The sequence below is a fragment of the Canis lupus genome, chromosome 10 (assembly GCF_011100685.1).
Source record: "Canis lupus familiaris isolate Mischka breed German Shepherd chromosome 10, alternate assembly UU_Cfam_GSD_1.0, whole genome shotgun sequence".
Taxonomy (NCBI): domain Eukaryota; kingdom Metazoa; phylum Chordata; class Mammalia; order Carnivora; family Canidae; genus Canis; species Canis lupus.
In genome coordinates, this window is record NC_049231.1 from 8605154 (window position 1) to 8878910 (window position 273757).

At 42.5% G+C, this 273757-nt stretch overlaps 1 protein-coding gene, 1 long non-coding RNA gene and 1 pseudogene across 2 annotated transcripts; 2 read left to right on the top strand and 1 right to left on the bottom strand.

The window, feature by feature from the left end:
- Positions 1-29528: 29528 nt before the first annotated feature.
- LOC111097820 lies at positions 29529-42095 on the top strand. Its single transcript, XR_005365143.1, has 3 exons — positions 29529-29740; positions 32933-33122; positions 41585-42095. It is a non-coding gene; the product is annotated as an uncharacterized LOC111097820 (long non-coding RNA).
- A 26097-nt stretch (positions 42096-68192) lies between these two features.
- On the bottom strand, positions 68193-70394 carry LOC111097846 (annotated as a pseudogene).
- A 27923-nt stretch (positions 70395-98317) lies between these two features.
- HMGA2 (high mobility group AT-hook 2) lies at positions 98318-243588 on the top strand. Its single transcript, XM_038549929.1, has 5 exons — positions 98318-99100; positions 101656-101742; positions 112135-112185; positions 228101-228133; positions 240509-243588. Exons 1-5 carry the CDS (start codon positions 98990-98992, stop codon positions 240554-240556), a joined length of 330 nt encoding a protein of 109 aa, XP_038405857.1. The 5' UTR covers positions 98318-98989; the 3' UTR covers positions 240557-243588.
- Positions 243589-273757: the final 30169 nt, after the last annotated feature.

Below are 273757 nucleotides of genomic sequence, written 5' to 3' on the forward strand. Positions count from 1 at the left end.
TCTTGCCACCCTCTCTACACTTGCAGTTGAGATCGTCACTGATATAGGGTGACACACCTGGGAGCCACAGCAGTTCCCAGAACCCTGATTCTAAATACCAACCCAGCACTCTCCGAATTGCAAGGGTTTCCTTGTAAGGTGAGACACCCTCTCTCCCGGAGGTTTGTTTATTTTGCAGTGAGCAAAGGTGAGGGACTCCTTTGTGAACCATTTGCCTGGAATTTAAGCGGATAGGGTTGCTGACAGAGTGCTGAAAATTCATCACAGGGTGGATTTAGCGTTTTCTTTCTCTAAGGGTGGCGTCCCCTCCCTTCTGCCCCGGGGCCAGCCTTGCCATGGGGACTGAGAGCTGAGGATCCCTGTGACAGCTCAGCCCAGGCCCTGCTGACCGCTGTTGCCATCCGGCCAGCTCACAAGGGTTCCCTCACCACGGGTTTGTTTGGAGGGCTCGCTTCCAAACCAAAGATTAAAATGCCTTTTCTCTTTAATAGTCTCACTGAACACTGTTGCTTGTTAATGTTCAGACACTAATAGCACTGGAAAGAGTCGTTGCTTGTGTCAACTCATCAAGTAGTCTAAACAAGCCTGCTGGAGGCTGGCCAGCTCTGGCCAGTCATTGACCACAGACACGATCTGGAAGGCTATTACAACTTGTGCAAGTGCGAGGTAGCTCTGCTTCCTGTCTAGCCCACTTCCCAGGGATTGTCCCCAGAAGCGCTGGACTGGGGCTGGGGGTGGGGGGTGGGGGGGGAGGGTGTGCAGCTACAGACTTAAGATGTGCCTTATTTTTTTCTCTAGCCCCCAAATTGAGATGTGTGTAAAAGCTTCAGAAAAGCCAGAAATGCGAGCATTATCTGAAGTGATGCCTGGCAGCTGGAAGTTTATAATTTAGTTTTGTGGTTAGAAGGTGCTGATAGCTTTTGTCCTGCTTGTGTTTTTGATGAGTGAGCGGATGGATATGTAGGGTTCCCTTCTTTGGAGGACTGCGGTGCCTTTTCAGAGATATCGCTAGTCTTCTTTGGATTAACCACATTTAGCCCAGCCACATGCTTCCTTTCTGCAAAAAAAGAGCTTTCTGATCATTGCACATCCTCGAATAAGATGTATGCAGGGAAACAACAACACAAAAAGATGTATGGAGAAAAATCTTCAAGTATGCCCCTCAGGCAACCGCAAAAGACAAACTTAAAAAAGCTCAAACGATTATACTGAAAAGAAAAAAATGAATTAAAAAAAAAAGATTACATTGAAAAGTTTTTTTGCAGGATTGTGCTTGCTTTCTAACTCTGGTACATTCCTCAGGAGGGGAAAAAAGTGGGTGTATCTGTTACACCGCATACAAGATCCAATTCTTGTCTCATTATTTATTTGAGAACATTTCATTAATCACTCAGTCTATGCCAGGAACCATGCTAGATATCAGGGATTCAGAGATGAAACAACACGGTCCTTGGCCCCAGGGAGCACATACATTTGAAATAATGTAATTGCTCTGATGGAAGGAGGTAGAAGGCACCCAGGAGAGGATGTGGGAGAAGCAGGGGAGACGTGATTAAAGAGATTGTATTTGAATGGAAACTGAAAGGACTGTGGGGATCTTTCAGATGAAAAAACCAGGATTGGAGGGAGGGGGGCTCAGCTGCAGCCAGACTTTCAGGGGCACGGAGCAGGAGCAGGGAGGGTTACCTGGGGAAATCCGGGTTGTCTCCCGCCATCACATCATGGCAGAAGATGAGGCTGGACAGAAGAGCTGGGACCAGGTCATTCAGTGCCTCGTAAGTCGATTTTAGAGTTCACTCTTCACATAATGGCAGGCGAAGAGTGAAAAGCTCTGAACACAACAATGACATAGTCAGATTTGTTGGTGGAATAAAAAAATCACTTCCGAAAACTGAACGCATGTACAAGGGGTCTACTCACCACCCAGCATCTAGTCACTGAGGCTGGTCAGGACAGAGAGAAAAAGATACCCGTCTCCCTGTCCATCTGTCTATCTCTGTCATGAGCCATAGTGGGTTTAAGGAGCATTCCAAATCCTATCTCCAGGCTTTTAGAGATCGTTGGGAAATGTCCAGGTGTCCCTCCATTCTGTCGCTGTCTAGTCTCCGTCTCACTAATCCTTTTTTTTTCTCTTGCTGCTTTTCCCCAACATCTTATGATGCCTTGCTATTTGAGCTCAGTGATCTGAAGGCTTTTCAAAACATATTCAAACCCAGAGGAAAGTCATGATAATTAAAACAAGATGATACTGGTACAAGATTGGAAAGATACATCAATGGAAGACATAGTTGATTCAGAATCAGACTCTAGTATGTATAAAGACTTGCTACATGAGACATGAATCATCATACATCTTTCATGAAACGGTGTGATTAACACAAATGATTAATAAACAACAGAGAAAGTTTAATTTCACAAGTAATCGAAAAGGCTAATGAAAACACAAATCAGATAAAATACACTGTTAGACATGAAAATTCAAAGTAATGCCCATGAGGTGTAGATGAGAAAGGCAGTCTCTTACTCAATGAAAGATATAAACTTTTCGGGAAAGCCTTTTATGCTTTGAAACCCTTTTAAAAAATATTTATACCCTTGATCTTGTGATTTCATTGATAGGAGCACATTTTAAGAAAAAACTGAAGTATTAGACGAAGATTTATGTACAAAAGCGCTCATTGCAGCACTATTTATGATATCACACATTCTAAGGAGAAGTGATTTATAAAATCAATGATACCAATAGTCACTCGCTTCCCCAGAAGTAAATATTTACTGAGCTCCTACCACAACCCAGTGATCAATTTATGTCTTGTAATCTTCCCATGCTACAGAGAAGGAAACTGGGCTCAGAGGGGTTTGATAACCTGCCCAAGACCATGTAATTTTGGCGCCTACCCAGATCTGACGTCAAAGTCACGTTCTTTCCATTACATCTCACTCCTTCTATTTATAAATATGTATCAATTGTTTGCTTAAAAAATATCTATAAGTAGCTTCATATCTCTCTCTGTTTTCCCAAACTTCCAGAAAACTAGGGAGTTCCGCCTTCGGATTCCTGGGTCAGCGGGGAGGGGAGGGCCAGTGCCTACAGTCTGAAGAGTCAATGAATTCATCTGCCGTTTAGATCATTCACTTCCCAGGAAAAAAGACTGAGCCATAAGAATGCAATGTTCCTCCTGAGAATCTTCTGTCTCTGGCTCCTGGAGCAAATCCTGGAGAGATGAGCACTTAAGACAGTGAGGACCTCCCAGATAGGATCCGTAGTAAATATTGACTGGTCCCTTTACGTTTAGTGTTTACAGTTATTTATAGGGCTACCTCTCTAGTGGCTAGCCAGTTTCTCAGAGTTAAGGACGCACAGTACTGTCGGTGCATTGAACATAGAGAGAGTACACTGTCTAGTGGCAGAAGTAGAGGACTACAGTTATTTCTCCACAGTGAAAGTCAGTGGCTTGACTCAGTCCTGAGAAGAGGCACTGGTTGGCTTCAGTTTTTGTAAAAATGGAAAGTGGAAGTAAAAATAAACGCCCAGCCCCACAGGATCAAAGGTCCATTTGCCCATAGTTGCAAATTGCCAAGAAACACATTCCAGGAACACCAAGTGTGGATGGTCAACAGAGGGGTCAGAAGATAAATAACACTGTTGGCCTCCTACTTATATCTTCTGACTTTGAAGGTATTTGGCACGCTCGTTTTCATTATTATTACAGAGCAATATGTGACTCTGCTATCTTTAGATTCAACCATTGGCCAGTTGCAGCTTTGGTCTTCCACATGGCAGGAAGCAATAGAAAGACCCCGTAAGAAAGTCACAGAGAACTCTCTCTTTCCCTGCCTTTTTCTCTTTGTCCACGCCTCTCTTTTCCTTTCTTTCCACAAGGAACAGAACCGTATTGTGTTCCTTTAAATCCAAGTTAACACTGTTTATAAGACTAACCAACATGTCAGGTATAATTAAGAAAAAAAAAAAGTACGGTCAATTAAATGACACAGAACTGTTTTAAAACAGAATTTCCATTTTGTTCTTATTAGAATTCACTTAAGCTTCTTTAGACCTAGATGTTTCTTTATCATCTATTGTTGGCTTGCATACGTAAGAAAGGAAAATACACACAAACTCGGTCGGTGAAGGTAATCCTAAAGCTGCTTCATTCGGTGTTAATTCTCCTTACTAATTCTGCAATTCAGAATTTTTCTCCACACACGATATTGTTCTCTGTGCTATCAAAAATGTTGTTTTTGCAGCACAAGTGTGCTCCACCATTATCTCTGGATTTTCTTTCAAGTCACAGACACCCATTTCTGCAAATACTGGTAATTGCTTGATCTCAAGAGATCAAAGGAAGGTTTTTAGACAACAGCCAGAATTCATATTTCTCTCTCAGATTATCTTGTAACAGTTTGTTGACTAAAATATGGAAGAGTTGCAATTATCCAGTTATGCTTCCAGAATGTCAACCAAGTTCAAGGTTAGGGGAGCAAAGGCAAAAACAATTATGTTAGGACTTCCACCAGGCCAACCATGATTATTTGATACCATTATTGTAAGATTTCAAAGATGTTAAACTGTAAGTAGGTAAAGTGAGGAGGTGGGGAAGTGTATCCTAGAACCGATGATGTAGTTTGTCTGCAATTCCCACTGCATACAGAGCACAGGGTATAGATTTGGGGTTAGATTCAGGGAGTTGTCATCCGATCATTACTTACTCCAAGTTTTGGTGTCTTCTCATAGTGTGCTCTCACCACGTCCTGCGGAGGCCCCGGACAGCGCTTGTAGGCTGACCCAGTGTCTTTAAAGGGTGCTGCTAAACCACTTCTGGTCTCCAGAAGCCGCGTCACATAATAAGAGCCTAACTTTACATCAACATAGTTTTCATGTTCTTCCTAACATTTCTAATTTATAGCAATTAATTTTTTAAAATTTTATTGAAGCTGGATTTGCCTACTAATGAACGATTAATTTTTAAAGAAATAGATCCATCTCAAAAGGAATCGAGTTCCTTTGTTTTTCTTTCCACTCTAAAGTTTGAACACATCAGACTGTATTAGTCTTCCGTGAACCCTAGCAGGGAATCTGAGCCAGTTACCTGAAAACAGATAGGTGGGAACCTGCTTCTACCTTTCAATTGAAGTGAGGCCAATTCGTATGTTGACTTCATTGGGGTTACATTGGAGGCATTGTTTAGCTGGTTATTCGTACAGGAGCATGAAAGGAAATCCAAAAGGCAGTAAGTGGCACAGTGGCAAATTGTTTTATAAAGAACAAGCGGTCCCCAAATTGGATAGATTTGTGTAGGATGAGGAGGTAAGGGAAGGACAGAGAAGAGGAAGAGGAGAAGGAGACCAGAAAGTGAAAATTATCTCCAAAGAGATAAAATATTTGAACAATGGGCATTCTCATGACTTTCAAACACATATTATATTTGGAATTGGCTTTATTTTTAAAAGCCCCTTAGTGGGGCACCTGGGTGGTTCAGTTGGTTGAGCGTCTGCCTTTGGCTCTGGTCATGATCCCGGGGTTCTGGGATCGAGTCCTGCATAGGGCTCCCTGCTTAGCAGAGAGCCCGCTTCTCCCTTTCCCTCTCCTGCTCCCCATGCTTGTGCTCTCTCTCTGTCTCATTCTCTCTCTCTCTCTCTCTTGCTATCAAATAAATAAGTAAAATCTTAAAAAAAAAAAAGAAAGACCCTTAATTTTTAGGAATAAGCTACTACATTGTGGTAAAACAATAACACTCAGATCTGCTCCATAAATCAGAATGAATTTTGGTCCAGAAGCATATGATATCTTATTGTGGTCAACTGTTGTTTCATTTTATTACGGAAGACTTCCAAGTTCAAGACTGAGCATCTGACCAAAGCCAGGAAGCAAAAATACAAATTTGACATGCTTCACGTAAGGAACAAAAACAACAGAAACATTAGACTCCTTATGTACAGACTATATCTTAAATAATCTATAAATAGTTTTGTGAATTCATTAAATTTTCAGCTAAAAAATATGGAAATGCATCATCGTAGTCCAAAGGTGTCAAAAGGGATGTTAATTATAGCCACATTTACCTCCACTTCACTTTGTATTGATTCCACATATGTCTCGTGCATTAGAACTGAACATTTTTAAATGCAGCCAAGAGTTTCAGTTTTGCATTTAACAAAATTTCAAATCCAAAGCCCATGGAGACATTACCTCTTTTTTTCCACCTAGATAAACACGTAGGAAACAGGTTCTTTCTTCATTCCGTCCTTTTGTTGTTAGACACTGCTAAAAATACTAAATGACATTTTCATATTCATATTATCTCCTCATAAGATAACATGAACCATTTCATACTACCTCGTGCTTGGTAGTAGTTTCCAGTCTAGCTGTCATTTTTCTGATTAATCTTTTTTTTTTTTTTTTCAAAAAGACCCTTTGGACAATTACAAATAGAAAAGAATGTAACGAAATTAGCAAGCTATCTGTATTTCAGGAATATTCTTAATTTCCCTTCTCTACAGTCTTATCATACAATAATTCTTATATGAGCTAGATGAAGCTGAGATAACAGGTGGACATTGTGTCTGCCATGAGCAAACAACAATATATGATGAGCCTATTAAACTTAGACCAGGCTTTCTGGAATCACCCTGGAAGCATCAAAAAGATCTCAGAAGAACCACCTCCATTACCAAGGGCCATTCATTCTCCTTGGCACCCTCAGGTCCTGACTCATAGCTGGAAAAGAGACCTTAGGATGCTTTGGGGGATCCAGAGTGGCCCTGGAATCCAGGCTGTTGATCCTAGGAAGAAGAGGAATATCTTCCCTGAGGATTCCCATTTCATCATTCGGTTAAGCTCCAAGATTTTTTTTTTTTTAAAGATTTATTTATTTTAGAGACAGAGAGAGAGAGAGAAGAGAGGAGGGGCAGAAGGAGAGGGAGAGAGAATCTCAAGCAGACTCCCCACTGAGCACATAGCCAGACTCGGGGCTGGATCCCAGGACCCTGAAATCCTGATCTGAGCTGAAATCAAGAGTTGGATGCTTAGCACATTGAGCCACCCAGGTGCCCCAAACTCCAAGGTTTTAGACAACCAAGAGATGGCCTGAGGTTATGTGTGCGCCGGGGCTCCCGAGCATGTGCCATCCGTGGCTGGTCCCTGCGGAGAACCCCCACATCACAGGAGAGCTTCTGCCTCCGAGGGGAAACTGTAACTTCCCTCTCCATTTGCTGACCAGTTCCTCATGTACCAGCCTTCTCTGAAAAGCTCAAGTGTTTCACAGGCCCAGTATAATTAACCCTCCCAGATTCTTCCTCTTTTTTTCTGCCTTTGTAGTACGGAATTGCCTTAATCTTTCCTTTCCATTCCTCCCTATCTGTTGACATTTTCATCTCTTTACTTTCCTCTTTTCTGTATTATTCTTTCTATCTGGATGCCATGACAGGAAGCCTGACCAGAGGAAGGCCAAAATTAACATATGAGGACCAGATTGAAAGATGGTTGGAAAACTTATAGAGAGAGAGTTTAACAGACCTTTTGGGAATAGGTGTAATCTGCAGTTTGGGATAAAAAGAACAAAAAACAAAACAAAAAACCAGAGGAAGAACATTTGAATCTCAAAGTTACTTTGGAAAATATAAGGATTAGAGGGGTGTGTGTGTGTGTGTGTGTGTGTGTGTGTGTGTGTGTGACCACAAACTTTATCTTTCCTAAATTCTGAGAGCAGCCAAGGGATTAGGACTAAGCAACAGGAATCCAAGCGCTTATTTTGGATCACTCAGTGTCAGCAGCAGAGATGAGCCTAACACACAAAATCTGTGAGAACCATGTTCTGTAATTTTCTTTAAAGACCAAATAACCAAAGGGAGAATGTTCAGTGGGCTCTCACATTTAATCTTTATGAAATTTGTTGTTGAAGCTGTCTTCTTACAATCATCTTCACATTTTCATATGCATATATTTTTAATCCCTTGCTGCGCTTCACCGTCTTACAAGGTAAGCACGTTATTGCTTCTTTCCTTCATAAAACCACAAACTTCTTATTTCTGCAGACGAGAAAACTGAACTGCTTTTATTTGTAATCCATTTCTGAACTCTCACTAAAGCATGAACCCCTGCATATTACCACGACCCCAACCTCCTTGCAAATTACTTCTCTTGCCTGAAGAAATAAATGAAGAGTCTTAGAAAAAAAGGATTAGCATTTTCAGAACAGTGGCATGAACATTTCATATTATAAAACTGGAAGGCAGGAAAGGTAATGCCGCTCTGGACATCACTGCATACACAAAACATTCACCATTTTTACCAAGGTTTTCCATAAATTTGGCTTCGGGGCAAATTCTTGTCTTTTTCTAGGTGAAAGGGAATAATCAAGTTAAAACCATAAAAGAATTCCATAGTTTCAGCTTTCATATCTAGAATGATTGGAGTCTGAAATAATGAGTTCCAAAATCAAGGGTGCAAATTCTCAGAAAACCAAAACCAAACTAAAAATGGAAACAAAAGAAGAGGGTCATCGAACATTACAGCAAGTCAATTCTCCAGTTTTGCAATTTGCACTCCCTTGGAACTTTCAGATTTTACATAATGTCACATCCAGCAGAAGTGAAATCATTCATCTGAGAAAGAATTGTACAACGTCCAGGAATGTGTAACAGGACCGTTGACTATCTCACTAAGCTTAAGTGTCAATGTTCAAAGTTTGATCAGATCTGTTCCTAATAAACCCATTCACTATCAATGAAAACTTTTCTAGGAAAGAAGTTTATATAGTAAAATATGTTTTAAAAAAACAAGCAAAACACAACTCTGATCCTGGGAATTACCATGAAAAAGCAATCCAGATATTGATATAAGGTGAGAAACATACCTGAAAAAAATGTTTTTAATTATAGTTGACATACAATATTATATTAGTTTCAGGTGTACAACATAGTGATTCCGGATTTATATACGTTACCAAGTGATCGCCACAATAAATCTAGCTACTACCTGTCACCATGCAAAGTTGTTACTATATTTTTAACTAAACTCCCTGAGCTGTACATTGCATCTATACCTGGGAATTCAATAATGTTTTACTTCTTTGCTTATCAGCTCCACTTACATTAACAAACGAATAAAACACACCCTGCCCTTTTCCTCAATTAACTTTCCATTCATTCACAAATACCGTGGGCCTTGCCCTGGAATTAGATCTTTCATTCTTTAAAAAGCCTGCTTGACCTGTGAAAGTTTTCTTCGACTAATCAAGGAAACAAAACAAAATGTGAAATAAGCTCAAAAGAATTAAGGCTCTTCCCGTAGGATAAACATGGTCTCTCATCACAGACAGTTCTACCAACCCCTGGGATTGTCCAAAAAGGGGAGATTTCCAAATTTAATTTCCCTCTTAACTGACAGTTAACGAATCCTATAAAAAAAGCTAACTGGTTACCATATGAGAAAGAGAAGGGGCGGGTTGGGGAAGAGAAGCATGAGATTTGGACGGAGTTAGACCTCTCTGCTAGGCATCCCTATCTAGTTCTTCTGTTTATAAGGAAGGAACAGCTGTTAATGAATATCAGACCAAGTTAAAAGCCAAAAATCTCTGTTTCTAGGGTCAAACAACTCATGGGCCTTTGAATATTAAAACACACACACACACACACACACACACACACACACACACAACCAAACAAGTTGCACGATCAATGTTATGCTTTAAATAATCTACTTAAATAATCTCAGAGTTGTTTCAGATTTCATTCCTCGAAGTAAAATGAAATCCAGAAACATACGTTTTCATCAAACAACTTGATATGTTTGTAACCTATATACACACCAACAAACAATAAGCGCATATACAGATGTCTGATTTCCAATGTTTTAATATTATATGCACCTGAATCATTAAATTAGAGGAAGTGCTATAGGTCTATTTTAATAGAACATGAAATAAAATCTTTATATACTTCAAGCGGTTGGGATTACCGGTATAGAAATTGATAAATAAAAGCTTAAATCGTCTCGAATCACACTATGTCATCATTTTACAGGCTCTACATGTTTTCCTTGGAGAGTTAGGAGAGCGGATGATAAGCTCCTCTAGGAACCGTGGGCGTCCCGGTATAATAAAGACAGAGCAACCTGAGTGGGAACTGTGCTTGGCTCTTTTAACCACGCTATTTATCACAATAATGAAACTCTGTCAAAAGCAGTGGTCAGGACGATGCATTACACAGCTGAATCATAAAGCATGGTTACCACCAGCACCCAAAGACCTCAAGACTTTGGCCACTTCACAGATAGGCTAGACGTTTGTCCTGCCTTGTTAGGGACGCCTCTGCACTCTCTCAGCTATGTTTACAATATTGCAGTGCTCCCTTGGGGGGCCTGTGGGAAGCAGTTGGGCTGCATCCAAGGGGATGGTCCCAAGCAGAAGGAGAGCCAAACCAAGAGGGACCGGAACATGCCATTAAAAGTCCTAAGAGAAGGGAACCCAGAAAGAAGACCAGGAGACCATGTGTGAGGCATCTTTTGTGCCCCCCCCCAGGGGGCAGGGGGACAGGCAACACAGGGAAGGAAGTCAGACTCGGAGGGGGGTTTGATCATAAACTGGAAAGAATCTCCAGGATTAGGTTAAATGAAGACATTCAGCATGTGGGAGAGACTGAACGGTTCTTTTAAACCCTGGCTGGGCTAAGGCAACTAGACAACACGAAACTCTTGCATTAGCCCTTAGATATGGTTTGCATTACCAAACTCTCTGGACACACAAAAGTCCTACAAAGTCATTGTAAAATATGTTTTACAACATATACAAAACTGTGCAGAATTACATAAACTCTGGGGGCCCCTGGGTGGCTCAGAGGTTGAGCATCTGCCTTCAGGCCAGGGTGTGATCCTGGAGTCCCGGGATCGAGTCCCGCATCGGGCTCCCTGCATGGAGCCTGCTTCTCCCTCTGCCTGTGTCCTGCTTCTCTCTCTCTCTCTCTGTTTCTCATGAATAGATAAATAAAATCTTAAAAAAAAAAAACTCTGGATATGAACTATAACATAAAAGTCCCACTTTTTCCCAACCCCATTACTTTTCCCAGAGGCATTCAGAGTTAATCGTTCTATGAGCACCACACACACACACACACACACACACACACACACACACATACACACACACGCACAGTCCGGGATATCACAGTCTCCTCATCATGTTAATCCAGACAGATCTGCCTCCCCCTGCTAATGGTTGCACCTGATTTTGAAATATCAAATCCTGTACTGGTTTAACCGTGCCTCCCCACCCCTCCACCCCGACCCCTCACATGTCCTTCCCTCCCCAGGTGTTCATTCACTGGGTTTCCACCGTCCACCCTCAATCCAGCCCCATGTCAAACACATGGTTCCTACGAAGATGGAAAACACCTCCTCTTTGTGTTCAGGGCTCAGGATCGAGTGGGGGAGGCTAAGACCGAGTTGTCCTACGCCATCTCCTTGCACAATGTACGACAGTTGAAAGCCACCTTTAATCCTCTCTGCTCTGGGGCAGGGTGTTCACAGGAAGGGAGGAAATAAACACATAAATAACCGGTTGGCAGCCCCGGATGGCTACCCGGTGCCTGAGCAGGATAGACTAAAAGCCACAGGAGTTCAGCAGAGGGAGCGAGAGGGCCTCCCGCCCCATCCCCTTCCTGCAGCACCAGCAGGTCAGTGTCCCCGCAGCAGTGATCCCACCTCTGCTCTTCCCAGAGGCCTCCTGTGACCCTGCGCCCTTGCCTCTTTCCCCCTCCGCTGCAGAAATGCCTTCACCCATGTCCCTGTCCCACTAGATGAGGTCACTGGGGAAGGGGTGAGAACACCCTGGAGCTGCTGTCACAAGGCCTGAGTGTGAAGCCTGCTCCTGTTGCTTTCTTTTTTTTAAGATTTTCTTTTTAAATTCATTCATGAGACACAGAATGAGAGAGAGAGAGGCAGAGACACAGGCAGAGGGAGAAGCAGGCTCCCTGCAGGGACCCCTATGGGGACTCGATCCCAGGACCCCAGGATCACATTTAGCTTCTTCATCGCCAACGGTTGGAGGCTGCCCACCTCGGCCAAGAGCTGGGTGTAGGAATTCGATGAGATAATACAGGTGGACGTCCTTTGTTAACAGCCAGGCCTTCCCCGAGCCCCAGGTCCGCAAGCATCCGTGATGCCCACACTCACGTGCTTGTCAACACACCCAGGGCTCCCCTGAGTGACATGCCTGTAAGGAAACCAGGATTTGTTTTTGACTCCGAAGGACTGCTAAAGTTTTGAGAGGAAAGTGGGGGAGAGGCATGAGATCATGTAAAAGGGTTGGAGGGTCGTTGGTGTGTTGGGGAACAGCAAGTCATCTGATGGGCTGCAGTGTGAGGCTGACCAAGAAGGAGCAGGAGCTCACAGTGGGGGGGGGGGGGGGGGAGGGCTCAGCTCCTGTGAAGGCCTCCAAAGGCTGGGCCAGGAGGTGTACCTTAGGGGCCACGGGAGGCGTGGGAGCAGAGGGCTGGTGGGATCAGAGAGAGCGAAATCACCAATTGACAAAGGAGGCTGGTTAAGGTGAAGAGGCTCCCTGGGAGACCAGGCCTCGGCCAGGGGGCAAAAGATGAGTTCCCCAGGGAGCCAGCGCCTGCCAGGGGAAACAGAGAGGGATGGAGGTGGCTCAGGCAGATTGGCTGGGAAATCACTGGCTGGATTCTTCTGGGGTGCTGATTGAACTCTGGGGAGGAGGAAAGAAACATGGATGAGAAGGTTTGATGTTGGAGGGTGACCTGGGGTTGGGAGAGTGAGCCCACTGAGGCCCAGAGAACAAGGGGGTTGAGGGAAAGTGCACTCTGGGATGTGATGGCAATAGAAGAGAACCCAGAGAAGGTGGCGGGCCATGAACCAGCCAGCGAGGCAGCAGCCTACGGGATGGGTAGCGCCCCCACTTTCCCACAAGCCTCGCTGACTCAGAAGCTGGGTAGGAGCATACGTTTACATTCCCTGTGAGCACAAAGTGTACCCAGAAAATTAATAGTGAAAAGTGGACTCGAGAAGAATCTCAAATCTTAAAGGAACAAACAGTTTTCAGGAGCCCACTTATTAGAAACAATTGACTTGCTGATTATAATTTATTCTCAGCTGTCTCTTCTACTCATGAAAGAGTTTCCTTCAAAGGATTTGGCTTAGAAACTTTATTAGCTATGTTTCAATGACCGTATATCCTTAAAAGGAATCCAGATGCATTTCTTTACAAATAATCTTCAATTCAGAATTTTACCAGTTCAAACTCACTTTGATTTCTGATATGTTTGAATAAATAAAGCTATGTTGCAAAGCTAATCTGTTTCCTGAGGATTGGAGAAATAACTTGGGAATCCATCGTAAAGCACTGGTCTCTGGAAAAACCCAATACTTTGCAGCCAGATGCCTCCCAAAGCTCCATCACTGAGAAAAATCCTTCATTTGCATTATTCACCAAAGGAAACGAGAATTTCTCCCCGTTGTCAAAACGAATAGAAATTTCTCTATTTTATGTGGGTTTGCTCCATTTCATCTTATGATCTGCTATTACCTATACTGAAAGCAGCAACAAAATATAGTTCACCATAAAAACGAGAGTCATTTAAGTATAAATGAGAGCTTGTAATGGAAATGGATTCTCACATTGGGACACTAACTAGCACAGGGAAAAGTCAACGGGCTAAGCCCCAGACTTTAACATCTACAACTTTATGTTGCCTTCCTTGTTATAACTACCGCCACCATTCAAGAAAAGTATTTTCAAGGACTCACTAGAATTTTTGTGACTTTTATAATTGATATTACATAATGAACCTTCTTGTGAAGTTACCAACATAGTTGAAAATAATCGTATAAGATCTTAATACGGTATACAGTTGGGGTGTTTATTGGACTCAAGAGCAGCAAACATGTCTGTTGAGGGTAGTGAAAGCAAACACTTTGGAAACAATCCTTCCACATATGTAATGGAGTGTCAAGAAATTGATGGTCTTTTTGACCAGTTTATTTCTAGCAGCCACTGAGACTAATATCTAATGTCCTTCTTCTTCTTCCTCTTCCTCTTCCTCTTCTCCTTCTCCTTCTCCTCCTCTTCCTCCTCCTCCTCCTCCTCCTCCTCCTCCTTCTCCTTCTCCTTCTTTTTTAAGAAAAAGAAAAAAGTGTTCCCTGTAGAAATCTAGTGAGGTCTGCTGAGGATAGAGGAACATTGGCACGAAGGTGTGCCGAGTGAGTGAGAGCCATAGAGGTCTCTGTCTTTACTCCATATGGTCTGAAGTGAGATGGGATTTCAGATCGTGGCCCGAGATGGCCAAGGATCTCACGAAGCTCCCGAATGAAAACTCCAAACTTTTGCATCAAAACCTCAAATGCAAAAAAAAAAACAAAAACAAAAACAAAAACCCTCAAATGCAGGCCCAGTTCGCGGAGAGGTTTGCTGGAGCTCACAAAATTCCGAATGAACCTGCCTCAAGTCCTAAACTAGGTAAGGGCAATTTCAAGTGAACTTGAGGTGAATTATGGTTTCAGATGGCAATCAAGCAAAACTCAGTTTCAGCTGTGTTTCTGTGTAAAGTAAGGGTGAGAATCAACATAAGCCAGTAACGTGTGGCCCCTCTCAACTTCTCACGAACCTCATACCAACAGAAAACATGAAACCTCCAGCCTCTCAAGGTCACGACATTTTCGTAACAGGTGGGCTTTTGCCTCATACAGAAGTAGACACTAGCCACCACGCTATTTCAGGGGCAGGGGGGCTTCAGGATTCCTGAAACAAAGGAGGAAGGCACTAATGTTCTGAATGTGTTTCATATGTGCTGGCAAAGTACCTCATCCTATCCTGAAATAACACTTTGTGCTGGTAGCTTGAACAGAAACTCAGCGCGCTGGGTAGACATTAGACATTGTTCCGAATCCTCTAGCTATCAGGATACATACTTAGTCTCCCATTTCATGATTAGAGAAATCAAAGGGGCCAAAATTCTGGGTTATTGATTTTCAGGCCCAGAATTATGTGCCCACATGGGTCATTTGAGCATCAAACCTGAGGAGTTCCTTGACCCTTCCCATACTTGTCCTGCCTGGGCTGTCTCTTTAAAAGATCAAGACAATAAGATTTTATAACTTCTTTTTTTGGAAATATTTTTATTTATTTATTCATGAGAGACACAGAGAGAGAGAGGCGGAGACACAGGCAGGGGGAGAAGCAGGCTCCATGCAGGAAGCCCGAGGCGGGACTCCATCCCTGGACCCCAGGATCATGACCTGAGCCAAAGGCAGATGCTTAACCACTGAACCACCCAGGTGCCCCAAGATTTTATAACCCCTAATGCTGTTGTGAGTCCCCACCGAAGGCGGGACAGAATTTGGGGAGAGGATTGAGGAACTGGCTCTTAGAAACAGAATTGCTCCTGGGGAGGCAAGAGGAGTCTGTGTCCTGGCACAGAAGGGAAGCAGGGTTGCCAGAGCACGGAATGTTTATTGACTTGAAGGCACGTGTGTGTGCACACTTGTGCATGCGTGTGCTTGCGCACATGTAATGCATGTACACACGCGCAGGAAAGTTAAAGAAAGGAAAGCAATCACACTGCTGTGGCAGACATAGGGAGAGATTGAACTACAAGAGCCACCGTGATTTCCCTAAGGACAATTCAGGAATCACCTGAGATCTTGTTATGGCCGGTGAGTGTGTTGAAGGATGCCGGGATCCCATTAGGCACAAGGGTTGGTCCTTCCACTCCGCAAGACACCTTTCCTTTGTTGCCATCACGACTCATATTTTTTGCTTCCTCCCTCCCTCCCTTGGTCTAAGCGGCCCGGCCAACTCCAGGAGCACAGATACAACACACACTCCCTCCCCTGCCCATCCCACCAGTGTGTTCTTCATTAAGAGTGGGTTTGGGAGAATTTGAACAAGCACAGGTTGAAGGACTAGCTTAAAATTTGAAAGTTTAGGCTCTGAGATCTCTAGGGGACCCCATGACCTACCAGCCTTTCTGAGTTTGAAGGAGCCCGAGACAGAACAGCTCACAAGTAACGGAGGACATGGGCTGTCTGCAATCTCCCTGAAGGTGGGGAGGTGCAGATGCCATTCATAAGCTAGATTAATTCTGTCGTCTCAACATATAAGCACAACTAGCGTATCTGGCTACAGAAGGAAGGTAATACATTTAACTCTTGGGGCAAGGTTCTCAGATTTGGGGCACGCATGTGATTTTGTGGAACTTTTCAAAACAAGGATCTCTGGATCCCACCCTTGGAGTTCTGACTCATTGGGTCTGTGTTGGATCAATGGGACCCACCGCTGGGAATTCTGATGTCCGCTTTCCATAGTGAATGTGTTCCTCCAGGCATGCTCAACAGAGGTAGGTCTCCACTAGTGTCTTCATTCCATTTCTCAAGAGGAAAAACAATTCACTTACAATTCTAAAACCGAGCAAGGAAAAAGCAAGCGTGCTCTTGATCTTTTAGCTACTTTGGAAAAAGGCAATCAAACATGGCAATAAAAATAGGGAGAGAGGAAGTCAGCACCCATAATATAAATTTGTAGGGAGTTTCTCTTAATAATTACCTTTTAAATACATGATTTACTTTCATCATCATAACCGTTGATCATGGCAACTTGTGAGATAGGAACTATTATAAGAGTTGAAGAAAATGAGAAGCTCAGAAAGTTTATGTGGTCAGTTCAAACTAGTAGGTGACTAGTCTTACAAAAATGTGAATAAATTAAAAATAATAAATAAATAAATAAATAATAAATAAAAATGTGAATAAATTATAAGAATACAGGTAAAAATGACAAAGGGAGAAAATAAAATAACATCTTAATGGAATGCACTTGCACATGTTTAATTTGTATGAAGAACGTCACAGTGAACAACCAGAAGGACCCTCAAGTCCTGCTTTCTTCCCGAGCTAGTCAAGAAATTTCTAAACATTAAATGGGTATTCGAAATACAGTCTTGAAGGAATAATGCTTTGCTTGGTGACTTGTTACTATTCAGTAACATCGTGTTCAAGAAAGTCTTCAGATACTAATGTCCTCCATCCCCCCCATCGCCACTGAAATCTCATTTCTTCCTTCTAGATCTTTTAAAATGTCCCAACTCTAGGGTTCCAAGGGTACCCCTTAAATCACAGAAAAGGATTATTAGCAATCCTGAATTTCTCTTACCAGGGTCATTAAGTTACCTTCTTTAATACTTTCAGTTAATGTAACTTTTCTAATTCTGGTGGTGCTCTCCTCTGAAATACCTCAAATTTTCATATTCTTCTTTAAAACAGAGAGGCAAATTTGACTTTTGGTCTAATGTTAACAACCTCATGCCACAGCATCATCAAGGCTATTAATGCTACAGGTGCAAAGCTGTCCTCTCCAAAACAACACTGTTTCAGTGATGTCTCTGAATTTTCTTACATCTCTTACTAGGAAACATATTTTTAGTTAAATTAGTGCCAAGAAAAAGAATGTCAGGATGGTATACATGGTGTTGCTTCAACATTTCCTCTGGTTGCAGGAAAATTAAACAAGTTTCACTATTGTACTTTATTCGTTACAAGAAAAATGGGTCTACATCTTATTATCATATTTATGTGGTTCTTCATAAACTAAAATTTCTTTGATTTCTTTCCTCCTCTTTTCCGATTCTTCACCTGTTCCCCAAATCCAGCTCACCCTACAGGTAAGATTCCAGTTTCTGAGAGAAAGTGATAATGCCAGGTAAATTTCAAATTTCACTTTTCCCCTACTTCTGTGATATACAGCACCCCACTTCAGTGCTTAACGACTTTCCTTTTTGAACAGTTTCCTCAGCAATGAAGCTTTACTTGAAACCTAAAGGATTAAATTGTCGTATTTCTTTTTATCAGCAAAACGCTGATTAGCCATTTTTCATCTTACAGGTACAGGGCTCCATTAAAACTGGAAATCATTACATTCAGTAAATCGCACAGAGTGTTCTTTGATAAAATGAAAAATTAATTACAATTTCTTTTTCTTTGTTGGGTGAAACATATTTTTCTAAGTTTCGGCTTTTAAGATGATATCCCTTGTTGGGTTTTGGGGTTTTTTGTTTTGTTTTGTTTTGTTTTGTTTTGTTTTGTTTTGTTTGGTGAAATCATTACTCATAGGTAAGACTGCTTTTCAGAGATGAGACACAGTGCAGCTTACATTCTCTGATGGTCTAAGGGATGCAACAACCCTCCACAAACCTCTAAACATCACAAAGTAGGACTCGAGTCCACCTTAAGTTAGCATATTCTCCTCTGTGGGTAACATTTGCTACTGGGGGAAAAAAAAAAAAAACCCTGACCGGTAGAATTATCAATAATCGCGTTAATAATGTTAATGAGACCCTACAGTTAAATGACGGAGACAATTAGTTCACACCATTTTGGTTTATTTCTTTAGCAGGGAGCATTGTTGAACATGTCAGTCCCGAGAAACAGAAACAGCCGTGAAGAGGCTTAACATTACTAATAAAACAATCAGTATCAAAATATTTTATGGAACAATTTGTCCGTGTTCATCCACTCATCTGTCAGCTCGATGATTTGCTTATTATGTGAATTAACTCCCTAATCGCTCTGAGATCGGATTCCCTGACACCGGTTAACTGCTCCCGAGCCGGGCTCCGTCCTGCGTCTGGGGGCGAGCGGCCCACCTGAGCGCGTCTGCGGGAAGCGCGCACCTGCCGCGGGGGCGGCTCGCGGGTTAGAGCCGGGCCGGCCGGGGCCCCCACGCCGCTTCCCCGCCACTCTCCAGCCCTCCCCTCTTCGGAACGGCGGGGTTTTGGTTTTTTTGTGTTTTTTTTGTGTGTGTTTTTTTTTAATTTTTATTTATTTATGATAGTCACAGAGAGAGAGAGAGAGAGAGAGAGAGGCAGAGACACAGGCAGAGGGAGAAGCAGGCTCCATGCAGGGAGCCCGATGTGGGACTCGATTCCGGGTCTCCAGGATCACGCTCTAGGCCAAAGGCAGGCGCCAAACCGCTGCGCCACCCAGGGATCCCCTGTGTTTTGTTGTTGTTGTTTTTGGTTTTTATGGGTCTGAAAATATAGATATTCGTAAATTGCATTCATTTCATATTGCATCCATTAAATGCAAATGTCAGTCCTCAGGTTGCGCGGGTTTGGTGAGGGTCCCACGGTCCGGCGCGCGCGGGCGCAGCGGGGCGCGCACAGGGCTCAGGCAGCTGCAGCCGGACAGTTAGGGACCCTCGGCTCCGCCCCCGACGAGCCCGGGCGCCAACGCCGCCGCCGCCGCCGCCGCCGGGGGGAGGGGCTCCCCTGGGGGGACAGCCTGCGGGGACACCCTGGGGGGTCCCGGGAGGCCGCTTCGGGGGCAGCGCCCACCCCCAGCCCCCGGCTGCCCGCGCTGCGCTCCCGATGCCGCGAGGTCCGGGGTCCCGGGCGGTCGGCGGGGCCCGGGGTGGGGGGCGCGGGGCCGCTCGGCCTGCACCTCCAGGTGCCCGGGGGCGGGGGCGGATGGGTGGGGGTGGGGGTGGGGGTGGGGGTGGGGGCGGGCCGGGGGCAGCGGCGCACTGCGAACAGCGACTCCGCAGGACCGGGCGGGGGGGGGGGGGGCCGGGGGGGAAGACACTCAAAAGCCATTTTATTTTTATTACTATTTTTAAAATTTATTTTATTTATTTATTCATGAGAAACACAGGGAGAGAGGCAGAGACCCAGGCAGAGGGAGAAGCAGGCTCCGTGCAGGGAGCCCGATGCTGGACTCGATCCCAGGTCTCCAGGGTCACGCCCCGGGCTGCAGGCAGGTGCTCAACCGCTGAGCCCCGCAGGCATCGCATACAAAAGGCATTTTAAGCACCGGAGCAACCAGTGGATCATTCGCGACACCTAAGGAATATTAAGGAGCCGCAGCCTCCACCTGCCCCCGCGGACGTAACATTATGTATTTGTGCTCGCAGGTCAGCTTGTCAGCCTTTCCTTTATAAATTCTGCACACATACACACCCTCCCCCATCTCCCCACCCCCATCCCCAAGGCCCGGGATTCAGCCAGTGGGTTAAACAACAACACCACCCCCCCTTTAAAAAACGTACAGCAGATTTCTATTTGTAGGAAAATCACAAAGGGCACACACTCCTACAAATTGGTATTTAAACCGAATCTTCTAGGAATGTGCTCCAAAGTCTGTCCATGCCCATCATTCCAGATGAATAAGCCTAGCGATTCTGGAACGTGAACTTCTCCAGGACAGAGATAATTTTGGAAAGGAACAGAGTGGACCTACTGAGACCCATCCATTTACTTATCAGAAACTTTATGGCTGATCATAATTGGAGAACAAAGCAATGCAAGGAATGTCACATGCTCCTTAGATCTTGGTATCCTGTCTGGGCAAATATCCAGGGTTTGACACTACAGAGAAAGGGACAGCAGATTCCCAAGGGTAAATAGCACATGCAAAAGAACCTTTGAAAGAACATCATTCAGTTGGTGGGTGAATAAGTGAGCGAGTGAGTTATTTTTCATTCAATGAATATTTGAACCAACTTCTGGTAGAAAGGACAGGAAAGAATCGGGCAAGGAATAGAATATGAATAAATTCAGGGCTCCCACCCTCACAGATCATCCAGTCTAGTGATTGGAGACTGGAAGAAAGTTTAAACAGTGCAGGAGGTAGAAAGTGTAAATGCCTGAAGATAGGAGCTAAATAAAATCTTGGGAGTTTGGGGAGGTGGGATCCCTCCCAGCTGAAGGACTGCCTTTTATTTATTAAGCTCACTCTGGCCAGACTTCAGCTCTGTCCTGGGCTCCAGGTTAAGTGAAGGAATTTGCTAGAGGTTGTTTCCCCATAAGACAGTCCTTGATATGGGTTTAGCATGCTGCCTCTTCTAGAACCTTCTGTATGTTCCCTTCCATGAGCTTTAAATCATCACTCTCTTCTTTTTTAAGTTTCTTGAACACTCATTTTTGGGGTCAATTCCTATAAATTGAGGCTAAGCTGAGGAGACACAATCAAATGGAGTTAAAAGTTATGAGTTAAGTATGTTTTACTTATTACTTCTTTCCAAAAGGGATATGGGTGGTCCATGACTAAAAACACCCCATTTCAAATAAATTGGAAAACCAAAATAGAAAACCAGAAAAGAAAAGGGCGGAAACTTGAAATAAGGCAACCCCAAGAGTTAACATGATTAGTGAGATCAAGCTTCAGATTTGGCTCTGAGCTCCTTAGCAGCCAAGGTAAAGAAAGAAAAACAAAACAAAACAAAAAACCTTAACTGACATCAATCTTGCTGTTGAAAAATGCAGAGAATGCCTATTTTCAAGTGAAACTAAGTTATAAAAGACACCATGTGGTCTATCCTAAAGGGCACTGAGGAATGTAACAGGTAGTGTCCTAAGAGAAATATTATAGAAGAAAAAAAAAGGGATATCACAGCCCTGTTTTCTGTAATAACCTCCCATAAAAATGAAGACTTGGGTAAAGATGAGTCTTTGTAGACTAAGCTTGTATAACTCAGTGTTTGGGGGTTCACCCTTGAACACTAAGTAACATACCCACGAGGCAGTCTTCTCTATATAACACTCCTCTCAGCTGGAGCCAAATAATTTAAAATTAAGATTATTCCCTTTGGCAGGAGCCCAGAGTGTTGGTATTACTTTGGACCATAGAGTACAGATTTACGGGCTTTGGATAACGACTGCGCAAATGCTAAGTTTGTCATCCTTCTACTAAAGAGGCAGAAGCAAATCAGTGTATTCACACCAATGAAGACCACCCGAGTTTTCCTCAGAGTAGGCTGCAGGGCATCTCGAGGGTGAGCCAAAATTTTCCTTAGGAAGTTGCTTTGAATGTGCTCCAGCACTTGAACAAATGTTTAATTGAGTCCCTAGAGCTCCACACTGTTTTGGCATGGAAAATATTTCAAAGCTGGTGTTTCGTAATCACCCACAGTGGCTGGAGGAAAACATCAGTGGGACAGCCCCAGCAGCCCTGACCAAGGGACTGAGCTTTCTGATGGAACTCCATGGATGAGTTCCTCGCAAAATGAAGCTGAATGAATGGAGACTAGGTCCCGTAAACAATTGGCTTTAAGTTTACTAAAGTGAAACCATTATTTTTGACAGCTGTTAGATACCGACAGCGACTACTTTTTTTGAGGCCACTTCTGGTTCGCGATAATAAAACAATGTCATCAGACCAGAGGAAGATATTTATCTTTCTATTTACTATAGCAGGGGAGCTTTTAAGCCAGAAGGGAGATCATCCTGTTTTATACCCCTCAAAGGGTTGTTATCTGATCTGTTAGAAGACTGTTTCTGCTTGTCTTGATTCTTATGGGGGCCGTTGGAATGAAAGGAAAAAAATCTTTTTATTGTAGTAAAATATACTGCCCATAAAATTTACCATTTAACCACGTTTAAGTGTACAGCTCTGTGGCATGAAGTAGATTCACGTTGTTGAATCTCCATCCATTTCCAGAAACTCTTCATCTTCCTCCATTGAAATTCTGTTTCGTTAAACACTAACTTCCCATTCTTCCTCCCCCAGCCTCTGGCAACCTCCATCCTACTTTGTGTGTCTGTGAATTTGACTATTCTAGATAGCTCACATAAGTGGAATCAAACAGCATTTGTCCTGCCGTGACTGACTTTTTTTTTCACTTAGCATGATGTCTTCAAGGAGAATATTTTTTTTAAAGAACATTTTTAATGAATAATCCACGTGGCAACCGTACATTGTGGTGCATAACCAGCTCCTATCCGCGCAACAAAGAGTTGATGGAACCTGCAAACCATCATCATTGTTCTAGGCGGGTTTCTCCCCAGAGAGATAGGCAATGTGTCCTTGCACGCTAAGAGAGAGCAGCTATGTCTGTAACCTACTTGCTCTGTAGATAAAACATCAGCCTGAGAGGCTCAGAAATACAGAAAACTGGAAAAAACTTTCACAGAAATTAATAAGAAGTATTGTTGGATTTACAATGCAACAGATTTGCTGCAGCGATTTGCTGATAGATCATTATGAGTGCAAACAGGCAAGATCCTACCAGAGGGGTTGTATGAAAGGAATAATTTGGTGAAGACTGGCACACATCAATCAGGACGGGCCATAATCAATTCTTTTATTTTTTCATAATCAGTTCTGATGGTGTTTCAGTGATCTGTTGTTGTGAACAAATATCTCCCAAGCCCAAGAGTTTAAAACAATCCATTTTACTTTGCTATTTTGTGGGGCAGGAATTAGGGGATGGATCACCTGGGCAGGTCTCTCACGGGGCTTCTTACATGGTTGTGCTGAGATGTCAGGTGAGACATCCAACACGACTGGACAGATGATATTGGCTTTTGGTTGGGAGCTTAGCCACTGCATGTGTCCTCTCCAGCATAGCAGTCTTAGGGTACTCAGGCTTCTTGCATAGCAACTGGCTTAACCTAGAACACACATTCTGGGAGAGCCAGGGGGAAGCTTCATGATTTTTTTTATGATTTAGCTTCGGACATAGTAGAGTATCACTCTTGCCGTCCCCTATTGGTCAAAATAAAGTCTAGATTTGCGTGGAGCAGATACACACTCCACCTCTCAATGGGAAGAGTAGCAAAGGATCTGTGGCAAATTTTAAAATAACCTCCACCTATAGCAAAATATTTCCACACAATTATAATCAGTGTTAATCAGCTGTGCTGTGGCAGGATGAGCTTGTAGGACCAAATCCAAGAGGCGTCAAGAATCTAGAAAATTTTATATAGCAGTTCTGCGACTTTAATGACCTTTTCTCTGTCTTCCTCACTTAAAAAAAAAAAAAATGTGATGACTGTAGCTCCAGCATCCATCACAGACCCTGAGGCAGTCTTGGGAATGGAAGCCACCTAATATGAATAGCGGAACAAAAAAGGTCAAAATGAGTCATTGATGGCTGTGGAGCCACCAAATCTGACCTGGACAGCCTTTGCCAAAAGGGAAAAAAAAAAAAAAAAAAAGGTTCTGTCTTGTGTTAGCCAGTTATTTCTGGTCTCTGGGACCTGAAAACAATCTCTAAATGCTACCCCTTTCAAATGCTCTAACTAGCTTATAGGTTAGGAGTCTAGAGAGACTTGGGAGAAGCTAAGTTGAAGATTAGGATGGTAAAGAAATGGACATTTGCCACATGAAATTTATCCATTTCAAGCAGCAAAATGGACTCTTAAGTATCTAAAATATCATCCAATAGTTATCGATTGAGTGTGGAAGAAAGACAAGTAAATAGTCACAACCCTGAGCAATAAATGCAAAAAAAAAAGGAAATATGTGTAAATTATTGTGGTTGGACAGCTAATGGGGTGATTCATTTGGGCTGACGGAATAGTGAAGTTGCAAGAGGTAGTGACGTTTGGGTTGGGTCTTGAAAGATAAGTAGGAGTTTATAAGGTGAGTAAGAAAGTGGAAGAACATTCCCAGTAGATGAAACAGCATGTGCCAAAGCCTGGAGGTGTGAAATAGGTCCGTGCTTTGTAAGCCTGAATATAGTCCAGTGTTTCTGGAAAATATTATTTTGAAGAGTTTGGATCCTTGAAGGCAGTCAAAGCCAGATTGGAATCCCAGCTCTGCTACTTGGTAGCTGGAGGGCCTTGGGCAATGGCTAGTCAACACGAGACTGGACATCATGGTAGAGAAGGAGGGGGCTGCTGAAAGGAGAAAAGCAGATGTGGGTTTTTGAAGATTACTCTGATGGTAGCCCAGGGGATGAATGAAGGAGGGTGCCAGGGAGGTCAGAGACAGGTTAGGGCACAAGACACACTGAGTGCCTCTGATGTCTCCACACTGAGACACTGATGGCTCAGCAATGAGCAAAAGCAAAATCTCTGCCTTTGTGGAGTTGATTTCCCTGGGAAAACAGATAATAAACAAAAAAGCATATCACTCTATGAGGTAAGTGCAGAAAACGTTGAGTAGAAAGGGAAGGGGTTGACTGCTTTATGTAGGCTGATTGGGAAAGGCATCCTGAAAGGAGACATTCGAGTCAAGAACTGAGAGATGAGAAAGAACAAATACACATCCTAAAGGGGGGGGCAAGCTTCACAGATTTGAGAAGGAGCAAGATCAATTCGCCCAGAATAGGGACGGTTGGGTGGCTCAGCAGCTGAGCTTTCGGCTCAGGGTGCGATCCCGGGGTCCTGGGATCGAGTCCCACATCGGGCTCCCTGCAGGGAGCCTGCTTCTCCCTCTGCCTGTGTCTCTGCCTCTGTCTCTCTCTCTCACTCTCTGTCTCTCGTGATTAAATAAACAAAGTCTTTAAAAAAAATTTGCCCAGACTAGAGCCATAGGGGCCCAATGTGGTAAAGCTGATGGGAAACTGGGAGGTCCTGACAAACTGGAAAGGAAGTGGGAAGGAGAAGAGGAGATGGAGCTTGCCATTTTTACAAGGCTTTATGACCAGTTGGATTCCGGCCGTGAGGAGAGGGAAGGAATCTCGTGTGATTGCCAGATTTCTGGATTGGGCAAATGCATCACAGTGTTAGTGATGGAAAAAGGAAATACAGGAAGGGCACCACACAATGAAGTTGGTTTTGGACCTTTTGAGCCTGCGTGCTGATGGAAATCCCAGTAGAGATGCCTTCTAGACCTGTGTGTGTGTGTGTGTGTGTGTGTGTGTGTGTGTGTGTGTACACTACATGTATTACAGGAGGGAGATGTGGCCCAGAAATAAAGGACTTTAACACTTTACTGAGCTATTCATCGCAAAGTTTAGTCACTCATTCATTCAACTAATATTTTTTGAGAGCCAAATCCTCTGCTAGACCTTGAGCATATAAAACAGACATAATCCCTGCACACATGAAGCCTTCAGGTGGGCAGACAAAAAGCACATAAACAACAGAATAACAGTAATTACCACTTGAAACAGGGTTCATAGGAAACAAACACCATGTGGAGAGTATAGACTGTCCCAGGAGGAGGACCCTCGGAAGTTACATTCAAGTGGAAACCTAAAGGATAAAATGAAGCCTATCCTGCACCTCCTGAGGAAGAGCCTGCACAAAGACTTGACAAAGAAGCCACAGAAGGTAAAGGTGAAAGGTACCTGCAGTGAATTTGGCAAAGTAGGCAGAGGCTGGGTCATACAAGTCTGGTAGGTCATGGTACAAGAGTTTGAACACTTGTTTTGTTTTGTTTTGTTTTTGAGTTTGAACACTTGTAAGAATAGCAGTGACAGGATACAATGCATGTTGGTTGTTGTTCAACAAACCATCTTGTGTATTCCCAGGCATGGGAGAGGGGGAGGCAGCAAAGGAGAGAGGACAAGGAGAAGCCAGTACACGAGGCTGTTGCAGCAATCATGGGGGAAAATATGGCTTGGCTTAGGGTAGGTCGCAGAAGATAAAATTGGGATTTTTTTTTTTTAGATATATTTTGAAGGTAGAATGATTAGGATTTGGTGGTAGATTAGGGGAGGAGAGTAAAGAAGACAGAATTTTTAAAATTACTAATAGGTCTCTCCCTTGCCATTTAGGTGCTTAGCGGAATTATTTATTTTGATGGGAACACTGGACAGGGATATTTGCCATTAACCCAATTGCCTATTGAAGAAAAGAAAGCAACTGCTCTCCTCTCTCCCAAGTGGTCTGTCCCTAAATTTGCCAAATGATAAAAGGAATTAAAAAAAAAAAAGTGAAAGGCATCTGACCAATTAAGGAAATGAGTATGCAGTTTAATTTCAAATATTCAAGAAACTATCATTTCATAAACCCTGTTAACACATTCCCTTTTTAATTTCAATGCCCACTGGCTACAGTACAAGGAATTTGACAATTTTGTTAAGGTATGCTGAGTGCTGCAACGCAACCGTTCTGAAACAAACACCAAGAGGATTGACTGCCTTCAGGAGCAGAGAAAGGAAATGAGCTTCAAGTTCCCTGTAAAATAAAATAATGACTAGTACATACTGCTCCCAACCAAAAGGAGAAAAGCAATTTTTTTTGGTTGTTGTTGGGTGGTCAGTATTTCCGCCTCCCAGAGTTTAGAGGTAGATGGGTGACAGGGAAGAGGGGATTTAGTTCAGATTTGGAATTCGAACTGTCTCTAGTCCAAATTTGAAATTTTAAAAAAAGACCTAAAGGGAGGTGCCTCTCCACTACCACAAGCCTTGTAGCCAAAAGCACCTCATCGGGCTGTAATATGCAGTAATACAAAAAAATCAAACACCTTACATGCAGCTCTAAGGACACAGATTTGAACTCTGACTCAGCGACAGAGACCAGAGGGCTCTAGAAATGCCTTTATTTATTATTTTTTTTAAGATCTTATTCATTTATTTGTGTGTGTGTGTGAGAGAGAGAGAGAGAGAGCACACGGTGTGGAGAGGGAGAGGGAGAAGCAGGCTCCCCACTCAGCAGGGAGCCCCACTCTGGGCTCCATCCTAGGACCCTGGGACCATGACCTGAGCGGAAGGCACCCACCTGAGCCACTCAGGCGCCCCTAGAATGCTTGTTGAGCTTGAAGAAAACGGCAGATAATTTCTAAACGCCTTTCTGTCATCTGTTCTGTTCTCCTCCTTCCCTTCCATGTATCCACCTTTTTGTTTTTGCTGCTCAAAGCGTCTCGGTGCACTTTTTCCTCTATTTTAAAACTGTTCTGAGCCAGTGAATTTTAGGGATGTCAACCACCTTGCAGCCCAAGGTTCTACCTTGAACATAGAGAACCTAACATGGAACCGGCTGTCCTTTAAAGGCCCTTTCACAGCCTCCGACTGTGTGTATTTTGCTGGCTGGGGTGGGGTGCCCTCTCCAACCCTACACACACACACACACACACACACACCCTCTCAGATGTAACTCTCACTTCTAGGTCAACTAATGTTTTAATAAGTCCCTTTGAACAGACGTGACCTGCAGATTTATGCGATGACCCCATCAGAAATAATCTGGGGTTGGGCAAGAAGGCCGCCCCCTCTGCAGGAGCGCCTGTACTGCGTCTCCAGTTAATGAGCCTCGCTCTGGGCCTCCAACGGAGCGCGTCCCTATCCGTGCCTGCAAGGCTGGGGCGAGAGCGCTAAGGAGCGACCCCCCGGGCGCCCGGGGCCCTCAGCACCAAGGCAGGGCCCGGAGACCCCGGCCGCCCCCGCCCCGCTGCCCCGGCTGTCCCGGCTGTCCCGGCAGGGCTGCGGCGGGAGCAGGTAATCGCTTCTGTCTGCGGCGGCGGCGCGCCTGACCCTCCCTGCGGCGACCCGCGGTCCGGCTGGAGCTCGCCAGCTTCCCATTGGCTCGGGGGCCGACGCCGCGCAGTCTGGGGGGGCGGGGCGGGGCGGGGCGGGGCCCCAGGCCTTGAAAACCGAAGTCGGCGGCCCCGGCGCTCGGCTGGCGCTCGGCGGGCTCTCCCTTCCTGCGGGTCCCTGGGCTCGCGGAGTCCGGAATGCGCGGAGGCCCTCGGTGCCCTCGTCGGGGGAGCCGAGCCTCGCTCCTCCCCGGGGGCCTCTGCCGGGGCACAGACGCGCCACCCGCCGTGCCTGACGCCTTAGGGCCCCAGCCCGCGCCCGGGTTACAGACCCCCCGCCCCCGCCCCCGGTGTCCGCAGCCCCCGACCTCCCACCCCCCTGGGCGCGGGCTCTCGAGGGCCCGTTCCTCAGCCCACCCGCAGCCGGCGACCCCCTATCCACGCGCCCAGCAGGGCCATAGCCGCGCTGCAGCCTCCTCCGGCCAGCTCGACCCCGCCCCCTCCCCCGCAGACTCAGCCCCGCCCCCTCCCGCACCCACTCGCGCCTCCCCCACACTCATCCCCACCCCTCCCCCGCACTCAGCCCCGCCCCTCCACATGCTCGCTCCCGCCCTTCCCCCCCGCCGCAGACTCAGCCCCGCCCCCTCCCGCACGCGCTCGCCCCGCCCCTTCCCTGCAGACTCAGCCCCACCCCTCCCCGCACTCAGCCCCGCCCCCTCCACGAGCTCATCCCACCCCTCCCCGCACTCAGCCCCGCCCCCTCCACGAGCTCATCCCACCCCTCCCCCGCACTCAGCCCCGCCCCCTCCACATGCTCGCTCCCGCCCTTCCCCCCGGCCGCAGACTCAGCCCCGCCCCCTCCCGCACGCGCTCGCCCCGCCCCTCCCACTCCACCGCGCCCCTCCCGCACAATCTTCCCCGCCCCGCCCCCCACAGTCTCCCCCCCCTCCCCGCCCCTCATACCCAGCCCTGCCTCCTCCCTCCGCACACTCCTCCCCGGCTCCCCCGCACACTGGGCCCCGCCTTCTCCCTCCCCCGCCCACACACATCCGCCCACACTCCCCGCCCCGTCACGCGTGCACCCCTGCCCCTCGCCCTCGCCCCCGCCCTCCCCCCCGCACCTCTCCCTCACCGCGTTCAGCGCTCGGCCCCAGCCCGCGCCCGGCGTCGGCCCCTAGCGCCGCGATCGTGGGAACCGGGCGGGCCCCCCGCGGCCCGTCCCCCGCGGGCATCCGTCTCCCGGCGGCCGCCCCGACTTCCAAGGCGGCCTGGCAGCCGGGGGTGCCCCCCTCGGGGCCGCGGGAAGCTTGCGGTGGACGCGTGTTCCTGGTGCCTGACCCTCTGCTCCAGCAAATGAGTCTCCCCTGGAGCTTAAGCCATATTTCCTTCCTCCTTCCTTCCTCCAGGTCGGACACCCCTCATTGACAGGCTCTAATCCTCGGATCGGAACTCCTTCTGCCTGGAAGATTTGGCCGGCTTTTCCTTTGCTCTCGGCGTTCCTGAAAAGCCAATTCGTTCTGAGCCGCCCTGACGGCGGGGCTGGGGGAGGAGGGCCGCGTCCAACCTCGGGCACCACCTGGGTGGTCGCCTACCGTGAGTCCCGGACGGCTATTATTCTCCCCGACTTTATAAAGGCCGTTTTGCATAGAATGGTTAAGGAAGCTTAAGTCGTTTATCTTGGCATTGATCTTGCAGGGATATAATGACGAGTTTATATTTATTTATGAGATTTTTTGAGAGCAAGGGGTGTGTTACTCAGTTCCATGGCTCAGATCCTAGCACGGGGCCTGGCAAATAAACAGCTGTGCATTCAATTAGGTTGCATTCAACTGAACCAGCTTTTTGCGTGAAGCTTTCCAAACACCATCAGAGACACTTAAAACGTCAATATAAAGAAGAGAAAAAAGGAAGGGAGAAAGGCAGGAGGGGGGCAGGGACTCGCACAATAATTTCAGATCCTTTGAAAAAAAAAAAAAAACAAGTTGGGGTTAGATCTCCAAAGCTAAACCCAGGTCCTACACAACTAAGTGAAAACACAGAAGCTCTAAAACCTCATTAAGTACCTCACATTCATTTTGTTTCCCAAGCCAACCATGCCCACCCTCCTCAATAGGTAACATTCTCTGGCTGTGCATTGTCTTTATTGCCTTTCTGACCCACCTTCAGACTACATGTAAGTGCTGAGCTGAGAGGACAAGGCTATGATAGACACAGATTGTTCAAATCTAGAAAATGGTAACTACTTTTTCTTCTTCTTTTTCTTTTCTTTTCTTTTCTTTTCTTTCTTTCTTTCTTTCTTTCTTTCTTTCTTTCTTTCTTTCTTTCTTTCTTTCTTTCTTTCTTTCTCCTCCTCCTCCTTCTCCTTCTCCTCCTTCTCCTTCTCCTTCTCCTTCTTCTTTCTCCTTCCAGTTCCTGGGCTTTTATCCCACTTAAAGAAAGTGCAAAGGGTAACATAACCAGATTAGCTTTTTACAAAAAATGATAGCAGTGTGGAGACAGTCTGCACCTAAGAGCAGAAGAACCCTCTGCTGGAGCTTTAACGAACATAATATAGCCTCCTACTAGTGTTCACAAGATCAATTTTTTTCATTCAACGATAAATTTGGGGCAACCCGGGTGGCTCAGCGGTTTAGCACCGCCTTCGGCCCAGGGCGTCATCCTGGAGACCAGGGATGAGTCCCATGTCACGCTCCCTGCATGGAGCCTGCTTCTCCCTCTGCCTGTGTCTCTGCCTCTCTCTCTCTCTTTCTGTCTCTCTCCCTCTCTCTGTGTGTGTCTCTCATGAATAAATAAATAATAATAAAATCTTAAAAATTTTTTTGAGATACAGCCATTTTGAGATATATCAGTCTTTATTTTAACTGCTATACAGTATTCCATTAAATGGATAGATCAGAATTTATTTATTCATCTTCCCATATGGACATGCAGAGAACCTTGTTTTCTATTAAAAAGCGATGTAGAGATGTTCCTTGAACTCATGATCTCCTTCTTTGCTCATGAGAGAGTCTCTCTTACTTTTGTCCCTAGAAACAAAATTGCTGGGTTGTGGGGTTATAGATCTTCACCTTTAGTAGATTTGCCGAATTGTCTTTCAAACTGGTTATAATGGTCTGTGCTCGTGTAGGTGTATCAGACACCTATTTCACACACCTTCAACAAAACTTGGTATTATCAGGCTTTTCCGTGTCCCCACCCAACAATCTCTTAGACATGAAATGGAATGTCTTTTTTTTTTTAATTTATTTATGATAGTCATACAGAGAGAGAGAGAGAGAGAGAGAGAGAGGCAGGGACATAGGCAGAGGGAGAAGCAGGCTCCATGCACCGGGAGCCGACGTGGGACTCGATCCCGGGTCTCCAGGATCACGCCCTGGGCCAAAGGCAGGCGCCAAACCGCTGCGCCACCCAGGGATCCCTGGAATGTCTTTTAATTTACATTTCCCTTAGTACTCATTCAGGTCGTTCAAAATTATCTAAAACAGCATTGTCCACATTGTCCAAGAGACCTTTCTGTAATGGTGGAAATGTTCTCCCTTTCATGAGCTTCTCTCCAATTTTTGTTAGTTCCCTAAACGACATCAGTTTGCCTACAAAGGAAATGTGTTCATGTCAACCCAAGAGCTTTAAAATATGACAAAAGTTTACATTACTTACAGCTTGTTGCCTATGGGCCACACCAGATTATAAGCTTGCCAATCAAGGGTACTTCACGTAGCCCTGCTCTGTATTTCAACTCCATTTCCAGCCCCTCGGTCCTAGCAGGTCTCTGCTAAACATTTCGCTCATCTCTAAACACACCATATGCCAGCTCATCTCTGAGCCTTTGTCCATGCAGCTCTCTGGGGTTGCTATGCCTTTTCTTCCCTCCCCACCAGTCATGCCTCTTTGCTTGTGTGTCTCTCCTACCAGATTGAGCTTCATGAGAACAAAAGAGGATTTTGGTTCATTTCGTTGTTGCATCCTTAATACCTATCGTAGTACAAGCCGAATAGCTGTGAGGCAATACCTGTTTTTTGAATGCATGGAGGAATTAATGATTGAATAAAATGTTCTGGAAAAATAATTGGCCCAAAGCAGAAAAATCTAAAATACAGTATCATAGCTTTAAAAAAATATCCTCTGCCTTAGTCCTGTGGGGATGCTTTGTAAAATACCGTAGACTAGCCAGGCTTATAAACAACAAATATTTATTTCTCACCATTCTGGAGGCTGGAAAGTTCAAGATCAAGGCACTGGAAGATTCAGTGTTGGGTGAAAGCTCACTTCCTTATAGATGGTGCCTATTTGGTGTGTCATCACATGGTAGATGGGGCAAGGGAGCAGTGGAGGGCCTTTTTAATAAGGTCCCTAATCTAATTCATGAGCAATCCACCTTCATCAACTAATCATCTCCCAAAAGTCCCTTTTATAATGTCATCATGCTGGGCAATAGGTCTCAACATATGAGTTTCAGGAGAACACAGACAGGCAAACTGTAGCCCCCTCCTGTCAACCATAAACTGTAGATATTTTGAAATAGTCACTTCTTACATCGATTTGTATTCTCTTCTACTGATCTTCTCACTTCTTTTGAAGATTAGTTTTGTTCCTATTAGCATAACAAAGAAAATAATCCCTCCCTCCAACCTATCAGTTAGGAATCATTCAGTCTCCAAGAAACAAAGAAACAAAAATAAAACAAACAAAACCTAATGACCAAATATTTTTTTCCAAGTTACAAGAAGCATAAGGGTACTGGCACAGATTTGGGGGCATCTCTGCTAATTTCTGACTTTTCCTCAGTGTTACAAAGTGGCTGCTGCTCCTGGTACATGCACATTCGATGCAGGAAAGAAGAAGGAAGAGGCAAAGGCACTGTGACCATCCTTTTAGGAGAACTGCAAAGCTGTTCCCGCAACACCTCACCACAGCAGATCTCCTATGATCTCCTGGGCCAGAATTGGGGAAATGACCATTCCTAGCTGCAAAGGAGGTGAGCATCACCTTCACAATTATGAGCCAAAGCCTGCAACCAGACACACTGCCAGCAACACCTGGCAAGTACCATTCCGTTAGTGAGGAGGAAAGGAGGGTACTGGTTACTTAACTAAGCATCTTCCATGAAACATGATCCCGACATTTAAACAGAAAACCAAATGTCTGGTCTAACCTCATGTTCTAGGTGCTTCTATTTCACCTCTCAGAAGGCATAGAGGCCTGAAGGCTTAAAAGATTCCAAGTTGTATAGGACTTAATGGATTTGACCAAGGGCTCTGTTTGCTCTTAATATGAAGGAAAAGTAGGAGCAGGGCAGGAGCAGGGGAGGAATGAAATGGGGATAGTGGGAAAGGAGAATTTTAAAATTAGACTCCATTAGCAAGCTGCCTGTAAACTAGGGCTGCTGTTTCAGATGTCCCTATGGTGACCCACTGCTCACAGAACTGGAAATTCAGCATTTTCCCTCGTAGGATAGCAGACAGTCTACCCAAGTCAGAGAGGAGGACGGCAGTGCTGCAGCGGGGGAGGAGGAACACGGGAATTAACTATCAGGGTTCACCGCCTATCCATCTCTATTTCAAGTGCTGTGGCCAGCTCCCTGAAAACAAAAGATTTGGGTCAGATCCTGGAATAAAGCGATAATTGATGTCAGCTTAATGCACTAAGTGGCAAGAAACCCATGAGAGGAAATCTGTGGACATACTAGACTACACGACGCTATACTATATCCTTTCTGTAGCTTGCCAACAGGATCATGGAGAAAAATGAAATAAGAACACTATTTCTTGATAGTTTCAACAAGATATGGAACCTTCATTGTTGCATATATGACCTATATGCCTAGCGTGAACTTTGTGTCTTTCTAACTATCCAAGTTCTAATCTTCTCTCTGGAATTTACTTGTACAACTCATTTGTTCATTTTTCTTCTAAACAAGTAACTGGGAGGAAGTTCCATTTTTAGTTAAGTTTCCAGCACCATAAGGAAATCAGCTCTTGAGAGTTAGTTTGGAAAATGATGGTGGACACTGTGCTACATGAGTAATGATTTTTAAAATGGTTACATTTGCCCCATATGAATACGTTGATAATTTCTTTTTTCCTTTCCCTTTTTTTTCTTTTTTAATGCTTATTTATTTATTTTAGAGAGAAAGAGAGGGAGTGAAAGTGTAAGCGGGGAGAGGGGCAGAGGGATCTCTCCTTGAGATTCCCTGCGGAGCCCAATGCAGGGCTCCATCCCACAACCCTGAGATCATGCATGACCTAAGCCAAAATCAGGAGTCAGATGCTTCATTAACTGAGCTACACAGCCACCCCTCTCTTTACTTTCAAATGTACTTTAAAATAAGTATATAGACACCTTTTAAAGGAACGCAGCCTATTCTAGTCTCCCTATAACTGATCATCAAAATTGTCCCGCTTGCAATTAAAAATTACTAAGTACTCAAAGGAAGGATGCAAAGAAGTGGGAAAATTTGACTCCTAGTCATGAAAAAAACAGTCAGTGGAAATAAATGATGGAATTGTGTGGCAAGGACTTTAAAACATCATTAGAAATCAGTGAATCAATGGGAATTATCAGCAGAGAACTAGTAACAAAAAATGAAAATTCTAGAACTGAAAACTATAATATGTGTACTGAAAAAGTCAGTAAATGGGCTTAACAGCACATTGGCATCTGGAGATGACCAGTGAATCTGAGTACAGATCAATGGAAATTATTTAAATCCACAGAACAAAAAAGAAAAAACAAAATTTTAAAAATCTAAAAATGTATTAATTTTTTATTTTAAATTGGATTATTGTTAACATATAAGAGAAAAAAACAGTTTTTAAAAATGAACAGAGCTTCAGAGCATGCTAGCAAAATATCAAGCAGCCCAATATCTGTGTTAGAGTCTCAGAAAAAAAGAGAAAGAACAGGGTAAAGAAAAGTATTTGAAGAAATAATGGCCAAAACTTTTCCAAATTTGGTTTTTCAAAGGCATCAAAACAAGCAAAAAAGTGATCTTCAATCTACAATCCAGGAAGCTCTGCAAACACTAAAGGAGATAAATACAAGGAAAACCACATTTCAGCACATCATTGTCAAATTGCTGAAAACCAAAGACAAAGGAAAATCTTAAAAGCAGCCAGAGGAAAGAAAATAAATCAAATTATTATACAAAGGATGGCTTATCTCTCATCAGAAACAACAGAGACAGGGACGCCTGGGTGGCTCAGGGGTTGGGCGTCTGCCTTCGACTCAGGGTATGATTTTGGGATCCAGAATCGAGTCCTGCATCAGGCTCCCTGCATGGAGACTGCTTCTCCCTCTGCCTGTGTCTCTGCCTCTCTCTGTCTTTCTCTCTCTCTCATGAGTAAATAAAATCATTAAAAAAAAAAAAAAGAAACAACAGAGATATAAATGAGTGTATCTAACTTTTATCTAACTTTTATAATATCGAGGGAGGAGGAAAAGAATGGGAAGGAGGAAGAAATGAGTAATGGTGTGGCAGCCAAACAAAAACAAAACTTCTGGCTGTGCTCAGTGAATTTGAGAGTACTCTGTAGAAGCTGCTTGGTTGCTATAGCTAATTAGAGAATATAAAGGAAGTAACAGGAATGAAGCCCTCCTCTCAAGGAGCTAATAATGTGACTGAATCAGCTGTTAAAAAAAAAGAAAAAGAAAAAGAAAAAAGAAAGAAAAAAGAAAAAGAAAAAATATCTGAGAAAGAAGAGCTAGAAAGGTGAGCTAGAGTGGCTGAGGAAGGCTATGAGGACCAGGTTGGGGAGATGGTAATCTACGTGGAGAATACAGTCAGATGGGGAGAGAAAGGCGCTTAGCAGGGGAAGAGCACCAGCAAAGGTGGCGGAGTGAGCGTGGTACCCTCAGGAATCTGATGAATCGGACATCGATGGAAGTGGATAGTGAGGAGGAGTGCAAAGGCCAGGGATCACGAAGCTGTATTTTCCTCCCTATCTTCCATGATTACCTGTCTGGAGCTGCAGGTAGCCTGGGCTAGGGATTGCATGTTGAGGCTCTCAAGTCAGACTGCCTGGATTAAAATCCTTTCTTCAACACTCATTAGCCAGCTGCTGAAACAAGTTACTTCACCTTTTGCGGTTTTCTCTTTCTTCACTTGTTAATGGATCGTAAAATTGTGTCACAGGGATGTAGTGAAGATTGAATGCAAAGACAGGTGTAGAGCTCTTAGAACAGTGCCCAGAATACAGTCAACATTTGGTCATGTTTGCTATTGTTACGACATCAAGTTCTCGATAAATATTTGTTGACTTACTAGTAGAGGGATTGGTGGTATTAGCTGAAGCAAGAGTGGTTGTCCCAAACAAAAGCTAAAATACACTTAAGCACTAGACAATCAACCCACAAAAACAGAAGCCACATACGAAGTGATCTTGTCACCTCTAAGTCACCAGTCGCATTCAGATGGTGTGAAAGAGATGAGCAAAGCAACAGCATCTCACTGGGGAAGAGAGGTTGAAGACACTGATGTCAAGAGAGAAACTCTTTAAATATGGGAGACCTTAAATCTAACTCGAGTCAAGTCATGTAATTTTTAAACATCACTTGGAAAACAACTATACAAACCTAGATTTATTGCTTACAGTCACCTCTGAGCAAGAAAATAAACGCTTTTCCCTTTGCAAGTGAAGACGTTAAAATGAAAATTGGCCAATTACTATAATTGGATCCTCCAATTACTATGAAAAGTTCCTTTATTTCCTAAAGTCATGACCAATACAGACATAGAAAATTGGCCATTTGTTACTTCATTCCCTTTTGTAGGAGACAAGTATCCCCCTTGAAAGAATACTTTCTAAACTGAGGCTGCATGAGAGAACTCAAAGGACTTTTTAAAACCACCCCTCCCCCCCCCCCCCCACAGTGGCAGCATCTACTCACATTCAAGTTCTGTGTTGCTGATAGTTGTGATAGGGCTGAAGCGAGTGTCCTGAAGCTTATTAGCAGGTGTTTCCAGCAAAGAGCTCTAGCTCATGACATCCACCACCACCCAAATGAGAATTTAAACCAGGGTGGAGGACTTACTCAGGTTACCATCATCTTACCAAAGGACGAAGGACGAGCTTGTACTTTTGAGCTCTCATACGTCCAGCCAACTGATACCCATCTACCAATGAGATTTTACCTATTTTTCAAATATATTGCATTCTACAGAGGAATTCCTAGTTGGGAGACCCCAGAATTTGTGGGACTTTCTGGAAATACCACCATTGACTTAAGATGAAAAGTAAATTAAAAAGTGAGGTTCTGAGACCTTTTAAAAAATATTTTATTTATTTATTCATGAGAGATACAGAGAGAGAGGCAGAGACACAGGCAGAGGGAGAAGCCGGCTCCATGCAGGGAGCCCAATGTGAGACTTGATCCCAGATCTCCAGGATCATGCCCTGGGCCAAAGGCAGGCACCAAACTGCCAAGCCACCCAGGCCTCTTGGTTCTGGGACTTCATAAAGTCTGGAGTGAATAAAAAATTTGGGTTCTAACAGTTTAACTTACTTCCCTCTCATCTTATGAACGAGCATGTAAGTCATCCCAAGGTTTCAAGAACTGATCCTATTTCTACACCGTAGGTAAGTCATTGATAAGCTTTATATTGAATCATAGTTTCAACTTATTTGTGGAAATGTTTGGAGATAGAATAAGTGTTCAAAACCAAAATCAAATCACCAATTTCCACAAGACTTTGAAGATAGAAAAGGTGTGTTGTAGAAATGAATATACTTCTCTCCTTGCAGTCCAGTCTAGGGGCAATCTTTTTTTTTTTTTTTCCATTTTTTTAAGATTTTATTTATTCATGAGAGACACACAAAGAGAGGCAGAGACACAGGCAGAGGAAGAAGCAAGTTCCCCGTGGGGACCCAATGTGGGACTCGATCCTAGGACCCCAGGATCACACCCTGAGCTGAAGGCAGACCCTCAACCACTGAGCCACCCAGGTGTCCCAGGCTAGGGGCAATCTATTAGCAATGTCTCTCAAGCTTCTTCCACCAGAACTATGTAAGCTATGTGGAATTTTTATCAGGTACAGGAGAAAGAAAGTGACCGATAAGCAAACCCTTAGAATAGGCATATTGACTTTGGCAGGGGCTACTGCTTTGTTAGCCCTCAAGTTACATAGATTGACCAATTTTGACCCAAAAGCATCCATACGAGCTAGAAAAAAAATGGCTAAAACTATCCAAAGAGATTCTGCTGAAACACTAGCAGAAAAATTCTAAATTATCCACCATCTCATTGAGATGAGCCAGGCTGGTCTGGGCACCGTACCTGTCTCCCCATCCTTTCTTTCATCTTCTTGCCCAGACCACTTAGGACACTTGGCCATCTGACACTTGCTATAGTGTTCCCACTGGAGCCTTTCCTAACAGTGCTGTCCCAGGAATCCCAGCACAACTCTTCCAGGAATCAGGGCATAGAACTCAGCATGAGTGAGGGGAACGTATAGTGGCGCAGTCACCAGGAAACCCAAACAGGCTTCAGCCATCAACTTAACGTCGGAGATGTCAATCGTAGGCTCCACCGTGAATGCTGGTGGGCGTGGAACTTTTATTTTGCCACAAAATGTAATGCCCTCTTGGCATCCAGACTGCCTTATCTTTGGGAGCAGGGTCACAGCCCGTGATTTAGATATGGAAACCCTCATTTATGTCTAAACTCTTCATGCTTTTTTAAATAATTGCTTGAATCTGCCTAACAGCCAGATTCCCAGAGACAAGCTGTAGCAGGATCCCCTCTTCTCTAATGCACGTGCAGTCTTTTCTTTATTTAAGGAGCCTAATCTCTACCTTCTTACACAGGCCAGCCTCTCACTTTCAGTGCTTGTGAAAAACACAGGGTATTTGTCTTTATGTAAAATGATGTCAGGCATCTGAGCCTTTAATGGATTTTGAGCCTCCGCAATCCTTGGGCGGTGTGGTGAGGGGGGCGGAAGAAGGAGGGTTGTGTGCTGTGAAATCATGTTTTGAATCCTTCAGGTAAGAATTTTAATGAGAAACAACTGTCAAAGAAGCTCATTTTCTGAATTTGTACCACAATTTTATTTTGAAAAATGAGTTTTTGCTAAAACCGGCCAGCTTTGACCAGAGTGGGGAACGGGGGGGGGGGGGTGCTTTGAATATCTGAGCAGAACTGAAAAATAAGGGAACACTCTTAAAGAGAAAAGACATGCTCCCTCTCTAGTGAAGAAACAGGAGAACTTTCAGCCACCCCACTAGGCCAGTGTTTTCCCTGCTCTGCAGCACTCTTGTAAATTTGTAAATTTGCCACAGCTCACTTGTAAATTTGCCAGGGTGGCAGGGACACATGACTCTTGGCTGGGAGGCCTGCCAGCTATCAATCAGAAGCCCCCAACTCTCAGGAGGGAGAAGGGGGCGGGTGCCCAGAGACCACCCTGGGTTATATTTATTGGGGGGGCGGAGGCGATACTTGCTGGTCCTGATAGCAACTCCCGCTAGACAGATACAGCCCACGTTGGAATGTCTTGTTGAGAATTCCATCAACTCCCCAGTATCAGACCTCGCACCTTATAAAACAAATCCTTATATTATAACAAAGGTAAGTGCAGCCTTCCCTATCTGGCCCTACATGTCACCTGATCTTTCAGGTTTGTCCATGCCTGAATCCATCTCGCCAGAAACCCCTTGTTTATTCTCAGTAGGCAGAAACCCATAATTCTTACTCATTTTATCGATTTTCCCTCTGTTCACAAATCCCCCTTCATTCCTCCTGGTTCCTGGTTACCTCATTGTCCCTCGGCCTCCAAAGAATCATCTCACACCCGCAAGCCAGACAGATTAATGTCCCTATTTCCCAAGATGTGTGTTTGGTCTGACTCCAGCTGACCACTGGGATTTTGAGCCATGACCCTATCCTGAGGGAAACTCCCTCTCTTTTTATCCTAAATTTATGCATATTCCTGAGCCTCAGTCTGAGCCTGAAGAAAGAGTCTAACTTCCCAAACATTTCTAAGCGGAAACTTAACACTCTCTTATCATCCACAAACCTCCCTTGAACCTTTGAACCCTGAAAGGGAGCGCAGGCCCTCTTAGAAATTTGGAATGATTTACATTGCATTATTAGGGAATTTTAAGTCAATATTTCTTGACCTGGGTGATTCATGCAGTGAGTTGATTGAACTCAGGTATAGACGGGATGAACTGGCCTCCTCTACCCCATTGTCACGCCCACTGAACAGGCCACAGAGGATCTGCCATGACAGAAACTCAGCAAAGGTGGCCAAAAGGTGGGCATAGGGAGTACAGAGACATCAATAAGTATTTTATCCTCTTGAGGAAAGGAGGAGAGAGAGAGACAGAGAAGCAGTTCTAGAAGAGCCTACTACCCTGATTTCTATATTAGATATGCTCTTCCAGCCCTAATGGTTTTATTTGGCTTATTTCTCTAGTTTTTGAAGAAGCAATCAGAATGATATACTTCTTGCTTATAAAAAAAAAAAAAAAAAAGTTGTTGGTTTCTACAGTCTTAAAGAATCCAGGATAGTTTTCAGAGAAAAAGTTATATGAACATATCATATGTTAGTTTTATTGACATTTGTGATGCTGCAGAATCATACTCATGTCATGAAATTCACCACACTCATGACTTTTATGCAAAGAAACACCGAGAATGAACAGGTGCAGTGTGTTCATATCCGGAGTATTCACTGTCAAAATACCTGGGGTGCTCTCCCACTTCCCTTTGTTCTCCCCTTCCCTCCTGTTTTCCCTCCTTACAGTCACTGCAACCAACCTTACAGTCATTGTTCAAAACTATGATGGGATTCAACACAATGTTTTGATGTTGTAAATAGATGTTATGTTCTTGGTTTGGTTTTCTCATTCCGTTGGCTGGGGAGCTTAGGATACAGCAGTGAAAGCAATGCAATGACTAGAAATGCTGGTCCCAGGGGTAGAAGGCTAAGGAACAGGTCTTTAGGGGACAAGAAGAGGTGGGAACAAACTGGGTCAGGATCTTCCTTTCTGGAATTCCCTGTACTGATTGACATGAAAGATGGTGGCACATTTGCTCTACTGAGGATGAGCACAGAGCATCAGCATATGCCCGACTGTCTCCACTCGTGGGAGAGAAGAGGTATTTTTTTACAAGACTGGTGTTGACAATGTTATCATTTAATGTAGACGCAGCGAACTATCCATCAAATTTATGTCTGCGCATACCTTTCCTTAAATTCAGGTACCTATTTGCCTTCCTTGCATCTATTTAATAAAGCGGACTTGTCATCTCAAAAAAAAAAAAAAAAAAAAACAACCCCACAGATTTTTGAAACTATACATTCAAGGGTCACGTCAGCGGGAAGAGATGAAGCATATGAATTTTTTTCTAATATACTAGACAATGGGGAAAATCAAACTAAGCAGGTTTTGAGTCTTCTTGTTTATTTATTTATTTATTTATTTATTTATTTATTTTTAGTCTTCTTGTTTTTAAATGAATTGTCCACTTCATGGCTGGTTGTACTTTCCAAGATGGCTGCAGTGAGGCCGCCCATGACAGCTTCGCTTCTTATGACCTGAGGTTGACACTCCTCCGACAGAGAGGTACAGTGTGTGTCCACTCCTTTCCAACATGAGAGGGCCTGTGACCATGATAGAAGTGACACGGTGTGACTTCTACAGAGAATCCGGTATCTCCCTGATTCTCTTGAAACACTGTTCTTGGAACCTGCCACTGTGCTTTGAAGAAGCCAAGGAGCCACAGAGAGCCGCATGTGGGTGTTGTAGCTGACAACCCGGCTGTGGTCCCACCTGTCAGACGATACCACTCACCAGTTGTGTACATGAAGGAGCCTTCAGATGATTCCAGCTTGCAGTAGTCATCCCCAGCATTTGAGCTATCCCAGCTTACGCTTTGTGGAGCAGTTGCTCCTTGCTGACTCCCACCCAAATTGTAGGTTTGTGAGCAAATAAAAAAGATGATTGTTGTTTTAAGCCACTAAGTCTGGGGTGTTTTCTTATGTACCAATAGATCACTCCAACCCTGAACTTTCCCCTCCCATTGGGAGTTTGCTGTTGGTCCTATAAATATCACACATATAAACATCCACATACAATGAAACCATCTAAGCCAGGATCTTGAGTCCCTAAGATTTAGCCTCAGGAAAAAGTGGAAGTTCCATGTAAAATGAGTACCATGGACTAAGAAAAAAAAAGTGTAAGAACAAATGCAGCTATCATTAATAAAACAGTGATGGTTGCCATTCCTGATTCACCACCCACTGCTTCTGAGTAGAGATGACCTGGGAAATGCTTCTTGACGGAGATTGTTGGTCTCAAAAAAAATCAAAAAGGAATTTCAAGAAAGAAAGATGGATGGGCTAGTAGAAGGTGACACGAGTTAAATCATGGACTTGGAATGAATCTGGTCTTTGTATCACAGAATTCCAGAACCTCAAGATTATATGAGGCCAATTAGACTTGGTCTAAATCACCACTCTCGTTGAATTTCTGAGCCCCATGTGCACTGTACTTGAAAATTTATTGTCTGGTTTCTGCATAAACATCTTTGATGCCATGGGAAGCCCCCTTAACTTCCTAAAAAAGTGGCTACTAGAGCCTTCTTGCTGCAACTTTAACTTTTTGGTTTTATTGTGAAGTTGCATCCTTTGCAGGAGGTTTGGTTCTAAAGCCAACACGAGGCCACAACTACATATGGCCAAAGTCAGTCTTGAAAGTTCCTCCGGAAAGCACCTCAAAAATCATTAGCCTATGATTCCTCAGCCAGTATTCCCTCCAGTGTCAGAACTAATCACTTTGGTTGAGAACCAAAGAAAGTAGTTGGCTCAAATATAAGAGGTATGTGGATTTTTAAAATCCATGTATTTTTCAAGGCTAGGGTTACAGTCGGACTGGGGAGATGTTTATGCTCTGGTACTGAGATGGGAGATTCACACCCTGTCTCCTGCTCATTTGGGGCCACACATATGCCCATTAACTGGGATAGCTGCAGGAGCCAGCACTATTTAGATCATATTATTTCCTTTAAAAATGTGATTATTTTTACAGAGCTCATGTAATTGAACTTCTGTCCATTAAACACGTATATGGGATGATATCACTGGTGAATCATAGTTACCAAAATCTTGTTTATTCATGAGAGACACACAGAGAGAGAGGCAGAAACACAGGCAGAGGGAGAAGTAAGCTCCTTGCAGGGAGCCCGATGTGGGACTCGATCCCAGAACCCTGGGATCACGACCTGAGCCAAAGGCAGATGTTCAACCGCTGAGCCACCCAGGTGCCCCTATAGATACCAAAATCTTAAGTCTCTTTTATAATCATGAAATATTTAAAGATGTAGCAAATAAAAAGCAGAGACCCACAAACTCATGACTGCCAGCAATAGATGTTAGCTTGCCTTGTTTACCTCTTCTTTATACATGTTTTTCTTTTCCTAGGTCTCCCCCATAGAGTATTTGTGCACCTATATAAGCATACTGTCAAATTCCTGATTCAACAATTATTTATTGAATTCCTACTGTGTTCTATTTGCGGGTCTTAGTTTTGCGACTCAATTGTGTAATGTATCAGTTCAGCCTCACATTATTCACAACTTTGCTTAGAGGGCCTTCATACACAACATTCAGTACAATGAGTGGAATAGGGTTGATGAGAAGCCCGGTGACCCACCGTTATGACAACCCTCTCGATTGGCTGAGGCTCATTTCTGTGGTTCTTTGCCTTTGCTGATGCTGTCCCTTCTGCCTAGAATGGCTTCTTACCTCCTTCCATCTGACTTATATTAATTAACCATTTGAGTCTCGGTGGCACCTGCTCCAGGAACACCTCCCCATTATTATTTGCAAAGATAGGTGCCCCCACCTTTGCACATTTCTCTGTCGTAGCACTTGTACTCTTGTAATCATTCTCCTCCTTAAGTCCTTTAGAGGCAAAATGTCCTCATATTTATCTTTATGTTCTTTACTTTTATCAGCATTCCAGAACTTAAAAAGTCCCAATTAATATTAGGTGCTCCAGAATGCTTGCTAAGTAAACATGTAGGATTAAAACAATGGAGTCAAACCTTCTTTCCTCTCCTTAGAGGAAAGCTTCCCACAATACTACCAATTGGTCGTGTCTTCTCACCATGGAGATTTGCTATCCCGAAGGACAACCCATTCCTTGTTTGAACGGTTCTAGATTTCAAAATTCTTTTGTCATATTAAGCCCCAAGGCAGTTTCCTGTACCAACACTATAAGGTCTTGTTATAAATACATTCTTTTTTTCTGAATGTCAAGGAGTCTTTAATGGTACTCACTTGGGTAACTAAATAGTTGTTAATGAATATGTCTTACACATAGTTAACCAGCAGAACTGAAGAAATAATTTCAATGCTCAGAATTGACGCACTTTCTGAGGCATCCCATTAAGGATTTCTACCCCGAATTCTTTCCAGAAGCTAATTGGGGCTGGGAAGACCACAGGGCACAGGTGTTCCATGTTCCATACAGCTCACATTCCTACATAAACATGCCGCTGCTTTCTTGAGCATCTCAGGCTCTTGGGTGGTCTTAGGGCTGTGTTAAAAGGGAAACAAGTTGGACTTTTCTCTCCTTGCTAATCATCCGGGGACCTGGTTAGCATACAACTACACTGTACTCTGGAATCTTTATTTCTTGAGTCCCTGAGTTCACACATGAGGAGAAACCGAAGTGCCTAAACCTGGCCCCAAAACTTGATTGAATAACCAACAACCTGTCAGGAAAATAAAACTGGGAGAAACCAGTAACTTTCCTGCCAAGTTTGATGCCTTCCTATAAACTCTTTTATATATATATATGTGTGTGTGTGTGTGTTATATATATATATATATATAATGTTGATCATACTGTTGTTTAGTAAGTGCAAGCCATTGACACTTTCCCCTCAAAATATGGAAGCCAAATGCTTTAAGTTTAGGCTTTGTCCCAGAGTTGATAAAATTTTATAAGAGAGCATTCATTATTCCCTTGGTATAGAATGTCAGTGCTTCTTGTATGCCAGAGACTGTGCTAGTAACTTCACAGGCCGTACCTAATGTAACCCTATAACTATCCTGAAAATAAAATACTATTATTCCCATTTTATGGATGAGGCACCAGAGGCTCAAAAAAAAAAAAAAAATGAAGATACATACCCAGTGTTTCAGAATTACTAAAGCTTCAGAGGCCATTCACATTCATATTGTTCTGAGTTCAAAGCCTGTGTGCTTTATAAAACCAGGCCATGCTCCCCCTCCTTTTCAAAATCAACTTCACTGCATCATCTTCCACTTGGAGTTTAGCTCTGTCTGTACTTCTTCGTCCTGTGTTCCTGCATCACCCCTTTCATCTGCCTGTGGTTGGGGAACATCCTCTCAGGACAAGGTTATAACATCCTTGCTGTATCAACCTTAGCTCATTTTGTTTTAAAATACTGTCACCCTTAAGAATACCTGGGATATAGAAAGATGATGGCAAATGCATGTCTGATAGCTTCTCTTTTTTACCTCCACCTTGAGTTGCCAAGATGGGAAGTGGGGGGTGGGGTGGGAGGAGGTGATCTCTACTTAACAGTGCCCAACAGAAGTGTTTAGTAAGAAAACCAATTTGCTTTAGAGATTTTGAGTCATCTGGACCGACTTTAAATTTTTGAGTCATCGGGGATAGCTTTCAGTACCGTTATGAGCATTTTATTCATATTATCTTGGCTTTTTTTTTTTTCATCTCCAGGCCCCATAACACATTATTTAGTCCAGGGCTCGACCAAATCTGACCCACTGCCTATTTTTGTGAATAGAGTTTTAATGGCACACCAATCAAGCCTGCTCGTTTACAGATCGTCTGTGGCTATTTTCACACTACAAAGCCAGAGTGAAATAATTGCAACGGAGCCTGTATGGCCCACAAAAATCTAAAAATATGTACTTTCTGACCCTTTACAGAAACACTTTGCCAACCCCTGCTTTAGGCAGAGCAACAAAACAAAACAAAACAAAACAAAATAAAAGAAAAAGCAAAAAACCAAAAACGTATGGATGTTTCAGTCCAACAATGAATCTCTGTGTCTAGACTAGAATGTGGAGGAATTTGGACTTGGATGGCTGGACTGCATGCAACATCTTTAAAGACACTTGCAACCATGCACTTCAAGGTTTTAAAAAATCAGAGATAGATAGATAGATAGATAGATAGATAGATAGATAGATAGATGGACCAAGATAGCAGATGTGGACTTGGAATACAGTGGTTATGTTAAAAATAGGCCTTTCTGTTTTGCTAATTCCTGCTATGCTGTTGCTCAACTATAGCAAACTATGTATCCAACATGTTAGTGAAATCTCGAATTGTCTCTAAAGACCTTTAAGGCTGAATGCATGGAAGTGAGCCATATCTGATTATATTGACATCAACAAGTACCTGAGAGAAGTCTATCTACATAATTGTACCATTTTGCTTGTCGGGGTTTATAAAATATTATTCATATCTTCAATGAAAACTCCCTCCAGTCATGGAAGCTTGTAATTATGTGAACGTTTTATTAATGTACTGATTGACCATCAACCTTACGCCGACCGCCGCATAGAACAATAGAGGAAATGTGGTCTCCGTCTTGGAAGATGGTGCCACTTGGTTCTTGGACACTCTTCCTTTGCCTCGGGAACTGTTATAATGTTCTGCTTATTTTTTAACCTATTTCCCAGTAATTAAGATGCATGTCTGGGGATCCCTGGGTGGCGCAGCGGTTTGGCGCCTGCCTTTGGCCCAGGGCCTGATCCTGGAGACCCGGGATCGAATCCCACGTCGGGCTCCCGTTGCATGGAGCCTGCTTCTCCCTCTGCCTGTGTCTCTGCGCCTCTCTCTCTCTCTCTGTGTGTGACTATCATAAATAAATAAAAATTAAAAAAAAAAAAGATGCATGTCTGAAAAAATTATGTACAACGTCAAAGTCCCAAATCCTTGGGATCTAACGCCAACTAGATTCCTTTTTTGCATTTGTGGGAACTTTGGTTTGCATTTTAGTTAGAAAACCCATCCTTTGAAATTATAGTATTTTTAAGTCTTTATTTTAATTCCAGTTAGTTCACTGAAATTACAGTATTTTTAAGCCTCCGAAATTCCCTGCAGATCTTCATTTGGCTCACTGGTTAGTCACCTGGTCTTTTAACTTGGGCCAGACTTTCTCTGAATACAAGAAGGATGATGAAAGTAGATGTTTACAGGCATCTGATCCCTATATTGCTTAAAATCATCATGTGCAAATATTTTAAAAATATTATCTTGGTATATTTTCAAGCACCTAGCCTAGGAGATATAAAGACTGGATTCAATTGTTTTCTGGTTGAATTAAAAAATCAAAGTATGAGTAAAATAATAGGAAGTGTAAAAACTCCTGTAGGGTGTAGAATGATTTGCAAAGGGAGATAAATATCTAATGATTTGAAAATTGGAAAGAGACCTTACCTTGGAAGGAAAAAAAGACATGATGCCAGAGGAGAAGAGATTTCTTTTCATGTGTGGACACAGGGAACGGACTGTGGGTATGACCCACCAGGAGGTCAGAGCTGTGTGCACAGGACGCTCGCAGAGTGCCATTGTGAACTCACTGATAGTGTGTTTCATAATTGTTCTCAAGTTGGCCAATGTATGAATGTTTTCTCTTCTGAGTCAGTAAAGAGCAGAATTTTCAGCACCTATTTATATCGTATTTCCTTTCGTTACCTCATCTATGAGCATCTAATAAAATATTTTTTGTTAGGTACTTAAAAAGTATTTATTGATGAATGACTTCACTGTTTTAATTAGCTCATCAGTTTGTTTTCTGAAAATAAAAAAAAATTGAACTTAGACTTACGGGCAAGAAAATTCTGGGGAGGAAATTTGTAAGTTCTAGAATTGTTTAAAGAGTATTTATGCAACGGTTCTAGATAAATCCATTACTGTTTATTTCACAGAATAATTTGTCAATAAATCAATTCGCCCAATGACTGCTTTGCCCATTTAATGATTCATAATTTTTTTGACAAGTAATAAAGTAACAGGACTTTGTGCTTTAGTCAGTCTACTCAATATACAGCTTTCTTTGGAGAGAGATCATTTCTTGGACTTTTAACCATTCTGGTATTAGGCATGTCACCAGTCTCCAGGATTTTTAAGTGGTATGGTTTTTATCTTCCAATATATTTTCAACCCAGTCTACTCCTTTCCTACTTCTCATAATTTATAGATTTTCTTTCTCTATGAGAAAGGAAGGAATTGGATTATAAGCAATTAACTGGGAATTTTTTTTTACATGGATGGCAGGAGGACTTTGTGTGCATGTGATATAATGAGAGTGTGAAGACGCAAACATGCTCATGTCCAATAGTTTTAAGCTTGGAATTCTTTTCAAGCAATTGTGTTAATAACTATAAAACAACAAGGCTTTAGTGAAACAATAATATTGAAAAATTGGTCTTTGGGCAAATTGGTACTTTAACAAATTAGTACTCAATGTCTTATCATTTGGCTGATTTTCCACACTGGTCTACTTCTTGTAAAATCTCTTCCTTGTCCCAAGAGAAACTCTCTTGTATAGATTGCTGACAACCATTTCATCTAGAAGCAGGTGGATTAAGCTTCTGACATATTGTTCAGCCCTATAGCTTTAAAGTAATAGATTGTCGCACCCTATATAAAGGGAAAAATCTTTTAAAGTGTCTTTTTTTTTCCAAGATTTTATTCATTTTTTTTGAGAGAGAGAGAATGAGTTGGGGAGAGAGAAGGAGAGGGAGAAGCCGACTTCAGGCTGAGCAGGGAGTCTAACGCAGGGCTTCATCCCAGAACCCTGAGATCATGACCTGAGCTGAAGGCAGATCCTTACCTGACTGAGCCACCCAAGGGCCCCTTAAAGAGTCTTTTTAGAGAATGTAAGGAATCTTTTCAGTTATTAAACATTTTAATGTGATAGCATTAATAATAAGGCTTCATTTTATTGTAAGATTTATTTATTTACTTGAGATAGAGAGAGAAAAAGCATGAGTTGGGGAGTGGAGCAGAGGGGAAAGGGAGAAGAAGTCTCCCCACTGAGTGTAGAGCCCAACGTGGGGCTGGATCCCAAGACCCCCAAGATCAGATGTGGGGCTCGATCCTAGGACCCTCAGATCGCACTCTGCACTGAAATCAAGGATCAGCTGCTTATCTGACTGAGCCACCCAGGCATCCCAAGGTTTCATTTCAATCCCTAAAAGAACTCATAACTCCTAGTAGGAGGTAAAAAAAGAGGGAACGGCGCTATGTATAACAAGAAGGGAGACAGAAGAACGGTATATGTAGGGAAATGAGACAAATAGCTTAAGGCCACAGGGACAGAAGAAATATGCCCAAGGTTGTAAAATGGCACATGGCTGCTAAAGTTTGATGGTGCTTCTGTGTATGTGGGTGTTTATCCTGGTATGAGACCAAGAACATCATGCGTGTTAAAGACAGAAGGTCCACCCTCCCAAAACACTCAACCATCCTAAAATATTCAGCAGCAAATACGTGATAATAGCTAGAAGCAATTCCCAGGCTTGCTTTGTTGCCCTCACCCTACCCAGATACCTTAGCAACTGAAATGGGGATCTGAAGACTATAAGGCCGAATGTAGGTTCTGACATTCCAGCCACTGGGCCAACTCTACTTCAACAGCGTTTTCAGTGGCAATAACCAGAGGCGGGTGACAACAGTGCACTAGAATTGACTATCTGAATAATGGAAGGTACTAGACGTCATCGCCAGAACACTGATCTACATTCTTTTCTGTTAATAGGACCCCTGGCATCTGTGAAGAAAAGTCTGTAGGGAGAAAAATCTCCACTATTGCTCTACCAAGTTTCCTTTTGCATCTTGTACCAGGTGTCCAAGGTTTTAAATGGAGCTTTACATTCTTTAAATATTAAAGTGTTAGCTCTCTTAGTTTAAGTATTGATGCAGAGCCTAGATTCCTCACCAATCTGCTTTCCCAACACAAAACAACTAACTTGAAATCCTCGGAAGTTCTTCTTGGTGGGAGTCTTTGTCTTTCCATTTCTTTTTTCTTTTACCTCCTCTTGTTTTCACTGGATTGAATTCATTCTTTCTTTCCTTGAAAAAGGGGCTGCATCAGGCATAGTGGATCAGGAAAAGGTTTTTTCACCTCCACAATATAGGTAGCAATACAGACATCTGGCAGCAAGGAGGTATAGAAAAACTCTTCATTCGTTTTGTTCCCCCTTTCTGAAGGGAGCCATTGCTTCAGGTAGAGGGTACCAGCTGGCATATTTCTGCAGGCATTGGTCTCTTTCAAGAACTCCATTGGTGATCAAACCAAAATATTTAAAAGAACATTCCCATAAACAAAAGCATGGTCTGCATTCACAAACCATTTTCAATAAGATCTCTTTCTAGTCAAGATTCTGACCATCTGCTTGCCATCTTATATTTTTTAATATTATTCTGTCAAATATAAGCTCTGTCAATGCAGGTAAAGGAATACTTGAAAAATCTGAACATACACAAATCAGTGGGTCCAGATGACATGAATCCTTAAGTCTGGAGGGAATTAGCTAATGCAGCTTTGCAAATAAGGGCCCAAAACAGAGCAGCTTCACAATAATATTTTACCAAACCACTCTCCTTTCAGGAAGTACACAGGTAGTAAAACATACAATCAACATCCTCTCTGGCTCTCCTGGCACATATCGTTACCTTGGACACGTTACCATTTATAAGGCCGTACACATGAGCTTACTCCAAGATACAAAAAAGTCGACATATCAACAAGAGAGCGCAAAACACAAACAAAAATGTTTTGCAGGATGGTGTTTTTCTAAAGACGATAGAGGAAATCTGTAATGTATTCTTTACTAAGGGCAGCTTTTCAAGACCTAGAGAAGGATAAACCATCTACAAGATGGAGCTGAGGAGTTCACGCAGACATCTCAGGACCAAACGCCACAATGACCCCAAGCGTGGCCTTCTTTGTTACGTGGCTATGAGATCATGACCACAGGCCTCACACGAGCCAAAGCAAAGGAATCTGGCTATTTCTTCTTGGATATTATGGTAAGTTAAAAACGGCTTCAGGGATCTCTGGGTGGCACAGCGGTTTGGTGCCTGCCTTTGGCCCAGGGTGCGATCCTGGAGACCCGGGATCTAATCCCACGTCCGGCTCCTGGTACATGGAGCCTGCTTCTCCCTCTGCCTGTGTCTCTGCCTCTCTCTCTCTCTCTCTCTCTCTCTGTGTGACTATCATTAAAAACAAAAACAAAAACAAAAACAAACGGCTTCAAATTCTTTGACACTCCTTCCATTGAGAGACCGGGCCTATTTCCTTTGCCTTTGGTTCCGGGCTGGCTTCTAACTGCTCTGACCACCGAGTGTGGGAAGAGTAATGCTATCCCAGTTCCAGGCCTAGCCTGTCAAAGGACTCCCACCCTGGCCTCTTAGAGCGAGCCACGGGGGAGCAACTATGCTAGGAGTGTCATGTTGTGTGGAAGCCCAAGCTCCTCTTGATCCACAGACTCACGAGCTTCATAAAACCCTGAGGTTTCACATCCCCAATTGAAGGTGGTTTGTCATGCAAAAAGAGAAAGAACTAGGAGGCTCCCTTTCTACTTCGGGAGCCCTCACTCTTGCCCTTCTATGTTTCTCTACTTCCTTCTTCCTATTTTTTCCTTAACTCTCTCTATTCCTTGCTCTTCTCTCATATCCATTTCACTAAGATCCTTAGGCACACTTTTATGACTATTTTGTTTGCAAACGAAGTGGCATTTTAGTATTATCCCCCCCCCCCCCCCCCCCCCCCCCCCCCGGTTCATTGCTTTAGAAAAGGTGAGCTGGGCTTAGAACTTTGTTTCAAAAAACAAAACTCGTCAATTATTATTTTAATGTAGCTGCCCACAAATTTTTGTCAGTGGCTCAGGACTCGTAAACAACTCAATTACAAATATGAAAAATTGGAAATAACTTGAGTGCGTAACAAAGTGATTTAATACTGTGTGACTAATAAAAATATGCTCTCCTGGCTATGTCAGTACTCTCCCTCCCTTGTCTCTGAATATGCTCCCCTCGCTAATGCTGGTCCATTAACAAAAGTCCTGGAAGTGTGCCTCACACGTACGACATATTTCCCACGTCAGGGCCTTTGCACGTGCTATTCTGTCTGGAAAATTTCCAAAAATCCACACAACTTGCTCTCTTTCTTATTTCAGGCCTCTGCATATGGGTGAAATCTTTCTGACTATTGTGTGTATAACATAGGACTCCTTTCGTTCCTGACACTTCCTAACTCATTCACTCTGCTTATATTTCTCCTGCATGCTTATCACCATCTGATATGTTGTGTATTTACTCACACATTTGTTCACCGCCTTCCCCTACCAGATTTATCGGCTCTACCAGTGCTGAGACTTGGTGTGTTTTGTTCACTCTCCCCAGCATCTTCAATACTGCTTGGCATGTATTTGTAGAATGAATCAAGGGAGCAGGCTGGGCTGCTGAGACCCAGTTAATTTCTTCTGCTGCTGAGCTACTGGTAATAAATGATCCTAAGAGAAAAGAACAGGTTATGAAATGGTGTGGCATACTTATACACATGCTTTGCAAAGATGTGCTAGTCTCAACTGGATACATAACTAGAAAAGGAGGAGATTCTCATTTTGTCAGCCAGATGTAAAATTGGAGGAAGCCTTAGTGTGCCAACACTTGTGACGGAACAGCACAGGGGTTACTAAGATGATGGCCTGGGTTACGGATGCCACGGGACCTAGGAAAGGAAATGAGGCAGGACATGGGCTGAGCCAGGCCTGGAAGAAACGCCAACTTTCCTATCCAGTAGCTATTTCTTCCTCTGCCTTACCAACAAAATCCTGATTTCATTTGGAGGAGTCATGGGCCCAGCCAAAAATACTCACTTTCTTGAATTTCCTTGCAGTTAGGAGTCCAGGTAAAAAATGCTGGCCAATGAAATCTGAAGTGAGGGTTTCTAAAAATAAAACAAAACAAAGCAGCTTTTACTTTTCTGATATAGGTACAGCCCTGCCATAGAAGAGTGTGAGGCCTAGTGCTACAGCAGCCGTCTTGTAGCCATGAGGCACCAGACACGAGGCAAAGGCTTTCATGTAAGTATGGTAAAAGGGAAAGACAGAAAAGAGTCTGATTCCTGAAAGGATCATACAGCTGCTGTGCTATCTTCAAACGGCTTCATCTGCATCTCTCATTATTGCAGCCAAACATGATCCTAACAGGTACTTAAGGGGCTTAAATTTTTTTTCATTCTTCATTCAACTTACCATTTTTCTATAATGAGCGTACACAATTTGTATAATTTGAAAAAGCAATATGTGTATGGATGTGTGTGTATATATATACTTGAAGGTGATTGGGAGAAAAACTTTTACTCTAAACCTGAGGCAGGAATTCTTTTTTTTTTTTTTTTTTTTTTTGCCCCACCTACCCAAAGAAGGGAGAACAAGATCCTGAATTCCTAGACCAGCCATGCTCCTTTCTGTCACCTCGTTTTATACACAGAGACTGTGCCAAATATTTGGTGCTGGGATCTCAAATCCCTTTGTAATGGTCAGCTTTGGAGAACTGGCCCCTGCGTGATGTGGACAGATTCTGTGTTTTCTAGCTAAAACAAACAGAATTTTCTTCTTCTTGGTCTTCTGGTAGCAGAATAACATGAATTTATTTATTTATTTATTTATTTATTTATTTATTTATCTATCTATTTATTTTTATTATTTATTTATTTTTTAAAGATTTTATTTAAAATGAATTTAAAAAGAAAAAATAAACGTATCTCAAGCTTAGAGCAAAACTCAGCTACTCCAAAAGCCCCCTCCTTCCTTTTTGCTTAGGCTGAGCCTGATTGCTACTTGGCTGAAGTTGGGGTGGTCCTAACTGCACAAACACTCTGTCTCTAAAAGAGAAGTTTGGGATGATACAGTATGCACACCTCTCCACTCCTCCCACTGAACAGTCTCTTTGTAGCATCTCAGCTCAATTGTGAGGGTCTGATTCTTCCTGTGGACGACGGTACCTACTTATATCCCCTGGGCTCTGCTTCTTCGTTCTATTTACCTGATTGAAATTTGAGGAGGCCCAGTTAATAATATACCTGCTTTCCCTCATCGAATTCTGGACGAAAGGGTGAGGCAGACAAGAAGACAAATTACATTCTTCCTAATGAAGCAGGTAATGACTGTTTTCTGCATCGCCACCGTTGGCTTCCAGAATGAAGACAGATCTACCAACCCAATCGCAGCTGCCATTTGGCAACCATAACTCCTCCCCCAGGAGGGGACCTGCTCCTGTCAAACCTGTGATGTGAAGAAGCAATCAGCTGTCTTCTCACAGATCGGTAGAACCTCAAAATAAAAGGAAGAGGAAAGGTTGGTCAACGCATGCCCAGCTTTTCCTTCCAAACTCATCAGTCAGACTGAGGTACCCTCCGTCCTGTTCACACTCCTCCTAGGCCGAGGTGGGTCTCCCCGGCTTACCCTGCTGCATTGCTGGACAATATCGCCCACAGGCTCAGCTCCTGCTCTGGGCAGGAAGCTCACTCCAGGGTGGCATTCTGTTGGAGTAGCAGATGCTCCAACTGTCTTTCCCAGTCTTTCCTGGACAAAGGCTTTATCTCTTCCAACTCTGCCCATTCATCTCTATACCCTTTGCATCAGTCAGGTCTCAGTCTAAAGATCTCACTCTAGAGAAATACTCCTTGGATTAGGAACATATGAGAAGACATGTGGTGTCCCTCCAGCCAGCTCCCGCTTCTAGAATTACAGAGGAGAAAGCAGTCTTTTTTCTATAGTTTTGGAAGTAGAAACTTTATTTTCAGTTCCTAATCTAGAACACAGAGTTCCTAATCTGGTTCTACCATTTTCTTACTCTGAGACTTTGACACATGGTTTGATCTAAGATTTGTTTTCTTTATCCATAAGGAGGCAGTGTTATTCGTATCATGGCTACCTTGCGGAACATTTCTTGTCGGTTTTCCCAGTACAATGCCCAACACATAGGAGGTAATCAAGAAATATTGGTTTCCAGTTGCTATCTCTAATCCAGTATAAGAAAAGTAAAGGAAGTTTCTCTCCGAGAAACTGTACAAAGGTAGCCATTTTCAATTCCATAACTTCTTCCAACTTTGGGATAAGATCCTCCTCTTCTGTCTGTAGAAATCATGCATCCTAAGTAAAAACAAAAAAAGCAAGCTGCTCCTTCTTATTCCTTTCCAGAGCCTCTATGGAAGCCAAGCATAATCCAAAGGCAATAGCTCTCCCAAAGTCAACAGTCAACAGGGTTGCTGGAGAACACAGTGAAAACCCTTAGGGACAGTGATCAGTCTTCCGAGTCCCACCTGCCCACCCTCGTGTACCCTGGTAGGAAGCAGTGCAGAGGACCAGGCATCAATTCACTCTACTCTCAAGGCAAAGGAGGTGGTCTAAGCCACAACTGCTCTTTGGAAAGCTTATTTCCAGGTTGGTAATAGTTTTTTTACACACACCATAACTATCCTGATTCCTCACCTGTGAATGAACAGCTTGTAGGTTCCTCCGTGGCTTATGTTTTGGATGCTCGGCAGCTAGTCCAGCGTGGAGGGCAGTGGGCTTTAAGTGATGCTAAAGTGAAGCTTTAGTAAGCTAAATGAATGGATGAATGAGTGATCTAGTACCAAATATCTGATCCAAGGGGCTCTTGTATCAAAAGCATCATAGAAAATGCTGTGTTGTGATTATTTTCTGTAAGTGTATTTTATTTAAAATAATAATTTCCCTCCAACATAACGGAGGGTGAACTCTCTCTGTACAATACTTCTGTCATAGATTTTTGTTTATTCCCAGACGCCAGAGCTATCTAACCACTTCTATTTGTCATGAATAACCTAATCACAGGCCATCTCAAGTGCTTTTGTGTCCTTAAAATAGTATTTTCTTATTGGTCTGCCTCATAATTTCAGAGATGTTTTGATTTCATTCTAATGAAGTGGCTTTAGTTTCAATGTTTGTCTTTCTCCCAAGAAGTCACAGCTCGAATCTTCTTGTGATGTGAATTCTCACCCTTTAATGTATCCGTTGCAAGTTCGGGTGCTGGTATACTATATGTGACTTCTTAAAGTAGGGCACACCTGAATTAGTTTTGAGGATAAAAGGAATACAAAGAAAATTGTGAGCACAACATCTGATATAGTTTTACTTGCAAAGCTCAAATTTTCTGAATGGGATCAAGATGGCAGGGCTTGAAATGGGGCTGAAGGGAATAAGAGAAATATGGTAAATGTCTCCGTATCTGAAAGCCTAGTGAGGAAGGCCTGACACCGTATTTCCTGGTGTATTCCTCCTTAAAGATTTCCACATCCATACACACACATTGGAGAAAGCAAATGGAGAATTTCCCTGGCTCTTCCCTAGGATCATTACTGTCCCATACATTCTTCTGTTATGTGATAATGGCCACTTTTGCCAGCATTCGCTGTTGAAAGAGGATTTTGCTTTGACTTAACCAAACAAGAAAAGGGACCGAATTTAAAAAGCAATGAGATTGTGCTTGCTACTGGGGGCAGCTCTGTCCTCAAAGCTCAGGCCTCTGGCCCTGCAAACACAGCTCATTCCCTCTTCGAGCTCTGCTTTGTCCTTTTACCCATATACCACATTTTTATCCAGTACCTGCTGGAGGCCAGGACTGTGTTAAGTCTGTGTGTACAGTGGTGGGGGGGATATGAGGGGTCCTCCCCCAACTTAGCTCATAGTCTGAGGAATGGTTTGATTCAGTTAATAAGTCCCACCAGATCACAGAGCCAGTGACAGTGTCCAGGCCAGACACTAACTACCACTCAAAGCGATGCACATAGTTGGTCCTATATTTTATCCATTATTTGTCTTTCTAGAATTTCTTCCTTAGAGCCACATGGAATAAGGCTTATCTCTCTTCTGCCATAAATTTCAGGTTTTTAAAACAGCCACCTGTTCCTCCGAGAGCTATCTCTTCCAGGCTAAGGAGACCCGGCCCCTTTAGCACTGTGACATGATTGCAGTTCCCCAAGCCTCTGCAGTACTTAGGTTCTGCTGCGAAGTCACTGGAAACCTAACCGGTAATGGTTTAAACTAGGCCCGAGTCTATTTCCCCGTCTAAAAAGACTGCGGGTGAGAGATCTAGGATGGGCTTCCAGAACACCATGGAGCCAGGCTCCACCTGGCTTGTTGACCTTCTGGACAAGGCTTCCATTTCAAGATCTGAGTGGCAGCACCAAGTGTGAAGCAGCAGGACAGGGCAAGGGGGCAGGAGGACCTGTGTGTGCATGCGCACTGTCCCTGAGGAAAGGTGCCCAGAAACTGCCACTTCTCCTTATATCTCATTGACTCAGACTTAGTTAGGTGCCTGCACCTGTAAGGAAGAGAGACTGGGGAATGCGATGATTCTGGGGAGCCATATGCCTGCTAAAATTTGGAGGCACTGTTGCTTTAGAAGAAGGGGTAACAAAATCTGGGGATAGCCAGCTGTACTTAGGACATCGTCCCATTCCTCTCTCTGGTCACTCTTCAAATGTTGTGGCCAAAGCTGAGCAGAACTATCACTGCTCCTTTTTTTTTTTTTTTTTTTTTTAATGACACACCTTAAAAATAGGGATTTGATTTCATCACACATACATTCAAGTCCTTTTGCTTTTCTTTTCTTTTTTTTTTAAATAAATTTTTATTTATGATAGTCACACACACACAGAGAGAGAGGCAAAAACATAGGCAGAGGGAGAAGCAGGCTCCATGCACCGGGAGCCCGACGTGGGACTCGATTCCGGGTCTCCAGGATCGCACCCTGGGCCAAAGGCAGGCGCTAAACCGCTGTGCCACCCAGGGATCCCTCCTTTTGCTTTTCTAAATCAAATTTGAGCCTTCCCTCACCATCCCGATGAAAAAAATCACTCCTTGCCATCACTATTTATGCATTAGTATTGTCTCTGTAGGGTCACGTAAGGGTAGGATTGAGAAGGTATCACCTGGGTCCTGGAGATTGAGGAATCTGCAGTTCATCTTCAGGGCATCATGGGTCCCCAGCAGAGTTTCATTATCCGAGTCTGTTTGTGGTCCATGTAAAGACAGGAGGCTGTCCTCCTTGCACACCAGGCACGGGCATTAGGGTCTTTGCCAAAACTGGATTGAAGGCTTTGAGGCCTGGTGCCCAGCTGTCCTTGGTGCCCTGTGCAGACATTTGTTTCTACAACTGTTAACTCCTCAGGGTACTGCAAGGTCTCCTCTACCATCTTCCTGGCTTGCAGAACCTACCGTCCCCAGGGCCAGGCATTTCTACCTTTACCCTTCACGCGTATCTTTTGATTTCCTGAACTCTGCGTCAATAGTCCAGGATCATACTCCTGCAGGGCCCTTGAGGAAATTAATTTTTGCCTCTTTTTGGAAGCTCGTGGTGGAAGAAAACTCTGGCATCATTCAGTTTTTGTTACTGTCCCGTCTGTGTTGTCTTGTTTTGTGTACTCTTACTTGCCCTTGTACAAAATATTTATGAATGTCGTCTCCGATAATCTGAACCATTCTCGCAATCACATTGTATTGCTGACCAGTATCAGGATTGGATTCCTCTGCTCGGAATGGATACCTCACTAGAGGGAGAGCTAGTTAAGAGTTTATTTTCTCACATAAAGGGGGCCCCAAGTAGAACAATTCCAAGATGGTTTAGAGGCTCTGTGAGTCATCGGGGGCACATTGTCCCCTTGATTTTCTTCTCTGCCAACCTTACTCATGTCCATCATCAATGACACAGTGTGGCCACTAGAGCTCCAGCTATTACATCAATGTTCCAGGAAGGAAAAGGGGAAGGGCAAGATAAAAAAGAGCTACCCCTCCTACATGAATCAATACCCTTTATATAGGTCTCTTAAAACTATTTGCCAGGATTCCATTTATATCTCAATGGCCAAACCTTTCTTTACGGGAGGCTAAAAAATATAGTCTTAGCTCAGCGCATTGCTGTTCCAAATAAAATCCAGATTTTATTATTAATGAAGAAAGGAAGTGAAACTAATCTAATATTGTGTGTTCACTATACTTCGATAAAATTTTTTTTAATTAAACAAAGAAAGAAGGGAAAATGGAAATGGGTAGGCAAGACAACCTCTGCCTACAGCATATTATGGCTAACTCACGTATGTGACCTCTGTCTCATACTTACAGAGTTAGATATTTGTACCCAAGCAAAGGACTGTAACCTTTATCTTATTAGAAAGTCCTCATTTCAGCCTATAAACAGCTTTTCCTTTTTTAATGTTTTTGAAAATCTCTTTAGCTCCAACATACTCCTTATTCTTCAGAGCTAAATCCTCTATAAATAAAATTTAAGAGAGCCAGCTGCTGAAAAGCTCTTTCTAACTTTATACCAGTTGGTGAAATGATGGAGAAATGGTAATAATCTATCCCCAAATACTTTTCTCTGATGCCTTCAGCTACAAAGATTTCCATCCCTTATTCTATACTTTGACATTTTTTTGAACACTTTGCTTTTTCTCTTTACAGATACTTTTCATTCCTAGAAAGATGTAGCTTTTATTTCAAAGAAAACGTTGCTAGTTCATGTTCCCTTTCTTTCATTTGCTTAAGATAAGTGGCCACGTCATCAGAGTATTACCTGCATCCATTTTAATACTGCTACGTTCATATTCCCCTTGTTCAGAAAATCTTTAAACTGCAGTAAGAGGGATCCCTGGGTGGCGCAGTGGTTTAGCGCCTGCCTTTGGCCCAGGGCGCGATCCTGGAGACCCAGGATCAAATCCCACCTTGGGCTCCCGGTGCATGGAGCCTGCTTCTCCCTCTGCCTGTGTCTCTGCCTCTCTTTCTCTCTCTCACTGTGTGCCTATCATAAATAAATAAAAATTAAAAAAAAATAAAAAATAAACTGCAGTAAGAATTATTTTTGCAGCATAAATTATGCCTGGTCAATAGTCAAGTCTCCCCTCCTTTTTGAGAGCTTTGGAGTCATCTTTCTATATGTATATCTTCTTTTCAATTAGAAATCATCATCTTCCGGGTAGGAATATTTGTTGAGCAAGGTTTTGTTTTGTTTTGTTTTGTTTTGTTTTCATATTCTTGGGTTTTTGTGGGTTTTTTTAGCTGAGAGTAAAATAATTGTGTCACCGATCTTCATATTTGAAAGTTTTAAAAGACATGGAAATAATGGCATTACATCAATGACAACAAAAGGATTCTTTGGAACCTTAAAAAGAGCACTAAATAGAGACAGAAACAGATCACGATTGGTAATTCCAGTCCCCCTCTCTTGAGTCCTTATTCACAAAATATTCTTTCAGTTCCTCTTCTCCCACAATAGGAATTGATGCGCCTTTGCAACATTTTAAAATCTGTGCACTCTCTGTTGAGGGTAAAGGGGCCCAGCCTTCTCCCTGAGGGGAGGGGAAATTCTTTGCATTCCTTCCTGATGAATCAGACACACACACACACATACACACACACACACAAGTCTTGGTTTCTTAGTGGCTCTTTTGTGGGATGCCCTGTTCCAGGCTGAGATCCACAGGCACGAATTCTGTCACTTATTCCCAGTGTGTGTTGGGCCTCAGTTTCCTAGCCTGTTAAATAAGGATAGTGGCATCTACTGCACAGTGTTCTTAGGGTTTAATGAGATAACACGAGAAACATCTCATAGAGGAGATCCTCAGTAGGATGTGATAAGGATGATGAGCTAGTCATCTGCTTCAACTTTCTGTGTTCCGAAGTCAAATATCCTTGTTTGCAATGTGCTGCTTTGTAACTATTATAAGAAATCCTGAGCTAACCTGGCACACCTGCATGCAACAGGACACACATTAGCGTGCAGTGGAAGGGCTGGAGAAAGTATTTCGTGAATGAGTTTCCTGTGCCAAACATTGTCCAGATGCTAGCACTTGTTTTTCTCACAATAATTCCATGAGTAGGATTGCCCTCTACTTTTGAGGAACACAGGCCCAAAGTACGTAATTTAAAAAGCTAGCAGGTGCAGGGTTGAAAGGGGGTGTTCTCTTTGTCCATCAGGGATTCGTGCCACATGGTAACAGAATTCCAAGATGGACGCCAAGATTCCCACTGCTCTGAGGTTCTGCATTTTAAGGGATCCCCCCCTCAAGTATGGATGGAACATGTGGAGAGGCTGGTGTAGCCATTCTGCTGATGGCAATTCTGTTGTTGGAGACTCCATCTTAGCAGAAGTCAGAAAGAATTGGCTGCTGACTTTGAAGAAGTAAGCTATAGTGTTGTGAGTGGGTCACCTGAGTGAGGCAGCCAGGGCAGTCTTTAGTTGCTTGAGGCAACATCTGGGAAGAAACAGGGATCTCGGTCTTACAACCTCAAGGCACTGAATTCTGTCAACAATCTGAATGAGCTCGGAAGAGGATCTTGAGCTCTAGATGAGAACCACAGCATGGCCCATATCTTGACCTCAGCCTTGCGGCAGGAAGCAGAGAATCCAGATTTGTCACGTCATCGGGACTTCTGACCTGCAGAAACTGTGGGACAACAAATGAGCATTGGTTTAAGCTGAGATTTGTGGGAATTTGTTACACAGCATGGAAAACGAATACATACTCTCTCTGTTAGATTTTGCTGGACCCAGAGTCAAGAGATAGGAGCATCAGACTCTACTTGCTGTTCTATCCGCTATTAGCCCAGAGGACTGAGCCAATTCTTTTTTTTTTTTTTTAAAGATTTTATTTATTTATTCATGAAAGACATAGAGAGAGAGAGAGAGAGAGAGAGGCAGAGGGAGAAGCAGGTTCCCTGTGGGGAGTCCGATGTGGGACTTGATCCCGGGACTCTAGGATCACGCTCTGATCCAAAGGCAGTTGCTCAACCAATGAGCCACCCAGGCATCCCTGAGCCAATTCATTTTTAAAGAGGAGCCAATAAAACACAATTCAAAGAGATAGATGCATCCCTGTTTATTGCAACATTATTTACAATAGCCAGCTTATAGAAACGGCCAAGGGTCCACTGATAGATGAATGGATAAAGATGTGGCATACATATCATATGTATACATACATATACATATTATAATACGTCATACATATCATATGTATACATACATATACATATTATAATACGTATCATATGTATAACTTTATATATGTATACATATACATACACACACACATATATATAATTCTGCCATAAAAAAGAATAAAATCTTGCCATTTACAACAACACAGATGGACCTAGGGAGTATAACGCTACACAAAATAAGTCAATCAGAGAAAGACAAATACCATATGATCTCACTCAAATGTGGAATTTAAGAAATAAAACAAACTAGCAAAAGAAAAAAAAAAGAGGGAGAGAGAGAAAACAAAAAAACAGACTCTTAACTACAGAGAACAAACTGATGGTGACCAGAGGGGAGGCAGGTGGGGGAGATGACGATTAAGGAGGGAACTTATCATGATGAAAAAAGTAAAATAAAATAAAGAAGAGCCGATAATACTTGTCTTTCCTACTTGAAAGAGTGGCTATGAAGCTTATCTGAAATGGTGAACATGAGTGTCCTCTCTGTTGGATATAAAGTACTATCCAAAGGTGATTTTCAAAAGGTGGTATTCAAAGGCAATATTTAACACCGAGTCCCCTGGAGGAGAACAACCAATCCGAAGGGAGGGTGGCCATAAGTCAAAGTACCCCCTGGGAAATACTCCGTATAAGGCAGATGGAAAAGGTATTTCTAGCTTTGACTATCAACATGTGGGAGCTCAGAACAGTGTCAGGCAGGAGGAGGTCAAGTTCATAAAGGAGGTCCTTCCATTCAGCAACAATCCTCTTCTGTAGGTCTCATAACTTTGCTTTCACATTATCTTCTTTAAAGTCAACAACTATCATGTCAACAAGTTCCTTCTAAAATTTATGAAAAAGATCCCACTTCTGGAGAATGAGCACTCCTTCTCTTCTCCCGCCAACTTCTCAGAAACAATGGTGTCGTTAGCTCTTCCCCTGGTCTGCCCAAGCAAAGTGAAATGAAGATTATTTAATGCTCAAATGTATACTATTGAATGAGAAATGAGAGGTTGTTTCTTTTATGGTGTCATTCACATTTATTCAGTTTGACTGCGTAGATGCAAATTTTGACCTCCAAGTTCTATCTTTTGCTTGTAGGTATTTTGGGTTTTTTCCTGCAGGTATTTTATTTCCTAGGCTTTAGCTTCTCAAAGTGTCTCAGTTGCCTTAGTGGCCTAATTGTGCAGTGGCATATTTAAAAGTCATTATTTTCATCATCTATTAAATGTAGCCCAGAACAGTTTAAAAAATTGGGTGAGGCATTTTTGCAAAAGCATTTATGGTGTGGGCTGCCAAGGAATGTGCAGCTGCAGGAGCTTCTTTGTCTAATCTCAGACTTTTACTTGAAAATGTATTAAGGGTGGATACCTGTGAAGAGGAACCAATTTGATCTCCCAAGAACTGCAAGCATTGGCGAGAGAGACTCATGCTTTGTTTGAACATGCTGAATCTATTGATCCTGGGAAGTGTTAGCACTTACAGAGTAGCCCTTTTATATTGAAATGAGCTCTCTTAGTTTGGACTGCACCTGCTATCTTGCTGGTTTTTAACATCTTCAGCAGTGGTGTCTTGGTAAATGTTTAACAACAAAATGGGGAGGGGGGGGGGGGGGGGGGGGGGGGGGGGTGGGGGGGTGGGGTCACCTGATTTGTTACATTTGCCAATTTCCTTGGTGTAAATACTCCCACCATAGCTGATTTCTGGCTATCACAGTGATCACTGAATGCAGAGTTGGGAAGAATTGGGCAGTGGCACGCCATCCTATGTTATTTTTACTATATAGAAACAATAGACAAATAATCTCAAAAGCAGATAATAAAAAGAAGTGAAATAATTAGAAAGTAACAACCGTTGAGTGTTTGTTACCTTTGAAAAATATCTCATTTATTTAATTGTAGGTTCATGTCATTTAAATTTTAATAATGGCCATGGCTAACAATCAGCTCCAGCATACCACTGAGACTAAGTCAAGAGATTGACTATGTTACTAGATGATACAATTAGCATCGTTCTGTTTCAGTTTTGGTGGAAGTAGAAGTCAAAGAATAAGGCAATTGGTTCCAAGTACCCCATGTTAAAATATGAGTTAGTAGACCACCCATGGTGGGACTTGCAAATGGGCCGAACCCAAGTTGGCCAGCATTACCTCCTTCTAGATGGGCTGGAAGAGGTGGGGAGAGAATTTCCTTGGAAAAAGTTGTTGGATTGCACTTCAATGCACACAACAAGGACTTCAAGGGGATGTCTCAGGGGAGCTTACGAGCACCCATCCCCCGAAGTTTGGAAACATAAGGACTCTATCTGACACCCACAAAGAACAGTAAGTGTAAGGGCTGTGGTTGTGGCCACTCCACTGTGTCTGATCACAGAGTAAGGAGGACTATAATAGACCAAATTTTACTTCCACTGATAGTAGGGAAAGGTGAGGGGTTTTGGAGCTCAGATGTGGACAGTGTAAAAGGAAGCCAGCTTGGGGTTGCCTTCGAGGGGATCTTACTCAATAAGCACATGATGACCTAGAGGGGTAATGTGACCCTAACAGAGGAGTAGGTGCCCTCCAAGGGGGCAGTGTTACTCAGACAACTGTCTATGTCAAGGTGAAGTCAGTCAGAGGTCCCTGGTGAAGGATAACTGAGGAGCCCACGATAGCCTTGACTGAGAGAAAGAATCAGCTTGGAGCATCTGCCTTCCTGGACCAGCAATGCCTTCTCGAAGCTCTTCCTGTCCTCTTCTCTATCCCCTGATCCAACCTTACAAAGGTCAGAAACAGCAGCCAGAGGGAAGAAAGTAAGTGAGGAAAAAGGTGTAAAACCAGCAGTGCCCATGCCCAACTAAAGTCTACATAGAAAGCTTTAAATTGGATTAAAATGATTTTTACAGTACACTAGACTAGTAGGCATAGGATTATAGACTGAGTCTTTTTAAATGCCAAAATGAAGGACTATTTGTTTATTATCCAAGAGCAGTGAAATAGCTAGATAATATTTCATCCTGGGGAGGGATGAGGAGGGAAGGGTTCCAAAAGTCAAATTTGAAGAGCAGTGGAAGAACAAAGCTAGAAGTTTGGTTTCTCCTTATAACCCATTGATGTGCAGTCAGTCAGTCAACCAATTACAAATGTTTTTTTGGAAGATTTTCTGAATACGTTCAGATCTCCAATATTCCGACCAATTGCTACTTAGAAGAATGAAGTCACATTTGTTTGATATGAGGCCTTTCTGAGGACAAATAACAATAAAAAGCTTACAGCCCCTTTGGGAATTAAATTTTGAAGTACTCCACAAAGAGTTGAGAGCCAAGCTTGTCATTCTCAATTCTAATGGGTAAATCTTTGTCTCCAGAAGAGAACGGGAAAAGGCCAGCTGATTTATAAAAGTCAGAGTGGCTATAATGTACTATAGTCTCTTTAATGCTAACATACTAAGGAATTAAAAAGGGAACATTAAAATACCTAATTATTTTCAGTTACAGAACCCTAGACAACCAGCTGATTCCTTCTGGGTTGCTGAAGTTATTTTTGCTGTTGTTGTTTGGAACTGTACAGAATGCACAGCCATAGAATTCTTGCTAAAAGGAATTTTCACTTATACTCACTCAATATCATGAATGTAAATGTAATTATAGAGTGGAGGGAGTTGTTCTGGGGGATGGGCTGGGAACAAGTGTAAAAGCTCCCAGGGTCCATGAAATAGCCTCACTAGCAGAAAGAAAACTATACTTGCAACAAGGACCAAGCCCAGAAAATTCTTGCAGATTACTGGGCACTGAGGCCACACACTCTCTTCCCAGGAGGGATGTGTTACCAAGGTAAAGCCTCCCCTTGGACCACATTATCGAAAGGACACAGGTCGGTAGTAACAATTGTTCCAGTGACAGAAGCAAGAAGAGGGAGGTGAAAAAGTGATATAACCTCACTGTGAGGCCCCTTTCAACTCACACATATTACACTTTTTGACAGATACTCAAAATGAAATGCCCACGGGGGCTCGAAACATTGAGGAAGAACAAGAAGAAGAAAAGCAGGCAGTTATGAAAACAGGCTACAGCGCAAATACTACAGTAAATAGCTACTGACACCCTGCATCAGTGTGAGGAACAGTAGATTAGGACATGGGGGAGGCATGTGGTGAAGGGACGCTAGCCCAAGCTGGTGCCTGATGACTACGTCATACGAGAAAATGGATCCAGCAGCCAAAACATTCAAGCTTTGGAATGCCCTGATTTTAAAATGTTACCAACTAATTTTATTTTTGTATTATTATTTTTTAAGAGATGGAGAGAGAGTGTTGGGGAGAGGGAGAGAAGGATAGAGAGAATCTTAAGCAGGCTCCATGCCCAGCGTAAAACCAGACGTAGGGCTCGATCTCACACGCTGAGATCATGACCTGAGCCTGAATCAAGAGTCAATGCTTCTCCGACTGACCCACCCAGGTGCCCTCATTATCAGCTATTTTAAAAGTTGAAAACACTGTGTTGACCAAGTGAAACATGGATGCTCTATGATCTGGACTATGTGATCGAAATATCTTTTTGGTGATAGTAATAGCGACGATGGTAATAATTCAGTATCATTCAGATTTTTTTAGAGGTCTTTAGTAGCATCTGGAACTAAGTGATTCACATATATTAACCATTTTATTTACTACTTTAAAGTCTTCATTTATTTATTCACGAGAGACAAAGAAAAAGAGAGAGGCAGAGACACAGGCAGAGAGAGAAGCAGGCCCCATGCAGAGAGCCTGATGCGGGCTTGATCCCGGGTCTCCAGGATCAAGCCCTGGGCCAAAGGCAACGCTAAACTGCTGAACCACCGGGCTGCCCTATTAAATATAGTATCACATTAACAACAAGAAGGGTCGAATTTCACAGCATTCTGTTTTTGTGTTTGAAGAACAAAAATAGTGGACATGTAAATAATTCTAAACAACTGTTCTCAGTTCCTTTTATATCTTCAACTATTTGAGAAGGCACTCAGAATGGAGACTAGGTCAATTAGGACACAGTCTTGTCTACCCTGCTAAGGTGAATATGGAGAACTCATGAACATTTATGGAAATACTTCAGAAATCGGAACTATTTATTAGCTGCCAGAGCCCTGTGCTTTTCATTGCCTCTTGCCAAACAATGCATGAGTTGTGGGAAGTATGCAGGGATATGAGAAAGATACAATCTGTAATTTCTGAGAATCTTTGTAATGCACTATTGCCATTTTGTAGTCTGAAGCAAAAACTCTAAAGAACCAAGTTCCCTCTTTGAGAAAAGACCTATGAAGCAGGGCACCTGGGTGGCTCAGTCGGCTAAGCCTTTGGCTCAGGTCATAATCCTGGGGTCCTGAGATCAAGTCCCAGCTCGGGCTCCTTCTCCTTCTCCCGGCACCCCCCCCTCCACCCCCGCTGCTCACGTTCTCTCTCTCACTCTCTCAAATAAATAAATAAATAAATAAATAAATAAATAAATAAAATCTTCAAAAAAGAAAAGAAAAGACCTATGAAGGCTATTCCACTGAAATATCAACAAATGTTCCTCCAATGGTGACTGAAGTGTCCCATTAGATCATGTTCTCCTAAATTTTACCCATTTTAAACTCTCTTTTTAAACCACACAAAGTAAATTCTCTCTGAAAAGGATAACGTATCAAACGTGGAACACTATTATCCGGTCTTGTTTTCTGGATTTTCCAAAATAGTGCTTAACACATTCACATAAAGTTACTGGAGGGGCATTTGGTTGAGAAAAGATTGAAGAGATGAGGAAGAGGAAGGGAAGGACAAAGGGCTAATGTATGTATTTTACTATTTTCTGTAAGGTCAGTCTTGGATTTCCTATTTTAGGAACTGAGGTCATTATGGGTCAAAAAATTAATAGAGCCATTCTAACATCTACACATGCGCACACATACAGTGTGGACGAGTTTATTCTGGGAGCGGAATCCCATCTCCAGCTGGACCAACAGCAGGGAAACACGGGAACCTTTGGAATGTATGATGGTAGAAAAATCAGTCCTGGGAGCATGAGGACGAATCATTCCTCTTCATCATCCTCAGCCAAGCCCCGAGCAGTCATTGCTCGCCGGATGAAGACCATGCTACTGAGCAAGGCGCAGCCCACCATGGCTGAAAGCCCCCCAGCATGGATCAGATCTGGTTCCAGCACCGGGATGGTTCCTTGTCAGTCTCTGGGCCCACTGGTGTCTGGCAAGGAGGTGGCATTTCAGCTCCATCTCAGGGGAAGTAGACATTGAAGGTGTGTGAGCAGTAGACACAGAGGTCGTGCGACTCTTGAAGGTGGGCCTGCAGCTTCTCATTGGGCAGCTTTACCTGCAGCAGTAGGCCAAGTAGCCAAAGGCAAAAGTGTCCAGAGAAGTGGGAGCATCTCCAAAACCAAGTAGCCAAAGGCAAAGAGCCTCTGCATACCACTTCCGGGTCACGTCTACCTGGTTCCAGGTGTCAATCCGAGTAGTATGTGTCAGCACAGGGAGTAGCTGCTCCTCCAGCAGAGACGTGCAGGCCGAGGTGTCTGCCCCTTGCCCGGCTGACAGATCATAAACAGCGTCGTACTTGTCTTTTCAAAGGTGGGTGACGGTCCTGTGTGGCAGGTACCACGATGACCTCTCCTCGAGCGGGCTGAAGGACAGGCATGGCTCCAGAAGGCCCCGCCAGGGCTTGGTGATCATGTGCACCTTGGGGGGGGGGGGGGCGGGGAGCAGCAAATCTGGCATAGGTCAGCACAGCCAGGCCATCCAGGTCCACTGACCATAGCCCCCGACCAGCAGAGCAGGTCCCTAGCTGCCACCCTCTAGCCTGACTTCTGTCCCAAACAAAAATAGTTTTTTTTAATGAAAAGCTTTTTTTTTTTTTTTTAACCTAGCAAACAGTATTAGCACTCTTTGAACGTGTTTTAAGGGGCACCTGGGTGGCTCAGCAGTGAGCGTCTGCCTTCAGCTCAGGGCATGACCCCGGGGTCCTGGGATCGAGTCCCACATTGGGCTCCCCACAGAGAGCCCACTTCTTCCTCTGTCGGTGTCTCTGCCTCTCTCTGTGTCTCTCATGAATAAATAAATAAAATTAAAAAAAAAAAAGAATGTGTTTTTGAGAGTACCTGAGATAACACATATAGGCAAAATCTTGTTTTAGAAGTTTTTGTGGATTTTTCAAATAGTTTCATCATCACAGAACTGAATAATAATGGCTATCATGAAATCTTCACTAAAAGTTATTTTTTCAGTTTGGAGGCCTCGGAGATGAGCCTAGGAGATGTCCATCTCTGGGAAGCAATATTGTTGTTGACTTGCTACTTTGGCTGAAGAGAGGGGGCAGTTTCAGAGACATCTGCTTGGCTATTCCTGGTCCCTTTGATAACTCTGACCTCCTTAGGCCCAGAGGCCGATGGAGGGGTCAACCAGCGACAAGGTGTAGCTATTTCAGTTACACATTTGGGGACCAGGGAAATGACCACCGGGTTTGTCCACAGTCGCAGTGGGCTCACTGAGAGCCACACACAAGCCAGGATTCCACGTATTATTTGGCACCCACGTGATCACATGTGTATAGGTCACCAAGGCAATGCTTTGAGCCTCTGGGTGTCATTGTCCCTTTTCCCTAGTAAAATGGCCATAAGTTAGGGAAGGGCGGTGGAATCATCACTGGGTTCACTTGCTGCGCGATTGCAGGGTCTTTTCCTGGGGGCCGGGCCTCTTCTTTAGCCACTGGGTTACAGGTCCAACAATTGGCTCAGGCTCAGAAACATTTTATTGGGATGAGTGGCTTCAGCCTCCTAGTTATCCATCCTTAATCTCTTTTGGTTTAATGGATTAAGTCATACCCTCCCTGGCTGTCCATCTATTTTGCCCTTAGGGACCCTGTTCTACTAACAACGTCTATAGTTCTCTGAGCATAGACCCCCTCTGTCTGCCTTCATGCCTTTGCCTCCTGTTACCACAATTAGGTCCCCCCCCCAGCGCGGGGAGGGTCTTCTCCCTCCCACTGCTACCAGGGGTGGCCTCCCCTCCACCAGCCGTGGCTTACAGAGGACAGCTACCCTGAACCTAAAGATGCAGGTGCCCCTCTTAGTGGCGTATCCCTGTCGCAGGCGAATGATGCTCCTCCCTTGTTTGAGCAGAAGGACCTCTGGTGTTGATCCCCCTTCAGCGCAGGTATCCGCGGCCACATGCCCATTTCGCTCAGCTTTAAAGCCTCTTGCTGTCCATTGCAGCCACCCTGGCATCATTGCCTCACTGAGTGTTCTCAAGCGCTTTTCTAGGAGCCTCTTGGTAGTGTGCTTGCGCCGGGTCCCAGGGTCCCTGCCAGGGTAGTTAGATCCTCTGTCTGGAGAGACTGAGCGTTATCCAGCCTTCCATTCCACCGTCCTTCATCAACCACTCACCCAATCCAGGCCAGAGCCCCTTAATCTTTCCCTGCCCATTTGCCAGCTCTTTGGGGACAGGAACCTTTCTCCCCTTACTGGGCCCTTTTATGGCCTTGGCTGGATTATACCGAGACTGAATCTGAGCTGTACTGACCTCCTAGCAAGTGAGGGAAAACGCTGGGCCTTACAGGAAGAGTGGGCCCCTTGTGCAGGCTCAGTGGGTTCAGAGGAGTCTGGGAATTCATGATTCTCATGCATATCAATCCAGATGTCCTGTCCATGTGCTGGGGTTAGTCTCCCCCTGCCCCTACCCCCCTCCTTCCAGGGCCCTGGATTGACATAACAGATCTGTCTTGTTTGGGAGCTTAACCTTTTGAGCTCTGCTACTGTTATGATTAACTCCTGTCTGTCCTTCAGCTTTCTCTGCCCTCCTTCTTGGAGATGAGAGGCTCTTCATGCTACCAAGGAGGCTGTCTCTTGGGATGCCTGGGTGGCTCAGGGGTTGGGTGCCTGCCTTGGGCCCAGGGCGTGATCTTGGAGACCTGGGATCAAGTCCCACGTTGGGCTCCCTGCATAGAGCCTGGTTCTCTCTGCCTCTCTCTCTCTCTCTCTCTCTCTCTCTCTGTGTGTGTCTCATGAATAAATAAATAAAATCTTTGAAAAAAATCAAGGAGGCTGTCTCTGGCTTTCACGCTTACGTTTTCAATTTCAGTCACTCTTGGTTCTTTGTCATAATTGGCTTTTTCAGTGTCAATCGAGTGTAGGTATAGCCAACCAGTCCCACCACCCTCAGAGTTACTGTTTCCCACACATTTCTCTAACTCCTACTACACTGCACCAATCAGTGATTTCTGTTCCACTGGGCACCGTTATGGCAGCCCAGTCCACCACTAGCAAGGGTGGTGAACACAACTGCACTACTACTTTGTACCAGAGGATACCTGAGCACCCCCACCCCAGCGATGGAATTCAGATTGCCAGCCAAGAACTCCAAAACTCCATTCCAGCATCCGATTTCTCAACCAGTCCTGACACTAACTGGCACCGGTTGGATGCTCCTTGAGGGAGACTCAGAGATGGAGTTCAAGCTCAAGAGTTTTATTATAGGATCTCTTGGGATCACTTCCCATAGAAGAGGAGAGATGAAGGCAGAGGGAGAAGTCAAACTGTGAGGCAGTCTCAACCAGACGGGCAATTAAATTCCATCGCTGAGGGAGGCGGTGCCCAGGTATCCTCTGCGGGGCCCTCCAAAGCCAGGATGGCCCTCCATGCTTTCTTGAGTTGAGCGGAGAGAGTTAGGTCTTTGTACGCCAACACTGACCAGTCATTGGATGCCGTGTCCCAGGAAAGGCTGACCTCTGAGGGCTCTCTGCTGGCAGCACTCCCGGCAGCTGGGAGAGGAAGTCTTTCATCCCTCGAAGGGGTTCTGGGTGGTGCATCGCAGTGTCTACCACACCCCGTATTCCAGGCCATCTCAGACAGCTCTTCTTGGCTCTGTGAATCTCTCTTTGCAAAGGTGAATATTAATATTAAACATTTTCAGATGTGAGCGAGATAACATTCCAGTTCTGATTTTTACCTCCCAGGTAATGGCCATTAGGTCTCCAGCTTCATCTCCCAGAAACTTCTGGCATTCACGGTGTTGTATACTCACACTGGCGTTCTCTAAACCCACAGTTCAGGAAGAGGACGGTGTCCTGAGGGTCCTGAGGCTGGCTACCCTTTAAGGCCTGGCTCTCAGGTCAACTCCACTGTGACATTTTCCTCTAGTCCCCTGGGTGAGGGCTATTTGCAATCTTCTTTTCTGTCCTGTAAGTGTGTCTGTTAGCATAATACTCAGCGGGCTAAGAGCTAAACCTGGGAGCTCTACTATGTGTTTCTTCTAGAAATAGATAGGAAATGAAAGGAAATGCAGCCTCTTCCTTCCTCTCTCTCTCAGGTCACTCGCTCTGGGAAAAGCTAGTCACTATCTGTCAAAGAAGCCCAAGTAGCAAAGAACAAAGACCTCCCTCCAACAACCTTCTTGGAAACAAGTCCTCCAGCCCCTGTCAAGCCTTCAGATGACTGCAGCCCTAGGTGGCATCCTAACTGTAGCCTATGAACTACTTTGAGCCAGAACCACCGAGTGAAGCTGCTGAATTTTGGAAAAACTTATTATGTAGCAATAGATAAGTAATGAAGACTAAAACCTGTTTAACATTGTATAATCCAATGTCTGACCCAGGACATTCATCCACATAATATTCATTAACACGACAGCCCACACTCTTGTTAGAATGTTAAAAATCACTGTACAACGTTATCAAGTTTCTCTAAAGCTCTGTCTTAAATCTTTAGAAACAACAGTTTTCTTTTTAAATTGTTTTACAATTGATTCCTTTTTTAATTTTTAAAAGTTATTTATTTTTTTTTTTAGATTTTATTTATTTATTCATGAGAGACAGAGAGAGAGAGAGAGAGAGAGAGCCAGAGACACAGGCAGAGGGAGAAGCAGGCTCCATGCAGGGAGCCCGATGTGGGACTCGATCCTGGGTCTCCAGGATCATGCCCTGGGCTGAAGGCAGCGCTAAACTGCTGAGCCACCCGGGCTGCCCCCTGATTCCTTTTTTTAAATTTATTTTTTAATTTTAGTTCCAGTATAGTTAACATGCAGTGCTATATTAGCCTTAGGTGTACAATATAGTGATTCAACACTTCCATACATTATTGGGTGCTCATCAGGACAAGTACACTCCTTAATCCCCATCACCTACTTCTCCCATCCCCCACCCAACTCCCCTCTGGTGTCCATCAGTTTGTTCTCTGTAGTTAAGAGTCTGTTTCTTGGTTTGTCTCTCTCTTTTTCCCCTGTGCTCATTTGCTTTGTTTCTTAAATTTCACATATCATCTACAATTAACTCTCAAAAACAAACAAACCCACTGTCATAATATTACCTCTGGATTTTTCTGAAGACAAAATTTAACATCCTTGCTTTGCTAACATCCTTGCTTTGCCACCTTCTCTTCATTGTTAAGAATAGCTTACTTCACTTTCATTAACCATAGATTCATGCATGGCTTTAAAAACACTTTGCAGTATTTATTATTGAAATGCATTTCAATGGGCCTTATTTATTTTCTGTCAGATTCAAATCATTTATTCAATATTTTATCTAAAATAAAATAATTTGAGAAATTCCTAGAAGTGAGTTTTTTCTCAAAAAAATTCGTTTAATTTATGCCAGTTTTTTAGATGCTCATTTAATAATAAATCAATACTTCTAAATAAAGGATAAAATCAGTAATGCAGGCTTTGTTTTAAAGACATATTCAGATCTATGCCTCATCATATTCAAAGCACGCTGAGGTTAATTAGTATTGTCCTTGGGTGGTTTATCAGAACTTTAGGTTATCCATAATAAACTTGCTTTCAAGTTCAATGCAGTTAGTGTGGAATCTGCTTAATTATAGCTTTTTAGACATTTCAATTTCCTCTACTTAGTTTGCATGAAGACAAGCCCTTTGAAGATCAAATACTTAGCTACCTCCCTACTTTAAGGAGGCTTTGAGAGAGCAAAGATTTTTTTTTTTTTTTGTCAGTTAAGAGAAAGCAGACATTTTCTATCATTGTGTTAAGAGAAGAGCTGGATGGAGAAACTGGATGGGGAAACCAGGCATCTTTCTCTTCGCCTGAACCATGTGTCCTCAGTATGTCTTCATCATTTTCTCTGAAGTGAATATTTAGACCACCAGACACCAATTTTCAAACGTAAGAACCAAACACATTCCAAAGCCAATTGCAAAGATTTTTTAGTTTCATGGCTGTTTTACATTAACCTAATCTCTGATCTTCCCAAATACTTTGAATAATTGAGAAGACCTAACTGACAGTCAAAGAGTACAATTTCTTCATAGTTGGTTAACTTTCTTGAGTTACTTTTCTTCCATTCACAATGAAAATCAGTATCAAATAATACGTATTTCTATCATTTGTGGCTTTGGACTTTGGCATTGCACAGATTCTAAGATAATGCTGATAATAGACAGCAAGAAGTCCATATTAGACTCTTTCCAGGTATCATCTGTCTTGATCCCCAAAACAGTCCTGTGAGATGAGAGATATTTCTAACTCTGCTCCACAGAAAGAAAACTAAGGCTCAGAGAAGTAACTTGTATCAGAGCTTATGGAGGAAAATAGATTTGTCTTGGCATCAAAATCACAAATACTATAGGAACCATTGTAACCTTGTTAGAATAATTTTTATCCCTTTTAAATTAAATTATTAAAATAATCTGTCTATAGGATGTCTTTTAATTGACAGAATTGTTATATATAACACTAAAACAAAGACAGAAAGTGCAGTTTGCATAAAAGATTGACTCTCTTTTCCTGTTATACCTTTACGCACATCAGAGATATCAGTTACACAATCAACTATGATAATTAGAGAAACAACAAATGCCCCAGGGGGAGCATTTTCTAGTGATTATATCATAGATACATAATAATATCTTTATAAGCTAAGCAGGAAAACATTCTCAGAAGCATATTGTTCAGGTCAGTGATTTTACAAGAATTCCATAGGATGAATAGCCCCTCTGTCAGAATAAAAGTTGTGGAGCAAATTCCATTATAATTCTCTTTTCTCAGTCACTTGGAACTTTCTCAAAAAGTCTCTTTCCAAGTGAAACTGTCCCTGGTGGCTGCCTCCCAAATGTGATTTTTTTTTTTTTAAGTTAAAGGAAAATTTGTTTCTCCATCCAAGAAGGAAATAGTTATTCAACCACTTTTTTTCAAAGGCTTTTAAGTATAAATACCTCAAAACTCAAACTTTTAAGTACTTAGAATTTTATGTAAAGTTGGGTAGCACTCAATTACTCCTTTTGCTATATCATATGAGAAATTAGATGCAAAATTCATCTGGAATTTTACAAAGTTCAATGAACTGCTTACTATATTCAGATCTGGGCTAAAAACAGGACTGGTTTTATAGAGCTGCAGTTGGATTGAACTTGACTAAACATTTGAGTCGAGTCTGATTCGCAGTGGTTTATCTACATAACCAGTCATGGATTCAAGATAAAGCATCACAGGCTCCCCTGTTCAGACGTCATTAAAGGCTGTGACAAAGCAGGCAAATCTGTCCCTTCAGTATTTGTCTCTGTGCTTTTAGTAACCTGCCTCTACTAAGAGATGTTTTCCTTGAGGTAAGCTCAGCAGCTGCTTAGAACCTCAGACACCAACATCTCCTGGCCACTTTAAGACTGACCAAGGAAACACCTCCACTCCACTTACCTACCTAACCTGAGAATGCAAAGTACTAGACTTGAGCATGCAAATTAATTCCCAGTGGTTCACACAAGTGTCCTTTCAGAAAATTTTATAAGGTGAGCAGACACAGGTATTTAACTCTTTCAAAGAGCATTTCACCCACAAGTATCTGTTGAACTGGACAGTGTTAGATATTAGTCATCACAACAACAACCACGAATCATTTTTTACCATGTACAAAAGGAAGACAAGGCAGCCAGCAAATCCATAGGCGATGGAAACTCAGCAGTGTTCCGATCACCCAAGCTGTTTGTTTATGCCTGTTACCAGAGCTCTAAAACTAACCTGTACTGCTCTTTGTTGTGGCATCCTATAAGCAACAAAGATCAAATGTGATAGTAAATTATATGTTGTTTTCGATATATTGGTTGGCTGCAAATTATTTTTAAAAACACGGATTAGCAAGCTAGAAATGTTTCTCTTATGTTCAAAAATCTGAAGACAATTGATCTTGGTTGGAATAGCATTCCTGGGTGGCAGGGACCACCTCCTTCTAAGTGATTGCCTTGTGTTGAAGCCTCTGTTCCAAGATCACTTGTTTAGAGGTGGCTGCTAAAGCTTCAGACTTTATAAGAGAACACAAAGTAGGGGTCTGCATGGACTCCTTACTTGCATTTACATTTCCATGGGCTAGAATTTACCTGGCTGCAAGGGAAGCTAAGAAATGTAAAAAAATTCCTTTATTCTGGAAAGCCATGCATCCAGCTAAGACTCAGGACTTCCCTTTTTGACGAAGAAGGGGAAAATGGATATTTTAGGTGAAGCTAACCCTTGAAGCCACACATGTGATTGGTAAATAAAATAAAATAGTAAAATTATAGCAATTGCAAAAAAAAAAAAAAAAAGAAAGAAAATAAGTAGGAGAGACTTGGCAAAGACTGAGCTATTTGAATTGGATGAAGGAAGAACATAAAAATTGATGATCCTGGACTATTTCCTTTTGTATTTTACTTTCACAGGGTCTTCTTGGGGGCTTGGAGGTTAAATACCTTGAAAGTTAAGATTTAGCTTAAAGATCTACACATTCCAAAAAAAAAAAAAAAAAGTTCTGCACATTCCAAAACAAAGAGGATATTTGGCAATTAATGAATAAATTCAGATTGTGTAGAGAGCATTCCACATTGAATCAAGAATTGTCCTGGTTGCCACTTTATGGTATGTTCATGCTTAAATATTTATGATCTTCTGGAAAGATATTATTCCTATGAAAATATGTATAATGTCATCCTTGCTATTTAATACTTGGCTTTACTGTACATTGCTCAAATAGTTTAACAACCTAAAATTTCCTTTTTTTCACTACATTTTCTATTTAAACAAGAGAGAAAATTATTCTTGCTTAATTTAACACAGAAAATAGAGTTTATAGTATGCAAGTGATTTCTTTAGGAAATATATGATGTGTAATTTGAATCATCTTTAAAAGGCTGTGGTTAAGAGTATAGATTCCACCATTAACTCAGGATGTGATGTTGGGAAATCCAACTTGTCTTGAGTTTCAGGGTTGTGTGTTTGAAATTTGGAAGATACCTATTTCTAAGGATTTCCATGAGGATTCATAAACTTATATGTGTATACTTGGCATACACCAAGAAGTCAATAAAATTTAAGGATGTAGTACAGAGTAATGTTGTCTATTTCAATTCAACTACTCATAATTTGATACTTATGCTCAGCTTTTTCTACCAAAAGTTTCAAAGAAATTGATTGATAAAGAGATTTCAAACTGAGCTTACCTTTTTAAAAACTTCTAATATTTACGAAACATTATACGGATAATTACATATAAAAACACATATTAATATGCTCTAGTGACAAAGTAAACAGGTGGAGGTTAGAGATAGGTGATTTTGCTGACTGAGGCCTGTCATTCACTGAACCACTAAATTATAGAGTCAACTTTTCTTTTTCTTGTAAACTTCGTCTCATTTTTTTTTTTTAGAATTCTATATTTCTAATTTTCTCTTTGCTGCCAAGGATATTCCCTCCAGAACATTGTAAGTTAGTGCAATGAAATATATCTAAGTCTATATCTTCATCTGCATCTATGTATTTGAAAAGTCTTGCCACTCACATGGAAATTTTGTCTTTTAATAACTCATCAGTGGCCTAAGACCTACCAAAAGAGCTTTGTTCAGGATATAATGAATACATGTACAAAGACTGCTTTAGCTTCCAATTCTAAAGCCCCAGTTGCACTGCATTTGCTATTATGGAGCAATATATTATCTTGAAATGAACTGTGGAGGCACTTTGTTTTCGGTTGTACTAATGTGAAATTTTAGAAAATGAATATATCACAGTGAAAAACTGGAAAATGTGAAACATTGCATCATTTGTTTGCATTTCATATAAACATCAATAGTGCCATTTCCAAAGTAAATATGAAAGAATATTAATTCTGATAAAAAAATAAGTATTGTTAATGAGCCAAGCACATGAGATATTTGTCTTACAGTTTCATTAAATAAAAAAACCCCACCAATAGAAGAATATTGTGTTACCTTTGGGCTCTATTCTGCAATGTTTTACATAGGCAAAACCTCCTCTGCTTTCCTGGGAGCGTGTTTCAATTAAGCATGATGAACATATTTCAATTAAGATTTATATTTCATATGTATTTTTACAGGTGTTAGTGGTTTGATCCACAAATATACTCAAGAGTCACATAGCTGTATAGAGTCCCATTCTATGTTTCTGATAGTGCATACATTTAACTCCAAACGTCTACCTAGCCAGCAGTTGTAGCTGACACGTTTTTTTTTTTGTTGTTGAGGTCATGTCAACATAATGCCAAACTACTATATGTTCTTGTCAAAATGCTGCCAGTTTTTCCAGTCCAAAATCTGAGTGTTGTGTAGTCTCACAAGTCATCTTTTCATGGGAATTGACATTATAAGCATCAAAGTTAACCATTTTCTGGCCTATGGTTGCAGGTAGAGCTGTTTCTGGAGATAAGCACAACGGTAAAGTCAACTCTTTTTTTTATTTTTTTTTTTATTTTTTGGTAAAGTCAACTCTTGTTGACTCACACTGCTGGACGATCTCAGAGACATACGTCATCCCAAACGGCACATGATGTGAAAACCACTTCAGTGGCATGCATTGTTGCAGTCATATTTGAAGGTGTATTCTAAGAATTAAATTTCAAGGTACAGTCCTATCAATCCTATTTGCACCAGGATCTTGAGTTAGTTACTCACTGTCTCCACCCTTCAGGCTGAGGACAAAATATGCTCACAGAGCCACCTTCCTGGCATATTTGCTTTTCAAAGGACTTCTCCATCTACAAAGTCAGTATTTGAGATATCAAAAAACATATAGGGAAGTAGATGTGGGTTTTCACTTGAAAGTATCAAATGCATTCCCTTGAGTGGGTGTGCAGAAGTGTTAACAAAACAGAGGCGTCCCCAAAGACAGAGTTGTCAGCAATCATAAAAGCGTGCTGGCCAGTCTGCTCACAGAAAAGGTTAATCTATTAGAGCCACTGGCTTATACTTGTCCCCACTCTGAGGCAGGAGTATAACAATCATAATATTAGAAGCAAGAGAAATTTATGGTCTATCAGAGGCTTTCTGATGATTCAATGAAAGCTATCATTTGATTTTAGTTTAAGACCAAAAGAGTGAAGTTGACAGTTTTCTTTTTTCAAACTGACCACTTGACTTTTATGTATTAAAACTGCTAAAGTGATTTAATCAATACAACTTTTGACTTTTCTCTGAATTGTGTCTCCTGAGAGATCAAGCCTGAGCTAATAGAGCATGGTACTTAACCCCAAGGTAATCTTTAATGAAGCCATCCACATGGCTTTTCTCCTTGCAGTCATTTCTAATTTCTTAAGTAAAACATTTGGAAGCAACTCAGTGGCATTATTTTCCTCTACTGGGTTTCTGAAATGATTGTAAACAATGATTATTACTAGTGTTTAAGGAGAGCACCTTTTACAAAACTCAACAGAAACTATTCTAGACAAAAAATTTGGTTTAATGACAAGTCTCAGATTAATCCTGAAGCTCAAAGTTCCATTCCCACTGGCTTAATGTTGATTTAGTTTTGCAGTGGCTTTACAGAGTTTAATCTTTGATTTTGTTTGTTTGTTTGTTTGTTTGTTTCATTGGGTTGGACCATGTCCCCTAAAAGGATATGTCCAAGGGACGCCTGAGTGGCTCAGTGTTTGAGCGTCTGCCCTTGGCTCAGGTCCTGATCCCAGGTTCCTGGTATCAAGTCCCGCACTGGGCTCCCCACAAGGAGCCTGCTTCTGCCTCTGCCTGTGTCTCTGCCTCTCTGTGTTTCTCATGAATAAATAAATAAAATCTTTTAAAAAATAAATAAAAAGATATGTCCAAGTCCTAACTGCTGGTACCTATCCACGTGACTTGATCTGCGAATGGGGTCCTTGTAGATATAATTAAATTAGGATCTCAAAATAAGACCATCCTGGATTCATGGGGGGCCCTAAATACAATGACGATTGTCTTTATAAGAGAAACGAGAAGAGATTTGAGACCCAGACACATGGAAGGGAAAGTCATGTGAAGATGTGTGGCAAAGATTATAGGGCCATGAGTCTACAGGCCAAGGGGATTGCAGCAGTCACCAGAAGATGGGAGACAGAGAACAGCTTCTCTCTCAGAGCCTCTGGAAGAATCCAGCTTTGCCAACATCTTGATTTCAGCCTTCTGGCCTCCAGAAAAAATGATTTTTCCTCTGCCTTCGGAGTACAGATTCCCCTGATCACAAAAGCCAACACCAACTACCTACAGTTATAAACCTGACTCAAGAGGAACCCCTGTGTCCTGTGACAATGTAAGTCAGATGACAACGATGGCAATACCTACCATTAACTGAAGGCAGTGTGTTGTTTCCCGATCACACTACGATTCCTCTTTCCATTTCTCTTGGCATGCATAAAGTAAAATGACTTATCTCCCCTTGAGAAAACGAAGAAAGGATGGAAGAAAGGAAGGAAGGAGGAAAGAGTGGTAGGGAGAGAGGGCGCCAAGCATGAGGTGAGGGAGGAAAGAGAAGGAAGACTGAGACAGAGGGAAGAAAGGAGGAAGGAGAAAGAGCCCCGTTGATAGATGGAACGTGGAATCTAGAATGAAAATCAGATAGCTTGGAATACAGGGTTAAGTCAGAGTTTGTCTATCTTCTCAGCTGACTACCAGGTGAATGGGCTCAGTTGCCAAACACAAGATGGACAGCACTGGGGAGGGGGGTGGGCAGCTGCAAGTCCTCAGGCATTTAACTCCCACCCCTCCCGGGGTACCAAGACACAGGTGGGCCCCCTCCAGCAGCACCTTGGGTGGAGATTTAGTGCCATGACAAAGCCCTTCCATGTACTGTTGAAATCCCCACAGCCTGCATCTCTCATTGAGGAGAGCAAGAGAACCAGCCTAAGCTACAACACCGAAGCTTCTGGCTAATCAGAAATCTTCTTTGTGGTGGTATTTACGCTCACATTTTTCTTTTATTTTTGGGTGAGGTCTTTCCTAAAATGGAAGAGAAAGCTTCTTCTCCTTCCACACAGCCCTCTCTCTTCCCTCTTAGTTTCAGAGCTCTTATGGGGAGGGGGACCCCAGGCCAGGCTATCTGGCCCCATGCCACCATGTCCTGCAATGGAACAGTCAGCAGATGAGTACAACGATGGTATTTAAGAACAAACAAAAGGAAAACATAAATCCTGTAGGCAGCAGATATGTGTAATTTACTCTAGTTTTCTGCTTCAACTTTCGAAAGAATGCAAGATCTTAGACAATAGTGAGTCAGAAATAGGCCAGTTACAGCACTAAATCGCCCTCAGTTAGACCCACAACAAAAACACTATTTACAAACATAAGGTGCAGCGTGATGAGATTAAAAGAATGGTGGGTCTAATTTGGCCTCTCCATCCACGATGAACGTCCCAGGAGTGGGGGAAACCTTGCTCCTCGTAGACCCATCATCATAAGCAGTCTCAGCAGACGTTTCAGAAACCTTGGTGTCTACTCAACAGCTAGATTTTCAGCAGTTGACTTGGGCTTCCGGCTTCATCTCTTCATTCTCTGTCCACCCCAAAATTGATGTCAGTAAAAATGTCATTTTGTGACACAAATGTTAGTGAAACTGTCTGCCTGAGGAAAATTAAATATTTGGCACAATGTCATTCGTTATAATGCCTCCATTCTGTAACTATATTTGCATTCCATTCTGTAGGATTCTGACAGCCTGAAACCCCTAAAACCTAGATTTGATCTCTCAAGTCACTACAAATAACTTTCCACTTTTGTCAACCATGAAGTGTGTAGACTGGCCTTCGAGACCCTCCATGGTCCAGCCCAGCCTACTTCTCTGCCTTTATTTCTCACTGCTCCCTTTCATACATCCTTCTAAATGGGATCATTTCAGTCCCACATATGCCCCATGCTTTGCCACTTCTCTCTTGGATGAGCCATTTCTTGTTGGACCTCTACTTCTCTCTCCTTGCTGTCTACTGAGTACCTTTCCATTATGTTTTAGAGGTATTTGTGCTTTGGGTCTTGCTCCTAATCAACTGGAGCCTCCATAGGGAAAGACAATCCACTTTTCTTTCCCTCTCTCCCCCTTATCAGTACCTAGAACAGTGCTTTGCACATGGTAGGCACTCTAGAGCTCTTTGTTGACTGCATACAGGAGCAAATAAATAACAAGTAGATTAAAAGCCAGAAGATCAACATTAAATTATGTAAGTCACGATTTGGGAAGACATAAACAGGGAAAGATGAATTTGAATCACGTGTAAGTTAGTATTTCATGAGAAAAATACTGTCTTCTGAATCATTCCCCTTTTTAACTCACTATTATTTTAAGATTTTATTCATTTATTCATGAGACAGAGAGAGAGAGAGAAGCAGGGACACAGGCAGAGGGAGAAGCAGGCTCCATGCAAGAAGCCCGATGCGGGACTTGATCCCAGGACCCAGAATCATGCCCTGGGCCAAAGGCAGGTGCTAAACTGCTGAGCCACCCAGGGATCCCTTTTTTAACTCAATATTAAGATTTAAGCTGGAAATTCCCAGTAAACCTCTATGTATCCTATAGGTTCCAAAGGAAGTCAGATTAGTAATCAAGACTGTATTGTATTCATAAAATATGTTATCATATCAACAGTAATATAATTTTTACGCCGTCTCCTAGTAATGACAGTTTAGAGAAGTGCACATTTTAGGCTAGGACTGCACCACAAAAGAAATTCTATCCTGCAGCTAGGTAGGAAAATTCAGAGTCCATACTGTGAAGCTTCCAAACACCTCAATAGAATTTCTTCCTTGTGCTACACAATTGCTCATCTGAACATAAAAGATACTTACACATAAGTATTTGATTGAAAGATTTCACTGGGAAAGAAAATACTGAAAAAAAGTGGAAAATAATATACAGCCCTTAAATCAAATGATTGACTCAAAAGGAAGAGCAATTTGCATTTCCACTGGGTGCCTGTTTGGGGGAGGAGGTGTGTGTGTGACCAACTGTATGCTTTCACAGTGTGCTAAGACATGATTTTTAACTGTTGATTATCATTTGTTCATTACCAATAGACACAGGCCTTGGAGTATTAGTAGCAAAAAGGAAGAGAGATAAATTAGTACAAGACAAACAGAAGATCTCCTTTTAATAGGCACGAAGCATATCGTCCTCACCTTCCAGAGTTTCTCTCCCAGTCTCTAAACTCTGCATCCGCATGCCACTCCAAGCTTTGCAAAGGGAATGAAGGTGAGAACGATGAAATGAATGGGGAGAGGACGAACAAATGGGAAGAAAGTGGGATGAGGCAGGAGTGGGGGTCCTCAGGAGTGTTTAGAATCACAAAGACATGGGCAACGGATTAAGAGCTGCTTGAACACCAGAGACAAATAAGGCAATTGTAAGATTTTTGTATCTTGCATGCTGTATTACGCCTCTTATTTCTACCATAATCTAGTAAATGCCAGGTGTAAGTGCAGTTCTAAGCATTTTATATATATTAGATAATTTATTATTATTTTTTTTTATATTAGATAATTTAACCTCATGATAAATCTTTTTGTTTTTAAAGGATTTTTATTTATGTATTTATGTATTTATGTATTTATTTATTTATTCACGAGAGACACACAGAGAGGCAGAGACACAGGCAGAGGGAGATGCAGGCTCCCTGCGGGGAACCTGATGCAGGACTCCATCCCAGGGCCACCGGATCATGACTGGAGCCAAAGGCAGACGCTCAACCACTGAGCCACCCAGGCGTCCCAACATCATGATAAATGGAAATATGTTGGGTCATACAAATTAATAGTCCTTCAGGCAAGGCTTTACCCAGGGCTCAAAAACATGTATTCCCTCTCTCCATTTTTTGCTCTACCGCCACTCTCTTGACCCCAGGCCCTAGCAAGCAGCCCCCTCCTGGCCTCAAGATGACTGTCTACAACTTGGAGCTAAGTACACATTTCCTGTTTAATTGGGGGTTGAGGGCAGGAGAAGGTGGGGGGCAGTGTAGACAAAAGGCCCAGAATTTGTTGCCCTGATTTGTGAGATTTGGTCTTGTGATCAGCCTATGAACCAATCCCAGTTCTGAGAAATGTGGACTTGCTGATTTTTTAAAGCCAATTCTAGATTACTCCTAGGCTGGTGAGAAACTGAAGCAACCATTAGAAAGGGAGCACGAAGGAAATCTTTATAACAGTGGACGCTAACAATGATAAAAAATGGACATAAAAATAAATAAGTGGCTCTTAAAAAAGGAAAGACTCAGAATCTAAAACATTTTTATGATTCAACTTTTGTTAAAAGCTTATATCTTCACCTATATGTGTATACATGTATGCATATGTGTCCCTATGTGTACCCATGTATCTCTACTGAATTGCAAATAAGAAAAACCATCCTAAGCTAATTTTGGCAGATAGGGGCTTTTTGTTTGTTTGTTTGTTTTATTTTTTAAAAGAGAGTTTGGCCAATTCAGAGTATCTGGCATCTTAGCTTTTATCCTGAGAAGCAAGATGTGCCCCATTAAGTATTAAGAGGGAATTCCCAAAGCATGGGTAGAGGATGCTGATGTTGTGCGGCCAAAAAAATAAATAAGTCACTTCAAATTTAAAATGCTCCTTCTCTTCCACTCAGAAATGTAACTTTTAGAAACTGTCCTGCAGCAATACTTGCACACCTGCCTGAAGATGTCCTTTATCGTTGTTTTGTAATAGTGGTAAATGGAGGACAATTTAATATTGTTCAATAAAGGAATAAAAAAAATCAAGTTGTGTTATAATCATACTATAAAAAGACTCTACAGTTGATAAAATGGAAAAACCTTCATGCTAAGTTATTTATTTAAAAATTTTTAATTTTTTTTTAAAGATTTTATTTATTTATTCATGAGAGACACACACACAGAGAGGCAGAGACACAGGCAGAGGGAGAAGCGGGACTCATTCCCGTGGGACTCAATCCCAGGACCCCGGGACCATAACTTGGGCCCAAGGCAGGCACTAAACCGGTGAGCCACCCAGCTGTCCCCATGCTAAGTTTTTTAAAAGCAAGTTGCAGTGCTTGGTGTAATTTCTGTAAAACCAAGCTGTAAATTTGCCTATGTACTTATGCAAATGCTTAGAATAAAGGACTAGAAGGTTATACACCTGCTGTCCCTGGTGGTTGCCTCCAGGAGGAGAACATGTGGAGTTGGCAGGCGGCTATAGAAGGACTTTCAAACATTCATGGTTTGCTCCAAGAAACTGAATTGTGTGAATACTCCATAGTTAGAGTGCATTCAAGAATCGCTTGTATATATTATCAAAGGAAAGATTTTTTTACAGAGTTTGAAAACCTCTGGGCAAGGTAGTGCCACATACAGATAATCTCCGTTTGTCAGATGAAGATTGCCCCGATGAAGGCCAGCCCGCCTCCACAACCACATGTGCCATTTGTCACAGTCCGATCAAGTGAGAGAGGGTGAAGGGTTTATTGCTCCCAGCTCCCGGCCTATGTCTTATTTGCAGGTTTGTGTCTTTGTCCTCTGCTCACTGTGGGAAACCACACCATACAATTCATCCATCGACGGTCGCATAATTCCCTAGTGTTGAGTATATTCACAAAGTTGTGAAACCATCACCACAATCAAGTTTTAGCAAGTGTTTGTCACCTCCAAGGGGAATCTCTTACACCTTAGTGATCATTCATACCTCTCCCCATATTCCACAAACCACAGATCTATTCTTTTTTTTTTTTTTTTTTTTTTACAGATTTCCCTATTCTGTACATTTCATTTAAACAGAATCATACAACATGGGATCCTTGGTCTGGCTTCTTTCGGGTAACATGATGTTTCCAAGGGTCATCCAAGTTGTAGCATGTGACAGGACATCATTTCTTTTTATCACCGAGTAATATACCACATTTTGTCTATCCATTCGTCAGTTGATGGACATTTGTGCTGCCTTCAGGTTTCGGCTATTGTGAACAATGCTGCTATCCACATTCACACACAAGCTTCGGTGTGGATCTGTGTTTTCATTGGTCTCAGCAAGACATCTAGGAGTAGGATTGCTGGGTCGTACCGTCACTCTACCTTTAATATTTTGAGGAATCGCTGACAGCTTTCTAAGAAAGTTGTTCCACTTTACACGCACACCAGCAATGTCTAAGTGTCCCGATTTCTCCATATCCATGTCCAAATTTGTTTTATCTGTCTTTTTGATCATAGTCATCCCAATGAGGGTGAAGTCTTTTCCATATGTTCTTGTGTCTCAGAGAATGACCCCTTATATTAGACTTCGGCTACAGTAGCCCTGCATGATAAAAACAATCTCGCACTTCAGTGATGACTTGAACCACAAGCACCTATTTCTCCCTTATGGGTTTGCATGTTGACTCTGGCTCTGCGGGGCTTGTCTGGGCATTCATTCTGATATACGCCATGAATATTTATCCTAGGGCCGGAGAGTGCTCTTTTCATACAGGAGCTTAGAATCTCAAGCAGCAAGCAGAAATATTCTGTGACCTAAAAATGATGCTTTATTTCTGCTCTCAAGTCATTGTTCAAAAAAATTCATGTTGCCAAACCCAACTTCAGTGGAGCTGGCAAGCAAACTTGGCCTGCAGTGGTGAAGGGCACGAGTGTATAATTTTATTAAGTATGGAAGTAGAGAGTTGGGAACAATAATCCAATCTACTTTACCGTTCAATTCCCTGTCTCCAGTTCTTAACCCCTTTCCTGATTTCTAACCCATTATGAGTTCTTACCCATGATGGGTTACATGTCGCTGTTGCTCAAAATTCTGTGTATCTCAAATCTCAGACACCCTCTTCTTCAACTCTCCCAACTTCTCCATCTGGGCAATAACACCCAAATTCGGAATTACTAGATGATCAAATAATTAAGGATTAGAGAGACCTTCTCCCATCAAGCTTTCTTTTCTTTTTTCTTTTTCTTTCTAGTATTTTTCCCCCTCTTCTTTCTTAAAAGATAAAACCAGCAAAACCCAACTGACTTTATTCAGAGTAGCGATGGATTCCAGCTTCCTTCATTTACAGCCGAGGTTAACCCTGTGGTGAAAATCTGCTTCAGGAAAAGTTTGGTTTATTTGTCATTTTCTTCATCACTTTGTTGTCTAGGATATGGATGTGAAACTAGAGGCAAAGGAGACCATACAGATGAAAGCCATGTGCTAAGGATTGGAGTGCACGGTGGAAGAAGGAACATGGGACACTGATACCATCCTGGAGTTCTCCCTACCTGGCCTGGCCAGTTCTGGGATTTTTGTTATCTCACTGTGTTGCTGGCATCAGTATCTCTACATTAACTACCAAATGATTGAGAAACTTTTTAAAGTGGTAATTAAGATTCTAGAGTCTGGGGCACCTAGGTGGCTCAGTGGTTGAGTGTCTGCCTTCGGCTCAGGTCGTGATCCCAGGGTCCCTGGATCAAATCCCCAATCAGACTCCCTACAGGGGAGCCTGCTTCTACCTTTGCCTCTGTCTCTGCCTCTCTCTCTCTCTCTGTCTCTCATGAGTAAATAAATAAATCTTTTTTTAAAAGATGTTCTAGCATCTTCTCTAAACATCTAATCTTCCATCTCATGATTATTCTTTGTTCCCTCAACCAACTTCCCACCCTAGATCTAGTTTTTGTCTCTCTCTACCCTGTTCTGTGCCCTGGATGGAGGAGATACTGGTGGCCTATGTCCCCCAGCCTATCTTGCTGGGGAGTTTGGCATAAGGAAGCAGAGCAGGAGGAGAAAGAGGCCAAGCATTTCTCTGGCAGTAGTAACAGCTTCTTGACCTTAGCTCCTAGCATATAGCCCACGCTCCAGGACTCCAACTCTCACTAGGGTCTTTATTTTTATTATTTTTTTAATTTGGATTTATTTATTTATTCATGAGAGATACGGGGCGGGGGGGCGGGGAGGGGAGACACAGGCAGAGGGAGAAGCAGGCTCCCTGCCAGGATCTGGATGCCGGACTCAATCCCAGGATCCCTGGATCACAACCTGAGCCAAAGGCAGATGCTCAACACTGAGCCACCCAGATGCCCTCACTAGGGTCTTTAATACCACTTCTTTGCTTACTCCTTTAGGCCTAGGGTGGTAAAGGTTCCCCAGTATTGCTAGTGCATGGGTGCCTCAGCATGCCTTGTTTGTACTTCTGACTCTGCCCAAGCTCTCTACGTGATCCTACGGTTAAGTGTCTTCACAAAACCATCTGCGGTGAATTGTTTCCAGCTGGCATTTAACTAATGCAGTAGAAACCTCTCTTAGTATAAGCATTTCAGGTTTGCATTTCAGTATCGTTTCTCATAATCCTCCCTTTACTTGAAATTCCTTTCCTCTCATCTCTGGGTCTAGCTGTCCTTCAAGGCTCTCTCAAGCAGCAGTGCTCCCAAGTACCCCCCTTAATCCCCACACCATGGAAATCTCTTCTTTCCTTGAACTCACTCAGCACACACTTGAGAGTGATTATCTTTTTCTGCTTTAAATTATAGTGACTTATGTACATGTAACTCTGGCCATTTTTTAGATTCTTTGAAGTCTGAACCCACACCTAGGTCTGATTTGTTTTTATTTTTCTCTTTCCTTTATGTTTCTCCCTGAACTTTACCTCCCTCCCCAAAAGTACCTGAAACAAGACTTGATACCAAATGGGTGCTTTCTCAAAAATAAAAAGAAAAGGAAAGCAAATGGGTGCTTTCTCATTCATTCTTATTATGATTTGTTATTGCTTCTTATTACTGTTATAACAGATGACAGTTACTAATATATTACAATGTATACTTTACCAAAATTATGAAAATGAAGGCGCAGACTAAAATCTCCCTTTAGCAATAATGTAGTAGCTACATTTTAAATATGCAATAATCATATACCTATGATACAAATATAATAGGGAATTTTATTTTTATTTAGAAGTTTTCAGGTAATAAACTGGATCTTTTCTCAATACTTTTCTTGGAGACCAAAGAAAAAAAATCATGTATGGGCAAATGTTGATCTGTAACTGAGGCTACTTAACATTATGAGTTGGAGTCAGAATCCTCAACCTATCTTGTAATCCAGTCTTTTAAAGCTCTATTCTGGCAAGTTCTGGCAATTCTTTCTGGGAGTGGGAATAGATTGAGACATCTTCAGAATGACTTCCACTTGAAGAAAGGGTTCTGGCCTAATCTGCCCTCCTGCTCCAGACATTAACCACAGTGTTCCTCTCTTTTGTCACAAAGTCTCTGCTTAAACATCTCTACTAACTGGAAATCCACTTACTATGCAATAAGATTAAACAATATGTTTTCAAATGCCCCTACGTTTAAAAAGTTTTACCTCAGATCTGATTGAAATATGCCTACCCATTATTCTCTGCTTAAAACAATAAAGAATATGTCTAAATTTACTTCATCAAAATGGCAGTTCTTTAAGATGGTGATCATAGTGCCACAGTCTCTCTTTGGGCTAAAAACCATTTGCTTCAAATTATCTTCATTTGACATATTTGGAAATCCCACTTGGATCACATGTTTTTTTTGTTTTTGTGTTTTTGTTTTTTGTCAAAATCCCTCTTAAAACATGATGCCTAGAATTGTAAATAATTTTCCTGATGTACATTGACAAGGGCAAAGTATAGTGATATTATAACCTTCTCTAGGTATTTAAGAGCCACTTGTGGGGACTTTTGGGTTCTAATCTGGGATATAAGAAACTTATAAATTACCCATCTGTCCTACCAGGTAAAAAACTGAACAAACTGAAAAAACAATTCTTAGATGCATAAGAGAAGTGGGAGTACAGGGTATATCACTGCCTCAAAAATTGAAGAGACAAATGAATATACAGAATCACAACTTCCCAGAGCAGAAATCACTGTGGAGCCAGTACTAGGGTAGGGAAAACTGCACTGTAATTGAAGAATTGCCAATGCAATAAGACAAGAAAAGGAAATAAAAAGTATGCGGGTTGGGGAGGAAACAATAAAACTGTTTTTGTTCACAAAGAAAACTGCAAACATTTGACCAAAAAAAAAAAAAAATCCTGTAACTAATAAGTGATTATAACAAGATTGTAGATACAAAGTTAATATATAAAAGTCAGTTGTTTTCCTATGCACTAGTAATGAGCAAATGGAATTTGAAATTAAACTCACTTTAGTATTTACATTGGCACCCCCCAATATGAAATTCTTAGGTATAAAGCTAACAAAATATGTAGAAGATTTACATAAACTCAAAGCTACAAAACTCTGATGAAGTATATCAAAGAAGAACTAAATAAATGTAGAGATATTCCATGTTCATGAATAAGAAGACTCAATATAATATAGTCAAGATGCCAGTTTGACATTTGGCCTAATAGATTCAGCACAATCCCTATCAAATCCCATCAAATCCCTTGCGGATATCAATAAACTGATTTTAAAGTTTATATGAATAGGTAAAAGAACCAGAATAGTCAACTCAATTTTGAAGAAGTACAACTGACACTGCTCAACTCCAAGCTTTACTTATAATGCTATAAATCAAGACAGTGTGTTATTTACAAAAAGATAGATAAATAGATTAATCAGAGTAATGAACACAGAAATAGACCCACACAAATACAGTCAACTGATCTTCGACAAAGGAGAAAAAGAAATACAATGGAGCAAAGCCAGTCTTTTCAGTAAATGGTATTAGAACAACTGGTCATCCACACACAGATGGAGAAGACTCTCAGCTGAGTCAGTCCCATTTAAAGCACTGTCCCAGAACTACATCCTAAAGATTTGTGATTATATTTCATTGACTAATCTAAAAGGGAGATTGTGAAATGCAGTTTTACTGTTAGGTATATTGCTACTCAACACTGTGGGTGTTCTTTTATCAAATTAGAAGGGCAAAATGGATATGAGCTGGAACCTAGCAATATTAGGTTGCTAGCTTAAGATTAATTTTTTAGTCTTGTATGCAACCCTAGCAATTGCTTTTAAGTCACTTTTTCTACCCTGTACAGGTATATTTTTTGCCCTTTTGAAACTGATTGCATACTTCATATTCATATTCTGAAATTGTATTATGGCTTGTTGTGATCTTTTTGAATCTTAATCTGGGCATCAATAGTTAGCTTTCCCTTCTACCTTTAGGATATATGAACATTTAAAAGTTATGCCAGGATGCTGGTAAAGAGACTACCTTTGAAGTTGATGCCAGCACAAAAGAATGCATAACATTCAATCCATATTTCTTTATGTTTTTCACAAGGATGTCATAAAAATTTTAATCAAATGCTTACTTATTTCTAGGTGTTCTATTTTATCGTATACATAAGTACAGATGTTTATATTTACTGCAGAATAAGAGAAAGCCATTTGAATTGCTGTTATTGAACAACATTCATCAACATAAAAATATTCATGACATATTATTTGCATGAAAATTGACTCTGGACCAGAGTGTGCAGCATGAATCTATATTAGTTCATTTAAAGTCTAGAAGGGGTTGCCTGGGTGGCTCAGTCAGTTAAGCATCCATCCGACTCTTGGTTTTGGCTCAGGTCATGATCTCATGGGTTGTGGGATGGAGCTCCATGTCAGATTCCATGCTCAGTAAGGGAGTCTGCTTGAAAATTCTCTCCTTCTGCCACTTCTCCCCACCCTCTCTCTCTCTAAAATGAATAAACAAATCTTAAAAAAAAAAAAAAAGGTTTAGAAGGACTATTGTATTTGTGATAAGAAAAAAGGATAACTGATAAAAAGACATAGATTCTTCTAGAAGCATTGTGGAGAATGTGTAAGACTTAAGGCTAAGAGAGCAGAGAGAAAAGACATTGGAGTTATCCAAATGAGAACTGGAGAGAGCTCTAACCAAAGTAGTGACGCTGGAGGTGGAGAGTTGACAGATTCAAGAAATATTTAGAAGGCAGAACTGGAGGCACTTGGTGATCACTTGAAGTGGAAAGAGAAAGAGTAGTTAAGAGTGATTCCTGGCTAAGAGTGATTTCTAGCTACATAAATCGCTTCTTTAAGATTATTAATTGGGATAAGGCTAGTTTTAGGGAAAACAAGATGGGTCATCTTCTATTGTTATGCAACAAAGCACCCAAAAATTATGCCTTGAGAACAAAACACAGTATTTATTTTATTCATAAATCTGCAAGTGGGGCAGGGCCCAGCAGGGATCTCTCCTCCCTGATCTATTTACCTCATTTTGGGATGGGTTAGGTGGACCTGGAATTATCTAATTATGTAACCTCTCCCCATGTCCCTCCAGTATGAGGGCTTTAGGAGTTCTAAGATACGGAGACAAAGAGGAGAATGAGAAAGATGGAGGAAGGAAGGCAGAGAGGGAGAGGGAGAGAAGAGAGAGATTGAGGAGGATGGAAAGCAATGCAAGATGATGTGTTTCCATGGCCGCCTTTGCTTCACTATAAGCCCAAAGAGACATAGCAGGTGGGTTGGTGGTTGTGGAGACATTTCCAAACAAACTACATGAGTCATTGTGTTTTGGGAGTTGTCCATGGGATAGAAAAAAGAGGGGAGGTTTATCTGACCAGATCCCTCTTACATCAGTTCTCTATTGTTGCACAGACTTAATGACTTTCAACGTCATTAAAACACCCATTTATTAGGTTACAGTTTTGTAGGTCAAAACTCTCTCTGCTGGGGGTATCACAAGGCTGAGATCAAGGTGATCACCTGAGTTCTCCTTGGAGGTGTTAGGCAAGATCCTACTTCCAAGCTCATTCTCTTTAGCGGAATTCAGTTCCTTGTGGTTCTACTCAAGAGGTCCCCGTTTCCTGGCAGGCTGGTAGCCTGGGGCTGCCCTCAGCAAATAGAGGCTACCCACATTCCTCGCTGTGTTCAAACCAACAATGGCAAGTCAGATCCTTCTTGAGCTCCAAATCTCTAACTTACTCTCCTAAAATCAGCTAGAGATAACGTTCTGCTTTAAAAGCACACATATGATTAGGTCAGGCTCACCTGGATAATTTATCTTCAGGTAAACTGTACTATCTAACATTACGTTACCGTAGGAGTAAAATCCATCATAGATTATGCACGGTGCGTACACCAGGAGCACAAGAAGTCTTAAGGGAGTCATTTTTAACATTCTGCAGGCCACACTTTGCAGTCTTAAAGCTGATTTAAAAGTTCATATTCTTCCAGTTATCCAAAGCTACTTGATAGCATACCTAGACCAAGATGACAGTATAATGTCAATGAGTGAGGGATGGAAATAAAACTATTCCACTTCTGTTCTGATTCCACCACTTTTGTCAAAATGAATATCCTGCGAATCCTGGCACATATTAGGTACTTAATAAATATTTGTTGAATGAACTATGTATCAGATAAAGGAGAATAAATATTTGTAAGGGTAAGTGAAAGGCTTAACATAATAGGTAAATAAGATTTTAAATGAGTAGTTGTTTCAAAAGAGATTTTCTCCAAGTCCAATATGAATTACCTTCCTGAGTCCTAAGAGGACAATAGGTGAGATTAGTGTAAAACCAACTCATGTTTGTTGATTGACTGACCAAATGAGTAGACAAATTCATTTTGTTTGGTGATCTTTGTTTATGGGACTAGAAAGCCTGTCTGACCCCCATCAATAAAATGTTAACTCGCAGCATATATATATTCTTTCTTTTTTAAAAAATTTTATTTATTCATGAGAAATAGAGGCACAGAGACACAGGCAGAGGGAGAGGGAGAAACAGGCTCCATGTAGGGAGCCCGATGTGGGACCCGATCCTGGGTCTCCAGGATCACGCCCTGGGCTGAAGGCGGCGCTAAACCGCTGAGCCACCCGGGCTGCTCGCATATATTCTTTCTTGGTGATCATGCAGGGAAACTTTTTAGAGATTGTTTTTCCTACATTTCATAAACACTAAGCATTTTTTTTTATTTTTTAAAAATTTTTTAATTTTTAAGCATGTTTTAAAAGACATAATTTCTGAAATGTGAGTGTAAGCAGTACAAATGAGTCCATATCAAAACCTTAGAAATATTTTTCAAAAATATGTGTTTACCTAGCACTCTCCTGGGCTTCGATATACTACTATATACGTATATGTGTATACTATGCATTCTGTTCACTAAGTATTAGTTATAATTTTTTCTGTGACCCCCAAATTGACTTCCAAAATATCTGGTTATAATAAATCTGCTTAATTACATACAGAATACACCCATGACTAAGTCAATCTGTTCTAATCTGAGAAAATCCTTAAATTATTCTGTAATTTATGGCTACACTAAAGTACAAACACGATGTGATAAAGTGCAGTGTGAGAACCTCAGTCTCTTCATCACAGATGCATCTTCTTTATTGTCAAAAGAATTATTCAGATATTTTAATACACGTAATGCTTGTGTAGATTACATGTAATCTCATTAAGAGTAACTTTGGGGATGCCTGGGTGGCTCAGCGGTTGGGCATCTGCCTTCAGCTCATGGTGCGATCCTGGAGACCCGGGATCGAGTCTCACATCGGGCTCCCTGCATAGAGCCTGCTTTTCCCTCTGCCTGTGTCTCTGCCTCTCTCTCTCTTGTGTCTCTCATGAATGAATAAATAAAATCTTAAAAAAAAAAAAGTAAGTTTGTCATAGCAATAAATTAGCAAGTACCAAAAGTCTATATTATGAACTGAACTCTACCTACACGTAACTGGTGCTAAAAAGAGGTGTTAGAAATACTACCTGAAAAAAAAAAAAAAAGAAATACTACCTGTCTCCATAAATCTACATATCATTTACATATAAACAAAACACAGTTAGAGAACAAGACATCAGTTGTAAAGGAGTCCAGCTCTCCTAACTCTCTAGCCAGTGGCATTTAAATAGGTTACACTGCAGCCCACAGTAAGAGAGACTTTAGTGCATATATTTCACTGATCTATGGTGCCATATTACATATACCACTAAAATAGAAAAGATACTGGCTAAGATGTGATAAGGCAGTGCCAAGAGAGCCTGAACACCAAGAGAAACACCAATTTCTAAAATATTGAAGAGGTAGGGGGGGAAAAAAAGCATCTGAATACAACTTTTACATACATGTCCTATGCAACTAAAACAGAACTTGTACCTGTGAAATTATTTATTGTATTCTTTTTAAAAAATGACCTGTGAATCCACTGAATTGATTTTACTACCCACTCATGAGCTGACCTGATGCAAACACTGAATCTTATTTCTAATTCATTACCCTCCAATGGATGGGTAATAACATGGTGAGATAAAGAAGTAAACAATAAAAAAAAAAAAAAAGAAGTAAACAATTGAGCAACTTAAACTGAGGGGCGGGGACCCCCCCCAATGTGGATGGAAAAAAAACTTTTCTTCAAAATATAACCATTTAACTTAATAGGGATCCCTGGGTGGCTCAGCGGTTTAGTGCCTGCCTTTGGCCCAGGACATGATCCTGGAGTCCCGGAATCGAGTCCTGAGTCGGGTTCCCTGCATGGAGCCTGCTTCTCCCTCTGCCTGTGTGTCTGCCTCTCTCTCTCTGAATAAATAAATAAATCTTTAAAACACACACACACACACAAACAAAACAAAACAAAACAAAAAACGAGGGAGACAAGGACTCTCTCCTCCAAGACTTTCACCCAACCCAGCTTATGCCCAATCTTTAAAAAAACAAAAAACAAAAAACAAAACAAAAAAACTTAATAAACAGTATAGCACACAGTTTTTTTTTTAAGTCTTGCATATTTTCAAAGATGAAAACACATTGCAACGTCTCTCCTACAGGAAATAAACAACAACAACAACAACAACAACAACAAAACTTGAAGAAAAAAATTAAATATAGCTTCCAGGAATTAAAATCTATAAAACTGATTTAGATTGAAATTTGATGCAACATTTGTTTTATAGTCTTGTGATAAATTCCACAGGGGTCGAACAACCTGATGGCAAAGGGACCGTGGCCTGAAAGCAAGCGGCCGCACGTTCCCTCCCACTCCCCAATATTTCGTGTGTGTGCTTTGCTTACGGCCAAGGATCAATGCAAATCTCACATTTTTTGGGGATCGCCTTCCTGCCAGCCTCTGTGCACGTGCAAGAAATACCCGAGGATGCAACGTACCCACTTGAACCTGGCGGGCTGGAGCCCTCGGGGATTTCTCCTCCTACATCCATCCTCAGCACTTTCGAGTCTTTGCAAAAAAGCAAGCAAACAAAAACAGAGCGAGAGGCCCGTCTCGTGTGTGTGTGTGTGTGTGTGTGTGTGTAAGGACCACGCGCACGGCACAGCGCGACTGGGAGCACATTTTTTTTTTAAAAAAGTGCAAACTCTGCAGTTAGGAGGTGTCACCGCGGTGCTTGGTACGTGGAGTTTGGATCCCTTTGGTGCAGATACCATCTCCCGGCCGGGCCCGTTAGAGCCCTCCCTGCCTCCCGCCCCCGGGCAACTGCGGGGCTCCATCCGGAGGGAGGGAGGCGCTCCCCGTGCAGCGCGGCTAAGCGTTCCCAGACCCGGGAGAAGCTCCGGGTTCCCGCGGGGCACTCAACGTGCAGGGAAGGGTCCCGGCGCTGCACGGGGCAGCTGGAAACCGATTTAAAATGGCAACGCGGACCAATCAGCGCCGCCGCGCCCGGCACACATTTACACGCGCCTCCTGCACAGGCGCGGCGCCCCCGGCTGCGCCCCGCTCCCCGCGCGGGGCTGTAAAGCAGGCGTTTGTATTCCACGGTGGTCTGTATTCGGGGGGCGGGGGACCTTTCTTCCTCGGGTGAACGTTTTCATTTTGGAATCGCTCCAAAATAATTTGGGGCGTGATGTGTGAAAACCCGAACCTCATTTTTTCGGGCGTTGTTTTTTTTTCTCTCCCCCCCCTTTCTTATTCAAGGATGAAAAGAGGTCCCTTTTTTAAATGCACTCCACCTTTTTTTTTTTTTTTAAGTTAAAAAAAAAAAAAACGGACTGTGGTCATTACAGTGCTCACATAACTCAGAAACAGCCCAAGCAATAAAATTAGGACTTGGCAGAGAGGGAGTTCGTAGGGAAGAGGTTAAAGCTAGGTAAAGCGCAGGGAGAGGTGGGCACTTGGCGCAGTTTTGGGGAGCAGGGGAGCGGCGGGGTTCTCGCGGGGGGCGACCCGTCTGCCCTGCGTTGGAGCGCCAGCCCGGAGTCGGGGAGACTTTGCGTCGCCTCTAGGGTTTCCCGGGCGGCGGCGGGGGAGGGGGGGCAGGAGGGACCGGGACCAACAAACCTCACCGAAAGGAGCCGGCGCGCTCCGTGTGCATGTGTGCACATTGTTTGCACGCGGGCATGTCTGCGAAGGTGCGTGCGTAGCTGCGTGCAAGCACGCCTGTGCTTATGCAGGCGTGCGGCTGTGCGAGTGTGGACCGGAGTTGCACGGCTGGGTCGTGCGCTGTGTGATGAGGGCTCTCTCGCGGGCCGAGCACGGCTGGCTGCCGGGGGCCGGCTGCTACGGCTCCCCGGGACCGCGACCTCCGCCGCTCCCCGCAGTGTGGAGGAGCAGGTAAAGGCCAAGCCCCGAAACGCGGCTCCGGGGCGGCCTCCTTGCGGTGCCTTCCTGGGACCGCCGCCCAGGGGATGCCCGGCCTGTCCCTTTAACCCCGCCGCCGGGCGGGAGCACGTGAGCGGGGCTTCGGGTGGCACCCGGGCGCCGCCGCCGCCGAGGCAGTTGCATTTCGAACGCTGCCTCTGGCCCGCGGCCAGGCGCCTGGGCTCGGCGGTCCGCCGGGCCTCCCTCCTCCTCCTCCTTTCCCTCCCGCGCAGCCCCCTCCCCTTTTTCCGCCCACGATTAGAGGTGGGCACTCCCTCCCCTGCACGCCAACCCCGCCGCCCCCTCCCCAGGCGCGCGCGCGCGCACACTCACACACACACACACACACTCACTCACACATCCCGCTTGCATCCTGGGGCAGGAACTCAGAAAACTTCCAGCCCGGGCAGCGCGCGCTCGGTGCAGGACGCAGGAGCGAGCAGCCGTGCCCTCCGCCCGTGCGCCGCCGCCGCCGCCCGCTCCCGCCCCCGAGGACGCGCGCTGCCCCCCGCGCTCCGTCCTCCGCCGCCGCGCCAGCCGCGTCCCCATCCCCGTCCCGATCCCGGCAGGACCTCCCCATCCTCCTCTTGCCTTCTGACTGCCCTACGCGCTCTTTGCTTTCTCGCTCTCTCGCTCTCTCGCTCTTTCTCTTTCTTGCTCTGCGAGCGCCGAGCGCAGGGGAAGAGGAGGAGGCATTCTTTCCCCGCCTAACATTTCAAGGGACGCGATCCCCTCCAAGTCTCTTCCACTTCCAAGCCGCTTCCGAAGTTGCTACCGGTGACCGCAACTCCGGATCCCACGCCGAGAGGGGAGCCTCCCGGCTGCAGAGCCTCCTTCGCGCGCTCGCTTCCCCCTCCTCTCGCTACCTCCACCGCCACCTCCACCTCCGCACCCACCCGCCGCCTGCAGCAGCGCCTCCTCTCCTCTCCTCCTCCTCCTCCTCCTCCTCCTCCTCCTCCTCCTCCTCCTCCTCCCCTCTTCTCTCTGGCAGCCGCTGGACGTCCGGTGTGGATGGTGGCAGCGGCGGCAGCCTGAGCAGCAGCAGCCTCGCAGCGCGCCGGCTCTCGCCCGCCCGCCTCGCCCTCCTCCTGCAGCCCTCGCGCCCGATCTCCCGAAAGGTGCGGGGCCGGCTCGGGGCGGCGGCGGCGGCGGCGGCGGCGAAGCGGAGGCAGGATGAGCGCACGCGGCGAGGGCGCCGGGCAGCCGTCCACTTCAGCGCAGGGACAACCTGCCGCCCCGGCGCCGCCGAAGAGAGGACGCGGCCGCCCCAGGAAGCAGCAGCAAGTCAGTACGCGGGCGGGCCGGCGGCGGCAGCCCGGCTCGGCTCGGCTCCCCGGGCGCGGGCTGCGGAGTCCTCGGCGCCGGCGCGCGGCGGAGCCCCGGGGCGCCCGCGCGGCTCGCGGCGGGGAGGCGGAGGCGGGGGCGGGCGGAGCGCGTCCGGGGACTTTCGCTATTGTGCGCGGGACCCGGCGGCCGGGGGCGCACGACCCGGGGCTCGCCGGGCTCCTCGGGAGCGCGCGGGGTCCCGCGGGGCGCGGGGGGTGGGAGGGAGGTGCGGGCGGTGCGGGCGTGGAGGGGGGCGCGGGCCGCGCGGGGCCGGGGGCGCGGGGCCGATTCTCCCGCCAAGCGGGGCGGCCGGCGGGCTGCAGACTGGCGCGCCGCCGCCGCCGCCGCCCCCTTGGCGCCCTCCTCGAGCTCCCGGTGGCCCGAGACTCGCGCCCTCGCGACAAAGACCTCGTGGGCCCGCCCGGTGCCCTTCGGGCTCTTTAAACGCGGCGCGGCGGCCGCCGAGGGGTCCCCGGGAGGGCGCTGCGGGGGGCCGGGGTCCCGGCGGGACGGGACTCGCCGGCTCGGCCCGGGGCGCGGCGGCAAGCAGCGCCCGAGAGTGAGCGCACGGTAGCGGGGTCGCTGCCTCGGCCCCCCGGGGCCCCTGAGCCGGGGACGTGCGACGGGCTTCCCCGGGGCGAGCGGCTGGGGGCTGGGAGGCGACGATCGCGGGGCGCCCGGGACCCCGCGGAGTGCACGGTTTTGTCTGCGGATGCAACCAATTAAGCTGCAGCGGGCGCTTGCGGAGCTGCGCGCAGCGCCCGGGCCGGGGGTTTTGTTCGCTGCGAGTCCCAAGCCTCGGCGGGCCGGGCTGCAGCGGGACTCGTCCGTGGAGAGCATTTAAACTCCGCTTCCGCGGGCTTTAAGACTTCCCCTGCGAGCCCGAGCCTTGGAGCGCTTCCTCCACGGCAAATAGGCCGATTAGAAAATAATCCTGGAGCCCCCTCCCCCCCCTCCCCGAGCTGCCCGAGCTGCCCGAGCTGCCCCAGAGCAAGGTGGGGGGGGGTGGGGTGGGGGGGAGATCGAGCAACGTTTGCTTGGCCAGAGCGTTTTAGAAAAACTGAAAGGGTTGTACCTTTTTTGAAATCATCAAAGGAAACAAGCCAATCTGGAGGCCTCGGAGTTTTCCCGCTCTGCCCCAGCGACACTTTAAACCGCGTTGGGAGCCAGTTTTCCACCTCCCAGGAAGGCTCTGCGCCCCCCCGCCACCCCGCACTCCCCACCCAGACCTGTTTACCACCCGTCCCCCCCCCCCAGCCCACACTAACTCTAAATTGAGTTACCTGCAAAAAAAAAAAAAAAGAATGCAAAAGAAATTGCAGTGGGAGCTGGAGGTGATTGGAGGTTTTACCTTGAAGTTAACGCAGAGTTCACAAAGAAAGAAAAATGTGTCTCCGGTGTGTTTGCTCCGGATGTGCCCACTGGCGCTTGGTGGTCCCAGAGAAGCTTGCAGGGAGCCTTCCTCAGGTTCTCTAAATACGAGGATGCGAATTTTCATTGAAGACTTCCATGCGTTTTAAGTTAATTAGTCTCATTTAATCACCGAATCCGAATGAAACGTAAATTGGTGATTCACCGCATAAATATTTAAGATCTGGAATATTAATCATCGCATTCTCTTAACCACTTGAGTATTTACTACTTGGCATAGAAGTCATTTAAAGCCTTGCTAAAACCTATTGATAGTTTCAATTTCTCCTTCCCAGACACTTCCATTCTGCCTCCTCCCCCCCCCCCCCCCGTTAGTTTTCTCCAATCTACCCCCCCTCCAGAAGAGTTTTCTCAAAAGCAGGTTTTGGAGGAAATGCTTGTTTTTATCAAAAGGCATTTAAATGTAGGCTAGAGACCATGCCTCCAACTCCAAAAGGAAGTGGAGAACTGAAGCAATTATCTAGATAATTCAAGCAAAACCTCCCACAACAGATTTATCATAATTATTTGAAAATTTTAGGGAGAACGGAGTTATTTTGAATTGAAGATCTTCGATAATTGCTCCAATACTTCACACAATGTGTTGATCGAGTCATAATTGACTTACAATGCAGATACACAGAGATGATTAAAAACTATCTTTTCAATAGGGAAGATTGTTGAAATATTTATGATGTTAGCTTCATATTTCTGTTGTTTGAAATGCTAGTACAATGAGTAGTAGCATTCCTCTAAAGTATTTATAAGTCGCCAAATGCATAACCACTCAAATTTTACACCTTTAAAATGTGTAATTCCTTCTAGAACCTGCAGCCTTGTCAGCCTTTGTTACCTTTGTGGAGTTGAAACAAGAATCTAGCTTTCAAATGCAAACTAGAATTTCCTTTTGGAATCCTTGGATTAAAAGTATAGTTATTTCCTCTTTCTGTAAACTCAGTACCATCATCATTCCATGTATGCTCTTCCTGAATGTGTTCCAACAGTTCTTTTGAGCAGCACATGCAGAAAATATAACTGTAGAGTCAGGGTCCATTTCTTTCAGACACTCTTCCACAACAGCATTTTTTCCCCCCCACACTTAGGAGCCAACCGGTGAGCCCTCTCCTAAGAGACCCAGGGGAAGACCCAAAGGCAGCAAAAACAAGAGTCCCTCCAAAGCAGCTCAAAAGGTGAGATTTCTCAAGCTAAGTCGTCCCCCCCCCCAACTTTCTCTATGACCACAGGAACTTCCGTCCCTGTAATTTCCCATTCTAGATCCAAACCTAAGGATTTGTCCCAACTGGGTAACCCAAGACTCATTTCCTACCTCTGCTGTGTCTGAGCGAAGTAAGATTTCTAAGCAGTTGCTGAGCATACAAAGCTTAATGAAGATGCTTCCAGTGTTGTTCTTAAACAAACAATCACCAAATAATATGAAACTCAAAACCAGGGGTGGGAGGAGTGGAGAAAGACGCAGTTAAGATCTGAGCCAGTTGTGAAAGAGTTAAAAATAAGTCAAAACTATAGGATTTGCTTGATGGCGATGTTTGCAATTTCCTTCAAAAATAATAAAGATTGATTTGCTTTGTGCTGATGTACATGATTATATGTAAAACCAAATCCTTCCATAAGGTTAAGTACTTTGCCAAATGATAATTAGAAGTAAATCCAATTATGGGATGCTGGAGAAGAAAAATTTCATGAATTCTACAGATTTAAATGTGATGATAAAGTATGTTGTTTGTTTACAGTAAACATGCAATATAACATAATCTTTCAAAATGCCTTTCCATCAGGTGATACAGCAGTGCTCTAAAATGGGGTGAGAAGCTTTTTAAACAAGTATTGGATTTCGATTATTGTGTATTTTGGGGCAGGATAGAATCCAGTCCATTATAAGTTCTTGTAGTTTTATGTATAAATTTTAAAATGCAATTTGAAGCAACTTCATGTTGCTTGTATTTGAGCTAGCAAAGAGGAAATATCTCAGGGTCAAGACATGTTCAGAGAAGCGAAGGTGAATATAAAACTCACTTCTTTTGGCTCTATAACGTAATCCAAAGAAGTTTCTGTATTTTATTTGCAGGGCTGTATATTAGTTGAAAACAGAGGTTCAAGATTGAGCAGTGAATTTTGGTAAATTTTGTGTATACCCTTTTAGTAGGCGTGAGTACGTCACGTACAGTATTTGTTAGAAAGGGTTATAAGATCATCTTTGGGGACTGATGTTTTGTGTGGTTTTCTCTGTGACTGTGGGCACTAACCATGTTAGATGTGATAGTTTTCAGTGTTGTAAACTGCCATAGCAACCAGTGATACATATAAAGTTGTTTAGGGAGTAACTATGAGTTCTTGTCTGTTCTATTTTAATAATCCTGAACAGAGCTGAAGTGAAGGAGCAGATTCCTCATATCTTTAAATACAGCTGCTTCACACAGGGAAGATTTAATTGTGACCCACATTTAATCAATAAACTTTCAAGTAGCTCTAAGTGACCTTGTCATTTAGAGCTGACTGTATATAATCTGGTATTTCTAATATGAATATTTCCCATTTGTTACATTTTTGCCTGCTTTATGAAATTAGCTGAAAGGGGCTAATTTAACAAAGGAGGTTTTAAATGTTGCACAAGTGTGTGGGGTTTACCTAATTTAATTTTACTCTAGTGAAATGGCAAAGGAATATCTTGGTAGGTAGCTAACAGACATTGAAACTCTGATGTAACTGCTCTGAAAAAAATGCATCATCACAACATCTCCCAGGAAGAAATCTGTATATCTCATCATAAATAATTTATTTAAAATTTAAGACAAAAAGAAAAGGAAAATGAATCTTATCTTTCAGATTTCACTGTATTGCATTTTTTTGAATGAGTAAATTGATGCTTCCATCACCTTCTTTCTCTTCATTTTGAAAAGTTTACTACTGGCTAACAAAATCTTTATTGACAAAAGGAAAGCTGAGACTTGTGTCCAATTTACTACCTAAAGCAAAATAGCAAAAAAAAAAAAAAAAAAAAAAAAAAAAAATATTGGCCTCCTCCCAAGGAAGGTTTGATTTATTTTTAGTTGCTTTAGTAATAGGCGTTTACAAATGATCCTACTAGGCTACTCATCTTTCTGATAATTCTTCATGTAGATATGTACATTATTACAATTTCTAAAGCAGAGATAGATTTTCTTTTTCCCACAGAAATCTTTCCCTGAGATCTTTCATTCCTCCAGACAAAATTATTTCACACAATTCTGTTATAAAAGTGCCTTCTAATAAAAATGAGTAAATATATTTGCCATAACACGACTGTTACATTTCTTCAGTTTTATAGATTACGCTTCATTTGGAGAAGATAATACTTTGCAAAATAATGAATGACATTGATGAATTGTTCATGGCATGTGTAAACTTAAGGTATTTTCACTTTCAAATCAGTATTTATTGAGTTTGCTACTACTCTATGTAAACATGATTATCAAACATATTTGTTTATCAAACATATATTGTATTCTGACAAAACATGGTTGTTAGGATTTTTGAGAAGCAATCTTTTTTACGAAAGGTTATATTGTTCATAACATGTAAGATCAACATACCCTGCTAGACTGACCAGAATAGATATGAGAAGTCTCCTATGATTAATAAATTGGATATTCTCGTGCAAACTGAGACTCATCCAGATGAAAAATATAAAATAAAACTGGTAAGTATATAGGAGAACAGAGCTCTAAAATTAGAAGAGATGCAGTGGACACTGGAATCCTGATGATGTTGTGTGTTTAAAATTTCTTGCTCCTTGGAGTTTCTTTGCTTACAGAGTTTGTGTTTGGACTCAGTCACTGGCCTTGGGGCATTTGAAAACAAAATTGCTTGTTGGAAAATTAGCAATGTGAAACTTGACAATGCACGCTGCATGTTGCAAGACCAAGTGGAGGACTAGTGAATTAGCAATCACTTTAATTTCAGGCCATAGTCAATATAAAATTGATTTGTGTAATATAAACAAACATTTATGGAAGCACAATTTGTTGTGCTTGGAACTTTTGGAAGAGAAAGGTAATGGTTCTTCAATCTGCTTATATTCCAATAATATATTCCAACAGATTCCCACGGATGACCATTATGTGGCGATTCTAATCATTGCTGAGAAACCCAATCTCTGAGTGCTCAAAATCTGTCCCTGAACCAACTTCATATTGCTATCTTAATAAAAAAAAAAAAAAACAGAAGTTAATATTTTCCTGAATAAATAATTTGTGTGTGTGTGCATGTGTATATGCATGTGTGGCTATGTCTTGACCTTTTAATTTATGTTTTAGATTGAGATATACCTATAACCAGTGGTCTCTCAATTTCATTTTTGTTTTGCTTTGTTTTCCTCTCATGTTTGTGCTGGATGGAAATACTTTGTATTTTTGCATTCTGCATTCCGTTTAGAGAAGAGAAAGATGTAATCTCCTGGTTGTGTAGGGTTTTTATTGTGGCTTTGTAATCATGAGAGAATCCTGGAGGGGCTGTCACTCATTCTCCACTTTATGTATAAGGTCACAAGTCCAGTTCAGCTGTAAGCCTCAAGCTAATTCTTATTCAGGTACTTTCAAGGAAAGAAAAAAAAAAAAAAAACCACCTCTTTTTTTCTGAGATTGAAATAAATTTTAATAGAAGGAAATTGCATATAAAAGGATCTCAGGTGTAAGATGGCCCTACTTCATAGGGTCATAGATTTGGTTGAACTTCCTTGACTTTAGGTGTAATGACCAGAGCTAGAGAGCAAGGTACAGAACGAAAATACCGTGTAGGTAAAGTATGTGTACTTCAAGTAATCTCTTCAGGTGAATATTTAATCTGCATCTTCCATTTGCTTGTACAAAAAAGGCCTGGTATTGATTGGACACTATAAAGGCAGATTTGTGCTTTTTTCTAATTGCATTCTTAGAAACGTGGTTGATTTTTTGTCATAAATGATGACTAATGCCAAGCACAGGTATTTTATGATAAGAGAATGTAGGTTTTATTCATCATTTCAGAAATGTTAGAGCGTAGATGCTGAGTAAGGATAAGATTTTTTTTTTCCAGAATATAATAGGCCCAACTGAAAGAGTAACCAGAGGCATCATTATTAGGTAAGTCAGGGAAAGATGGGCATTGCAAAGTTACCATACAGTTCCAGCCTATGGTTTTAGTATTATTTCCTTTGATTCCTGTGTGTTTGAATGGCAGGCAATTTCCACTGGGATTCAGGGCCCTATCTGAGCATTCACATGTATCCAGACAGATGGAGTTAAGGAAAACCTAAGTGTTATCTCCATTATCTTGATCTTTTATGCTGATTTACATGAATAATTGACTTTTCTTTTCCTTCCCCACTTCACTTTGCCACGGAGGACCAAGCCTTGAATGCGTGCATCAGTAAATTCTACCTGGTAATGCCTTTGAATCATCATAGATTATGATCCAAATATGGATGATTCAAAAGTGTTTGAATTCTTTTATGAAGTAACTATATATCAAGGGACCCCTAGTTCGATTTTTCTGGAAGCTGTCATTCTTCTGAACTTACCATCCAGAGCTCCTCATTGCTTTGACTGACCCAGCCACACTGGCTCATTTTTATCTCAAAGTCCCAACTAATCATTCTGCAAAGGAGATAGAGCATCCCCAATTGGGATTATGTTGTGTTTCAGTTCTTTCTTTAGAATGGGTGGAGGCTGAAGAGCATTTTATGTCACTTAAGTCAGACCTCTCTTGTCAGCTCACCCTCTGCAGTTTTCAGAGCTCACCTTGGAACCCCCTTGTGAACCCCCAGAGTCTAGGAGAGTGAATCTCACTCTCCTAGACTCTGAAACTCTCAGTTACGAATTTTTGTTCTTCTCATCAGGAGAAAAAGATTGAAAAGTGATGATGTTTTAGGCTCCTGCTTTGTTCTCTTCTGTTCTCTGTTGTTTTTAAGACACTGGACAGTTTTGAATGGCATCTTCTGATCGATTTAGAGAGGAATGGTGCAGTCACTTTATTTTCTCCAGGGTGACATAAGGGGCAGTTTGCTCAGAAGGTAACCCCTGTGAACTCTTGTATTGGAGCTATTGTTTTTTTTCTGATTCCAAAAAAAAGTAGAGTGATGGTTTAAAGGAGGAGAATCTTAAACTTTGAAATAGCTCTTTCTGTCAATTTGGCCTTGGCTTTGGTTTAGTGTTTGTATAGGTGAAGACAGGCATGTGTAAATAATGACGAGAGTCGACAATAAAGGGCTTCCTTGGGTAAAATGAGCATGAACTACAGTGGACGATAGGATTTGCTTATATTTCCTATTGTAAAATATGCAGTGATGGCAACCCCTTTTAAAGACTAAAAATGATTGTACTTGAAATTTGGAAATCCACAGAACTGGATTGTCAGAAAGGTAAAATGAGAAATCCTCAGTACTTAGTCTAATTGCTCAGTCCAGTTGATTTTTGACTCCCATGCACATTGATTTGCACTGTTTATATATTTAAACGAACAACTGGAAGAAATAAAATGTGGCTTTCTGGACTTGGGTGGCTTGCTCCATATGCTCTGAGCTCTGCAGGCCTTAGTCTACAAATGTATATGCAAAGGTACATGAAAACAAAACAAGTGACTATGCCCAAATGTTTTTATAGCTTTTTTTTAGGTTATTATTATTATGATTATTTTTGATCTGTGTGCAGAGGCGCTGATTGATTTGGGGTGAGTTTGTGCTTTCTAGCATTATCACAGTACATATAAAATGTGATGAGAGCATTTAAAGTAACAAAATTTAATAGCTATCCAAATTTGACCCAAAAGTCAGCATTGGATAATTCTCCTGGTTTCCATTCTCAGCAATTGTCCATGTCCTTACAGGAGGCTTAGAAATGTTTTACTTTCAACGACTCATTTAATTTTCACCCTAGAAGTTTTTCTTTTCTTTCTTTTTTTTTTCTTTTTTAAATTTGCCCATGGCTCTTTTATTTTATATGAAATCTCTCCCAGAAGAACAGACCCTTTATTGGCCTTAAAATCACATTGGGCCTCAGTTTCACAGCTTGTGAACGTGGGCAGTTGGCTTAATCTCACATTTTGTGAAACGGGGCAAGTAATAGCTGTCCTATAGAAGTAAGATAATGCTCAGAAAAATCACTCAGAATTGCGAGGTATTCTTTTTAAGGGTAACATTTTAAAATATGGAGGGAGAGAAAAAAAATTACATTTGAGCACCTACCACGTGCTGGAGCTTTTGTCCGGCACTTTACATAAATATTAGCTCCTTCATCCTCTGATGGAGATAGAATGGTCTTCATTTCACCAGTGAGAAAACTGATCCCAAGATGTAAACTGTGACATGTCTAACGTTCACCTCTAGAAAACGGTGGCACCTGGGCCTGAATTCAGATCTCACTCTAAAGCTTCTGATCTTTCTACTACTATGCACTGTCGGATATGTTGTAAAATGCATATACATTTTTACAATAAGTCCTCTTATTGTGACAGCGTAGTTTATGTTATCTCCAGGAATGTGAAATGCAGGTTAGAAGTCAGGTGTCAGGGGATCCCTGGGTGGCGCAGCAGTTTGGCACCTGCCTTTGGCCCAGGGCGCAATCCTGGAGACCCGGGATCGAATCCCACGTCAGGCTCCTGGTGCATGGAGCCTGCTTCTCCCTCTGCCTATGTCTCTGCTTCTCTCTCTCTCTGTGTGTGACTATCCTAAATAAATAAATAAATAAATAAATAAATAAATAAATAAATAAATAAATAAAAAGAAGTCCCAGTGTCAGGAAACCCTTTGGAGAGAAGTTCTCTACAAGCTTATAAAGAGATTGGAAATGGGTACTTCCTGCAGCCAATACCCCCAGACTTCTGGCCCCCAGAACCCACAGGGCCATGTCTTTGGAGGTCAGAACACATCCAGTTTTCTTATTTGTTCAATGAAGGGTCTAGATGAATTGCTTTCTGAAGTTCCTGCCAAGCTGCAGAATTCTGATGGCAAGAGGGAAATAAGACACACGTGCTGTAAACACCAGTGTTTCTCTCTTTCCTTCCTTCTTCATCCAATAAATGTGTGAGCACATCGTACGTACCAGGCCCTGATATAAGCACTGTTTCCAAGCTTAAGAGTTCTATTTGTTAGGTGGATTTCCTTTTTCAATTAATTTTTCTTTTTAATGTGGAGTACATCTGAGAGCCTGGGGTACCAGACTTCTTAGAAAAAAAGGGGAAAAAATTACATTTCCCACTTAACGTTCTTCCCAACCCTCGTGAACTTGCTTCTAAGCATATCATAAAACTATATATACAGTTCTGAATCGAAACTTTTTTTAAAAGAGGCAAAAATATGAAAAGCAAGGAATAAATAACACTTCTAACAAGATATGTGGTAGTTGCAAATATTCGTATAATCGTGTGCCCATAGTCTGAAATTTCAGTTCTTACAAATGCACAATTCCCAGCCTCTTTCCCCCACCCCTCACCCTGCCACCCCCATAAGCTGTAAATACTTAGAACAAGTTACTGTCTCAATTTTACACGGGTTTGTAGTATAGGACCACATTCCACTCTGGTGAAGGAAAACCAAATATATAACCCCACACTATTGTATATGTTGATGTATTAAAAACAAAACAAGCCTCTGAAATATTTTGTTTGTCTTCTATTGAAAAATAATATTCCGAAGAGCATTAAACACAGGGGGGAAAAAACGTTAAAGCCAGTGTTTTCCTCTGTGTAAAAACCCTGGATCTCTGCTGGTTTACAAACTAAAATCCTAACTTGTTTTGCAGCCTTTGTGAAGTTTGATCAGAATGATTAAATAATGTGGGTTTTAAAGAACAATGAAAACCTCCCAGATCGACGCCACACAGCACAGCTAATGTGTTTCTTGTAGATGTGGACTCAGAAGAGGGTTTCAGTTTACATGTCACACTGGCCTGAAGACCAAGGAGCAAGTTTGCTTTTAACAAGTCCAAGTGATAATTGTGATATTTTGCCCTTTAGTTAATGGTGCGAATTTTATTTTTGAATAGGCTTTTTGTGAGCGCGATGCTCGTTTTCAAGTCCTCTTATTTGCAGGGCTTTCTCTCCTGAGAGATTTGCTTTCTCTGACTTGGAAATGCAGTGAAACCCTTTTAGAAAACAACCTCCTCTTCAGCAGATTTTAGATACGCCCAGAGCACACCTGAAACAGGACAACTGTGCGGAGAGAGCCTGGTGTGGCTCTGCTGGCCTCCAGGGTCGATAGCCTCCTCCTCTTAAACCCACCCATCATCCCTGTGCCCACCAAGGGACTTCTATCTTCCACGTTTGTGTCATGTACTACTGGATAAACCGTGCAGTCTCCCCGTTGATCCCAAAGATTAAATCAGACACTGTCTCTGTATTGGGGAATTTTGTACTGCTGGAACTCCCTATGTACTAGCCAGGGGGTCTCTTGAAAGCTTCATCCTAAAGGTGACAGATGGGTGTGTAGTGGAATATTTGCATTGACTGACCCTTCTTTGAGATTGGACTAACTTGAAGGAAAACCTTCCCTTGAAGACTTCCATCTTGTTGGGAGTCAAGGAACTTGTAGCCAGCACCTCCTGTAGGGTGGGCCCTTGGCTCCTCCCGGGAGGCGTTATCTCCTTTTCACACATGAACCCGGATTAAGGTTTTCAGGGACCTGCCCAGAGTCAGAGCAGGGGTTTGAATCGAAGCTTTCCAAAGTAGAGTCTGTGTTCCTGTGAAGACAACTCCCTCTCGGGGAGACAACACTCAGGAGGCTTGTGGTTCCCTGGGCACCCCTGGCTTTCCTTAACCTCATGCACGCCCTTATAGCTCAAGGGAGGACAGTGCCACTAACCCCTGACAGTAAGTGATTCTTTTGTGGAGCCATTCACCGTGCCCAAAGCTGACGGTTACACTGACCTAAAAGCTACCCGGTTTCCTTCTGTTGGGGGACTGAGCTGAGTCAGCGACCAATTTTAGTTGACTCAAATATCTCTGTAAGGTAGAGCATGTATGTAGGCTAAGAGGGGGTACTATTGTTAGGAGGGGAGGAACCCAGTCTTTAGAGGCCAGCAGAACTGGGTTCAAATCCCAGGTGAGCCGTTTACCGCCTTTGGGTGTGCCTTTCCTCAACTATGTAAGACTCAGTTGCTCATCTGCAAAATGAGAGAAATAATAATACCTACCTTATAAGGTTGTTGTAAAGATTAAAGATTAACACATGTGCTCAAGAAATGTGACCTAACAGTATTAAAGTTATACAGATTTTTGGTGAATTCCTAGGACCCGTTGGAGAGTAATGCCAGGTCAGGGAGGTACTATTTGTGAGAAATCTTGTGGCTTATTTTGTGTCTATCTATCTATCTATCTATCTATCTATCTATCTATCTATCTATCTACCTATCATCTATTTCCATCTATTTTTATAAGACAGATTGAAGAGAGAAAGAGGAGAGTCTACTTGGCAGTGTAGACAGTCATAACAGGTAATTTTAGTATCAGTGTACCAAGTACCTATTGGCTGCTAGCTTAGGTAACAAAAGCAAAATGCAAAACAAGTTATCCTGGCTCAGGTTACTTGTATTTTTGTGTTTATGTAGCCTTGGGACGATTCTCATATATGCAAGAGCACGTACTAACTTTTCTTTACCCTGAAAAATGTAAACATATGTTTTTATAGAAGGATGTGTGTCTTGTGTGTGTATGTGTGTTTTGGTGTATTTGGGGAGTGGAGTAGGGTCCGTAAACATAGGGAAATTACTTTATAGATTATCTTAAAATTTGATTCAAAGGGCAAAAACCAACTTTGATACCAGAGAAATCTTCTATGAAACAAGACAAACGCTCAAGGTGGTTAAAAATATATTCATGTCATGCCTGTGTTGAGTGGGAGCTTCTTGATAATAATATACATTTTTATTAATCATTATCTTTGGCACCCCTAGTTTTCACCACAGGGACAAACATTGATGATTTCTGCTAACCTTTTTTTTCCCCCTCTGCTTTCAATGAACTGATTGACACGTGATGGTTTTGGGCAAGACCTAGGAAGTTAACTATGCAGAAGTGTGCAAACGTTTGGTTTTTTGAAATAGAAGCCTGTGTATTCTTACTTACTTTTGACTTCCATTTCATTAGCAATGTGGGTAAAAGCGCTTTGTACGTTGTAAAACAACATAACAATATTAATTTTCGTAACTTTCGTTGCGAGGTGGAAAGAAAATCATTTAAAAGACCTTCCTTTGCTAAAACACTATATGATTATGGGTAAGTAGGCGTATTTTTTTAAATTGTGGCTAGAACTAAAAGCAAAATGGCTTATCAAAAGGATTTTCATGCATTTCAGAGGAGAGCATTCCAGGGGAGTGTTTGAGGGTGAGAGATGGGTAGATATCTCTGTGCTTCATGTAATGAAAAACCTGGAAGGAAGATCTACTCAAACATGGAGAAGATGAGCCTTCGTGGAGAATGGGATTGTTAAAGCAATCTCGATACCTCGATACCTCGTCGTAGACCAGGACACTCCCACTTGGCATGTGTCCCTTGGTGCAGCACTTAATCAATAATGTCAGATAGGAAGCAATATGACTTCCTTTTTCATTTTGCAGAAAGCAGAAGCCACTGGAGAAAAACGGCCAAGAGGCAGACCTAGGAAATGGGTGAGTAATCAGAAGTAATTCCTGGGCTCGCGCTCTGTCTCTCTCTCTCTCTCTCTCTCTTTTTTTTTTTTTTTTTTTTTGTGGTGACAATTTTCTGTATTTTAAGTGAAAATTACTTTTATTTGATCAATCACATGTATTTCGGACTTCTGGTTCAATGAGTCCTTGAAAGGGTTAAGGCAAGGAATGATTTATCACCGCCCTTTTGCCATTAGGCTCCAGGAGTTTACTCACAATGCTTTTCTTTCCTGGGAGTGACTCCTCTTTCTATCTCTTATCAACATGAAAAGAGTCTCCACTCTTCCTTCAAGCGGGGATAACAATGAGATGACTTGTTCAGTGGGTTAGTGACTAAGGTTAAAGGGTATTATGAAACCTTGGAAGTTGATTACAAATGGTGATAAAACGCAGATGAAATGTGTATGAGATAACTTTGTAACGTTTTCTTTCTTTTCTTCTTCTTCTTCTCCTTTTTTTTTCTGTTGTTTTTGTTTTGTCTCCTTCATGGCTTTGCTTTGGACACATCTCATTTTCTTTTTTCTTTTTTTTTTTTTTTAATAGAATTAGCTATTTTTTTTTTTTATTGGTGTTCAATTTACTAACATACAGAATAACCCCCAGTGCCCGTCACCCGACACATCTCATTTTCAAGGTGGCTTGTGTTTTCCCTTTTTATATTGGCTTTTTAGGAAACCAGGTTTTAAGTTTCCAGATGTGTTTGCTCCCCTTAGTGGGTCATTCCTGCGTACTGACGTTAGCCGGAATAGTGGGTTCTTGGCTTTTACGCAAGTGCTCTTGATGCCACAGGCACACACTGTGGCTCCTTGAGGCCAGAAAGCCAGTGATCACTGAAGAGCTTCGTTAATTTTTCCACTTCCAACTTTGCTCCCGTTGCTGCTACATGTACACTTATGTTCTTCTGATCTGTCTTTCCCACTGATGGAGGAGCAAAGTCTTAAAAGTGAATAAGGCCATTTCTCGAGAAAGATAAAGGCTTTCTCTACATGAGGTATCATCCACGATGGGATCTTTGGCTCTCCTTTTCGCTCTCCCCCATTTATTCTGTATGCTTCATCTTTTTTGAAGTGTCTTTGCTACTCTGCTGGATTATATTTTCCTGTTGGTATGCCATTCCTTTCTCTAGAAGTCAGCATTGCTTTCTATTTATACTGTGGTATTGCCTTTCATTTAATTTATTCATCTTGTATTTTTTTTTCCTCTGCTCAACATGTGTTGGGATTAGATTTCTTAGCACAAGGAAATGGAGATGATCTTTAGATTAAAAACACCTCAGCATTGCAGTGTAACCTTAAAGTAGGAGCACTTCATTCAACCTTCTGGTCAATACATGGGTTCTCTCCAAACCTACCCACCAGGCGGTCATCATCTGGACTGCTTGAGTTCCTTAGTGTTAGAGAACTCACTACCTCTTAAGGCTGCCTGGTCTTCCTTGGAAAGCTCTGAGCATCAGAAAATCCATCTATCTGCTTTCCTGTAGCTTCTGCTCACTGTCCCTCGGCCTCCTTCCTGGGAGTATTCAGAGTAATTGTTTTCACTTTTTACTCATGATAGTCTTTCAAATATTTGAAGACGATTAACACGTATCGTTTGTTGTCTTTTGTAGTCTGGATGTCTTCAGTCCTTTCACTTTTTTCTCCCGAAAGGAACATTCTTGTTATTCTCTTCTGAGGATGTTTGTTTTTTAATCTTTTGAAATATGTCACCCAAATCTGAGTATCATGTGGGCTCTGCAATTGGTGGGTTTATCACCTTTCTTGTTGTACAAATGGTTCCAGTTATCTCTGAGTGATTGATCAACCACCCCGAAACTTAATACTGTTTAAAGAAAAAAAAAACATTTTTATTATGCTCATGGATTCTTTGGGTCAGGAATATGGACAGAGCACAGCAGAAAGGCTTGTCCCTGCTTCTGGTTGTCTGGGGGCTTCAGTGAGGGGACTCAAGCAGCTGGAGGTGATTCTAGAGTCTACAGTCTGGAGGCTTCTCCACTCACGGACCTGGAGCTTTTGCAAGATGGGCTGGAAGTCTGGATGCATCGGGGAGTGTCCACTGGAGTACCCCCTGCCCCACGTGGCCTTTCCAGTTTGGTGGTCTCAGGGTAGATAGTCAGCCTTCTGACATACACTCAAGGCTCCCGGAGTGTTCTGGCAAGTGAAGAGAAAGCTGCTTAAGTCAAAAAGTGCCGCCTGCATTCTACGCTAGTGAACATGCTGTTGACTAAGTTGGCATTGGCATGCGTGTCAGATCCGGGTCTGCCAATGTCTAAGCATCAGAACTTTGAGAGGACAGCCTATCCCCCTGAGCTAACCATTCAGAAAGACCTGTATAAACTTTCTAAAATGCAACGTAATAGAAAATGGTAAGTTCTTTGCAGTCATGAGATTAATGTTGCTAAAATGAAATAAAACGTAAGCAAAGACAATGAGAGTAAATGGGCACAACAGCTTCCATCAAGAGAGGCCTCTCTTTGGTCCCCCAGCTTCATTGAGAGATAACTGACATATCACATTGCGTAGCCCGAGGGAATACAAACCGTTGGTTTGGTACTTATGCATTCCAAGGTGATTACTGTGGCAACATTTGTTAACACCCCCATCACCTCACATCATTACCATTTCTTTTTGTGTGTGTGGTGAGACCATTTGAGATCTCTCTTAACAAACTTTCAAGCATTACACACTGTTGTTAACTATAATCAGCATGCTGGATCCCCAGACTTTATAACTGAGAGCTTGTGTCCTTTGACCAACATTTCCTTACTTCCCCCACCCTCCACTCCTGGCAACCACCATTCCACTCTCTGTTTCTGTAAGTTTAGGGTTTTTTTAGATTCCACCTATAAGTGATCTCATACAGTATTTGTTTTTCTCTGTCTAACTTATTTCCCTTAGTGTGATGCCCTCAAGTTCCATCCAAGCCAGTGGCGGCATTTTCTTCTTTCTTGGTTGAGCAATACCATCCAATATTCTTTCTCACGGTTGAGCGATATGACACACACACAGACCACATCTTCTTAAACACTCATCTGTAGGTGGACACCAAGATTGTTTCCATGGCTTGCCTCTTAGCTGGTCTTTCTACCTTTTATCTGTTCTACCTTTAGGGTATCCTATAATGTTCACTAGTCACATCTGTAGATTATAGTCATGTCACTGCTCTTAGAAACTCTCTGTGGCTGCACAGCTAACACTGAATTAATTACACACTGCCCTAGCTCTTTAAGGTCCCCACAGTTCACACTCACCTATCTTTATGGGTTTATTTCCCACCACTCATCTTTACACAGCCCATGTTTCAGCCAAGGACCTATGTGTTGTTGTTTGTTTGTTTTTTCCAGTGGTTCTTGCTTGTTTAAGGGAGATATGGATTCCAGGCATTGGATCATTTTGCTGAATAAGAATCCCGTGTGAGGCATCCACCATAAAAACTTGCTTTCTGGGACTAACTGGGTCATCCTCATTGACTATCGTGATTTCTAATTTTTACTGGCTGTGAGAATGGAAAATATTGTGTAGTGAATGTTACAACTCCCTGATTTGGTCCCCAAAGAAAAGTTGTTCTACTAGTAGAGGAAATAAAAGGAAATTGTGTATTTTTTCTAGACAGTGCGTTTCCTCTTTGCTTGTATATATTCTGTTGGGTAAGTCTGCAGCCAGTCACAGCGAGGCATTCAGTACAGTGGCATTCTTTGCTGGAAAGCCTGTGCTAAGGAAATAAATTATTGCATTTTCCATAGGAAATGGGCTTGTACTTCATCGTAAGTTCAATTCTTTCCAACATTGTCGTTCACCGATTTCTTTGTATTAGAGATATATTTTTGAACTGACTAGATTTACTAGGTATGTGGTCTAAAAGCCAAATTTCTCCCCCTTTATTCTTCTGAGCTGTTTTGTTTTTAAAGTTCTTTTCACTTTTAAAAAGATGTCTTATAAATTTTACAGTGTCATGTAACAGACCTGGAAAAAAATCTCTACTGTGTAACTGTCTCATCTGATGTGACTGGAACCAGCAGTTGGTAGGTTACTCAAGAGTTGATTAACCAAAAGTACATATGTAGATGTGGGGGAGAAACTTGCATCAGTCTTGCTTTGGTGAGGGAATGGACCATCGGCTAATCCAGTGAGTATATTAACTGGATTTTGATTAAAAGCACTTACTTCTGTTGTTTCCTTTATTCTCCTTTTAAACATATTTTGGGTGGAGGAGGCTAGAGGTTAAAGGAAGGAGAAAGAAGTGGGACCTAAACTTTCTCCTTAGAGTTTTATAGGTGGGAGCTCAAGATCTGGATTCAGATGACTTGGGTTCAAATTCTGGCCCATTGCTTGAATAACTGTGGAATCTTGTGCCAATTACATTTCCAGTTTCCTCATCTCTAAAAAAATAGTAAGAGAGGCACATTTTTCACAGTTGTTAGAGACATACATTTCTCATACAGAGATGTATCATGCATGTGGGATGCCTGAGTGGCTCAGCCTTCGGCTCAGGTTGTGATCCCTGGGTCCTGGGATCGAGTCCCGCATCGGGCTCCCCTGGGGAGTCTGCTTATCCCTCTGCCTATGTGTGTGTCTCTCCTAAATAAATAAATAAAATCTTAAAAAAAAGAAAATCATGCATACAAAGGGCTTAATAAAAGGCACAGCCTGTGCAAACGTTCAATAAATGTTAGGTACTATGATGAATTCTACTGTACATTTTCATGTAGTTACTACCGACCGCCTAAACCCTACTTACTTACCCAGTAGTCACACACATGGGGGGAGGTGACAGTCATGCATCAAACTGCCCAAGAACCCTTGTGGTATCATGTCTTTAATGTACTTGTGCTCAATATCATCAAGTTTAAGAACTGCTGATAAATAATACTAAGGTACATTTGAAATCTATTTTCAGTTAAGTTATAGCAGCTTATAAGCCTTTCTTCTAATTGTAGAGATTTGGTGTCACGCGTTGTCCATCAGTTTGAAAAGTATGATTCCTTGTGTGTGTCTCAAAATGCACATACAGAGATGTGTTGGTTTCTTGGAACCTCCATAGAATCCCATTACTCAGTCCTGCTAGTTGAAACAAGGCATTTAGTATTTGCCTTTCTCAGTTTTTGCCTAGGAAGGGAGCTCATCGCGTAACAGACATAGTGATGGAAAATAGTTGGAAAAAGGTCTAGACAATGGAGTGAAGGCTCCAGAAGATGTGAACCTGGAGGATGAAAGGCTCCATCCAGGTGTTACTTAGGGAAGCACCTAGTGCTTCTGGAGGAAAAGAAGCAAAGACATAATAATAATAAAGAATAAAGCAGTGGGAACAAAGATGTTTGTCGGGGTTTTGTTTTCAGAATATCTTTATGAGAAAAGAAATTGGCAACAGAAGAAAGGAAGTATACCCCCAATATGAATTAATGGTTTGTAAAGAGAGAAAAAAAAAAACCCTCTGGAGATACTGAGATTGACCTAGAAACTGAACCAACGACTAGTTGCTGAAGCTTAACTTCTGATTGGTCACTAACGAAGCCCCGCTGGGTTGTTTTTTTTTGGCGGGGGGGAGGGGGGCGGGGGGGGGCAGGGGTGCAGTACACAGATTTAAAAAAAATTTAAATATGCATTTCCATCTCTTTTGAGGAGGCAGTTGTCTTTTAAGAGCTTGTGATGCACAGGAAAGTGATGTAATTTCAGCTGTTGGTCAGACATGTGAGCATTCTAGATAGGCAACAAAGGCTTTTTGTTTTTTCAAGTTTGAAGAAATCTAGAAACTTAAGTGATGATATGAAGATCAAGTACAGGAAATTAAATCAGCATAAAACCTATTACAAACTAGACTGATTAAAACTCTTTGGATTTCTTCTAAAGATCCCAAGCATTAATGCATTGAGGAACCTGGAAATCTGATGTTGAAGCTCAAACATTAGGTTTTCATTTCCATTACTTTTCCCCTCCAGATGTTTGTTCCTTTTTTTTTTAAACTTTTAGCCATTTGTAATTTAACACTTGCTTTGTTTAAACTGAAGTAGAACTTTGATGTTTAGAAAGAAATATCCAATAATGCATATTGCAGATAATTGTAACTTTTTATGGGAGTCAGAGGGGAAGAAATGACTTTGATATAACATCAAGAACTGCTAATGGAGTGTGTGGAGGCAAAACCATTTTCCCTTAGAAACTTGTAGTAATAACGTGCACTAAAAAGTGGAGATGTTCCCCTGCAAGCACATGGTTCTTTGATATGTGCTCCGTAATTTAAAAATGTGTCTTCCGATTCATGTAATGTATTTAAAATTGGTAAGCCGTGTTTTCTGAAATGGTCTCCTTTGCCATATTTTCTGATAAAAATGGAGTATTTTGCAAAACTCTAGTAGAATTCTGTGGGAGAAAAGTGACTTAAACTTTGTTTTCTCTTTTAATTGCTTACTGCAAAATTTACTAAAATGACTCTTTAAAAAATGCAAGATTAAATATAAAAGTACTAAGAAATAAATCATGCTCTGAAGGCAAGAATTGGATTTGATCGTTAATACTTTGATTCAAAATGGACCTCCTTTTTTGAGTATTGAAATGCTATTCTTAATTATTCTGTTAAATGAGGTCTTTCAAAAAAGAAGTCGATCACCTGCCCTCTTTTGTCCTGCGGTTCAGTTGGCAGTTGGGCAAGGCCAGCCTCCTCCATCAGATCCTGACTGTTCAGGACCAGACAGTCATTGGCCCCCAGGTCTACCGCTCAGGTGATGCCACCACAGGTCCACAAAAACCATGTGGTCTTATCAAACATAATCAAGGAAGAACATATTTTTGTCCCACTTGTGATTGAGGGACAAATTAAAGACAGGAGATAGTTCAGATAAATGTCCTGTTTCTCTACACAAAATAATCAGCTCAATAAAATCCTGTCTAAGACAGTTATCCCAATTCCACTCTAAGCAAGTGTCAGGTGTTATGGAATTCACAGAATATGAAATTATACGACAGTAAAGGTATTTAATGGGATCGAGTCCTGCATCGGGGTCTCCGCAGAGAGCCTTGCTTCTCCCTCTGCCTATGTCTCTGCCTCTCTGTGTCTCTCCTGAATAAATAAATAAAATCTTATTTAAAAAAGGGGGGGGTATTTAAGACTTTATCCATACCACCATATATGCATATTTACTTATGCCTCCCCCAAATTGAGTGCTTATGGATGGCAGTATATATTTCTAAAATATTAGAAATTCTCACGATGTATATAAATAAAATCAATATGTTATATATGTCTCTGTGTGTGTGCATGTGTGCATACATTTTTTTACTAGTCAGCATGGGTGAAACTAGTCAACACTTCAAGAAAACATGTTTATTCTGTTTTTAACGGTGGTATCTGCCTTCAAGATTTTTTTTTTTAATCCAGGGCTTCCTTAGTCTAAACTCTTAATATTTGACACAACTATTTAATCACTTTGGGCAGAATTTCAATTTGATGGGATTTAATCAAGCCTACTGTCTCTACTTTGGACTGAAATAAGGACTTCTGTGTTTTGATGAGCTGAATACCTTTGGGCAGGTTGCTTGGTTTACCCCTGCTTTTTCTCCTGTTTAAGTGCATGACAGGAACATTCTATCTGTAACTAATGGCTTTCTAGCATTTAGGGTTGTAAAACACAAGAACCTTATTGCAGCAGCCAACTCTGTTACCGAGGGACTGATTATTGAGTTTGTAGATGATCCAGCCTCCTGTCTCCTTTGCTTTGTTTTTCTTGCACCCCCTGCTGCCTGCCCTGCCATTTCACTACTCATTTCACTACTCATTAGCACCTCCACCAGATGGGGGGGCAGGGCCAGAAAGGGGGTCAGCGCCAGTAAAAGACTTGGTGGGGAAAGAGGCAGGGAGTAATGGCAGCCATAAGGTTTTCAGATTATCTGTCGATTTGATAGATCCAGGCTACCCAAACTCCATCCTCAGGGGTAATCCAACGTAGTCACGACACTGAAATTTGCTTTGCACTCATTATTTATTCTCGTAATAAATGTGATTTTGGAAGCATGATATCTTTTTTTAGGATGTTGTGGGAAGCCAAAGTCTCTTCTTAAATATTTCCTCAGTATCAGTGAGTGGCTGCAAATCAGGCCTTTGCCCCCTGTTCGGATTCAGAAGAATTGCATTAAATCTACTCTTATATTAGACTAAGGTGGTGGAATGAGGGTTCTAACATTCAGGGAGAGGGAGATTGCTCTACGATGCTCAAAGAGTCCTGCCTGTATGTGAGAAGATCATATAGCTAACCCGCGCCCTATGGCCAAGAGCAGCCTGTCATTACTCTGTGCTGTGGTTCCAATGCATTAACCCAGAAAATGCACTTTGAGTGTCTCCTTGAACATAGTGTCCTCCAGGAGGCTAAGCATGTAAGATGAACAACACAGACATGCAAGAAATTGCTTGGACCCTCTGTTTTTGGTTTTGTTTTTGAGAAAGAGAGAGAGAGAATGTGTGCATGCCTGCATGAGTGGGCAGGAGGGGCAGAAGGAGAGGGAGACAGAGTCATAAGCAGGTTCCACACTCAGCTCAGAGCCTGATCTCACCACCCTGAGATTATGACCAAAAATCGAGTGATCATGAGCCAAAAATCAAGAGTGAGACACTGTTTTGGACACTGTTTTGTTCACTTAACTTGTTCGGTTACTTCTCTCTTACTTGACCAAACCACTTAAATCCCAAGGCTCCAATGGCAAGATGCTTTGATTCTTTAATTTTCCATTTATCTAAATATTTTCCTAAAATCTTCTGACAGTGTCATGGATCAAGCCCTGTGGTAGGTCCTGGGGTTGTCAAGACCAACAATATAGATGGGAGCTGCTGCTACTTACAGTCTGGGGAACCAAAGAGGAAAACCCAATGCCAGCCCTTTCGATTCCTACTCTGTGCTTTGGATGCTGTGAGGCTAAATTAAATTCCCGTTTTCAAGTATTTGGAGCTCTTCAGGATCTAACAGTCCTTCCATAGAAGAGATTGTGTTGCTTTCCAAATCCTAATGTCACTCTATGTCATTATTTGAAGATATCTTTACATATCATCGCTGAATTAATGGTACCAGTGGGCCCGGGGTGACATTCTCTCATTATCAGCACAGGAGCTATCCAAGCTAATATCGAATGAACACATATTTGATCTCTCAAAATAGTGGGTCCTATTTTATCTGGTTAGTATAGGTTTAAAAAGATAGGTACTAAATTGTCAGAAATCAGATTTCTGATTCCATGTCCCCAAGAAGGAGAGGAGAAGGAACCAGAAAGATCAGGATAATTCTATTGGGCCACCACGTCAACATACATTGCTCTAATTTTTACTCTTTGTGCTGATGATTTACGTGTATCAAGCAACTTTCAAATCACTTGGTGTCAAAGCGATTAATTGTATATTTTAATATTTCTGGATCTTGCTACTCTCTGTATTTAAAAACGAGCTCTTGAAAGTGGAAAGCATATCATATTTATCCTTTTACCCTTAGCACCTGGGACCTAGGAGGGAATTCAGCGGAGTGATTAAAAGCTCAGACTGCCTGCATTCAGGTAGCAGCTTTATCAAGGCAGGTGACCCACTGTCACCAGTTTCTTGTGTGTAAAACAGAGGGCAGTTGTAGTTTTCACTTCACAGGAGTATTTTGTAAGAATTCAATGAGAAGCCATCAAAAACCTTTGTTCACCATGTGGTAGGCATTCAGTAGCTCACAGTTGTTGGTGTTAGTACCGTGTCAGGCCCATAGCAAGACTTCATCATAAATGTCGACTGAATGGGATGATGGTATTTCTTTACTGCGTATAAACCACGGGTTTTGAATGTTTATTTTCCAGTATGAATGTGGATTTGAATTGCAATCTTTGTCTTTTTTAATCTGACGATTCATATTTTCAAAGAAGCTACAAAGGGGTTAACAGTACAAACCAGAGGTGTCAAGGCAGTGTTTGTACTAATTTCAAATTCCAGGTTATGCTTTCCCACTGAAGAAGTGAACCGTGAGTCTCTATCACCCAGGCCGATACAGACGTTGAATGCCTTGCCCTATATTAATCTTTCCATTTCCTCATTCCTGGAAATAGCATTCGACTTTCCAAAATAGACTCTAGTCCCGTACCTCAAAGAATTTCTGTCCCAGCTTTGGCTCATCAGAAAAACAGAAGAAAGAAAAAAAGAGAGAAAGAAAGAAAAACAGAAGAAAGCTTTGTTGGCAAAACCTCACAGAATAATTTTCTCAGGTGGCTTCAAATTTTTTTTTTCTACATAAACTTAACTTTAACCTCCTGTGTCCCATGTCCTTTGCTCCTTTTAGTGTTGACGTGAAAGTAAGCAAAAGAGGAAAATCAGTTAATAACTGTTTGTTTCTTTGACTTCTTTTGGAGGCATTTTGAAGCACTTCTTTCCAGGGGGCATTCTGAAGGGGCGTTTTGAAGCACCCCACAGAAAGCTGAGGGGTTTACAGCTAAGGATTCATTGGTGGGTAGGGTTGCGGGGGATCTAATACCCTGGGTTTCACATCACTAGGGGTAAGGACCCCACAGTCGGAATAATAAAGGTAGCAATGTCGCATAACTTAGAAGTTGAAGCATTAACATTACCAATAAAGGAAGTGCAGGCCTGCCAAGTTTCCAGATAATCCAAATATTTCCAATCTTGAGGGAGCACCCTATTACGGAACCTGTGCGGAGGAACAGGGAATCCTAAGATGTTAGTGGATCGTGTTCTCTAAAGTACCCTTTGCCTTGCAGTCTTTTATTTTATTCACTGTTCCAAGTGATGCTGATGTCCGAGGAGACGTGTACCGGTGGGTGTCAGAAGCTGATCCTACAGGATAATTCCCTTCTTACAGGATCTCAGGGCCTACATTTTCTTTCTTGCCTTTATTCTTGTAGATGGCCCAACCTCAGTGTCCTTTAACGTCCCTAATGGAAATGGATGAAGCCTGGCTGTCAGTTGATGGCGTGGAGGGGGTGCGTGTGACCATCTCTGTGCTCCTCCCCAGCCCCTGGCCCCTGCTCCCGAGGCTGGCCTTCGTGTGCTCCTTAGGACTTGGTCGGCAAGAATTGGATGGGCCATGTGCCATCATACTGCCCATCCTGGAACATTTTCATTCTCCTGTGCTCTTAGTCCATTTCAAATTTCTTGCTCAGGAGTAAATAAAGTTTGACGTTTTATCCTTTATCCCCCTTTCTTATCTTTGGACCATATATTTCCTTTATGTGTTGGGTGAAAGTGAACTCGTTCCCAGCCCTAAAACGCCCCCTTTGAATTCCTTGCATAGCAATGGGATAGAGTTTAATGACGTTCTGTTTGGATTTGCCATATACAGCATGCTCGTCTCCAGGCTACCAAACCACGGCAGTGGTGCATCTTGTGGTGTTTTTTGTTTGTTTGTTTTTGTTCTGTTTTGTTTTGTAAGTAATGCTCTTCTTCCAGGGGTAGCTGACTTTTTTGTGGACATTAAAATTTATCCACGAACCAGTCAGGCTTAGGATTTTGTGTGTTGCTTTACCTTTACCTTGATGAGCTACACAAAAGCCGTTTAAAAATCTTTAATTTTTTCTTTTTTTTTAATAAATTTATTTTTTATTGGTTTTCAATTTACCAACATACAGAATAACACCCAGTGCTCATCCCGTCAAGTGCCCCCCTCAGTGCCCGTCACCCATTCATCCCCACCCCCCGCCCTCCTCCCCTTCCACCACCCCTAGTTCATTTCCCAGAGTTAGGAGTCTTTATGGTCTGTCTCCCTTTCTGATATTTCCCACCCATTTCTTCTCCCTTCCCTTCTATTCCCTTTCACTATTATTTATATTCCCCAAATGAATGAGAACATATAATGTTTGTCCTTCTCCGATTGACTTACTTCACTCAGCATAATCCCCTCCAGTTCCATCCACGTTGAAGCAAATGGTGGGTATTTGTTATTTCTAATGGCTGAGGAATATTCCATTGTATACATAAACCACATCTTCTTTATAAAATCTTTAATTTTCAAAAAAAAATCTTTAATTTTCTAAACAATAAAACGGTGACTTGGTCTAATACACAGTCTTAATCTGCTTTGCCTTTAAGTCACCAATCTCACTTCATATCAACTAGGACTCTTTTCAGTTGTTAACACCTATGGGAACAAAACTGCTCTATTATCTAACTTGCATTGTCGAAACCTCTTAGGGGTTCCTAAGTATTCACAGAGAACTGATTCATGCCCTTACAGTAAGTATCACGTTGTTTCCTGCTATGATGAAGCCAGTGAGCTTTTATGTTCAGTATGTACATTATGGGATTAATAGGATGTCCAATGTACCTAGATTATGTAGTTTGAGAAACTTTGGCCATATGTAATCACAAGTATGAAGAATTCTCTTGCCACTGATTTTTTTTTCCTTTGGCTCAAAAGGAGTTTTCTGCCCAGGATTGTTATGACGTGATATGTATCCATTATTGATATTTTCTATTATTTTAAGTAATTATGTTACAATAAAACTTCAGTGCCCCAGGTTGAGAAGCTGATGTTCTCTCCCCTTGAGGCAAACGCAACTTCGAAAATTTAGGTGTCCTATTTTGTGGTTTTATCTTTCTCTAGAATTTTTGAGACAGAGAAAATGTTTGTATTTATTTACTCTCAATCTCAAAACTATCTTTGGTAGAAACTCTCTTTATGTATGAGGAAAAGGTGTCTAGAAAGATGTCATGAGTACCCTTGGTAGTGGTGTGCAAATTTATTTATTTATTTATTTATTTATTTATTTATTTTTTTTTTTGGTGTGCAAATTTAAACACCCTGCCTGTCACAGGAGGGTCTTATATTCAACATATATCTCCTTATACATATATATATATTTTTGGATATAAAGTCATTGCTGTCTTTTTTTTTAAAGTTTAGGTTTATTTATTTATTATTATTTTTTAAGATTTTATTTATTTATTCATGAAAGACACACGGAGAGAGAGGCAGAGACATAGGCAGAGGGAGAAGCAGCCTCCTTGCAAGGAACCTGATGTGGGACTTGATCCTGGATCCTGGGATCATGCTCTGAGCCAAAGGCAGACAGACGCTCAAGCACTGAGCCACTCAGGCACCCCTGTCTTTACTTTTTAAATATTACAAGACAAAGATTTTTAACTTAACATGAAAAATTCACACTTTTATTTTGAGAAAAAAGTTAACTTTTCACACTAACAGAACAAGATTAAAAGTAAATTTCTTAAAAATTATCCAGAAAAATAATAAGATTTATGGTACGTTTCTGGCCCTAACATACACAACAGGCCATAGGCAGGTGCAGCTTCGGTGCTCTCCTGTTCAGGGGCAGGCTCACTGCCTGCTTCTTTTCCTTCTTTGCTTCTCTTAGATTTTTTGTGCTTATGTCTCCTGTGACTGTCTCCTTCTTCACTTTCATGGCTGAAGTCTTCAGTCCTTCTCGTGTGTTGTGTGGTGACAGAAAACATCTGGTATGTCCCTCTTCAGAATAATTCTTCTTACTTGGGGCGGTGTAAAGCATACACACTTTGGGTCCGAGCAGATCTGGGTTTGAGTCTGGTAACCAGCCTTAAGCCATCATTGCCTCTCTGAGTCTCAGAGTCTTCTTTGGTGAAACACAGCTGATAATCTTTCCCTTGCAGTTTTAGCTAAAGTGCCCAGTTCCTAGTAAATGCTCAAAATACGGTATCTTGTATCATTAGTGTCAAAATCTGCGAGAATTCATGGAGTCAGCTTTTTCTTTTCCCCATGGTAACATTCCCAGGTATTTCCGACTTTTTCCTGCTTTTCTAATCTAGTAATCTTGGTTCTATACAAAACTTCAGATGGTATCGTAGATGGAACGCTAGGTTTGCAATGGAAGGTCCAGCTGACCTGTTTTCTGAGTTAATGAATTTGTAACTGTATGTCCTTGGATAAGTCACTTAACACCCGTGAGCCTGTTTGCTCATATGTAAGATGGAAATGACAAGTATCAGATGTCCTGTGGCTTCTTCTCTGGGTTTCAGTTAGAATAACGTAAGGAAGTAGTTTATGAGTCACAAAGCACCATGCAGTCATAAGGTGATAGCAGTACATATAATCAGCAGTTAAATGTAATACTTCATAATAGGGTGAATGAAATTGTTTGTTGTTCATAGAACTTTTAAAACTTAGGCCACCATCTTTAGCCTCACCCTTGTTCTACATAGCAATTAGGAGGCATTTGCTCTTTTTTTATTTCCATTTTCATCTGCTCTTACGGTGGGAAGGCTAAAGCGGGCAACCTTCAGCTGTATAATGACACAAGTTAAAGCAGTTCAGACAGTAAACAATTAAACTTGTGTGCAGAGAGGGTGAGCCAATGAGCAGTGTTGGGTAAGGTGAAGAGGGGGTCGGGTGATCAAAGTGTAAATAAAGGGGTGAAGCATCCCCGGAGGAGATGCACAGGAAAGATGTCTTAAGTGATGGACATTAAAGGAGAGGATTATAGACCCATGTCACTGCCAAGTTCCAAACAGAAGAACGGCATGCTTCAAAACCTACTTGAGTGAGAAGGGAACTTTGGGACCTGGAGGATTGCTCACGGTGGAAGTGACCTTGGAGCTTACAGTGAGCCTGGGCCGTAGAGGACAATCCATTTCTGCAGCGATCCAATCTAAGGAGGGAGGTTATCTGGTAGACTGACCCGTGGGGAGTTGAGGATGTGGTGTTGGAAGAAACCATTAGGAACGCCAAGCACCTCAGCTGTGAGGGCACAAGCCATGAGGACCGTCCAAGAGTGTTAAAATTGAGAGGAAAGAAAGTAGAGTGGACATAGTAATATTTAAATGAATATTTATGTGTTGTTTTCTTAAAAAAAACCAATCTATTGAATATCCAGTTAGCATTTATAGAAGAAGCTTTCCTCCATATTTGTATCATACTGATTTTAGTTTTGTGGCGTCAGTTTGGCTTGGTTTTATGTTTAATTACGGGGATGAAAGAACTCAAGTTTGGGTGGTAGAGAATGGATTTTGGTGAACCATTCCTGTTGATTATGTTACGTGTTTCTATATTCCAGTAAAATTAGCCACAGTGATCCAGCTGTCCATTTGGGATTTGTAGATGCTGCTTTCCTAGGGCCCTTTCCTCCATGGCTGTCTGTGACCTTAGCCACTGAATCATGTAATCGTTTTTGGCCTCCTAAGTCAGTGATTCTGAGTGGGCAGAGTGGTAGTGTGATGTCATGTCTGGGGCATGAGCCTGTACCCTCACCACACACGGGTCCCACCCTTCCTGGTCTAGGCAGCTCAATACACAGTGCTTGGCACATAGTGAGTGCTCAATAAATTTAGTTGCTTTTCCTGTCTCTCTCTGGACCTCAAATAGGAATATCCAAATTTGAGAACACCACCATGGCATTAGGTTCCCCAATTAAAATCCATAGTGAGAGCTGAGGCAGATGTGTGGGAATGCAGTTCCAGACTCCAGTTAATCTACAAAAGATGATTACGCTGGTTTGCGGCTAGGCTTCCCATGCTCATGAATCATAATAAAATCTCTTACGGGGTTAATGACTTTTAACTTCATGCAAAATTGGTAAACTGTGTGTAATATTGTGACGTTCGAAAGTGTTCAGTATGAAAAACAGTCGATGGGGGTACATGTGTTAGAGATACTTTGCGTTCTCCCAACATTGTTTGGACTTTATTGACCTCCCTTCTTCCCCCGTGAAAAAAGATCAGAAGGAAGGCCTTCCACATTGTTTCCAAATTCCTAGATAGGGAAAACATCAAACTAGAAAAGAACCTTTTGATAACCTTCCACAGCCATATTTTTTTTTAAATAAAAACGTTTGTTTCTTGCCCTTTCCCTGGTAGAGAGAAAAATTCGACTCCCTTACTTTCTTCCTCTCTTCTTTACTCCCAACTCCAGCAAATACAGCCTCATCTTTCTTTCCAATTCCTATAATTATAAATTCCTTTGCAGGAATTTATATGGTAAGAAGTTATACAGAACAGTCCCTCTTATGCTTTGCCCAATTTCCCCTCAGTGGTGGTATTTTGTAAAGCTGTAGTAGAAAATCTAGAGTCTCAACTAGGATATTACATGAACACAGTCCACCTCTCATCCTCCCGTATTCCTCTGTTTGTGTGTACTCGTGTGTGTGTGTGTGTGTGTGTGTGTGTGTATTAAGTTCTATACAGTTTTACCCCCGTGTGGATTCCCGTATGACCACCAGACGTGTTCTCTTCTAAGACTGTAGGTTACTTGAGAGCGTTCGACACATCCTGTGATGACAGACATTACGCATCTTCTCTTCTAAGCACGCACAACCTTTTTGTGGCTGTAGGAAGGTGGAGAGTGGAAATCTGGCCCCTGGTTCCTGTCTGTGGCTATGTAGTTACTCTTTCACATTCCCTCATTAGAAAGGACTGCTGGCCCAGCCAAAATCATAGGTGGGCTTGGCACACAGCTAACTATTTGCCTGGAGTAACTTATGCTTTTGTACTATGTGAAGAGGTCTGCCAATTTCAGAGGCCAGGAAGCAAAGAGTTGGCCTCGTAGGGTAACACACCTGCTTTTCCTGAGGCCACATACAACAACAGGCTGATCTGAGTACCTGTTTGTCCTCCTGGGATATATTGAAACATGTCTCCAGAGTCCTGAAGTTGTGGATAAATACTTTTCTCCCTCTAGAAATCCATTTCACACAGACTTTGTCCATGAGAACAGATCTTCATTGGGGAAATGTCCTGTTAATTGTGCTTTGGCTCTCTGGCCCAGTCTCTAGAACGAACTGCAGTAGAATCCTGTTATCCTGAGACCTATAGGAATATCCACATTTGAGAATGCCGCAATACCATTAGGTTCCCCAACTTAAAAATAAAAAATAAAAATTGCCACTGACACACACACACACACACACACACACACAGAGCAAAGTTGTGCTGAGGTGCAAACACTGGCAGATGGCTAAGCTGCCTCACCAGCCGAATATCTCAGTCATGTACTCCAGTCTGAGAAACACTGGATTTACAAATAGTTCAAGCTATAAATATTAAAATTTGAGAATGACAAAGGTCCACTGCGTTCTACTAGTCACTCCTGGAATCTGAGTGTTTGATTAGATGGTCACGTTCTGAGGATGATGATGATGGTGGTGATGATGATGATGTTTGAGCATAATACCCAATGAGCAACAAGCTGTAAATCTGATCGCCCTGGATCCTTCTGGAGAACAGGTATCACATATTTGTTATCACTGTTCTGTTGAATCCTAAATCCCAACTCTGCTTTGGCATTTAAAGCACTTCTTTTCCTCTTTGGACTAAGACATCCCCTATTGGCACTTCAAAACGTCATGATTCACAAGTAACACTCTTTATTTCTGATGGTAACAATTATTTAAACTGAAATTACTTTTATTTTTTTAAGATTTTATTTATTCATGAGAAACACAGAGAGAGAGGCAGAGACACAGGCAGAGGGAGGAACAGGCACCCTCTGGGAGGGAGCCCGATGCAGGACTCGATCCCAGGACTCCAGGATCACTGCCTTGGGCTGAAGGCAGGCGCTAAACCAGTGAGCCACACAGGGATTCCTCGTAAAATTACTTTTAAATCAGCTGGAGACATTTTGAGAATCCGGGAAGCTCAGAAAAACTATATATTAAAAAAATTGTAGAAGAATATCAGGACAGGCGGCTCTGAGTTCTATGGCAAACTTCCCTTGGGCCTTACTTGATCCAAATAAATGTGGTCAAGCTGCCAGTGTGGCCGTGGACGTGGCAAATGAAAGCCTGTCCTGTCGTCTTCCACTGATGCCTTGTCCAAGCTCGGCCAAAATAGTGATTTTTTTGTAGGTCTGAAAATGTTGGCCTATTTGGGGCTTTCTGTGCCCAACAGTAACCCTAGACCCAGATGGGAGATTATGCAGTTGAATTCCCTCATATTCTGCAGGTGACAAAATGAAAGTCGAGAACACTTAGGTGTCCAGTTCAAGGTCACACAACCTCATCAGCTACAAGACCCAGGTTTCCTGACTCCTAGTACATGGCTTTTCCACTCTCGGGAGCAGTTTCCCTGTCACCCTACCAGTCTTTCTTGGCTTTTCATTTGTGATGTTGACAGTTCTTCTAATGAACCTCTTCCTTCAGAAGCTGGAATTGCTTCCTGGGGCTGCTGTAACCAAGTACCATAAACTTGGGTGCCTTAACCCGACAGAAATTTATCCTCTAACGGTTCTGGAAACCAGAAGTCTGAAATCAAGGTGTTGGCAGGGACGTGCTCTCTCTGAAGGCTCGAGGAGAATCTGTTCCATCCCTCTTCCTTGGCTTCTGGGGCTGCTAGTAGTTCTTGATGTTTCTTGGCTTGCATCACTCTAATCTCTCCCTCTGTCATCAGATGATACTCTTCCTGTGTGTCTGGATGTCTCCTCTTCTGTAAAAAGGACTCCAGTCATAATGGATGAGGGCCTACCCGAACGACCTCATCTTAACTCAGTTGTAGCTGCAGAGACCCTATTTCCAAATAAGGCCACATTCATAGATACACAGGGGTTAGGACTTCAGCATTTGGGGGCGGGAGCGGGGAGGAGGCCCTTAATTCTCAAATCATTTTTAGAACCAGGCAGGTATTCGTAACACACAATGAGAACCCACAGTGAATTTCATTACTTGTAAAAGCATCATATCCAACATTTGTAGTTTGTTACAATAACACATTGAAAAGATTTATAGACTGTTTTGGGTGTGATTTTTGGATTAATTCCCTACTTTGAAACCATTTGTGAGGCTCTGTTTATTTAAAGGAGGGAATGAATAGACCTGAAAACACCTAATTTTCATTTTCATCTCAGACTGGAAGCCAGTACATCTGTAGGGTTTGTTTTTTGGGTTTTGTTTTGTTTTGTTTTTTTGGTTTTGTTTTGTTTTGTTTAGAATTGAAAACTAGATCACAGAACACACAATGCTATATTTATCATTTTGATCATCGGTTATTAGATGCTTGTTTGCATGTGCTTAAGCCTCTAGCCAAGATAAAAAAAAATTTTAAAAAACTATTGTGGTAATAGAGTCTAGAACAAATGTTTGCTGTGTAATATTTAATGGTATGTGTACAGTTTTCAAGTTGAAACTTAGAAAGAAATCCTATCCTCAACTGCATGCATTTACCTACACTTCACTAGTCGAATATAATTATTTGCTTTTAGAAATGGGCTTCTTGACCTCATTCTCTTTGATCAGCTTGGGAGGAAATAAATGTCCATATAACCTTAATTTGTACCTTTTTTAAAAAAAAATATTTTTTACCCAAGTAATGGGAATGGATGTCGTGTCTTTTATTAACTTTTATGTACGTGATTCCAAATATCCTTTTAAATTAATGTCTTTTAGCTTCAAATATACTTCTTCCCATAAGGCTAGTCCCCATTTCCTATAATCTTACAGACCTAGGAGAACAATATTTTCCCTTCTGTCGTTTTGATAATTACGTCCTCTGTGCTCAGTGGTGGCCTATTAACTAACATGAATACTGTGGGCTTGCAAAATAGCCTCAAATTTCCATATATTGGAACTGTGAGAATTTTCTGTAATGGTGCTTTAGCAATAATGATGGAGGTGCAGGCATTTCCTGAGGATTAATGACCAGCTGGGAGGAACCAGTGGCCCTTGGCTCTGCCTCCCAGCCAGCCATTAATTCCAAGGAAATGTCTTTTGCTAAGATCGTTATTGCTATTACAAGCTTAAAATGGAAAAACATAATAGGCGTATGAGTTATTTTTATGGGTTGATGCAGTTTCCAATGGTATGTACTAATTCAAAAAAATGAATGTGTATACATACAATAGTAAGTCAGATTGTTTGAATCATCCCTCAGTATTCCATATGTTTTATGACTGACTACAGTTCTTGACCTTTACCACTCAAAAAAACAAAAATCTGATTCAGTAATTCCTACGTTGGCCCAAGGCTTAAAAGCGTTGTACTCAATGACATAGTTGGAAACACCAGTTTCTGTTATCAACTTCAAATGATATTCAGGTTTCATGTGTATTCTGAAGTGAAAAAAGTTTATTTCCCATTTTTGTGATAATAACTCTTCTGTTAGGATAAAGTGCCGCAAGAATATTGTTTTTAACCCTCTCATAATTTTGCTGTGCTTCTTTGATTTTTCTCTGTCACTTACATAACAGGCAGCCTTACATTTACACTTTTACACATTAAATCCATGAAAGAGCAATACACAGCTTAGTTACTCAACATTTCAGTGGGGTGTGTTTTATATATATTAAATATTGCAATAATGGGGAACCCTTTGACACAAAACACACATGCGCACAAAAGTCCCATACATGAAGCCAAAGTGTCAAAACGTTGCCCATCATGTTCCTTTGTGATTTTTAAGAGAATAGTCCTTTTGCATTTCTGCTTCCAATATTAATCACCTAGCCTGTTCTATTGTGTTTTGTAGTTTTTTTTTAAGATTTTATTTATTTATTCATGAGAGACACACAGAGAGAGGCAGAGACACAGGCAGAGGGGGAGAAGCAGGCTCCCTGCAGGGAGCCCGACGTGGGACTCGATCCCTGGACCTGGGGATCATGCCCTGAGCTGAAGGCAGGTGCTCAACCGCTGAGCCACCCAAGTGCCTCCTTTCTATCGTTTTTATCTAAATTATTAACACAAATTATGTAGAAACAGTCTTAAAAGTCACAAAAGGGAAATCCTGACAATCCTGTAATATTGCCATCCTTGACCGTGGGGAGAAATGTAGACTGTATCACCCAGGCATGATGCCCGTGGGCCCTTTTTATCTATAATACCAGTTAGTGACCCCATGCTTACCAGCGTTCAGATATAGGCCATAGTTGGTGGAGGGTTTGAAAAATTATAGGACACAGGACGCCTGAGAGGCTCAGTGGTTAAGCATCTGCCTTCGGCTCAGGTCGTGACCCTGGGGTCCTGGGATCAAGTCCCACATCGGGCTCCCTGCGAAGAGTCTGCTTCTCCCTCTGCCTGTGTCTCTGCCTCTCTCTCTTTCTGTCTCTCATGAATAAATAAATAAAATGTTTTAAAAAATTATAGAATACAGATCTGTACCTAAAGAAATAGGAGTCAAGCTAAGAAGTCTTACTTTTCCAGCCTCATGTTCTTGTCTCACTTCTCTCCTCCTTCATCAGATTCACTTAGAGCCTCAAGCAGGTGTTCACTGTGAATGTGTTTGCAGTCAGACTTTCCTGCTTTGTCTGAGGTCTTCAGGTGTCCCCCAGCCTGCCTCGGCCTTTCCCTCTCCTCGGCTTTTGACATCCACGAAGAGCTTAGATGTGCCTTTGCCTCTCAGACCTACCTACCTGTCAGCTTTCTTTTTCTGCTGTTGAAGGGGCCAGGATTCTTCTAGTTCTTCTAGAGCAACTGTCAAAAAGAACTTTCTGAGACGATGGAAATGTTCTGGATTTGTGCCACCCAATATGGTAGCCACCAGCCCCATGTGTTTACTTGAATACTTGAAGGGTGGCTAGGGTGTTTGAGGAGCTGAATATTTGGCTTTATTTCACCTTAATGAATTTGAGCTTAAATAGCCAAGTGTGGCTAGTGGCTACTGTCCTGGGTAGCACAGTCATCTTTGAATCCATTGTGTCCCTGCCTTCCCTCCTCTCTGTCCTTTTTACTGCTAAGTACCTTGTGTGATTCCATTCTAATTGCCACTTGCCCTTGGAGGAGACCTTAATGGCTTTCAACTCAGAAGTTTCCATATGCTGCCTTTGGTCTCTCGCCTAATACAACATGGCAAAAATCAACTAGCTCTTATACAGAAGGCTGTGCTTGGACCTGGAGCAAGTTGCGAGATGAAGAAAACATATTGCTTGTCCTCAAAGAGCTTATAGAATAGAAGGACCCTGAGTTTTCTGTGTGCCAGTGAGCAATTTGTGGTTCAGCAATAGCCCTGAGCAAGTCCTATGTGGGATTTTTTTTATGGTTTTGAGATGGGAGGTGTTATGAAAAAATACGTGATTTTATTTCTAAAGGGGTTAACTTTCAAACCATTTTTAAATAAGGTGCTTCATATAGTATAAACCGATTACCTCTCAAAATGTCACACTAGTGCCCCATGATGAAGATGATCAGATGTCATGTTTTTTGAGGACAGTCCCAGCGTATGCCTGTGCTCCAGTGTAACTACCAGTAGCACCCTCTTTCACTCCCCAGAGTGCCTTATTTGGGGAGGGCAAATTCTGTGATTACCCTACTTACACTCAGCCTTGTGGTCTCACACACACACCTTGTACTTCCCCTAATCTTGTTACGTTTGTGTTCTTTGGCCACTTCTAGATTATTCTTTCAGGTCATTTCTCTCTCTGGTCATTCCTCTGTTCATAAACTGCCAGTGCCTCCTCAATTAGTGACTGAGTAAATTACAAATTTTCCGGGTCACATAGATAGGACTAGTTAGCTCTCTGTTTACCATTTTCTTCACACACATATAGCCAAGCAAGTAAACTTCCCACCCCATCAACAGGACATTTTCATACCTTCGCTTTTCCCTACAGTTTCTTTCTCCCACTTTCAACTACGTAACATCTTCTTTGACCTTCCAAGTCTGGTTTTGACACCAGCTCTTTTTACGTAGTAGCTCCCAACTCCCTGAGTCAGATGCAGGCTGGCTCACCCCTGGAACATGAACACGTATTATTAGTGCCTTGCTCACAGCATCATCCATTTTCTCTTGTCCTGGTAATTTCTGAACACTTTGTATCTTTGTTTACCAGTTTTGTAAGCTCCTTGAGAAGAGATACCTATGTGTTTTGCATTTCCTTCAAAATTGAGGATAGTGGTATACAGTAGTTGCTTAATACACGTTTGTTGAATGAAGGGAAAAAAGCATATGGTTAGGCTACATAGGTCATTCCCGCAAGATGATTTCTTAAAACTACGTAATTGCAGGCCAAAAAAAAAAAAAAAAGCATTTGCACAGTATTATGTCATTAATTACTGTACCCTGAAGAGTTACTGTGGCTGCTAATCTCTTGGATCCAATACTTAGAGACATAAATATAAGTGACATTAGCACTGCTACTGCGTTCAATGAGATTACAAAAAAAGAAAGTACACTTAGAAGTAGATGTTGGAAAAATACCTTCAAAGACACCAAATGTAGAAAGTCTTGCTAGGATTATTTCAGGGACATGGGGGCCCTGGCTGGTTCAGTCGGTAGAATGTGCAACTCTTGATCTCGGGGTTGTAAGTTCGAGCCCCATGTTGGGTGTACAGGTTACTTAAAAATAGAAAAATAAAAAAATCTTAAAAAAGGATTACTTCAGGGACACAGTCTAAGATGAAGCTGCCAGGCTGGTGTTGACAACATGGTGGCACGTTCTTTCCACAATTGGAAAGGGTTGTGCCTATTTTGGAGAAATTTCCTCCAAATAAAAAACCAAAATACATGTCTGTGATTGATTTTTTTTTTAAAGATCACTTAGGGAAGCAGCGCTTGCTAATTAAAATGGACAAAACAGAGTTCCTTGGGGGGCAAAACTGTTACATGAATGTGTTTTTCATTTTTTAATCTTCTTTTAATTTACGTGAGTCACTGTGGAAGACTGAGTTCAGAAAAGAAACTGGTTTTCTTTTTCTAGATATTGCATTGGTGGCTTCATCTCTTTTCAGGTTAGGTCAACTTCTCTTAAATTGTTAACGACTTTATATGTTTAATTTACTTTATATGTTTAATTTCAATATCATGTATGTCTGTGGTGAACAAAATGATAAACTCTTAACAGAAATTCGGTAAAGGAATATTGCAGCTGTTTTCTAAATAGACTACACTTTAAAACTTAATATAGCACCATATGTGTTTGCAAAAATTGATTTATGCACGAACATGTGCCTCACTCCACAGTGTGACTTTAACATTTAAAGGCTGAAAACAAAAGAATAAGCATTGGATATGTTTACTTTTTTTCTCAGAATCCTGCAACAGATTTACCAAAACACACACACACCACACAACCTCCAACAGCAGAAAAATGGCTCTTTCTCTACCTACTTCTCTCCCTGCTTCCCTCCGCGACAACCAACAGGCTTAAATATTTTAAGCACTTTTACGTTTTTTAATTAAACAGGATTTGAGGAAGAGCTCAGTGTCTCTGAAAGTATATTTAAAATACTGTCTTAGAGCAATTCATCTGCTTGGTTGTACAAAATGGAAACCAGTTGTTAGTCTCTTGTACTCCAGACATTTAAAACGTGGGAAGTGTCAGGGGCTATAAGTATGCCCCCCACCCTGCTGGTCCCCCACCTAAGGGAAAACCCCAGGAAGGAGAAGAATGGGTTTAGAGTTCCAAGTGGAGATGAAGCACTCACGTTCTTTATTGTGTATGTGTGAAGCTTGGGAGGGGGAGCTGAGCTGCAGATAAAGATACGGGGCCACTGGTGGTAGTAATTGAAGCCTTGGCCGTGGATAATGATCTCGAGAGAATGTGGAAAAAGAAAAGTGATGCAGAAAGCAGAGAAGGAAGGGAATCTGGGGACCACTGCACACAAAGGAGATAAAATAGGTTGTCAGCTAACAGCGATGGCATGTGGACCAGTGGTCCTCACTGCATGCTTCTGCGGGCGTCCCAGTAGACTCAGAACCCGGTGTGATTCCTTGCCTCTCTTCATCCATGCTCAGCTCATGAGAATTGGCATGTTCCTTGTTCCTCTGTTGGCTCACGGGACTAAGCTCACCATGGAGGCACACTGTGGACATCTGTCAACCCCAAATCCTGGCAATGCTTTCAGCAACTCAGAGAAAGCAGGGGAATGAAACCAAAGAGAATCCTTTGGGGGTCAGATCATGAACTCCCATCTGTGACACATCCTTTTCCATCTGGAAAGTTAAGGTTTTTGTTGTCCAATTAGCTTTACAGAAATGAAGTCTTTCTGTGGGTTTCCCGAAACCATTTAGCCAAAGAGGGCACAAGTGCAAGCCAATGGTGGTGCCTGGTGCCAGCCAATGACTGCACCTTCCTTTCTGAGGTGTGAAGTCCACATCCGTACAGAAGAGTGAAATGACCCCAGTGTGTTTGTGCAGACAGCCTTACCTTCGAGGATTATTAGGTTTCAGAGACAAAAAATAAAGCAAGATGATATCCTTCGCATGGATCAGATGATGAGAAATTGAGTTGTAATTTGGGATTCTTTAACCAGGAAAGGTCTAGAACGTTTTCACCCAAATAGGATGGTAAGAGTCAGGACCAGCCAGGCTCTGTGGCCAGCTGTGTCTCTGACCTACCTGCTAGAGGACTCTATTGTTAGGCTACAGTAGTCGCAACCTCCACATCAAGCAGTACTTGACCCTTTTTGAAGGGGCCGGTGTTTCTGGGTAAGCCAGTGACTCTGCACAGGGTTTGTGTTTGCACCCGCTTTTGGCCAAGCAGTTTTAATAACCCAAGGAAAAAAAAAACAAAAAAACAAAAACAAAAAAACCCAACCTCTATTCTGTAAAGCTAATCGCAAAACAAAACTTTAACTTCTCCAGATGGAAAATGGGATACGCAAATACACTGAAGGCAAGAACATATTGTTTCCTGTGTTGTGGCTCTGCAGCCTTAGAACAGTTGTATGAATATTATGTATGTGCAGTAAACATTTATGACCATATTTAGGTCCAAGCGGCATGTGGGATTTTGCGTTAGTAGTTGCTGATGAGTACCATAAATAGGAATCCTTTATATCTGCGGTATCCATAGTAACTAAGTAGGGCCCATTTCCATTGTGCTTATTAGCTTCCAATCTGCTGGCCATTGCTTAGACCCCGTGGGCTCCAGGAATCCTAATTCATATAACACCCCGGATAGGTGGGTAAGTGCTTTTCAGAAAAGCAAACTCGAGCAAGGGATTTTAAGAGGTTTGAAGAATGCCACCTAGCAGCCACGATGATAATTTTTAACTCACCTGCTAATTTAATTGAGGAGTGTTCTAAAGGCAAAATTACATATTCAGAAGCAGAATTATGATTACTAAGAAAATAATAGCATTTTTCTTGCACCTCTTTGAAATCTTCTATTATGTTATTGGCTCCATTGTTGGCCGTTTTATAGGTGGCACCCATTAACCTTACCTCTGGGAGAGATTGCTGGATTTGCTGCTAGTGTTCATAGTTTTTTTTAACACAAGGAACTATTTAGCATGCTGGAAAAATTATCTAAATTAATGACAGTAACATTAATATGGTACTATTAAACATATCCTCTTTCTTTCTTTCTAGAGGATACACTACAAATGATTCTATAGTGTTTACCTTAGACAAACATAGCAGATTTTCTTTTAGTGTGCGCGTGCAATGGTCGCTTGAACACCAGACTAAAATTGTCAGTGGCCTGTATTTCGTGGTTTAGTTAATTGCAACTAGAAATATCATGACCCATTTTTATTCACATCTGCTCTTTTGCACATTAGTGTATTTTTGTTTGATTTCACAAGGGTGAACTTTTTATATTATAGGTTTTACAGGTGGATATGAGAGCACTCTCTAATATTTAAATCTATATGCCCTAAAAATATTACAGCTGTTGCTTTAAGATAATTATTATTATATTAAATTTAAACTTGAATTAGTCCTCAGGCTTTCTAGAGTTTTCAATTTCTTTCAGAATTTTAAAAATTTTTTTTTTCTGAGTTTTCAAATTTGAATGGAACTACATTTGGCATGTGCTAGAGGGGGATTTTTTTTTCCATTTCTCTGTTACCAAGATGGGAAGACATTCGTTCTTAGTCTCTGTGTCCTTGTCTATTTGTCACTAATATGGAAGCTTTCATTACTGGCTGAAATGATGCAGGATCAAAACTCGTGAACTCCAGGGATCACACCAACTATACAATTCCTCTGTGTCCAAGGAGGATAGGCCTGGATAGCCCCTTCTGTTGGAGAGGAAAACAGTTTATAAATGTAGGAGAAAGAATGGAAACTGAGACTTGCCCCCGAGGAGACTGTGTCGTCACTCACTCGCTGATGTGCATCTCGTCTGTACTACTGCTGGGTGGGTGGGCACCGTGCTAGGTACTGAGATACACTGGTAAGCAGTTCAAAGCCCCTGCTCTCACGGATCGTACATTCTAGAGAGGTATTGTGAACAATCATCTAGTGACTCAAAGGTAAAGGTGGCAATTTCCAACAGTGGTTAACAGTCATGAGTAAAAGCGAACCAAGCTAACGTAATGGAGAGTCTTGGAACGGGGGAGGCTGCCTTCGATCGGACTGTTTGGGTAGGCGTCATGGAAGAGTTGAATTTACAGTCGGGAATGACAAGAAGGAGCCAGCCTTGCAGCTGGTAGATCTGTTGGCCAGCATCAAGAGCAGATGGGAGGAGGGGGTTAGGAGAGGCGAAGGGAGTATTCGACTTTATTTTTATCCCCTGGGTTCTGAAAAACCTGACAAAGCAGAACAGCCAAGGATGTGTTCCAAGTATCAGGAGAGGCAACTAAAAGGCAAGAGCGTTCATTATATCTCTTCTTGTGATACCTGTGTGACTACGTGTAGGCCTCAAGGGGAAATGAATATTACCTCTCCCACCTTAGCCCACCTTAGCCCACCTTTTATTCTTTAGTTAAGAAAGCAGCCATTAATGAAAGTAGTCGTCCTTTTTAGTAGTGCTAACTCAGGGGAGAAAAATCACTTAGCTGAGACGTAGCCAACGTGTATCAACACTGCTTGGCCTTGTGCCCTCTTGACCCATCTGAGTCCAGTTGTTCCTTCTGCTGCTGCTTTCTCTGTAGAAATGGAGGGCGGAGGAGAGGAGGGATGGAGGAGGAGAAATCAGTTCCAGTTTTCTGGTTTCTAAATGCTGCAGAAGAACAGAGTAGAGAAGAAAGCAGAGAATTTCTGAGGAAAGAGGTAGAAGTAGGTGCACGAGACTCCTTAGTTGTGGGTTAAGTTACTGTCTCACGTAATAACTGAAAACACTGACGCGCTGAGGGGAGGGCCTGCCCCTGTTACCTGGTGCTCCTTTTTTTTTTTTTTTTTAATTTATTTATTTATTTATGATAGTAACAGAGGGAGAGAGAGAGAGGCAGAGACACAGGCAGAGAGAGAAGCAGGCTCCATGCACCGAGAGCCCGACGTGGGATTCGATCCTGGGTCTCCAGGATCGCGCCCTGGGCCAAAGGCAGGCGCCAAACCGCTGCGCCACCCAGGGATCCCTACCTGGTGCTCCTGAACGTAGTTCATGGCATGGCCTGTGTGACACAGGCACTTGCCCCATTTTCCGTGACGGGCACAAGTCTAGGCCACCGAGGCACTGAATTCTGTTCTCACTTTCGCTCTGTTGAGAAGAGCTTTGCTTTTGGACACAAAGGCAGCATGAAAATCTGGAGACCTTGTCAAGAAGGGGAACCCCCAGGAACTTAATCTGTGCTGGGGAGAGCCAGGACCCCGCACAGTTGGAATGGCATCTGAGCAGGAGGCGTCGGAATTGGCCGACGGGCCCGGCCTGAGTGAGTGAGCATTCTGTGTAAGCAAAGAACTAATTACTGTGAAAGGACACAAAGGAAAGAGAAAACCCAAACCCTCTCCTCATGATACTGACAAATCAGTTGGACTGAGCACACAGGAACCCACTAAGGAGCGCTTCTGCCAAGTTCCGATTGTGTAAAAGTGGAGGATATGAGTCTGGTGGGGCACCCGGAGTTGAGGCCGGAGCCATTGGTCAGGACCGTAAGGCCGCCTCCCACAGGGAGGGGTTTTGAAGGAAGTGAGGAAAAGCTCTGAATCCGGACACGTAAAATATGTTACCTGAGCAAGACTGAGGGCAGCCGGAGGGCGAGGATGGAGCTTCTCTGCCTGACACACTCCCTGAAGTCCTGTCACCCCGCAGCCATATTTGCCAAAGGCCTGCGCAACAGGCCTTGGGCGCCATGTTGCTAAACCGATGACTCCCACTCCTCCACCAGCCACAGCGCAGAATGCAGACGGAGGTCACAGGCGCCTGCCCACCTGTCCCTTTGTCTTCTGATGTCCTCTCCCTTTCAAGCTCCTTCTCCCTCCACCGTGGCTCACAAAACAATCTCTGCGTCCCAGAAGGAACGAGTATCCAGTAAGCTCCTGCAGCTGGCCTCGGTGAAAGGGGAGAACCTGTTGACCGCCACTGGAAATGGAAGGATCTCTTGTGACAGTAAAGTCTCGGGAGGAAACTAGTAGTTAAATGGCTACGTTCTTTGCATCTGAAGTGTTTTTTTGTTTTTTTTTTTTTTTTTCACTTACGGTGCAGATAAGTGCCTGATCTTGCAGTATCATGTTTCTGACGTCTTTGTTCTGGCTTCATTTCCTTCTTTTTTTCCCCCCCTAAATGCCGTTTTCATTTGTTCTTAGGGCTTAGAACATGTCAAAGAGCTTCTCTGAGCAGTAGGTGGTTTTACAGAGCGCTCGGAGAATGAAAACTAAATGTCATCCTGGAAGCAGTCCACTACGAGCGGGGAGGGGTCGGATTACTTTCCAGTCTTGGCTGCATTTGAACATGAGACAGGAAAGAGAGAACTGAGGCCATGAGTCACCTCATTTGGACCCAAGGCACCATTTACCTTGAATATGGAGAAAAATCGAAGCCAGAGTTTCTTTGCTATTTTCTCCCATGGTTCTCGTCCAGTTCAGTACATCTGAAATGAAGGTTCGTGGAATGGTGATAGGACAGCAAAACCCGGCTGCTTGTTCTCCCTTCTTTTATCACAATCCTCATTAGACCCTATGGAAATGCTAGCACCAATTTTAATAAGTCATCAACTAGGTGATCAGTGGTTTTTATTGGTTACTCTTGATAGAATAATGGAATCCTGGCAATTTGACATTGAAAAGTAAATTAAGAATTTGGGCCCAAACCCCAATTATAGACACTGTAGTGTCGAAAATACTCATGTTGCCCAAACTGCTAATACATCCTGTACAAGTGAGTCCAATAGATTATCACTGATTTCCCATATCATATATTTTAAGGGATTGGCCTCGGTAAGATGCTATACCTCTTGGTCAAAGATACACAAACCTTTGCAAAAATTTCAGCTGATGGAATAGTTAGCTAAGTTAAGTCCAGGAACTGTTTTCTAAGGATCTGACTCCCTCAACTCAATACCAGATAGACTTTGATTCATTCTTGCTCAGGGTTCCTTAGGCCAATTTACTTTGGATATACATCTTTTGAAATAGGCTTCTACCACTGCCATCATCAAGTATGTACATAAATCAAAGCAATACCACAGAAGGAATATATATATATATGGTGGACCAAGAGCAATCCAGAAAGACTGCAGAAATGACTAGGAAATGAAGGTTGCATTTTAGGGACCCTCCCCAGCAGATGATAAAAATGATCATGGCTCTTAAAGTACCACCTGATAGGTTGATGGACCCTCGTGTCTAATCTGACATTGTGGTCCACGGTGCCCTCTTGTTATCTGTCGAGGTCATTGGGGAGAAGTCAAAGAGGGTGCTATCAATAGGGTAACTCGTCAGGGATCATAGGAAACTGCTAGTAAACTACCTTCCTTTGCACCAGCTCTTCCACACAAAGAAGGCTGGAGATTGCTGCTCTCTTTACATATTTAAGAAAGAATGGTCAAGAAGTACAATTCACATTTCAGTCTGGTATTATTTCATCAATGTAGGTAATGTACATGAGGCATCTAACCACAGCCCTGCTTAATAAGGGCTATGGAATAGCCCATTAATATATGAATATATTCATAGTCAGTACTTATTAGACACCTGCCAAATACCAGACACTGTTGTAGAGATAAACCTTCAAAGCACATTTGATTGACATAGTTTTATATATAAAGAAACCAAGTCTAAGAAAATGTAAGTAACTTGCACAGATACACTGTTAGTAATAAAACTGAGTCTGGAACCCACTCCAAAAGCCATGATTTCTCTGCGCCATGTGATCAACCCAATTAGAAACATTACAGAGACCTTACAGTGTTTCAGTCCTTCTCACACTTAGCTTTAGGATTAAAAGCACTGATTATGCTTTGTGAACGTGTAGTGCTCCATATTCCAATTTTATTTAATAAATACTGAGCACTTCGCATAATAGGTTTGTGTGTAAGTAATAAAATATGGTTCTTAGCTTTAAGAACTTATAATCTAAGGGTAGATATGCATACATGTGGCACTTCTGTTTACTTTGAACTCCAACTACGTGTCATGAGTTATGCTAGGTGCATTATAAACTTTATTTTACTTTATTATTTAATCCTGAAAAGAGCCTTAGAAGGTTGGTATTTTAGATAGTTTTGCCAAGATGTAAATCATAAAGATCTATGAGGCCTTCCTTCCTTCCAACGAGGTAAAGATGAATGGCACTTCAGCGGAGCCCTTAAGAACGAATAGGATTTTAGTAGAAAAACTGGAAGAAAAATTCCTGGAAGACCCTTCCAGCTGCATGAGAAGTAGGAACAAATTAATGGTGGCAGGAAGGTACAGGGTGTATTCAGCTAGTGTTGGTTGGATAGTGCAAATTAGGGCCATCGCTTGGGTCAGAGGTAGCCACAGACAATGAGTCTAAATAGTTAGTGCTAACAGGTCATGCAGGCCATGCATGGCATGCCTGAGATCGGGCATCCTAGGAAACGAGAAGCTACTAAGGATTTCCGAGTAAGAGAATGATCAGATTTGATTTGATTTAGAAAAAAAATGTAGGGTTAGTCAGAGGCCTCTATCATGACCAATGAATTAGGATCATTTATTACAATACTATTCTTCTTCACAACATCAGTTTTGATATAGGTACTTATAATACAGGTGATTAGTACTTTCTTTTTTCTTTTTTTTTTTTTTAAGATTTTATTTATTCATGAAAGACAGAGAGGCAGAGACACAGGCAGAGGGAGAAGCAGGCTCCCTGTGGGGAGCTGATGTGGGACTCGATCCTGGGACCCCAGGATCACGCCCTGGGCCGAAGGCAGATGCTAAACCACTGAGCCACCCGGGCTGCCCCTGATTAGTACTTTCTGAGATGATTTTTGTACTTTCCTAATGCCAGGAGCTGGTAATCAACACATGCTTTGATTAACTTGAAAGGGAAAACATTTACCTCCTTCTGGCAATCGGGTCTAAATATTAGCTGCCTGAGAACTTTCCCTTTAATTTTATGAACTTACATTGAAATTGTACCATTATTCTAGTGCATAAGTCTAATTGTCTCAAACGGGTATAGACATCTGGAAGATAGGGAGCCCATGTTTTTTTGCTTTCTTTACTATTTCCCCTGGTGCTGGAGAAGCCATTGTCATTCAGTGAATGATTAGTGAATGAATGAAGAATTGGATGGATAGCCCCTAGGTCAACTGTAACTCCCACTGTCAGCATCAGGGTGAGTGACCAGCTCAGGGTCATAGGCAGAAGGGCTGTGACACTGCCAAGAATCAGTTCTCTCTAGATTGCCAAATATATCAATTCCACTGTCTCCCCAGATCAGTGTGCTCCATGCCCAGAAATTCTAATTCGCTAAACCCAGGCTGATGGAGGAGGTTGAACTAGATGAGGTTCTTCTAGTGTAGGAGTAGCAAACTGGACCGCAGGCCAAATCCAGCCCACTGCCTGCTTTTGGATGACCCTCTAATCCAAGAGCGGTGTACGCCTTTGTAAATGGTCGAAAAAAAATGAAAAAGAATGGTTGTATTTTGTGACATGTGAAAATTACGAGATGCAGATTTCAGCATCCATAAATAAAGTGTTTCTGGGACACAGCCGTGCTTATTGGTCCACGTACTGCCTGTGGCTGCTTCAGTGGCCGTGTTGCGTAGTCGCCACAGAGACCACCTAGCCCACAAAGCCTAAAATATTTACTACCTGGCTCTTTACACAAAAAGTTTGCTGACCATTGCTTGAGTGTGTCTTTCTGGCCCTCTCAACCCATTTATATGAGTTTCTTCCTTGAGTGTGCAAAAGGAAAATGAATTTAAGTTCTAGAAACAAGAAAGCCTTAGCTTTACCACAAGATGTTATTTTTTCCCCTTCTCTTGACCATCTTGAATGTTCTGTATCTAGATGCTGCAAGCTAAAGACTAAGGTAGAACAAGTTTTCTCCGTGACTGTATCCTTTTTCCTAAAAGGAATCCTGAAAGGACGTTTACCCTTTAGGTTAGAGCGCTGCATTCCTTTTAGTTCACACGCAGGCTATCAGCTCCACGGAATGATGCCTGATGAGGGTCTTAGGATCTCTTAAGACTCCTTTCCAGTTTGGATTCCGCCCAAGTCTCATCCAGGTAGTTTTTCCCAGAAAGGCTCAGAATAGTTCAGTAACCTTGACTGTGAACCATATATTTAACCTCTCTGATGTGTTAACATCACCCTTCCCTCCATGTGCCTTCTGTGCACTGCAGCTCTGGGTTTTGCAACGTGATCTCGCTTTCTTGGGTTGAAAGGTCTTTAGGCATATGGGACGCCAGGGTGGCTCAGTGGTTGAGCATCTGCCTTCTGCTCGGGGTGTGATCCTGGGGTTCCAGGATCGAGTCCCACATCGGGCTCTCCACAGGGAGCCTGCTTCTCCCTCTGCCTGTGTCTCTGCCTCTCTCTCTGTGTCTCTCATGAATAAATAAATAAAATCTTAAAAAAAAATTTTTTTTTAAAGGTCTTTGGGCATAGCAAGAGGACCTGTCTTTTAGAGCCTGCAGCTATTCTGAAATGGCAGGGAGGCAAGAGGATGGGAAGTGAAAAGGACTCCCGGCCTCCTACCCCCCACTCGGCTGAGTGCAATGTGATCTGCCTTCCACCCCCTTCATCGCATGGACCGTATTCATAATAAGGTCACCGATGACCACCTAACTGCAAAATCCAAGGGGTGCTCCCCAGTCTTCATCCCCATGGCTGTTCTGAACTAGTGGATGCAGTGGCCAAGCCTCTCTGTTTCCAGCTCTCCCTCTTTGGATCCCAGAGTGAAGCTGTTTTCCTGATGTTGCTTCTCTGCTCTGGAAGCTCCTTGTATCTGGTAGGCTCTTCTCTTTCTACCTGCCCATCACATGTTGCTCATCTCTGGGGGGAGAACTGAGGCCCTCTTGATTTTTCATTCCACACATCCCTTCTGAGTATGCCCGGTGACATCTGGGCTTCCTCCCACCTTTCACTGACTGTCCTCTCCGCTCACTTGAGAGTGCTCTGGTTCACCCGGTCATCCCGAATTCCCTTCTTTCTCCATTTTCAGCACTCACCGAGTCCTGTCATTTATTGCTCCATATGTTTTGAGTTTTCTTTTCCTCCGTTCCACTGCTGTTTCTCTGAACAGGGGCTCATCATCCCTCACTTGAGCTCTTTGCACCAGTCTCCTAGTTTCTTGACCCTTCCTCCAGCCCACCCGTTATATTACTGGGGGTGCTGTCTTCGAGACAGAAAGCTCATCACTCTCCTGCCAGAAGTCTTCAGCGGCTACCATTCACTCAAGGGACGAAGCCCTCATTTCTTATGGGGATTATAGCATGAGCTGGAGTTTCTCATTTTGCCTCCTACCATCTACCCCAGTTGTGGTTTGCACTTCATTAGTACAGAAAGACCTTTTTTTTTCCCCCCTGAAAGCTACATTGGTTATTTCCCACCTACCTCTGCTCTGATTCTCTGATTGTCCTATTCTTTTTTTTTTTTTTTTTTTGGTATTATTTATTTATTTATTTATAGCATGAGCAGGGGAGGGGCCGAGGGAGGGGGAGACAGAGAATCTCAAGCAGACTCTGTACCTGGCATGGAGCCCAACATGGGGCTTGAGCTCATGACCCTGAGATCATGACCTGAGCCAAAACCAAGAGTCAGAAGCTTAACTGACTGAACCACCAGGCTACCCCTCTGATGGTCCTCTTCTTTATCTTTGTCTCCATCTGAACAAATCTCAATGCCTCTCCCAAGCCCCAGTTCAAATATAGTATTCCCCTCCTGAAACTAATTACCATCTTGTCTTTGCCATCGTGGGAGTTTGAAAACACCTTCAAGAGAGGACATTCACAGCACGTTGTACTTGTTTGCTTGCGTGTCTAACGCACAGTGGACTACGTCTCCTCCCTCCTTGTATTTTCAGTGCACAGCACAGTGTCGATCTTATAAAGCATAGCCAAGGAATGACTGTGCCCAAGCTGTGTGTCTACCTACACCGTGATCCCTCTAGATTCTGTTTCCAGGCATGTCAGAAATGAATGGTGAAACCCAACAGGGCAGCCGGCAGCGGAAGAGGTTTATTTCCTTCTCTCACTATTTTACTTATATTGAATCAAGGCTAAGTATATGTAGCTATATATAGTCAGTCACAAAATGAGGCATAGTATTTATTGATAGAACAGAATGGAAGAGGAGAGACTTCCAATGTCACTATTAGTGAGTCACATGTATTAGAGATTTCCCATAATACAAAGACAGCTTGGTAGAAAGTTAGTGTGTTGCTAGCCATATAAAGAATATAAATAAGGGTACCTGGGTGGCTTAGTTGGTTAAGTGTCTGTCTTTGACCCTTAAGTGTCTGATCATGATCAGATCATGATCCCAGGGTCCTGAGGTTGAGCCCAGCGTTGGCCTCCTTGCTCTGCAGGGAGTGTGCTTCTCCCTCTCCCTTCCTACCTCTGCATGTGCTCTCACTCAATCTGTCTCTCTCTCAGATGATTAAATAAAACCCTTAAAAAAAAGAATATATACGTGTAATATGAAGCATATATATATATACACACATATATAACCATTATCACATTAGTCTGAGTATATTTAATTACATTTATCCACAGAAAATTACTATAAATCCAATAATAAAGACATAGGACTGAAGAGTGCACCCATGGGGTTTACCGTATAGTTCCTGCCTTGTAGAATTCAAAATCCCACACATAAAAAGAAGCCAATGTACGTAACAAGATAGGGTAGTTTGAGGTAGGTCAGTTACAAAAGGCAAGTGAGCTTCCATTTTGTATCTCTCTATACCCTAGCTCTTTCTGCACACACACAGGTATTTGCTCTGCGAATGACACGACAGTGGGACAGAGCCCAATTTGCAAGGATTTTTACGTTGCTTTTCCTTCCCCGTATGCATTAAACTGGAGTTGGGTCTTGGTCTATGTTTATTGACACACACTAGTTGTGAATAAGAGTAAGAATTGATCCTTGATACTTTCATAGATCTCATTTATTACCTATGAAGATAAAGCACACTTTTATTTTGCAAATTTAAAGTCGAAATTAATAAATATGTAATTTAAATAATCAATGCACATAAAATATGTAAGTAATAAATACGTAAATAGGAACACAATACAGTTACGTAAAGTCTGCTACTTAGTTGAAAGCTTTGTCAGTTTTGCTGAGACACATTGGGTAAAAATGTAGATAAAAGTCTTTAATGACATGGGTAAATACTCGGAATTTTTAATTTAATTTAATTTATTTATTTGAGAGAGGGAGTCCGCGAGAGAGAGCATGAGCAGGAGCGGGGCAGAGGAGGAGAGGGAAAAGCAGACTCCCTCGCTGAGCAGGTCACCTGATGCGGGGCTCCATCCCAGGACCCTGCGATCATGACCTGAGCCGACAGACTGAGCACCCAGGTACCCCTGAGGCAACTTTGAACATCATCATTTCAGTGGGGACAAATTGCTTGCATACAACAAAGCCTATGTTTCCAGTAGGAAAGAAACCATCTGAAGATGCGGTTCCCACTAACAGTTGTTATAGAATTTTTTCTAGAAGTTGAGTGATTCCAGAGGCCTCTCAGGCTCTGTTGGGAGTGGAGTACAGGTGACCTATGAACACTTGTTCTGTGGGCCAATTCATAACTTGCATCAGGCTGCCCAGATTTACCCATGGAAATCCCTAAAGGTTTAGCAAGCTATTTCTCTTTTTAACAAAAGAGTAGATGTTCGTGGTTCTAATTCGTCTGTTTTTCTGTGTCTATACATGAAGGTTAATATGTTCACAAGTATGCTTTAAACCTTTATAAGATCTTAAATGGTCATCCCCAGTGTCCTCTTCTTTTGGCTTTTTCCAATTTGGAGTTCCATCTCAGGAAAATAGAGTCACATTTTGAGGCAGGTATAGCGCTTTCTACAAGTTATTCCAATGCAAGAAAATCAGAATTTCACAGGTCTGCATGTACTTACCCTATCTTTTCAGTTTTTTTTAATTCAGCCAGAAAGTCTGTATTCCCCAGGTAACACTATTTTGTTAGTGTTTACTAGCTAATTATTATATAATTACTATATAGCTTGATACTGTGGCCGTAGGGAGTTTTATTTTGTTGTAATCCAAAATCATGCATGTGTAAAAATAAAAAGAAATGTTTATGTCTAAAGAGAGTTAATGGAACAGATAGTTCTTCCAAAGTAGTGCCCTATTGAATTTTTTTAAAAAAGATCATATTTGTTCATGAGAGACACAGAGAGAGGCAGAGACACAGGTAGAGGGAGAAGCGGGCTCCCTGCAGGGAGCCCGATGTAGGACTTGATCCCAGGACCTGGGGATCATGCCCTGAGCCAAAAGGAGATGCTCAACCGCTGAGCCACCCAGGTGTCCCCAAATTGAACTTCTTTTTTTGTCTATTCTCATCTGAGAAGAGACACTGACAGTGACTCAGTACATACTTTCTTTGGTTGTCTTATTGGCAGTAATTCCAGATGTACTTCATTTACTTGAATAGCTGTGCTCTTGAATGAGTAAATGATATTATTCAAAGTTGACCGTTTTACACACAGTAGAACTCGTCACTCATAATAACCTTAGCATATTCTTTCAGAGATCATACTGTACTGCAAAGAATCCCTTATCTGAACTCTCATAGATTCAGATGGTCTTTAGTACCAATATTTACATCAACTCTAAGTCAACTTCGTATGAGTTTGAGCTACCAATTTTGGTGTATGTTACTTTCTTTTTAAGAATTTGCCGTTTCTTTGGATTAATTTTACTGTCATCAGAGAGTAGAGTTGTCAGCTGAGAATAAGTTCATCTCTGCTGCTCCAGCTATTTTTAGAATCTTTGATTTAAAAAAAAAAGAAAAGGGGTGGTTGGAGGGAAGAAACGAGCTTACATTCAGCCCTGCTGACCCTGGTCTCCATTAGCATGGGCACTGGTAAGATGATTCTCTTTTTGTTGTTGCCTCTCATTTTCAACAAAACCATTTCTTTGCAAGTTCCTTTTCTCTTAAACTTGGTGTATAAGACTGTAGCAGCTTTAAATCAGTCTGTCATATGAACACCTCCTTACAAATGATTTGCTTAGCTGTTCCGGTCTGTTATAAGTATGTGTTTAGGGCACTTTTTCAAAAATAGTAGTTCCGTATTATGCTTTTCACAGGATAGGGTCTAAGTTACTGCAAAATTAGTCAGTCATTTGTATTTAAAAGTTTTCTAGAGATTTTTTGCATTCACAGCTTACAGTGAGTACTCACTCCCAAATTGTGGCTTAAGGTATAAATCAAATACATTAAAACACTGACAGAGAATATCTTATTTGGTGGTCCTATACTTGTCTGTAAATTACTTTGCCTAAGGCAGTGTTAAATACCCCCAATTGCCTCCTAATTTTAGTATGTACCCTACACATCCGGTGTTTCTTTGAAGAAAGCCACATACTAAGTAAGAACCCAGAAAGGACTTCTCGATTGGTAGTTCTGTTTCTCTTTGTATCACGTGTGAGGCAGGCAAAACAGTTTCTGGCACCCCATTTTTGAAAACCTTAACATCATTTCACCACCAAAGCCTAAACCTCCTCAATCAAAGAACAAATACTTTGCCATTTATAAACCTTTGAAATTAGGATTTTAGGCAGATGTTTCCAGATAGCCTTCAAAAAAGCCACATCAACACCAGTCCCTAAAGCGTGTTCCATTACATAGTGCTCCACCGGGTATGAGCACTATTTGCCACAGAAAGAAAAGAACTTAACTCTTGAGCAGGTGGACTTGGGCAAGGGGGCCGGAGGAGGATGGCTGTGGGGGGACGGAGGGCGGGAGCATACTTGAGGGTATGAGGAGCTGGCACTCCGGGCTCCAGGTTTGCAGGGCTCATTCTTTGCAGCTCTGGCTTGTGAAGTGATTTATGGGGGCTGCAGCCTGCGGGCCATACATCACCGTCCTGGTTGGCTTTGTTGACACCTTGTCACATTCTTGTGGGCTTGAGGAATTCATTGTTCTTGTTTGAAATGATAAGAAAGAAAAGAGAAAGAAAGAGGAAAAGAAAAAGAAAGAAAGAAAGAAAGAAAGAAAGAAAGAAAGAAAGAAAGAAAGAAAGAAAGAAAGAGAAAGAAAAGGAAGGGGAAAGAAAAAAAGGAAGGGGAAAGAAAGAAAAGAAAAGAAAAAAGAAAAGAAAAGAAAGAGAAGGGAAAAGAAAGATGTTCCCACTGAGACCTTGGGGAAGGCCAAGCGGGGGTGATGTGGCCGTGGACCAGCGGCTGCACTTTCCAAGCAATGCAGCCTCTGAGCCGGGCACCTACTTGAGTTGCTGGGAAGCTTGGCCCTTGGGTTCTCGGGGAGCCGTTCTGCGGGGCCCGTGGAAGTCGTTTTCTGGTTGCAGAGTGTTTCTTTTTGTCGAGATGGTGCTGCGGAGAGGGCTTTGAGAGGAGTAAAGAAGAAGGGAGTTGTCCTTCGAGAAGGGAGAGACCGAGTGGCTGAAAGGAGGCTCCAGGGGGAGGTAAAGTGAGCCTGGTCACTGGGGGAATGTAAAACACACGGTGGCTTTTGATGTGAGCCCGTCTCTTCGAAGTTCGCCCTTTGCACAGCGTGCCTGTCGGGCAGGGTGCCATCTCCCTCTCCCCTTTGATGTGCAGTGCTCTCTGCCTCGCTTAGCATCTTGGCAGCCCACACGGGGGACCTGGGATCCGAGCCCCGCACTTGAAGGCGGTAAGAAGTCTCCGAATGGGAGCTCATCAAGCCACTAGTAAAAAGATGGTGTGAGGGATACAGAGGGCATCCCCCCGAGTTCAGCGAGGCGAGTGAGCACTCCGCTTGCTTTGGTTGCGTTCGGACTAGATGGCTTCAGAATAGTCTCTCTGAAATCTCTTAGGTTAAAAACAATAATAGTTGATTAAACTCCTTTTAATGCAAGAAAAGTCACAGGCCAGATCATACACAATCCACGTCGTGGGATTGCAAACGCTCCTACTTCCTTTGTGCAAATATATATTTCTCTTTGAGAGCAGCTTAGCACGAACATAGTCCATTCCCCCGTATTCTCTGTCATCAGCTTTTGTGCATTGGAAGGAGAAGAACCCATTCACACCCCAGCCAAGGACTGGGTGTTGGGGAGTTTCTGCATTTTTGTGTCGTTCCGTTAACAAGGTCATGTGTAATGTCGTAAATCACTTCACCTGGAAGCGCCATTCACACATCCCCACTACAAACCTCATCTTGAACTCGAGCCACAGAAAGCTGTTTTCAAGTTTCTCAAAATTGGCTCTCGGCAGCCACGTCTCCTATAGGATGCATGTGTGCAAACTGCTCCTTGCACTTGATCTACCAAGCAGCTCCTCCGCTGCAAACGAGGGGTGCTTGAAGAACTGCCGAGGTAGGTGGCCTGACATTGAGATTCAGGAGCTGACATTGTGACAGTGCAGAGTGCAAGGGAAGGTGGCCTCGGAAATGTCTAAGAATTCAATAAGAGTGTGGTGAAAATGAGAAACTACCTTGGGAAAGCATATGCTTTCTCTTTTGTGTCGTCTGTCTTGCTCCACGGTGCTGCTGGGACTAACATTTCAGTGTCTCGGGATACGCACTCCTATCAATAGCGACCTCCCAACTTCCAGCACCTAGCCAGCTTTTCAAATCGCCAAGCCCAGTTTCCCCAGTTTGTTTGCAACTCTGATGAGCCTGCCAGGTCTGCCTTGGCCATTTTCTTAGCTTGGAAGCTACTCTGGTTTCCAGAATTAAGTTTATTGACAGTGTTTCACTGCTCTCTGCTGGAGAAGCCCAAAGCTAAGCCAGGCTCCTAGGGCTCCAGCCACTTGCAAGGAACGCAGGTGAGGTGGCTCAGCTGATCCACTCCCAGCCTCTGAAATGAAACCCTGTGTTGACAGGACGCATTCACGCTTGGTTGTGCACGCTAGAGACAGGTTTCTCAGAGAGGAGGCTGGTTGAGATGAAAACGGAGCACTTCCAAACTCCACAATTTTCCTCCTTCAAATGTTGTCCTCTAGAAAGCTCTCCCAGCCGCAGTGCGCAGAGGCTGGACTGTTCCCCAGGTCAGCTGCTGGCCTTCCACTTTTGACACCCAGATACACACTTAATTCTGTTCTACACATCAGAGACAAAGATCCCCACCCACGATAGGGAAGGAGATAAAGCCCTTTAGACCAACTTTTATATGCATTTTTTCCCTAAACTTCCTTAGTAGGTGACTGACTGGAGAAAAGAGCATTTTTAAACAGGGAAGAACATTTTCAACTAAGCCGCGAGTGTATTAGGACAGCTTTTCTGCAACTTTCCAGGCAGGAATATATATTCATTTCCATCCTCTCTTGCATGACCTCTAAACTGTGTCTTAATTTAGATGCTCTGCTTCTCACATATCAAACAGAAGTACAAGCACAAAAGCAGCAAACACTTAAGGGGGGAGTCTTGTTTTTAATATACGTTTAGAGGATGCATAAACACAAGATGCACAGGCACAAGTGTGGCTAGACACTCATGTTGTATATATTTTGAGGGGGTAGGAAAACAAGATACAAGCATAAATGCATCTTCCACTGTGTTTTATGTTCCTTTCAGTCTGGCATCGTCTGACTTTTAAAAGCAACCGGCGAATAGAAATGATAGAAAGCTAGCCTTCCGGACAGCACTGGAGTGCTCCTCTAGTCTACAGCATTCCAAGTGAATTATTGCTGTGCTGTCAAAGAAAACAAAAACATTTGGGAAGGGCTGTTTATTTTACAGTGGTTGACCAAAAGTATGCAAGTGGTTAGAAAAAAAAAAAAAAACGTAGACAGCTAACGATGGGAGGTGTCCCTTGCACATTCTGAAATCCATTCACAAGCCTTTGACACTCACCTCTCGATCACTGGAGATAACAGAGGACGCGAGAGCATCTTCCTCGAGGAAAAGCCTAGCACTTTCGAAACATTCCAGTTCAAAGCGAATAAATAAACCCTCCTCCCCCACCCTCTATCACTGGCATCTCCTCAATCATAGAGCCTGATGACGTGGTTGTGTGTGTGTGTGTGTGTGTGTGTGTGTTTTACAAGAAGAGCAAGAAAAACTTGGTAAAAATATTTCTCTCCGAGGCTGCGGCAAGGAGCTTTATTTCTGTGCTATGCGCCGCACCTATTGATCGCTCCTTGTGTTTGAGGATTAAGCTACAAAACTGCCACTGACGAGGTCAATCGATTCTTTCATTAAACAAATATTTCACTTTGGAACTACATGGGAAATTAGGAATCCTTAGCACAGTCCCTTCATAGGAAGATAATAAAATACAGGGACGCCCGGGTGGCTCAGTCAGTTCAGCGACTTGACTCTTGATTTCAGCTCAGGTTGTGATGTCAGGGTCCTGAGGTCGAGCCCCCCCCCCCACCTTGGCTTGTCCCTCTCCCTCACTGCCCCCGCCCCCGTTTGTGCTTGCTTGCTCTCTCAAATAAATAAATAAATAAGTAAATAAATATGTAAATAGATAAATAAATAAATAGATAAATAAAATCTTTTAAGAAAGCGAATACAATACATACTCAGAGCTCAGTGACCTGCCTAAACTTGCATAGCTAGGCAGCAGAGAAGAGTAAGACTCGGCGATAGGTCGCTGTTGGGGTTGCAGTGTGTGTTTTGCCTGAGAATCAGACGGAAGCTGCTCAGAACCTTCTGGAGATCTCCTGGCAACTGTGTATGTGAGTGTTGGAGGCTTTCTCGTTGGTGAAGAGATCCTTATTCCAGGAGCCTAGGTCTTGGGGGGCGGAGGTTCCTTTTGCTTTTTTAAAGAACTCACTGATAAAGTCAGGATCCATTTAAGCTGCCCTGGACCTTCAGGTATATTTTTAAGGAAGGAGAATAATCCTACTTGTCTATTTATCCGGGTCACGAGGTCAGAGGCGTGGAGAGCTCCTGCAGCTGCGCGTCCTCCGTCCTCCGGGGCTGCGGGGGGCTGCGGGGTCGGTGCTGTGGCCCCCACGCCCTTGTCCGGTGACAGCTCGCGTTCCCGGGTGGGTCCTCCCGGGTGGGTCCTCCGTGAACCCGCATCTGATTCTGTTTCCCAGAGGCGGCGCCGCCTTCCCCGTGACAGCCTCGGGTGAAGCCCAGGCTCGCTGGTCCGGGGCGGAAACAGGAGTCGCGACAAACCACTTGCAGGATTATGAAGCCAGGCTGCTTGGCAGCCGCAGGACAGCGGGGGGGCGGGGGGGGGGGGCAGAGGGAGGGAGAGAGGGAGGGAGAGGGAGGGAGAAACAGAAGGGGGGAGGGAGGGCGGCAGGGAGAGACAGAAGGGGAGGGGGGACAGAGGGCGGGAGAGACCGAGGGTGGGGGAGACGGAGGGAGATGGAGAGGGAGAGGGAGGGAGGGAGAGAGACAGAGAGAGGGGGAGAGGAGGAGGAGGAGGGGGAGCACGGGCTGGAGGGCAGAGCTCTGCTCGGGCTCCCTCCGTGGGCGGCTGAGAGCAGCCTGCCCCGCCGCGTGGGGGGTCGTGGGGGGCGGGGGGGCGCTGCCTTGCACACCTGCCTGCGCCCGGGCAGAAGCTGCGGGCGGGCGCCCTTGCCCCACACCTTCTCGGCTGGGCGCGGTGCTGGGGTGCGCATCCCCGGAGGAGGCGGCCTGCTGCGGAGCCCACGCTGCGCGCGTGTGGGTGTCCGTCGTTCCCTGTGCGCCCCGACTCCCCGACGCCCTCCCCCCCCCCCCCCCCGTGCGTGCGGTGCCAGGGGCAGCCCCGGGCGCAGCAGGACCCGGAGCAGGGCAGAGCCCGGAAACCCAGGAGCCCGCCCGGGCCGCGCCGTCAGGCAGCAAGGGAACCGCGGCGGCCGTCCCAGGCCGGGAAACTGAGGCCCGCGGAGGCCGTGGCCAAGCCGGGCTCCCCGAGGGAGCAGGTGGACGTCAGCAGCCCTGGTGCGGGGACTGGAACCCCGGCCCCGAGGCTTCCCTGCGTCGCCCCGGCAGCCTCGGTTTGCTTGTCTGTAAAATGGGGATGGGGTGGTGAGACTTCAGCAGCAGAGCGCTCGGCGCGGGGCCTGGAGGGAGGACTTGAGGGCGAGGAGAGCAGCAAAGATCCGGAGCCGATGGATCGACGGATCAGAATCTCCTGACCCCTAGGCCGAGGGTTCGTGAAAACAGGGCTGTTTTGCACAAGGAGGGGCGAGCGCCCCGGAGTTCACATCGGGTTGGTTGTAGGATTTTGTTCAGTTCTGATGTTATTGGAAAGTTTCATCAATGGCAAGCTGTCCCCCACCCCACCCCCCCCTTCCAGGAAGAGCCCGGCTTGAATCATGAGGAAGCCGGGCATGTGAGCCACGGAATCTCTGCGCCTCAGACTTCCTGAACCTATGTTTATCCCCTTTGTGAAAGCGCATCGGGAGCCTTCCTGATCCAGAGTTTAGGATGTGCACCCTCCAAGTTCCATTCGGATGGAAAACCCTGGCCAGCAGGCTGGAGGATTATCCTAGGGTGGAAGGAAAGCAGAGGTTTGGGGGAAACACAGGGATACGGGATCTTCCCCCTGGAGGCCCAGGGTACACGAAAGGGGCAACGCCTTGGATTATTTATAATGAAAAGAAAAAGTGCTGGGTGCAAAAGTGCTTTGCACCCAGTTCTGACACTAACCGGTCAGAGTAAAGAAGACGGGACAGCAGCAGTGGCCGCTTACTGAGTGCTTCCTGGGTGTCAGGTGTTGCACAGGTTGCTCTGTATTTGGGACCTCGCTTAATATCCACAACCACCTCCCTCGTGTTCCACCTTTTGCACTGAGAACGGTGAGGCCTCAAAAAAGTAAAAGAACTTGCCAAGCCCCTCAGCTAAGAAGTGCACCTGTGCTTGGAGCCACTGGGCTATGGCCTGCCTCCCTGCCTCCCTCGGAAGGCTGATGCTAACCTGACTTTCATGTCCTTGGCACGTAGTTCTCCCCCCTGGAAACCGAAGGCTGGACCACATTATATTGCCGAGGTGACTTCTTTCAAAATTCTAAACGTTTCCAGAAAGAGGCACAGTTTACAATAACCAGTCCTTGCTTTCCCAATAAATCCTACTTTATTAAAATCAGGGGACCGCTTGTTTTTCTCATCTGCACGTATCAGTCAAATTGGAGAATTCGGGAAGGGGTTAAAAGCCTCTTTTAACCCCGAAAAACAATTTCGTGTAATGTTTTCATACGTGTGCTGTCCAGTGGCCCTCGGGGGAAAACTGCCACGGTTGCCAACTCGTGGCTGCCCAGTTGGTAAAACTGATCAGTATCAGCACACATGGAGATCTTCCTTTTGCTGTCAAGGGCAAAATTCACACTTCACGTTGGCCCTTACGCTATTTTTTTTTTTTTAAGATTTTATTTATTCAAGAGAGACGGGGGGGAGGGGGCAGAAACACAGGCAGAGGCAGAAGCAGGCTCCATGCAGGAGCCTAATGCGGGACTCGATCCCAGGACTCGAGGATCAGGCCCTGGGCCGAAGGCAGGCCCTAAACCGCTGAGCCACCCAGGGATCCCCCCCCTTACACTATTTCTAAGGAAGGTTGTTGTGCGTGTGCGTGTGTGATCTGTATCCTCAAAGTAAGAGGTCTGCATAGTTCAGCATTATTGCTTTAACTAAGTGAAATATCTCTTTCAAAATTTTTCATATTTTCGTGGAATTAGGCTTCCAAATGCTCCACATTTATTAGCATCTTTAAGTTTTTATGTCAGTTAGCCTCATCTAAATTAACATGCGCTGATAGTCTGCACCTGCATGAATTTGGACAAGGTTTTAACCTCTCTGGGCCTTCGCTGCCTCAGCTCCAGAATGAGGCCCGTCAGGGGATCACTGTATTAATACACTGGATTGTTGAGAGCGTTAAATGAGTTAATTATATAAAAGGCTGCTCTTGGTGTGTAGTAAGTGCTTTGTAAGTGTTAACTCATGTCGTTAATCACTGATGCCTTCCAAACTGGAATTGTCTTACACTAGTGTCCTGTAAGTTTTAAATCATAATAAACCGGGGATCCCTGGGTGGCTCAGTGGCTTAGTGCCTGCCTTTGGCCCAGGGCGTGATCCTGGAGTCTCCGGATCGAGTCCTGCATTGGGGACCCTGCGTGGGGCCTGCTTCTCCCTCTGCCTGTGTCTCTGCCTCTCTCTCTGTGTCTCTCATGAATAAATAAATAAAATCTTTAAAAAAGTAAATAATAATCAACCTTCCAGCTGATTACTTTTAATTGGTAGCCAGCGACTCGCAGTTTGCTTCTTTCATTTTTCTCTGGTGTCTATAAATGACATTTGCATAGGAAGCCTTCCCATTTTTATAAAAGAAATTTTTATGTTCTCTTCCTTTATTCCTGTCTTTTGCTGGTGACTTGCTGTTTATTTTTTCTTGAGCATTTTATCTAGAGAAGCTTTTGATTTTAAGCTGCGACATATAATGGATCAATTTACCCTCACTGAGTAGATTTACTCTGAACTATAGATTATTTGAGGTGGAATTTGTCCTCAACTTCTCTCTTGGTGTCCAAATTTCAGAGAAACATGTTTCCATCCCTAGTTATGATAAATAGTGGGTTTTTAAATGACATCACGAGATACATATTTCTAGATACAAACGTTTGTTGTTATGTTCTTTTGGCCAGAAGAGGCTCTTCTTCCTGGGAAATGTAGCCACAGAATGCTGGGTTTGACTTTTATTAATATCCTTGTAGATTGAAAACAAAATGTTTTCCCTCCCCATTTTTGTTCTTTTCCATTTGGCAAACCCAATGATTTGCCACATGAGCCAATGTGTGTCTCATTTGCTTATTTTCTTGTGCACTAGCAGCCCTGGTGATGTCATCTGGAATGTGTGCAATCCCTGGGAATAAATAACATGCCGGAAAATAGTTTGCTTTGAGGCGCAGGATCATTCATGCACCTTACAGCACACTCTAGGTATCTCAAACCAATTTCCTTCTTAAAGATGATTTCAAGGCAGGACACCTCACCCATACTTCTTGGTTCAAATGGTAACAATCACAACAATGATATGAAAAAATTTTGTAACGTAATTTGAGAGGGAAAGTTTCAAAATTATTTTAAAATTTGATTTGAGGGGCACATGGGTGGCTCAGTCGGTTGAGCATCTGACTTCTGGTTTCCACTTAGGTCATGATCTCAGGGTCATGAGATGGAGCCCTGCTTGGGGATCGGGGCTCATCACCGAGTCCGCTTGTCCCTCAAAGTCCCCCTCTTCCCTCCGTGGTGCATACACACACACTCTCTCTCTCTCTCTCTCTCTCTCTCTCATAAATACACAAATACATAAATAAAATTTAAAAATAAAAGTAAAATTTGATTTGATAGGACCAAATATCTATGCCACAGAAATGTCTTTTTTTTTTTTTTTTTTTAAGTAAACTGCTGCATAAAAAAAATCAGACTTCTGGAACTTGGCTTACGTATGTATATCTTTGCTCCTCTGTTGTCACCATTCTTTAAAAACGTTCATCGACTACATAAAGAGTGCACAGTTTTAAGAGGTTGGGCCACTGAGAGGAATTCAAGCTGGACTGTTCTCAAACTGCTTTCAAGCTGAGAGTTCACTTAGGTTAAAGATTCTCTAGCACCCATGGACTCGTTTCCTCTTCCTGGTGAGGAGCTTCTTTTGATCTATCATTCTTGCAAGGGATTCCTGACGTGGACCTTGACTAAAAGACAACACAGTGGTGTTTGGGGAGGGAGGCAAAAATCCACCCAGGGCGGCGTACCATTGAATTCAAGAGAAATTTCCAGACAGAGCTTCTTAATTTCCCAGCCAAGAGCCAACTGGCAGTGGTCACTTTTGCTCTTGGCCTTATCTTGAACACACTCTTGCTATTTGAAGGCACAGTCTATTGAATGTCTCATTTCCTGTTTTATTCATTACCTTCCTCCAGCACCCCTTAATAAGTAAGCAAGACTCTCTTGAACTATAGGTTGGATTATGAAATTCTTGGGATTTTTAATGACTTTGAGCTCATTTGGAAAGTAGTGTGTGTTCTTCGTGGCCCAGAATTGTAGAAGGCCAATTACCTCACTCTATTTATTTGGCAATTTAAGCGATGCCTTTTCTATAAAGAGCTCATTACACAACTGGCCCCCGTACAATCAGTGTTATTTTAGCGGGGAATTTCAAAGACGGAAGTTCCGTGACTTGCTCAAAGGCCCATTTGATGAAAGCAATGAAAGTCTTATCTTCACTATTCTTTTTAAAGTTGGGCATTCCAGTGAATCATCGTATGGGAGAATATTATGAAAAATACTTTATGCTTAGGATCTGTGAAGTCCTAAAAATCTTAGAGAATGATAGATCTTAACTTTCATAATTAAAATAATTAAACAGTAAAAATCCCTTGCATTTTGATCGCTAGGTCCTTGAGAGTAAGCTCTGCAGTCCATACAGCCTGTTACAGATAAGCTTTAAAACCTAACAAAACAACTTCTGGGTTTATTATTCGAATCATGCCTTCCTTCCCTTTGATCCTAAGGCATTATGTGTCTTTTTAGATCACCCATTTGGGTTTAGTTTCCCCTTGCTCTGTCTCGCTTACAAAGAAGCAAACAGACACCTTGACAAAGGCTGTAGGAAATAGCACTTTGTTTCTATGAGGTTATTAGTGCCCTTTTCCATCGTGGATTAGGGGCACAGGATGTAGTTTGCGAGTTAGGGAGGCACAGATACTTTCTTAAAAAGAAACCTTCAAGTAAAGCTTTGTTTACACCTGTGATTCATGGATTCACTCACCAATATGTACAGCGTGCTTCCAGTGTGCTAGGCATTTTGATCAGATTACCTCCTGTAACTCTTATAACACAGATGACTCAGGAGACGGGGGACCAGCATCCCTTTTTAGAGATACACTTCTTTTTTTTTTTTTTAAGATTTTATTTATATATTTATGAAAGACACACAGAGAGAGAGAGAGAGAGGCAGAGACACATGCAGAGGGAGAAGCAGGCTCCATGTAGGGAGCTCGACATGGGACTAGATCCCGGGACCCCAGGATCACACCCTGGGCCAAAGGCAAGCGCTCAACTGCTGAGCCACCCAGGCTGCCCTAGAGATGCACCCCTATTCAGCTCCTTTGGCTTCGACCCTGCGTCCTTTCTACCAGCAGTGAGCTGCCCTCCACGTGTGTGCTAGCGAGGAGCACTACAAGCCCGATAGCATTTCTGATTATACTTTTGATGTTACTCACCCTACTCCCATCTATTCCAAAATACCAGAAGTATTAAGCATCTTTTAAAAGAAATATGAATTGGGCCCTGATTTAATCTACTAAAGGTTTCTTTATGACTTTGTCACATAACCTCTAGAGTCCAACTACATATTGAAGACTTCTTTCATTTGGATTTGATAAGACTGATCCTTGTGAGTAATACAGTAACACCATCAATTTTTTTTTCCTCATGTCCCAGTAACGAAGAAAGAAGGCTTTTTTCTATAATTCAAATGTTCTCAGTGCACTGTGAGTTGCCGGTGTCATCTGGTATTTGTTCCTTCTCTTTCCCAACAGAATGACCTTAGCACTGGATCAAGGGCGCTCAGAGATACAGTAGATGTCCAGGTCACCTGCCATAGTAAATATGTAATAAATACATATATAGTAAATAACTATATACACACACAGGTAAAAACGAGTGAGTACTGTAAACAGTTTCCATTCCAGGAATGCGAACGGGAAACCTGGTGTATGAGACCAACAAGGTGTAAGACACTATATTCTGGTTTTGTAGAATGGTGAATGAATTGAGGTATGACTCTAAAGAGGTAGGTGGGGAGTTCCTGACAAATCTTAGTTTCCAAGTGGCTTAGGCCATAGCAAAGTACACTTATCAGGTCTGTTGTAAGGATTGTCTCATTTCTTTCTTAAAATACTCCATAAAGTAGTGCTAGTATCATCCCCATTTTACTGATGAAGAAACCAGGGCACAGATGGGTGAAGCAATTTGCTAGAGAATTCAGCAGCTAAGGAGTAAATGATAGAGCCAGACAGGGCAGGTTGGCTTCAGAGCTGTCCTACGTGACTCCCTCTTTGTTTCAACACCCTAAGCCCACGTATATGGTGGAGCATTCTGAAAGATCCTTCTGTCTTCGGCACCAAAGAATATCCAGACTGTCTCCCCACGCATTCTTACCCACTTTATTTTTTTTCTGTAATTGCCACAATTATGGATTTGCACAACAACATCACCAATTCCCAGAGTACTTCACTAGCACAGGATCTGATAAATTCCTCCGGGCTAATTATATCAGCAAAACCACTAAGCAAGGTGAGAGTTGCCCAGATCTCAAAACTCATTATACCACAAAGTTAGTGATGACTAAGTACAGGCCACTATAGCACTTAGAACACTGTGCTGTCTCATCATAGTCCACTCCAGTGGGGCAGAGACCATGTTATAAGGATCTCCGTATGTCCAGCCGTTAGCACGAGGTATAATTGTTAAATGAATGAAGGACTGAATATAGTAATAGGTCTTAGTTTTGAGTCCTTTCAAAACCCCACTTAATCTTTCATTAATAGATTCTTGGGATTTGATCAATGCAAAGAAAAGCGGGATTGGCACCTAGTATTATTATTCTAAATCATGTGTTGCTGTAATGCTGCCTACGATGTAAATCTTTCTCTTTGTTTCATTTATGTATGTATGTATTTATTTGCAGCCACATTACAGTACTGACTCAGCTAGCTTACATGTGCCTTGAAAACCAACATCCTCGACCCCCATCTCCACCCTGCCTTTCAGGTAGACCAGAACTCCGCGAAGGGCTAACTCCTTTCGGGATTAGGTGGAGATTAGGAAGACCACTTTACTGCTTCTTCTGACACTTTTGCATGTGAACTGACCCTTCCACTCCTTCCTGCACCTCCCTTTCTGTATCTTCCCAGCCGTTGAAGCAAACTGTCTTTTCGGTGTAAAACAGAGAAACTCAGCCTCTCCAATACTGCTTTTGAGTCTAAAACCCCCATACCTTAACTGGCCGCTTAGCAGACAGGGATAAACAAGCATTGTAACTCCGGGGAGCTTCCTGGTTTCATGATCCATTTCTGCCTCATAGGGGCCGGACAATGCTAGGCTTACAAGAGACTGAGCCAGAAAACTGGCAAGTCGATTAATGTGTAGTTAACCACAGCAATAAATGAACACAAAGGAAATGCAGATGGAAGTAGGGGATAAACTTTGAGTGGTTCCATCAGTAGTGATTCATGATGTTGAACTACAGTCATATTTCCATCCATACACCCTCCCAGCTCCCTTTATGACCTTGGAACAGCATTCGGGGATAACTGTTAGGTTTGGGGTGGGTTCCTCCCCCATGGCTGTGGAAGATGGGTTTATGGATGTTAATCTACCTGGCAACTATTTTTTTTTAAAGATTTTATTTATTTATTCATGAAAGACATACAGAGAGAGAGAGAGAGAGAGAGGCAGAGAGGCAGAGACACAGGCAGAGGAAGAAGCAGGCTCCATCAGGGAGCCCAATGCAGGACTCGATCCCGGGTCTCTATGATCAGGCCTTGGGCTGAAGGCAGGTGCTAAACTGCTGAGCCACCTGGGCTGCTCAGTTCTCTTCTTCTTTAAATATTTTATTTATTGATTCATGAGAGACACGCAGAGAGAGAGAGGCAAAGACACAGGCAGAGGGAGAAGCAGGCTCCATGCAGGGAGCCCGATGTGGGACTTGATCCCAGGACCCCAGGATCACAACCTGAGCCGAAGGCAGGTGCTCAACCACTGGGCCACCCAGGTGTCCCAGTCTGGCTGGCAAATATTTTACTAAACGTATATTGCTGACAGTGTCATTGTGTGCACTGAGGGGACAGCGGTAGCTAAGAGAGTTGCTTCAGGGGATCCCTGGGTGGCTCAGCGATTGAGCATCTGCCTTCAGCTCAGGGCTTGATCCCGGGGTCCTGGGATCGAGTACCACATCGGGCTCCCCTCAGGGAGCCTGCCTCTCCCTCTGTCTGTGTCTCTGCCTCTCTCTGTGTCTCTCATGAATAAATAAATAAAATCTTAAAAAAAGAGAGAGAGAGAGAGAGAGGGGATCCCTGGGTGGCTCAGCGGTTTAGCGCCTGCCTTTGGCCCAGGGCGTGATCCTGGAGTCCTGGGATCGAGTCCCACGTCAGGCTCCCAGCATGGAGCCTGCTTCTCCCTCCTCCTGTGTCTCTGCCTCTCTCTCTCTCTATGTCTATCATAAATAAATAAATCTTTAAAAAGAGAGAGAGAGAGAGAGGCTTCAGTGTTACAAAGATCAAGATGCAAAGAGCACTCTGTGGCTTCTCCGAACCCTAGCTCCAGAATCAGAGGAGGCCGGACAGACAGAAGGACAGACAGAAAGCAGCAGAGACATGAGCTCGGCTGCCCTTTGCTGTGGGACCCAGCGGGCCGCTTCCCCCCTGCCCGTGGGCCTCAGTTTCCTCGGTATCCGTGATCGTTTCTCAGAAGTACCAACCGAGAGCACGGATTTAAAGCACCTAATCCCACGAAGCCCCGAGTTCTACTCCAGAAACCAGTAGCGCACTGTGTGGCCCCGCCAGCTGGAGTTTAAATACATTGAAACGAAAGAAAAAAAAGAAAAGGAAAAAAAAAAAAAAAAAAGAAAAGGAAAAGGAGTCCGAGCCCTTTGGCCGGCCTGCGGCCCAGTGCGGCGATCCGGGGTTTTCCGGGAACGTGCCTCCCGGGCCGGTGGCCGGTGACCGTGGGCCGAGGGCCGCCCTCTGCGCCCGGGGCCTTGGCCGGTGGACAGCAGCTGGCAGGGGCCTGGGGGAGGCACCGAGGGCGGCGTGAAAGCCTCTGGCAGGGAGGCCTCGCCACATGATTGTGATTCATACTGTACTCTTGAAATGTGGCAGGAGGGCCAGGGGAGGCTTTTCATGCCAGCGCACAGGGAGCAGAGACACTCATTTTCAAACATCACATTCTTTTTATAGTACAGGCATGCCTCATAGGGAAAATATTGAACTTGGCCTGCCAGCCCCGCAAGAGTCGTCCCAACTGTGATTTTATTGCTTGAGTCACTCCCTGAATCAGATACTGGCTGCATGGAGGAAGTCTTCTATTAAGGATGCTTTGAAATTGTGTTTTTAATTAATTAACACCAACTCCGGCCTGGTTTTTCATGGACTCCTAGCTTGGCTCCTTTTTTTTTTTCTTTCTTTTTTTTTTTTTTCTTTTTTTCCCTTCTCTTGTCTGAAGCTTTCTCGAGACATTTCCTCAAGGTCTCCGTTGGATCATTTTTGAGTATCTTGGTGAAAGAGTCCTCTGTGGCGGCCGAACCATGCAAGGCAACTTTTCAAAGCGGAGTTCATCATCTCTGAATGAGTCTGATGCACGGAGACAGTGTAGCCAGGGAGAGGGTCTCTAAGAGTCTGGCATAATGCTTTTTGATCCCTTTAGCAGTCCTCAATCCATTCATCCTGTTGTTAAAACTTAAACTAGAGCTGGCCAGCTGTTGGGAAAAGTCCTCCGTTTTATTTCAACCAAATGGTGCTGCCTCCTGGGGCTGGAAGGGGGCTGACTTCAAGCACAATTATAAATGTGTAGCTCTTTCGAGCGGCGGAAACCTACAAAATGGCCTTGATTCACGGGGCCCCTTTGGCTCAAAGGCGCTCTGCTTCCCGTGTGCCATAAATCTGTATCTGCATCAAAAAGTATAAAGGCTGCAGTGTATGGAAGTCCCTCTTCCTCTGCGAGTGTGTCTATGACAGATTTATACTGATGGCTACACTGCTCCACACTCACAGATTCCTATTATAGTCATGCCCCACTAACGCAGCCCCCATTTCCTGTAGAAGGGGAGACAAGGTCCTGCGTGAAGAAGGGGTGGAATTACAGCTCCGTCTCTAATTGCCGTTAGCACAGGACCTTCGAGGGCCGCAGCGAGACCTATTCTGTTCACAGCATCTCCTGTGTCTTCACAGTCGGTGCGGTTACAGCTGAGATGCAGGGCACTTAGCCTCGCAACAGGACGGGCCGAGACAGGGCACCCCAGGATTCGCCGCTGTGTGCGTACAGGCCCAACAGACACGCTCCAAAAGAACAAATCACCTCTTTTGTTATGGTTTTTCTCTCTTCAACAGCAAGGTCCCTTTTTCTTCCAGAAAACTCGAGTTTAAAATGTTGAAAAGTGGGACGCCTGGGTGGCGTGATCCCCGGGTCCCGGGATCGAGCCTCGCGTCGGGCTCCCTGCATGGAGCCTGCTTCTCCCTCTGCCTGTGTCTCTGCCTCTCTCTCTGTGAATAAATAAGTAAAACCTTTAGAAAAATAAATAGATCAAATAAAGTTTTAAAAAGTGGAGGTAGAGGGGGAAGCGTTGAGTCCACTTGGAGGTTTTATTTGCGTTTGTAAATGGAGACAGAGCAGAGATTGGTTTGGAAACCACCTCCTTGTACAGGATGTTCCTCTGTAGTGCACATTGTAGGGTCCCAGAGCCAGGGCTGGTCAGCACCTTCTCTGATTTGGCCTTCAGCTCCGTGGTTTTTATACGTGGCCTTACCGTCCCTAATGACAAAGAGCTAAATCAGAGCTAGGGTTCCAAGAGTTAAGCAACTAACTGACCAAAAGTTTAAGTTTTGGTTGAGTTTTGGGGATGAGAATTAAAAGGGGGAAGATATCAGAGTGGCTTGGGTCTCCTAAGAGGAGGAAGAGCAAGACTTAGGTCTGGCTCTCTGACTCTCTTGGCAGTCCCGCTTGCACAGGATGGCTGTCGCTTATCGTTGGGTTTGTTTTTGCTCTGAGGACCCAAGAATGTCACCAGCTGAATTAGAAAGCTTGTATGGTATTTTTAAATTCACCCCTTTTTATAAAGATTATAGTACTATAAAAAGGTGATACAGAGGAGGGAAAATTTTATGTTCCTCACCATTAGTGTCATGTTTTTGAATTCATAGTCCTTACTAATTTTTCTTCTCTTCCATGGCCAACATAACACAGGCATGTCATATGACTCCAGTGATTGTATTATAGCCACTGTGTGTGTGTGTGTGTGTGTGTGTGTGTATTTTTTTTTTTAATCATGCTGAGAATTCTGGTTTAAATAGAAAATCAGATTGCAGTTTGAAAAACTTCATTTGAAACTTTTGGCATCTGCTAGATTAGTGAAAGAGGATCTTGTAAATGAAAATTGTGTGTGTGCCTGCATGTGTGTGTTTGTGTGTGGTTTATTTTATAGGCACTGCATATTTCTTTGATGATCTATTTTCCAAGCTCATTCTTATCTTTTAGGAGATATTTCCAGGATTTATGCATTTGGCTAGATTTCAGAGAACTCTGTAGTGGTAGAGAGGTGCACTCCATTTATAGGGAATCCTGCATCAGAGTCATTGAGAGCATTTATTTTGTCCTGTGCTTAAATTTATTTCTGCTCTGGACATTTCTTCCAAATGGATCTTTTTTTTTTTTTTTTTTTTTTTTTTACATTGGCAAAACTAACCACTTTATTCATAAGAACTCTAATAATAAAGTTTTTTCAGTCCAGACATAGGAGGAAATTTGCAAAATGCATCAGGAAAGTATGCCAATTGTGTTTCAAGCCATCGGGTATGTTGAGAAAGTATTGTATTCATTAGTGCTTGCAAAACTGTATATTTAATGATGCAAAAGTGAAATTGACCTCTCCCTTTTGGTGCACAGATGTATAAACTTTATGGGAGTACACCCCAAGGTAGAGACTTATTGGAGTAACTCTTAGAAAGGGCAAGGTTGGTCATAAACAGTGATGCAATAACCCCACAATTATGCATGCTCAATTATTTGGAAGGGAAGTCTGGGAGACTTAATATGGTTTTATATGGTTACATGGGCAAACAGAAGTGAGTCCCGAGAAGCACAAACCAAAGGTTCGCGTTTGTTGTGTATACCCCAAATAGCATCCTTCTACAGCTTTATAATGTAAATCCACTGGTACCAGTAAAATGGCATTTAAAACAAATAATAAAACGAACAACATTTGCAAAGCAATAGAGACACCACCTTTGCAACCACTTTACTACAGTTTTGAAAATGTTAGTGAATAGCTGTCCAAAGATGCAAATAAATAATATTTTATTAGATTTCAGCCCAGGAGAAAGGGGAGGAAAACCTTCAAGTAGAATTACATGATTATTACTTTGCTCCTCCCTCAACCCAGCAAACATTAAAATGGAACATAAAATAAGTCTATAACAAGATTTATGAGGAAAGGTATTACACTTAGGGGCACATTGTGCAGAAAAGTCATTAAAATTGTTTGGGCCTTGGCGGTGGTGGTGGGGGGGGGACTTTTTTAGAAAAATGAGAAATTCAGATGTCCCCAGTGCCTTCCTGATGACTACCTAAGGTTTAAGGTTTAAAACACCCCTGTACCTCGACGTTCCGATTCATTTTTCTATTTTGGCAGCTTCCTCTCACCAGGCAAACCTGAAGGATGCTGTCTGCCCCAGGAAAGCTGGGCTAAAAGAAGTCTAGTGGGCCTCACATTCCTCTGGCGTGCTCTAGTAGACGAGGCTGTTGAATGCTTAAAAGGACATTGGGCGTCTTCTTCTTGCCATTCTTTAGTTAGGGGTTTTTAGTAAATAAATATTGTGCTTGGGTACAGAAGGCACGCAAGCCAAACCTCCCAAGGCCCAGGGTCCTTAGGCCTTGACTTCCCGTCTTTCCAAGTCCTCTCGAGTCCGCCTGGTGGATTTTCTTGCTGGTTGGTTGTAGGCGTGTTTTGATAACGGTGATAGCTCAGCATATTCTTTATGCTTTTGTTCTGGTCTGAGTTTGGTTAATACGCTCCGTTCACTACTAGATGCTCTCCCCTTTCCTTGCCCGATGCCTTTGTGTGATGCTAAGTCTCAGTTTGTTCTGTCCATGAGTCTGAGGGGGAGTGAGTGAACGAGTGTGTGTGTGCACACGCGTATTTCCTTATCTGTAAAGTTTTAACTTTGGCTTACTGTTTAACCAGGAAACTGAGCAGGACAAAGGAGAGCTAACTGAAACTCTATTCCCGTTGAGAATCTCCAGGGTTGTGCACCACTGTAAAATGGTGGTTTGGGTCCAAACTCTGTAGCTCATCTTTATCGGAGTAATCGGGTTGGGTGTTTTTTTTGTTTTTTGTTTTTTGTTTTTTGTTTTTTTTTGGTTTTTTCAAAAGAAATGTTTCAAGGAAGTCTTTGAAAAACATTTTCTTCAAATGTTCATTGCATCTAAGATCCCATTTTTGTCCTTTTATTTGCTCCAAAATACCGCCAGACTGCCAACAAAGGAGGGCCTGTGCTCCCAGAAATTTTCTGCATTCCTCTCTGGAGTAGGCATTTTTCTCAGCTACAAAGGCCCTTTGGCGAATTCCCTCTAATCATTGGATTTACCCTGGGCTCTGATAGGTGCCATTCATGGACTTGGTCTGCTGTTTGATGGGGCTGAGGCATTAATGGGATCTTTTCATGATAAACAAAACTGGGTAACATTACCAGAGGGGTCACAAAGCTGCTGTTGTCAGAGGTGTGGTGCTTTCTCTCTCTCTCTCTCTCTCTCTCTCTCTTTCCCCTTCTGGCTTCTTTCCCCCCCTCTTTCCCCTTTGGTCTTTTCCTCTCCTTTTTATGAATGTACATTTTCTGTGTGTGTGCGCGCACCATGGCCATTTCTTGGAGCACATCTTCTGACCTTTGCTGCTGCTCATAAGTCAATGGCCAATTGCAGGCCTTTCTTGGACCTCAGATGATTCTATAAACGGATCTCCAGTAGCTCCACAGCCTGCGGGGAGGTCTGTGTTTTTCTAATTGATTAAACATTGGAGGAACACTGCATGAAGAATCTGGTTTAGAGATCTTTCTCACATGCCGGCATTTAATTACTGAAAATATCTGCTGGTTGTGATGAATGAGTCCGTGGGAACAAACACTTAACATAAGAATCTGACTTCGTGGGACTGCCCTGCCTGGAACATCTTGAGCAATGTTGTCAGTGTCGGACTTCAGAGGGCAGCTTCCTTCCTGGTGGGTATTGTTTCCATAGAATCGATGGGCCATCTCCTGATCCCTGCAATAGCAAAGAAGTAAAAAGGAGGGCGCGGAGTTATCTTCGGTGACAGAGTGCTAGTTTTTGATGAAAAGGCACCAAGTTGTGAGCTAGAAAACTTGCAGTTGTGTTATCTACCTCCTTTGATGCGTCCAGGAAGATAAAGGAAAAACATTCTTATCTTCCATGGAAATCTTCCTTGGGAACAAGTAGGCTTTCAGGCATGCTAACCTGAGATAGTTTACTGATATCCAATGCATTTACTGATGATCGCCCGGGGTGGGGGGTGTTTGGGGGGCCAGGGGAAAGGACAAAAACAGATTGATGGGGGAACACAAAATGAGGAGACATGCCGATCGGTGTTTTTAAATTCAAAAGGGATGTTAGGGAGAGTGACTACGAGCAAGGAAGGATGTTAACCATTTTCTCTTAGAGAAATAGGAAAGATAAATGAGTCGTCCATGGGAAAGGATAACACAATGGTTTTGCTTCTACAAGCCATTGATGTTAATTAATTCTTCATTTTAATTCTGCTGTGACGTGGTTTGGGGGGGTTGGGGCGGCTCAGGGTGACCTTCAGTCCCTTTGGGTAACAAGCATGATGCCAGGCTGTTTTCCAGAGAAGATGTGCATAACGGTCCCCCAAAGATCCCTGTGTCAGTACATTTCTAAATACATGGGCAGTGTAGGTGAGGCGGGGGAAAAGTTCAACAGGGTAGAAAAATCATTCTGTTCGGTTAGAACAGTGTTTTATTCATTTTCCTTCAGGTTTTGTTGTTTTGATTAATGCTGTTTGTTATAATCAGTTCCTTATACTCCATTGTAAATCATGAAGCCGTGTTCAGATCTTTTCAGTGACTCTTGCCACTCTTGCAAGTGGAGCTCCCAGGTCCCAACGGAAACCTGCAGCGGCTGGTGTTTCCTGCAGAGCCTCATTCCGTCAGTCCTGAAAACGTGCTAACTAGGCATCTTTTTTTTTTCCCCATTAAGAAAGCTTCATGAGTTTCTAAATATCTATGTTATTCAATATTTCTGATGTTTCATACATAGTTGCTGAATATATTCGACATCCTTCAAGGGCTTCAATTTTATTTATATCTCTTATGATCCCAACAATAGCCATGTGGGTTAAGCACCAGCTAGGTTGCGCACTTGATTCCCATTATCCTGAATCCTCCTAGTAACCCCAGGAGGGTCGTGTGACAATTGTTCCCATCTTCCAGGTGGGGAAACTGGGGCCCAGGGAGGCTCTGGTATTAGAGGGTAATGGAGCCAGACTGCAGCCACATCTGGCAAACTGCAGTGGCTGTGAGCTTCCCATTTTGCTCCTTGTCCAATTGTAACTAATGCTCCCAAACAGATGCAAACTTAAAGGTTTAAGTCAAATATGCAAGTGTTTCCAAATAGCCTTGTATTTCATGGCTTGTAGTTTATGGCACGTTTGGGAACAAGTCCTTTTCAGTGTTGACTTATTCTCTCTAGTACCTGTGTTTAACTCCTGCCACCCTCCCATAGTGGCTTCAGATCCTGCATTCCCTGCTTCAGAACTCAGTCCACCACTTCACTGGCTTTCTTGCTCATCATCGTAGGACAGGGACACTTTCAAATCTGCCTTTGGGGTCATCACACGACACTTTCTGAATTGCAGAAGGTTTGAGTAGAGGAAGATGAAGGCTTCAGTCAAATTTTATCTTTGGGTGAGAAGAATTCTGGCCTAGGGAATTTCACGGAAATGCTCTGACCAAATTTCTGAAAGCTTATTGAAGAAAAGCCTATTCACTCCAGAATATTCTCTACATTGTAGACATTTTGCTGTGGTCTTTACCCTTTGATTGTCATGTGCTAAGGAAGAAAGTGATTATTTTCCACAATTACGTTATTTTGATGATGAGATTTTTGAAGACTTTTCATCTCTGGATAGTTTCCATTTTAATTTATGAACGTCCCACCACATCCTTAGGAACACGGATATTTTTAGTTCATCTTGAACTGCACTATCACATTTTCCCTGTTGACACTTTTGCCACCTATGTAATTAGTTCTTTGAAACTAGGGTTTTTCAACTTCTCATAAAGTCAGACGTTGGGGCAGCTGTGTGAGGACTTTAATAAAATAAATAAATAAATAAAACCCAACAACAGGGGAAAAACCATTTGTCTCAGGCATCTGAATATTTTGTTTTCCAAAACCCTGACTTATAGGATAATTACTTCATTATTTTAGGCTATTTAGTATATGCAGTTTAGATCGCTTTGCTCAGTGCTAGTAGCAGATGAGGTCCTGTTTGCAGTGTTGACAGTGAAAACGATTTGTCTGAATTGAGATCCCCTTGGAGTATCTCGGTCATTACTCTGTCTCTCTCGGAGAGAAAGGACAGTAATGAACATTTTTCCATCCTCTAGTATGGGTTTACTGCTCTCAATTTGCATGTGATGAGATTTTGTTATGAAAGTACTAGATCTTTTAGCATTTCCCACACTGCTATTCCAAGAACTCATTTTGTTCCCACTCCCCAGGGCATGGTTAGGCTCTTCTCCCCAGGATTCCTTTCCAGGGTGTTAGCAAGCCATGTAGGATCTGTTCCTAGTTGGGAGCGCAGCTGAGTGAGTGCCAGAGATCAGAGCTTATCAGACTGATATCTTGTGCGGGATTCAGGTAGGAATCAGACAAGGGGCATTAACTTTTCCTCCGAGTACCCACAGCAGGTTCACATTAGCCGCTGGTCAAGGACCAACTGAGTCAAAGGAAACTGACCAACTCTGTGAACTGTAATAAATGAACAGAACTGAGGACAGAGACCACAGTAACAATTTTATGGTTTCCTGTCCTCGAAAAGACAACTAAACAAAATTAGCCCAATTTATGCAATAGATGCTCTAGTTTTTTCTAAAGACACACTAAACTCACCTGTTTATGGATAAAGCCAGCTAGACGTGAACTAGCCACAGGTATTAGGGGAGATTTGGGGGTGTGCAGGAGCCAACCCGGAGCAGATTATTTACATTTTCGGGAATTTTGTGAGCTGCTGGTTAAACGTAACAGTTCTTGAAAATTGAAGTATAAATTTAAATAAATGATATTAAAAACAAGGATAATACGCAAAGCTCACAAGTTCCAAATTATTTTACTAAATTTTACTCTTCCTGATGCTCTTTTTTTTTTTTTAATCTAATGATTTTATTTATTCATGAGAGACATAGAAAGGCAGAGACACAGGCAGAGGGAGAAGCAGGCTCCCTGTGGGGAGCCCGATGTGGGACTCATCCTCTGAGCCACCCAGGTGCCCCTCTTCCTGGTGCTCTTGAGGTTATTTATGCTTATTGTATCTATGTGGAGAAGAAAGTACATAATGTGTGCCACTGTGCATCTCTTCCAACTCAGTGTTCCATGATGAACAGAGCTGGGTAGCCTGGTATTGTCCACGTTGGGAGCATTTATGTCACAGAAATTGACAAATGCTACAAATAAGGCTAACCATATCATTTTGACGCTTGTCCAGACTTAAAAAACTTATCAAGAACATTTTAACAATGCAAGTTAAACTTAAGAGTGTTGTGTCTGTAGCCTTTACATTGTGAATAGCACACACAAAAATACTTGAGGAAATACCTGTTGAGTGTTCAAAAACTATTTATCCCATTCAGCAAAGAAGTCAGTCACATCACTGATGAATGAGTGAAGTTCTGACTTGTTTCACTTTGGTTTTACTCATTCACATAAACAAAAATACCAACTTGTGTTGATGTTGGCATTGCACTTAGTTTATTACATGGACATTTCTTTGCTGAATGGAAAAGTAATCAAACATTGATTTATAGTCTGATTTTATGACCCTATATTTGAAAATAGAATGATAAAAACTGATAGTGAATTTTGCAAGAAAGAACATTTCAAACTTGAAGTTACAGGTGTTGGGAATGCACAAATAGAGTATTGTGTATTTTATTATATTTGAGATTGTTCGATGGACATTCTTTATGTCACAAAATTTATAATAAACTTATGTAGGTGTATACATGACACACTTTTTTTTTTCCTCCTGGAGAGCCAGGTGTTAATCATTTACCAGATAACAATGGAAGCTTTATGACCTGAATTCATAAATTCTCCACCAATTCCTGTTGAGTCCTATTTTTAGGTCCTTGTTATTCCAAGGACACCAGCAGAACTTTTCAAACAGAGTGAAAAGTCACACACACACACACACACACACACACACACACATGCCTAAGAAAGAAAAGCCACCACTACTAACCCACTTGATCTTTGAAAATCTAATCAAAGAACTTATATCTGAAATACACAGAAGCAGATCAGGAAACTAAGTCTTTTTATGTTAGGCACACAGAATTGTGCTTCAAGTATAATAAAAATTGATGTCATTGATTACCTTTGTTTTTTATCTTAATTCGTTTTTTTGAGAACCAGCCATGTGCCAGTCTTTGTCTGTGGCTCCACACAGAGGTAAGATTTGAGTCCTCTTCTTGAAGAAGTTCAAATGTTTGTTCACAATATGGATCATCCCACTTTAAAGACTTTTTTTCCATTCCAAAAAATTAGTAAAATTAAAGGGCCAATCTCAGTGTCTTAAGGAGAATTGGTAGGAGTTTGCTAAGGCTGATGATAATCTGTTTACCATGGAATGGAAACCAACAATGCTGAACATCTGTTATGTGCTACATTCTGTACCAGGCACATTCCTCACAACTAATCTCCTAAAGAACCTTGTGAGCTGGGTTCTAATATCTCCATTTACACAAAAATGAGACCTTTTACATAACATTAAAGGTGATACTGTTAGTGAATGATGGAGATGGGAATGGAAGTCAGCTCTTTCTGATTCAAAAATTCTGTCTTTCCTAAAAGACTCAACCCCCAGAACCCTTAAAAAAAAAAGACCGCAAATTTGTATTCTTTTGTCTATCATGACCGTTCACACATTGAGCCTGGAGAAATGCTTTTCAGCAAGTTCGAGAACAAAACGCAGTGACTCCTGGATGCCCAGATCTGTTTCAGTAGTAGGTAGCACGCTATGAGAAAACAGCCACTCAGAAATGAGGGAGGAGGACTGGATGTTTTGGTATATTCTACATTCAGAGGAAAGTAGAACAATATTCTGATCTCGTTGGTCATCTCTGATACAACCAAATCTTTGACGTGCTCAAGCCATAGGATTTTTTTTTTCAAGCCATAGGATTTAATTATTAAACTCACAGTGTGGCCCTAATGGGATTCTAACTTCTTCACTCTTGTCCCAGAGTGCTTCTTACCACCACTAATCCCAAATTTTCTATCTCCATCGTGTAGAGTGAGGTGGTCGTAGAGACAGGATAGTCTGATTAGAGAGAAAGTGAAGCAAGGCGAAGTGCGATATGCAAGAAGGAAGAGAGAATACATTGCTCGTAAATAAAAATATTAGTCCGAGGATATATGTATATTTCGAAGAACACAAACAAAAGAACAAGTGCCAAGATCTGAGGTGTCACAGGAAATACCACCTCCCTTTAGTTGCTTTGTATTTTGTTGTATATTGATTTAGGACTTAGGTATTTATATATTTTCCAAAAAACACACAATTTGGAACTGGTGGCTTTGCTGGTGAAAACGCCTGAAACTTGGGACACTTCACTAAAGTAGTGGCCCCAAAACCTGCAAAGTTAAGTAGACACGGAGTCAATTTACCCTAGGAATGAAGAGAAGCGTAAGTTTTTCTTCTTCTTCTTTTTTTAATTAATTGGTTTATTTTAAGTCAACAGTTTAAAGCAATATAAATTGCAATTTATTGAGGAAATTTTGGAGGAATGCCGAAGCGCACAGTAAAATGATCTAAGGAGAGAAAAATACCTTCTGGGGAAAGCTGGAAAGACCGCAGTCACAAAAGCCGGCCAAGCAGACGGAGACATCGTCTGATGGGGGCAGAGCAAGGGTCCCTGGCTTAAGGGAGCCACTGTAAAAAGCATCGAATGTAAAAGGTTCGAGGTGTCACAGTGAATATTTATTTAGGTCAAATGTTAGCAAAATGTTTCTGACAGCCCTGTCAAACACTGCATCAGTGGGCCTGGAGAGGCTGTTTGTGTTCCAAGGGCAGGATTCCTTCATCTTGAAAATGAATATGGATTAAATCACAGAATATCTGCACCCATAGCTACGTCGGGTCTTTTGGCTTCTTGGTTGGTGAGATACGGGCTTCTGTGGGTAATTAGCAGATAACAGATAACGTTCATTTTTGTCGCCGGAATGGAACAGGACTCAACACTGACAAATTTACATTCACGATAACTGCCTAGAGCAGCTTGATTTCCTGGTGGAAACAAAAAGGAAATGTTTCATTTGGGGGAGGTGGAGTTCTATTCGCCAGAAATAGTAAATAACCAAACCGAAATCATCACCAAGTGATTATCATGAATGGTAATTACAGTACATTTAATTTGGAGAGTAATTTGCAAAGCACCACCTCATGTGATGGATAAATCATGAGTTTGGTCTTCCAGAGGACCCCAAGCTAGGGAGGTTTGGGAGATTTTTCAAAGGTCATAGAACTCCTGGGTTGAGAGGCTGGGCCTAGAGTCTGGATTTACTGCTTCCGCCCAGTGCTGTCTTTTGGCTCAAGCAGTCTGCTGAGTGATCAAAGCATTGCACTCACTATATCTGCTTCTAGATTATAAACTCCTGTAACAATTGCAAGTTGCACAGCAATTCATTTTAAATTACTTCTAATATCAAGCATTGTACAATTATCAGTTAATCTCTTTCAACATATGATTGTGGCATATCCTGTTTTTCTACAGTGGAAAGCGTCCAGAATCAAGATAACAGTGCAAGCCACCCCTATCCTCCAATTGCTTAGCAATTGTTCTTTAACCAATTTTTTGTTGCAATTGAAACAGGTAAAAGATTACTATTTCACAAATAAAGAAAGCAGGGTGCACAAAGCATGGTTCGGGTATGCCCAACTGGTTAGTCTGATGATTCTGCATAATGCCGTTAATAGATTCAAACAATTATTCTGATATTTTGGGGATGAAATTGCCTGCTAATTTGAAGCTATCTTTTAAGCAACTTGTATATGTATAACTCTCTAGCCAAATTAGCTTTTGTGTAGGTGACTCGTGGAGTGAAACAGCATTTTGAAAAGTCAAAAACTAAAAAAACTTAAAAAAAAGAAAAAAGAAAAATAAAAAACTTGAAGATAACATTAAAAAAATCACTTATATCAGATTTTGAAATACATGTCTTAATGTCTTTCTCTTATAGGTCTGGCTTTCTGATCTTGAGGGATGTAGGTTCTAGTAAATTGGCTTTACGCTTAAATACACATGTAGGTATATGATAGGAAATTAAGGATAAATACCAAAATGGGTATTTATTATATATAATTAGTGATATTGATATATTGCCTTAAGCCAAATGAAATTGCTGTTTTTGTAAGACAAAACGATTGAATATTATTTATTTCTTAGGCCCCAGGCCCCCACCTGATTTCGTTTAGATCTTTATCAAGCTTCTTCAGCTACATTGCACTGTATTTTAAAACTGCTTGCTCTTCCAGGAAAAAAAAAAAAAAAACAGAGAGAGAAAAGAGAAAGGTCTTACCACTCTTCTATTATTTTTTTCATTATTACAGTTTTCTAGGTTGAGGAATAGAAAGAAGAATAAAGAGAAAGGTAAATGAAATCCTTCATGTCAAAACCTGTCCTGTGTGTGGACACTTGGGTGTATCACACAGGCGTATAAGCACTCGACTACACTTGTTCTGAAACTAGCCACACAAGCCGAGCGTGTGCATGTAAATGCTTGCCTCTCTTTTGCGTACTATTTGTTGCACGTTTCTTCTTTTTTTTTTTTTAAATTTTTTTTTTATTTATTTATGATAGGCACACAGTGAGAGAGAGAGGCAGAGACATAGGCAGAGGGAGAAGCAGGCTTCATGCACCAGGAGCCTGACGTGGGATTCGATCCTGGGTTTCCAGGATCGCGCCCTGGGCCAAAGGCAGGCGCTAAACCGCTGCGCCACCCAGGGATCCCTGCACGTTTCTTCTTACATGAGGCATATTTTTCTTCAAAAATGCATTTTCTTTAAAAGCACATATTCTTTTTTCTGATTATTAAAGTAATATGCCCTTCTTTTAAAACTTGAATAATTCATAAAAATACAAGAAATAAAATAAAATTGTTCCCTTGATCCTACTATCCAAAGGAAGTCTGCATTAATATTTTGGTACAATTCTTTCTTATATAAAGTAAAGAATTTTTTGTTAGACTAAGTATAATACAGAGCCTGTCTTATTTAGAAAATCTGGATTATACTTCACATACAATTTGGTTTTTTTACACTTTACAGTATACTCTAAGCATTTGCCACATCATTAAATATTCTCCTAAGTGACCAGAATACATCAGCAATAGTTCACTTAAAACAGTGAACAAGCTGCATTAAAAACCAGCCAGAGCCTTACCAAAGAGCTGATGCTATGAATACCAATCATAGCTTAGTTGCTGTTCCATATGTTAATTTACTTTGACAGAGTAAGAGTCTTTGAAGTCCTAATTCTCTTTTGCATCCAATAAACCAGTTTTTATAGTGCCTGAACTTTTCGACATCAGCCTGCAGCTAAACTCTTGTGGGGAAGTTGCCATGAGGTCACATGTAACAATGGCCAGCGGGGAGTTCCTCTGGAAGCCTTGTCAGAGAGGTGGGTGGGACTGTGAGGGATCCCTTGGGGGGGCTAGGGCAGGGGCTGGGGCGCTGTCAGTGCCTCTGGTGATAGCATCTTACAGGCCTGCGGGTTTGATGTCCTTTTACTTGAGTCCTCCAAGGTTGATTCCTACAGAGTGGGTGGGTGTGCAGTAGCCCTGCGACATTCATTAATAAGCACTTATATCCATTTTTGTGTTTATTAGCAGGCTCTGTGGCTTGAGAGGGGAAAAGTTTAAACAGAAGTCTCAGTGGCATGTGGTTTTGCACCCAATCTTGAACAAGAAGGCCAGGCCACTCTATTGTCTTGCCCACCACCAACACTTAGAATTTGAACTGTGAGTTGGTTCAGCTCACAGAATGCTTTTCGGCGATACTGTTGGAGGGGTGGAAAGAGAAAAAGGTGTTGGAGAAGAGGATCGAAATGGAAGAGGTTAAAAAGAACAAATCGAGGGCTGCCTGGGTGGCTCAGTTGGTTAAGCATCTGCCTTAGGCTCAGATCATGATCCTAGGGTCCTGGGATCGAGCTCCCTGCTCTTTGGGGAGACTCTCTCTCTCTCTCTCTCTCTCAAATAAATAAAATATTTTAAAAATAATAACAAATCATGATGAACATGAAGTTCTATAGAGTACGAATTTTAAACTTTCTCCTTCTTTGTTTAGATAGTAAGTTCTTTGAGGGCAGAAAACCATGCTGGGAAGGTATTACTAGTTTAGATGCTGACTGTTAGAGTCTTGATAGGCTTTCCAGTGGCTCAGCATCAAAGGGAGTGTCATAAGTGCTACAAACATTAAAAACATCAGTGCCTTGTTAAACTGGGTTTCATTCAGAATTGCTGATCATGAACTGTGTGCCAGGACCTACATAAGATTAGCGCCTTGTTCCAGAAGCGAAGGGGGCCCAGTCCGTGGTAGAAGATGAGTGAAAACCAAACATGGGAACTCTTAGCGTCAATAAAAAGGGGCACAGGCTTTGGTGGGGTCCCGTGCTGGGAGTCCCCTTGGCCTCCCAGCATTTTTTCTGAAGTGAGGAGATCATTCACGATTAAAATGAGCATGAGGGGGGAAAAGATGGAGGAATTTCAAAAGGAGGCCATGCCCCTCTGGACATGCCCATCTGGAAGGTCTGCTCTTGGGGGAGCGCTTCGTAAATGACAGTGAATCGGGGATTGGGGAGCAGAAAGATGGAGTGGCCACTTAGGAGGCACACAGGCCAACATTTAGGGAAATTGGTCATTAACAGGAAATTATGGGACCAGTGCTTAATTTTTCCAGTAAGGATGTTTCTAGGTAACAATCTTGTTGTGGCTGAGTGGTTCTGGGACGTGGTAGACATGGGATTAAGCAGCTGCACTGGATAGTAATGATGTCATTGGGTTTCCAACATCATTTCCAGTCCTTCTACTGCTCCTGGGTGGTATCAACTACTACTGTGATCTGAGTCCCATTTTAGCAGCCCATTTCAGCTTCTACCGCTGCTTGCCAGTCTTTACAAATGTAGCTTGACTGCCTCTTTTCACTGAATTTCTCAATTTTTTTACTCCTTTAAATAAAACTAATACCATACCTGTCTTTGTCGGTTTGCGCTACTATAAAACAATACTACAAACAGGGAAGCTTCAAAACCACAGAAATTTGTTTCTCATGGTTTCAGAGGCCGGAAGTTCCAAGATCAGGACAGCCTGGTGAGCTCCGTCTTGTGGGTTGCAGACTTATCGTTGTGTCTTGACGTGGTGGAAGGGGAAAGCAGGCTCCCTGGAGCCTCTTTGATGAAAGCACCAATCCCATTCATGACCCGATCCACCCCTGAGGCCTTGTTTCCTCTTACCGTCACTCTGGGGGCTAGGATTTCAACATATGACTTTCGGAGAAACACAGGCCAAAGTGGTATCTATAGAGTCTGCCAATTAAGCATTAAAGGAAACTAAATTCTCTCCTTGCGGAGGAAAAAAAAAGCCAAAGTGCCCCAAGAATTTGCCTGAGACTTGGGATTCCCCATGGGATTCCCCATGTCTGATTTTGAAACATGTTATGTACAAGTGGGAGCCTCTCCATGGCTTGGGCTTCCTCTTCCTGCTCAGGTTGCCGTTGGCATGAGCCTCGAGTGGGTGCCCTCAACTCGGCATATCTCACACGCACATGGTGGTTCTTTACTTTGTTCTACTGTTCTTTGCCATTTCGTACTCACCCTTTCCAAGATCTCTGCCCCATCTCAGTGAAGTCTTGTTCACTTGTCTCCTCCCTATTTTTCCTCCACCACCCCCCCGTCCTTTCTTCTTTTCCTTTGTCTCTTCTCTTTATTCTTTCCATTCTTGGTGAGAGTTAAACCTGTCCCTGGTGGGTTTAGGGACCCAGAACTACATATTCTCCAGGTTCGTGCACAGCGTCTGTCTTCTAACGCGGGGAACTTATCGTTACTTGATTCTGTGTCTGTCCCTGCCTTGAAGGGGCCTTCCTCTTTAGTGACCTGGCATCTAATGGGCATATTTCTGATGGTCATCATTTCAATCAGAATGTTTATTCTACTTTCCAAATAGTCAATTTACAAACAGACTTTTGGAACTTACCTCCAGTGTAGGTTGAGGACTTCCTGAAACGTGGTCAAAATATAGCAAAAGGCTTTTTGTTGCCAAACTGTAATCTTGATGTACTTTGGCCCCACCTGAATTCCACTGTAATTGCCTTTACAATATATATCCTGCCATCATCTTAAAAAGGTTTAGTTCTGAACACATCCGCTGGCAGAGGGTGTGTTTTGCTTCCTTTTCTAGGAAACTGTAGCTTAGCAAACTATTAGACTGTCTTACTTTAATTTTTCTTGCTTTTAAACCATTGATTAATTAAAAAAAAAAACCCAAGTAAATAGATTAGCTTTGTTTGTGCATTTTACTCAACCATTACATGTTAGCAATTTAATAATTTTAATAGCAGCCAGGACATCTAAATCTTCTGCCATTTGTCTGTATGTAGACTCTGTACCTGGGAGCTGCAATACTTTGAAAAGAGCACATCAAAGTAATTGTTTTGCCTGGCGCCAGTACAAATTTCTGCTGGGACCTGTCCCATTTAATATAAATTATATTACCTGTGGAATTTAAGAGGATGTAAGGTGTAGCATGCCCTGCAGGCAGGAAATTTAAACTATGGATTGCCTTTTTGGGTTTTTTTCTTTTAACTCTGGTTTGTTCCTGTAATATGGGATATTCAGCATCCCTAATTTCTGTTTAATCTTTTTAGAGGCATATTTTGAATTTTGCATTCATATATGGAAGACAAGTTCAAGAAATAGGACAGAAAGGCCCGTAATTCTCTTAAGCTAACTTGACAATGAAAAATATCTAAAGCTAGTGGTATTAAAGCTGACTTGACTATGGTTAAGGTTGGAAAGAGGTGCTATTTGAATAAGTCTACTTAGAAACAGATCAGAAAAGAGAATGGTGGAGAAAATGGGGGCCTTTAACCTAATGTAACTAGGTCATTATGCTTCAAGCCTAATGTCAGTCCTCTTTTTGCCATATATATATATATATATATGTATATATATATATATATATATATATATATAAAGATTTTATTTATTTATTTGACACAGAGAGAGAAAGAGAGCACACAAGCAGGGGTAGCAGCAGGCAGAGGTCAGAGGGAGAAGCAGGGGTCTCACTGAGCAGAGAGCCTGACGTGGGGCTCGATCCCAGGACCCTGGGATCATGACCTGAGCTGAAGGCAGATGCTTAACCATCTGAGCCACCCAGGCACCCCTGTTTTGCCTATATAGACATGAATGCAGAAGTAGAGCATCTGCGGGCAGGAATATGGAGACATAAACCTCATATTCATAAATCCAATGAACACAGTTTCATACCCTGCTTAAAAGAGGAAGATAGTAGGCTTTCAACATGAAGGAGAAACCCAGCTATTTAAATGGAGGGATCCTCCTTCTGCATGCAGGCACACCCGCGGTGACTCAGGTCCCTGATGCCCCGATGCCTTGTGGACAGCCCCTGTGACCCAGGTGGGTCTCAGATATGAGATGGCTGCGTATGTATCGCCTGGGGTGTCAGATGTGTAAACACTTTCACTGGGACCAAAAAAAAGAGGTAGACTAAAGTTAACAGTACAAAAGATGTATTGAAAAGAGTTGGAGAGGAAGGAAGGAGAGAGACAGAGACAGAGGGAGGAAATGAGGGAAGAGGACTAAAGACCTAAGACCGAAGCAATATAAGTCAGCCACTGTCTGGCTCCTTTCTTCGTGCTCCAGATGATTCTTACATCCAGTCGTTCTCAGGCCATGGCCTGGCCTTGAACACTCACCCGTGGGACACCACAGCTGACAAAAGGCTCCTTTCCTGTTCCCCAGCTGGAAACAGGGGCCTCTCCTCGATCTTTTAATTCGCTCATTGTCTTACCATTCTCATAATACAGGTCCTCATCACCAGGAGTGAATACTTTCTCCAAGGCTTTTTAGTTTTTTGTGCAATAATACAAATATTCTCTAGAGAACAGATATTACAGTCATGAACAGTAGTTACCACTTATTGAAGCACTGTCTTAAGTCTCTTATCTGCTGCTTAAAAGTCTCCACATCTTGGTCAATCCTCACTTCTATAAAATCAATAGGATCATTTCAATTTTGGAGATCATTGAGCGAGACGTCATATAGCTTTAGCCACGCGTGTAAACACCCATCATTGATAATGCTACAGAAGACCTCATCACCTTCCCTTTGTTCCTACGGGCCTTTCTGTCTGACCCCCGTTCTCTGATTTATTATGGATATCTTCAGAGAAGTACTTTGGATGTGAGATTCTGGCCACTTTTTCTAGTTTCCTCTTTGTCCCCCTCCCCTTTTTAAAATAGCTCCTTAGTAGTTCTTGGAGCATTGTCCAACTTAAACTGCAATGCACACCTCCATGGTTTTCTTTTGTTTTTTTACATGCTGCCTTTTTCTTACTAAAGGCTAAGTACCTTTGTCCAAGGATTGACTGAATTCAAGGACCCAAATTGAACTCTTTGTGTTTTTGAACTGAATTTACTAAGCCATAGCCATTAGAAGTCACCTAATATCACTCAAGAGGCCTGGTTTTTAACCTTCCCTGGATCCTAACCCCCATTCAGTTAGTTCTTTCAACCATGGAGCCCCACAGACTGCAACAGTGATCAACACCCTTGAGAATAACAGCATTAAGTAATAAGTAATGAGGAGAAGGATGGACATTTTCTAATCCTCAAAATGATGTGTATCTAGTGGAAACTCAGCTCTTTATTTCAACACAGCTCTTTAAACTCAGCTCTTTTCTCATTTCTGTTTGTATAGATCCAAACTATTTGGAATGCTTTGATGACTTATATTAGCAAGCTTAAGGCACAAGCAAGTTGAGAAGATGGCACTGTGCTCAAGGGTTGGGTCTGTGAAAGAAGCAAGTTTTTTAAGAAAAACAAATATTCAAAGATTGGCATAGCAGACACCCTATCTGTATCATTTGACTTTGAAGTTAGTTTTAGGGCACCTGGGTGGCTCAGTCGGTTAAGCATCTGACTCTTGATTTGGGCTTGAGTCATGATCCCAGGGTCATGAGATCAAGCCCTTCATTTGCACTCCCTCTCCCCTCTAAAATGATGATAATAATAATAAAGTTAGTTACCGATAAGAAGATAGCTTAATAATGGAGCTGAACTGGTTGTTGGGAGGACGAGCCTCTTGAAGACCTTAATATGCTTTGAGCCTTCCCTGGAAGCAGATGACAGGGTAGTTAGTTAGGGTCTGCATCCTCTGCTCAACAGAGCAGCTTCTCTGCAGGCACAATGCTTGGCAGAGCTCTAAGGAAAGCTGTGTGATGACAGAGAGATTAGGATGCAGGCAGCAGGGCTGGGTCATGTGCTCGAAGTTGTCTGTTTTTCCTATTGCCTTAACATGGTCGATTCCACTAACACGGCTTCTCCCCAAAGCCAAGCCTCCTAATGAGCACTTGGGCATTTGAATTTCCATCATGTCAAACAATTTCAATTCCATTTCCTTGTCATCCTTGTGATGACGGGTTACTTCACACCGTAGCCTCCCCTCATCCCTTAGAGATGAGGGCATCCATGTGGAAATAATACCGTACCATGGCGAAGGTTGAGTATTGAGTATCCATGATGTGGGATTCACTGCATTCGGTTGTATGTTTATCAACGATTCCGTGCTTGAAATTGTTTCACATGCAGGGCCTGGGAGGAACGAGACTACTGTGAATGCATCTCTATACTAAATGCTGCACGCTGTGGGTCTGGGCATATCTGTACTTACAGATAATAGATTACATGGAACATTCCCTGATTTAGACACTGTAGGTACCTTAAAACGTATTATCTGTAACTATACTTTCTTCCCGTTGGTTTTTCTGTTCATGTTCTCCGTACATCCCCAAACACACGATGGTTGCCGTCCTTACCACATTTAAGACTCTTAAGGTACATGATCAGTATTTTAAAATTTCTTTACATTTCTGTATATTATTTTAGTGAGCAAAGCAATTAAAACCTTTTAAAATGTTAAAGTGAGCTTGATATGTTTTTTATATCATGTCACTTCTTTCTCCATAGGACACATCACTTGAAAGTGTTTCAGTACTGCAGAAATATATTAAAAATTGTGACCTTATCTGTTTCAAAGTTGAACATATGAAAGAATAAACAAATGAAGGAAAACATGTTTTCTGGGTGCAGTCTTCATGGTAGGCTCCAGCAACATAAAGACCAAAAGCTTTTAGACGTTGCTTCCCACATCTAGAGCCATTATGAAACAAATCTCCAACGTGTCTGTAGAGGGCTACAGGTGTCCACGTAGGTCCTTTTTATTGTTCTATTACTCTGAATATATCACTTGGGTTTTGTTGCTGTTGTTGTTGTTGTTGTTGTTGTTGTTGTTGTTGTTTTTTGCTGTTCCTCTTCTGCCCTTGCCATCAGTCTCTAGAGTTTACAAATGAAGTTAAGGGAACAACATGAAGTGGTATGGTTGACAGTTAGTCAACCCATCGTGTGTGTTTGAAAATGCAGGTTAAGTTTCTGGAAAGAATCCTGGATTTGGGATCCTTTCAAGGACTTAATGTCAAGTCTTAGCTCTGTCAGTTATTAAGTAGGTAAGTTCTGTAGCCTCTCTGGGCCACAGTTTTTGTAACTGTGAAATGTAAATTGTCACAGGATGATAATGCCTAGTACATAGGGGAATATGAGAATTAAATGGGGCATGCTCTTTTTAAAAATGAGATCACTATTAAATCTACATAAATATAAAGTCAAGGAATAAGCTGCTTTGAGGATTGCAAAAGCCCCTAGAGTGGTCTTTTGGCGCTTATGTATTCCTGCTCTGAGGCAGGACCACACTTACATTCTTCCTTTCAGATTAAAACCTATATTGCTTGAAAAATACCCTCAGAGAAAGAGATGCTGTAGGACTTTGCTCCACGAAGAGGGTCACACTTGACGTTGTGCAAACAGAAATGTCTTCATTATTAATGATCATGATTCTCTTGCTTTCTTTTTTCCCCATCGGACATTTCTTCTATTTCTTTCTGCCATTCCTTCTGCCATTTTGTGCTGTTCCGTAGCATGCCAGTCTATGGCAGTGCTCCTTCTCCTCCTCCTCTCTAGTCAGCTCCTTCAGCGGTTTCATCCATTTAAAACAAATTCCTCCACCTTTCATCTCCTCACCGGAGTTGGTTGTCTTGACTTCTGCACAGGAAGAAGATTTCACAGTGTTCCTTAGCCTCAGCTCGGCTCCACACAACCCTTCTGGTGAGGAAGCTTTCCTTCATGTTGCACTTGAAGGCCATTTCCTATTATTTCTTCAGAACAAGTTTGAAAACAGCTGGTTGCCATCCTTTAGTCTTGTCCTTTCTAGATGTTACTTCAAAAACGTTATATCACTTTTCAGTCTCTTTTTTTTTTTTTGTCAGGCATGAGTTATGGAACTTCCTTTAACTTTTACTCGTCAGGCGTACTGTTCGGCCTTTTAATAAGCAGCATGGTGTAATTGAAAGAATATGGGCTTTGTAGTTAGACCTGGGTTGACATCTGGGCCATGTGACTCGCTAGCTGTTTGACCCCAGCCAGAGCGCCTGACTCCTGTGAGTGAACTACAGTTTCCTTATCTGTCAGGTGGGCTTAATGGGACCCATCTCACAGGGTTCATGTCAGAACTGATGATGTGTAGGACATCCCCGGTATATAATCAGTGTTCTGATAAATGTTAGCTCCCTTCCCCTCTCCCTCTCTTGGTGCATCTCCACTACATCAGGTCGCTCTTCCCTTCTAGTTATAGAGCGTAGGATTGAACACAGTGTTAGGAATTTGCAATAATCCTGCCTACCCATTCCTGAAACCACGCTTTCCCCTCCCCCCCCATCACACTGTTCCCTCACCAGGTCCCTTTTGAGGTGCCATTGCCATGTGTGGTCTAATGTTGTGTCCTCAGGAGCTAGCTACTTCCAAGAGCCAGCTCTAAGAAGAGACCATCCTGAGGAAACAACATCAAGAAGAGTCACTTAATTGGCATTGGAGGAGGCTGGGGGAACTCTTGACCTCATTTCCACCTTGCGGGGCTTCTCAGGCTACTTCGCATCAGTGGCTCTCCCCAGTAGGGGGACATGTCACACGTCCTTGAGATCACTTCAACACACCGAGTCACTCATTCGTAGGTTGCCACCTCGGGTCTGGATGAGGCCGTGGATGCAGTTTGCTGCCCCACAGTGCACTTTGTGGAAATCAGAAAAAGTTACCTGTTCTCAGCAGGCCCAAGGCTATGCCTGGCAGGGTAGTGGGGTAGGGTAAGAGTTGGGGGGGTAGGGGGGTGGACTGAGCTTCAGGCATCCTTGCACAGGATTAAACCTTTTTGTAGAAATCACGATGTTGGCTCCAGGAGGGTTTAATTTCATAAAACTGATGCTCAAAAAGTGCTTAACTGCCTTTGTCTCTCCAGTATCATCTGAGAGGAACCTTCCCTGTTCCCCTGGCCTTCCCCTTTGCCTGTCTCCGCTCCCTCTCTACAGCCTGTAAATGACATTTCGTTCCCTGCTTCACGTGTATTCTCATCACTTATACTGGGCCTAGCGGTTTCCTTCTATGCACTTTTGAATATCTGGCTTGATTTACATTTGTGGAGTTACTCTTTACATGTAAACTCTGTGCACTTTGGGGTTAAGCCTGACAGGTTTTCCTGAAAACTCCCAACATTCTATTAACAGATTCTTATCACCAGCAAATTGGCAAAATCCAGATAGCTGATTTATTTCAGTGTTGCTTTCCCTCTTCACTCCTTTTCCTCTGGGGACGACGTTAGAGATGACTGTAATGAGCATCTAAGTGGCCTGCACGGAGGTTGCCAGGAGATTCGGAGAAGCCACCCACTGAGAACTTTCCCAGGAAGTAAGAGTCCCACGGTTCTGAGAGGAGTCGAATGTTGTCTTCCTTACCAGAGAAGGAAGAACCTTTTCTTCCTGGGGACAAGTCCCACGTTGAATAGTAAGGGAGTGCAGTGGACAGTTAAGTTTTCCAGAGGCAGCCAAGTGAGTCCTGGAGAACAGGTCTCCATCAGCTTGTGCTCCTATCCAGGAATTGATAGTCATTCTTTTTTTTTCTTTAAGATTTTATTTATTTATTCACGAGAGATACACAGAGAGAGGCAGAGACCCAGGCAGAGGGAGAAGCAGGCTCCCTGCAGGGAGCCTGATGTGGGACTCGATCCTTGGACCCCGGGGTCACACCCTGGGCCGAAGGCAAACACTCAACCACTGGGCCACCCAGGCGATCCCTTGATAGTTATTCTTAAATTCATCTCAATGGGGTAGAAGAATAATGTAATGCAAAATAAATAAATGAATGAATGAATGAATGAATGAATGAATGAATGAATAAATAGGAATATAAATTAAGGAATGAGAAACTGGAAGATAAAATGAGAAGCAGAATTTCCAGACAGCCTGACGTGTTGACTCTGGGAGATTGTTCTGCTGGTGATGCGCGGAATGCCATTATTCCAAGTGTCCATTTTGTTCAGCCCATTTCTCATGTGCCTGTTAAGCCATTACCTCCCTGGGAGCATAACAATTAAACAACTATTGAGTTAAGTAAATAGAAAAACCTAATAAATATTCATATAACACCAGCTTGAAGCATTTCTTTGATGCTTTATAAATCACTAGCAAACATGATGGGAACCATTCCTGATCTGCTCGAGCATGTGCAGGATGCCCCGAGAAAGCTTTCCTACTTATTACTTCCTTGAGTGTATTAATATGTATGTATATTTTTACTTGGAGAGAGGTAATATCTGGAAGAGTTCTTTGGCGGGGGAAATGGTGATGAAAGATCGGGGTCTGAGGAAATCGCAAGGAGAAGGCCTAAGTAGGGCTTACGGCAGACTGGAGGGGGGGACAGGGCAGAGGGGACTGTGGGGGGGACAGGAAGGCTGGTGGAGGATGGACCTGGGAGTTGGGGATACCAGTTTGTGCCACTTATGGGGAGGCACCCAGCAGAGGCAGTGTTGGGAGGAGAGATAAGAAAATCTGATTTTGACATGTTTGTCGTAGAGGGCAGTGAAATATCTACTTGACGTATTTTGTAGACGTTGAAAAATAGGGGGCTAAAGAGAGGGTATGAAGGTCTGGCTGGAGATGGGGACCTGGGGCTCACCTGAACGTAGGTGCCACTTGAATCCACATGGGTGCACCAAGGGAGTGAGTAGAGAAGGAAGAGAAGAGCAAGGAACCCCAAGCTGAGGCCAAGGGACCCTAAGTGATAACACACCCCGGGAAGCGAGAGAAGGCAAAGAAAAAGCAAGCAGAGAGGCCACATGCCACTGAGGCCACAAGGCAGGGCATCCTGTCACCTTGTGAAAGGCCGGATCCCCGGGACTGGGCAGCTGCTGAGAAGTTCAGCAAAGAGCCTGGTATTTGTCTGATGGCTCTCAGAGAAGAGACAAACACAAACCAGGGACTGCAGAGAGCTGGGCAAAACCGGGGCTCCACGTTGGGAACACCGAGCTTTGTGAGATAGCATTCGTCAAGCTGGCAGTTCCAGGTGACCCCGGATTTTCCCTATAAACAAGAGGGTAATAGCATAGGAAGTAACTGGTAAGTATAAGGTCGTGATAGTACTCGGCAGTGTCTTTAAATGTCGCTGTAGGCCTATCAGGTTAAAACAGGCAGCAGGGAGGAGGAAGGGAGTTCAGGAAAGAAGTTGCAGATGGAGTCGGTGGGAGAAACAGGAGGAGAGAGTCAAGAAGGCCAGGGCTTTCCTGGAGTGTGGAGTCAGAAGTAAATAGCCTAAATTTATGGGTTTGGGCTTCAACTTGTGTGTATCTCTACCTGTTTTTCAGATGTTTATCTTGACTCTCTGATAGAACTTTGGGCTTCTTGGCAAAGACAAGAACTACTTTTGCATATCTCTTAAGCGCCTAATACAGACGTTCACTCTATCCTTACGCACAGGGGGAAAGAAAGAGAGGCAAGTTTTCAGTAATTTTTAAAAATACATAATTCTCTAGAAATCTAGTCACAGAAAACACCCAGTTTCTGAGAAGTCAAAGTCAAATAATCCCTTCTCCACTCAGAGGAGGCTTTTAACTTTGCTTTTCTAAACAATTTACCCAAAGCCCTACCTCTAGAAGAGTGTCTAGCCACGTTGATACAGACATCCTTCCTAATTTCAGCCACATGAAGATATGTGCCTGGAAAATTCGAAACATGCTCCTTTCTCTTCCCTTCCTTCATTTTTGTTCCATTTTCATAAGAATACCTGTAAGTATTCGCAGATGAATTAAAGGTAGTGTGGACCGAGAGGGGAAATCAGATGTCCCTTTACGTGTGTGGTAGGACTTACAAAGAAAGGTCAGACTTGTGTAGTAAAGTGGGGTGTGCACGTGGGAAAGCTAATAAGCAGGGACGGTGAGAGAATGGGGTGGAGGCAGCTAATTAATTCTGAACCTGGGAAATGCTTCAGTGCTTAGTCTGCAAGCTCTCCTTCAATGAATGCGGGACACCTGGAAAATTTCAACCATTTTCTTTTCAACCGATTTGTATGCAGTAATGATCTGAATAAGAAAAATGACTTTTAAAGCATCAAAATTGTAATTTTCACCTTTTTCTAATTTAAAAACACCTGAGCACATTTTTCTCGAGCTTTTAAGCAAAGACGTAAAATTCCCCTTTTGAGGAAGATCAAGATGGCCACGTTGACAAGTATCGGGAGGCTGGAAACGAAATGGCCCATGGCATTTTGGGAGTGTGTAACTTTATAATGTTCTACACAAACGCTCGAAAGAGGGCAAGGAAGAGACTGGCAAGGAAGAGGCACCAATGTTACCTGTTTTCATTAACTATATGAGGGTTGTTCCATCCATTTCCGGGCAACAGTGCCTATTTTAAGGAGTGATGTCAGTGACACTGAAAAGCAAGAGATACCAGTGGGTTGACTAGGACTTTCAAAGCGCTTCTAGATGAGAAAACTTGTGTCTGCAGAAGGGAAGTGGTCCCATTCTGATGAAGCAGCAGGATGGAAAAGAGAAGAGAGGTCTAGTCTTGATTCATCTGATAGAACTTTCCCACAGAGAATGGACGTATATCAGACAAGAACATTTATCAGACCTCCCAGATGCCACAGCCACATCTCTCTGGGAACATTACACAGCATAGACTTGCTAAATCCCTAACGTTTCAGAGAAAAAGCCCTTTAAAAATAGAGACTGGCTCCCTGGGAGGGACAATGGCAAGTCTTCATTCTTCATACTAATGTATACATTAGGCATTCGGTGTGCTTATTACATGATACATAAGACAGTGTCCTGAAAAAAAAAAAAAAAGACAGTATCACTGAAGAAGACACAGCAGTAGCTCATGAGCTCTGGGCTCAAAGGAAAGCTAAAGTACATTAGGCAAGATAGCTCATGGCAAGATGGTAGTGGTACTCAATTTTTTTTTTAATGTCTTTTTCTACTTCCACTTTTGTCTGACTTTCATAAGAACGGGTGATAGTAGAGGAGCCTCAAACATGATCACAGAAGGCAGGTACCTATCATCGGCTAATTCTAGGTGTTAGAATCAAGAGGCACTTACAACCTAGGTGAAGCTTTAGTTAGCAAGGCAGGTGTTCCCAGCACAGATCTCTGCAGGTGAAATAGCATCTAAGAAGCCGACACTAAGCATTATTTATTAGCATTATTATGGCTAATGCAACTATTCTGAAAGATTCTATGTAAGTCTTCTACTTTCCCATTTCTGGAACGATAGAGAACAACATGGAAATGTGTGACATGTCCTATTACTTGCCATTAAGTTGATGAGAATTAAAATGTCAGGGAACCTATCAACATCACTGAAACAGGCTCATCATGGAATCAAATAGGTGGTTATATATATATATATACACATTTAAATGACAGTATAGCAAAAAAACTTCACCAAGTAGTGTTTAGACCTGTTCTGTTTGTGGCCCTATTGAATAGGATCCTGGTTTACCTCGATCCAAAAAGGATTCAAGGCCGTGTAATCTGAGGCAACCTGAGTTTTCAGTGACCTAAGATGGACGCAGGGGTCTGTGACATTGAGTGGTTTGCCACTTTTCTCAGGCACAAAGTTGAATTCTTGCTCCTAGACATTTGGGAGAAACATCATTCAATTGGTGAATAAGGTGAGCCAACACGTAGCCAATAGTCACATCCAGATGGGACCTGCTTTCTTCCTAATTTGAGCGGACATGGTAATTTCCTTTAAGAGACTAAACATATGGCGATTTGTTTTTTTGTTTTGTTCGGGGGTTTGTTTTTGTTTTCGTTTGTGAAAACAGCCAAATGAGAGATGAATCCTTGGTAAAAGTCGGAGAGGCAGCCAGCCTTTGGTATGAGGATATGCACAGGAAACCCTTGCCTCTAGATAGTAATACAGTTTCAAGAGTCATCTCCAAACCTGAGCAAAATATTTCCTGGATTCCCAAATTTAGAGACTGTGAATTTGGGGAATTTGCCAATTCCTGAAAAACAAGAGTCTACTAAAATACGATAGGAAATTATAGAGAACGGGAAAGGGACAAGGAAAATGTAAAAGATTTGTTTAAGACGTGTGTTTGAGATCCAGGTCTCCTACTGCTAACCCCTTGGACCTGGGGAAGATCTGACCATTTCTTGGGTATCACAAAATTGGAAACGAGGTGAAAGTACTCCTCCGTCCTAACTGATGTGCCCCAAAGAAGGGTAGCTTGCTCCTCTGAATGATGTGATTGGTGACTATGGTAAATCTGCCAAGTAAAAGAGCAGCACAAAATCCCTATGGCTGTCCTTATAAAGAAGGTTCCTGAAGGACCAAGGGTTCTGGGTGCCTTCCCCCTCCCAAACCAGAGTAGCTCTGTTTTTATCATTTATATAAGTTGATGTTCTCAAGACTGCATGTTCTTCGATGAAGGATGCTCATCACCCGCTCTGGGCTTACCTGTATGACACACAGGTCACTGTCAGGTCGCAGGCTTGGAAGGACCACGCAGGTTGATGGTGGACTCCGCTTGCCAGCTGGGGCCTGGCCCAGTCCAGCAGAACGTGTTCGTGCTGCTGAGGATCAAGCAGCTCCCTGACTCGCTCAGCGAATCCCTTTAGCTCCTGGAGCTTCCAGTGCTCAGTGAGGAGAACCTGGCACGGTGTGCGTTCAGTCCAAGTGCCATTTTGTGGCTTCAGATGGGAGCTCTAGAGTTTGGCTGATGAGAGATGCCAGACTTTCGTATCCCCAGGAAAGCCTTCCCCAACCTCTACCCCAGCCTGCCTTGGGAAGGTTACTACCTAGGGCTAACTTCAAAACTTCTTGCTGCAATGAACGTCTCTTTTGCCTTGGTCGACTCTGGACAGCGGAAGCTTTATCTACTTCCTACCCTCCTGTCATGCTACTAAAGCTACTTTTTAAACGACCCCACTGCAAAGCAGAGTACAAAACTGTTTTACTCTACCTCCCTCTGACTTGCTTGGAATTCCATTCTTCTTTTTGCGGTGTCTGAGCATATCTCGAACTTCTCCAATGCGTTGATTTCTGGGCTATAAATTGGAAACAGGGCGAGCACTCGAATTTTGTAAATGCCTTGAGGTTCCGAATCCCACATGCCCTCTCTTGCCTCAGCCTCCCCACCCCACCAACCCCAAGCCCCACACTCAATGCGTCAGAAATCCCTCTAGCTAGCAGTAACTGTGCTGAGGCTAGAGGGGGTGCTGGGTGGCTCAGAGATTTTTCCTGCCTCTGTATGTTCTCAAGATAGTGGCCTCACACATATTTTCCTACAAATATCCCATTTACTTTCCCTTTGCTTCACTCTTTTGACTCTTCCCTGCTCGTCAGAACACGCCTTCCCATTTTCTCACATGCCCCTTCCACCATTTTGTCATACGGCTAGAGTGGCCCTGGCAATACACGTATCAGAGAAGAGAGGAACCATATGTTTTGAGGTAAAATTTAATAGAATAAAGAAAGAATGCCATTAATCTCCAGCCCTTGAAAATGCCCAGAAGCTCCCATTCAGACCCTTCTTAAAAGTTTCCATTCACTGTCTTTTATTAAACCCTGGTATTCCTCAAATGTCAAATTCCAAGATGAACTTGGAAGATATTTCCTACAAACGTTTGTTTAGCTCTTTTAATTAATTATAAGGAGCCCAAAAGTAATTTTTTTGTCCTCCAACATTTCTATTGCACACGTGTTACGTTGGAGGTGATCTAGGCTTTTGTCACCTGCCTGAGACTCTCACCGCCAATTTTTTTTTTTTTTTTTTTTGGTACCTTGTATCACTCAAGGCAAAGCATCTTCCGCATTTGAAAAAAATGACACCCAACTCAACTTCTGGACTGCTTCTATTCTAAGAAGGATTCGGTTGGCCTTGAGCCGGAGGAAACGTTCTAGCTTGTGAAACGGCTAAGGAAAACATCGGAGGGATAGCAAGGAAATTTCAGGGGGTTTTTTGAGACCCAGGGAAGGAATGTGACCAGCAGTTGAGGGGTGTGATTGGGACTGATGCTGCTCAGCCATCTGGAGGCCAGAATGCTGATTCTCTGCCCCTAGGGAGCTCTTCTGCTGGGGGCTCCTGGTATTTTGTGACCACTGCTCCTGTTGGTCTCTGTCTGCTGCAGGGCTTCCTGGTGGGGCCCTTCTCCCGGCTCCTTGAACCGAATTCCACCCAAGGCTGATTAATGGGCCTTTCCCCATCAGTTTGGGAGTAAAACTGACCTCAAGTGAGAAGTCTTATAAAGTTAAATGGGGTTTCAGGGCGGGGAAGGATGTGGGAGGGGGGAGGCCTTTTCAGTTGTGTGCGCCGAGATGTGAATGCGTGTGTGTGTGTGTGTGTGTGTGTGTGTCCGTCCCACACACGTTCTTCCCCAGGAGAAGGAAGGAAGTGGAAAGAGGAGAAAATAGAGCTATTGACTACAGAGCCATCGGGCTGTTTTTAGAATGACTACTTCGGTTGTGTCGGGGCGCGCTTCCTCTGAGGAGGGGTGTATTGTGCATCCTCTTTCCATTAAGTCTATTCTGGGAAGGAATTACAGGATAATATGCCGCCAAGTCCCAGGGACCTTTTGTGGACCCCGCCGCTTGGGCTCACTGTACACCTGCTCAGAGCAAAGGAAACCGGACCTCTGTTCTCAGGGACCATCTGAATCTCCGGGAGGGAGGCCACTGAGTTTGGTAAAGTGTCACCGTTGCCCTTAAAAGCAGGGCAACCCGAGTGGCTCAGCGGTTGAGCGTCGCCCTAAGCCCAGGGCCTGATCCTGGGGTCCTGGGATCGAGGCCCGCGTCGGGCTCCCTGCATGGGGCCTGCCTCTCCCTCTGCCTCTCTCTCTCTCTCTCTCTCTCTCTCTTTCTCTGTGTGTGTGTGTGTGTGTGTCTCATGAATAAATAAATAAAAACCTTTAAAAGGAAAAAAAAAAGCAGTAAGTGCGACAAGAACAGCGAAGCCTCTGGCCTGCGCACAGAATCCGCTCCAGTGGTGGCAAAGCCTAGGAATTGTTTTCCAAACAGCGTGGGGCTTCCTCCTCTGGGTGAAGATTTATCTGCTTTTGGCAACTACCCGGGTTACTGTGGAACCAGAAGTTTACTGCTCAATGGTTTTACAAATTATGTGTTTAACTTCTTCTCTATAGAATTAATTCCTGGGAGGCCAGAGGCCTCTCCTTGGCTTTCCAGGCCGGTTTACAAATTTGAGTTTTTGAAGTCACAGCAGCAATGTCCCCGTGTCCCCCCCCACCCGCCCTCCTCCAAGCACAACTGTGCTCTGAGGCTGTGTTTCAACCTGAAGGCGGTTTGCATCCTGCCTGTACATTGATTTACACATTAAACTAAAACAACTTCAGTGTTTAGTAATAAAAAAAAAAAAGTAGTTTAATCATTAAACAACTACTGTTTTTTTTTTTTCTTTCGCCCTTTAAACCTGCACTCAATCAGCTTGGATGCTGGTTTACAGTCTCGTTAACTGCTAAAATCACAAAGGAAGGGTTAGCAGGATCACCAGCAGCAGCAGGAAGCCCTGCAACACCCCCATTGTCACATGGGACAGTCAGCAAGACGCTCCTTCAGCTGTCTTGCAACACGCACTCTTCTCCGAGGGAGGCATGGGGTGAGAAAAATGCAACTTTTAATTCCAGAAGCAGCCCTGTGTTGGTTCAAGGAAAGGGGGGGGAACCCCAAAAACAAAAACCAAAAAACCCCAAGTAGCCTTGCATTTAATCTCCTGCGTGGCCACATTCACCACTGTTATCTGTGAAGTCAGCAGGGGTGTAGCATCGTGGGGAGGGCATGACCGCAGGAGAGAGGCCTGGACGGTCCCTCTCTATCAAGGGAGGAGGACTTTAATGGCCTTCTCTCCACACAGGGGGGTTTAATCATTCGATTTGAAAGTACGACTTAACATGATTTTCAAACCAGCCTGAGTTCGAGCCCGGGATTGTTTTCACAAAATGGCCCTTTTCTTCCTCAGAGCGGGGTGGATGGCCCCAGGTGCCTATTCGTGGCTACACTGGTGGGACCTGCGTGTATCCCCTTGGTGGTAGGGAAACCAAGAGTGTTTTCTGAAATTTAATTCTGGGAGCCACCATCTGTTACACCAGCCTCCAGGAAAGGATGAGAACTTTCTGGAGAGAAATTGCTCCTTGCCCGCAGACTATTTGCCTTTTGATTTTCTTTCTTTTTTTTTTTTTTTATGATAGTCATACAGAGAGAGAGAGAGAGAGAGCGAGAGAGAGAGAGAGAGACATAGGCAGAGGGAGAAGCAGGCTCCATGCACCGGGAGCCCGATGTGGGATTCGATCCCGGGCCTCCAGGATCATGCCCTGGGCCAAAGGCAGGCGCTAAACCACTGCGCCATCCAGGGATCCCTGATTTTCTTATTTTGCCTCTGTTGGGTGTTCATTTGCGCTGCCCAGTGTTTCAGCCACACTGGAGGAGACCATCCTTCCCTTTGAAGTGGCCGGGTTCTAGACAAAATTGGTGATTGTTTCCGTTTTGAAGAAGGCAAGGACACACGCAGTTCTTTATATGTCGTAGAATTGCACAATTTGACAGTGACTCCCCTTCAGAGATGGAGATGTGGAAACCTAGGGAGTTCAGGGGACTTGGCCGAAGTGTCACAGCGAGTCCATGTATCGCGTTTTCGGCCATCCAGACACCTTGACTAAGTCAGTACGAATGGTTCCTGAAGTGCCCTCACCGAGGGTAAAGGGTTGTTGTTCAGCCCTGTTTTACGTATTTATCCTCAAGACAGCTCTGAAGTCACCAGCATTCTCCCCTTCTTCAAACCCAACAATCCAGTTCTTCTTCATTCACGGTGAGATTTCCAATTTCTAATTTTCCCACCATGTTGATGTGGTCTGTGCCCAGTAGACGTTTAGAATCTGGACTACAGTATTCCAATGGAATCCCAATTCCATTGGGAATTGGCCAAGTTTTTGTATAGGTATTTGGATATACCTATATTTGTATAGGTATTTGGTATGTGTAGACAAGTCTTACTTTTCCCTGCTCTCACAACTGCTGCCCAGATAAAGACTGGGTGTTCTTTGGCCAGTTCCTTGAACCATTTCTCTCAAGAGCAAAACTACCTCATGTTTTCCATTCTTCTATTTCAGGGTCATATCACGAACACATTTGATGTTTTTAAGCAGGGTTTTGTTTTGCTAGCTGTTGTGCATTGTGACCACAAAATTAAAATAATTTTCATCTCCGAAGATGAAAGGAAACTGTTGCTATGGTGGAAGACCTGTTTTAACTCACCCTTGTTTTTAAAATAAAAAATAAATAAAACAAAAAACCTTACCAACTTGATCTTTCCTGAAGACGCGCATATTTAAGCAGCCAGTTCACATGGTGGATGACAGAGTAAGCTCTACATCAGTTCTTCAAAAACCTTACATTAAGTACTTCAATGAATACCCATGCCCATTCCATTTTAAACTAAACCCAACTGAAAATAACTGTACTTTAAAGAAGATTGTTGGTCAACTCAATGGGGAAAAAACCCACAGTTGGTTAAACTAGTTGTTTGCCCTTACCCAGATGAAAGTGCGGATTGATTATTGAACAAATTTTTCTAATGTACCAAGATGTAGGGTGCTCTAATTCTCATACACATCAAGTGCAGGGTATGATAGGGAGTAGCAGGTTGTTCTACTATGGTGATAAGAACTAGGAGAGGGAGGCCTGGGAGGCTCAGGGGTTGAGCCTCTGCCCTCAGCTCAGGGCATGACCCTGGGGTCCCAGGATCGAGTCCTGCATCGGGCTCCCTGCAGGTAGCCTGCTTCTCCCTCTGCCTGTGTCTCTGCCTCTCTCTGTGTGTCTCTCATGAATAAATAAATACAATCTTTAAAAAAAAAAAAAGAACTGTGGAGAGAGGGAAACCATGAAAGTTGGAAATGGATGAGAGGAAAAAAGGAGATGAAACACTCGAGAAAAGCCAAATTAGCAGGGACTGTTTTCAGAGTAAAATCTATTGTAAACCCCGAGGGAGCTGAATGCTTGTAAGAGATGCTTTCAGCAACTCCTCTGTTTCCTAAGTGTATACTGTACCTGAACAAAATGCTTCTTTCCTGTGAGCTGGACAGTAGGAAGTAATCTATCTTCGACCTTGTTTGGTTTGTAAATAACCCTGGAGAAAAGGTCTTTGAGCTTTGGAGAGCCAGGCTCCATGTGTTCTCCCTCACTCTTGGAGACGGGTTAAAGGGCATGGCCATGACCACCACCTTATTCCTTCCGCGGTTGTTTGCAGAAGGTTGAAAAATGTGCCCAGGGCCCATGCCCGCCCCTCTGTGGAACTAGCCCCCCTCAGGCAGGCTGGCAGGCAAACTGAGCTTTAGTGGAAATGGAAGAAAAAGTTTGGGTGAAGTTGGCCTCTTTCAGCATGTGCTTTTTGCTTTCTCCTACTGAATTTCTAATTTCCATGAAATGTCAGTGGGTTAGGGGACACTGGCCTTCTTTCTTTGTGTCTGCTGCTTTGCAGCTCTTGGGATACTGTGCTTTGGATAATGAAGTAGGTTGTCATTTCCTCCCCCCAAATAATACATTACAAAGTGGAAAGGCAAATTTCCTGTGGAAGCTCTAAGTAGCAGGTGGTATTTCATTAATATATTGTTTTTAAGCTTTAGGAAAATTGGGATTCTGAGCCGATAATTTAGAAAATGAAAATAACATCAACGTCCTACATTTTTCAAGAAAACAACCAAAATCTTAGTTAATCTGAAAAGAAAAAAAATCAAACTGGAATACTGTACCCGGAGAAGACACAGCATATTTGGTTTTCAACATGTTACTTACTTAAAGTTAGTTTCAAATTTAAAGTTTGAATTCATGGAGGACAAGAAAAAGGATATGGCACAGCTGAGCTTCCCAATTCATTAAGAGATTTTTTTTTTTTAAGAAGGGAAAAATATGTGTTTCTTTAAAGTTTTACATTAAACCTTCGCTGTTGACTTAATGCGTTGATACATTTAGTCCGTCGTACAAAGAGTTAAGCATGGAACTGTTCACATGGCAAATCTAAGTTGAGCTGGAGGTAAAAACATCTGTATTTTTCATTCATTTGCTCAGCAGCACTAAATTTCAAGCTTGTTTTTTGTTCAGCATCAAAGAAAAAGTTGTTTTATGGTTATTGGATTTTTTAAACTCGCATATTTCATGAAAGGGACTCAAGTCACTGGATCTTTATATTCTTTTTAGTTACTTTACTGCCCAACAGCCCTTCTGCGTGCCATCTTGTTGAATAAGGAAAACATAATTTTATTCTTTTTCTCTTCCTTTGAAGAAAAAATTTAAGAGGTTTAAATACCATTCACATTTTGGAATTTCCTTCTTTCCTCCTCCCAAAACCATCATCTCACAACCACGTAAAGCGATCCAATGTTGAAAGACTTAAGAGATTCTCACAACCATAAATATCCTTTATGTGATTATAACTCCTCTGTTTATCGAGGGCAATAAGAACGGAGCCCGGGAGCTAACAAAGTTTATGGCTACGTGTGCGTGTGCTCGCGCACATATGTATTGATACATATCCAAAGATTTATGTGTCCAAATATTCATGGTATTTTTAGTATATGAATTGCTGATTAGGCATCTAGTCCTTTTTTCTCTAAAAATTCTGAAGTGTGTGGACCTATTAGTTGCCAGGGCCCAAATTGCCACAACCAATAGAGGACTAAAATATTTACCAAATGTAAGAAACTCCTCATGTTTAAACTATTAAATGTGGCTAATTTAAATAGCTATCCTCATTCTCTAATTGTTTTGTGGCACAATTTGGCTTCAAGATCGAGATTGTCAAGTGCAAGCAATCTACATTTTCATCCTGAAAAGTATAAAGCAAGAATACTTGCATTCTTTTTAATTGCCCCCCCCCAAAAAAATAAAAGGGAGTAAGAGCTGGGATCAAAACTAGATAATGTAAAAGTCCAGCTAATCTTGGACTTTCTGAAAGTACTGATTTTCCAGGTGATTGAATGTTAACATCTTTGATTTTTAACTTTAAATTTTGATAATGTGATTGTATATGAAAATCTGGCTAATGTATAGGGAACATTGTGTCTGACTACATTTATCAATGTACAGAATATAATTTTATGGGTTTCTTGATGATATTTGGTCATTAGCATAAGCATTGCTAGACTTGTCAAGTGGCAAAGATCATATTCCTTCATTTTTTTCTTCCTTTCTCATTTCTTGAATGCTCACTGTATGAGAGGAACTAGGAAGCCCCCCTCCATCCTTGGCATGCAGAGGCACTGAATAAGTAAGTGTATGTAGAAGAAATGAAGAAATGAGGGAAAAATAAGTAAAAAGGGTAGTTATGAGGGTAGATTGAGTTCAACGATTCTGGGTGTAGTTCCAGGCACAGTGGTAGCTGAGACTATAGACAGAGCAATTGGGTCACAAATTATGTGGACCACAGGAACAAATGTGTTCATCCCCAGGCCAGTGGCCCCCTGTCCCTCCTTGAAAAGTACTCAGAACACGAGAGTACCTTTCTTATCATTGACCACTTTCTCTGAAATTGGAAGAAACCTATGCAGCTGTAGGACTCTCTGGACATTGCAACAAGGCTACTATCTGCTAGATATGTGTTCAAGTCAAAAGCTAAAGCAACCACCACTTCAAAGGGTTTTCTCTCTCCCTAAAAACAAGTATCCTAGGGTTGTCTGGGTGGCACAGTCGGTTAAGCATCCGACTCCTGGTTTCAGCTCAGGGCATGACCCTAGAGTCCTGAGATCGGGCCCTACATGGGTCTCCATGTTCAGTGTGGAGTCTGCTTGGGACACTGTCTCCCACTCTTTCACTCTCAAATAAATCTAACCCCCCCCCCCCCCACACACACACACAAACACAAGTATCCTAACAACAACAGTCAGTGGACTTTTCCTTGCTGCTGCCATTTTGGCATTCTTGGCACATATCACAGACACCAGCTTGCCACTTTTACTCACCAGGCCTCTGTTCTACATACACTAAATTTGTTCTTGGACTGCGACAGAGCAGCATTGCTCACCACTTGGAGAATTAGGGCTAGGATACTTTGGGCGATGGGTTGCATTCAAACAAATACTTTATCATCATGATACTCCTGTTCAGCATAACGTGGAGGGAAAGTGTGGCCTTTGGAGATAGACAAATGAAGGTTCGAATATCGAGTGCATCCAAAATTAGCTGCCCATCAGCTGCGTGAATAGCCTTGGGGAGCTTCAGTCCACTCCCCTGTCTTTGTAAACATGGAGATCTATAGAAAAGATTTTTGCAGAGCTCCAGAAAAGCTTGTTGCTTGTATTACTGCTGCCTTTATCAGAAGATTGCATACACCTGACCAGACATATCACACCGAGCTAGGAGGGTTTTTTTTTTTTTCGACTTTCCTACATATGTGTCTTCTGTGCATAAGCAATGGTGCAAGTTCCCCATTCACTCATCCCGTCTAAACAATCTCTATAGTATCTGGAAAACAGATTGAATTTCTCATGAAATCCGATTTGTATTAATATTTCCTATGTTGAATGATCTGTACAGCGAATCAGAGGTGATTAATCCTAAGGGATAAAAAGATCACAAAGAAATATTCACAGAATTATACCTTGCTTCCTCAAGAGGCCTTCTGTAGGTAAGTCTGTTGTTCTGAAATGGTTCTTCACGGAAAGAATAAGTATAAAAGATGGATGGAACCATCCACCAAACGTAGCTTTATCTTTTTTAACATCAGCTGGCTTTCTGTAAGCAATAAGCCAAATCGAAGAGGTTTTCTAATCACTAAGTTTTTGGTTGCTATCTCTAAGAAGACTCCGCCTGTCTCTAAGTTGCTTAAACCTACGGAGACGGTGAATCTCTAACATCAGAAGAGAACGTGGAAAGCAGCGCCAGCACGGACCCATGTTATCAGCAGCATAAAACTGTTCTGGGACTAGGGCCTGTGCGGAAAGCAGTTCTCAGAAGCAGCCACAGAAATCTTTTGTAAACACCTGTGTCAGCCATACCTTATCTCCTTTTGGGCCTCACTCTGCCACAGCATTGTCTCTCTTGTGGAAGTTATGTAAGTCTCTGTCAGCCGTCTGAATTCCTGAGAAGATGTTTAGATTTGGTTATGTAGTCCCATGACAGTAGCCCTCAAAGATAAGGGAATTCTTACATCTGCCTTAAAAAAGAAAAAAAGCCACCTAGAGGCTCCTGGGTGGCTCAGTCAGTTGAGCATCTGATTCTTGATTTTGGCTCAGGTCATGATATCAGGGTCCTGGGATTGAGCCCCGACATGGGCTCTGTGCTCAGCAGGGAGTCTGCTTGAGATTCCTCCTCTCTTTCTACCCCCTGCTTGCACATGTGCACTTTCCCTCTCTCTCTCTCTCTCTCTCTCTCTCTCTCTCTCACACACACACACACAAATAAATAAATAAAAATCTTTAAAACAATAACAACGCGGCCACCTAAAGAAAATATGGTGTCAGGGCCCTAAGTCACATTTAAAGGGCACATTGTTGAGGTATTACTCCCCACAGTTTGAGTAATTGAAAATTTATACAGACTTTCAACAGTGGTACTTTCTAACATTGGTAAAATACAGGTAGATAAATCAGTATTGCATGAATACAGTGGCATTTTTTCCTGTGTTCACTTTCCCCGGTTGTAAGCAAGCAATGGAAAAATATTATACTTGAATAATATTAGCATCTTTTTATGCTTCAGTCTCCTGGCTTTTCATGGAAAGGATACTGGGATTCATGATGTGGAACGGTTCCTTGTAAGCCCTAGGCCCCTTGTGCATCGGTGCACCTGTGCTCTTACTACCTAATGTGTGGAGGCTATAACTGAAGGGTGCAGGATTTGCCTTCATGAGAGACTCAGCCTCTATGCCATATTGGGTTCTTCATGCTTCCATTTTCTCTACAAGAGCTACGAGTTTTTGGAGCACCCTCTGATGCCATCTCTTAGTGACGAGTGGAACTGAGGGACTTTTGTTCTGGTGCACACCTTTGTTTATATGAATGAAGCTCAGCAGTTGATCATGGTCTACAAGAAGCCTGAGGGATTAGAGGGGCAAGCACTCAACTCAGGGGCCGGCATTCTTCAAACCGTTGTCTGTTTCTTCATCTTCTCCTTAAAGACCCTGAAATGGGCCATTGCATTGGTAAAGGTATTAGGAGACTGACTTGGGGCATCTGGAGGGCTCAGTGGTTGAGCACCTGCCTTGGGCTCAGGGCATGACCCTGGAGTCCCAGGATCAGGTCCCACATTGGGCTCCCTGCATGGAGCCTGCTTCTCCCTCTGCCTGTGTCTCTGCCTCTCTGTGTGTCTCTCATGAATAAATAAAATCTTTTTTTTTTCTTTAAAAAGAAGGTCCTGACCTCCTTGGTCAGCTTTTGGCAGCCAAGCAGGTACTACCCTGCAGAACCTGAAGGGATCTTGAGAGCAAGAGAAGGAAGGAGTGGATTTTCATGCCGGTGGTCAGAGCAGCGAAAGCAGGAGAGCAAGTCATAGGTTCCCGCGGTGACAGAAGGACAGCTTCTGACCCGAGTGGTCGCCAGACTGTCTCTTCTTTCCTTGCTCCTTCTTCCCATGTCACCACAGCCAGAAGTGCTGTCTCTAGTGCCTCCCAGGAGAAGGGATCATACAGAGTATGTGTGGCTTAGCAGACTGATGATACAATATTTGTTGAGTCTTTGGAAGAAAGCATCAGGAAAATTAGATTTTTGGAATAGTCAAGCTCTTTCACAATTAGCTCTGCATTCTCTTGGCTATCAAACTGTAATAGGTCGGAAATGTAGCTGAATTTTAAGGTTATGTTTACACCGGGAGCATTATCGGTTATTAAAACATTGGAAGTGTGGTTAAGGAGGTAAACTTAGAGTGAAATGTCATCTATTAGAGGCTGCTCAACGGTTGCTGGAGAAGAGTCTGGTAGTCATTGCGGCACAAAGTAGCTACTCGAAAATTTGTTGAATACGTGAAATGTTTTTGACAGAAATATCTGCATAATTGCAGTGTGTTATACATGCTCGTTATAGCCTAAAGGCATCTGTTTAAATTGGGGTGGGTTTTTTTCCATGTCTGTGTAACACACTTGCAGACACGACGTGATTATTTACCGCTGTTAACCTCTTAAAAAGTAGATCTCTGGACTCTTTTAACAGCCCACGCGTCCTAGAGCTAGTTTGCAAGCAGCACCTAACTTTGAAGAAGGAGAATTAAGTTTGCTTTTATTGAAATTCTAATTTTGTAACTCGCTGAAAGTCATTTTTGGAGAGAGGTAGTTTTTGAAGAAAACAAAGAGTTTCGTTTTCACTTTTTGTTTTCTTTACATCTTGTGATCTGATTGGTCATCATTGATTATATTTGATAAAATATAGGCTCCTTTCAAAAGAAATCCCCGACCATAGTACATTTTAAAGCCAGGCTCTCTTTCCCAGCAGCCCAGGATGTTTTGAAGATAGAAGAACAAGGGAAGTACTTTAAGCTGTAAAGTCTTGCAGGGTTGCAGTTAAGTGCTTTGGGCGCTGCATTCTTGATGCAGCATCATATTACAGTAATATTATGAAAAAAAGCTACAGGGAATTCTCAAACATGCCTAACACATATAGAGCTTTAATGTTCACATGGCTGGATCCATTCAACAAATAGGATCTGTGGGTCAGATGCGGTTTGCAAGCCACCATTATTAAGTTGTTTTACTTTTACCATTAAGTAATAGTTCCTTGTTAATATTATGAATGCGTGTGTTCTTTGCTCTCTCTGTAAATCTTTTGTTCCATTCTTTTTTTTTTTTTCTTTTTAGCTTTACAAGAATGTGGGGGAGGACATCCCTAGCCACAAATCAAGAGCTTTAAATAGCCAGGCTAGAGCTGAATGAAGGAAATCAGGCTAGATAACATCTTTGTAAAATGTATGCCTATGAACTCGGCATCACACAATACAAAGGAAATTGCCATTGTCCTGTGCAAGTTAGGTGAACAAAGCACATAAAAAATCCTGTTCTGGTTGCCATGTGTAGTCCCGTGCAACTGAAACCGGAATCTGGAAGGCCATCGAAATGGCACGGCTTCCGTGACACGTTGGCAGATGAGAGGGTGGGTTTGTAATTTATGTTGCAGAGCGTCTAGTGATCATGCACCAGAAGGATACCTAATTCTCTGATATCGAACAATGTAAATCCCTAAACAATGAGGAATGTCGCTGCTCTTGCTATCACTCCTGGTATCACTGTTGTGAGGACGATCGTGACCACCACTCTTGCTACTGTCCCATCACCACTGCCACCTTCCCTGGTGCTTTCACATAATGTGGATGAAGTTCAAACAGCCAGCAGCTGTGCCCTGTACTTGCGAGACGTCAGTTGTTGTTAATCAGCCCGGCAGACCAGTTGAGCTATCCGCATTATACAGATCAGTAGATCAGGGTTTGCACTGCCACCAAGTCACATAGCTTGGGCGTAGTTGATCCCAGACCTGATTTCTGTGGCCTTCCTGGCTCCAGAGCCGTGTTCGTTGCCACCCACTTAGACTTCCTTTTCCCTGTGTGTGACTGGAACTCTGCAGGTACCAAGATGTTCCCTCCAAACCCTTACAAACTGAACCGAGAGCTCCTTGGGGGACAATTTCCCCAAGGCCGAACGCTGCTACTGTAGTACTCCAAGGCAGCTTCCATATCCTGGAAATAGCAACTACAGTCAAAGGTAGTACCTTATAAACATCCTTCTTTTATATAAATATATATACATATTCCCTCCATTTATATACATACATATACGTATTGTGATCTGATTGGTCATCGTTAATTATATTTGATAAAATATAGGCTCCTTTCAAAAGAAATCCCTGTATAAATATGTATGTATATAAAGGGAGGGAGGGAGGAAGGAAGGAAGGAAAAGAAAATAAGAAAGGAAAGAAAGAAAAAGAAAAGCCAAAGAAAAAAGGAAGAAAGAAAATAAGAAAGAGAGAAAGAAAAGCCAAAGAAAGAGAAAATAAGAAAGAAAGAGAGAGAAAGAAAAGCCAAAGAAAGACAGAAAGAAAAAGAAAATAAGAAAGGAAAGAAAGAGGGGATCCCTGGGTGGCTCAGCGGTTTAGCGCCTGCCTTTGGCCCAGGGCGCGATCCTGGAGTCCCGGGATCGAGTCCTACGTCGGGCTCCCGGCATGGAGCCTGCTTCTCCCTCCTCCTGTGTCTCTGCCTCTCTCTCTCTTTCTCTCTCTCTCTCTATCATAAATAAATAAATAAATAAATAAATAAATAAATAAATAAATAAATAAAACTTAAAAAAAAAAACACCCCACCCTCCCACCACCACCGGTCCCTCCTGGGATCAGAGATACCTACCCACATCTGGCAAAAAGCCCAGACATACCAAAACGTGTATTATCTAGAGCCAGGACTTGAAGCCCACGGCATCTATAGAGAGACAAGCGTCCCTTCTCAGTAGTCCCCCCCTCACAGGGTGAGGACACTCCCGGGCAGTGACCAAGTCGGGAGCAGCGTACAACAAGGAGGGCGCCCGCACACCCGCCGGCCCTGCCCTTCCTCCCTTAGCCAGGCAGGACTCCAGTGGACTCCCAGGGAAAGCCGGAGCCGTTGAGTCGCCGTCCAGATGTGGGCAGGCGCTCGCGGCGGTGGCCTGCAACCCCTCCCCGGCCCTCCTGTTGGACATGACCAATGAGTTACAGCTGCTTTTTAGGCCACGTGGCGCACTCACTCACTAGCTGTCGGAGCAGCTACACCCCTCAGTCCACGGTGAGGTGAAGGCAAATCTGGATCTACCAGAGGAAATTCCAAACAGACCAGGGAAGCAAAAATCGCAGCCACCATCTCCATAATAACTGTAAAACTGAAATGTGGGCATTCTACAGAGGCCTACCCACCCCCCTACCCCCCACCTCTCCTGAATCGCTTGGCAAAGACCAAAAACAAGTTTATGGCCTCGCCCAGGATGAACAGGGCAGAGAAGACCCTCGTGCAGCTGATGTGAGTCCAGAGGGCCCTTGGAAACCACAGGCCTCAAAGCCGGGATGGTGGTAGACTGCGCAGAGCCATGCCCGTCGCTCCCCTGTAGCCATTGGCCCTCTTCCCTTGTTCATGGAAAGGGGCCCTGTCCCGAGCCCAGAGGTGAGGCTGGTGGGTGAGAGCCCAACGCGAGGGCCCTTCCGCTGCAGCACAGCCTGCCGAGGCCCAGAGGAAGAGACCGTCCACCAGGAACGGACCTTCCCATTTTGGGGTTCCGAGGGACATGGACCCAGAAAAAATCTAAGATGGCAGAGCAGGAGGATAGGAAGCATCCGAAGCCCCCGAGAGTCAACCTGTTGATGTCAGCTCACCAACCCTGGAGGTGCAGTTTTGTCCAGGCCTTTTGTTCACATCAGATAATATCTTTACCAAGTCAGTGTGCGTGGGGGTCCCCTGTTGCACCCAGAAGCATACTAGAGGAATTTTCTTTGATGGGATACATCAGAATTCGTTATCTGCGTTTGTAGAAATTACTCAATTTCCATCACTCTTCCCCCCGTACACTGATGGACAGGAAGTATGGGGAGATCAAGCGGGATTTACTATGTCCTCTCATGATTTAGAAATAGATCCATGTTCCTCGCCCACTTTCGGATCTGCATGGAGGCAGCTCTCTCGGGCCAATGACAGCTTTGCTGGAAGGAAAAACTGTAGTTGTGCGAGAGTTGTCGTGCCACGACGGTTTCTCAGAGCACCACCCAAAGAAAGGACCGGCGGTCCCGGAGTTCCTGCTCAATCTAGGAGTGTAGGCAGGAGTCACAGGAGCCACAGGTGGAGGGAGAGAAGCAGGCTCCCTGCGGGGAGCCCGATGCGGGACTCGGGACTCGATCCCAGGACCCCGGGGTCATGACCCCAGCGAAAGGCATTCGCTCAACCGCTGAGCCACCCGGGCGCCCCCAGGAGTCATCATTTCTAACCGGCACCTTTTATGAGATTTATGAAAGGTATCACTACCACTTCAAACAGAGGACTTCCTCCAGGCAATTTAGGGTTTAGAACTCAGTCAGAAACCTTTTTTGAGTATTTACCCCATGCAGAAGACAGGAAATGTGTTAGCAGCTAAGCCAGGTGGGTGGGCAATTTCCCTGTGTGTGTGAGGAATCTCTGAGAATTTTCCATTGTTGGTGTGGTCTGCACAGCTTCTCGGAGAGTGGAGCACGAAGTGGTCAGCGTCCGGAGCTCTGACTAGTAATTGTGCCTTAATGTAAATATATATAAATATTATACACATATATCCTGGCTTTAAATGGAGTGTTTTAAATGATTCCCTCTGTATGGCAATGTGTATTTATATATATCATGAGTAAAAAATAAGTGTCACGGGTGGTCACATTCCAAAGAAATGAACACACTCACAAAAGCACCAGCTAGTGAATGGAGAGACCATACAGAACGAGGAATTAAAGGCAGGAGACGTACCGATTTCTTGAGTAGAAAGCCACAAGGAAAGAAGAGGGGAGGTGTCTGACCATGCACATGAGGAACCTGTATGGGAAGAACCTCCATGGCCTCTGGGTGGGAAGCAAGGCGTCTTTATTCTTCCTCACATATTGGTCACAGATAACAATTTGTCCTACGTTAGATCATAAACACCACAGATACAGGAGCTGTGACCGTGTATTTCCTATATCGTAGACACCGTGGGATTTATAGCTAATATTTTAAGCATGATCACGTATTAGAACAGATGATGAACAAGGGGGAAAGGCACAAACCAAAGAATCCATTAGCAGTTATCTCAGAAATCTTAGCCTTCACAGTCTTCACTGCATTTTTTTCCCACAGACTTTTTGAAGGGAATACAAGAAAAGGATGAAGGGAAGCATATATATATATATGTAAAGATAAGAATAGCAGGATGGGATTCCTACTTTTATAGAGATCTAGTGAGAAACAAGATGGCTATTTATATTTCTGAGACATTTTGAACTTTTTGATGAGAAAACTCTTTTCCGAGCTGTTATTAAGCAGTGTTCTAATACTGATTTGTCCTTTAAATATATTAGAAACATTCTTTTGAACTAAGATCTTTAAAGCTATGTCACTAACATGAAGTTTTTCTTATTAGTTGTTTCTTTGTTTTGTTTTTTTAGGGAAATCATAGAAAACCTAGAAAGCTAGATCTTTATTATTATTTTTTTTTAAAAAAAAAACATCCTGTTCTTATGAATGAGAGAAGATGGTTGCACACAGCACTGATTTTTCATAAGAAAACAGGCACAGAAGAAGCTAATGCTGTACGATGTGAGTTCAAGTGGTAGCTCCATTATATATGGGCCCTGTCGTATTTTTTGCAAGTCGCTTGCTGCTTTAGGACCCCGCTTCTAGTGTAAATCCGAACACTTCCTTCAGGTGGTCATGGGGAGGTCAACTAGACAGGACACGCTAAATCACTTTGTAAAGTATATGTTGCTGTATCATCATATGATTGATATAAAATGAAATCATTTGATCTAATCCTGAATTGTAATTTACAAAATGTTTGGGGGGCACTTGGGTGGCTCCGTCAGTTAAGCGTTCAACTCTTAATTTCAGCTCAGGTCATGATCTCAGGGTCATGAGATCCAGCCCCAGGTCAGCTCCATGCACTGAGTCTGCTTCTCTCTCTCTCTCTCTCTCTCTCTCTCTCTCTCTCTCTCTCTCAAATAAATAAATAAAATCTTTAAAACATGTAAAATGTTTGACTTGCTGGATGTGACCGACCAGGAAGTGCAGTTCAGAGAGACGTTTCTGGAATAGCATAAACAAAGACACATAGTGTTTAAACTCACAGCATATCGATCCCAGAAGTCACCCCAAGTTAGGTCGTTCAGGGGCTGCCCGAAGCTCCAGCTTGAGTTTGAAATAGAGATTTTGGAGACAAACTAAATGAAGTGTTTGGTTTTCTGAAGAAGGAATGAGACATTTGGACTTAATGGATTCTGAAGAAAGGGACATTAATCCAGAGGAAACCTTGAGGGTGGGTCCAGGCCCAAGGTATTTTCTGGAAAGACCAGGGTGCTGCGTGCGCCCTGGAAGTGTGAGAATGTGGAAGAAAGAGAACTCCCCCCTACAACTGTTTAAAAAATTAAAGGGTATAAGCTAATGTTCGGGAATAGTTAACATTTCTCGGATTGAATATTAAACTTCCTCCAAGGAAAACAACTCAACTGCTAATGTCAGCCCTAAGCTGGTGCCAAGAAAATGCTGCTAAATTAGGGTTCTAGGAGAGCTATGACTCCGTGAAGTATCACAGCGCTCACAACCCAGAAACTCTCCCTTTGTAGTCCTTGAGAACCTAAGAGATTACAAATAAATTTACTGACTCTTTCCTTAAGGAAAGGAAATGCCTAAAATCATGATTCAGCTTTTTAAATTCAATTTCCATGTGTAACTATTATAGCTGCTGGGAACTACTCAATACTCAAATCATTTTATAAAACTGCATTTAAATGTTTTAGTCTAAGATCCAGACAGATGTTCTTAGAATCGAAGACATTTTTTTTCAGATTGGATAAACTCAATGTGTAACATTGTGTAGGTTTAAGGTGTTGAGCGTCTTACTTTGATATATTTAAATATTGTATGACGATTGCTGATATAGCAACATTTATCACATTTAATAGCTATTCAATGAGTGTAGTACAATATTAGTGTCTCTATTCATTATACTGCATGTTGATCTCTGGCTTATTTACTACTCATTACAAGTTTGAACCCTTAAACTGTCTCTCTTACCCCTCTACCACCCCATCCCCTCGTAGCCACCATTTTACTGTTTTTTTTTTTTTTTCGGGTTTCACTTTTTTTAGGTTGATATATAAGTGATATTATACAGGACTTACCTTTCTCTGACTTCTCTCACTTAGCCTAATGTGCTCGGGATCCATCCTGATTGTCATAAATGGAAGGAGAGCTTCCCTTCTCGTTGCTAAACAATACTCCATGGTGCATATGTATCACTTTGACTATTGTGAATAATGCTGTAATAAACATGGGGGGCATATATATTCTATCAAAATCTTTTTTTTTTTATTTCCTTTGGGTATGTACCCAGAAGTCGACTTGCTGGATCATATGATAGATGTAATTGTAATTTGGGGGGAAACCTTCATATTGTTTTCTATAGTGATTGCACCAATTTACATCCCCACCAACAGCGTACAAGGGTTGCCTTTTCACCCTGTCCTTGCCAGCACCCCTTGTCTCTTGTCTGCCTGATGACAGCCTCTACCAGGTGTGAGGAGATGTCTTCCTGTGGTTTTAATCTACATTTCCTCAATGGTTAGTGATGTTGAGCATCTCTTCATGTGTCTGTTGGCCATGTTGACGTCCTTTTTGGAGAAATGCCTACTTGGTTCTTCTGCCCATTTTTAAATCAGGTTGGCTGTTGTTGTTGTTGTTGTTGTTGTTGTTGTGTATTTTACAGACCAATACATGGTCTGTAAAAAAATTTCTCCCATTCTGTAGGTTGTCTTTTCACTCTGTTAATTGTTTCTTTTGCTATATGGAAGCCTTTGGGTCTGATGTAGTCTCACTTATTGATTTGCTTCTTTTGTTGTTTGTGCTTTTGGCATCATATCCCAAAAATAATTGCCGAGGCCAGTATTCATGAGCTTCTTCCTTATATTTTCTTCCAGGAGTTTTATGGTATCAGGTCTTGCGTTTACTTCTTTGATCCATTTGAGTCAATATTTGTGAGTGGTGTGAGAAAGGGATCCAATTCCACTCATTTCGTCATTCTCCCTGGTTCTCCTGTTTTCCTAGCACCATTTGTTGGAGAGACTATCTTTTCCCCCTTGGGTATTTTTGAATATTAATTGACCCTCTAGGGATCCCTGGGTGGCTCAGCAGTTTAGCGCCTGCCTTCCGCCCAGGGTGTGATCCTGGAGTCCTGGGATCGAGTCCCGCATCAGGCTCCCTGCAGGGAGCCTGCTTCTCCCTCTGCCTGTGTCTCTGCCTCTATGTGTCTCTCATGAATAAATAAATAAAATGTAAAATAATAATAATAATTGTCCCTATATACTGGGATTTAATTATGGACTCTATTTCTGCTCCATTAGTTGATGTATCTATTTTTGGGTGTGTGTGCCTGTATCATACTGTATTTATTACTATGGCTTTCGATCTATTACTAGATCGAAATTCGGAAGCATAATACCTCCAGCTTTGTTCTTTTTTTCTCAGGATTACTCTGGCTATTGGGATTCTTTCGTGGTTCCACACGAGTGTTAGAACTGTTTCTTCTATTTTTATGAAGAATTCCTTTTAGTATTTTGATGAGGATTGCATTGAATCTATAGTATGGCCATTTTAACTATATTAATTTTTCACATCCATGAACATGGGATGAGTTTCCATTTGTTTGTCTTTTTCAGTTTCTTTCAGCAAAGTTTTGTAGTTTTGCTGTTACAGATCTTTCATTCCCTTGGTTAAATTTATTCCTAAGTATTTTATTCTTTTTTTATTCTGTTGTGAAAGGGGTGATTTTCTTTATTTCTTTTTCAGGTGCTTCAGCATTAATGTAAAGGAAGACAACTGATTTCTGTATGTTGATTTTATGTCCTGCCGCTTTACTGAAATTGTTGACTAATTCTAACAGGTTTTTGACTGATTCTTTGGGATCTTCTATAAATAGGATCCTATCATCAGCAAATAAGGAATTTTACTTCCTCCTTTCTAATTTGAGTGCCTTTAATTTGTCTTGCCTAATTGCTCTAGCTAGGACTTCCAGTACTATGTTAAATAGGAGTGATAAGAGTGGGTATCTATGCCTTGTTCCTGATCCTAGGGGAAACATTCAATTTCTCTTGATTGAATATAATGTTAGCTGTGGGTTTGTCATATATGGTCTTGATTATGTTGAGGTATTTCCTGCTGTGCCCATTCCATTAAGGGTCTTTATCATGAAGGGAGTTGCAGTTTGTCAAGCGCTTTTCTCTCTCTAGTGAAATGATCATGTGATGTATTACATTTATTGATCTGTATATGTTGAATCATCCTTGTGATGATTCCAGGAGCAAATTCCTCTTGGTCATGATGTATAATCCTTCTAATGTATTCTTCGATTTGCGTTATTAATATTTTGCTGATAATTTTTGCATCTATATTCGTCAGGGACACTGCTTTATGATTCTCTTTTCTTGTGGTTTCCTATCTAGTTTTGGTGTAAAAGTAATGCTGGCCTTGTAGAACAAGCTTGGAAGTGTTCGTTCTCAATATTTTAGAAGAATTTGAGGAAGATTGATGTTAATTGTTCTTTAAATGATTCATAGAATTCTCTGGAAGCGATCTGGTCCTGGAGTTTTCTTTGTTGAGAGTTTTTTGATTACTGGTTCAGTCTCTACTAGTTATTGGTCTGTTCAGATTTTCTTTTTCTTCCTGATTCAGTCTTGGTGGGTAATGTATTTCTGGAAATGTATCAACTTTGTCTAGGTTATGTAATTTGTTGGCACATAATTGTTCTTAGTCTCACAATTCTAGGTATATCTGTAGTATATCATGTGTAATGTCTTCTATTTCATTTCTAATTTTATTTATTTGAGTTTTCTCCCTTTTGCCCTTAGTCTAGCTAAAAGTTTGTCCATTTTGTTTATTTTTGCAAAGAACCAGCTTAGTTTTATTGATTTTTTTTTCTATTTTGTTATTTCAATTTCATTTTTTTTCCACTCTGGGAGATGCTTATTATTCCCTTCGTTTGCTAACTCTGTGTTTAATTTTTTCTTCTTTTTCCAGTTCTTTAAGGGGTAAAGCAGGTTATTTGAGAGACTTCTAATTCCTTAATAATATGCATTTATTGCTATAAACTTTCCTCTGAAAACCACTTTTGCTGCATCCTATAAAAATATTCAATACTTTGTGTTTTCATTTTTGTTTCAAGATAGCTCTTAATTCCTTTCTGAGTTCTTTTTTGACCCAAAGATTGTTCAGAAGTTTGTTGTTTGGTTCCCACATATTTGTAGATCATCTCACTTTCCTCTTGTTGATTTCTAGTTTCATACTGTTGTGGACAGAGAATATAGTTGGTATGATTTCAGTCTTCTTAAATTTGCTAAGGTTTGTTTTGTGGCCTAGCACATGATCTATCCTGGAGAGTGTTCCATGTGCATTTGAGAAGAATGTGTATTTTGCTGCTGTTGGATAGTATGTTCTGTATATGTCTAGTAAGCTCATTTGTTCTAAAGCATGGTTCAATTCCGACATTTCCTTGTTGATTTTCTGCCTGGACAATCTGTCCATTGCTGATAATGGGGTACTGAAGTCTCCTACAATTATTGTAGTGAATTATCTGTTTCTCCCTTAAGATCTGTTATTAATTGCTTAATGTATTTCAGGGTTCAGGTTTGGGAGCATAAATATTTAGATTGCTATATCTTCTTGAAGTTGACCCCTTTATCATTTTATATTGGCCATCTTTGTCTCTTGTTACCCTTTTTGGCTTGAAGTCTGTTTTGCCAGATAAAACTGTGGCTGTGCTCACTTTTTTTTTTTTTTTTTTTTAAATTTCCATTTGCTTGGACTGTCATCCCCCATCCTTTCATTTTGAGCCTGTGTGTTTCCTTAGAGCTAAAATGAGTCTCCTGTAGGCAGCATATAGTTGGGTCTTGGTTTTTTTCCATCCAACCACTCTGGCCTTTGGATTGGTGAATTCAATCCATTTACACTTAGGGTGATTATTGATATGTAAGGATTTACTACTGCCACTTTATCTTTCACCTTCTGGTTATTTTGTCTCTCCCTTTTTCTTTCTGTTTCTGTCTACCTTTATAAGTTTGTGGCTTTCCATGTTGATTTGTTCTGTCTCCCCATTTTTTGTTTCACGTCACCACTCTAGATTTTTGCTTTGTGATTACCAAGAGGTTTGCACAAAACATCTATTGGATAAAATAGTCCATTTTCTGCTAATAGAAATTTATCTTCTTTTGCCTATAAAGCGTCCATCCTTTTACTCTTCCCCTTTTATATTTTTTGAGGTCACAAATTATCTCTCTTTATGCTGTGATTTTGTTGCCAAGGTGTAGTATAGTTATTTTTCATCCTCTTTTCCTTGAACCTTTATGCTATAATTAAGAGTTTAACATACCATTCTAAAAAACCATTACAGTTTTAATTCTTTTTTTTTTTTTAATAAATTTTTTTTAAATTTTTTTATTTATGATAGTCACAGAGAGAGGGAGAGAAAGAGAGACAGGCAGAGGGAGAAGCAGGCTCCATGCACCGGGAGCCCGATGTGGGATTCGATCCCGGGTCTCCAGGATCGTGCCCTGGGCCAAAGGCAGGCGCCAAACCGCTGCGCCACCCAGGGATCCCTACAGTTTTAATTCTAACTATCCCCTTATCAGAGTTTTGTAGACCTTTGCCTTTTCATCTTGAACACCTCTTTTCAAAAATTCTTTTAAGGCAGAGATCTAATGGTGAACTCTTTCAGCTTTTGTTTCTCTGGGAAAGCCTTTATTCCTCCTTCATATCTGAAGAATAACTTTACCCAGTAGAATATTCTTGGCTGGCAGCTTTTATCTTTTAATATTTTGAATAGGTCATTCCATGCTCTTCTGGCCCAAAGAGTTTCTGCTGAGAAATCTGCAGTAGCCTAATGGGAGTACCTTTGTAAGTTAATATCTTTTTTTCTCCTGACTGCCTTTAAAACTATTGCTTTATTGTTGCCTTTTGACACTTTTAATATAGCATGTCTTGGAGATGGGTTCTTGTTTTGTTTTGTTCTGCATTGAGATAGCAAGGTGTTTTATTAGCTTCGTGGACTTGTATACCCAGTTCTTTTCCCAGGTTTGGGATCTTCTCTGCTATTATTTCTTTAAATATGCTCTCTGGTTCTCTTCTCCTTCTGGGATACCCATTGTTCTTATGTTGGCTCTTCCAGTAGAGTCAGATAGTTCTCATAGGATTTCTTTACTTTTTAAATCCTTGTTCTCTCTCCTCTTCCACTTGAATAATTTCTATTATTATTCTATTATTTCTATTATTATTATTCTATTATTTCTATTATTTTTATCCTCGAGCTCACTAATTCTCTCTTTCATAGGATCTGCTCTATATCCAATGCATCCTAATATATTCTTCATATCATTTATTGAAGTCTTCAACTCTAGAATTTATTTTTGGTACTCTTTTAGGATTTGAAGGTCTTTGGTAAAGTACTCCTCTTTATTTCTGAGATCATTGTGTTAACTTTCTGAATTTTCTTGTATCTTGTTGAATTTCCCTATAACAGCTCTTTTAAATTCTTTATCAATTAGGTTGCAATATTCCATGTCTTGGGGCTTAGCTGCTGGGAAAATGTCAGTTTTTGTGATAATGTATTACCATGGTTTTCCATGGGGTTTGATGAAAAGTGCTTCTGCCTCTGCATATGAAGTAGGGAACACTTTTCTTATTTAGGCATAGTTTTGTTTACTTTGTGTCTTAACAGTTCAAGAGGCTGGTAGTTCAGAGCCTTCATTTTGTTTTCCAGAAGGTGGCGCTATAGCATATGTTTTTGGTTTCCCTTACCCAGAGCTGACTCTCACTAAGGTTGGCAGCAAACATGAAAAAGGGAGGTGGGGGAAAAAAGCAAAGGATGGCAGCAGAAGAAGAGACAAGTGGTGTAGTTAGCTCTTAGGCTTTGGGTATGCCTACTACCTGGAAGGGGTGTTTTCAAGTTGGAAGGGTCCCTAGTGGTCCATGAGCAGTCTTCTTGATTCCTGGGGCAGAGAGCAGGAGAGTTTTCCCTCAGTTCTCTTTGTTTACATTCTTCCCTTTCCTTTTCTCCCTCCCCTCTCCAAACTCAATCACTGCCATCTCTCCTCAGAGAGCAGGACCAAGCAGACCCTCTTTCACTGCCTTCACCCTCTACTTCCTTTGTAAAAACAGTTGTGCTGGCTCACTGCTGGCCAGCCTGCACCCTCACCACTGTCTCTGCTGCCTGTGAGCTTCACTGCCATTTCCCTCACTGCCACTTCCTCTGCAATCCAGGGGATCTCTGTGTCTTGGTGTGCTGTGCAGGGGTACCTCCCCACCCCCCCCTTTTTTTGCCTGTTAATGGATCTCTGAGTAGTTGTAAATCAAAGAAGAGAGAATAAAAGAATGACTCATGCCGCCATAATGTTGATGTCCCAAAGAAATTTTCTAGGTCTGATTCTAAATCCCTTTAATCAAAATAAAAGTAATTAGAACTGCTCTAAAAATATACATTATTTCTGGGGCCCCTGGGTGGCTCAGTTGGTTAAGAGTTTGCCTTTGGATCAGGCTCCCTGCTAAGCCTGCTTCTCCTTTTCTCTGCCGCTTCCCCTGCTATGTTCTCTCACTCTCTCTCAAGTAAATACATATATTATAAAAATCACATTATTTCTATCATAAGCAATTGGCCCAGTACACAAGAAAAGATATAAATGTTACGTGAATAATTAAATATGTGTGGTTCAAGTCCAAATCGAGCTTCATATAACAGCTACCTGAAGAATCAGTCAAATGTTAAGAAGACATTATGGCTTAAATGGACTTTCAGGTATATCACCAACAAATTTAGAGTATTAGCTATTCGTCATCTTCAATAATATATAATTTAATTTCCATTATCTCATAGATGTCTATCTTCATCTAGTATTGAACATTAACTAGTCTTTCTACCTGGCTAAAGTTGACATTAGCTGAAGTTTGAACTTAGTCCACAGCATCTATGCATACATGTTTGATTTGCTGAGACTCAGCTGTATGGTGTTTCAAACATTTATTCGTTTTGCTTTGGTGCTGTTCACCATGTGTGCATATGCAAAGTGAACTAGCTATGTGAATGGTTATATGCAGCAAAAAAAGAAATATGTAAAAAGAATAAATAAATAATTTGAGCCTTTAAAAATAGGTAGTGTTTCTGTTTTTAAAACTTACAGAATAAGGAAATAGGACTGAAACAGAATAATTCTTTTTCTATGAAGTAACATTAATTTCACCATTTTCACTTAGGTAAAATTTTTGCCTACAGGTGAATTTTGTCCCAAATCTTGGAGAAGTGTAAAAATTGAGATGAAAAGTCAATTCATGAGACCATGTCTTCCTTTACCCCACCTGCACATGACTGTTCACTTCAGAATGCCTTATATCCTCTAAAGCGTGGCTATCTTCTATAAAATAAAAATGCTTTTTAAATGCTGTAACTTAGGAGCACACGGAAGTAGCATTTTTTTTAAGATTTTATTTATTTATCATGAGAGACACACAGAGAGAGAGAGAGAGACAGAGACACAGGCAGAGGGAGGAGCAGGCTCCATGCAGGGAGCCTGACGTGGGACTCGATCCCCGGTCTCCAGGATCAGGCCCTGGGCTGAAGGCGGCGCTAAACCGCTGAGCCACCCGGGTTGCCCGGAAGTAGCATTTTAAAACTAACCATAGTTTTGACAACATTACCCCCATACTGCATCTTTTTTTGTTTTTGTTTTTGTTTTGTTTTTAAAGATTTTATTTATGTATTCATGAGAGACACAGAGAGAGGCAAGACATAGGCAGAGGGAGGAGAAGCAGGCCCCATGCAGGGAGCCCCATGTGGGACTCGATCCCAGGAATCCAGAATCAGGCCCTGAGCCAAAGGCAGAAGCTCAACCACTGAGCCACCCAGGCATCCCTGTTTTGTTTTAACTTTTAAACTTAACTATAACTTTAAGTGAAAACAAGGAAATTTCTTTAAAGATTTTATTTATTCATGAGAGACACAGAGAGAGAGAGTGAGAGGCAGAGACACAGGCAGAGGGAGAAGCAGGCTCCATGCAGGACTCAATCCCAGGACCCCAGGATCACGCCCTGAGCCAAAGGCAGACGCTCAACCACTGAGCCCCCCAGGTGCCCCATATCCATTTTTTTTTTTTTTGTGATAGGAAAGAAGTGATACTTTCCCTCTACATCAAGTCTTCACATTTCTTCTTACATCTCTTTTTCTTCTATCCCTACTTTCTCATTTTCCCTAACTAGAAGGGGGAAAAAATCATGTTGTCTTTTCCTATTAGAGGGAAAATAATCATGACCATGCCTCTCTACACTTAAAATTACATTGAGCATAAGAGATTGCATTGAACATAGAAAAAACTAATCTAAAATTACACATTGTATTCTACTATTTGCTTGTTCGCCCCTCCCCCCCATTAGACACTAGGCTTCTTGAGGCCAAGGAACATTTCTTACTCATTTTGCACACACGGTTCCCCTCTGATTTATAGTGTATGAAATATCAATTAGGATTTGATGAGCCAATGAATAACTTCATCAGATTATAAAAGGTTGGCTTTTGAAACTAATCAGGACACTGAAATTTTTAAAGGATCCCCTGTTGATCTCTGCCCTCCATTCTGAAGGTGTCTGCAAGGCACCAGAGGGAAGGCTAAGACTCCAAAGGATTGGCCCCAAATCTGTTTTCTGAGAACTGCTGTGGCATGCTGCCATATACACACACAGGCTGATGTTAATAAACACCAACTAGAGCCGATTGTGACTTTCTCATCCTTGAGCAGATGAAATGAACCCAGCCATAGCGAGGATACTTTGCTATAATAATCCAATAAATACTTTTGAAATGATGCTTACTTTTGTCTTTTGCATTAAAGTCTGAGAGTAAAGCCAAGCGGAGTAAAAAATAAGGAACACCTCCCCTTTCCCCCCAAAACCAAGCAGAAATTCCAGAGATTTTGCCAAAACTCCCCATAGATTTATCACTTCTTAGGAGACTTTGCACAGAGAACTACAAAATCTCCTTTGCACTATAAGAGCCAGATGTTACTGTCAGATTGTAACCATCCAGGGCTACATGTGTACACACATTGCACAGTCATCTCTAACTGCACACAAGAGGCACAAGAAATAGAAGTTATGACCTGACTCAAGCTTTTTCTGAGCTGGAGGAAGATTGCCACTGGCTAGTTACCATAGGTGGTTTCTCCATACCGAGACTTCCCATCACTAGGGGACACGATCATTCTCAGGTGAGGAAGCCATGAAAACAAGAAGGCTTCCTGCCTAAGAAAAGTGGTATATGCAATAGAGATGGGATTTGTTTAGCTATAGCTGTGTCTCATCCTCACAGTGTCCCATCAGCATTTGATCTGAAATAAATTCTTCCAACTTTAGACACATCATATTCCTATCTAATTACCCCTCCAAAAAAACATTCTTAGGTAAATAAAGTAATTTTGGATCACTTGGTATTAGAAAATACCCTGAACTCCACTCCCCTACAGTGGTGTCAACAACTGGAAGTTGAGCATTTTACAGTAGAAGTTATATTTTTCCATTTGGAGCTCTCCTGGACAGCCACCAAGAATTGTTACAGACAAATTGTTCTAGCCGTTCAGTTTCAGCGAAGAGGTGGAGTTCAGAAGGGCTTGTGTGGATATGAGAGCTTAGCTAGATGATCACAAAAACAACCATGATGTACTAGAAGAAAAGCTGCAGAATAAATGAGAAAACTGGAACATCACACCTGGTATAAGCAAATCCCTTCTTTCACCAGAGAGTGAGGAGGACTTTGTCAAAATAAGTGTCAGGGTTAGGAGCCAGGGTGGAGTAGCATGGGAAACTGAGTGCAGGATCTAGGTGCACAGAAAGTGTAAAAATCCATAGGACTTCTGGGCTACCAAAGCCTAATGACAAACCACAAAAATTATAAGGTGAATGGTCATCTTACCCTGATTTTATTAGGCTAAACTACATGAAATTGTTGCTGTCTTCCTGGGTTTGACAAACACATATCCAAGTTCATATGGTTCAACCTAACAGTGCAAGTCCTGCTGAGTGAAAGGGAATGATGCTCTGTCTCCACCTGTCCTGGTGATACAGGTCTGATGGAAGATTTGCACCTAAAAATCAGAGACCTTTACCTAACCTTCTCTGGAGCTCTGGTGTTCCATTGAGGGGGTCCCAGGGCCATCCTTGGAGGGCGGGGAATGGGTTGGAGTGGAAATCATGTGAATGAGGCACTGCCATTCCTGTCAGAAGTGTACCATTTTGCCTACTTTGTTGTGGGATTCCACCTAACATCTGATGTAGAAAAGGAGAGGGAAAGGTTCTTATGCTTTTTAAAAAATGGTTCAAAACCTGTAGAGCATGTTCATTTTGTTAGAGGAACCCAAATATAAATCTTGACTTCTGGAATATTGGAGTTTTAAAACTGTAAATCCAGAGGATCATGAGCAAGTGTGTTGATTACATCATTTCATGAAAGGCAGGAAAGACTTTTCATTCTTGATGTTGGGAATCTCCCTCCAGTTCAGCTAATGTCATAGGCAAAAAAATACATTCAAAACAGCACTGTGAAATTTCAGAGGGTGAAAAGCATATTTCTCAGCACATAAATGAAAATGAATCTTGGCAAATGGTTATATACAGAAAGAAAGGTCATCTTTTTGCCTTTAAACTATTTGGGACAAAGGGTGAAAAAGGGTGTTGTTCAAAACACGAATAAAGAAAAAACTCCCCTAGGGATGTACACCACATGACATGAAGCTGCTGCTGGCCTTCGTGGTTCATGGCTGTGTTCGAAGTGTTTATGTAGAAACTGGACAATGGCTTGTGTAGAATCTGGGCTGTGTCTACTTATTGAATTTGTTTGGTACTTTTTATGACAAATAACCAATTAATTTAGTCCAAAAAGCAGTTGGGGTAGTTGAGCAGTAGGTCAATTTATTTAATGGAGTTTTCTCCAAATGGTAGGGATAAATTCATCAGCCAGTTCAGGCAAAATACGAAGGTGGTTGCACTCATGTGGTTACAATTGCAGTCATAAGCCCCACTTTTTCAACGAGCTGACTTAGGCATAAAGGACCCTCTGGGAGTCTAAAGACAAATATCTGTTTAGCAAGTGTTTTTAATATGATCCCATATTTAATTTAAAATTGTAAATAGCTGAGCTTATCTGTGAGCTGTTATTTGAGGACGTGTTAAAGTCCCCTTCGGTGTAAGCCTTATTTCAAGAGAGTTTACACCGAAGGGGACTTTTCATGCCTTGCAAAAGAAATGAGGGTTTTAAAATTCTTTTTTAGTAAATAGCACGGAGATCTGTCTTACTCTATACTGCTGTAGAAATGAGAAACAATCTACCTGAAGAAAAGATTGTGCTAAGGAACAGAAGTACCTCTTGATTGAACAATGGTCTTAGGATTTTAAAGCAAAGGGGACAAAACTACCTCCCAGCGACTGGCAAAAACAAAAGATATAATTAAATTAAAAATCTGCTGCTTACCTGAAACCAAAAGACCCCATCTCCACAGAGATCTGAATGAAGGGGTATTTTCTTTCAGAGGTCAACTTAAGACTCTTTACATAAGGATCATCCTTACTTTATGGCACATTGTACCTCATTTTTTAAAAAAATTAAGTTAGTAAGCCCAATTCCAGCCTCATTTCATTTACTGTTTAGCTTAGTACTAAAAATGAGCTACTAATGTCTCGGCCCTTTGTTATGAAGGATTTTCTTTCAATGCCTACCAGAAGGGTGGCTTAGCTGTCTAAGTATCCCCTTTAAATACCTAGACTCCCTGGAACCATAGATTGGATTCTCAGGAGGGCTGGGGAACCCCTTAATTATTCTGAAATAGGTGGTGCAGCAGGCCGTTTCCTACAAGGGTGCCATTCTGCAAAATCTTGAAAACCAAAATACTCTGCGGACATTATACATTTGATAACTGTTTTCCTCTTATTTGGAAAAATACTGGTTCACTGTACAATCTCAGAAATCTTGAAGCATGTTGCTTTTCTCTTTTGTATCCCTTGCACTTTCTTAGCATGCTGTATCCTATGCTATGTACAAACTTTAACCATATTTATTCGGATAAAGATTGTATTTTGAATTTGGCGGAGTTAGTCCCATATAAGGAGGAGCCCGCAGAGAACCACACTTTGAAGTCCATGTGGTTAGAAAGGGCTTTTCTGCGTCTTTCTGTGATGTGTTCTATCAATGGGGTCTTTTTAGCTCTCATTGTCTTGTTTTAACATTGTATTAACCCAAAGCACTTGATCTTCAGAGTCCTTTGTTGTTGATGGCTGGAAAGCTTGCTTTTACCTACTACGTTGGAGATGTTTAAATGCTACAGCTGAATGAGAGATTTGCATGACAAGCTTTCTGAAAGGTTGAACTCTCTAAACATAAGGAACTCAAAATTTCAGTGCTCTAAGATTTTGCATGCCAAGCCGACAAGGTCCCTAAAGTGTAGGAACTCACCATGTGCGCAGACTTACTAGAAACAGAGTCCTCAGAATCATCTAAATAAGCAAGTTAGAGGACTTCGCAACTTGTTCAATTGAACAGCCATCATGAAATCCATGCCTTTAAAGGGGACTTCTTACCCTCCATGGTTGGCAATGAGGGAAGACTCTCCAAGTGGGAGGGAGGGGATCAGCTGGACCCGGGGTGGCGGGGGGGGGGGGGGGGGGGGGGGGCGGCTAACTCCTGTCCTCTGGCATTCACCTGTCATCGGCGGCCTCCTAAACCTGCTGAGGAAGCCATGGGCTCCTTCTGGCCGAGGTGGCAGTGGGGAGTCCTGAGAGATCCCAAAGAAGAAAGTGAAGCTGGAGGTGGAAGTCAAAGCCACTCTCCTCCTGAATTGGACCTGGCTTTGAATTTGACCTTTTTTGAGCGGGAGGGGGCGGGGAATGGTGAAGGAAGAAAACAGGTTTCCTCAGAGCCTATACAGGGGATTAAAAGAAATAGAAGACTCAGCTTGTTTTAGATAGAAAATGATCTTAGGGGAAGTTAATTTGATTCCCTATGCCTTAGTTTCCCTGTGGGGGAGAAAATGGAAATAATAAGGCCTGGATCCTCCTGGTCACCAAGGGGCAGCTGTTAAAAAAAATAGAAAGGAAGGACACCTGGGTGCCTCAGCGGTTGAGCATCTGCCTTTGGCTCAGGGCATGATCCTGGGGTCCCGGGATCGAGTCCCGCATCAAGCTCCCCGCATGGAACCTGGTTCTCCCTCTGCCTGTGTCTCTGCCTCTCTCTGTGTGTGTCTCTCATGAATAGATAAATAAAATCTTTTAAAAAAATAGAAAGGATTTTAGCTTCTGTATGGGAAATGCATATGTAAAGTATTCATGTATTCAGGTGCAGGAAAATACACTGCCAACCACACTTGACGATTCATATGCATAGTTGTTCTAGATTCATATGCTCTTGTTCTAGAGATGTAGTGGCCAACCACGTATTTTGATGACAGGAATCCCAAGGGGCAACTGGTTTCAAGGTATCAGCCCTTTCCTAAGCCAGGAGATGCCTCGAGGAAGATAAGAACCTTGCAGTCGGTTTGGTGTCCCAGAAGATTTCCAGACTAGAGTTTGTTTCCTTTCCCTTTTTTATGAATGGCTGCAGTATTATGCTTCCGTCTGCATTTCCTACCAGAGCCATTCATAAAAATAAAAACAAAACAAAATAACAACAACAGAAAACTTTCTCGCACCGCCTGGAGCCCTCGGGTGCCAGAGGCCGGGGAAACTTCCTGGCAGCCGTCACCCCAAGCAGCATTGAGAGCATTCAAGGGTCTGTTTGTTTGGTGGCCTGAAAAGTATGAAGTGCTGTGTGGAAGGGCAGCTGGTGGAAGTTCTGTGACACGGACTAGGCCGGGAGCCAGGGCTGGCAGAGGTTCAGACATTGTCTTTCCTCTCATTGAAGTGTCAGGACCTAATTCATGGAAAATCGGGTGAGCTGGCAACCCTTTCAGAGGATTTCATTGAGCCCCGCAGTGTGCAGGAGTCACATGAATGCGGGATCCTCAGCCAAAAGAGGAGGGGAACTTCTGAGCAGCCGAAACCAGTCAGCCTGCAAGAATGTGTGCGGATTGGAAACGGTTTGGGAGTCAACACGGGTACAGGTGTAACCGGCAGGAAGAAACAGAAGGAAGAAAGTGGTCTGTCCTTGCAGAGGACTCTTGAGATGCATGCTCTCTTACCACACCCCTTTGAACCCCAAGAGTTAAGAGGTCCTAATCATCCTGGGGTGAGTTCCACCTGGAGAAAGTATCCTCTTGAGATCAGGGCTTTTAGGATGTCATGTCTCCTGCGATTGAAGTTCGAGGGGGAGAACTTTTTTCTTTTAGGTGAGCCAAAGTATTTTGCCATTAAAAAAAAAAAAATGTTTTATCTTGTTCTTCTAAAAAAAAAAAAGAGCTCTGATGATTTTTCATCTAACATATTTATTAGTACACCAGCAACAGGACAATCACACCATCACAGAAATTCTGAGAGGAAGGAAAACGAATGGGAGCTCTGCACCCCATGGTTTTAATGAATTTGCCCTAACTTCTGTTATTCGGGAGAACGGTAGTGATTTTATTTTATTTTTTCACTCATGCCACAAAAGCATGTCCCTGTCCACATCCGAGTGGCTCAGTTGTGTCTGTAAATCCTAGTGATGTGTAGATAGAAGAAGTAAGGCTTCTATTCAGACATGAGAGTGAGTACTGGGAGTAATCAATCAAAAAGCTTAGGATTCAGGTGCTACTTTTACCAAGAAAGAATAACTTAAATATCTTTCAAATATTCTAATTATTGGAAAATTAATTTAGTCTGGGTAGAAAAAAAGCTTCCCTCAGATGTTTTACTCAAAAACAAATTCTGCTCTACATACATAATTTAGGAGCTATAGATATAAATATAACAAATTAGTCTGCAAATGAAACCATCAGGAAAGTGAACAAACCACAGAATGGGAGAAGACATTTGCAAATCATATTCTGATGACCCTCATATCCAGAACATGTAAAGAGCTCTTACAACTCAATAATGAAAAGACAAACTTTGACGTGGGCAAGAGATTTGAGTAGTGTTTCTCTACAGATGGTCTACAAATTGCCAATAAGCCCATGAAAAGATGTTCAACATCATTTGTCATTAGGGACAATCAAATCAAAACCACAGTGACATTGAACTTCACACCCAGTAGGATGTTTATAATTTAAAAACAGGCAATAGCAAATGTTGACAAGTATGTGAAGAAATTGGGACCATCACCCATTGCTGGTGGGAATGCAAAATGGTGCAGCTACTTTGAAAAACTGTCTGGTGGCTCCTCATGAAGTTGTTAACATAGAGTTTACCTGTATGACCCAGAAATTTCACTCCAAGCTATCTACCCAAGCAAAATGAAAACATGTCTCCATTAAAACTTATGCACGAATGTCCGTCGCATTGTTCATGATAGCCAAATGGTGGAGACAACCCAAATGTCCATCCCCTGAAGGGTGATAAACAAAATGTGGTATGTCCATACGATGGAATGTTACTCAGTCGTAAAGAGGGATGAAGTACCGTTGAGTGCTACCACACGGATGACCCTGGAAAACATGATGCTGCGTAAAAGAAGCCAGACACAAAAGACTATATATTGTATAATTCCATTTACCTAAAGCTTCCAGAATAGGCCAGTTTGTGGAGACAGAAAGCTGAGAGGTTGATTAGGGATGGGAGAGTTACCAGGACGGCGGGAGGGAGTAGGGAGCAGTTGATAATGGGTATGGGGTATTTTTTTGAGAGGAGGTGAAAATGTTCTAAAACTGGATCTTGGGATCCCTGGGTGGCGCAGCGGTTTGGCGCCTGCCTTTGGCCCAGGGCGCGATCCTGGAGACCCAGGATCGAATCCCACGTCGGGCTCCTTGCATGGAGCCTGCTTCTCCCTCTGCCTGTGTCTCTGCCTCTCTCTCTCTCTCTCTGTGACTATCATAAGTAAAATAAAAAAAATAAATAAATAAATAAAAATAAAACTGGATCTTGGGGATCCCTGGGTGGTTCAGGGATTTAACGCCTGCCTTTGGCCCAGGACGTGATCCTGGAGTCCCGGGATCGAGTCCCACGTCGGGCTCCCTGCATGGAGCCTGCTTCTCCCTCTGTCTGTGTCTCTGCCTCTCTTTCTCTCTCTGTGTGTGTCTCTCATGAATAAATAAATAAAATCTTTTAAAAAAATAAAATAAAATAAAACTAGATCTTGATGGTGATTGTAGAACTCTCTGAAGACGCTAAAGAAACTTTGAATTACACACCTTATGGGCGAATTTTATGGTATGTAAATTGTGTCTCAAGAAAGCTGAGTGTTTTTAAACAAAATGCTAACAAATTAGACCCTTCCACTCCTCAAGTGAATCTGATTTTCGAACCAATTTTTTATCTTTACTTTGCAGACAAGTGTCTATATCTAAAACATACATACTTAGTTATTTTTATTATGTATATTTCCTTTTAAAATGTAACGGTTCCTTTTTGTTTGTTTCTTTCTCAGCCACAACAAGTCGTTCAGAAGAAGCCTGCTCAGGTAAGAGATGATCATTATGATTTTTTTCCTCCCAATTAATATTTTACTACTACTTTTTAGTAGAGTAAAAAAGATACGACCCCAAATTAAATTTTTATTTAGTATTTTTCTACTTTTGGTTAAGTCAGTATCACAGTATTCTTACACATTTGTTGTGTCCGTTAGACAAAGCCCAGAATACATAGATTGTGTCACTAAAAACCCTGGGGGCGGGGCACCTGGTTGGCTCAGTCAGTACCCATGTTGGTTGTAGAGATTACTTAAAAATAAAAATTAAAAAAAAAAAACCTAGAATACCAAAGCTTGAAGTGTACAAAGCAAATATAAATACTTTGAAAAGTAAAATCTTTATTTCAGTGCCTCATATAAAACATTTAGTAATTTTATCATGTGTTTTGTTAACTCTTAAACATCAAATTTTGTCCTTTCCTTTTATCGATCCATATTACACTCACTTGAAACAGGACTTACTAGCTGAAAAATATATTGTGATTCATGACAGGAGACGTATTCTATTCCATAACTTTTGATAACCCCAAAGAAGCCCGAGGAACTGGGAAATTAAGTTATACCAATTTTGCCGATTGATGAATCCTCAAGTCCTCCCCCATTGGCTTGGATCTCATTTTCTGAAGTCTTGGCAGCATCAAAATTAGGAACCAGTTTTGCTTCTCTTATTCTTTTTTTTTTTTTAAGATTTTATTTATTTATTCATCCGAGACACACACACAGAGAGAGAGAGAGAGGCAGAGACACAGGCAGACGGAGAAGCATGCTCCATGCAGGGAGCCCGATGTGGGACTCAATCCCGGGACTCCAGGATCACGCCCTGGGCCGAAGGAAGGCGCTAAACTGCTGAGCCACCCAGGGATCCCCTACTTCTCTATTCTTTATGCCTTATGTGCCTTGTCCTAAATGTAGTCGATATATAAAAACATAAGAATCATATTTATTGAGGAAATACATCTTGAAGGAAAAAATCTGAAGAATAAATTAACCATGATTGCCAAGTATGTGAGCTGATATTAAAATATAAGAATGTCCCACTCTTCTCCCCTTCTGGGTTTAAAAAGATGCCCACGAGGGGGTTCCTGGGTGGGGCAGTCAGTTGAGCGTCTGACTCTTAGTTTCCACGTGGGTAGTGATCTCAGGGTCATGGGATCGAGCCCTGTGTTGGGCTCCGCACTCAGTACAGAGTCTGCTTGAGATTCTCTCTCCCTCTGCCCCTCCCCCTAAAATAAATAAATAAATTGTAAAAAAGATATGCCCAGGAGATCTGAGTATTTCACGCAGAACCTGCTGAAGTAAGTTGTTCCCCAGTGTCATGGGTTACAGAGTTCTGTTCGTTGTAGTAGATCTCTTTCATATAATTTAAAATATCGATGGGATCTTTTCCCTAGAGGTCTCTACAAAGTGTACTTTCCACCCTGTTCTCTTGGGACAGTGGTGGCTTGGATGGGGAAGACCATCCAAGCAATCCTATGTGTCTACTATGCTTTACGAATGCTGCTTGAAAGGGAATTGAAGCTTATAAACACATGCATGCATATAGGGGAAATGTGTCTGAATAATTACATGTGTGTGTTAAGTAAAATAAGAGAGTTAATGTGAAAAAAAGATTCTCACGGCTGCCCCCATTCCTAAAAGCCAAGAGTGATAAGGAGTACTAAAAATAAACGCCCAGTGTTTGACTGGTTGTAGACAATATTTAAACAAAACAAAGTATAAATAACAATGATATTTTAACTAGGTGATTCCAAATGTATTTAGCCTCTCATCTTTCATCAGTAAGAACATCAAGAGAACGTAAATTTAAAAGTCAGTGCCGGGACGCCTGGGTGGCTAAGCAGTTGAGCGTCTGCCTTCAGCCCAGGGTGTGATCCTGGAGACCCAGGATCAAGTCCCACATGGGGCTCCCCGTGTGGAGCCTGCTTCTCCCTCTGTCTGTGTCTCTGCCTCTCTCTCTGTGTCTCTAATGAATAAATAAATAAAATCTTTTTAAAAAATAAATAAATAAAAATAAAAGTCAGTGCCTTTGGGTCAAAGGATACTGCAGTGTTCACTGTTGCATCCCTGGCTATGAACAATAGATTAATAACCTTATGTGGTCTGCTAATGACATTGACTCAGTCTCTGTTCTTGGTGTTGTAAGGGAAGATGAGGCAAACAAAAATAGTTATTGCATCTGGGAAATGTGTGATCTAGTTGAGGTTCTTTTTTTTTTAATTTTTTTTCCTAGTTGAGGTTCTTAACCTTGAATATTAGAATAACCTAGACATTATATTAGAATATAATATTCTAATATAACCTAGACATTATAAACATATATATAATATGTAATATATATCATCATATATATATTCATGTGGTTATTATATATATCTCAATATGAAATATACATATGTGTGTATTTGTGTATTTATCACATGTTGTATATACCCCTGAACCCTGCCCAGTAGCATGTAAGGAGCCGGCCCTTGTGAACCACTTGTAAGCATCTCTTTCAAATTGTATGTTTGGTGATGTCAAGTAGGGTAGCTTAAAATTCACTCTGGTGTGAGCCTTTAAGGCATGAAAATTGACAACTACTACAAATCAGAACCCTCTTTTTCCTGGGGAGCAAGTTTACCTACACACTACTGACCCCACCCTTCCGTGATTCTGACTATTTGGTCTGAAGACCCAAGCGTCAGTATTTTTTATGAACTCTCCGAGTGACTCTAATGTGTAGCCAGCCAGGGCTGAAGACGATACTCGGCGAACATGCATGAGAAGACATTTGAACATTTGTTGAACAAATGACCACAGACTATCAATGTGTAAGAGGAACAGAGGGGATGCAGATGGATGAGTGGAATGCCATGTGTTACTTAAGGGCATAATTCCTGGAAGACTTTTTTTTTTTTAAGATTTATTTATTTATTTGAGAGAGAGAGGGAGAGAGTACACTCGAGTGTGTGAGCTGGGGAAAGGGGCAGAGGGAGAGGGAGAAGCAGACCCCCCACTAAGCACGGAGCCCCACATGGGGCTGGATCCCAAGACCCTGAGATCATGACCTGAGCTGAAATCAAGAGTGGGCCGCTCAACCCACTGAGCCACCCAGGCGCCCCTGGAAGCCTTTTGATTTTGTTGTTTAGTGGCAGAGGGGACAATGGAGATGTAAATTAGCAAAAGAAAGGAAGATGTTATCAATGAAATGAGTGGCATATGCAAAAGTAGAAAGGCAGAAACAAATAAATCATAGGTGCAGATGATCCATGTGGCCGAAACTGGTTGCAGATTGGTCAGTAATACATCAAGAAAGCATAAATTTTTTTCCCAAGAGAATCAAGACTATCAGAGAAGGCACAGATGGATTGGGTTGGCCTTCACTGATCTATCTAGCTGTCTTACAGACCCTGCTCTAGATACGCCCTCCCAAGGAGAGTTTAGAGTTAAAAAAAAAAAAAGAAGAAGAAGAAGAACATGAGCTCATTGGGCTTCCTAATCTATATTGTCTAAGGATACAGTGATGAATTATATAAACACGGGGGCTACGTGGAAGTTCATGGAGGATAATGTAAATTTAACACTACATTCAAAAGGATCTCTTCCTTTTCCATCTGTTTATTTCAAAATACCCCCAGATGGCTTTTCCATGTGGCAGTCTGGATAAACTCAGGCTCATATCCTCTCTTCATCGACAGTACTTTGAGGGGCTACATTCAGATCCTGTTTTGAGGTGGTGAAATTTTCATACAATTAAATATTTTGCATCTAAGGAAAAGGGCGCAGCAGTGTGTAAAAAGACCTAAATTTTGCTTTTTGGCCCCATCACTGGGTGAATTAATCTCTCTGTTCCCCATTAATCCACCCATGCCCTGGGATAAGAACAACATAGCCCTTTGCTCCCAAGAAAATTTTGAGAGATTCAAAATATAAGTTCCAGGGAGTATAGCTATGGTGTGACTTATTTTTTGGATGCTGGGTTTTTCGTTTCCAGAGGTTTATACTCTCAAAAATCCTGGAATTCTCACTCGTTCAAAGCGACTATCTTTTTGACCTCCCGTGTTTTCACTGTACTTTTTAAAAATAAAGGTTGTTTTAACTAAGGAGGAAATGTTACCGTAATGGCTACATCCTCTCATTAGGACTAAAACAGTCAAAATCACTTCTCTTGTATGTGTGTCACATTTATATGGAATTACAAAGACTCTATTGTAAAATACCCTAATGTCATCACATTGTGAAAGCTCCCCAGAGCTTCAAGAATGCCACTTCTTGAAACTGGAATACAAAGCAGCAAAATTCATTCTGAGGAGACAAGTCTAGAATTATGATAGGTCTCAAAATCCTGATATATGTTTGTGTATATAAATACATGTGTCCAATTGAAGAATAAAAATGTAAGGGAAGCCCTACCGCAGGGGGTTGTGTTTATGAAGCCCACCAGGTGCCATCAGCTAGAGACCTCAAGTGTGTCCCACATCCTAATGGAAAAGTTAATGGTCTCTTAAAAATCTAGAGGGGAAAAATCAGCAATATTCACATTAATCTTTTAAATTATAAGAATAGCAAAAATGAAGCATAGTGGGGGGGCGCTCTACTATATTTTCATTGAAAATGAAGAATCAGGCAATAAATAGAAATTAGCTAATACGTTAGTTCTTTAGCAAACTGAAGCCCTTGACTTCTCAACCACATGGATCACATCCTTAACTCTAGTAGGAAACAGTGGTAGGATTTGTTGTCATTGTTATTGTTCCTCAAGTTTTTATTTTGATAGGAATAAATCCCATGCCATCTCGGACTTCTAAAAAGTTTTTGCTGGGTCGTCAGATATCTTCTCGCGTTTCCTGATTTCCTTCTTTTAAGGCCTTAAGAAGACATCAGAAGTGACTCCTGCTCTTTAATTCAGACTTTTTTTTCTCACCTGAGTCCTACCCAAAGGGAAAACAGGTTTTAAAAAATCCTGATGGTTCTCCTTAACTTTCAACCCAAAGTCCTCATTGTTGTGCTTCCCTGGCAAGCTCCACCTCCAGCAAGGAACACAGGTATAAACCTGCTCCTTTTCAGTTTCCCAGGGAGAGGCTTGGAAAGTTCTCTGATGCTGGAAGAGTGGAAACAAAGCTTTCTGTTTCAAAGTAGAGTTTTTACTTGCGAGTAACATCTTCTGTGGGTGGTGTGTACCTGGGCAAAAGAACTCTCAGTAAGCTCAGTTATCGTGGGATTTTTTCCCTTCTTAAAAAAAGAAGAAGAAGAAGAAAGGTTGAATGTTTTTACAGGGACTTCAAGGGCCGTTTTAAGGATGTTTATATTTCAGACAACCTAAACATTGTTTGAGCAAAATGAGAGATTTCATTTTGGGACAAGCAAGTTGATGGATTGCAGTCAGCATCTTGTTCTTCCAGAAGGCGTTTTTACTGGGGGCTCTGGGTCTAGACACACAAAGGAGAAAGGAGGAGGGAGTCAGAGGGGAGAGCGTTCTCAATCTAAAAGACTCTCTCGTCTTTTAAATGGTACCTCGGCCAATGCAGTAAATAGTTCCTAATAAATCAGACTTGCAAATAGTCACTCTTCTACTCACTCAGGGAACACCATGATTTATGCTGCCTAAGTCATAAAGAGTACTGATTTCTTTTTATTTTCCCACTTATGCTCCTTCAAGCTGGTAAAAACATTTTGTGGGCCAGTAAATGTTCGGTACCAACTGGCAAAACGTGAAGAATTCTGTCAAAGCCCCGCCAGAGTGGCACTGTTTTGTTGTATATGCAATACTTTTTGACTTAACCCCTGACCTGTGACATTGCAGAGGTCAAGGGAAAAGGAGAGAGCACAGTAGAAGCCAACGTTTAACCCTTACAGTAAAGTGGCTCAAGGATATAATAGCACGGGGGTAGGGCAAGAAAACCTATCAAAATGATTATTAACCATAAACCTACAAAGTACTTAGCTTGGCTCACCCTTGTAATAAAGGAATATGGGCAGGGTCAAGTCAGCTGGGTCTTGGCAGGGAATGTCTCAGAGAGATGACAAACTTCTAACAGAAGTAAAAGAACATCACTCAATTTGGGGCAATATACAAACCTACCCAAGGCAAAATTTAGAGTTTCTGGGCTTGCCAGATTTCCTATAGGAGGTTTTTAGGGTTTTTTTTTTTAATGCTTTTATCTCTTTATTCATAAGAGACACAGAGAGAGAGGCAGAGACATAGGCAGAGAGAGAAGCAGGCTCCATGCAGGAAGCCCAGTGCGGGACTTGATCCTGGGACCCCAGGGTCACACCCCGAGCCGAAGGCAGACGCTCAACCGCTGAGCTACCCAGATGCTCCAATTGTAACTAGTTTTAGAACCTCGTCTTTCTAAAAAGAAAATCTAAATGTTTGAATAGTAACATGTTGCTTTGTCCAAGACACTTCCTTTACATTCAGAAAGTGTTTGCTAGACTCTCAAATGTATATTGAGAAATTATTTGTTGACCTACTAGTATGACTGATCTTTTCCTAATTTTATCCAAAAGCCCTAACTCAGAGTAATGAAAAATGTTCAGTGAAAAATGTTTGATTAAAATCCAGAAATGGTCTCCTCCCTGGCAACAAACACAACAAATATGCAAAAACTTATACACATAGAAAAGCAAGAAAAAAAAGTTTCTCCTGGTCTGTGCCATGAACAAACACGTCTGGAATATAACCACTAAACGTCCTTTGACATAATCATTTTTTTAAAAACTGCTTTGCTGGGGGTGCCTGCGTGACACAGTCGGTTAAACATCCGACTCTTGGTTTTGGCTCAGGTCTTGATCTCAGGGTCGTGGGCATGGAGCTGAGCACGGAGCCTGCTTAAGAGTCTCTCTCTCCTCCTTCGGCCCCTCTCTCGCCCTCGCTAAAAAAATAATAACAATAAAATAAAAAAGCAAATAAAAATAAAAACTACTTCGCATGAAAACAAGAACATCCCTCAACAGTTTTGGAGATGTTCAAATAAATTTCCTTCTTCTTAATGCTTCCTTCATGCAAAATCCTCTTGCTACGTCTTTAGCTATTTTTCAACCATGAGGCTCCTTTGGTAAGCCATTCTCTCGGTGACATAACCCTGATCAAGGGTGCAGATGGGACAAACGAGTACATTTTAGAAATCAATGAAATCTTGTTTTGTTTTCTTTTTCATTTTTATTTAATGTTTCCTTTCTCAGCAGTCTATCATTGAATCACGAGTAAAGAAATAAAGATAGAATGAGTAACTAATTAACAATGATTATTCCACACTATATATCTTACAGGGTGTCTTACTCTTTTCTGTTGTCAAAATTTTCCCATGTGTGATGAGCACTGAGGGTTATACTATCTGTTGGCAAATTGAATTTAATTTTTTTTTTAATTTCCCATTTGGTTGTCACATTTTTTTTCTCACCCCCTGCTGGGGGGTTAAATGGGTCACAATGAAAATATATCATGAGTCCATTAATGCCACGGTTGATGTCGGTGGTCAGCGACCTCCAGGATTAACCATCTTTCCCTTAAACATTCCTCAACACTGACTTTTTTAAGTTGGTGGTGACACATGCAACCTCAGGAAGGACCTCAACACTGACTTTTTTAAGTTGGTGGTGACACATGCAAGGTATCCCGACACTCGTATATTTCTAGACCCATTCAGCCAAAATAAAGAAAGGATGGGGTGCAAATGCCTCAAATATCCCAACTTCTTAGGTCTCCTGGTAAAAAACACATTTCCCTGCTGGCATTTCCACCCAGAATACTTTCCACTTGCCAGATTATCTGGTTTATATATGTTCCATTTAACATATATTTTTTTTAAATCTGATGTAAAGGTTTCTTAGTTGGAGGAAATAATCACTTTCCATTAAGTTAAACAGCCTCAATCCATTTTAAATTAAACTATCTGACAGAGAAACAGAAAAACTCAGCTCTGTGGTCTTGCGGACCATTTAGCCACAGATGGAACTTGAAAAATCTGTTTCTGGTCGTTGCTACTGAAGCAGAGTCCATTATTTCTGCTCTGATGGGACTGGCTGGAGATACTCAGGAACGTGAAAAACTCTTGAATGTGTTATTCCGAGGCCTTAAGGAGTTGGACATATTCAGATGACAAAAAGAATTTGTCATTAAACTATAACGACTCTTTCTAGACAACCAGGTATTTGTAGGTTTATTGGCAAGATAGCTTAAATTACAAAAGTATTTTTAGCCTGCAGCGTTCCATAATAAAAGAGTTACAGAATTCTTTGCAATCAAGGAGAAAAAAAAATGAGGATTTATTAAAGCCGACATGGTCTTCTGTGCTTTTGCACTCTTTACTACACACAGAGAGGGGGATCCTGGGGACCCAAGTCCTAAATTTTGCAAGGAGGGTATTTCCGTTTCCCGGTTCCATTTAGAATTCACTGGCCTCCCTTCCACTGCAGACCTGCTGTTTAGTCTGCATCTGAAAATTAAACCCAGAGCTTCGGCTCTCACATTAAATACTTAACTTTCCTCCCAGCACACACCCACGCTTGTGTCTGTGTGCTAAGATCTGTGATTAGACGCTTAAGATGTTTTAAAATTCCACCAGGCATTAAAGGATAAGATTGGATATTGGGCCGTCTTCTTCCTCCTTTTGAATCAACGAGCGGAAGCATACCCAAAGGTACATGCCACATGCAGGATGGAGATAAGTGCAAACTCTATTGCTAGGTTTTAGTGGCGTGTTTTTTCAAGCTTAACCAAAGCAGTGAAAGAGTTACATTTATTAAATTCCTTTTTTTTTTTCTCATGAACGAAAGAAAAACTAAGGCGAAATGAGCGCAATTTTCCTGGAGTCATAATAAAAATAGAGCTCTCCGGCTCTGCCCGCTTTCCTCTCCTTCTCATCGGTTTTCTTCCCCCAAAACTTGCACGCTTCACCCCGATGTGGTGCAGCCTCCGTGGTCTTTGTAAAGTAGCCGCGTGAATGGCTGGGAGCTGCTCGGTGTTCAGAGGTCGTGGTGGCTGGTGCTCATAAAAATGTCACTATGCACTTCCACTTTGAAAAGTCCTTTTATCCCGCGTTCCTGCAGCCCCATTCCAGCAGTTGGCCTCCGTGACCAGACTGCTGCTGTTTGCCTTCCCACCTTGCGGCCCAGACTCTAACGAGATGTGTGTAACTCCTGGCTATGAGATTCCCATCTCCTCATTGCCTCAAAGCTGCTCTTTGGGCGGGGGGGGGGGGGGGGGAGCAGTGGGGCCTACATGAGCTCAAAGGTCCTTTGGCCCATATGCTGCAAACGTGAAGTCATTGAAATAAATATCTCAAGGTGCAAACTATTGTCTAGAACGGGTGGCAGTGTCTCCTAAGTCACCTAAGGGGACTGCATCTCAGGTGTCCCAACCAACTGCTCTACGCTGGAAGCAAGATTCTGGGGGAGGCCAGACCCAGCTGCTCAGCCCCTCCATCGCTTTGCAGCATAGAAGGGCCTGTGTGAGGTCTGGTGAGCTGCGATGCACAGGGCAGCTGAGGGTGGGGTTTCCAAGGTCATCTTTTTTCCTGACAGGGAAGGCTTCTCTTAATTATACCCATGCTTTTGTCACAGCAACCACACATGTAGCAAAAGTCAAGTCACTGAAAAGGTGAAAACAGGTTTGCAGGGGTGAGAAGTGCCACACGTCCCACCGTCCTCTGCTTGGCAGCCATGCTGTCCCTTGGAGGGTGGCCAGGGGGGGGCCATGCCAAGAAGAGGGAATGCTCCACTGACTAGACATTGGAGCAAACCATCACTGGGAGCATGTGAGAGCCACATCACTTCCCAGAGGTAACAGACTGCGGCCCCCACCCTCTGACAGCCTAGTTACTTAACCCAGTACTGACGGCTACTAGTAGAAGAATTTCAAGGTCAGCGGAAAGATAGATTAGTAAAACAACTATCCGTGTCGTGTTAAGAACTGTTAAGTAAAGGAAACAATATGAGGGACCATCATCTTCAGCTGAGTTGTGTCGAAGGGATTTAAATAAACCACTTACATCTCGGGAGCTTCAAGAGCTCAAATCAAGCAAAGTTTCTGGGAATGTTTTGAAAAGCCGAACGCATTCCATCTACTACAAGGCCTCTGCGAGTTCATGGCCCGAAAATTCTGTTTCCTTCTGGATTTGGAAGTACTTTGGTTTCCAGATAGTATAGAAAAAAATCGAGCTGGTAGGAATTGGAATAATTACAGCCAAAGCCAGAAGGTTTTCCAGCTTGCCTGTTAGTTTGTTACCCGTAAGAGGAAGGCGTGAAATAGGCCTGGCGGCTTTTGTGCTGTGGTCCGTCTCAGAGCAGTGCCCTAGGTTCACACCTCGTGTCCTAACGAGAAGTGAGTCATCTGGGGACCCGTGAAGAGCGTATCTGCCGAACAGCTTAGTGACTTTCTGGAATTTAAATATTAAGTGAAAAGACAGGGTCAGGGGGCAGCTGAACCTTGGCTGGTCTCCCTTTCGTCTGCCTGTGGCTTTGATCATGCTACATCCTCCTTTGTGGCCGGGACTCCATGGAGAATCTCAGGGTCATGGCCTGTTGCCTATCAAGAGGTATAAACCTGCTGCTTAAGTATGTGGAGCCCTCAGTTTGAGGGTTGGGGGCGGAGGGGCGGTCGATGCATACGTTCCACATTTCCCACATAACCCGAAGCAGACTAAACAAAACCGGTGTGAAATCTCCTGACTTGGTGCTGCTGTGGTTCTATTTTTTAAGCTGTAATCCATTCGTTTGTGTGTGTGTTGATTCCCAGGATTTACAGCTTTCTTGAGTCTTTGGGGCAAGGGAATGTTTGGAACCTTTTGCAGAGGGGTTTGCAGTAAGCAGTGGTCTGTGGTTAAGGCCCAGGGTAGAGCGGGTGAGCGAGGGCCTGTGCGTGTGTGTGCACGGATGCGCGTGCATTCCTGTGCGTGTGCGAGGGCCCGTTCACGTGGGCCTTTTCCCCTCCCGTTTGCTGCTCTTACGCAAAAGCGTCACACATGGTAGCATTTAGGAGCTCCTTCACAGCTGAAGTGTTTCAAACACTAATGAATGGAAGTTTGGTCATATAACGCAGACAAGCTTGAAGGCATGCTTTACTGAATGGTGTACTGTGGTGACCTGGGAAAGGAAGAGAGGTATAAATTGTGTCAGTTAGCCACCCAGACAAAATGAAGCCATGTGGAAAATCAAATCTATTAAAGTATGAAGACTGTTATAAGCTGTTTTAAGCTGGCCATTCTTAAAGGGGGCTCAGTTGGCGGCAGGAGTAAATGTTTACCTCTTCCCCTAGATCTTTTTCACATGCCGTCTTACGAGACAGTGTGCAGCATTTGATAAAAATCATCCTCTCACCAATGACACTTTTATCAGAAATGTTTATTGTCTCCGCTTTACCACCCATGTCCTGAAAGGTACTGCACGTTTGCTAAATAAGCAAAGGCAACGAGAACCGTGCGGCCCCAGGCAGCTTGCAGAAACTCCCAGCAAATTCCAGAGCTGCAAGGAATCAGAAGAAAGGAAAGAGAAGGAAGAATTAGATTTATAGGAAGAGGAGGCCCTGCAAAAACCTAGATATTAGATTCTCTCCACTTGGCCGGCCCACCGCTCGGTGTTCGGTCGAGGTGGATTTAGGATTGACATTCGGCCGTGATGCCAGACTTTGCTCATTGTCTTAAAATGTGTTTTAATAAATGCAAGAATGAGGAACTGGATTTGGAAAGGAAGCTAGCGGTCCGCTCCTGCAGCCCTTTGCCAGGCGGTCTGTGCTCGGGCTGCCTGTGCGCCTGGCGGTGGCGTCGTGGTCCCGCCAGGCCGGGCCCAGCTCCCGGCCCTGCTCCCTCGCGACTTGGGGGGCACTGCCTGCTGGGCCTGGCCTTTTTGATTTTTTTATTTTTTGCCCATCCAACGGGAACAATAACAAAACGGTGCCCAAAAGCATCTCGTAAGCGTCACAAAGGTGCCAGCGACTCCTGCCAGCATCCGCGGGACAGGTTCACGCGTGACGCTTAAGGAAGGATTTCCCTTTCTTGCTCCACTCGTGCGCTGGGGTTCTAACCGTGGTGGTGACCGGCGTGCTCTCAGGCCCCCCAAAAAAAAGAGAAAAAGAAAAAAAAAAGAAATGCATTTCTTTTTTTACTCTAGTTGGTGAGTAAGCTCACATTGGCCTGCCAGTCTCTGGGCTGCGAACAATTGAATTTGCTGACCAGCCGCCATGACGTCAGGCCTTAAGTCAACAGCGGCTAACGACTGCTCTGGGAAAAAACAACACCTTGATTCCTCAATTACGGTCTGAGAAGGCCTGGGAATGAGGCCTGGCCGGTCACCCGCATCCTCCCCTGGAGGCCGCAGAGCGGGCTGTGGAAGGAGGGCCCCCCTGGGCGGCCCACACGGTGTAATGGTTGTGCCCTCTGTGTGTTCCAGGAGGAGACTGAAGAGACATCCTCACAAGAGTCCGCCGAGGAGGATTAGGGGGCGCCCACGTTCGATTTCTACCTCAGCAGCAGTTGGATCTTTTGAAGGGAGAAGACACTGCAGTGACCACTTACTCTCTATTGCCATGGTCTTTCCACTTTCATCTGGGGGTGGGGGGGGAGCAGGGGGGCGGGGGGGCAGGGCGGGGGGCCTGGGGGGTGGGGGAGAAATCACATAACCTTGAAAAGGACTATATTAATCACCTTCTTTGTAATCCCTTCACAGTCCCAGGTTTAGTGAAAAACTGCTGTAAACACAGGGGACACAGTTTAACAATGCAACTTTTAATTACTGTTTTCTTTTTTCTTAACCTACTAATAGTTTGTTGACCTGATAAGCAGGAGCGGGTGGGTGAGGAAAAAGACAAGCAAAAAACCCACAGACTTCCGAGCCGGGTTCACTCAGTCACTGCACTGCACACAGGCCAGAAAGTGTCACGCTCGCCCGTGACATGGGGCATTCCCGTGGGAAAGGCGCGGTGTTCAACACTGTGTACACCTCAACCACCACCCGACCCGCTCGCCCTAGTGAAGCTTCTGTTTAGAACACCAAAGATAGGACTAGATATACTACTTCTCTCTTTTTCGTATAATCTCGTAGACACTTACTTGATTTTTTTTTTTTTTTGGTTTTTTGGTTTTTTGGGGGGTTTTTTTGGTTTTTGGTTTTGTTTTTGGTAACCTATATTTCTAAATGAGACTAAATGCTGATGTATCCTTTCATCCAGCTCACACACCAGATCAGGTTATGTTCACTTGTCAGAAAAAGGGAAGGAAGCGAACAGAGATTGCCCACTCCTGTGTTTGTGGCCGTCGCACCTGTCTGCAGGAGTAAGCGATGGACTCACAGGCCCTCGTTTTCTGGAAAACACTCATCCGGGTTTAGAACCTACTTCCTCTAGAGCCAAATGCCATTTTGCAATAAATCACACTTGTTACCTTCAAAGCATGTAAGGCACCTAGACAAGCAAAATGATCCTCTCGGTGATTTAATGAGAGGGTACAGCAGAATAATGCATGATGAGCTCACCTGAATTAGGTGAGAGGAGCGAAATCTAAATTTCTTCTGCTATAGTTATTCTACAGTTTAAAAAAACAAAACAAAAAAAAAGCGATCTCTATTTCTCTCTCTCTATCTCTCTCTGTCTCTCTCCTCTCTTCATTATGTATCAGTTTCCGTGAAAGACCTAAATACCACTTACCTCAAATTAAGTGTATGTATTACTTCAAGTAATACGTTTTTTTGACATAGGATGGTTGCCTGAGGTGCTTAACTTTGGCTTCAGTTCACCGTCTCTTCATTCAAACTGCACTTTTAGCCAGAGATGCAATAATATATCCCCACTACTCAATACTACCTCTGAATGTTACAATTAATTTACAGTCTAGTACTTATTACATGCTGCTATACACAAGCAATGCAAGAAAAAGAAAAACGTAATGGGTGTAGGCGATGCTGATCATCTGCGGTTCTTTTTGTACACTTCATTACAGTTAAAGAAGCAGTCTCCTTACTGTGTTTCAGCATGGCTATGTATTTTTCTATTTTTTTAATTAAAATTTTACAAATACTTGTTTCAGCTTCTCTGCTAGATTTCTACGTTAACTTGAATTTTTTTTTTTTTTTACCCAAGTCGCTCCTAGGTTCTTAAGGATAATTTTCCTCAGTCCACACTACACAGCACACAAAATTTGACTGTAATGTTTAAATCTTACCCTCCAAGTGTGTACCTCAAATGACTTGTTTAAGGCAATGGACTAATTGACTTGCAAAGACCTACCTCCAGACTTCAAAAGGAATGAACTTGTGACTTGCAGCATTCATTTTTGTCAATGTTTGAAACCGTTCAAACTGTCCCTATCCCTAGTCCCACCTATTTTTGTAAGAGACGTTTGGTAGAAAGGAACACATTTTTACATACTTTCTGCAAAGAAATAAATAAAAGCCAACCTTCAAAGAAACTTGAAGCTTTGTAGGTGTGATGCAACAAGCTCAGCTTTTGCATGATGCAATCAACAATATGTGTCTTTAAGATTAGTTGAATATGAGAAAATGCTTGACAGATATTTTCATGTATTTTACACAAATGTGATTTTTGTAATATGTCTCAACCAGATTTATTTTAAGCGCTTCTTATGTAGTAGAGTTTTTATTGCTTTCTCTCCTAGTGAGTGTGCTGACTTTTTAACATGGTATTATCAACTGGGCCAGGAGGTAGTTTCTCATGACGGCTTGTGTCAGTATGGCTTTCAGTACTGAAGCCAAATGAAACTCAAAACCATCTCTCTTCCAGCCACTTCAGGGAGGTCATTTCAGAGGCCACATACCTCTCTGAGACTGGCAGATGGCTCACTGTTGCGAATCACCAAAGGAGCTACGGAGAGAATTAAAACTCAACCTTACTGTTAACTGTGCATTAAATAAGCAAATAAACAGTGGCTCATAAAAATAAAAGTCCCATTCCATATCCTCGGTTGGGCCTTTTCAAAACCTCATTGGCCAGCTCATAAAAACTAAAGCGAGTTGCTCATGTTGGCCAAACTCGGAGCACCGAGCGATTTCCATCTCTGATGAAGTTACTCTCTTATTTCCTATACGTTGTACAATCAAAACACACTACTACCTCTTACGCCCCAGTATACCTCATTTTTCATACTGAAAAAAAAAAAAAGCTTGTGGCCAATGGAACAGTAAGAACATCATAAAATTTTTATATATATAGTTTATTTTTGTGGGAGATAAATTTTATAGGACTGTTCTTTGCTGTTGTTGGTCTCAGCTAAGTAAGACTGGACATTTAACTTTTCTACCATTCTGCAAGTTAGGTATGTTTGCAGGAGAAAAGTATCAAGACGTTGAACTGCAGTTGACTTTCTCCCTGTTCCTCCGAGTGTCTTCTAACTTTATTCTTTGTTCTTCATGTAGAGTTGCTGTCTATGATTGTACTTTGAATCGCTTGCTTGTTGAAAATATTTCTTTAGTGGATTATCACTGTCTGTTCTACACAATAAACATAACAGCCTCTGTGATCCCCATGTGTTTTGATTCCTACTCTTTGTCATAACTCCATTAAATGAGTAATAAAGTTTGGTCAAAACAGGTCATGGAGCGAGACATTCACAAGTCATTTTGTCGCACCCCCTGCATGTTGTGTGCCCACGCCTCTGCGTACGCTGACATAACCGTTTTAAAGTATCGTGCTGCTTAAATCAGCTGCCCTAGATCCGTCTTCCACGGTCTGCCATTTAATCCTACAAAGATGGCCTTAGAATAAATGTAAAGGAAGAGCAGGCTGTAGTTCAAAATTTCTACTGAAATTTTGCCAGGGGATTTCTACTGAAGGCTGGGCATCTACAATGCTGGTTAAGGGAAGTAGCTGATGACCTGCTAGTTACCATTCAAGTGACATTTGCAGAGACAGCCAGAAGTTTGGTGAAGAGAGTAAGAAATGAAAAGATGTGGAGTTTCTCTGGGTAGGAGTCTCTTTATTTTATAAGAACCATAGGAAGGGTCAACACTATTCCACCAAGTTCCAGATCGCCTGTACATCTCAACTGCTGATTATGAATGAATCCAGGATCCTTCCCAGGCTACAATCTGCTTTGTGCTTTCACCACTGTCACTAAAACTCCTCATTTAGCTTCTTCAGAAGGACTCACCCATATTAAAACATCTCCTGTCGGGGAATTTATTGTCAAATTTATTACTTGACTCCTTCCTTCATTTATTCTCACAGCCAATATTCTGTGAGTGCCTACTTTGTGCTAAAGCCCCAGACCAAGAGGTCCTTCAAAAGATCATCTCCTTGGAGAAAATTATGCAGGTGCAGAAATCCAGGCAGCGTGTGCAAAGAACCAAATATATTGCTTAGGCAACAAATTGCAAGAATTCAGGGGAGGGAAAGCCATTTCCTGCTGGAGTGGATCATTAGTTCAGCCTACTAATAGACTAAATGTAGTTAATATAACCCATATTAAGTCTTCATTTTTATTAATATAGAAAAGCACACAAGAAGGAATTACTTCTGGAAAATGAAAATACACCAACGGAGAATCTTTGGCTTGAAAAAAGAAACAGAAAAGGCGTGCTAAGTCCAGAATAGAACAAGTAGATGAAGAGGATAAAATTTTTGCCATACTGTAGAGTCGGGACTCACTAAATGATCTCTGAATTAGGTTTTCTTTGTCACTTTAGAAAAATTAAAACTATTGCTTACACACAATAAGTAATACAAAAGTTACCAGGTGAAGCAACACTTGAAGTTTAAACCTAAGTTCAAGGAGGGTGTCCAAAAAGATCAGCCAATGCATTCGAATCACAGTGGAGCCCCTAGTATGTACCAGATACTGTTTGGGGTAATAAAGGTAAATGAGATTTCACCCCTGCCCATCAAGATCCAGACCTCACGAGGGAGCTGGACCCAAGGGAAGCTGTGTAAATAGAACCTTACTGAGTTACCCTGAAGGTGGCTGGAAGCATCCTGAACTTTCCGGCAGTACTAGGGACAAATTGCAGGTGCTTTCACAAAATAGCTTTTGCGTCACCAACAGAGAGGGATCCCGGGCTATAGGGACAAGGAGTCTTAGCCAGTGTAGCATTTCTTATGCGGGGAGCGGGGTCGGTTCAACAGGGCTAGGAGTACTCAACTCTTTGGTGAATTCGGGAATGGGAAGTGGTTTAGAAGTATGGGCAGTAATAAAAACAACTAAAGAATGAATGACTGTAGTCGGTGCGAGTTGATGCAAGCTCACACCACAGATAAGTGTATGAAACTTCAGCAAGGTAAAGCAGTAAGAAGCCCAAGAGTGGAGAAGCAGACAAATGGACGTGCTTCTTATCGAGTTTTATTTACATCAGATGACTCCTTACTGAATGAGACTGATTCTCAGAGTTAGGTAGGGTCACCCTTGAGCAATTACTCCTCAGATCTAGGAAACCTGGCCTCAAGGGGGAAGGGAGGTTGAAAAGCATCAAAATTACTTGTGAAATATGGAATGCAGATGGGTAACGTCCAGACAGGCCAAGGCAACAACAGAGGTCCACACCCATAGTCTGAGGTTAGCCATCTGTGAAACTGGGCGGTCTGCGCTCTGCCGGAAGTATGGGATATGACCCTCTGCCTGGCTCGCTGCTCCTGTGGCCTCGTCCTCTTCATTCGGGACTCCACTCATGCTAAGCCAGCCACGCCTCTGCCCTCATACCAGGTACAGCCCGTGGGACATACTTCAGGTCAGTGACCACTGCCCCACTGTGCATCCGGTTTACAGTAGCTGGGTTCTCACCTTCGGCCTGTGAGCCTGATTCACAACCTTGATAACTCACCTCCACCCCATTCGTCCAGTGTTGGCCCATGTCCAAGGAAGGGGGTAGGGCCCTGGGAAGGTTAGGCCCTCGCCTTCCTCCCAGCAGCCTTCCCAGGGCCCTACTCCCTTCCTTTGACTTCGCCAACACTGGGACTGACCCCCTGTGACCTGCTAGTCTCCTGTCCTCTTCTCCTCTCATCTCATTACCTATTTGCTCATGTTTGGATTTCACCTGTTCTGTGGCTACCCTACCGTAGTTGAGGCATACATTCCTGGAAATACGTGAGAACAGCATTTGAAAATGCTCCTTTGCCAGGAGCTGGATGGTGGCGTGCCGACTTTGGAAGAAACTTGCTGGGGTGGGGTGCCAGGGCAGAGGAATGGTAGACGCGGATCTAGCCCTGTCCTCTGCTGCCCTAGAGAGATGGGAGGAGAAGGGAACCCCGTAAAGCATAGCCACAACTTTCCCCTGAGTACTCGAGGTCTCAGAAGGTCTCTGGGGTCCTCTCAAGCCGTGTCACTGGATGTTGTTTGCTTCTGCTGGGCATGTCAGCCACACCTTAGAGGAACCTAAGGAAAGGGAGTTCTCATTTAAGCAACAACACGCCAAGTTAGGCAGTTAACTTTAGTTAATACTTAAATTCAGGTGGTTCAATCACCTTTCAAAAGCGTGTGATGACTGATGTCCTGGGACACTGGACAAGGCATCCCATGCACCGTAGATACAAAAAAAAATGTGAACTGTGGAACCGGAGTACCTAGGTGTGAATCCTGGCTCTGCCTCTAGCTAGCTGGGGGGCCTGGTGCAAACCATGCAACCATCCTGGGGTCCGTAAGTTCATTTTAAAGTAGAAATAATAACCTCTGCCTTAAAGGGTGGTTTAGAGGATTGAGTAAGTCCGTCCATATGAAATGATAAAAGCACTTGGCCTATAGAAGATGCTACATAGTGTTGGCTGTTTACGTCTTTTATCCTGCTTCTGGGGCCTCTTAAAGCTAACTTTTTTTCCCTCTGGTGTCTATCATTATTGGATCTTTGGCACACAGGAATATCTAGACCTCGTGGGCAAAAAGGTTTCAGGGTTTTCAAGCCCCGTTTTGGTTGCACATTCCATGCACGGAAACCGTTACTATGTGTATACAGACTCCTTTCTCCCATTGGGGTTTGCGCGGTATTTGACCTCAGTGGATTTGCTTACTAAAGAATCACCCCTGAAAACCCAGCAAAATGCAAGTTGCCTCCATTACAGTGCTGGTCTTAGGAACCCCCGATGCCCCCCACAGTGCTCAGAGAGCATAAATGACCAGCCTGGGGAGACAGAGCTAGCAAATGGCAGAGTGGTTACATAAACTGAGGCCAACCTGCCTAGATCCACGCTCCCTCCTCTGGACTCGCATATCCCTGGAATACCCTACGCAATCACACAGTCGCTCCTTGGTGTAAACCTCTTGGGTGCACATCCTGAACATTACTTAATTCTGGCTCCCCAGACTCCAGTGTGACTTAGCAAAATCGGCTTCCCAAGGGGTCACCGTAATTACAGCACGTGCGGTCTCCGAGCCTTCACCCCCACCCACCAGAGTTCTTTCCTTCCACCGTGGAGCATCTGAACCTGGCTACTTGTCTCATTTATCAACCCAAGAATATGCTGCAGGAGAATGTGAGCTCGAACAGATTTAAGGGATTATCTAAACTGCAGCAAGCAAGCTGGCTGTAGAACCCAGAACATTCTTGGGGGCCACCAGAGTTTAAAGTCCCATTCCTTTATCTTTAGTTTAGTCACCAAATCTGTAGGCTCAACCAAGTTCCCTGTGGTCTTGTACTCTTAAATCAGGCACGTGGCAGGCTGATATATGGCCGTTATTTATTACAATGGGATACATTTAGCCATAAAACAATTATGTTCAGCGTATCCCCAGCTGATTTAATACTGTCATGGAAAATAAAACCCACAATTCAACCAGCTAATGAAAATGTGGAAGTTTCGCAAATCCGCAGTCCTATCATACTGCCTGTCCAATGACCGCCGAAGTCATCTTTACAAAACCAAGATTTCCAAATACCCCTTGAGTGTGGCTGTTTTCTCTTCATTTCCATTGTCACTCCTGCAAGCCAGGCCACCGCCATTCTTGGGTGCTCTGACTGGGTAGTCTCACCCCATTTAACTCTTCCTCTACTCACTGCAAGTGAGGCCTTTCTGAAAACACAAATCTAATGCTGTCAGATAAAATTCAACATCTCTCCTGTGGCCCCAATAGCGTAGCCTGGGCTGGCTCCCCCTTCCTCTTCCAGGCTGAGCTCTTAGCAACATTCCTCCCCCTGTGCTTTCCCACTGGCCGACCTTCCTAGGAGAGCTCGGAATGCACCAATTTCTTCTCTATAACCTGAGCACTTGCCCAGGGGCTCTGCTACCCTCTGCCTGGAGTGCTTTCCCTTGTCCTGGCCCTCTCACACCCTACCAAATCTCCTCCTCGTCCTTCCAGTCTCCATTTAAATGTTTCTCTACGGTACCTTCTCTGCCTGCCTCACTGCTGTATTCTCACCTCCACACAGCCAGCTCCTCCAGGGTTTATTTCCCTTGGAACACTCTGGACTTCTCCCTTCTGGCAATTACTGCATTGATCTTTGCGTAATGCACCGCCGGTACAATGTGAGGATTGCCTTGACATCTTTGTATCCCTGGCACCTGGCACAGTGGCTGGCCACAGTAGCCCCTCCAAAAGTATGTGAATAAATAAACCATGCTCAGTCACCCCTGAGCTGAGCGGATACATTCTTCCCAGCAGCTCATCACATGGCCTTTGTCCAGATATCTCCAGTCTCTGGCACCCCCCAGACCTTCATTCAGGCCTCAATTTTCCTCTCCTGCACAGGGCTCTGTACCCCAAACCTCTCTCCCTGTTGCCTCCCCATCCCTCCCTCAACACATCGAATATAATCTTTCTTCTGCCCCATTTTGTTGGTTCAACTTTCTGCCCACATGCTCATTTTGAAGAACCAACTGAATAAATAAAAATGGATTCACAACAGATGCTACACAGTCACTCAGCACAGTGTCTCAGATATAGTAGGTACTTGAAGCAAACTGTGGTTGCATCAAACTACTCAGCATAGATTTTACTTTCCTTTGCTAACATAACAGTGCACTTGACCTTCTATTTGGTCCAGGCACAGGCACATAATCCATCGTAAACCCATGAGACCTAATGTTGGCACTTTTCTGGGACCAACTAGGAAAGTGAGCCTTTCTCACTCTGAGAGAACTAAGGCCAGTAGGATCCATGCCTATGACTTCTGAGGGAAGAGTGGTAAGGGGGGAGGCATGTTGCCATCCATCCGTGAAGCCAGCATGGAAGAAACTGGAGACCAGTTTGAGAGACAGACCAAGTGTTGACATTACTTGGCCCACTGGATTCTATTGTGCCCAAAGGTTCATAAAGGTTCTTCTTTTCTTGAAGTATGTCAGAGTTGGGTTTTTCTGACTTGCACCCAGAGGAATCCCAAGTAGGCCATAAATTAGAGAACAAATAGATGAATGAACATAGTAAAAGACAGGAATTGGCCCTCAGAAGGCCTTCATTCTCGTCTTGGTTCTACAGCTCTCAGAGACCTTGGACAGAGCTCTGAGTTTCCATTTCCTTACCTACAGACTGAGGATAGGGGTTGGATCAACCATTAATATTCCTTCTAGGTTTAAAGTCTAGAATTCTGTGGATAGAAGATCCTGTGGATTCTCTGTGGATACGAAGGTGTCCACAAAGCCTAGCACAAAGAGATTAGTTCCAAGTGGAGAGAATCTGGAAGAAAGCCTCTACAGGAACTAGTACTCAATAGAGGGAAGCCTTCCTGGATCTCCCACATCTCACGTGTGCACAACTTCCTATTATATTTCCAGGTTAGAGAAACAAGGAACTTCCTGGACTGATAATAGAACCTACTGGAGTTTGAAGCCAACAAACAGCAAAATAGCAACCCAGAGTCAGCATTAGAGTTTCATGAGAAAGGCTATCTACTTCACAGCTGCTGGAGATGATATATATTAAGTTAATTATACCTGGGAGATACTTTTCTTAAATTTAAGGTAATATAAAAATGCAATCAGTCATATTAAACATAAATAATAATCATTATTATAATAACAATTATAATTCAAACCAGAAACTAGTATGTAAAGTAAAAGTAGTAAAGAGAGTGAATGAGAGGCGCCTAGCTATCTCAATTGGAAGAGCATGTGATCCGATCTTGAGGTTGTGGGTTCGAGCTCCATGCTGGGTGGAGAAATTACTAAAAAACAAGTAAATTTCAAAAAAAGAAAATGAAACATAATGAATTATGACACTTGGAGAAATGAAAGGTAATGTGGCTGTTGTTCTGGTCATAATGGATAACATGATAAAGATTTGTGACCAGTGCCATTTCAACTTTTAACTATATGTGTCTCTAGAACACCATTTGAACCAAAGATACATAATGTTTAAAGGAAACACCTTTCTTACAAAAAAAAAAAGTGCCGTGTAAAAATAGACATTGAGACACAGTCTGGTCTTACATATGGATGAAAATTTTCCCACAATTATTGTGAATAGCATCCTGAATTAGCTATTGTCTTTCAGAATTACATTAATTGAAAATGCAGCATCACAAACAAAACACATAAGCCAAAATTAAATTTTAAAAATAATAAATAAATAAAATTTAAAAGATTAAAAATGAAATAATAAAGTAAAACACATAAGCCAACACATAGGCCAAGTAGAATAATTCCCTTTCTTCTTGCTGCTGATTTGCATGTCCAGGGGGCAGTTTCAAAAAAATGTTTTCCCTTTGATTTGTTATTCCTTAGCCTGTCCCATAACCTGCACTAAAGAAAGAAATCTTGCCGGTGTCTGGGTGACTCAGTTGGTTAAGCGTCTCCCTGTGACTCAGGTCATGATCCCAGGGTCCTGGGATTGGCCCATATCTGGCTCCCTGCTCAGGAGAGAGTCTGCTTTCCCTTTTCCCCTCTTCCTCTGCCTGCAGCTCCACCCTGCTTGTTTTTTTTTCTCTCTCTCTCTCTCTTATTCTCTCTCTCTGTCATATAAATAAATAAAATTGTAAAAAAAAAAAAAAAAAAAAAAGAAATCTTGCCCGACTTCACAGTAATCACAGACCACATCCCCTTAAACAGTCATCCTTCCACTAGCCTTAGATCAAATTTTAAAACCACCTTTAAAGTTCTCTTTCAACATCTTCATATCATTCGTGAGGGCCTTCGGTGCACATTAGCTCTGGTCCAATGAAGGGCAAGTGAAACAGCATGAAGTAGTCATGAAGCTTCCAGGGCATCTCACGTCCCAGCTGAGGGGGTGGGGAGTCGGCAGGGGAGGGGGCTGCCCTGGAAACATTTCACTTCACATAACCCAGGACCCCATCTCGTGAGTGATGAGGCGAGTTCAGTTTTCCACTTGGTCTTCATTAACTACTATTGAAAGACTGCAAAGGAATAACAACTTTCCCTCACCTACTCGTCAAACCATAAAGAAGAGGCCAGGTTACAGCATGAGGAGCAAAGCATTCTGAAAGTATTTACTTTCGTCTTTCATGGGACCATAAAAATATGTGGTGCATTCTCAATCTCCTTAGGAAAGTGCTGGAGAAAAAGGTTTCAGGAAATATTCATTTCCTCCCAAGCACAGGAAATATGCACAGCCTTGTATCTCTTTTTCCTTTAACTTTGGGATTGAAGCCAATATTTTTAACTCATTAGCCTTTGACTTAGTCATTGTTAAGCTCAGCCGCGCAGTTGTTTCGGCTGCTAGTTTTGACACATACTCAGTCTATGCAGACTATGCTGGAACTCTCTACAGTGACAGTTGCTTTCATTCATTCATTTGCTCATTTTTTCACTCCACCATTTATCCATTCAATGAATGTTTACTGAACCCCTACTCTGTACCAGGGCACAATGTCATGTACTGGAGCCCTCAAGACAAATAGTTCAATCTCTGCACCCGGGGAACGTCAGGTCCAGCAGAGGAGACGAAAAGTAAATGGTAGTGACAATGCAGTATAGAAAGTGAAATGTCAGACGGATGCTCCAGAAGCTTTGTGGGAGCACAGGATTCCCATTTAGGTTGTGTCATTGTCAAGAAAGGCTCCTGCAGGGGGGACACATCGAATCTGAAGCCTGAGAGATGGGAAGGAGTTTAGCCAAGCAAAAAGGAAAAGCAAAAGATGGGGAGCTCCCAACAGATCCACAGCATCTAAATAAGAGGATTGTGCTAAAAAAAATTTTTTTTAACAACTGTCGATGTTAAATTTCTCCTCTGGAATGACTGAAGAATGATTTGCAGTTGTGACTGGCTCCATGTGTTCCCGAACAACCGGTGGATGACAGCAGAGCAGAAAATTCCAGGCCTGGACTGGAGGAAGCAGATCCGCTGAGGCCCAATATTGTCTCTGTCAGAAGTCATTTCATGTTGTGAAAAATCTCATAAATTTCCTGAAACAAAGGTCACTTACCCTCCAGATGAACAGACCGAAAGAGAAACGTGGAGTGGAAAGAAGAGTGGCAGGAAAGTAAGCAGAGGACACTGACAGATGTTTCCAGAAGAGCTTACACACAATTTTCCCTTCACTTTCTGCAGTTCCCATTGCAGCAGATCCCGTTGGCAGGCATATTTGCAGTTCTACAAGGATTTCCCAGGAAATCAAAACTTTATTTAAAAACTATTTGTGGGATGCTTGTGTCTTGCATTTTAAGGACATGAGGAGGCATATCAAATTTATAGCTTTGTTATGAGGATTGATAAGCAAAATTCATTCAACAGAGGTTAGGTTCCTAAATATTTATATTTTTGCACCGAGGGTGGGGGGTTTTTTTCTATTTTTAGGTCAAATCCAGATGTTTTCAATCCTGCAAAATGACAACAGATACATACTACATTCTCCAGTAATCCACCTTTAAAGCTTAGCACAATACCTGGCATGTAATAAGTGCTCAATAAATTTTAGCTATTATTATCTTTGATATGACATATTTACAGTAAATAAAAACAATTTTTTAAGACATACGCTCTTTAAAAAAAATAAAATAAAACAAACAGTTCAGGCAAATGAAAAAAGCAAATGGTTCAGGCAAATGAAAAAAGCAAATGGTTCGCAGCAACTTATGAAAACCAACAGTGATGGCCTGCTCCCGCTCCTGCTCATGGATCCCATCCCTCAGATGCAGCTCGGAGCCTTTAACTCCATTAGTTGTGCCTGCAGGTGGTTGCCTCATATTTGTAAATTATAGGCTTTATCTCTTTTTATAAATGAACCAATTTGAGGCATTATCCACTGACCTCTTTCCATGGCAGGTGAGGCTCTAGATCTCATGCATCATTGACCTATGTATTCACTCAACAAATACTTGCTGAAGACCTCCCGGGCCAAGCACTAGCTGGGCACACAGGAAGCCACCGTGAATAAATCTGACAAAGCTCCTTGCCTTGGGGGAAGCTGACATTCCAGTGGGGAAGAGAGAGAGAGGTTAGATAAGCAAGTACAGTATGTAGTATGTCAGGTGGTTACAAGTTGAACGAAGAAGACCTGAAGAGGGAGGAAGAACACAAGAGTGCTGGGCGGAGGGGCTGCAGTTTAAAGAGGTTGGTGAGGAAACAGCTCACTGAGAAGTTGATTATTTGAAAAGACTCGAATCTTAACAGATTTCCTCTTCGTCTGATACTTTCTTCACCTTCATTTTCTTTTTTTTTTTTTTTTTTTTGATACCTCACTGGTCAGATGCTGATTCTGCTGGATTAATCCTTTACACTGTACACTGTACAATTTACACTGTACAATCCTACAAAGGATTTTCTTTGATACATTGCTAGGATTTTCTTTTATATATTTTTCTGTCTTTATCATTCTGTTGTGTCATCTGGGATATCTTGATTTTATCTTTTTAACTCTTCATATACAAGGTATATGGAGGTTATTATATATTTTTTTGAGATTATTAAGGTCTCCTGGGAAGTCACCTCTGACTTCTCAGCTCGGTACAGAAAGGAGGCTATTGATATCTTATGTCCAAAGAAATGGATGGCAGTCAACTGACTCATATTATCTCCCTGTTTCAGCCCTATGTCTGAATATCACCTGCTACTTTGCCTGGCATTCCAGAATGCTTGGTCCTTCTAAGAGTCCTCTGGGAAAATCTGATTTTTTTTTATCTCACTGTCTCTCTCTCTCTGTGTAGTCAAAAAGGCAGCCTCCCCTGTTTTGCCAAATTTACTAAATCTGTACTCCAGAAATGTATAGCAGTCTCTCATTTGCCACTGATTCTAATTCCATTCTTTTTAATCCTCATGGATCCATATCTTTTATATGGCCTTACTAAGACTCTAATGGGGTTTAGAGAAGAAGAGGAAGTTAATGTGTTGGTTGATCTATCATCTATAATTGGACATCCATGTATAATTTTTAAAAGCATTTGTTGATTGTCATACTTTCCATCATATAATACACATTTATGTACATTTTCCATATATTTATCTCAAGCATTTATTGTACATGAGTATATGTAAACATGTAAATATGTGTGTATACAAATACACAAATATGTATTTGTATGAATATATGTGTGTGTGTGAGTACATGTGTATAATCTTTTTTCCATTCTTCCATTTTTTGGGAGTTAAGATATGTAAACTCAAGAAATATCACCAATCTCAGAGACATAAAGCTCGACACAGTATGTTTCAGGGTGACAGGGCCTAGCCTATTTTAGATCCTGCAAGAACGACTAGAGTGCTGATTCATTTTGGGAAGAGAGAAGTAGTCACAGAAGATGCTAGAGAGAAATTTCAAAAAATAGGTTTAGATCCTGAAGGGTCATGTAAGCAAAGTTAGGAGGTTTGAAGTTTGTTTTTTTGATCTATAGAGAGCCACTGAATGAGTTGAACAGTGAATGATGTCATCAGACTTATATTGCAGAAAAATCACTGACAACAGTGGAAAGAAGCTAGTAGAGGGTAAAACAGATAAGGATCAGTCGGCCTGCGATTGCAGTGATGCAAGCAAGAGATAACAGTGGCCTGAACAGAGGCAGTGGAGGTTGATAGAAGCGGACCAAAGTGAGAAATATTTTGGGAAGTAGAGTTGATGAGTCTTGGTGTTTGTTAGAAATAGGAGTAGACGTAGGAAGAGGAGTCCAGGATAATTCCCAGTTCTGACTAGGCAGGTGCATGCTGGTGCAAAGAAGGAACAGCAGGTGAAGAAGAAGCCGGAGAATGGAGAGGGAAGAGGATCCAGAGGCTTCCCTCCTGCAGTTGGGAAGGAGAAGCAACCCATCTGAACACAGACTGGAGCACTGATTGACATCTCCTGCAGGACGCTGCCCAGAGATGGGGATTTGGGGATCAAAGTGAAAACAGGACTATTAGTTGGGAGTTCACAGAAAACACATTTTCCAGAATTTACATCCAGTGACAGAGGAGGTTTACTCTCACCGAATAAATTTAAAATTGCATTTTTGTTGCAGGCCATGCATCATGGATTCAGTATGCTAATTATAGCTGTATGAAACTCTGCACTCCCCAAATTGAAGATACACATCCTATCCAAGCACACATAAAACATTTATTACCATAAATGACCGCATACTGGCTTGCAAAGAATAACTCAAAAGTTTTCAAAAATTGGATGTCATAGGGATTATATTACTTGAACCACATTGTCACTAAATGAGTTATCATCAACAGCACAGAGAGGGAGAACGGCACATTTTGATGAAGTGCATCTCCAAACGATTCATGAACTAAAGAGGAAGTGACAATGGAAATCGCAAAATATTTTAACCTGAACAACCATAAAAGCACAACCTATCAGAATTATGGGGGACAGTTAAAATGGTTCTTAGAAATAAATGTATAGCCTCAAATATTTCTTTAAAAGAGTATTGAAGTGAGTAAGCATTTACTTCCAGAAAGTACATGGAGTTATTTAAAGTCAGGTCTCATCTTTTTTTTTTTTTTTTTTTTAAGATTTTTTTTGTTAGACAGAGAGAGCACAAGCAGCGGGAGAGGCAGAGAGAGAGGGAGAAGCAGGCTCCCTGCTGAGCAGGGAGGTGGATACCAGTTGATCCCAGGACCCCAGGATCACGACCTGAGCTGAAGGCAGACACTTAACTGCCTGAGCCCTTCATTTTTTTTTTTTACTACACACAACATTACTGGGTATATTTTACCACAATAAAGAAAAATGGGATCATTAAGTAAATAAATAAACACCTATTTGCTCCAAGTAAAATTTTTATCAAGCAAGTAATAAAAATGCCATTTTTATTCACTCTGCCCTCTTTGTCTTTTTTTGTATCTGTATTGCTCAGAAACTTCATTGAGTTCGTAGATATTCATCTTTCTCATATATATTATACATATACAATACCTATGTGCATTTGCAACATGATTCTTTGTGTGTATATATCATAGCCTAACTTAAATATTTTGCTGCTGAATAGAAAGCCATTCTGAGAAAACCAAGACGAAGGGATGAAAAAGACCATGGGCCTGCAGTCAGGCCGACCTGATTTGTGTCTCCACTTCACCCGGTATTAGCTGACTTCAGCACAGGTATGCAACCTCTGAGCACCTCAGTCCCCTACTCTGGGCATGACACCTGCCATGACACCTGCCATAACACTGGTCCCAGCCCCAGACGATTGTTGTGATGATTACAAGTTACTGCGTATCTAGTGCTTAACTTGCTGCCCAGCTAGTCATCATAAATAGATTTTTAGAATTAGAATTAGAGAGGAGAATAATAATACTCTACGGCACGGGAGTGTTCAATCTTGACAAGCACTTCTGTGTACGGAAAGTGAACCTGTGTCCTCCTTAAGCTAATAAAACGAAGGTCATTTGTCTTTTGGTATCCATAATGCCCCCTTAAGTGGTTTTGATCAGGCTTCATTCCCATTTTACAGATGGGGCAGCCAAGCTCTAGAGAGCTTAAGTGCTTTGTCTAATCACAAAACTAGGTAGAGGCTATGTGGTCTTCCTGGAACCTTGATTTCCCGACTTCCTTGTTGGCCGTCTTTCCCATGATGTATTTCAACAGGGATGCCATTTGGAGACCTCTTCCAAAGGAACTTTGATTTTATTAGCTTAAGTGGGACGCACGTTCACTTAACTATGTCTTCCGACAGTAGAACTAATACCCAATAAAAATATAGACCGAGGATGGGGCCTTTTGGGGGGATCAAAAAGACCTGTAGAATTTGTACACATCCTTTTTAAAAAAATTAATATATAATTTACAGAGAGTAAAAATTTACTCTTTCTAGTGTAGCTTTGTGAGTTTTGACAAACACCTACAGTCATGTAACCATCACTGCAATCAAGATCTCGACCAGTTCCACTGCCCAAAAAATGCCCCGGGGTCATTTTGCAGTCAATGCCTTCCCCTACTCCCAGTCCTTGGTAACTGCTGATCTATTCCCCGCCACCCCCACCCCCCCCCCCCAACCACCGTAACTGCATCTTTTTCAGAATATCACAAAGTGGCACACAGTATCAAGCCTTTGGAGTCTGGCTTCCTTCTCTCAGCATGGTGGGTGAGAAATTCATCCATGTTGTTCCACGTATCTGTGCTCCCTTCCTTTTTATTCCTGGGTACTGTTCCACCTTATGAAAGCACCACCTTTTTGTCCATTCTCCAGGTAAGGGACATTTGGTTTGGTCTAGATTTTGATGATTACAAAGAAAGCCGATGTAACATTCACATGTGGGTTTTTGGGCACGTGAGTCCTCATTTCTCTTGGGTAAATACCTAGAAGAAGGATTGCTCTGTGTTTAATCTGAGCTGTCAGACTGTTTTCCAGAATGGCTGCACCATTTGCATTCCTACCAGCAATGCATGAGAGTTCCAGTTGCTCTAAATCTTTGAGCACTTGGTATTATTGGGGTGGGGAATCTTACGGTTTGATTCAGGATTTTTTTCCTCATTATAATAGGTGTTAAGCGACATTATTTTTTTACTAAGAGACTACTATAGATGGAATGTTTCTGTCCCCTCTCACATTCATATGTGGAAATACTAAAGCCCAATGTGATGATATTTGGAGTTGGGGCCTTCGGGAATAATTAGGTCACAAAGGTGATGCCCTCATGGATGGACGAGTGCTCTTACAAAGGAGATCTCAAAGAGATCCTTCGCCCCATGCACTGTGTGAGTTCATGGCCAGAAGATGGCCATCCATAAACCCGAAAGTGGGCTCTGATCAGACACCACGAACGCTTTCAGCACCTTGATCTTGCACTTCCCAACCTGCATAATTGTACGAAATAAATTAGTGTTATTTATAAGCTGCCCAGTCTATCGTATTGCGCTATAGCAGAACAAATGAACCAACCCAGAGACATTAGTGATGATGACAACCTAGGAATCCCTGTTCAAATAAACAGCTATTCTTGTTGACAGGGGAAGTGTAAACAATCCCTAAACCAAAACTTCTCTAGTGGCTTCTTTTCCTTGTCCGACTGGGTGCGAGTGCGCGAACAGACACATAAGTCTCACTACTTATGGCAAGTGCCACTCTTTTGGGCTATCATAGAGGACTTCTTTCTAGGACTTGAGGTGTGGTGTGCACTCTTTTATACTTTTCTAAATGGTAATAAGCAAGATTTGTAAGATTCAGTAGATGGAATAATGATCCCCCCACACAAAGATGTTCACATCCTAATCCACTAAATTTATGACTATATTGTATTCCATGCCAAGGGAGAATTAAGGTTGCAGATGGAATTAAGGTTGCTACTCTATATGTCTATACTCAATATATCTTTATCTATCTATATCTATATCTATATCTATATATATACTCTGTATATCTTCAGATAGGGAGAGTTTTCTCAATTAGGTAGGTGGGCCCAATGTAATCGTGAGAGGTCTCTAAAAATAAAAGATGGAGAGAGGAGATTCAGTGTCAGAGTGACACAGCATGAGAAAGTCTTACTTGTCCTTTTCTGGCTTTGAAGATGGAAACAGATCACAAGGCAAGGAATGTGGACAGCCTCTAGAAGCCAGATAAGTGCAAGGAAACGGGTTCTCCCCTAAGCCTTCAGAAGGAACAGAGCCTTGTCAGTGCCTTGATGTTAGTCCAGTGGGACCCATTTTGGATTTCTGAGCTGCCGAAACTGAAGAAAATAAATTTGTGTTGTTTTAAGGCACTGAGTTAATGACAATTTGTTATAGTGCCAATAGGAAAATGATACATAAGAGATCTTACAAGAGGAAAGACTGCATGGCCATTAACTAGATTAATGTCTGAAAGGCTTTCTTTCTGTCAACCCACAACGGCCTCATATTAAATTATTGTGATTCCTGCCTTTGTTACAGCTCCTTAGGATTTAGTCCCAGGACATCTCATCTCTCGCTCTTCCTTGCCCTTGTATTGTCATCCACACTCATGTCTCTGGATGCTGTTTGCATAGGTGGATGATTCACAAGTTTGTATCTCTCACGTACCCTCCCTTCAGAGTTCCACTCCAGACCATTTCCTTTTGGCTATCTCAAGCTTAATGTACAACGCTGAACTCTTGATTTTCTACTCCTCACTTTCCATGCTCGCATCACCAGCCTGCCTTTCCCTAGACTTCTCCAGTTACTCATGGCAGAAACTAGTCAAAACACATGACACCTTTCCTCAACTTCCAATTACCAAGTCTCTCTTCAAATGCAACTCAAGTTTACCCAATTATCTCCATCTTTTGGCACCATCTAGTCCAAGCTAACACCATCCCTCCTCTAGACTACTGGGACAGCTTCCTCTTGTCTGGCTTCCTCCGGAACCCCTGCAATTAATTCTCTACCCAGCAGCCAGAGTAATCTTTTAAAACATGAACAAGACAATATCACTTCTGCTTAAAAAAAAAAAAATCTTTAATGGCTTCCCCCTTGTTTGCAAGACAAGAAAATCAAGACCCTTGAGCATGGCTTTAAAAGCCTTGCATCGTCCTCCTGCATTTCTTCAAATCCATTCATACCAAATACTCCCTTAACTGCTTCTGGAAAACTATGTGGCCTCATCGACCTTCTTATAATTCCTTGAATATTCCAACCTCCTTCTGATTTGGGGGTCTTCATAAGACTATTCCTATAACATGTTTCTCCTAACATTTCATGTGACTCTTCATCCTTCAGTTTCTGCCTTATCAGAGAAATCTCCCCAACTCCCCTCTTAACACCCTGTTATTTTCTTTCATTGTTCTTACCCAAATCTCTAATTATACACCTATTTATTTGTTAATTTCTGTAACCCTTACTAATCTGTAAGCTCCCTGGGGCAGAGACCACATCTGTTGTGTTCACTCTATATTATTAGTTCCATGCACAATGCCTGACACATAGTAGGTACTTAGTAATGTTTGAAGGAATAAATTAATAAATTAACGACAAATTTGGATAAAGTAAATGGAATTTTTAAATACCTCTTATCCTACCCCCTTCAGACTATCTAGGCCTCCAACTCCGACCTTCCCTAGGCAGTGCCATATGCTCCGAAACGTTTCTGCAATCGAAATACTTCTATCCCGTCACATTCCCACAGGGATCCTGCCCTCTTCTGGCCAATATGGGAACCAATTCTCTTTTAATGGATCCATAAAGACTAATTTATTTTCCCATCTCAGAATTTTTGTCTTAATCAGCAACTCCTGGACAAAGAGCTTGCCCCAAAATAAAGACCCTAAATCCATTTCTGTTTAGTAATGAGTATAAATCAAGTCAATTACCAAACTCTTGAGTGATGAGCCCATAAATACAACCAAGGCAATCTTCATTTGTTAATTCAGCACCTATTTATTGACTACTTTGTTTGAGAGACCTAAAATTTTTCAAGACACTCCAGATCCAGTAGGGAAGAAAAATATTGTAGGACAATGAAACTCCTGCCTTGGTAGATAACTCCCCATCTCAACTTCCCCAGTCCAAGTCACAGAAGGAGGATGATCCCTGGGCTATAAATTTAATCAGCAACTACATTATGGCACCCTACTAAGATCCTCTCATATTTGATCATGCCTAAGAGAGTATATTTTATGATAAAAGTTAGAGGTGGGATCAAGGAAAAGAACTGATAGTACGCTGCAAGACTCCAGGAGTTTGTTTAGGAAACATTTCCATCTTATAGGCTTAGATGACATTGTCTTTGAGAATCATTAGTGCTGATATGTATGCGATCCTACAATGGATTGCTGGATGAGGGGAAACACTTGTTGGACTGGGTGTCTGCAACCCATCCTAGTTGGAAGACCCCCCAAAAAAATTAAAAAACAGTCTGGATTTGGAATATACATACTCATGTTGCACTACTTCCCGAGGCACTTGGAATGCCAGAGGCCACCTCAGATTGGCCTGCTAGAGCTACAGGTCCCCACCACTCTTCCCCACTTCATGTTCACCTTTAGTAAGATTTTCCATAAGGTGGGTGGAGTTTTTCTCATGGGAGTTTAGAAAGAGGAGACACTTTTTTTAGAGAGGCACCTATCTGAGGACAGGAGTGTGAGGTTGAGTGTGGAATATCCACAAGGGAACACCCGGTGAGTTGCTCAACTTCTTGGATTAGTTTCTCTTAGACTATGGGAAATGTCATAATGTATAATTTTAGATTTTTATAACTTTATTATATAATTAGTATGTTATATTATTAACCAAATAATATTAATAAATCATATCATGTTATTACTACAACACCCCCATTTGGTAATTCTCTTCAGATGGACCAAACCTTCAGTAAAATCTGACTTACCTGTACATCCTGTGGAATGTAGAGACAAATATAGCAGTAATGCAGTATAAAAATATTCATCAGAGTCTTTTGGTTACTGAAAATCAAATTGGCCTGAGTGAAAAAATGAATTCACAGGATCATTGGACTAAAAGTCCAAGGATTCAAATGATGTATTCAAGAATCTCTCTTTTCTTCCTCTAATGCTATTTTTCTCCGTGTTGTCTTTATTTTTAAACAGTCTCTCCCATAGATTGGTGGAATGGCCACTCATGGCTCCAATTTAGCAACTCCACCAAAATCAGAACTTCTACTTGCAAAATGTTTCAGTAACAGTACGAGGCAGATGCTTGCTTGCTTTGCTGGTCTGACCCCAAAGTAATTGCTGTGGCCAAGAATGCCTACATCTGGGTAAAATGTCCACCTCCAAATCCAGGAGGGTAGGTCAGTTCTTACTGATACATAGATCAACTCAGAAGTGATAAATCCAGATGACAGACACATAGTGTTAAAAAAAAATCGACATGTAAAATCATATCAAGTCTTGATAAATCTTCTGAATAAAAGCATAGCAAAGTAAAGGAACAGAGGGGGACAAGGTTTGCTTTTTAGAAAAGGCCAGCAGGGAATGGGGCTCAGTAATGTTCTGGATATGGGGAATAGCAAATGCTAAAGCTCTGAGGGTGGCTGGTGCTGAGAGAACCTGATAGACAGAAGGGCCCATGCGACTTGGAGAACAGAAAGCAAGGAGGCAATGGTAGGAGGTGAAGACAGAGGGGGAGACAGGACATAAATTAGGAACAGCTTGGTAGACTGTGGCGAAGATAGAGTTGATTCTAAATGTGACAAGGAAGAGCACAGGATTGACATGATGTTTCTTATATTCCTGGAGGATGACTGCCTACTGTTATGGACTTTAGGGGGAGAGAAAGGAGAGAAAGAGGGGAAACAGAAGAGTTAGGAGGCATGGTGCACCAACCAGGGAAGAAAGGTGACCATGGTTGGGCTGCAGTGGTGGTGGTGGAAGCCGGATACACGGCCAGATTCAAGAATAATCTTGGAGGTTAATGCCAATAGGATTAGGAGATGGATTTAATATAAAATGTGAGAGAAATAGAGAAGCCCAGGGTGATTTCAACACTTCATGCTAGAGGAACTAAGGGTTCCATTTAGGTAATGATATGTAAAATCTAATGGCCCCCCTGAGCCCCCGGGGAGTCAGTCGGCTGAGTGCCTCACTCTTGGTTCTGGCTCAGGGGGTGATCTCAGGTGGTGAGATGGAGCCCCCTGCCCGGCTCCAGGCTCTGTGCTCCGTGCTCAGTGGGGAGCCTGCTTGAGATTCTCTCTCCCTCTCCCTCTGCCCCTCCCCCTGCTCATGCTTGCTCTCTCTCTCTCTCTCTTTCCCTCTCTCTCTCTCAAATAAATAAAAAAATCTTTTAAAAAATCATGGCAGCACATCACAACACATATTCACACACACACACACACACACACACACACACACACACACATTTTATTAAAGAGCTCGGGCCTCTGTTACTTAGGGGCTGGCGCTCAGTGCCTGCACAGGTCTGTAATTGTGAACATCGCCCTCAAGACTAACATCCTGCAGGCTCCCAGGGACACCCTTCTCTCCACCTCCTGGGCTCCATATCCTTGAACTATAAGCATATGAGTGTCCTGAAGGTATCCAGAGTGTGTCACTGCCCGGGCAAGAGAGGAAGCACTGCTTTCATCTGTGAAACATTGAGAAGAGGATGTGAGCAGTGCAAGTGCTTGGGTAGGAGGGAGAGACAAATGAAGCTGTCATGTCTTCCCTGTTGCACGAAGAGCATCATTTCCCACTGGTACTATCACTTTCCCCACTTCTCTTGATACTCTCATTTGTGGCCTGGGAGATAGTCTTCAGTTTGCTCATTATTCAAAGCCATCATGCATTGCTTCTGAAGAAAACAATTTGCAACATCCCAAAAATTCAGATCACTCTTTAGTTTCTATATGGGGATCTAGATCTCATTAGTGCATGCAATAGAATACTGATTATTTACACTGGTAATTAGATGCCTATTGAACACTAGATTTTTCGCTACTTTGACTTTTATAAAAATATTTAATACTATTTAATTAACTTTTCAAAATAATAAATTTAAATATATGAAAGTTAGGAGAAGAAGGCAAGAACCCTGCAAAGGCAAGCCTTGAACTTTAGAGTGATCAGTTTCATTTCTTTATCCATGGCCAACCCATCATGGGTATCCCAGCACCAATATGTTGGTATGAACATTTTTGGGAGATGGACTAGTTTTATTCTAATAATTTTGATTTAAGATTTTGATATGTCTTGGGGCATTTGGGCAGCTGGCTCAGCGGTTGAGCATGTGCCTTCTTTGGCTCAGGGCATGATCCCAGGGTACTGAGCTTGAGTCCTACACTGATCTCCCTGCATGGAGCCTGCTTCTCCCTCTGCCTGTGTCTCTGCCTCTCTCTCTGTGTGTGTCTCTCTCTCTCTATGTCTCTCATGAATAAATAAATTAAATCTTTTAAAAAATGTTTTGATATGTCTTCATTTTCATATGCATTTTGCCTTCTAATTTTGCAGACAACTAAAAATATTTGGAAGAAATAACTCTCTTGAAAGCACAAAAATAATTTTGATTTTTAATGTAATATAGACACTTAGATATATTCAATTTCATATCCACTGAATACTACATTTTGTTGTTTAATCCCTTAGATCATAACTCCCAAGTGAAATGAAAATCTTTATCATAACATAAAAAATGACTTTGCTGAAGTCAAGAAAAATCTATTTTGTAGAATAACTATATAAAATATACATAATAATTAATAACGTGTGAATTCTGTATATCTTTGTTATTGCTCATCCAAATATTTCCAGCCTATAAATTAAAGAATGTTTAATAATAATTGATACATTAAATTCAGTCATCTTCAATATTTTGTCAACTTTCAGCCTAATAAAAATATTTTCTCATTTTTTATTGTTATGACGATAGTATATTTGACAAAGGAGGAAGATAGAGCATATTTTTATCTTACTGATTAGCTTGATTTATAAGTTCTTAAACACTTGGTCATGTGGTATGCAGGCCTCCACTCAGGCTCTTGCCTGGGTCCTATAAATGTCAGGGGCAGCCTTGTTCAAAACACCAAGAGAACACTAAGAATAGTGTGACTAACTTCCGAAGGCCAAGGAAGGTTCCACTGAGGAGATATCCGTCAGGGATAGTTAGGAGCTCATCAAACAAGGAAGAAGGCCATTCAGAGATTGAGAACAGTGCCTGCAAAGCTGCGTGATCATGTACTGTGATATGCACGTAGCTTGACGTCGTTGAACACAAAGCTATGTGATGATAAGGGAATGGACGTAGAGCTAGAGTAGGACTCAGAGAAAGACATCTAGAACTGATACACATATCTCATATTGGCACTCATCTTCTGCTGCTTTTGTTTTATTATTATTATTTTTTTTTTGGTTTTATTTATTTAGTTTGAAAGAAAGAGAAAGCACAAGCAGAGAGGAAGAGCAGAGGGAGAGAAGCAGACTCCCACTGAGTGGGACCTTGACACAGGCCTCAATCCTAGGACCCTGAGATCATGACCTGAGCCGAAGGCAGATGCTTAACTGACTGAGCCACACAGGTGCCCCTCATCTACTGCTTTTATTCATTGAGAAATATCTTTCTGAGCACTTATTCTGCATCAGGCACTAGGCTAGATGCTGGAGGTACAACTACAAACCAGGCACCATTTTGGCTCTCTGGAAGGTTAGGCACTGGGAGTCTAGTGGAGAAAGGTGTGATATAAGTCACTGTGCACATAGGAAGCTTTGTGTTAGAAAGCACCTTAAGTAAGGGATTCTGGCACAGGTAACTTTGCAAGTCAACCCAGCCCAGGATCTGAAATCAAATAAAGACTCTGTGAATATTTGCTGAATTGAAGTGAAAAAATTCCGGCTAGAATATTTGAATTTATTCTTAAGGCTATATTGCAGGAAGCACGTTTGTGAACCATTGTTCACAATAGTTGAACAGATTGTGAACTCTTTCCCAGGGTCTCAAGTCTGAGGGATGTTTGGAATCCATTAGCTGATGAGAAATGCTGTGAGCGAGTCGAAGATTTACAAACGATGAAATATTATAAACGTTAAAATAATAATACATTGTTATTGCCAATAATAATAGCTGCCATTTATCAGTCACTTAGTATATGCTGCTCTCTGTGTTAAGTGATCCCCATGAATGACCTCCAGGACTTCTTCATTCTTACACCAACCAACGACATAGATGGAGACACTGACGGGCAGCAAAATGAATTAACCTGCCCTGATACGAGTGATAAGCAACAGACCAGAAGTTCAAACCCACATCGGCCTGTACATGGAGAGACTTGGAAGGTGTCCCTTAACACACACACACACACACACACACACACACACACACGTATACATGGAACAGACAGTGCTTTTAAAATAGTCCAAAGAGCTGTGATCACCCTCAAAATGCACCGCCTTTTTTTTTTTTTCCTCTCCTGGTGATTTTATAAGATTTGGACAATGGCCACATCTATATGATAAACAGATGGAGTATGGACTCTTTCCATCTGGCCCATCTCTAAAACATGCTCATCTCAATGGATTGGTCCTGGGGTTTCTGTGGTGAGTGAAAGGATTCTCTAGCCAATGTGGGAACACAGTTACTCAGTTGATAGAGCTAAGAGACAAGGGTTTCATTTGCAGGGTTCCTAAGTCCTGTTCATGAGAATCTGTTGCCTCATCAAGGAATCAGTTGAGAGACATTTTTTTTTTAATTAGAAGCATTTTCTTCTATCAAAAATGTTTAGAAGAATGTAAATATTAAATGCTGTGTCTCAGGATACAAAAGCTTGATGAAGCTCTACAGATGAATCTTAGTCACTAAGGGCCAGAAGATGTGGGAGTTTGCTGAAGAACGATAAGGAGCTGGGCTGCCATGTGCGGCTCTGCAGGTTGGTCACTGCACAAGGGTTCCTTTCAGAGGTGGCAGGGGAAACTAAAATTTAGCGAGCACTCTGCTTGCCAAATCAAGCACGCTGGTGCAGGCTACATCTGCTCGGGAGGAGAACTTTGTCGAATCTGTGTATATTTACCAAACGTTCTAGCAGCGGCCTTGCCTTAGCTTTCTTCCATTTTAAGGGTGTTAGCGGTGACACCAGGTGTTCATCTCCACTCCCCCTAATCCCTCGCACAATCTGAAGCATCTGAGAAACTAGAAGGTTCGGTAGACTCTAGCTCTGGGCTGCCTACCTGGTTCCGTAGCCCTTAGTCGCCTGACACTCTTGAGCGCCTGGGATGTGGCTGGTACAACCTGGGATGTGGCTGGTACAAACTGACACGTTTTGTAAAGGGAAAACACCCCTCATATTTTTGAAGACTTTGTAAGAAAAAGAATGTAAAATATTCTTTAATGATTTTTATATTGATTAACATGTTAAAATCACAATAATTTAAAATATTGAGTTAGAAATCATATATTATTAAACTAACTTCACTGGTTTCTTTTTACGTTTTAAATGTGGCTCTAGGAATCCCTGGGTGGCTCAATGGTTTAGTGCCAGCCTCCAACCCAGGGCATGATCCTGGAGTCCTGGGATCGAGGGCCACATCAGGCTCCCCGCAGGGAAGCCTGTCCCTCTGTCTGTGTCTCTAGCTCTCTGTCTGTTATGAATAAATAAATAAAATATTAAAAAAATAAATATGGCTCTAAGAAATTTTAAAATTATATATTTGGGGTGAGGGGTGGTCCCAGACGGTGGTGTAGGCCCTCACCTCATCTCATGGACACCTCAAATCTATAACTACATGTGAAATAATTCCCTCTGAGAAAGAACAGAAAAGTAGCTCAACAGTTTCCTCCACAAGGGATAATAGGGCCACACTGAGATGGACAGGAGAGGCAAAGATGTAGTGTTACCAAAACCCCCACCCCACCCCACCGCTGGTATAGCAACCTGTAATAGGGAGAATTCTCACAGGCCCAGAGCCTCTCCCTGAGAAGTAAAGGGGTTTTGTTCTACGTCAGTCACCCCAAGCCTTAGAACCTATACCAGACAAACAAGGCCCTCAAAACATCTGTCTTTGGAAACCAACAGAGCTTACATCCAGGGGAATTAGGAACCATGGGGCTCTGAGATACTTCCTGCAAGAGGCGTGCATGTGGACTCGACCATCCTGGGAACCAGCGCAAAGGCAGCAGTTTGAGAGAGAAGGGGAGTCTATGTGAAGGTGATGCATTTGCTAATCTTTTTTTAAAGATTTAATTTATTTATTCATGATAGACACAGAGAGAGGCAGAGACACAGGCAGAGGGAGAAGCAGGCTCCCTGCAGGGAGCCCCATGTGGGGGAGGGGGGGGCGGCTGGAGCTCCAGACTGGGAACCCCGCCCTGAGCCAAAGGCAGATGCGCAATTGCTGAGCCACCCAGGCACCCAGGAGGCCCACATTTGCAAATCTTAAACTGTCTGCTAGGGGGGCAGAAATTAGTTGGGCTCCTCCTCAGTAGTGGAGCTGAGGGTGAGTGCCAATTTTGCATTCCCTCACGGCCTTGCTGGCACAGGCAGGCACATACGGACAAAACCTCACTAGAGCCAAAGGCATGCCCCACTCCCGACACTCTCCTCCAACGTCACTAAAGCATGGGCCAGTACTGTTTGCTGGCCTTGATCAAACCAGTCACGCACTCTCCCTCCTCAACACTCTCCAGCAGCTAGAGCCAGTGGACGACCTCAGTCCACAGAGGGAACACCCTTCGATTGCTTGGATCAATAAAACTAAGAGCTCATTCTTTGAGAGAACAAACAAAATTAACAAAACTTTACCTAGACTCGCGAAGAAAAAAAGAGAGAATGTTCAAATAAATAAAATCAGAAATGAAAGAGAATTTACAATTGACACCACAGAAATTTATATAAAAGATCATAAGAAAAAAAAAGATCATAGGAGATTACTATAAATTACTATAAACAATTATATGCCAACAACCTGGACACCATAGAAGAAATTGATAAATTCCTTGAAAGGAAAAATTCCTTTCAAGACTGCGTTATGAAGAAATAGAAAATCTGAATAGGCCAATTTCTAGTAGAAAGATCCAATCTGCAATCAAAAACTCCCCAAAAAACAAAAGTCCAGGACCAGATGGCTGCAATGGTAAACTCCACCAAACATAAAAAAAAAAAAAAAAAAGAATTAATACCTATCCCTTCAGAAAATTGGAGAGGAAGGAACCCTTCCAAACTGATTTGACAAGGCCAACATTACCCAGATACCAAAACCAGACAAGGACACTACCAGAAAAAGAAAATTATATCTGAGCAACATCAATGCAAAAATTCTCAACAAAATATTAACAAATTGAATTCAACAATATATTTAAAGGATCATACACCATGATAAAAGTGAACTTAATTCAAGAATGATCAATATCCACAAATCAATCAACGTGATATACCACATTAACAAAATGAAGGATAAAAATTATATGATTATCTCAACAGACACAGAAAAAGCATTTGACAAAATTCAACATTAACTTATGATAAAAATCTCTTAACCAAGTAGGGAGAAAGGAAACATACCTCAACATAATAAAGGCCATATATGACAGACCCACTGTTAACACCATACTCAATTATGAAAAGCTAAAAGCTTTTTCCTCTAAGATCAGGAACAAGAAAAGGATGCCCACTCTTACCACTTTAATTTGTCATAATACTGGAAGCAGTAGCCAAAGCAATTAGGCAAGAAAAAGAAATAAAAGGCATCTGAATAGGAAAGGAAGAAGTAAAACTGTCACTATTTATAGATGATAAAATTCAACATATAGAATACCCTAAAGATTCCACTAAAAGCACTTAGAACTAATAAATGAATACAGTAAAGTTACAGGATACAAACTCAATATACAGAAATTTGTGATGTTTCTATTAAGACAAAGAGAAATTGAAAAAAACAATCTTATTAACAATGACATCACAAGAATAAAATACTTGGGAATAATTTTTTCCCTGCAACCTGGGAATAAACTTAACCAAGGAGGTGAAAGATCTATACACTGAAAACTACTGAAAGAAATTAAAGAAAACACAATGGAATGACATTCTGTCCTCATGGATCAGAAGAATTAATATTGTTAAAATGTCCATACTACCCAAAGCAATTTAGAAATTCAATGCAATCCCTATCAAAATACCAATGGCATTATTCATGGAATTAGAACAATATTAAAATTTATGTGCAACCACAAAAGACCTCTAATAACCAAAGAAATCTTGAGACAGAAAAAAAAAGAAATCTGAAAGTATCACACTTTCTGATTTCAAACTGTACTACAAAGCTATACTAACCAAAACGGTATGGTATTGGCATACAAACAGACACATAGATCAATAGAACAGAATAAAGAACCAAGAAATAAACCCATGCATATATGGCCAATTAATTTATGGCAAAGGAGGCAAGAATATGCAATGGGAAAAGGACAGCCCATTCAATAAATGGTACTGCGAAAACTGGACATGCATAGCCACTGCAAAAGAATGACATTGAACCACTATCCTACCCTATACACAGAAATTGAGTTGGAATAATTTACAGAGTTGAATGTAAGACCAGAAATTACAAAACTTCTGGAAGAAAACAAAGATGGTAAGTTCCTTGACATCATTATATATATATATATATATATTTTTTTAATCTGACTACAAAGACAAAGTGAATAAAAGCAAAAAGAAAACAAGTGGAGCTACATCAAGCTAAAAATCTTCCTCACACTGAAGGAAACTATCAACAAAATAAAAATATAATCTTCTAAATGGAAGAAGATAGTTGCAAATCATATATCTGTTAAAGGGCTAATACCCAAATATACAAAGAACAAGAAATCAAACAATTAGATTATAAATGGGCAGAAGATCTGAATAGACATTTTTTCTAAAGAAAACATAGGGATGGCCAACAGGCACATGAAAAGATGCTCACTATTACTCATCATCAGGGAAATGCGAATCAAACCCACGATGAGCTATCACCTTACACCTGTCAGAATGGCTACAATCAAAGAGATACGTAATAACAAATGTTAAAAAAGGTTGCAGAAAAAAAGAACCTTTATGCACTGTTGTTGGGAATGTAAGCTGATGCAGCCATCGCAGAAAAACGGTATGGGGATTCCTCAAAGAATCAAAAATAGAATTACCATATGATCCAGAATTCCATTAGTGGGTATTTTATCTAAAGAATACAAAAACACTAATTAGAAAAGATTTATGTGCCCTTATGTTTGTCATAGCTTTAGTTACAATAGTCAAGATACAGAAACAACCTAAGTGTCTATCGATGATGAACGGATATCGATGTGATACATACATGTACATCTGTAGACATGTATATATATAAACAATGAACGGAATACTACTCAGCCATTAAAAGAAGGAAACCTTGCCATTTGTGACACCATGGATGGGCCTTTAGGGTATTATGCTAAATGAAATCATCCAGAGAAAGACAAATACCATATGATTTCACTTTTATGTAGAATCTAAAAAAACAAAACAAATGAACAAACAAAACAAAATCATAGATAATGAGAACAGATTAGTGGTTATCAGAGGGAAAGAAATTTGGGGATGGGACAAAAGGGTAAAGAGGGTCAATTGTAAAGTGAGGATGGTAACTAGACTTATTATGATGATCACTTTGTAGTCTATGCAAATATCAAACGATAATGTTGTGCACCTGGAACTGATAGAATGTTATATACCAATCTTACCTCAATAAATAAAACAAAATAATAAAATAACATATGCGGCCTGCATTATATTTCCATTAGACGGGGCTGTTGTAGAGTCAGCGAGAGAAGACTCAACTACCCTCCTATCCACTTCCCATTCCTACTTCTTTGGGCAAGTTCTTTGATCACTTTTTTCATATAAAAATGAATTTATCAAACAAAAAGTGGAATCAGACTCATAAATCCAGAGAACAAACTGATGGTTGCCAGAGGGGAAGAGTGTGGGGAGGAAGGGCAAAATGGGTGAAGGGGAGTGGCTGACACAGATATCCAGTTATGGAATGAGTAAGTCATGGGAATAAAAGGCACAGCATAGGGAATACAGTCAATGAGATTGCAGGGCAATTTATGGGGACAGAGGGAAGCTACATGTGTGGTGAACACAGCGTAAGGTATAAACGTATTGAATCGCCATGTTGTACACCTGAAACTAATGTATCATTGTGTGTCAACTATACTCAAATTTAAAGTAATAATAATAAAAATGAGCTTATAACCTCACAGTGTTAATTCTGACGCTGAAGCATTCCTGAAGCAGGTGGGTATTCTTAGCTTCCAAAACACAGGGTGACGTTTCAGGCCAGAATCAAGCCATAGCCTTTAGCCAGAGAAAAAAACCTTGCAAAGGACCTTGCCTTTGATCATCATTTTCACTTTTCAGAAATCCTGCCTTTGTTTCCAAGAAGCCTGCTAGCACCAAGGAACCATTCTTGCTGGAGTCGTCTGGGCCTGCCAGATAACAAGGTCCTTGGGGCCAAAATGCGGTCTGTTCTCTTCACTGGGGTCTCTACTTCTAGGATATGTGTTTGCATCAGCACTATTCAGTGTACCATAAATATACTGTTTTTCTTTCTCTTTCAGGGGACTAGCAACAAACAAAATCCAACTCTTCTGCAACCGTCATACTCACTGCTATGTCTGTATCCAGCTTTTCTTGAGCAGGTAAAGTTAGGAGGGCATGTTCATAATTTCCACTTTTGAAAGGCCCCAAAGATCCTTATATCTTGGTCCACATGTGTTTCTTTGTGGGTACATTTACAATGTTTTCATTCACAAATTGGAAAGCTAGGACAGGTGTGTTAATATAAATGCTCAACTTCTCAACGAGACTTTGTCTACTCCTTCCATGTTTCGGAGGGGTTGACACCAGATATCCTGGGACCAACAAGTCATAACCTGAGTCAATTGCCTGCATCACGAATATCATTTGTTTCTCAACCACAACCTCACATGCCTCATGGTGATTCATCTGGTTCAGTTTCCTACACTGGCTTGTCCCTGGAAGGCTGCAACCACAGTTTTTCCACTATAAAAAAACTAATTGATAAACTCAAATCCAACTGACAAAATAGCAATTTAAAAAAAGGATTAAAAAAAAAGGATCACTATCCACTAATCACATCTAATCTCAGAGAATCATGCAACTTTCTAAGTTTTATACTTGTCTGGCTGACATCAGAAAGGAGAGTTAAACTATGTGCCGAAGTCTTTGGGGGGGGGGGGGGAGGTACAGGCAGTGGATCAGAATAAAAGGCAGGGAAAAAGTATTATTTATCTTAAGAAATCTACTCAATTAATCCCCATGATTTTGGGAGTTCTGGAACTGCCTAACACAGGACTGAGCCCGGGTCCTAACACATCAGTGGCTCCACCCCGTTATGAAAACCAAACAAACCCAGTTCCTCATTATGGAATTTGAGGCCCTTCATCATCATACCAGCCCATAGATCCTCTTTGCCAGTCTTGATTGTCACTCTTACCCCTGCCTCCTCCCCTCCAGAATGATCTCACTGCTGTGGTGCCCTCTGCATCATGTTGTGTCATGTCTCTGTATCTTTGCAGGTGCTGTTCTCTTGGTATGTCCCACATCCTTATCTGCCAGCCTCACTCCTAACCCCGCTTAATCATGGTCTCTTCTGCAAATTTTCCATGGCACTGACCCCACAACCAGAACCACTAAGCGTCCTCTATCTCATACCTTAGCATCACAGAGATTGCAAACACAATTACAGCTATGATACAGTGTCCGTTTATCTGTCTAGGTGGCCTCTTGCAGTATGTCCATTCCTTGTGGATGAAAATGTGATTCAATTCCCTGATCAGGCTGGGCCTTGTACAGCTTTCTCTGCAACATATGGTTACTGTGATGCCTCCTTAAATGGCATTCTCTGAAGGATTTTTCCAGGCCTCACCTCCTATACCTGTTCTGGGCCCACTTACTCACTTTTCTTCCAGCACTTGGTTTTACTCTTTGTGATCTGCTTTGGACCTAATGGTTTAGATCCATCCCTGTTT

What these genes read in the sequence shown, in the direction of transcription:
- HMGA2 (XM_038549929.1), top strand. Translation starts at nt 98,990, where the DNA reads ATGAGCGCACGCGGCGAGGGCGCCGGGCAGCCGTCCACTTCAGCGCAG. An exon ending in GCCCCAGGAAGCAGCAGCAA is followed by an intron (nt 99,101 to 101,655) that starts GTCAGTACGCGG and finishes CCCCACACTTAG; the next exon opens with GAGCCAACCGGTGAGCCCTC. An exon ending in TTCAGAAGAAGCCTGCTCAG is followed by an intron (nt 228,134 to 240,508) that starts GTAAGAGATGAT and finishes TGTGTGTTCCAG; the next exon opens with GAGGAGACTGAAGAGACATC.